The sequence below is a fragment of the Balaenoptera ricei genome, chromosome 12 (assembly GCF_028023285.1).
Source record: "Balaenoptera ricei isolate mBalRic1 chromosome 12, mBalRic1.hap2, whole genome shotgun sequence".
NCBI classification, from domain to species: domain Eukaryota; kingdom Metazoa; phylum Chordata; class Mammalia; order Artiodactyla; family Balaenopteridae; genus Balaenoptera; species Balaenoptera ricei.
Genome location: NC_082650.1, coordinates 28,413,611 through 28,687,311, shown reverse-complemented (window position 1 = coordinate 28,687,311; position 273,701 = coordinate 28,413,611). Strand labels below are relative to the sequence as shown.

General features: G+C 37.1%; 1 protein-coding gene and 1 pseudogene across 12 annotated transcripts; both read right to left on the bottom strand.

Annotated features, from left to right (window-relative positions):
- Positions 1–44,698: 44,698 nt before the first annotated feature.
- On the bottom strand, positions 44,699–260,364 carry AHI1 (Abelson helper integration site 1). 12 transcript variants are annotated; one of them, XM_059941146.1, is made up of 33 exons: positions 260,174–260,364; positions 259,731–259,793; positions 255,011–255,078; positions 253,244–253,368; positions 240,331–240,902; positions 237,341–237,519; positions 230,062–230,281; positions 228,898–229,090; positions 225,768–225,863; positions 221,423–221,608; positions 220,104–220,256; positions 216,454–216,586; positions 213,361–213,484; positions 208,594–208,823; positions 206,896–207,002; positions 204,200–204,318; positions 201,723–201,853; positions 200,286–200,426; positions 188,289–188,485; positions 184,512–184,538; positions 170,781–170,898; positions 157,332–157,388; positions 141,008–141,063; positions 108,988–109,150; positions 105,495–105,595; positions 77,084–77,133; positions 68,255–68,357; positions 56,274–56,446; positions 53,170–53,434; positions 51,045–51,197; positions 46,600–46,771; positions 45,880–45,959; positions 44,699–44,980 (listed from the first exon to the last, which is right to left on the bottom strand). In XM_059941146.1, exons 3-28 carry the CDS (start codon positions 255,018–255,020, stop codon positions 56,444–56,446), a joined length of 3,594 nt encoding a protein of 1,197 aa, XP_059797129.1. In that variant the 5' UTR covers positions 255,021–255,078; positions 259,731–259,793; positions 260,174–260,364; the 3' UTR covers positions 44,699–44,980; positions 45,880–45,959; positions 46,600–46,771; positions 51,045–51,197; positions 53,170–53,434; positions 56,274–56,443. The 12 variants fall into 12 exon arrangements, with proteins under 12 accessions (XP_059797129.1, XP_059797120.1, XP_059797122.1 ...); XM_059941137.1 differs by having other exon boundaries at positions 56,274–56,441; XM_059941139.1 differs by having other exon boundaries at positions 53,178–53,434; positions 56,274–56,441.
- Positions 114,354–115,341, bottom strand: LOC132376262 (rho-related GTP-binding protein RhoQ-like; annotated as a pseudogene).
- Positions 260,365–273,701: the final 13,337 nt, after the last annotated feature.

Here is a 273,701-nt window from a genome sequence, read left to right as displayed (position 1 = left end):
CCTAAACTTCACTTTACTTATATTGGAGATAAAAATACATCTCAAGGTTGTGGGGTATTGTGAAGATTATATGAGATAGTAAATGCATTCTTGTGTCTTTGTAAAATGTTGTCGGGCTTATTGATGACATAAGTCACTATAATGACTATCGTCAAAGAAAAAGCAGGTCTGTAACCTAGCAACGGAGAAGTGAGTACCACTGAGGCCCACATCCTTGATTGTGTGTTAAATCTACTCTTTGTATTAAAATTAACTTTAGATCTAAATTATATCTTTTCAAAATACTCCTAATCATTCAAAATATTCCTAAACATATTTAAATATATGTTTCTCTTTCTTGTACAACTGTATGTGGGAAATATGGGGTATATTTTCCTTAAATGCATGGGTTTCTAATTCGAAAAAGAAAACTATCTAGTAGATAAACTGTGACGGGCAGATCTGTTACACTGTACTTAAAATACTTACAAATTTGGTGCTTATTTTTCTCCTTTAATCTTGCTATTATGAAATAAGGTCTTCCTTATTCATCATTTTTAGAGGGTAAAGGAAAGAAATCAGCTAAAAGGCAAAACCTCTTTTGAGAAATGAAGTGAAATTGTATACAATTATATGTAGTAACTTTGGGAATTACAGTAAGAGGAAGCTGAACTATAAATCTTAGGGAACTTAGCGTTTGGGCAATAAATAGGTTAGAATTCTTTTTAATTAACATTTGACACAAATGTTCTTGATGCTAATGTGGAAACCGGAGAGGCTGATATCTGCCTTATGGACCATGTTTCTCTTATTCAACTAGTATATGTTCACCTACTGTGTGCTAAGTGCTGTGTTTGAAGTTGGGGTTAGAACTCAGAACAACATAGATTAAAAAATCCCAGGACTTTCCTGGTGGTCCAATGGTAAAGAATCTGCCTTACAACGCAGGGGACGTAGGTTCGATCCCTGGTCCGGGAACTGAGATCCCACATGCCCACGGCAACTAAGCTCTGGAACCCGTGCACCACAACTAGAGAGAAGACCGCGCGCCTCAACAAAGATTCCGCGAGCTGCAACTAAAACACAACCCAGCCAAAAATAAATTTAAAAATAAAATAAATAAAAATAAATAATAAATAAATCTAAAAAAAAAAATTCCCTGCCTTCTGTGAGCTTATGTTCTGATGGGAGAGACAGATGCATAAGTGGACAATTATGGTATGTTCGTATAGGGGTAACAGAAACCACTGGAGAGGACCAGATCTAGACTTGGGGGAGCCACACAAGTTTCCATGGAAGAATCTAGCAGGACTGACAGACAAAGCCAAGCTAAAGAGGGGGGCAGCAGGGTGAGGGTAGCATCTGAAGTTTACTGGAGAAAAACACCCAAATATAATGACTTGTCTGACTTTAAATTCATGATGACAAATTGCAAATGGACACTTAGGCAATGGTACTGCCTGAAGATATTCTCTAGTGTATTTTTCTTCCCTCCCTCTGGGCAACCATTTCACACCACTTTCTCTCAGCCCTCTCCATCCCATCTCCATCCAATTCCCAACTGATAACCTTGACTCATACACATCCATGACAAAATATAAGTATTCACCGTCCCACACCAAAGCCACCCACAGACCAGCCTTCCCTCTTGCTGGCTTGGATGAACACTCCTGGCTGCAAACATGGGCTGGCCCTTCCATTTGGCCTCTGCAATCCTTGTATCCTCCAGGCCTCATCCTGCAGATACTATCTTTCTCCTATATGCTAGTGTCTTCCTCTCTCCCAAATCATTCTTATCACATTAACATGGTCTACATCTCCCAGCAGTAAGAAGTAACACTCTCTTTATCCCATATCACCATCATAAAGCCCCATATATCTGCTCCTCTTCTCAGCAAAACTGCTTAAGGGATCTTCTATGGTTTTGGTCACCACTTCCTCCTGTTGCGTCCTCCCGCAACCCATGCCACATGAACTATCATCGCCCCTACTCCATCATGTTCGCCCTCGTCATTGTCACCAGTGGCCTCCATGTTGCCCAATCCGATGGTTACTTCTTAAGCCTCATTTTACTTCACTCATTGGCAGCCTTCAACAGAATCGACACTCCCACTTTTTTTTTGTTTTTTTTTTTTTTTGGCCGAGAGCCATGGCATGTGGGACCTTAGTTCCCCGACCAGGGATCGAACCTGCGCCCCCTGCATTGGAAGCACGGAGTCTTAAACACTGGACCACCAGGGAAGTCCCACTCCCACTTTCTTGAACCACTTTCCTCTCTTGTCTCCAGGGTACCCTCTTCTGGTTTTTTTCCCTTCCTCACTGGTTTCCTCTGCTTGCTACTCCTTCTCCCTTTGGCCTTGAAGTGGCCCTTTTCCACCTTCTCTCTACATCATTCTTTCCAAGGGATTTCAAGACTGCTGTTGCTTTAAGTACCACCTCTATCTTCAGCTCTAACCCTGTTCTGAAAGTCCAGACTCCTGTATCCTATTCCATGTTAACATCTCTCCCTCACCCATAGGTATCTTAAACTTAGTATGAACAAAACAAAACTTGCAATCACTCAATGCTTCTTTTTTTCTCAACTGCAGTAATTAGGCCTAATTTTTAAATTAATTTCTTCATTTCTCAAGCCAAAAATTTAAGTATCATCCTTGATGTCTCACCCCTCTTACACCCAAGGGCTCAGAAAGACCTGACTACCCTACCTTGAAAATATATCTTAATGTGTCCACTTTTCTCCATTGTCAGTAGTGAAATTGTTAGCAATAATACAATATGTGTTAAGTGCTCACTACATGCTGGAGAAGAAGGGAGAAAGAGGGAAGGTTCCCGGCAGAGAGAAGAAGACTGGTGAGATCTGAGAGGTCAGAATGAGGAGAAACCAAAAGGGAAACCTGGGGGAAAGACATGAGGCTGGAGAAGGAAGTCGTATAAATATTCTGCAAGCGTTTGAACTTAGTCCTTAGAGATATGGGGGGGTCATTGAATGATTTTAGTTCAGGGAAATAAAATGATTAATTTACCCCTGATTTATAGAAATAATTCTGTTCAAATCCCTTTTTTATACATAATATAAACTTAAACCTCATGTTAGCAGGGCCAAATGATTGCAGAGTCTGAATTTTATACCCAGTTAATTGGATTTTACATAGTATATTTCCTACTGCTTCTTAATTTCAAAAGAATATGCTTTAATCCCAGAAAATCTTATTGAAAAATATCCTTTGCACAGGGAGATCAGCTCGGTGCTTTGCGACCACCTAGAGGGGTGGGATGGGGAGGGTGGGAGGGAGGGAGATGCAAGAGGGAAGAGATATGGGAACATATTGTATATGTATAACTGATTAACTTTGTTATAAAGCAGAAGCTAACACACCATTGTAAGGCAATTATACTTCAATAAAGATGTTTAAAAAAAATATCCTTTGATCTGAAGTATATCAAGGCTGTTTTCATATTTTTTCCTATATAAAGTAATTAGTTAAGGAAGAATTGTTTGCATAAAACACTTTTCCCCTTTAAGAGCAGAATATTTTCAACCAATAATTTATCTAAAATCCTCCTTGTTGTTTTCAAACACCACATCTTCAATTGACTTTTTAAAATATGGCATAGTCCTTGATTTGTCTGGTGTTTTGCCCATTAAGGAATCCTGCCAGGATTGCTCTCGAGGGTATCTTCAGCTTACTTTAACATTTCTTTTATTACACTCTTTAATCTAGAACACATTCTTATATTCCAGTGGTTTTCAGACTTTGAGGGCATCAGAAACACACTGAGAACTTACTTAAAATGAAGATTCTTGACCTCACCCACAGGGATCTGATTCATGAGTCAGGTGTAGACCTAGAAATATTTCAACAAGCTTCCAGGTGATTCTAAGGCAGGTGGTCTTTCTTAGGGGATCACACTAAAGCCTTAGGAAAAGCCTTCTAGTCTCCCAACCCTGTGCTTCATTCTAACCCTCCCCATAGCGTTCAATTCCAGTGGAGCCCATAATTCTTCATTAAAATGCCCACTGGTCTATAGAATATTCGAAAAATATTAAGCCCATATCTATAACAAGAGTTTCTTAAATCCAGAGAATTACTATGTAACAGATATTGTTAATTAAGGCTAACCTTGGCCTTCAGATCCACCTTTTGTTTGATTTTTACAAGATGTGGGGAAGCATAATTTTATACACCGTGTATGTGAATCTCCTTAATAGTATGATTCTATTGCACATGATCTATCAAAATGGATGTTATTGCTCAAGAAGTTTAGCATATTAACACAACAAAACAACAACACTATTTTAATCCAGAAGCCCCTGGTTCTAAACCAGTCTCTAATCAACTTACCGAAAATCCTTGTTCAAGTCACTTTACACCTCTGTGCTTCGGGATTTCTATTTAAATGGAGGAAGTATTTAATCCTGTATATAGTTACAAAGCACACAGAGGTCCTCAGATCAAAGACGAATGAAATTCAAAGAAAGCTTTAGTAACCCAAAGACACTGGAGTACCTAGGATTGTTAGGTTTTCCTGCTGGAAAACGTCCTCTGAACTGAATTTGAAAATTAATAAATCACCCTTAGCCTGTATTTGGGAGCAGATGTTAAGGACAGAGCTAAGATTTTCTTTTATTCACCTAAAGAATGTAAATTCATCTACCTATTTTTTAATGGTCCCAATTACCTAACGATGGGAAGACTCTTTCACCTTCCCTTCCTTGGTCAATTTCCGAGTCAGTGCAACCAGTGACCAACGACCAGCCTGAAGCACACTGGAAAGATGCTTATTGTGTAAGGTCATGGCCACTTGGCTTTACTCAGAGCATCCCAAATCCATTTCCCTACCCTATTTCAAATCTTCCAAAATGAAAAGACGTTAGAAACATGTATTCTGGTTGAACATAGTGCATTGAAGACATGAATTAATGACACTCCATCAGGAAACTCCACCAAATGACAATGAGGGGACAAATAAGGGGACTAAATATACAAGTCAAAGGGAATAGAAAACAACAGGTAAGAGATATTTGCCAAGAATCTAAGTCACTTATCCAACAAATGTAATATTTGTTGAATATTTATTGAGTACTTCTCATGCAAGGCAGAGTTCAAACCTATACATAAATTGATATACATAATTTTCAAATAACTGGCAGAGCAATATGGTCTTAGATACCCCCAAAGTACTAAGAAAATGGCCTGTTTCACATTTTTCTCTAAATCTTCATAACCATAACCATATTTCTGTAAACCTAAAATGTCCTTTTTCGTGTTTTAACATTTTACATCAGAATATGTCTTTAACATGGTCTGATTTTTTTCTTTCTTTGAAAATTGCTATTAAATCTGTACAGCCATAAAATTGATGATACCATAAAATAAAGGAAGAGCTTGGGATTCTTGGAAAGCAGGAATTTCAGAAAGAACTCCTCAGCATTTTTCTTTTTTTTTTTTAATTTTATTTTACTTTTTTCTTATACAGCACGTTCTTATTAGTCATCCATTTGATACACATCAGTGTATACATGTCAATCCCAATCTTCCAGTTCATCACACCACCACCCCCACCCCCCGCTGCTTTCCCCTCTTGGTGTTCATACGTTTGTTCTCTACATCTGTGTCTCTATTTCTGCCCTGCAAACCGGTTCATCTGTACCATTTTCCTAGGTTCCACATATATGCATTAGTATACAATATTTCTTTTTCTCTTTCTGACTTACTTCACTCTGTATGACAGTCTCTAGATTCATCCACATCTCTACAAATGACCCAATTTCGTTCCTTTTTATGGCTGAGTAATATTCCATTGCATATATGTACCACATCTTCTTTATCCATTCATCTGTCGATGGGCATTTAGGTTGCTTCCATGACCTGGCTATTGTAAATACCGCAGCAATGAACATTGGAGTGCATGTGTCTTTTTGAATTATGGTTTTCTCTCGGTATATGCCCAATAGCGGGATTGCTGGGTCATATGGTAATTCTATTTTTAGTTTTTTAAGGAACCTCCATACTGTTCTCCATAGTGGCTGTATCAGTTTACATTCCCACCAACAGTGCAAGAGGGTTCCCTTTTCTCCAAACCCTCTCCAGCATTTGCTGTTTGTAGATTTTCTGATGATGCCCATTCTAACTGGTGTGAGGTGATACCTCACTGTAGTTTTGATTTGCATTTCTCTAATAATTAGTGATGTTGAGCAGCTTTTCATGTGCTTATTGGCCATCTGTATGTCCCCATTGGAGAAATGTCTATTTAGGTCTTCTACCCATTTTTGGATTGGGTTGTTTTTTTTAATATTGAGCTGCATGAGCTGTTTATATATTTTGGAGATTAATTCTTTGTCCATTGATTCATTTGCAAATATTTTCTCCCATTCTGAGGGTTGTCTTCTCGTCTTGTTTGTAGTTTCCTTTGCTTTGCAAAAGCTTTTAAGTTTCATTAGGTCCCATTTCTTTATTTTTGTTTTTATTTCCATTACTCTAGGAGGTGGATCAAAAAAGATCTTGCTGTGATTTATGTCAAAGAATATTCTTCCTATGTTTTCCTCTAAGAGTTTTATAGTGTCTGGTCTTACATTTAGGTCTCTAATCCATTTTGGGTTTATTTTTGTGTATGGTGTTAGGGAGTGTTCTAATTTCATTCTTCTACATGTAGCTGTCCAGTTTTCCCAGCACCACTTATTGAAGAGGCTGTCTTTTGTCCATTGTATATTCTTGCCTCCTTTATCAAAGATAAGGTGACCATATGTGCGTGGCATTATCTCTGGGCTTTCTATCCTGTTCCACTGATCTACATTGCTGTTTTTGTGCCAGTACCATACTGTCTTGATTACTGTAACTTTGCAGTATAGCCTGAAGTCTGGGAGCCTGATTCCTCCAGCTCCATTTTTCTTTCTCAAGATTGCTTTTGCTATTCGGGGTCTTTTGTGTTTCCATACAAATTGTGAAATTTTTTGTACTAGTTCTGTGAAAAATGCCATTGGTAGTTTGATAGAGATTACATGAATCTGTAGATTGCTTTGGGTAGTACAGTCATTTTCACACTGTTGATTCTTCCAATCCAAGAACATGGTATATCTATCTGTTTGTATCATCTTTAATGTCTTTCATCATTGTCTTATAGTTTTCTGCATACAGGTCTTTTGTCTCCCTAGGTAGGTTTATTCCTAGGTATTTTATTCTTTTGGTTGCAATGGTAAATGGGAGTGTTTCCTTAATTTCTCTTTCAGATTTTTCATCATTAATGTATAGGAATGCAAGAGATTTCTGTGCATTAACTTTGTATCCTGCAACTTTACCAAATTCATTGATTAGCTCTAGTAGTTTTCTGGTGGCATCTTTAGGATTCTCTATGTATAGTATCATGTCATCTGCAAACAATGACAGTTTTACTTCTTCTTTTCCATTTTGTATTCCTTTTACTTCTTTTTGTTCTCTGATTGCCATGGCTAGGACTTCCAAAACTATGTTGAATAATAGTGGCGAGAGCGGATATCCTTTTCTTGTTCCTGATCTTAGAGGAAATGCTTTCAGTTTTTCACCATTGAGAATGATGTTTGCTGTGGGTTTGTCGTATATGGTCTTTATTATGTTGAGGTAGGTTCCTTCTATGCCCTCTTTCTGGAGAGTTTTTATCATAAACAGCTGTTGAATTTGTCAAAAGCTTTTTCTGCATCTATTGAGATGATCATATGGTTTTTCTTCTTCAAATTTGCTAATACTGTGTATCACATTGATTGATTTGTGTATATTGAATAATCCTTGCATGCCTGGGATAAATCCCACTTGATCATGGTGTATGATCCTTTTAATGTGTTGTTGGATTCTGTTTGCTTGTATTTTGTTGAGGATTTGTGCATCTATATTCATCAGTGATATTGGCCTGTAATTTTCTTTTTCTGTAGTGTCTTTGCCTGGTTTTGGTATCAGGGTGATGGTGGTCTCATAGAATGAGTTTGGGAGTGTTCCTTCCTCTGCAATTCTTTGGAAGAGTTTGAGAAGGATGGGTGTTAGCTCTTCTCTAAATGTTTGATAGAATTCACCTGTGAAGCCATCTGGTCCTGGACTTCTGTGTGTTAGAAGATTTTTAATCACAGTTTCAATTTCATTACTTGTGATTGGTCTGTTCATATTTTCTATTTCTTCCTGGTTCAGTCTTGGAAGGTTATACCTTTCTAAGAATCTGTCCATTTCTTCCAGGTTGTCCATTTTATTGGCATAGAGTTGCTTGTAGTAGTCTCTTAGGATGTTTTGTATTTCTGCCGTGTCTGTTGTAACTTCTCCTTTTTCATTTCTAATTTTATTGGTTTGAGTCCTCTCCCTTTTTTTCTTGATGAGTCTGGCTAATGGTTTATCAATTTTGTTTATCTTCTCAAAGAAGCAGCTTTTAGTTTTATTGATCTTTGCTATTGTTTTCTTTGTTTCTATTTCATTTATTTCTGCTCTGATCTTTATGATTTCTTTCCTTCTGCTAATTTTGGGTTTTGCTTGTTCTTCTTTCTCTAGTTCCTTTAGGTGTAACGTTAGATTGTTTATTTGAGATTTTTCTTGTTTCTTGAGGTAGGCTGTATAGCTATAAACTTCCCTCTTAGGACTGCTTTTGCTGCATGCCATAGGTTTTGGATCATCGTGTTTTCATTGTCATTTGTCTCTAGGTATTTTTTGATTTCCTCTTTGATTTCTTCAGTGATCTCTTGGTTATTTAGTAACGTACTGTTTAGCCTCCATGTGTTTGTGCTTTTTACATTTTTTTCCCCTGTAATTGATTTCTAATCTCATAGCGTTGTGGTCACAAAAGATGCTTGATATGATTTCAGTTTTCTTAAATTTACTGAGGCTTGATTTGTGACCCAAGATGTCATCTATCCTGGAGAATGTTTCATGTGCACTTGAGAAGAAAATGTAATCTGTGGTTTTTGGATGGAATGTCCTATAAATATCAATTAAATCTATCTAGTCTATTGTGTCATTTAAAGCTTGTGTTTCCTTATTAATTTTCTGTTTGGATGATCTGTCCATTGGTGTAAGTGAGGTGTTAAAGTCCCCTACTATTATTGTGTTACTGTCGATTTCCTCTTTTAAAGCTCTTAGCAGTTGTCTTATGTATTGAGGTGCTCCTATGTTGGGTGCATATATATTTATAATTGTTATATCTTATTCTTGGATTGATCCCTTGATCATTATGTAGTGTCTTTCCTTGTCTCTTGTAACATTCTTTATTTTAAAGTCTATTTTACCTGATATGAGTATTGCTACTCCAGCTTTCTTTTGATTTCCATTTGCATGGAATATCTTTTTCCATCCCCTCACTTTCAGTTTGAATGTGTCCCAAGGTCTGAAGTGGGTCTGTTGTAGACAGCATACATATGGGTCTTGTTTTTGTATCCATTCAGCAAGCCTGTGTCTTATGGTTGGAGCATTTAATCCATTCACGTTTAAGGTAATTATGAATATGTATGTTCCTATTACCATTTCCTTAATTGTTTTGGGTTTGTTTTTGTAGGTCCTTTTCTTCTCTTGTGTTTCCCACTTAGAGAATTTCCTTTAGCATTTGTTGTAGGGCTGGTTTGGTGGTGCTGAATTCTCTTAGCTTTTGCTTGTCTGTAAAGCTTTTGATTTCTCCATCAGATCTGAATGAGATCCTTGCCGGGTAGTAATCTTGGTTGTAGGTTCTTCCCTTTCATCACTTTAAATATATCATGCCACTCCCTTCTGGCTTGTAGAGTTTCTGCTGAGAAATAAGCTGTTAACCTTATGGGAGTTCCCTTGTATGTTATTTGTCATTTTTCCCTTGCTGCTTTCAATAACTTTTCTTTGTCTTTAATTTTTGCCAATTTGATTACTATGTGTCTCGGTGTGTTTCTCCTTGGGTTTTTCCTGTATGGGACTCTCTGCACTTCCTGGACTTGGGTGGCTATTTCCTTTCCCATGTTAGGGAAGTTTTCGACTATAGTCTCTTCAAATATTTTCTCGGGTCCTTTCTCTCTCTCCTCCTTCTGGGACCCCTATAATGCGAATGTTGTTGCGTTTAATGTTGTCCCAGAGGTCTCTTAGGCTGTCTTCATTTCTTTTCATTCTTTTTTCTTTATCCTGTTCTGTGGCAGTGAATTCCACCATTCTGTCTTCCAGGTCACTTATCCGTTCTTCTGCCTCAGTTATTCTGCTATTGATTCCTTCTAGTGTAGTTTTCATTTCTGTTATTGTGTTTTTCATCTCTGTTTGTTTGTTCTTTAATTCTTCTAGGTCTTTGTTAAACATTTCTTGCATCTGCTCGATCTTTGCCTCCATTCTTTTTCTGAGGTCCTGGATCATCTTCACTATCATTATTCTGAATTCTTTTTCTGGAAGGTTGCCTATCTCCACTTCATTTAGTTGTTTTTCTGGGGTTTTATCTTGTTCCGTCATCTGGTACATAGCCCTCTGTCTTTTCATCTTGTCTATCTTTCTGTGAATGTGGTTTTTGTTCCACAGGCTGCAGGATTGTAGTTCTTCTTGCTTCTGCTGTCTGCCCTCTGGTAGATGAGGCTATCTAAGAGGCTTGTGCAAGTTTCCTGATGGGAGGGACTGGTGGTGGGTAGAGCTGGCTGTTGCTTTGGTGGGCAGAGCTCAGTAAGACTTTAATCCACTTGTCTGCTGATGGGTGGGGCTGGGTTCCCTCCCTGTTGGTTGTTTGTCCTGAGGCAACCCAACACTGGAGCCTACCCGGGCTCTTTGGTGGGGCTAATGGCAGACTCTGGGAGGGCTCACACCAAGGAGTGCTTCCCAGAACTTCTGCTGCCAGTGTCCTTGTCCTCATGGTGACACACAGCCACCCCCCGCCTCTGCAGGAGACCCTCCAACACTAACAGGTAGGTCTGGTTCAGTCTCCTATGGGGTCACTGTTCCTTTCCCTGGGTCCCGATGAGTGCACTACTTTGTGTGTGCCCTCCAAGAGTGGAGTCTCTGTTTCTCCCAGTCCTGTCGAAGCCCTGCAATCAAATCCCACTAGCCTTCAAAGTCTGATTCTCTAGGAATTCCTCCTCCCGTTGCCGGACCTCCAGATTGGGAAGTGTGACATGAGGCTCAGAATCTTCACTCCAGTGGGTGGACTTCTGTGGTATAAGTGTTCTCCAGTTTTGTCACCCACCCAGCAGGTATGGGATTTGATTTTACTGTGATTGCACCCCTCCTACCATCTCATTGTGGCTTCTCCTTTGTCTTTGGATGTGGGGTATCTTTTTTGGTGAGTTCCAGTGTCTTCCTGTCAACGATTGTTCAGCAGTTAGTTGTGATTCTGGTGTTCTTGTAAGAGGGAGTGAGAGCACATCCTTCTACTCCACTATCTTGAACCAATCTCCTCCTCAGCTTTTTAATAGTGATGAAACAACAGGTGTTCAGCATCCCTACAAACTTTTCCCACTTTTCCCATGCACATCAACACCACATGCTTAACTATGGCTCATGGGTTGGTACATGTCCAAATCACTCCAGGGCAGGAACCCCCTTTTATCTCTAGCATCTAACCCAATTCCCAACATGTGGTAGGTGCTCAATAAATACTTGGAAACTCATGAAAGAATATGAATATCCCTGCAACATCTTACCCCTGCCCTATCAGTATGACTGTGGTCAACCACTTCATCTCCCTGGGTCTGTTTGCTCAGCTACAAAATGAGCAAAATGAGCTTTGGATGAGCTCAGCTGTAGACTCCTTCCAGCTCTAACCATCTCTGAGTAGGAGAGGTCATTCATTAAGATGTTGCAAATGGGAAACTACAGTGATTTTAGAGGACTTATTTGACATGTGTATTGCTTATGAAGGTAATGCATTTAATAACTGTTATGGGCTGAATTTATACTCCCACCCACATGCACGTGTTGAAGTCTTAACTCCCAGTACCTCAGAATGTGTCTGTATTTGGAAATAACACCTTTAAAGGGGTAATTAATGTTAAATGAGGTCATACCTGTTGATCCTAATCCAATATGACAGGTGTCCGTACAAGAAGAAGAGATTAGGACACAGACACACACACACACAGAGATCATGTGAAGACACAGGCAGAAGATAGCCATCTACAAGTCAAGGTCTTAGAAGGAACCAACCCTGCCAACACCTGGATCTCAGACTTCCAGCCTCCAGAATTGTGAGAAAATAAATTTCTGTTGTTTAATACAGTCAGTCTGTGGTACTTTATTATGGTAGCCCTAGCAGCCTAATACAATAACATTTGCTCAACATTAATTGTGTAAGAAGGGAAAAGGAGTTTCCACACTTTGGGACTCCTCCCATCTCTGTCCCCAAGCCTCACAATTGCTGCTTAAATGGGAGTCCTTCTATTCCAAGGAACTCAGCAATACTACATCATATCACTTGAAAGCTACTTGACATATGGAAGCTCTCTTTGTGTCTTATGGCTGATTTGTATAACTTTACAAGTCAACTGGCAGCTGTTTCATCATGCAAAAGTCTTAGACAACTCATATATAGCACTCTTATGGAAAATTCATAACGTTGAACAGGGGTTAGCAAATTATGGTCCCTGGTCAAATCTGCCTGTTTTAGTAAATACAGTTTTATTGGAATACAGCCATGCCCTTTCATTTGCATATTGTTTCTGGCCGGTTTCCTACTACAATGGCAGAGTTTAGTAGTGGCAAGAGACACCATGTGGCCTGCATATCCTAAAATATTTATTATCAGGCCCTTTGCAGAAAAGTTTGTGACCCCAGCCCTTGAGGAAAAGTAATCAAAAATCACAATAGCAGTTCTTTTTTTTGGCCGTGCCACACAGCTTACGGAATTTTAATTCCCCAGACCAGGGATCGAACCAGGACCCTGGCAGTGAAAGCACCCAGCCCTAACCACTGGACCGCCAGGGAATTCCCAGAAGTTTCATTATTAGTGGTGAAGGTAATGGATTTTGCTTCAGTTAAACAGATTGAGTTTATTATAATTTCTTCATTTCTGGGCCCCTTTGTTGGCTATATGCCATGACCGTTTTTGTTTGGGAGTTGAGAGCATCTGATATGTTAAACCATATATAATTGCCGAAATTCGACAGAGTTTGACCTATAACTATGGTAACTTCATGTGACTCAATCTAATACTTCGGCCTCCTTCAGTGTGCTCAGTTTCAATTCCCCTTTCCCTTTGTAGCCTTCCAACTATCTCAGTGGTTCTCAGTCTTGGCTACATATTAGAATCACCTGGAGAGCATTTACAACATTAATGCTCAGGCCACAGCCAGAACTGATTGAAGCAGAACTTCCAGGAAAGGGGCCCCCGCATCTGGTATTTTTAGAAAACACCCCAGGTGATTCCAATGTGCAATCAGGCTTGAGCAGTTCTGAGCTGAGCTTTTGGCAATACCCAGGTGATGCGTGTTAAGGACTCCTTCCACCGAGATAGAAGAATGGGGGCAATTGTAATGAACGACTGAGGTCATCATTACTGCAAACCTAAACCTGAGTCAATCACCTGGAGGGCTTGTGAAAACACAGATGCTGGGCCCTATCCTCAGAGTTCCGGATTCTGTAGGTCTGGGGCCAAGCCCAAGAATTTGTATTTCTAACAAGGTCCCAGGTGATGTTGATGCTTTTGGTTCAGGATCCACACTTTGAGAACCACTATACCATTACTATCTTCCATGGGCACAGTGCCTAGCTCAAAGTAGGTCTTTCATGAATGCTGTTAAACCAGATAAATGGGAGAATTGTGACAGAAGGTACAGCTGGTGATTTTCTCTGTGCTAGGTGCTAGAGATATAGCCATGAACAAGACAAAAAGCCCCTGTCCGCATGGAGCTTATGCTCTAGGGAAAAATACAAAACTTTAAGGGTGAATATGAACACTACAAAAGGGAAACATGGAATACTGTAGCAGCACATAGAAATCCCCTGCCTAATGGTTCCTAGACCTCTGAAAAGCCCCTTTTAAATTCCATGTTGCCAAGTTCTGTCATCACTAGGTCAGCTAGAATCCAAGAACACAACACTTACTTGGGAAAATGGATGGAGAGGGAGAGAGAGAAAGTCAGAGAAAGAGAGAAAAGAGAAAGCGAGAACAAGAATGAATGAGAGCTGCTTGATATATTTAAAAAAGAGCAAAAAATGTATTTGACCAGAAGTCAGATCTAGGTTCCTATTTTGGTCTTGTTACCACTGTATTAGTCAGCTCAAGCTGCCATAACAAAATACCATAGACTGTGTGGCTTAAAAGAAATGTATTTTGTCACAGTCTGGAGGCTGAAGATCTGAGATCAGGGTGCCAGCATGGTCAGGTTCTGGTGAAGGTTCTCTTCCCAGCTTGTAGATGGCCACCTTCTCACTGGATCCTTCTATGGTCTTTCCTCAGTGTGTACATGTGTAGAAAGCAAGAGATTTCTCTTTCTCTTCCTCTTCTTAAAAGGCCACCAATCCCATCAGATTAGGACCCCACTGTATGACCCCATTTAACCTTAATTACCTCCTAAAAACCCTACCTTCAAATACAGTCACATCGGGGCTTAGGGCTTCAACATATGAATTTTATATAAATTTTGAGTGGACACTCAATATTTTGTAGTCAGTGGTTGAGTCCATAGCAACCACTGACTACAAACATAGGTTTATTTAATCAACTATAAAATTATATTGTTTCTAATATAGCTGAGATCCTAATACTTCCTAGGAGGAAAAACATGGAGGTGTGAGTAAAGATGAGATGGCTCATTTCTCTGATCCTCTCATACGCATAGAGCTTCTGGAATGCTGGCACACCTTAGAATAAGAGAAAGTCATCATTTTCAGTTATTTGAGCTGCTTAAGGCTATAAAGACCAAAGACATACTCAGACTCAGGAATGCAGAGAGCTAGATGGTTGTCTGGGATATCAAGGCAGTTGTGATGGCCCAGTTGCCCCAACTAATCTTCCATTCCCATGGGTCAGTTGCTGTTCTCTCCCAGCCACTCTGGTTCTATAGCCCTTCCCACCATGAGTGCTCTCTCCAAGTCCTGGTCCATTTCTCTCACAACAGATATAGCCTCATATTATCTCCATAACCATAAAATGACATGACTGGTTTTGTCCTGGGTTTAATTTTTAAATTCTTTTTTGCAAACTGTTATTGGAAACCCTCATTTTTCAAGCAAAGTTCCAAGTAATCTTGTGCATAGGGAAATCCATAAGTAATGTACTACATCAATAATAGACTTAGGTCAAGTAGATTTTTTCCTTACCCTTCATACTGCAAGATAGATGTCTAAGTTCCTCCAGAATTCCCTCTTCCTATTCCTCTAAATGCTCCCCTCTGAGTGCTCTCCTGGTAAGCAGTGACGTTTTGTTTAACTGCGTATCCCTGAACAGGATGGTTGTAGTTTTAGTAGTGGGAGGACTCAATGGGCTTCACTTACTGGAGAAATTCCCAGCAGCCAGGGTCACGCAGCCACAGAGCTTCCCACATGATTTACAAAAACTCTCAGCATACACTGGAATATCTGGGTCTCCCAAAGCCATAAATTTCAAATCCATTTGTAAGACTGGTTCCCTTTTGTTCAATACTTGTGTTTAGTGAATGGAATAAAGCATGAAGTAGCATGTTCCAGGGACAAAAAAAATCAGTTATCAGGCTATGTGGGCATTATGGTTTTAAAACAGTAGTGGATGGAATATTTCCAGGGCCCTTCCTCCAGACCCCTGGTAGCACATATTGACCAATTTTCCTTAACATCTAGCTGTGTCACTCTTCTGGATTTGCCTTGCCTCTTCTCTCCATCACTGTACATGTTTTTTAGCTTTTTGTGTTCAGTGAACTTTACCCTTAATCTCAGGCACCTGGCCCCTTTGGCAGAGTCTTAGGGTGTTCTTCTGTCCTTCTAGATCCCGTGATTCCATGATTCCCTTCCCTGTCTCTTATTTTTGTTTATATCACTATTGAGAAGAAAGTCCCAAGGATAAGAAGAAAGAAAGACAGAAAAGAAGGACAAAAGGAAATAAAGGAAGAGAAAAGGGCCAACATATGACTCAGAATTAGAGCTGCAGTAAAGGAACAACCTCTGGGCCAGTGGGCAGGAGTTGCATTCTTGCCGACCCTTCCCATTAGCAGGCAGGCAATGCCTCCATTCAGACCATGTAAATCATTTTGAAACTGATTGCAGCTGGAGCTTTTATTGGCATCCTTCTTTTGAAGTTGACTTTCAGATCATCAGTGGTTTTGTCTGCAGACGTTGGTGCCAAGGTGAGGTGACAACCCTTTGTTCACAAAGCAATATTCTTAACAGTGTTTTGTCCTGGGCTAGGGAGGGAGCTGTCCGATTAAAGGTGAATATAAAAAGACTGGTTGGTGGATGGATAGGAAAGGATAAATGAGTAGGTGATATGATACAGCAAGTATTATAAAATGTTAATTATAGAATCAAGGCAGTGAGTGGATGCGTGATTGCTTTAAAATTGTTTCAACTTTTCTGGACGTTTAAAATATTCACATATCAAATATTGCCGGGGAGGCAGGGAGATGAACACAACACTAGCAGTGAGGTTAGTAGTAGACTATAAATACTTGAAAGCTGAGCCTGCAAGTAGGATTGTAGAGGTGTTTTTTTTTTTAATTAAATAATATATTGTTATAATTAATTATTTCCCTACTCAGTATTTTCCAAATTAAAGACATGGATGTTATGCAAGAAGAAAAGTTATTACCACTTTAAAGAACTTAAATGAAACATACTATCAAATTTCAAACAACTGATCATTTATTAACACATAGAAAAAGCATGGGTTTTGGTGTCAGCTGGTAATGGGAAAATGCCATGACTCTACCATTAAGTCAAGTGACAATCTCTCTGAGCCTTGGTATTCTTGCGTATAAAATGGGCTGGGAGGGCAGGAGTGAGGGATGACGCCCACGTCTTACAGTTAAAGAGTTATAAATGTTACTTAGAAAAAGAAATCAACTATTAGAATTACAAAGACCAAAAAGACTTTTATGTTATTCAGATGTTTCAGACCGTCCCACCCCAAGCTGCACCCACCAATTTGGCCAATGCTATCTAATAGCATTGCTGGAGCATTTTGAAACCTTAAAAGTTCAGGAGACTCTCAATTAAACTTAACCTTTTTTCTTCTGAAGCACCTGGAACTCATAACACATTTAATGGGTTTTTTTCACTCAGAGAGAAAAAAAATAGATGGAAATAAAATATTGTGACTTTTAACTGTAGTTCTTAAGTAATTACACAAAATCTATGTGTACCTATCACAGAAAGAAAATTTGCCCATTATTGAAACAAATGAAATACACTTGCAAAGTTCCTGTGAGAAATCTTTGTCCCAGGTCCCTATTTAATGTTGCTACTAAAGAATAGGGTGGGACTTGCCCTTTTAACCTCCCTCAGAAGAGAAATGGAACTATGATAGTATAACAAAGCAACCCCAAGCTTACTGTCTTTAAATAACAGCCATTAACTTTTTCTTGGGAACCTGCACTTCTGCTTATCTCAGCTGTGTTTCCTCAAGCACCTGAAATCCAGCTCTGCTTCTGGATTTGGCTGCGTGGGGTGCTGGGCTTGTTTACCTGGTCTCTCCAGAGAGTTCCAAAAGAGCAGGCCGGCAGGCACAGTCTCTGCAGACCAGGCATGATGTCACCTCTTTTGCATTCTATTGGTCAAAGCAAGTCACAAGGTCAGCTGAGAGTCAAGGAGAGCAGAAATAGGCTCCCCCCACCTCTTGATGAGAAGAGCTATGAAGTCACATTGCAAAAGGAGCCAAATAATTGTAGCCATGTTTGCAGTTTATCAAAGCAATCACCACATTCATCACTTTTACCTGGAAAGATGCTGCTGAAAGTGTCAGCACATCCTCTTTAAAGCAATTGTGCAGTCGTGGACCAAATCCTCTGTTTCAGGACTGACCATCAAAAGGTGAGAGTCCTGAGCTATGAAAAACCAATGTGCTTACACCTGCCAGAATGGCTATTGTCAAAAAGACAAGAAATAACAAGTGTTGGCAAGAATGTGGAGAAAAGAGAACCCTCATGCACTATTAGTGGGAATGTAAATTGGTGAGATCACTATAAAAAACAGTATGGAAGTTCCTCAAAAAATTAAAAATAGAACTACCATATGATCCAACAATTCCACTCTTGGGTATAAATCCCAAGAAAATGAAAACACTGATTTGAAGATACATGAACCCCAATATTCGCAGCAACATTACTTGCAACAGCCAAGATATGGAAGCAACCAAACTGTCCATGAACAGATGAATGGATAGAGAAGATGTGGTGTACATATACAATGGCATTTTACTCAGCCATAAGAAAAAATGAAATTTTGCCATTTGCGACAACGTGGATGGACCTGGAGGGTATTACGTTTAGTAAAATAAGTCAGACAGAGAGAGACAAATACTGAATCTTTCTCACTTCTATGTAGAATCTAAAAAAATGAAACAAATGAACAAATATAACAAAACAGAAACAGACACACAAATACAGAGAATAAACTAGCAGTTACCAGGGGGAAGAGGACTAGGGGGAGGGGCAGGATAGGTGAAGGGGATTAAGAGATACAAACTACTATGTATAAAATAAGTAAGATACAAGGATGTAATGTATACCACAGGGAATATAGCCACTATTTTATCAAAACATTATATGGAGTATAATCTGTAAAAATATCAAATTACTATGTTGTACACCTAAAACTAAGATAATATTGTAAGTCAACTATACTTCAATTTAAAGAACCAAGGCGAGGGCTTCCCTGGTGGCGCAGTGGTTGAGAATCTGCCTGCCAATGCAGGGCACATGGGTTCGAGCCCTGGTCTGGGAAGATCCCACATGCCGCGGAGCAACTAGGCCCGTGAGCCACAATTACTGAGCCTGTGCGTCTGGAGCCTGTGCTCCGCAACAAGAGAGGCCGCGATAGTGAGAGGCCCACGCACCGCGATGAAGAGTGGTCCCCACTTGCCGCAACTAGAGAAAGCCCTTGCACAGAAACGAAGACTCAACACAGCCATAAATAAATAAATAAATAAATAATTCCCATTTAAAAAAAAAAAAAAACCAAGGCGATAATATCTGAATATTTTATGATATTACTTTGGACAGAGAATAAAAAGCAGTTGATAACCTGATGGCTAGTCTCTGAGTCTCTTGATGTCAAGAAATTGATGTCTTGGAGGCTTCCCTGGTGGTGCAGTGGTTGAGAGTCCGCCTGCCAATGCAGGAGACACGGGTTCAAGCCCTGGTCTGGGAAGATCCCACATGCCGCGGAGCAACTAGGCCCGTGCACCACAACCACTGAGCCTGCGCTCTAGAGCCTGTGAGCCACAACTACTGAGCCCACGTGCCACAACTACTGAAGCCCGCAGGCCTAGAGCCCGTGCTCTGCCACAATAGAAGCCACCGCAATGAGAGGCCCGCGCACCACAGTGAAGAGTGGCTCCCGCTCGCCGCAACTAGAGGAAGCCCGCGCGCAGCAGCGAAGACCCAATGCAGCCAAAAATAAATAAATAAATAAAAAATAAAAAGAATTTCAAACTTAAAAAAAAAAACAGAAATTGATGTCTCGATGTCATGGTTTATCTTTAAATAATCAAAATTAGACCTAACGCAGAAAACAGTTATACCTGCATTAGACACAAAAGTATCTTTAGTAGTTTACCACCACATTAACATGCATGGTACAGAGGGCACTCCAGCAGGATCTTGAAAAATGGTTTTTCTCTAGGTGAGATTGTGAAAGGCCTGGGATGCCTGTTTTCCACAGGCCTCACCTCAGGGGCTGTATTCCCATAGAATATTCTGGATTTCTTAGATGGAAATAATCTTTCTCCTCTCTTACACAAAACGTTTTATTTTTATCTCTCTTTTAACACTTACAACTTTCTCCATTATCTTTTATACACATAGCTCTTCTTCCTCCCAAGATTTGTTTGTAATATCTTCCTTTTTGTGTTCATCTTTGTGTCTCTCATAGCACTTTATAAAGTGCCTCTTTGATATTGGAGCTAGCAGGGCTGCTCTTTAGTTGTACTGGGCATTCATGGCTGGTGTCCATTCTGATTGCTCAGTAGCCATGCTGTATCATTCGTAAGTACACACGCACACACACACACACACTCATTTAATTAATCTGTGGGCATTGAATGCATCATTATAGGGGATTATGTACTCCAAAATGCCTTCCTATTACAACATAACGAGATCCTATACAAATTTCCACAAACATACTTTCTAAAGAATTTTTTTTAGCCTCACAAGAAAGTAAAAGGAATCTCTAAACCCTCCACCCAACTCAACGAAGACAAAAATAAGATGATGAAGAAGCATAGCAGACAAAATCCAAACAGTGAGCAGCAAATAATTCCAAAAGCTGAAGTTACCCTAGGAGAAAATACTCACCCCAGCTATGGAATGGGGAGGCTTCCACATTAATCCAAGACCCTCAAGGGGTACTAAAATGCTTCTAAGTTGGTAGCCATGGTAGACAAAATTCTAAACATGACTCCTCCCCCAAGATTCCTGTGCCCTAGTTATTCAATCAAACGCTCATCTAGGTGCTGCTCTGAAAGGATTTTGCAGATGTAATTATAGCCCCAAGTCAGAGATTCCATTGGTGGGCTTGACCCAGACAGGTAAGCCCTTTAAAAGCAGATAATTTTCTCCAGAAAGTAGAAAAAGAGGAAGTCAGAAAGCATCACGGGGATTCACACCCATTGTTGGCTTTGAAGATAGAGGGGGCCTTGGCCCAGGACCAGAGAGAAGTCTCTAGAAGCTGAGAGTTGCCTCCACCTGACAGCCAGCAAGGAAATGAGGACCACAGGGAAGAGAATTCTGCCAACAGCCTGGACGTGCTTGGAAGCAGGATCTTCCCCAGAACCTCCAGATAAGAGCTGAGTTCGGCCAGCACCTTGACTTCAGCCTGTGAGGCCCTAAGCAGAGAACCCAGCCAGACCTTCCAAAATTGCTCACCACATAACTGTGAGCTAATAATTAGGTGTTGCTTGAAGTTGCTAAGCCTGTGGTAATTTGTTATGCGGCAACATATGACTCTGCAGTTTAAAGGTGTGAAGTTTTAAGAGGAGCGGGAATATGAGTAGTTTATTCTTGAGAACTGGTCATAAGGAAAACTGTCGTTACGCAAAACCAAGTTTCAGTTAAGGCACAGAAGTGAGGGCAGCGTTAACGTTTGCCATGCGCTTGTCAAAATGAGAAGATGAAGCGTTCAACAGAAAGATGCTGACAGATACCATTATCAAGTGTAGGGTCTGGCTTACTTTCTTTTCTTTTTCTTTCTTTTTTTTTCCTTTTGTCTTTCTTTCTTTTGTAAAATCAAGGGATAGCTAAATATAAAGTCACATTTTATAGGGCTTCCCTGGTGGCGCAGCAGTTGAGAATCTGCCTGCCAATGCAGGGGACATGGGTTCGAGCCCTGGTCTGGGAAGATCCCACATGCCACGGAGCAACTAGGCCCATGAGCCACAACTACTGAGGCTGCGCGTCTGGAGCCTGTGCTCCACAAAAAGAGAGGCCGCGATAGTGAGAGGCCCGCGCACCACGATGAGGAGTGGCCCCCGCTTGCCGCAACTAGAGAAAGCCCTCGCACAGAAACGAACACCCAACACAGCCAAAAATAAATATAAATAAATAAAAATTTTAAAAAAATTATATAAAAAAGTTACATTTTATAAAGATAGCTTTTCTTTTGTACCCTTTCAGTTTTATTGAGATATAATTGAAATACAGCACTAAGTTTAAGGTGTACAGTATAGTGATTTGAATTCCATACATCATGAAATGGTGACCACGATAAGTTTAGTGAACATCCATTGTCTCAAATAGATAGAAAAGAAAAGAAAAAGAAAAAAATATTTTTCCTTATGATAAGAACTCTTAGGATTTACTCTCTTAATAATTTTCAACTATAACATATGGCATGTTATATTTAGCATGTTGTATATTACATCCCTAGTACTTATTTATCTTATAACTGGAAGTTTGTACCTTTTGGCTGCCTTCATCCCATTCACCCTCCCCCCACTCCCAAGATGGCTTTTCATAAAGCAGAAGATAACACAGTCAGAGGGAAATAAAGTTTCTCAGGTCTCAAGAAGTTCCCCAACATCTGTTGACAGGGATGGAATTAACTACCTGAACCACAGCTTCTATCTCAACCACACCTTGGGGGGGTCCTGAGATGCCTCAAGGACAGCTGGAGGTGGGGACTGTAGCATTTCAGGGTTGTCTCCCCAGCTTTCTGTGGGTCAGCTTCAGACTCATCCTGACAAGCTTTCTACCTCCCAACTCCAGGTGTGAAAATCTCAGGGAGAGAAACTCATGGACCCTGCAGGAGTCAATGCTGGCTTGGGTCAGGTTTGCTAGGAGCAGAGCCTGTGAAGGGGCTATGTGTTCAAGTCATTTACAATGAAAGTGCTCTCAGGAGAAAAGGAACGAGGGAACAGGGACAGGCAAGGGGAAAGAAACCAAACAAGGATGTGATTTCAAGCAAAATTCCAGCTTCAGCCTGATCCTGCGGGGAGCTCTGGAATGCAAATGGTGCTCAAAGTTTGTCCAGATACAGGGCAAGTTTGTGGCACTTTTATACTGACCAGCTGGTCACTGGCTAAAGGTCACCCCATTCCATATGCTTCTGACTCTCTGCACTTGCTTGCAAATGTGTGAAAGCGAAGCATCTCCAGTAGCCCAAGACAGGCCTCAGAAGAGAGTCACAGATGCAAGCCCTTAGATACAAAGTACATCAAAGCCAGGACACAGGTACATAAAAATAGGTACCAGAGGGGATCGGTGCAAAACACCAAGAGTGTCTGTTACATGTGGCTTTCTCAGGATCAAGTGCTACGGTCAGTGCCTTGGGATTTGATGTATCTTCATTTGATTCAGGAACTTCCCTCTTGCACAGTCACCGTGGCCAAGTATATGAAGTTACATAAATGATGGCTGCTGCTATATAGATCTCATGATTAGAGATGGGGAAAGGAGAAGTTCCCCCAAAAGGAATATGATAGATAAAATGTAATCTTTTGCCATAGCTACTCCCCAAAGATTAAGAAGAGTGAAGCACTTTCCACCAGAATTCTGCAGATAACTTTGAAGCTTCGAAGAGTTTTGGTGTTGAGGTCTAACACAAGGATACAGAATTATAAAGGATGCAACATTCTGTTCTTTATAATACTTGTTCCTTTAAATAATATTTACTTATGGAGATGTCATTTAAAATGAAGAGTTTCTAATGGAAAGAAAAAGCTCTGGAAAAGGTCAAAAAGCATTCATAAATAAAATGTATTTGAACTCATAACAATGTTTGAGTAAAGATAGATTTCTGGAGAACTGATCTGGCATATTATTTTCGTTATCTTGATCTACATTTCAGGAAATAGAACATACGTGAAATTTGTTGCTGAAAGTATTTTATTTCCTAGAAAACAATGTTTATGGCTAAGAGGGTATCACATGTCTTTCTGATTTTAAAAAAGGCAATTTTGAAGTTGGAAAATAAAGACAAATATTATGACTTACAGTTGATTTCAAAAGAGTACACATTTCAAAACAAAATATTGCAGAACATCACAAAGTAAATGTTCCCTCGGCTTACTCAAAATCTGTAATAAGGCAACTGCAGTGAAAGATTCATTGAGAATTTGTGTAAGATTCCTGCAGAACACATCAAACAGTATGGAAATCTGACAGATGCTTGGATTTTATTGAGACAGTTCTCACAAGATTATAAGAGCTTCTTTGTAGTTTATAAAATGCATGGCCAGGCTCAGGATGACACTGCTAACACAAAGGGAAATTCAATGGAATTGCAGAAAAGTACCAAGAAAAAACCAAGAGTTTGGTTAGGTTCCCATGGTTATGTTAAGTCCTTTTTCTGATTTATTCTTGCTCTCCTGAGTTCTAGATTTCCCAGTGCCCTTTCTACTTTTCAAGGCTAACTCACTCCCCGTGGCCCTGATTCTTTACATTTCCCTCAACTATGGACCTGGAATCCTCTCCTTAGGTATACTTTATATCGGCCTCTTAGTTCATGTCTTCTTCAGGTTGTTCTGAGAGTAAATATTCACCTAACCCAGTTTGGTTCAGGTCATCTGTTGCTAAAATACCCCAGTCATGACATGCCGCCTTATCTCAAGAATTACAAGAAAGAATTTCTCAGGTGTAAAGAAATCCCAACATGATGTTTTTTAAATCTGATAATAGGATTTTAAATTTTCTTTCAAAGAAGGAATAGGTAAAAATATCAAAGAATATTCTACAAAAGAAAAAGACTAAGAAGGGGAGCCAGTACTGCCTTATATTAGCCACAATAAATACATGTGTAGAGCTGGGCTGGGATAACTTCACAGTGATAAGAATTTAATATATCATAAAGCAAGCCTCATAAAATGACCAGGAAGAAAAGGGATAGTGGTTAGTGATTAGTGACTGGTGCAGAAAATCCATGTATATCTGAATCGCACACTGTGTAACACAGTAAAAACCTAAATATTTTAATTTATAGAAAAAGAGTTTAATATTTATCAAATATCTAAATGCTGGATTGCTTTTGATTACCTTAGAAGTAAAAGACAGAATCTAAACACTAGAAGTCTATAGATTTAGCTAAAGAGACTTTGCACATATTTACATCTCCATAAAAACATCTTCCTCAACCAAAGTAAACAGTCATACAAAAGGCTGTGAAAGGATGGATAGAGCACATATGATAAATACAGCACATTCTTTACGATTGAAAGACTTTATACAAATTGGTAAGAAAACAAAAAATACCAGTAGATGAATGAATGATTTGAACAAGAGGAAGCATAATTAGCAAACAAAAAGACTTAAAATTATGAACCTTGTTAAAAACTTAAAATATACATAAAAATAACAATTAGGATTTTTGAACAATTTAAACATACTGTCAGAGGAGGCTTATGGAATTTGGTACACTCATCTACCACTGCTGGCAGTGGGAATTGCTACAAATATTTTGGAAAACAAGTTAGCACTATATATATAAAGAACCATAAAAATCATCATTTGCCTTGACACAGTAATCGTACTTCCGGAAACTTGGCATAAAAAAGACAAAATAAATAAGAAACAGTGGGACTTGTGACAGGAAGAAAGGAAAGAAGAAAAGAGGGTAGGAAATTAAGAAGTTGGAAGGAAGAAAAGAAGGAAGAAATAAAGGAAGAAAACACTAGGGCATTAATTAAATTGTGGAACAATGCAGTTTATGACGTACTATGGAACCTACAAAAAGCAAGTAAAATGCTTACTATGCAATGTTCAGTAAAAGAAAGCAGGGTATATTCTTTGGCAGATATTAAACTAGCTATCATGCAAAAACTGAGCATGTGTATCATTAGCATTAGAAGGGAATTTTAAAAAGTGATAATAGTTGAGATTTGCTCTATCTTCCAAATTTTCTTTACTGTTACTTTATATTTCCTTAATAAAAGTAATAAAGCATAGGTAATGCTGAAGAGAAAGCTGATGCAATCACCAACTCTTCATTGTTCAAAGAACAGCTTTTAATGGACCCTAGAAATTTCTGGAATAGGGATAACAAAGAAAAAAATAGGAAAAAAAATTTTTTTAAATAGATTGATTTATTTACTTATTTTTTAAGCCAGGAGATGCGTCGACTTTCTATATACACATGAGAAAATTATTCAGGTAAATGATTGTTCTCATTTCCATGCAAGCTTCAAAAACTCTTCCAAATAGGGATTGAGTATTGAGACACTTATTGGCACTTTGTTGTATTAATCATCACCATCAAATAATAAACTATTTATTAGTCATTCCATTGTACATACTGCTTCACTGGCCTCTATCTGATAACCGTGCACTTCACCCTAGTTACAAAGATACTTTTTCTAAGAATATGGGAAAATCTGACCTTTTGGATAGGCTTTGTCCCACCTCTCATCCATTTTACACTTGTCTGATTGCTTTAGTTCCCCAGTTTGGTCAGAAGGGAGGGAGCAAAGGGATTGACTGACCTGCTGTAGGTTTTTCCAACTGGTATCAGGGAACAGGCTTTCCTTTTTAAAGATTAATAATAACATGGTGGAATTTTTCTTTTGTTTAGTTGACATTTCTACACTTTCCATTGCTGTCAACCTGGCAGCCCCAAAAAACCCCTCGAACAACCCCAAAACCACTGCTCTGGCTTGGGATCAATAGGCAGCAGTGTTTCCGAGCTGGCAACTTTAGGTGGAAGAGATGTCAGAGTCACAACCCACCTGCTTTTGCCTTCTCCACTGTGAAAACTACAAGTGCCCATCTCCGTTTAATACCAAAGTCCAAAACTACAACACAAGAAAGAGGTTTCTAGTTCCTGCCTCCTCCCCCTGTAGTGGCAAAACTGTCTTTCTGACGGGTTATTAAAATCTTTGAGGTTGAGATGTGGGTTTTTTTTGAAGTGCTCACATTCTTGGTTTTCGAATATCTTGAAAGACCAGGTACAGCTGAGCTTTCTGAAGACAGCATAGCTCCAGCTCTGGTCTCCCAGAATGCCACTGAGCCCTGAGGTGGTGATTCTAGAAAGGAGCCCTGGAGAAAGCAGTGGTTGTTAGCTAGCAAGGTGTTACTGCAGTAAGAATTTCATAAAAATAACTACCTATGGGCCTCAAAAATACTATCAGTGCAGTTCTTACCCAAGACTGACAGATCATTTGCTCTTTTATATTACAGAGCTGATATGATTTGGCTCTTGGTAATTTACTCCCTTAATGAAACTGATATGGATAATAAACTTAGGGCAAGAATCCCGACTGTCAATACAGTGCTGCGGCCAGGATCGGTTAAAATCCATGTACACAATCAGTCAGAAAGATGAAAAATTTTGTTTCATATATGGAATATTGGATGCAATTCCTTACCTGCCTCACCGAGGCCATCTTTTTTACCCAAGTGCTTTTTTTCCCATTATTTTAGTTTTTTTCCTTATCCCATTTGTAAACATATCACAACATACCAGGTATATCTAGGAAACAAGAAAAATTTCCAAATGGAATTATGACACTAAAGAGAATTAAAAGCAGTTTTAAGAAATCTAAATAAATGTCGTTGCAATTTTAGAAAAAAGAAGTTCAGTTCCCCAGGACTGAACGCAGGATGTCCCTGTGACATCTTGGCAGGTTTTACTGGTGGCCTCTTCAGCAAGGGCTGGCCCGTCTCATCTTCATTCGGGACCCTGACAGTTGACACATGGGCTTTCCTGGCTCCAAACTCCTGTACCCGGAGTCATTTCCACCAAGCTCTCCCTGAGGGAACAGCAGAGAAGAGGCCACAAAAGGCAGGAATCCCCTGGATCTTGAAACGTTAGGGCCTGTTTCATGATGGATTTATTTCCTTTCTTGTTTATGTGTTTTCCTTGATGTAGCTGGGCCTCAGTTTCCTCTTCTGTAAAATGGAGATAATAACTCTTCATGTGATGGCTTTGAGGAATACAGAGGTTCCAATGAATAAAGTACCTGGCACAGTTTATGGCCAATGCAAAGGACTAAACAAATGACAGATAAAAATAATGAAAAATTTAAAATATGATAAGCTGGTTGTGATTAAACAGTTCAGTGAGAAAATTTGCTTATTTCCTACATGTGATAGATACCATTTTAGAAATCTTGACTCTTTTGCAGTAGGTTCCAATACATGAATTTATTTTTACTTCATCTACCTAAACCTAAGAGCCCTTGAATTAATACAAAGATGATGCAAAAATATATTTTATTACCAGAGCCCAGATCTCTTTTTCTTTTTTAAAACTAGAACTGCAGGATCCAGAAAAAGCTTAAAAAAACACAGAAACCTATTCATTTACTCCCACGTATATTCTATTTCTTCCAATTCCATCCCACAATAGTCATACAGCTTTTGTGTGAATAAAGGAATAAGGGAACATCCTCCCTGATAATCTCCCTCATGTCGGGTCTTGGCTCTGAATTATGAGAGTTCTTTGCCAGTAAGTCTGACCTCTTTCCTCCCCTCTCATTTTGCTAACCAAAGCTTAGTCTCATATCCTCACTGATGATTTACAAATTTTACAGAGCCTCTGGCATTTAGAATATCTCATTCTTTGATGATCATCTTGATATCAAAGCTAAGTTAGATTTAACATAAATGAATTTTGTAATTAGCAGTTCTGTGTTTTTAAACCCCTTTGGATATTTTATTTTCTCCAGAAAAGTATTCTTTGGTTCACTGTCATTACATCTGACTTTACATTCAAATCCTCTCAATAGTTAAAACTTAGCAGAGAGTAGGGCGAGGACTTAACAGAATGTTGAGAAGTAAATTATTAAACGAATATTCTTATTTCATTGAGCTAGTTCTAGAGAGTAAAAAGGGGTTAATTTGTGTTCCCTCACATTTATGCAGGACCCACTGTAGGCAGAGTTCTATTTTGGTGACTGTGGGAAATCACCAAAAATGTGGAAAAAATGAGCCTTGCGACTCATGTAAATTTTAAAAGGTGGGGATTTTCAAGAGATCTATTTGTCCAGGTTCCCTATTTCTAGGTATGTTTACGGTGTGTCAATAAATAAGCAAATGTAGCTCAGTTTTCTCCTGTCTGTGGATTGGGGGACACTAATATTCAATCACCACAGAGGGTTGTTCTGGAGTGAATTAAGAAGAGTAGCGCGTGCGCGCGCGTGTGTGTGTGTGTGTGTGTGTGTGTGACACTTAACCATGGGGCTACATAACTTCCAGCATCTTTCTCAAAGGAGCCTCATTCCACCTCTCCGGCCTCTGACCTTAGAATTATCTGTGCGCAGGCCTGCCTTGAATCAGGAGGTAGACACGCTAGGGAGTTAAAGGATATGTTTGCCAATGTCTGACACATTGTGAAGAAATTTATCAGCTGGTGAAAAGGATTTGGTCTTCTAGGAGTTCCTTAGTTGGTCCGGCAGGCCTATGGGGGCAGAGCCTGCATAGCCAGTTCTGGCCATCAGGCCTGAGGATGAGGAGGGGGACACTCCTAGCAAATAAGCGAAGCCTCCCATAATGAAATGTGACAGTGTTCCCACTGGTGGGAGGCCGCGGGGGAGAGGGCCAAGGGAGTGCTGGTAGTTAGGGAGGGATTTGCATAATTACATTCACCTGAGGGACTCCATTTACCCAACAATGGGTCTCATTGTGGTAAAGCCAGCAGCTGGCCACACTGTTAGAACAATGTGAGCTGTGGCCTTGTTCTTCCAAAACTAATGCTTGGACTCTGAAAAGTGACAATTAGCATTTGGAATGATATACAGTTATTAATAGTACAGATCTTAGCATGATGTGTAACACTCCATATTATGAGGCATGTATTTATATGTGATACATGTATTACTCCATCCTATAGCAGGATTACATAGCATTAATAATATCACATTTATGCCTATACTGTCTACAGAGACCTATGTGTTAAAGTACCCATGAACAGAGTGAGATGACTCTTCTAGTAGAAGTTTTCTCCTGATGTTTGGAAAAGAACGATGTATTGAAGGTTTTTCCTGTGTAAGGCAGGTACTGTTTTAAGTTCCGGTACAGCCTCTTTTGTTCTTTGACTCTGAAAGATTGCCATGGATTTGAGAGATGTTAATCAGAACTTACAGGGGAGGTGCCTGACGGTGGGAGGCTGCGGTGCTCACACACGGCTGAGCTCCGTGGCTGGGGGCATGTTTACCCAAGACTCCAAATAGACGAGTGGAGATATGAAGACAGCAAATACTGTGCCCGGCTTGTTTCCTGGTATTGCCCACATTTACATTAAAAAGGGAGGTGCAGGGGGTGGAGGCTGGGTAGGTTTAGACGTAATTCCTTTTATTATGCCCAGTAATTGTTCTGTCCCTCACATTTAGAGCACAGGATGCATTTCTAAGGGGAAAAGGAACCCCACAAGGGTTTGCCTTAAGACTCGGCTTTAATTAAGGACACATTTAAAATATCATTTTGTGAGAACAGCAGCATCCGCGTTTCTTTTCAGCATTTTACTAAAAAGTAGGGAAATACAGAAACCCTTTAATTAAGGAAGGAGCCAGGTTCCTCTTTTGAAACTCAAGCTGCGCCCAGCCTAATGCAAAAAGCAGGTATTTGCTTTAGCCATTTCCTGACTTTCTGATAAGATACAGAAGCTAGAAGCTAGCAGGATCCCAAAGCCAGGAGTAGGTCCGTGTGGCCTTGACTCTGTCCCTGTCTTTCAGAGATGGCGTCCTGATGAAAGACAAACACGCTGCTTTTTATCTTCCTTCTACAACAGACAGTGGGAGTTCAAGTGAAGACACCTCGCTGCCAGGGAGAACGCTCACTCCCAGGGAGACGATGAGAATGCAAACCGGCAGGATGGAGGGTGAGAGCGCATACAGGGAGCCTCAGGAGGGCCATCACCAGGTCTCACGACCCGGCCTTCCACCCGGTCTCTGCCCCATCACTCCACCACCACCCCGCCACCAGACTGAGCTTTCTACAACAAAAAACGCACTTCCTTGAAACGTTCCTGGTCCCCATTAGAGGAATAACAGGATGGTTATCGCTGTCTTTATGCCCTGACCTTATCTGCTCCCTGCCCCAGAGTGCCCTCTTCCCATCTTCTCTCTCCTCCCCTCCCCCAGTATCAGGTTCCTTCCTGCTGTCAAATGAATGCTTGTATTCCCCCCAAATTCACATGTTGAAGCCCTAACCTCCAAATGTGATGAACATCTATTTGGAGGTGGGACCCTTGGGAGGTGATTAGGTTTAGATGAGGTCATGAGGATGGAGCCCCACGATGGGATTAGAGCCCTTATAAAAAGAGGAGAGACCAGAGTTTCTCTCTATCTCTGTCATGTGAGAACATAGCAAGGAGGTGGCTGTCTACAAACCAGGAAGAGGGCCCTCACCAGGCGGATCCACTGGCACCTTCATTTTAGACCTCTCAGATTCCAGAGCTGTGAGAAATAAATGTTTGTTGTTTAAGCCACCCAGTCTACAGTACTCTTTAATAGCAGCCCAAGCTAATAAGTCACTGCCTCTCCTCTCCAACCCTCCAAAATCATCTCCTATTCTGGGTCTTCCTCTGGGAACAATCCAGAAGATGCCTGAATTGGAGGCATCTTCCTCAGCCTCTGAGAGGCCCACCTTTGGTTCACCGAGGAGGTTAGTCCTTTTTGCATCAGTCTCCCCCTCCAGCCAAGTTCCCGGGCCTTGTATTTAAAAAACAATATCAGTGTGTGTCCACCCAAAAAAGAAAGAGCAGTGTTCTCCACAGATAAATTCTGTAATATTCCATACACTGTCAGATTTTTTTCATTGCAAATATCTCCTTTGCTGATACCTTAAAACTCTCTCCAGATGATTCTCCTGACCGTGTCTGGGAACTACGGCCTTCCCCTCTGTGGAAGATCCTTCTGGGAACCCTGTCTGTCTTGGGGATTCCTGCTAACCCCAGAAGACTCTCTCTGCCTTTTGCTCCCTGAAGCTTTCTGTAAGTCTGCCCAATGTAGCTTTTCTTTTTCTCACACTGCTATACTTTGCACCTATCAGTTTGAAATCATTCATCATGTGATAGTGGGGTTTGGGGGTTGTCACTGCAGACTTGCCTACTGATCTGAGAGCAACTTGAGGGCAAGTCTTGCTCATTATGGTGTTCTTGGTGTCACAAAGTGGAGTACTGTGTGTTTACTGAATAAAGTAAGAGGTGGATTGATAAGTATCAGTTGGATTAGGCAATTGAGAGGTCACTGATGACCTCAGAAGACCGTGGGCTTCTGCCTATGGTTGTGCAGACTGGGACCTGCACACAAGTGCTTGACTGGTGCGGGTGGCTCGATGGAATCTTACCCACAGTCCACTCTCTTAGCAACACCCTCTGCCATGTGTGCTTCCGCCCAGTGGAAGGATGTCATTTACTTACTAATCTACACAGAGTTCATGTTTTGGCAAGTTGTCAGCTAGAAGAGGCACTTTGTGAATTTACTCAGGGGCACTGAGCATGCAGTAGAGTCCCTGGGGCTGTGTGGCTCCCACCTCCTGAGATTGGAGTCCATGGTTGCAACCCCATTGAGTCATTTCATTCCTTTTTCTCTGTGAAGGGGGAAAACCTATCACAAAGTTAATGAATACTTTACAATGGCCAACATTGCCACATATTTGGAAAATGTTCAAAGAGCCCAAGATGTTTCCACAGGCACCTCAAACTCAACACGTACAAAACAGAAGTTATCACCTCTCCTGTGTTTCCTTCGATGGGTACATCTGATTGCCCAAGCTAAAAGCTCTCCTGCACCACCACTCTCCAATCTACCCACAAGTCCTACTGGGTCAAACTCAAAAAGTGAATCTGATTCTCTACCCTCCCTTCTTTGGCCACTGCCCTGCCTCGGTCCCTCATCCTCTCTTGACTAGATTATGTCAGTGGCTTCTTGCCATCTCCTGTTATATCTGGTCTTTCCTCCCAAGTTCATCTGCCAGATATCTTTTTAAAACCAGGACCTTGTTCTCTTGCTAAAATCCTTGTAACGTCCTTCTTTTACTCTCAGCCCAGTGGATGTGTTCAGATTCTCTAGCTTCGTATACAAGTCCATTCACTTCTGTGCCAACCTACCATTCTGCCCTTTTCCAGCTGCTCCACGCTATGCATTAGCCAGTTTCCTGAGGGCGTCATGTTCCATCAGACTTCCTTGGCTTTGCACATGCTGTTCTCTAAGCCTGTGCCTTCCCACCTTGTCTGTCAAGTTTCATCCTTAGATGAATCTAAATCTCCCTCTAGTTCTCTGTCTCTTCTCAGTATAACTGTACACCCCTCATTGTAGTACTTTGTGTTCACATGAAATCATTCGTTTAATCTCTTCCACAGGACCTTGACTTCATCAAAGGTGATGCATTATTAATTTTTCTCTCCCCAGCATTTATCAAAGTGTCTAGCATTTATTTTGTGCAAAGTAAATCTTTGTTGAATTGACCATCTATCAACAGAGACATCAAGAGCTCTACCATTAAATAATAAACTACTAAGAAGAATGAGTTATATTTATGCATACTGATTATAATTTCAGAGTGATATGTATGGAACACCCCTATTATTTGTAAAAGGTAGAAAATAACTCTTTGCATTTGTTTCTGTCTATCTGAATGTAGTGAAGTGGATGAAAGAAATCCTAGGTGCAATCCTTGGTTAACCCAGCAAGAGAGGTTGGAGAAAGGAGGGGAAGGGTGATTTTCTTTATAATTCCACTGTTTGACTTGTCACAAAGAACAGATGTTGCTTTTGTAAAAATCAATTAAGAAAAATAAAGCAAATGGTTGATAAATGAGTAAATAGGCTTCAGGAAATATGTTTTCAGAAAAGAAGGGATAAGAAAATCTGAAGAAGAAATCAAAATCTCCAGAACCTACAATTAGGGTATTATTATTCACTCTCTGAAGGATTTTTCTCTCCTCTGAAAAAATCTCCACAGGCTTCTTTTTTAAATGGCAACTGCATTAAAGCTCTTATGCATTTGTTAATAGATCATTAACTGCAGTGGGGGACACAGGGGTGGGGCCTAGAAGGAGAAAGTTTTAGGAGTCGGTGCCAACTGAAGATCAATCAGAAATAAAGATAAGCTCCAGCGATATTATAATGTAATTATCAGGAAAATTATTACTTCGAAAAAATTCAAAGTTCACACAGTTTTTCTAGAGAAAGGGCAACGGGTAGCTCAGGTGGAAGAGGAAGGTGCCTGGTTTCTGGGAATGGGGAATGTGCAAGGTCAAGGCTGTAGTGAAAGCGCTGTACCCATCCAGCAGGTACTGTATCCAAGTTCTACTTCTCACTAAGAAAGAAAATACTTTTCAAGTGTCTGCAATTTGTCAGAGAGGAGTGAGTGGTGGTGCGCAGAGTCTAAGAAAGCTTTTTTTTTTTTTTAATAAAAGCATAAAAATTAGATAAAGTAGACCCAGCAGTCACCATGAAAGTAGAAGAAACACCAAGAATGTTTCATCATGAAAATGGTGTGGCCCTGTCTTATACTTTAGTCATTAACGCAGAGGATGATGAGAGCTACTGACTCATTTTTAGTATTTGATTTAAAAAAAGTCAATCAGCATGCATTATTGATTTATCCCAAACTTGTCATTAAGGAATAATTTTAAAAAGAAATTTTCTATCAAAAGAAAGAAAATCCACAAGTCTCTTGGGCTCCCATCCACAATATTTATATGATAAAATCAAGTTAAAGGTAATAAGCACATACAAATGAATCTATATACAAAACAGAAACAGTCTTGCAGACACAGAAAACAAACTTATAGTTACCAAAGGGGAGACAGGGGAGAGGGAGGAGGGGAAGGATAAATTAGGAGTATGGGATTAACAGATACAAATTACTATACATAAAATAGGTAAGCAACAGGATTTACTGTATAGAACAGGAAACTATATTCAATATCTTATTATAACTTACAATAGAAAATAATCTGAAAAGAACACATATATCTATATATATATAAAACTGAATCACTTTGCTGTACACCTGTAACTAACATAATACTGTAAATCAACTATACTCCAATAAAAAAAAATAAGCACAGCCTTGAGGGTGAGAGGAAGAGAAGACACTTTGTGGCAATACACTGACTCTTCTGGATCAGGTAAAATAGGGGTGTCAGTCTTTTTCTATAAAGGCCAGATAGTAAATATTTTAGACTTTCTGGGCCAAAAGATAAAAACCAGAATTTTTATGACAAGAGTGAAAAATAATTTTCCACAACTTTTTTTGTTGACCAAATTCAAACTATTTATGGACAGTGAAATTTGAATTTCATATCATTTTCATGCTCTATAAAATAGTATTGTTTTTAAACATTTTTTCAACCATTCCAAAATGTAAAAAGCGTTCTTAGCTCATGGGTTATACAACAACTGGTGGTAGGCTGGATTTGGCCTTGGGCTATAGTTTGATGACCCCAGACATAGAACATTTCTGGGTCATGACAGGGGTTCTTAATCGGTCAAGGCCCTACCAGCTCAAGTTGAGCTTGGTCATGACTTCAGAATCCTTCTCAACACAGCAGTGCTGCCAGTGGCAACCACAGAAGTGGGGAAGGGCAGCCTGCCTGCCATGCAATGGCCATCTCCATAGTGAATGCTTGAAGAATAGTTATTCAGATATCAGCTGGGTTCTTCCTGCGCTTTCAAGATGTGGGTACAACTGACTCAGTCCTCTATCCCCAACGTCAGGAAAGTCAAACTCCAAGATTTTGGATATTCCATAAGGAGCTTGCATGCTTGTGTTCCAGAGCAATTGCTTCTGCTACAGTAGGTCAGTTTATGGATTTTCTTGCCCTTGTTTTCATTATTACTTCAACCAGAATGGGAAATTCAGTTATTAATATTTTAAAGATTTTAATATCAAATTCATAGACTTTGAATTGAAGATTTGGGGACGCAATGATGACTTACATGGCAGCAGTAACAGCGTCTGTTCAGCACTGTTGTTAACATCATCATCATAGCAACATTTCCAGACAACTGGCTTGTTTTGTCAGACACTTTTCATATACTATCTTATTTAATCCTTCAGTAGTCATTGGAAATAGGCTTTTTAAAAAACAATTATTATCCTATTTTACACAAAAAGTTGAAGATAAAAGAGGTTAAGGAACTTGCCAGTTGCAGAGCTAGTTAGTGGCAGAGCTGAATTTTGAACACAGTCAGCAACCCGCAGCCAGAGTTCCTGAACACTATGCGTTCTGTCTACAGCGCTTTCATTTAACAGCAGACATTTCTGTTCTTGAATGTCCTTCCCCTACCTCCTTAGGAGTTCTCATTGGCCAGACGACCTCATGGAGTATCCAGGCTTCCAGTCATTTTCCTGGTCCTTCTCCTCACTGGTGCCTTTCTCACCTCTTCTCCCAGATTGCTCCTGTGAACTCCCACAACCTTGATACAATTATTTAGAGTAACTTAGTTTTGCCCACTCATCTACCCAAACTGAGCTGTAGAAGAAGTCCTCTTTGGGAAGTAATGCCATTTCATAGGAAGAAAACCATGATTGGTCAACTGGATGTGGAAACATAAGACAAGGTCTATAACGAGAGGGTGGAAGAAATGAAGTACATTAGAAAATTGAAGAATTTTCTTTCTGAGAGAGAGCAGGGCAGTGAACAGACAAGAAAGGATGAAATCAGGGAGACCTGAGCAGCGTGGCAGAGAAGATACAGGATTTTTTTTTTTTTTTAAGAACTTGCTTACACTCAACTGTTCAGTAAGTTCTTCTATGCATAAAAAGGCCTTGTGAGAATATGCAGAATGTGTGAAATCAAGAAGTGAGGAATTCAGCAGAGATGGAAGGTAGAAAATAAATGTAAACTCCTTGAGAATTTAAAGAAATTTTATAGATTTTCAATGTTGGATTTTTAACATCACACTTCCCAGATGATGTGCTAATGTTACCTAAATCTTTGGGAACAGGGTCAATCTATACAGTAAAGTGTGAGCTCACAGGGAAGAGGATAATTCTATCTGGTTGAAGAATAAAGAATGTATAAAAATAAGTGTACAAGGAGGGTGAGTTGACAGTGATCTGAAAACCATACTAGAGAAGGCAGGGGAGAGATTAAAAAGGGGGCCTGAATTAAGAACAGGATGGTAGGGCTGGAAGGGATAGGATGAATATGTGAAGGATGATGGCACTGGTTGGGGTTCAGGTGCAAGAAGCAGTGACCTCTCTAGGTATTTCAACCAGAAAGGAACATAATATAGGGAATTAATTTTTTTCCAAACTTTTTGGAAGGACAAGAGAAGCAGACTCTAGGTCAATCTCTAGGAATGAACACCATTGCAGAATGACCCATGTGGGAATTGTACCCCTGCCTCAATAAGAGAAGTGGGGAATCAAGAGGCCACCTTCAGATTTCAGGAAGAGTTCCCCCTACCTGTGGCAGGAGCTGCTGTCACTGCAAGTAGTGGCTCTAGAGCTCTGCTGTGCTCGTTCCATCTGCAACAGCAAAATGTACATGCCCCAGCCCATACTTTGTAACCCTCATTACAGCAAGAGATGGCACGCTGGAGCACAATTAGACTTGCCAGCAGAGACTAGCATGGAAAGATAACTTCCACCTCATTTCTGCCTTCCAGGTATCACATGAGTGCATCTCATTGATGAAATCTAATTACATTAAGAACCAAGTACCATGCCAAGCCATACTGGGGACAAAGGCAAAAGAAAACAGTAATATGGCATTATATTTTAATTTTCAAAAATACTTCATTAAGATTATTTATCTTGATTACTAAGTTTTTCAATACCCCCTTAAATATTGTGCCTGAGCTGCCTTACCTAGCTGCAAGGGAGTCTTAGAAATATAATTTTTAGCTTTCCATCCTCTGCTGTCCTGAAAGCACCCTGGAGTAGGTTGGGATGGAGGCGGAGAGTCATCTGTGACCATTCATTTTATGTGTCAACTTGACTAGGCTATGGTGCCCATTTTTTTGGTCAAAAACCAGTCTTGATGTTGCTGTGGAGGTATTTTTTAGATGTGACTAACATTTAAATCTTTGACTAAAGCAGATGACTGTCCTTAATGTAGGCAGCCTCATCCAATCAGCTGAAGGCTTTAAGGGAAAAGACTGGGGTCACCAGAAGAGGAAGGAATTCTGCCTCTACAATTTTGTGAGCCAATTCCTTAAAATAAATCTCTCTCATATATTTATAATATAATATAAAAATATATTTATATACATACACATACACACACACAACAGCAATCTCTCTAGGTATTTCAGCCAGAAAGGGACAGAGTGTAGGGAGGTGGGTTCTTTCAAATGTTTCTGGAATGGCAAGAGAAGCAGACTCTTACACATATGTACAACACATCCTATTGATCCTATTAGTTCTGTTTCTCTGAGAACCTTGGCTAATATACTTGGAGGAGGTGGGGATGGAGGCAGAGAGCAGGTTCACTAGCTCTACCACTATTGAAGTAGAAGAAACAATACTCAGTTGTAGTTTCACTGTAGAGGGAGGGAAAGAGAGAAGGGGGAGACTATGTAGATTCCAGGTTCCCAGTGTGGGTGACCAGCTGGTGGCCCTGACCATGATAAGGAAGATAGATACAGCACCAGATAACCCCATGGGAAAACAGGGCACATGCTCATCAGCCTTAGAAGACACAGTTTAACATCTTCCAAATGTAGCCATGTTTCAGTGCATGAGATCCACCCCATGCATGTCACAGGTGGCCTGGAACAGGTAATTTGGTTGTTTGATCACTTATTCATTGTTTCTTATTCCTTCAATAAATATTTAAGTGTCCACCAGTGTCAGGTACTATTCTAAGCTTTGGAGGTACAATGGTGAATGAGAGATGAGTTTACTTCTTTCATGATGTATTCATTCTAATTTAGGAAGAGGTGATAAACAAATACACAAATGAACAAAGGAAACAATTCCAGATAGTGATATATGCAGTGAGGACCATGAAACAGGGCAATGTGATGGAGAGTGACAGGAAGCGGGGGTTACCCCGGGCGTGGTTATTTAACTTGAATACACCTGGAACCCTTTGAACGTAGGGACCAGACAGCCTTAGGGCGAGGGGAAAGCTGAGCTGCTGTGTTCCTCGCCAGGCCAGAATGAAAGAAAAGAGCTCCAGGCCCACGTGCTGAGTTATTACAGGGACCCCAACCACAATAAAAGTGTCTGTGATGCACTCTTTGGTTCCCCAATGCTGAAGAGGAGTAGATCGTAACTGAATGAGCCTGTGTAATGGAGATGCCAGCTGGATGGCAAGGCCTGGGCCCAGGGCTGAGTCTAAGAAGAGCAGCACGAGGATCTCCCTTGAGACCAGAGGCTCCCTAGGGTGAGGGTGATGCCTGGGGGTAGTTGTATTCCCAGACCTAGCACGGTGCTTGGCACGTGGTCGGTGCTCTATAAATATTGGTTGATGAATCAAGGAATCCCTTGGCTGACGAGGGAGGGAGTGACTACAGCAGAACCAGGGAGCCTTAGCATTCTGCCACATTTCTTCCTTTTTATTTTTTCTAATATTTATTTATTTATTTATTTGGCTGCGTTGGGTCTTAGTTGTGGCACGCGAGATTGCTGTGGCACGCGGGCTTCTCTCTAATTGTGGTGCGTGGGCTCTAGATCTCGTGGGCTTAGTTGCCCAGTGGCATGTGGGATCTTTGTTCCCCGACCAGGGATCGAACCCGCAACCCGTGTCCCCTGCATTGGAAAGCAGATTCTTAACCACTGGACCACCAGGGAAGTCCCTCTGCCAGAGTTCTTCACACTTGGGAGCAGTATTTGCCTCTCTCCATAAAACAAGTCCCAGAGTCTCCCAGGTGGGAAGTTAACTGGCCAATTGACTGCAATTCTGTCCCCTTGATTTCAGCCCTTGCTGTCCCCTGGGGGACTTGCTTTTAACGCTCCTGCCAAAGTATGGTCCCAAATCCTTTCCTTAGGTTTGTCACCTTGGCACAGCTGAGAATTCACAGGCCTGAGAATTCTTGAAGATTCATTAAATGCCCTGGGAGTAATATGACACATAGTTTTCTCATCTTTCTAGACCTGCTGGCTCTGGTGCCACATACTATGCAGAAAGGCTACTCAGTTCCAACCCCGAAAGATGGGCACAGTTTCACAGACGACATAACCCAGCTCTAGGCCCAGCTCCCCAAACAGAGATGACTGAATCTTACTTTCCTTCCACACTGAAGCTAGTATTTGCCATTAAGATAGCATTGCCAGATCTAGCAAGTAAAATACACCCAGTTAAATTTGAATTTCAGAGAAATAACATTTTTTTAGTATGTTTCAAATATTGCATGAAACATACAATGAAAATGATTTTTGTAGTTCATGTGAAATTCAGATTTGACTGGAGGGTCTTATTTTATCTGGCAACCCTACTTAAGACCGAGAAAGAGATTTTTAACTCTGTCACTTGCATAAGTTTTTTCCATTAGATCCTTACTCTGGGTTCCAGCCCGAGGTCTCCACACCACCCTCAGGGGTGTGGTGGTGTTTTTACAACTGTCCCAGTAAGTGAGTTCTCCCTTTATCTGAGACCCTACCTACTTCCAATTCTACACACACAGGGGTCCTTGCCTGTCTGGACAGAATCACAATATCTGAACATACAATGAGTATATCATCCACACAACAGAAAGCACACATCTGTCACAGTTTTGTCTAGTCAGCCTAGGAGAACTTTTTGTACTTTTCATTGCCTTAGTAAACTCAGTCTCCCAATGACCATGTCCCCCAAAATCCCAAGGACAGTAAAGCTTCATGGACAGTTGGCAGATATGCAGACGAGAACGCTTCCATTCCTCGCACATATCAGAGGATTAAATAGTCAGCCAACCATATGACATGCCTAGGAGATATTTTTAGCTCTGTTTTAACCTGTTGAACTCCGGATAGCAGCTTCTGTATTTTTATCTAATGTTATGCTTCCTTTGAGGCAACAAGTATAGGGCAGTGAGGTTTAAAAAAAAAATACAAACTAACAACGTTCAAGAAAACAATCTAAAATAAGCACCTGTGTAGTGATTATAAAAATATACAGATTTCCTTTCCTTCTACTGGTAACGTTGAAGCCCACACATCTGTGATGTGTCTGCATGTGATGCTCATCTAGGCACATGCTTCTTTTCCATTTAACCTTTTAGGTCGTATCTGTTAGATTCCCCCCCTCCCCCCGGCACGTGATCAGTGCAGGATTTGTTGCTTTCTCATGTTGAAGCACAGTGATAATTCTGTTTAACCCTTAATTCAAATATAAAGGGTAATGACCATAGGTGCCATAATGAAGTATGTCCAAAGATTAGCTGGAATTCCTGGTCCTGGTTCTCTTACTAAGTCAGGCTCGCTAGGCAATGTCTAAAAGTGCCCTTAGTCACTTTCTCCTCTGCTAAATGGGCATGACATTGTCGGTTCTTCAACTGATTGTAAGTTCAGTGACGACTTGGACCTGGCTTTATTCACTGCTGTAATCATCTGCTCGGCTGCCATAATGAAACACCACAGACTGGGTGGCTCAAGCAACAGAAATTTGTTTTCCCAGAGTCCTGGGAGGCTGGAAGTCCAAGATCAAGGTGTCGCCAGATTGGGTTTCTTCTGAGGTCTCCCTGCTTTGCAAGCAGATGGCCATCCGCCTTCTCTCTGTCTCCTCACCTGGTCTCTCCTCGGTGTTTCTTTGTGTGTCCAAATTTCTTCTTCTTATGAAGACACCAGTCAGATTGTATTAACGCCCACCCTAATGGCCTCATTTTAATCTAATTACCTCTTTAAAGGCTCTACCTCCAAATACAGTGCTGGGGGGGTTAGGACTTCCACGTATGAATTTTGGGGAGACACAATTCAGGCCATAACAACCACTGTATGTCCAATAACTAATTTAGAACCTGGCACATGGTAGCAACAGGTGTTTGTTGAATTACTACAAGAACCTTGAGAATGTCTTTGGTGAGGCACGTCACTTAAGTTTCCTGTATGGGTTAATCCAGAGCATTCAATTTTTTTTTTTCAGAGCATTCAATTTTTAAGCTTCTTTTCTACCTACACATTTTGCTCGTCATTGATTGTGCAATGGAAAGTAATCCAACCCATATAAGATTTGTGGCATCCCGCTTCCATAGAGATGAAGCTGCACGGAAGCACATCTCTCCCACTGGCAGGTGCAGAGACTGTCACTTCCATGTCGCATTTGCCTGCTCCCTGTCAGGCTCACGATGGTGGCCGACTGTAAACGTAGTGGTGGTAATGAGGCTCCCCCAGCTGTCATTCCCCAGCCCTCCTCCCAGCAGATGCTTAACCTCACCCTGTGGAGGCATGCATCTCTCTCTGTTTCTAATAGTTTCCTCAAATTGGGAAGAAAAAAACTATAACCCACCAAAGATCTCCTGCTACTTCTCTGGGGAGAATGGGCTTCTCAACAACATAGCCATTGTCTGATCTGAGCTTTGCTCTACTAGTCTTTCAGGGAAAGAAAAAAAAAAAGAGCCCCAAAACTTTGATCCCTGGGGAGGTGAAGCGGAAGTTGATCTTCACCATTAAATTTTTTTATAGATAGCAAAGTCCATGCTTCCACCTGCATCCAAAGCAGAGGCAGCTGGCAGAACAAAGCACCAGAGAAAAATAGCTGACCAGAATCTCTTAAATTGCCCATGTACAGGTGCAGCTTGTTTTTCATCTTGGTGGCAGTCACTAGTGATTGACAATGTTTTACCCAGAGGACTTAACCCCTTTTTCTCCTAAATGAACCAGAGTCAAGCCTTATGGCTTAGAAAACAATTCCTACCCCTACCCCTCTCTCTGTTCTAAAGAAGTTCAACGCAAATGAATGGCAATAGTACTTCGAACCAATGTTAACCTTCAGTGAAAGAATGAAACAGTTTCAGACAAAAGTTTTGAAAAATTATCCCTAAGCCTTTCCAGCTTTGATGCCAAGGCCGAGACACTCCTTTTGTATCGACAGACCCTCAGAGACGGCGCTCCACGGACGCTCCTCTAGGATGGGGATAATACTGTGTGTTGGATTCTCTAGGTGTTCAGTAAGTCTTAAAGTACCTGACCTAGAAAACCAATTCCTGTTTGCCCTCAGCTTTTTTCCATCACCATCAAACAAGTTATTTTAGAGACTGTGCAGCAGAGAGAAGAGATACTGAGACGCAGCCCAATTTTAAAATTTCCAAAGATGGTGAATGGGGCAGCCTCGCCTCACCAGTTCTGTGCTGTTGTGTCTGTCTTCCCCAAAATGAATCGCGCTGTACCTCACATGGAGTTACTTTTCATTCTTGTGCACACGGACATTAGCCATCTGGGGAGTCCCCCAAAAGGGGTGAATTTGTGTAGAGTACAGACAGCCGTCTGCATGGTGCTCTCTCTGGCAGTCTTTGGAACTTGCATGGTGGATGGATTGAGGGGTCACATGGGGACAAGGGAGTCTTTAACAAACAAATGAGCAAACATCAGGAGGGCTGCATGAATAGCTCTCAGAACCTCCACAAGAAGTTCTGAACATTTGGAATGAGGCCAAGCGCAAAAGAGAAATTACCTCTTAAACATTGAGCCCTCCTAGTGATAGGGGAAGTTTGTTACTGGTGATTATAAGTTAGCACTTCAGGGGAAGGCTCCAGAGCCCAGGGGTGGACCCCTCTTGGTCCTCAGCAGGGTCCTGAGCCAAGGGAAAGCGATTGTTAATAAAGTGATGGCATGATGGATCACAGAGCTTCATGTTCTGGTAGCTGCATTATGAATCACCTCCTCTTAGCACAAGAAACCTCACAGATGAATATTCTTGATCATTTAAATGCCTGGAACACACGAGAACATGAACACAGAGCATGCCCTCAATAACTCTCACAGCCATGGAGCAATAATTTGACTTCTGAATGGAAAAAATGACATGCAGACAAGTCTGACACTTCCTTTGAGGGTCTTAGTAAATTTCCAGTTATCACACATGCCCAAGAGGCTTCCCACTCTGTGCCGTTCGCCTTTGAAATGAGTGCATGCTAGGTTGAGGGCATCTGTACAGATGTTCAGGTCTCCATACTCAAACCAGTTAATCTGGAAGTAAAATAATCAAAGGAACTCTGGGGCCCGGGAAACCAATCTATCTCATTCATAAATCAAAACTTTTGTATGAGTCTTGATATATCGATGTGGCCAAAAGCTACTGAGTTTAAATTTTTTGAATTTTCATTAATTGTTTTGAACTTCGACATGGATAACAGCTGCTAGCGATTGTGCATGAAATAAAACACCAAGATTATGCAGAAATTATAGCCTCAGCACCATGGAGATAATCTAATGAGGCAAAAGCTTGGATGCATGTCAACTTAATCGGAACAATAGGTGCTGTCAAGCAGACAGAGATACTGTAGGAAGTAATGCCTTGGAAATGGCCCAGTCTAGAATCAGGCGGCCTAACTCCTCTCCTTGTGAGTTGATAGCGGGCACATGGAACACACTTCTGTTTCAATCTAATTCACAGAAACTTCTGCGTCAGTGGTGAGAATAAATGCTAAATTCTACTTCATAATTTACTCCCTTCTTTTGGACTTACGTCACCACTATAATCTGGAAGCAGAGCCCACACAGGCCCAGAGCGATCCACGGGGCAGCTGAGCGCTGGTGACCGTCTTTTCACTTTGGACATTCATTCCACGAGGGAGAAACTCTTTCTCATTGCCATACAGATTCTAACAGATTTACGCACAAGGGGTTATATAGAATGCTCTAGACTTTGGATATTCTTGGCCTTGGGAAAAAAAAATTTTTTTTTTTTAAGTTTGTAAAGGTAATTACCATTATTTACAGTACTGAGGGCAAAGCCCCACCCTGGGCTTGAGGCCAGGGGATCTCAGACTAGAGAGTATTGAGGTGAGCCAACTCCAAGACAAAAGCACAATTATGCTCACATAAAAACCAACACTGGTGGTAGTGGGGTGAAGGAAACACCCACGCAAGGGGGAGGTGTGTGTAGGGAGGGGCTTGTTTTGAAGTTTTGCATAAATCTTATAATTTTTTTCCTTCATAGTCCTGGGAATGAAGATTCTGCAGAGGTTTTCATCCTGGGTCTCTTGTTAAGCTGTGCCACAAGGAAATGGACTTCCTTCTTACTTGATTTGCCAATTTATAAAACTGAACTCTACATAAAAGCATTTTGGTAGAATTAAGAAAACGGGAAATGTTGTGTAAGGTGTTCTGAAGCTTTCTTCATTTCTTGGCAGAAAGGAACTCAAGCAAAAACCGAAAGAAGGTATCTTTATTTTTTAAGCCCACCTCACTTTACCCTCCTTTCTGATTCACATCCATTTGTCCACTTAGGAAAGTGTTAAAGCAGTGGGGTTAGAAACAGTGTTGCCACAGTCTATCTGGTTCTCCAGTCAGAAAATAATTAGCTACTACCTAAATACTCACACACATTACCTTCTTGTTAACCACCCCGTGTATCTTTTTCTTCTTGCCAGGATGAAGGCCAGATGATTATTTGGGCTGATGCTATAAATCAGTGACAAAGAAAGCTTGTGATGGCAGTTCAGACATGCCTTGAGGTCCACTGGCACTGCAAGGAAATGGGAAGCAGTGACAGTGAGAACTGAGACCCACTAGGCACCCACACTTGGCCTGGAATGGCTGAGCACACTGGTCACCAGAAGGCAGGCTCCCTAGCTCGCCTGCTGCACGCGAGTTCAGGAGAAAAACCATAGGAAGTTGGATTTTCCCGTTCAGTCAGGAGGAAAATGCTCTTTGGGAAATGGATGGGGACACGTGAGGTGCTCGGGCTGTGACCTCAGTGAAGCGCAGGCTCAAGACGTTTTGGAGGATCAGCCTGCCTCTTGCCACTGCACGTGCCAGAGGCCGACACCTGATAGAACTCGAGCCACCAGTTCTGCACACCCAGCTTTCACCTGCCTGGCAGCCTTGAGGAAAGGGGAATTACAGTTGGGCTGGGCTTGAAACACTGCTATGGTCCCACCTGAGTTTCAGGTGCCCCAGGGAGTCCTTTCAACCAGCTGGAATTGAGGCTGTTTCAAGGTACAGATGCAGTGTGTGTTTGTCTTGCTTTTGTTTGTGCCTGAATACAAGTACCAGCTGGAAGTCAGGTGTGGGGCATTGCAAACAATTTTGGCTGTAAATAGACAGAAAGTAAGAGTTTAAAAGCCAGGATGGGCGTGGAGGGGAGGGAGTGAGAGGGGAAAGGAAATAGATTTACTAGAGGAAATAGAAAAATACACAGAAATTTGGATTGGTGTGATACCACTGCATAATTTCCATGATCTGTTAATATCCCTACCTACATTTCACCCACAACTTAACGATATACAGAAAATAAGCCTTTGGACCTGTGATCTGCCTTGTTGAGTACTGAATGTGCCTATTATGCACCAGGCACTAAAGGTAACATCGGGAACAAATGATGAAAAGATATTGTCTCTCTGAAAACGGCAAGTTAACACTTACGAGATGGTTGCCATGATGATGTACACGGGCCATGATGACATAAAGGGCCAGCTATGTCTCCTGAGGATGGTGAACGGAGACTAAAGAGGAAACACAAGAAGGAAGACCTTACACAACCCTCTTCTTCACCCCAAACGCAACCCTAATAGACACAATTCTCACAGGGATGTGAAATGCATTGGTGATGGTATTTTATTATTCATTCCTTTTAGACTAGGGTAACGTCTCTGTATCACATAAAAATTGGAAAGAAAACATTTTTCTTAAATGCTAAAGGTTGGTGACTATTTCAATATGAACCTTTGAGATTCATTTTCTTTTTTAATTTTATTAAAAAAAATTTTAGTTTTATATTGGAGTACAGTTGATTTACAATGTTGTTAGTTTCAGGTGGGCAGCAAAGTGAATCAGTTATACATATACATATATCCATTCTTTTTTAGATTCTTTTCCCATATAGGTTATTACAGAATATTGAGTAGAGTTCCCTGTGCTATACAGTAGGTCCTTGTTGATTATCTATTTTATATATAGTAGTGTGTATATGTTAATCCCAAACTCCTAATTTATCCCTCCTCCCACCTTTCCCATTTGGTAACCATAAGTTTGTTTTCTATGTCTGTGAGTCTGTTTCTGTTTTGTAAATAAATTCATTCGTATCATTTTTCAAGATTCTACAAATAAGTGATATCACATGATATTTGTCTTTGTCTGACTTACTTCACTTAGTATGATAATCTCTAGGTCCATTCATGTTGTTGCAAATGGCATTATTTCATTCTTTATTATGGCTGACTAATATTCCATTGTGTATATATACCAAATCTTCTTTATCCACTCATCTGTCGATGGACATTTAGGTTGCTCCATGTCTTGGATATTGTAAATAGTGCTGCAATAAATATTGGGGTGCATGAGATTCATTTTCGATCAAACTATTTTGTTGAAGACTGTTCTGCAAAACACATTAGAAATTTGGAAAATATTAAATGTTTAACTTTCTTATGCGTTTCTAAAATAACAGAAAGTCACTTTTTGTCAACTGTGAGGGGAAGAAGCATTTTAAAAAGAAGCCATTTCATTTTAAAAGAACATACAGTCTGTAGTTTGGCAAACTCAAGGGCAGTAGTTTAGTAATTAAGAGGGGAATTTTGGAGTCAGACAAACCAGAGATATAAATCCTGACATCCCGACTTACAAGCTGTGTGATCTCCGACACACAGCGTTACCTTTCTGAACTTCAGAGTTTTTGTTTTGTTTTTAAACGGGAGTAATGATAATGGTATCTACCTTGTAAGCTTATTTTGAAAATTTAATGAGATAATTATGCATATAAAGCCCCTGACAAGGAGCCTAGTACCTACCCTGTGCTCAGCAAATGGTAGCTATCATTAAAATTAGTCTACAATCATGAATAATTGTAATAATACTTTCCCTTTCCCTGCTAAATTATGACTATGCATAGGACAAAGTGAATTGGACAAAGTGAAACTCATTTTTTGTGAGTGAATTTAATGGCTACAGCCTATGAAAAAGGTTAAATAAGTTTTTGAGTGGAATGATCTGATAGTGCTGAAGAATGATTTATTTAAGAGGATAAATGTCAAAATCACATTTCCCTGGCTGTGTAGATAGCATGAGTGTCACAGCAGGGTTACCCACAGTGCCCTGCATTCTCAAGAAGCTGACCAGATTAATGTTTATATTCAGGAGTAGTTCCACTAACCCTAAGGAGAAATAGAAGATCCAAAGTTGAAAGCACATGAGTAAAAGTTAAGGGTGTTCAATAACATCAGTCACATAGAAATCTGAGTGCAAAGTGTCAGGAGTCTCAGCAGAACCCAAGCCAAGAACTGTCGAGCCTCATCCCTCTACAGCAGGCAGCCAGGTCTATGTGTGATTCATCGTACACCTCTCCCTCGGGGGCTCTGGGGGGCTCCTGAAACTTTTTATGTAAACACTGCTGGGCTAGATATTGGTCTTGCTTAAGACCAAATAAGGTCAAAGAATTGTTTGAAGCTTTTAGATATTCTTTAGGTGATAAAAATATAGGGGATGAAAATGACTAGATTCATTTACTGGCATAAACATATATGGCATGAGGTGGTGAATTCTTAAAATTAGATGCTTACACTCAGGCATTGTGATATCGTGGACTTTGTTTATGAATCTAGGAATCTTTTCTCCAGAAAATTATTGAAATTTTAAGAAAAAAGTGGTAAAGATAACAGATTCACAGGCAATGGGGTTAGATATACAAATTTTAGAAGGCTTTTGGAGGATTTTTACCCTCAGATGAATGGGAATGCAAAATATTATGCAAATCAGACTTACTCTTCCAGATAATTTGCCTCAATAAAACCAGTTAAAGACATGAAAGGAAGACTACATCCACATTTAAAGACTGTGTTTTTATGTAAATAAAGCGTTGCTCAGAGTGCACTGGGGGCTTGGATAGAGGCAGCCAAAGTCACCGTCAGGATGGATCCTCCATCTTGGATTCCCAGTTTCAGGAGGAGACTGAGATGGGTCAGTGAGGGTTTAATGTGGAATTCAGTGAATGCCACTGCTGATGTCAAGCAGGGAAGAAGGAAAAAGGGAGCCAGAAAAAAAGAAGAAAAGGGGAGCGTGTGAGAAAGAGACGAGAGAATGAAAAAAGACAAAAGACAGTTGTGAAGGTGTGGTAGAATGACTAACGACATTTTCTTAGATTCCTTCCTAAATTCCCTAGTCTTACTGGGCATTTAAGATTTTTAAAAAGATTAAATTCCATTTGAGAACATCCTGTGATATTGAGCACAAGCACAGATCTATAAGAATATATATAAAACTATATATATATATAACAACTATACTTCAATTTTAAAAAGCGTTATCTCAGGCACACAAGAAATGTTAAATAATACATTGATCAACAGACTGTCAGTTTCAACGTCATGTGCTAAGTAAGTGTCTTTATAGACATTAGGTATAGGACACTGTGAGACTACAATTACCCATCGTCAGTAATTAGGAAAGGAATCTTAGTGCATGTGTTATTTGAGATGAAACTTGAATGGAAATATATTTGGCAGAGGCTTTGGGAAAAAGGTGTCTTCAAGTCAAGAGAACAAGTCAAGGGCTTGAAGCAGCAATGGTCCCTGGAGGGCAGTAGTATGGTCTCGCTGCAGTGTGAACAGAGGACCTCCACATGCAGTCATGACACGGATGAACAGAGGGGACAGATCAGGGACGTCTTTGCTGTGCTCAGTGGTTTGGACTTTCAGATATCAACCAAGTTTCTTACTTTTGCTGTCACTTCCAAGGTGACTGAATTTCATTTGAGAGTTTCCTGTGATATCAGAGAGCACAGGACTGAATTTATAGGAATAATCGTTAAGCAAATAGGAAAAACTCACTGGATTTAGTAAGAGTGGATGGGAGCGCCAGTGAAGAGTTTTAAACGGGGTGTGACGTGGTCAGGTTTGCATTTAATGAAAGGTTCTGTGGTACCTCCAAGTTAGTTGATATAATGAAGTTTTATGTCAAATGGGAATTTATTGCCCTTTAATAGAAAATGTAATTTATTTGGTAACTTGAATAAGAACTATTTGGCTTCAATATACAATGCACAAAATGATTTTGTTTTACTTGATTTGTGAAAAGGTTTTGAAAAGGGACTCTGGCATTTTCTGCACATCTCCTTCTTCCTCTGTCTACAAAATACAATAAAAAAATTATTTTACATGTTTTTATTTGGCCTCTGTTACAACTTTACATTTTAAGTTCTTGTATTTAAAAATATATTTAAATATAGGATGGCAGCAAAAACACTTTATAGCTGATTACAGGAAGAGATCATAAATTCATACGAAAAGACCCACATCCAAACTAGTGTTATTACATAATGTTGCCTCTTGTACAGGGAACATATATTGGCTTTTCATATAACTTATTGCCACAGTTTTCAGATGTCAGTGATGAGTTTTCCTGGTTGGAAAGAACACAGCACTGGGAGGAGGACAGCTGGACGCTGATCAACAGTTATTGGGCAAGTCACTCAACCTCTTTGCGATTGGTTTGAAAAATGGGGGACTTTTCTGTTTAACAAAGATTGTCATGAGGCTCAAGTTTAGTAATGTATGTGGAAGTCCTCTGAAAACCACTGTGGGGTGATGGTGGCAATAAACATGTGACAATTTCAAGGTGAAACACAGAGTAGAAGAGTTGAGGCTCCTGGTTCAACTGTCCATCCAGCTCCTGCCCACTGCTTGACAAACAGGCTTTCAATAATCAGCTGTTGAATAAATTGAAAGCGATCACACACACTTTGAAAAAACATGAAAAGTGTTAAAACTATTGATGATCTTTAACTATAAGGATATATTTAGGCAAGCAGTCAGTAACTCCAGCTATTGATATGTAAATAGAATCAGTCCTTATCTGTATCCAATTGTCAACATAGTAAAAAAACCAGAAATCAAAGAAAACGACCTCTTGTGCATGCACTGAAATGTCTCTCTCTGGACTCTCTGCTATCACCTTATACTTTTCCTACTTTCAACCCTCACTCATTCAAATTCACCACTTATAACAACCTAGTGTTAAAGGGGAATTTACCTGAATGTAGACCACGCTCTATGCGGGATGTTATTCTTAGTTGTGTAGGAGGTTGAAAAAGTTTAGGAGTTTTCAAGAATTAGGATTTAATAATTCAGCTTTAAGGTAACTGAGAATGTTACCTAGTAAATAGCAGTAGGAGTAGGAGAATCAGGAGTAGGAGGTGGGGTCCTGGCCCTGGATTCTGTGACCCTGGACAAGTATGTAAAAGAAGGGTCTTTCTTTTTATGTTTTGATCTCTCTCTTCCATTTCCAGAGTTTTACATAGATGAGCTCTGAAGGGAGCTTTTCCAGTGGAGAGGAGTGGAAGGATACAAAAGCATTCCTACATGGTCTCTTGCTCACTTTTCCCCTTGGGTTATTCAGTTTGGGGTTCTGTGGTTGCTTTTCTCTAAAACTAAGCCCAAGCAACAAAGTTCTCGGGTCCTCTGAACAGAATACATTTTCAATAGCAAGGATAAAGGGAAAGACAATCACTGGAGAAAATACAAAGAACATCAGGTGTTTACAGTTAGCCTTTGGCAACTGGGCTGAAAGCACTGCCCCTTGCCTGCCTGGCTTCTCACCTCTGTTTCTGCTGAGCAAGACCCATCCTATTCTTTACCACCTGGAACCTTTCCCTTCTTATGAAAACTTCCAGATTCAAGGTTCCCACACTCCCTTGTGTCCTCTTGTTTGTAGTCTGAGGAACTCCAACCTTCCAAAGGAAATGCTCGAGGCTGTGGACATTGATATGTTGATTTCATTTTTAGGGGCAGAATCTCACTCCCCCAGCAAGAAGGAGGCTTGCTTACTAAGGTCCAACCACTTAACACTTGTATCAAATTACACACATCAAGTAAAGAGAGGATCATTCTTTCACATCATATGAACTGACAAAGAACTTACTGTTATACAGGAAAATCTATTTTGGCAAAAAAAAAAAAAAATTTACATTTTTTTTCTTTCTCTGTGTTGCAGCAGGGATCATTTCTGTATTTATCTGTGCTCTAAGTTTGCAAGATGGCAGGATTATGGGTTCCAGAAGAGAATGACACACAGATGCAGAAGGTGGTCTTGTGAGTCTTGTTTACAGGGAGAGGATGTGTTCGAGAGAGAGAACTGACCTCAAATCTCCCAGGAGAGAATCCCATCATAGCTACAACAGGCATACACGCCAACCTAACCATAACATTCCCCCTACCCAGGGCTGTCCCGCTTCAGGGAAAGACTGCGCAACACAGAGAACAGATTAAACACTCAGCTCAGGATCTTTTCTATATTCTAGACCTTCTTTATTCTGGAATTAAAAAGCGACAAGTTTGTCCTTGGCTACGGGACACTCTAAACAGAGCTATATTCATGTTTGAAAGAAAAAAACTACCTTCACTTCATGGGACTGTAGGATTTGCAACAACTCTAGTCTGTCTGTCGCAAGTGTATTGGATGTTTCAGTTTGCCAGACCTGTCATGAGAAATTAATTACAGGATGTTGCAGAAATGGCAAAGCTCCAGCAGCATCTTGCATAGTTTAATATAGCCCCGTTTCCCCATTTCAATGTATTTGTGGTTAGATAAATCCTCAGAAATTTACAGCTGCTATAGACTAGCTTATTATGTACTCTGCCTGCACACATGATAAGTATAATAAGAATTTGATGTTCTTAAAGTGCATGGATTTCACTGACGTTTCTTTACCACGATGGAAATATTTAGTTGCTAAAAGTAGCATGTGCAGATACTTCTGAACATTAACTTCTTCTGTATAACAGGCAGGGATGTTAAAAACATCACCGTGCTTAGCCATCTTCCATTTACTTTAAATCGAAGAACTGTAGCTCCGGAAAAAGTTGTGTGGAGTGTTTATATAAAATGGCCCCATGAACAAATTAAATAGAAAAAAAATTAACTACTGATTCTCAGTTGAAATCACTGAAAAACTGAACCGTAGCGACCACGTTTTTCTCCAGGGAACCTTCTTCCTTTGGTCTAGCGACTGCTTTTTCACAAGCTTCAGTTCATTTTTGCTCCAGCAACAAGCTATTTTCCTCACCTTCCTGCTTTTTCCTCCTTTTGTACTTTTTTTTCTTAACTATAATTGGTCCCTCTCAACAGTAAATCAGCTCATTCCAAGCAACTTTAAAGATTGGCAATATATGTTTACTTATGTAATTGTTGTATAAAAAAAAAAATCCTACATTTTCCTCTACCAAATTCTTTCACAATTCTTCACAAGGATCCAAGTGATGAGTTAAGAAAAAGTGAACTAGAATGAGTAAAAATCAGATTGTTTAGTACTTTTAGAGATGAATGACATTGAAGTATATATAGTTGGACCATTCTGACACAAGTAATAGAACATGCGTTATGCATGGTTATATAGGTACTTACTTATGACACCCTCCCCCTCTTTAGATTGTGAGTAGATAGTAAAATTGTAGATTCTTAGCAGCTTTGTCCTCCCTAACTTTCTGAGACAATCGAAATAACCCATCCATAATCAGAATGAATTTGAGGTGTTAGAAGAGCAACTTTCGAAAACAGGGGGCTCACAACATATGCTTGATGTAGATGTGAAGAGGATCATTAGAAAAAAAGCATTCTTTGTGTTTACAAAACAGATGTTTTTATGTTATCCAGTTCCCGCCTTAACTTAAAGTATTCCCTATTCACTTTAATAATTAGAGCAGAAGGGGATGATGAATGAAGTACCTCATTACCAAGTTTGCTTTCCAGGTCTCTGCAGAGAGTAGCTGTCTGCTTTTGCCTAGCTGGTCCATTGTTAACCCTAAATGATGCTGACATTCAATTCGCCTGCAGATAATTGGGTCCATCCACAGACTGAGTCTGCCACTCAGCAGAGCCTTTTGATTGACGTGACTCTTGATGTTTTTATTTTCTCTTATGTGACTGGGATACTGTTTCTTGAATAAAATGTTACTGTCCATGTATTAGTTTGAATCCACAGAATCGATTCCTTAAAAAAATGTAAGAATTAGAGTATGGAGTAAAGATTTTGCAAAACAAATATGGGGTAAAGACATTATCAGTTTTTTAAAAAAAATTTCACTCAGATATGGTATTTCATTTTATGTAGGTCACGGCTGCATGGAAGACATATGAGATGTTTCTAGTCTCTGAGCGTGGCTGTGTGTGCATCAGGTTGCTTTCTTACTCCTGTGTGGGCTGGAGACCAACTCTAGCTGCTACTGGCTCACTCCACCCAGCACCTGAGGTGGGTGGGGACCTTGGAGATGTCCCAGTGGAGCCTGACAAACCTCCACGGACAGCAAGCAACACACTGACTGACCGTGTGCACTCGGACAAGTTGTTTAACTTTCAAAGCCCCGGTTTCCTTATTTGCAGGGCAGGGAAGATTTTATCTTCCTCCTGGGTTTGAAGTGAGGACTAAACGAGGTCATGTACATAAAGTGAAGATTTGGGGAATCTCTCCTGTAGTCAAGTCCAATGAGGTAGAAATCAACAAATATAGAGCTTCAAAAGTTGGACTGGTGGAAAATGTTCCCATAATCTACTTAACAGATATGGACCTCAGATGGAAATCACTGAAATATGTATAAAAGTATAAGGTCATGAGTTTTTGATATAGTTTCTAGAACTTTCTAACCGTCTGAAAAATATTTGTGAGTTAAATATATGACTAAAATAACATGACATATAAAGTTATAAAATGGTAAGTTATTTCCCAGATAGTCTTGCTGAACTTCCTAAAGAGAAACTATCTTTCTTTAATAAAACTTTTCTGTAACTGAAAAATAAAATTCATGTCAAGTATCCATTTTTTTGGAAAGAAACCTTATGAAAGGTTTCAAAAGTATCAAGTGTTAACCATTTAAAACACTGATTTCATATTTAAAAGGTGCATTTAAAACATGAATTTGCATTCATGGTGTAAAATATTTCAAGTTTTAAATCTTTTTAAAACTTGCTTTTTATTCTAGCTTTGCAAATCCTATTCATTGTATAGCTTTGATACTGAAGAAACTCGAATCTTCAAGACAGAGTAGAATCAATAATTGGGAAATTAATTTGTAAGAATGACATTATTTATTATCTAGAAAAGATAGTGTCAAACTGCTACTTGTTTGGAGAAAAGAGACTATAAAATGGGATAGAATTCAATAATTTTAGAATAAAAATAAAACAAAGTTAATTTATTACTAAGTAAATAGTCTGATTTCTCTGCTTGATTATAATTCGGACTTATTACTTGGAGGGCACTCTTATGATCTCTCCCACCCCATCTCATCTTAGAAGGTGGTGAAGATGTTTTATTAATCTATTCACGAACATAACCCAAGTCTTGCTTTGTCAACAGGACAAAAAAGAAAAGAAATGGGCTTTGAGTAGAAACAACTTTTCCTGGTGTTTGCCTCAATTGTTATTTTTGCCTTCAGTAGTTGCAATATAAAAATAACCCTTTACTTTATTTTTCATATGAACATTGGGATTTCAGCAAATGTTTAGCTCCTCTGACATATTATTTTATGATCATCTTGATTTAAAATCATTTTGCAACTTGCTGAAATTCTTTGTAATTAAAACCAAAATCAGAGAATCTACACACATCTCAAAACTATGAGCTGAAACTGCAGAGAGTCACGTATTTTTATTTTTTTAATTACCAAGTGCATTCACAAGACAGAAAAAACAAGCTTGTACAAGGGTGACTCAAGCTGGCTGGGTCCAGCTGTACCTGAAGCACAGACGTGTGCATCCAGAACAGTGGAGCTTGGTACTATCAGAACACATTTCTGTGCTGATGGCTGAGGGCTTCAGCAGTCATCAATGCCACTCACCACTTTCAAAAATGCCCCCCTCCCCCCAAGTTCTACACAGCAGGGGCATGTTTACCAATTTTCATGCCTCTACAACATGTGCAGGGGTAAGAGTCAAATATATTTCTACTAGAAAATTTTTCACATCGGGTATACATCTGGGCAAAATTTACACCTCAATGCCCAGCACTGTTTTTCTCACTTCTTACTTTAATGGAATCAATTGTCTAATTTGGTAAATAAGTTTTCTAATTTTATATTAGTTTTGACCTTCTTGAAGTTAAATATTTTATTGACAGACTTAAAATCACACAGTTTTAAGAAGAGTCAAGTGAAAAACAAAGAGATAAACTTTCCCATTTTATAATATCTCACTTCAAAATATATAGTCACATAGTAATGACACTGTTACTCTGGAACTAAAGAAATAAATAATGCAATGTAAACATTTAAAAACAAGTATTAAGACTAAAATAAATATTAAACAATGTTAAGCCTACAAATCACTTATATGCTTCAAGATGAAATGCTTTTTTTTAAAGGTAAAAAAATTTGGAACACTGTTGCCAGTCTAGCCAAAAACCACTTTTAGTTTATGTGTACCAATTTACACATATGATTCATTCAAAACAAACACATTTGTTACCTTTTAATGCCTTTCTTAACTTGCACCATTTTGAATACACAAAATCCTGAAGCTGCTTATCTTTATTTTAAATAAAGTTAAGTTTCAATAGCAGATATTTCATATTCTGAGCATATCATCACACATATAACCACATTACAGATATAACAATATTAAATGATTACTTTACGGACATCCTAACAATGCAAACACTTTTTCCTCATATTTGCTGCGTGGCAATTATGGTTTTTCTTTATTGATTTTTCCAAGAATGGTAATGTAATTTTGATGCAGTTACTAATAAATACAAGTACCAATACTTTGATCAACAGCAAACACAATGGTTTATAACAATTAAGCTCAAAAGGCCACATTTATTTTTCCACCCATACCTTGCTTCTGATTTTTCTAGATTCTTTCATAAGGATAAGAAATAGAAGAGCCTTCCTTTCTTCCTGGCCATCTGAAATTTCTGAACTCTGAAGAGAAATTCCATTTGGTTTAATTTGTCATTTCATTTCTGTATATTTGGTTCTTTGCCTCTTCATTCTTCTTCAGCTCTTTACTAGGAGAGAATGACACAAAATGTACTAAATGAACTTAAACAATGTCTTCTAGTTACAACAAATCTTGGCATGCCCAGACAACAGCACAAGTAATAAAACACACTATGCAACACACACACACACACACACACGACCAAAATACTAATTTGTCTTCTTGAACATACTTCTAGTTTAACTTCTAGAATTAACTTCTAGCTTGCCTCTTGAACATACAGTTAAATTAACATATTTTAGCATCACCAGCAGTTGCTTAAGGTCTGATCCAGCACTGACTAGTTAATTTAAGCAAAAAAGAAATACATTTCTCAAATACAGACAATAAGCACTGCAAACCCTCAGTAACTTCCAGAAATTAAGTGCAGGCAATCAGAGTTTATAACATTCTTCATTCACTGGAAAAAAAAAATATCATGGAAGATGCTTCAGGGTTAGTGATTGGAAAGCATATAGGCCATTTTATTAAACAGCACTCTTTCATTTAGTCTATGGCTGTGTCTACTTTTAGAAGTGAGTAAACTATTACAGCTTTTCAAATAAATCCAAAAAATGTTATGTGTCATTTTTGATTGACAAAGATAGTGATGGTTAACTATGTATCTACATGCAGCTTTGAAATAAAACAAATTATACCATCAATAAAAATCAAGAACCAATAGGCAGATGAAACAAGATGTTGCTTCTTTAGAGACCATGTAGTAAAGTACACCAAAACTAGAGGGTGATAAACTAGGGGTTGAGCCTGAAATTTTTTGATGCAATTATTTACATATCAGTGATGAGTATCTGGACTTACACAAAACTGTTGTTGTCTTTCCTCTGAACAGAAAGGGTTTAACATTTGGTTGCTCTTAGAAAACAAACTTCAGCCTAAGGATTATGGCAATCTGATTAGGTGGTGGTCAATTCCATTGATCACTCCCGAGAAAAGTAGAGGCTAGAGCATCATGGCAAAAAAGGATGTGCTAACAACCATTCCCTAACCCTAAACTGGAAGGTTAGGGAACATCTGTGCCTTTAGGGACAGGCCCAATCTTTTACTTTTTAAATTTATTTTATTGAAGTATATTTGATTTACAATGTTGTGTTAATTTCTGCTGTACAGCGAAGTGATTCAGTTATACATATATTGTGTGTGTGTGTATATATATATATATATGGATATATATATATATACATGCACACATTCTTTTTCATATTCTTTTCTGCTATGGTTTATGGCCCAATCTTAAATAAATGGTTGTACTACCTTTCCATATGAGGGAAAAATAATCTTTTGTCAGTCTTTGTTTTCTGATTTTAAATTTGTTAAACCAGTATTATATAATATATAGAAGCCCCGAAATGTTTCAAGTGAACATGCTCACAAATGCAACTAAGGTAGACTATAAAATGGTACAGCTATGGTGAGGCAAGGTACAATCTCACCAGGGGCAAAAAAGGGCATCACACTGTCCTGGTGTGTATACAGGTATAGCATATAAAACTTGCCTCAAATTAGGGTCTGATAAAAGTGGGGAAGAAAAAGCTCCAATGGATGCTGAGCACAAGTCACCCAGAGACCCTATAAACAGGGTCTGTTCCTTGCAGACCCTGTTCTGCAAGGAACAGTGAGGAAGGTAAAGGACCTTAGAGGAGTAACGAGGCAAACAGGGTGAGAGGAGGAGTTTATGATAGTGGTAGGACAAAACCGAGGAAGAAAAACAGAAAAGGGAGGGGGAGGAGGAGGAGAACAGCTGGAAATGAGTGAGATGGATCCTGCACAAGACAGTAGGACAAGTTAAATCAATCAGACTGAGGCTGCATTGTGAGAAGTAAACACGGGAGCCAGGAGGACCCTCAAGAGAGGGAACCTGAAGAGAAACTTAACTGGAAAAAGCTAAAGAAGGCAGTAAAGATAACATATTTAAGGGAAATGACTCAGACTAAGAAGAGGAAGGAACACTGAATACAGAATGACAAAGACTATCTATGAAAGGGAGAAAGGGGACAGAATAAAAGGAAAAGGAGAAGAGACTGCCAAGTGCACACCTTGGACAAGGAAAGCCCCCTTCTGACAACAGGGAACAAGCAAGAGGGACAGAGCAGCACGATGATGGCTGCTGACAGCACAGGGACCGAACACCTAAGAGGCAGCAGAGACTTGTTGACAAGGGAAGAGATGTCATCTAACCAAGACACCAGCATGAAAACAAATCCAAGCTTTCTCTGTGGTATCTCCTCATAAAGTATCCCCGTAACATAACAGAGGGAGAGAGTAACAGAGTGAGGGCCGATAAAGGCAAATCATATGAAAAGAGAAAGGAAAATATCATAGCAGGATTTTGAAAATGAGTATGAAACCAGGTTAGTGTCTGTGGGTATGTTATGTGTGAAAAATAAGATTCCTAAAAATACTGGGCCCTACTCCACAAGAAATTCAATCCAATGAGTACTCCCTGAAGTTTCACTATGTGGCCAGACACCAGGCTAAGTACTGGGGAGAGAAAACGTGAGCATGCTATAGCCCCCGCCTGCAAGTACTTACCATTTAATCAGAGTTAAAAGGCAAAACATGAGGGACCTGCAAGATGGCGGAGGAGTGAGACGTGGAGATCACCTTCCTCCCCACAAATATACCAGAAATACATCTACATGTGGAACAACTCCAACAGAACACCTAGTGAACGCTGGCAGAAGACCTCAGACCTCCCAAAAGGCAAGAAACTCACCATGTACCTGGGTAGGGCAAAAGAAAAAAGAAAAAACAGAGACAAAAGAATAGGGACGGGACCTGCACCAGTGGGAGGGAGCTGTGAAGGAGGAAAGGTTTCCACACACTAGGAAGCCCCTTCGCGGGCGGAGACTGTGGGTGGCAGAGGGGGGAAGCTTCGGAGCCACGGAGGAGAGCACAGCCACAGGGGTGCGGAGGGCAAAGCGGAGAGATTCCCGCACGGAGGATTGGTGCCGACCAGCACTCACCAGCCCAAGAGGCTTGTCTGCTCACCCGCCGGGGCGGGCGGGGCTGGGAGCTGAGGCTCGGGCTTCGGAGGTCGGATCCCAGGGAGAGGACTGGGGTTGGCGGCGTGAACACAGCCTGAAGGGGTTAGCGCACCACAGCTAGCTGGGAGGGAGTCCGGGAAAAAGTCTGGAGCTGCCTAAGGGGCAAGAGACCATTGTTTCAGGGTGCGCAAGGAGAGGGGATTCAGAGAACCACCTAAATGAGTTCCAGAGATGGGAACAAGCCGTGGCTATCAGCGCGGACACCAGAGACAGGCATGAGACGCTAAGGCTGCTGCTGCCATCACCAAGAAGCCTGTGTGCGAGCACAGGTCACTCTCCACACCGCCGCTCCCGGGAGCCTGTGCAGCCCACCACTGCCAGGTCCCGTGATCCAGGGACAACCTCCCCGGGAGAACACACGGCGCGCCTCAGGCTGGCGCAATGTCACGCTGGCCTCTGCTGCCGCAGGCTCGCCCCGCATCCGTGCTCCTCCCTCCCCCTGGCCTGAGGGAGCCAGAACCCCAAATCAGCTGCTCCTTTAACCCCGTCCTGTCTGAGCAAAGAACAGACGCCCTCAGGTGACCTACACGCAGAGGCAGGGCCAAACCCAAAGCTGAACCCCAGGAGCTGTGCGAACAAAGACGAGAAAGGGAAATCTCTCCCAGCAGCCTCAGGAGTAGCAGATTAAATCTCCACAATCAACTTGATGTACCCTGCATCTCTGGAATACCTGAATAGACAATGAATCATCCCAAAATTGAGGCGGTGGACTTTGGAAGCAACTGTAGACTTGGGGTTTGCTTTCTGCATCTAACTTGTTTCTGGTTTCACGTTTATATTTGTTTAGTATTTAGAGCTTATTATCATTGGTAAATATGTTTATTGATTTGGTTGCTATCTTCCTTTTTTTTATATATATAGACATATATATATATTTTCCTTTTTCTCTTTTTGTGAGTGTGTATATGTATGCTTCTTTGTGTGATTTTGTCTGTATAGCTTTGCTTTTACCATTTGTCCTACAGTTCTGTCTCTCCGTTCTTTTTTTCTTTTTTTTTCTATAGTTTTTGGCGCTTGCTATCATTGGTGGATTTGTTTTTAGGTTTGGTGGCTCTCTTCTTTCTTTCATTTTAAAAAATTTTTTTATTTTTTATTTTAGTAAATTTCTTTTCTTCTTTCTTTCTTTCTTCCTTTCATTCTTTCTTCTCCCTTTTCTTCTGAGCCGTGTGGCTGACAGAGTCTTGGTGCTCTGGCTGGGAGTCAGGGCTGAGGCTCTGAGGTGGGAGAGCCGAGTTCAGGACACTGGTCCACAAGAGACCTCCCAGCTCCACGTAATATCAAACGGTGAAAGCTCTCCCAGAGATCTCCATCTCAACACTAAGACCCAGCTCCGCTCAATGACCAGCAAGCTACAGCGCTGGACACCCAATGCCAAACAACTAGCAAGACAGGAACACAACCCCACCCATTAGCAGAGAGGCTGCCTAAAATCATAAGGCAACAGACACCCCAAAACATGCCACCAGATGTGGACCTGCCCGCCAGACAGACAAGATCCAGCCTCATCCACCAGAACACAGGCACCAGTCCCCTCCACCAGGAAGCCTACACAACCCACTGAACCAACCTTAGCCACTGGAGCAGACACCAGAAACAACGGGAACTACGAACCTGCAGCCTGCAGAAAGGAGACCCCAAACACAGTAAGTTAAGAAGAATGAGAAGACAGAGAAATACACAGCAGATGAAGCAGCAAGGTAAAAACCCACCAAACCAAACAAATGAAGAGGAAATAGGCAGTCTACCTGAAAAAGAATTCAGAGTAATGAGAGTAAAGATGATCTAAAATCTTGAAAATAGAATGGAGAAAATACAAGAAACGTTTAACAAGGGCCTAGAAGAACTAAAGAGCAAACAAACAATGATGAACAACATAATAAATGAAATTTAAAATTCTCTAGAAGGAATCAATAGCAGAATAACTGAGGCAGAAGAACGGATAAGTGACCTGGAAGATAAAATAGTGGAAATAACTACTGCAGAGCAGAATAAAGAAAAAAGAATGGAAAGAATTGAGGACAGTCTGAGAGACCTCTGGGACATTAAACGCACCAACATTCAAATTATAGGGGTCCCAGAAGAAGAAGAGAAAAAGAAAGGGACTGAGAAAATATTTGAAGAGATTATAGTTGTAAACTTCCCTAATAAGGGAAAGGAAATAGTCAATCAAGTCCAGGAAGCGTGGAGAGTCCCATAAGGATAAATCCAAGGAGAAACACGCCAAGACACATATTAATCAAACTATCAAAAATTAAATACAAAGAGCAACTACTAAAAGCAGCAAGGGAAAAGCAACAAATAACATACAAGGGAACTCCCATAAGGTTAACAGCTGATCTTTCAGCAGAAACTCTGCAAGCCAGAAGGGAGTGGCAGGACATATTTTAAGTGATGAAAGGCAAAAACCTACAACCAAGATTACTCTACACAGCAAGGATCTCATTCAGATTCGACAGAGGAATTAAAACCTTTACAGACAAGCAAAAGCTAAGAGAATTCAGCACCACCAAACCAGCTTTACAACAAATGCTAAAGGAACTTCTCTAGGCAGGAAACACAACAGAAGGAAAAGACCTACAATAACAAAGCCAAAACAATTAAGAAAATGGTAATAGGAACATACATATCGATAATTATCTTAAATGTAAATGGTTTAAATGTTCCAACCAAAAGACACAGACTGGCTGATTGGATACAAATGCAAGACCCATATATATGCTGTCTACAAGAGACCCACTTCAGACCTAGGGACAAATACAGACTGAAAGTGAGGGGATGGTAAAAGATATTCCATGGAAATGGAAATCAAAAGAAAGCTGGAGTAGCATTCTCATATCAGACAAAACAGACTTTAAAATAAAGACTATTACAAGAGACAAATGACACTACATAATGATCAAGTGTTCAATCCAAGAAGAAGATTGAACAATTCTAAATATTTATGCACCCAACATAGGAGCACTTCAATACTTATGGCAAATGCTAACAGCCATAGAAGGGGAAACCGACAGTAACACAATAATAGCAGGGGACTTTAACACCCCACTTTCACCAATGGACAGATCATCCAAAATGAAAATAAATAAGGAAACACAAGCTTTAAATGATACATTAAACAAGATGGACTTAATTGATATTTATAGGACATCCATCCAAAAACAACAGAATATACTTTCTTCTCAAGTGCTCATGGAACATTCTCCAGGATAGATCATATCTTGGGTCACAAATCAAGCCTTGGTAAACTTAAGAAAACTGAAATCGTACCAAGTATCTTTTCTGACCACAACGCTATGAGACTGGATATCAATTACAGGAAAAATATCTGTAAAAAATACAAACACATGGAGGCTAAACAATACCCTACTAAATAACCAAGAGATCACTGAAGAACTCGAAGAGGAAATAAAAAAATCCCTAGAAACAAATGACAATGAAAACACAACAACCCAAAACCTATGGGATGCAGCAAAAGCAGTTCTAAGAGGGACGTTTACAGCAATGCAATCCTACCTCAAGAAACAAGAAACATCTCAAATAAACAACATAACCTTACACCTAAAGCAATTAGAGAAAGAAGAAGAAAAAAACCCTAAAGTTAGCAGAAGGAAAGAAATGATAAAGATCAGATCAGAAATAAATGAAAAAGAAATGAAAGAAATGATAGCAAAGATCAATAAAACTAAAAGCTGGTTCTTTGAGAAGATAAACAAAACTGATAAACCACTAGCCAGACTCATCAAGAAAAAAAGGGAGAAGATTCAAATCAACAGACTTAGAAATGAAAACAGGGGAAGTAACAACTGACACTGCAGAAATACAAAGGATCATGAAAGATTACTACAATCAACTATATGCCAATAAAATGGACAACCTGGAAGAAATGGACAAATTCTTAGAAAAGCACAACCTCCCGAGACTGCACCAGGAAGAAATAGAAAATATAAACAGACCAATCACAAGCACTGAAATTGAGACTGTGATTAAAAAACTTCTAACAAACAAAAGCCCAGGACCAGATGGCTTCACAGGCAAATTCTATCAAACATTTAGAGAAGACCTAACACCTATCCTTCTCAAACTCGTCCAAAATATAGCAGGGGAGGAACACTCCCAAACTCATTCTATGAAGCCACCATCACCCTGACACAAAAACAGACAAAGATGTCACAAAAAAAGAAAACTACAGGCCAATGTCACTAATGAACATAGATGCAAAAATCCTCCACAAAGTACTAGCACACAGTATCCAACAGCACATAAAAAGGATCATACACCATGCTCAAGTGGGGTTTATCCCAGGAACGCAAGGATTCTTCAACATACGCAAATCAATCAATATGATGCACCATATTAAAATATTGAAGGAGAAAAACTATATGATCACCTCAATAGATGCAGAAAAAGCTTTCGACAAAATTCAACACCCACTTATGATAAAAACCCTCCAGAAAGTAGGCATAGAGGGAACTTACCTCAACATAATAAAGGCCATATAAGACAAACCCACAGCCAACATTGTTCTCAATGGTGAAAAACTGAAACCATTTCCACTAAGATCAGGAACAAGACAAGGTTGCCCACTCTCACCACTATTATTCAACATAGTTTTGGAAGTGTTAGCCACAGCAATCAGAGAAGAAAAAGAAATAACAGGAATCCAAGTCAGAAAAAGACGAAGTAAAACTGTCACTGTTTGCAGATGACATGGTACTATACATAGAGAATCCTAAAGATGCTACCAGAAAACTACTAGAGCTAATCAATGAATTTGGTAAAGTAGCAGTATACAAAATTAATGCACAGAAATCTCTTGCATTCGTATACACTAATAATGAAAAATCTAAAAGAGAAAATAAGGAAACAGTCCCATTAACCACTGCAGCAAAAAGAATAAAATATCTAGGAATAAACCTACCTAAGGAGACAAAAGACCTGTATGCAGAAAACTGTAAGACAATGATGAAAGAAATTAAAGATGATACAAACAGATGGAGAGATATACCATGTTCTTGGATTGGAAGAATCAACACTGTGAAAATGACTATACTATCCAAAGCAATCTACAGATTCATGCAATCTCTATCAAACTACCACTGGCATTTTTCACAAAACTAGTACAAAAAATTTCACAATTTGTATGGAAACACAAAAGACCCCGAATAGCAAAAGCAATCTTGAGAAAGAAAAATGGAGCTGGAGGAATCAGGCTCCCAGACTTCAGGCTATACTGCAAAGCTACAGTAATCAAGACAGTATGGTACTGGCACAAAAACAGAAATATAGATCAGTGGAACAGGATAGAAAGCCCAGAGATAATGCCATGCACATATGGTCACCTTATCTTTGAAAAGGAGGCAAGAATATACAATGGACAAAAGACAGCCTCTTCAATAAGTGGTGCTGGGAAAACTGGACAGCTACATGTAGAAGAATGAAATTAGAACACTCCCTAACACCATACACAAAAATAAACTCAAAATGGATTAAAGGCCTAAATGTAAGGCCAGACACTATAAAATTCTTAGAGGAAAACATAGGCAGAACACTCTATGACATAAATCACAGCAAGATCCTTTTTGAACCACCTCCTAATGAAATGGAAATAAAAACAAAAATAAACAAATGGGAACTAATAAAACTTAAAAGCTTTTGCACAACAAAGGATACTATAAAAAAGATGAAAAGACAACCCTCAGAATAGCTGCAAATGAAGCAACTGACAAAGGATTAATCTCCAAAATATACAAGCATCTCATGCAGCACAATATCAAAAAAACAAACAACCCAATCCAAAAATGGGCAGAAGACCTAAATAGACATTTCTCCAAAGAAGACATACAGATGGCCAAGAGGCACATGAAAAGCTGCTCAACATCACTAATTATTAGAGAAATGCAAATCAAAACTATAATGAAGTATCACCTCACACCAGTTAGCATGGGCATCATCAGAAAATCTACAAACAACAAATGCTGGAGAGGGTGTGGAGAAAAGGGAAGCTTCTTGCACTGTTGGTGAGAATGTAAATTGATACAGCCACTATGGAGAACAGTATGCAGGTTCCTTAAAAAACTAAAAATAGAATTACCATAGGACCCAGCAATCCCACTACAGGGCATATAGCCAGAGAAAACCATAATTCAAAAAGACACATGCACCCCAATGTTCATTGCAGCACTATTTACAATAGCCAGGTCATGGAAGCAACCTAAATGCCAATCGACAGACGAATAGATAAAGAAGATGTGGTACATACATACAAAGGAATATTACTCAGCCATAAAAAGAAACGAAATTGGGTCATTTGTAGAGACGTGGATGGACCTAGAGACTGTCATACAGAGTGAAGTTAGAAAGAGAAAAACAAATATCGTATATTAACACATATATGTGAAATCTAGAAAAATGGTACAATGAACTGGTTTGCAAGGCAGAAACAGAGACACAGATGTAGAGAACAAACGTGTGGACACCAAGAGGGGAACGCGGGGTGCCGGGGTGGGATGAATTGGGAGATTGGGATTGACATATATACACTAATATGTATAAAATAGATAAGTAATAAGAATCTGCTGTATAAAAAATAAATAAAATTCAAAAAACAAAAAGCAAAGAAAAATAAAGAAATGATCAAGTGTGTATATATATCAATATATGCTGAGTAGAAAAATTAGAAAATACACACAGTAAAATGAAGGAAAAAAAATCACTACAATTCCACCACTTAGTGATAACTACTGACATTTATTGATGTATATTGTTCCATATTTTATGCATATGTTATATAAAAACTATTTTATAATCATCCTTTTTTAACTTAAAAATTTTTCATTCCTTCCACATCTATGAACATACTTCTATCTATAATATTTTCACTATTTGAAATTGTCACATGGTGTTCTATTATATAAATGTTTCATAATTTAATCAATCCTGGGCTTCCCTCGTGGCCCAGTGGTTAAGAATCCGCCTGCCAATGCAGGGGACACAGGTTCGAGCCCTGGTCCGGGAAGATCCCACATGCCACGGAGCAACTAAGCCCGTGCACCACAACTACTGAGCCTGCGCTCTAGAGCCCGCGAGCCACAACTACTGAGACCTCGTGCCACAACTAACGAAGCCCGACGCCTAGAGCCCGTGCTCCGCAACAAGAGAAGCCACCGCAATGAGAAGCCCGCGTACCACAACGGAGAGTAGCCCCCGCTCGCCACAACTAGAGAAAGCCTGCACGCAGCAACGAAGACCCAACGCAGCCAAAAAAAATAAATGATAATAAATTAAAATAATAATAATAATTTAATCAATCCTTTATTCATAGAAATTGAATATTTTTCCTTCTATTTTCAAAACACTGCTTGAAGGAGTAGCCTTTTAACTGAATCTCTGCATGTATACTTAAACATTTTCCTACATTAAATTCCTGGAAGTAGAATATTCAGGTCAAAAGACATGAACAATTTGAAAACTTAAAATAAACAAGTATTACCAAGGTATACTCCACAAAGGATTGTTTTAATATATACTATTACCAGCAGCATATGAGGAAACCCACTTCCCCACACTCTCATGAACACAAGGTTGTATCAGTTTGAAGCTTGCTGCCATTTTCTGAGGGAAAAATACCATCTCATTTATTGTTTTAATTTGATCACTGTAATTGGACATTTTTCATATGTTCACTGCTATTTATATATATATATATATATATATATATATCCCTTTAAGAATGTCCTATGCACCCCGTTTGACAGTTCTCCTACTGATATACTTCTTTTCCCTTTTGACTTTTTAGAGCTTTTTATAAGTTAAGGGTATTAACGCTTCGTCTGTCACATATTTTGTGAAATTCTTCCTGATCCCAGCTTACTGGTTGTTTTTAGATTCTGTTTATGGCATTTTTTTCTCTTTGACATAAATGATTTTAAAGTTTCTATTATTTAGAGCTAAAAACCTGTTTCAAAATATGTTCTCTGATTCTGGTATCAATGATAAAAAGTCATTCCTTAACACCATGATTATAAAACTATTGATTTAAAAACTTTCTGTATAATGAGATTTTATTTTTTGCCATCAAAATCTAAAAATACTTATGAAAAATTTGAATCTAATTCTCATTAAGTATCAATTTCATAAAAGTGTACGTGATAGAGCTTAACATTTTCACTTTCAGCAGACAATCTTCACTTCTAGTAACAGAGAAAACAAGGCCGCCTTCTTTAGAGAGTCCTTTCCTGTCCTTCTTATACTTTATCTCTCACCAGAAAACATCATCATTCAAACTCATTTTGTCTCACTTGCCTGTCTCAGTGGAAAAAGTAGCCCCACCTTCTTGTTTCAAATTCTACTCTTTTAATTATTCTCCTTATCCTATACCTTGACTGGCTCTTCTCAAGGGGCTCTTTGCTCTGGGGTTATAAATATTCTTGTCATTCCCTCCTGTATAAAGATCTTCCTTACATCCCGTGTTTTCCACTAGTTTCTGCACAGCTTTTTCTTTCCTTTGAAGTCCAACTTCTGGGAGAAGCAGCCTTTCCTGACGGGCCTTCTCCCTATGGGCTGGAGACAATCTGACTCATGCTTTCAGGACCCTCCATTCAAAACCGTCTTCTCCCAGGTCACAAACAGCCTCTTGGTTGCAAATCCCAAAGGCATTTTTCAGTCCTTATTCTACTTCTGCTGTCTTTGATATTTGTCCTTGTTGACCATGCCTTTCCTAAACCTTCCTGTTGACTCCGTGACATGACTGTCTCCTGGTTTCCTCTTACCTCTATGAGGGTGACTTTCCGGCTGGTTTGTTCGTTCTTCTTCCCCTGCATATCCATGATGTGTCTGCGGTCCTCAAGGCTCTGTTCTCTGCCCACCTCAGAACTGCAGGAGGGGAAGATTGGAGACAAGGAGCCAGTGAGAAAGCTGCTGCAACAGCTCAGATGGGGCTCGGATTTAGGCAAGTGGCAGTGGGAATAAAAAGGGGAGATAAATGGGAGGATCTGAGAGAAAAATATTCGACAGATGATATGAGCAATTATATATGTGGGTGGGCAGCAGGGAGTCACTGAAAATAACGTAGAGATAATAAACCTTAGCTGGTTGGGCTCCTTTTTACTGTATGAAGGGACAAGAATAAAATAAATTTTACTTCTTTCAGAAAAATACTAGCTGCCTGGGAAAAACCAGGAAGTTTTTATCAAATTAAATAGAAGAAAGTGTGTGTGTGTGTGTGTGTGTGTGTGTGTGTGTGTAAAAGAGCAGGAGATTCCTTACTGACAAAGAAGGGGTGAAGGAAGTTTATGCATAAGAAAACAGTGATATCCTGACCTGTGGGATGGGGAATGCAACTTTTCCAATGGTTCAACAGTAACAATAACATAGAAAACAAATATTTTGTGGATGAGTGTTTAGTAATGCAAGTTAGAAAAAAGAAAATACAAAGACAATAAAAAAAAGGGAAATTCAAAGAATGGAAGGCAGTGCCCCCTTTCTAGGATGTCTAGGAATGGTGGGAGACATCACAACAGAGCTTGAAAAAGGTACAAGAATTTCAAAATCAGGCAATAAGGAGGACTGAACAGTGACTGCTGTGGACTGAATTGTATTCTTTCACAGGTTGAAGCCCTAACCCCCAAAGTGAATATATCTGGAGATCGGGCCTTTCAGGAGGTAATTAAAGTTAAAGGAGGTCATAAGGGTGAGACCCTAAGCCACAGGACTGGTGTCCTTATAAGAAGAGGAAGAGACACCAGAGAGCTCTTTCTCTCCAAACATGCACAGGGGAAAGGCCATGTGAGGACACAGCAAGAAGCTGGCCACCTGCAAGGCAGGAAGAGAGGCCTCACCAGAAACCAGCCCTGTTGGAACCTTGATCTTGAATTTCCAGCCTCCGGAACTATGAAAATAATACATTTACATTGTTTAAGCCACCTAGTCGGTGGTACTGTTACAGCAGCCCGAGAAGACTAATATGGAGATGTCTAAGTAAGTAAAATGAAGTCAGATGACTGAGAAGGAAAAGGGTCAGAAGCCACAAAGATGAAAGAACAAATAAAGTACGTCTAGAAAGGAGGAAAATGATGAGAGAGAAAGGAAAAGTTGAGTTCTGAAGCAAAAAGCATCGATAACTTACTGCCTATCTCCAGGGAACCTACACCTTAGCATTAAAGTAAAAATTCAAATGCCTGTGGTTGCCAGGGTGACAAGGAGAGCGAGGAAAGCAAGCCAGGAATAATACGGCAGGACCCTGGTAATCTGGAGAGTGGATGACTCATCTTAGGGAGGCGACCACTAACTCAGCTCCAGTGGATGGAAGCCAGCAAAGAATGTGGAGCTGTGGTCCAGAACTTCAAAAGAAATAAGAAATCTACATTTATGTGAAATCTTTGTATTTGGGCAACTGGTAAGATTACAGACACAGTGGACCTGGACTGTATCTTGCTGGCAGGCCCAATTGTAAAAAAATATATATATTTTTGGTCTGTGCATTCCCCCACCCTGTAGAGTACCCTGCTAGTCTCAGGGTATTCCAGGCACTTCCATGCAATTGCGCCTTAGCTCCTGCCATCCTTCTGACTTCTAGGTCCTTTTCTTTTTGTTCACCCTGTCTCTACATGGTTTTTAGGACTTAAATGCTATCTTACATCTTTGGCTTTCCCTGATCACTGTGGGAAAATCAGACCGTGTGATCCTCTCCACCTTTTCTTTCTCATAATGTACATATGATCTAACAGAAAGCTACCCTGAAAAATACAACATCTGGACTTTTGCTTGCATCCAAGATGAAGTGACAGGGACCAGATTTACTGCTCACCTAAAACAACCAAAAAAATTGGGCAAAACATATGAAATAATTTTCAAGACATTGAATCATAGGCAACAAAGGAAAGTGATACCCAAGAAATGGAAAATAAATGAGATGAGCCCTATGACTGCGCAGCTTACTGCCTTGAGAGCTTCCAGGCCACAGCACAGGGGGATGGAAACTGTGTAGAGCCTGGCGGACTCCCTGAGTGAGTGCTAGGAGTCTGAGGAGACCAGGTAGGCTATAGTTCACAGACTACCAGAGAGGAGACAGCTTCATAGTGAGAGAACTTGGAGACCTGCAAAGGTTCTCCTCAAGTATTCAGCAGAGTACAGGTGAGAATATACAGCTGAGGAAATTTCCCGAGGCCAGGGACAGTACCTATTCCCATCAGCCAGGATGGAAAACCTCACAACTCAGAACGCATTGGGTAGAATACGCAAAAGGGATTTGTATCAGTAGTGAGGAATAATTAGCCCTAGACTAAACACGGTTCGAGTCCCACCTAACAAATCTAGAAAAAGAAGCACAAATTAAACCCCAAAGAAGCAAAAATAAAGATCAGAGTGGAAATCAATGAAACAAAATAAATAAACAATAAAGAGAAATCAACGAAACAAAGCTGTTCTTTTCAATAAAATTGATAAACCATTTGCCAGGCTGACTGAGGAAAACAGAGTAAAGAAATAAATTATCAACACTAGGAATTAAAGAGGCAACATTATTACAGATTCTTTCAATATTAAAAAGATAATGAGGGGATATTATGAACAACTTTATGTCAGTGAATTCAACCACTTGGATGAAATGGACAAGTTCCTTGAAAGATACAAATTATCAATGCCTATATAAGAAGAAATAGATAACCTTAATAGCTCCACTTCTATTAAACAAATTGAACTTGTAGTTAAAAAATCTTCCATAAAAGAATACTCCAGGCCCAGATAGCTTTACTGGTGAGTCTACACAACATCTGAAGAAGAAATAGAGTGACATCAGTAAAAATGGTAGTGTAAGGACTTCTGAAAAATTTCTCCTCCAAATAAGCTATGAGAAAACTGGCAAGCATGGTTAGAATCAACTTTTTTAGATTCTGGAAATTAGCCAATAGCTTGTAGTAACCCAGAGAATGTTTATTCAAGAAGAATGGTTGACACTTGGTAAGAACAGTGAGCTTTGTGGCATTTTAACTTACCTTATCCCATCCCCACTGTCTGGCTCTGTGGGTACCTTGAAAAGAAGAGCCTGTGTTTATGGTGAAAGCCAGCAAACTGGCAGCCACTGGAAGAAGCAGAACAGGGCTGGAGCTCTTTCAAAGCCTCATTCCCAAGGAATTGTCATTATCTGACCTGTTTGGTGGTTTCCTGGAAGACACCACTTGTAAGGCTGTCTGCATTTGACTTATCTTAGAGCTTGCCTTTTCCCTGGGAGGCAATTACAATTAACTTCAGGGCTGCCTGAGTGGTGGATAACAGTAGGCAAACAACAGACTAACTAAAAGCTTTAAAGGAAAAGCTGGGGGAATAAGCTGTCCATGAGGGTTTTGAAAAGCTCAGACTTAGTCCTGGGGGTCTAGAAGGTCTTACACATGTGTAGGGCTGTGTGCATGCACAGGAAAGACCTGAGAAGGCCTTAAGCCCTCACCGCTGGCTGACCTTAACGCTCTATGCCAACAGGAAGTGAAGGCTAAGACAGAGGTGTCAACTGACTGGCTGGGTGTTGAAGGTGTGCACAGCACACACAGAGCCCCTACCTGGCAAGACTGGGGGACCTACTGGTTCCAGGTGTTCAAGGAAATCGGTTTCCAATTATTAGCTGATCACTAATATAACTGAGCAAAGACTCCTGTGGACAAACACATTACAACTAAAGAATTAAAGAATTTGTTCAGAGAAGTTAACAAACAACAAACAACTACAATAAGTAGCAACAACAACAAACCCTGGGGAGGGGGAAGAATCTAATTTCCAAAGCTGTCACATTTTATCATTCAAAATATCCAGTTTTCAATAAAAGGTTACAAGACATGCAAAGAAACAAGAAAGTATGCACCATACAAGGGAAAAAGCAATCAACTGAAACGGTCGCTTAGGAAGCCCAGACATCAGACTTTCTAGACAAAGACTTGAAATCCACTATTATAAATACATTCAAAGAACTCAAGAAAACCATACTTAAAGAACTAACAGAAAGTTTGGGAACAACATCTCATCAAATAGAGAATATCAATAAATAAATAGAAATTACAAAAGGAAAAAGTAATATCATATCCTCACAGACTCTTCCAGAAAACTGAAGAGGAGGGAATTCTTCTTAACGCATTCCATGAAGCCAGCTTACTCTGATAGCAAAACCAGACTAAGACAGTACAAGAAAATAAAACTATAGACCCATATTTCTCTTGAACAAAATACAAACAACTCTAAATAAAATTTTAGCAAATCAAGTCCACCAATTTATAAAAAGGATAACACACCATGACTAAGTGGGGTTTATTCAAAGAATGAAAAGTTGGTTTAACGTTTGAAAACCAATGTAATTTACCATATTAGCACATTTAAAAAGAAAAATCATATGATTATCTTAGTAGGTGCAGAAAAAGCATCTGACAAAAATCCAACATCCATTCCTGATACAAACTCTCAGCAAACTAGGAAATGAAGGAATAAAGTGCATTTATTAAAAAACCTATGATGATATACTTAGTGGTGAAAGACTTAATGCTTTCCCACTCACTTCCCTTCAGGACAAAAGAAGATAAGAATATATACTCTCATCATTTCTATTCAACATTGTACTGGAGGTTCTAGCCAGTGCAATAAGGAGGGAGGGAGGAAAGGCATCCAGATTGGGAAAGAAGAAGCTAAACTGGCTTTTATATGTATGACTATCTATATAGAAAACCTGGTGAAGTCTACCAAAAAGTTATTAAAACTAACAAGATAGTTTAGTAAGGTAGCATGATACAAGATCAACATACAACAATTAGTAGTATTCCCATAAATTAGCAACAAACAATTGCAAATTGAAATTGAAAAATAATACCATTTAACAATGAGATATGCAGGAATCAATCAGCCAAATATGTGCAGGACTTATACGTTGAAAACTAACAATCAGTGTTGAGAGAAATTAAAGAAGGCCTAAATAAATGGAGAAATATTTCATGTTAATGAGTCAGATGACTGAAAGTCGACATGTCAGTTCTCCCCAAACTTATCTTTGGATTCAAGGTAATACAAATTGGGATTCCAGAAGCCTATGTTGTAGAAACTGAAAAACTTATTCTAAATTGATGAGGACATACAAAGGACCCTGAATAGTTAAACCGACTTTAAAAAAGGACAAGACTGGAGGACCAATAATACCTGATTCCAAGACATATTATAAAACTACAGTAATCAAGACCATGTGTTACTGGTGTAAAGACAGAAGTAGATCAATGGATTAGAATATGTCCAGAAACAGACCTACCCTTATAATGACAAATGATTTTCAATGAAGGTGCAAAGACCATTCAGTTGAGGCACGGCTGTTTTATCAACAAATGATGCTAGAACAACTGGATATCCAAATGCAAACAAAACAAAACAGAATCCTCTGATCCAAACCTCACATCATATACAAAAATTAACACAAACAGATCATAGACTTAAATATGAAACCAATTTGAATTATAAAACTTTTACAAGAAAACATAGGAGAAAACCTTTGTAACTTTGGCAAAGGTTTCTTAGATACTATACTAAAGCATGATATATAAAAGAAAAAAATTGACAAATTGGACTTCATCAAAATAAAAAAAAGTTTGCTTTTCAAAAGCTACTGTTAAAAGAATGAAAAGGCATAACAGAGATCGGGAGAAAATATCCGCAAATCATGTATCTGATAAAGAACATATTTAGAATATATAAGGAACTCTGTGATGTCACACACCTGACAATGGATAATTTTGATATCAGAAAGGGCAGGGAATGGGAGGAGGAGAAAAAGGCTGAAAAGTGAATAATCAAAAGAAGAAATAAAAAAAAAAGTTGCAAGTAGTAGGGTATTTTAGGGGAAAAAGGTAAACTAATTTCTTCTCATGAAAAGAAGAAGAAACTGAAGAAGTCTGGAATAGGATTATTATAAAGATGGAAAAATATATAGTGGAGGAGAGATCGGATACTTGGAGTTAACACTTATGGCTGCACTACATTAAGAAGAGATTGCATTCATTCATTCATTCAGTTCACATATGAATGTTCACAAATAAAGGCCTTTAATATTATTGACCATCTGAATTAACTTCTCTCTGACCAAACCTGTTAATGAAATAAAGCATTCTATGTTTAAAAAAAAACCCCAACAAACTCAAGATAAAATATATTAGTAACTAGGGAACACTAATACTAATTATGGATTATAACATATTTGTAGAAGCTTCATTACAAACTCTGACTTGGGCAGCAGATCATAACATCATAGGGGCATGAGATACAAAAGGTAAAAGTTTAAGACTTTCAAGAAAATGCTTTTAAATTAACCTATAAAAGTTTCTTCTTGGTATCTTTTTAAGATAAGAGAGTGTAGCTTTATTAAAATGTGTAAAAATTGTTTGCACAGAAGTGATTGACATTTCTGAAAAAAAATTAAAAAGTATAAATGAGACAAGAAATTCAAGTGGAAAGTGGTGAGAGGCAGTCCTATGCGGCTCATTTACAAAGTTTGGTCAACCAACTAATGAGCAGATGTTAGTAACTGAATGGCAAGGCTGCAAAGAAACAAAAAAATTAGCCTCTATCCATTTACTTGGGTACAATGGACTCATTTCAGTAAATTAGAGAAATAAAGAAATGACATACTGGGCTATAGTATTTCCACCTTCAACTTGCCTACAGTTCTTAAGTCATGAGAAATGTATCTTAATTCATCCTTACTTCTAAGAAATTATGAGTACAGGGAAAGCCCAAAGGCTTTAGATGAACTTGAGCATTTAGACATATCTGAACTTCTCATGAAAATTTATTTTCAGAAGCTTCTTAAGTGCTCTATGTTCAAAAAGAGAAGCCAAGCTACCCTGACAGCCTTAGAAACAAGCTGGGATGGTTTTTGAGGCTTTTTTGAATTTTAATCTGGAGAGCATTGTGTGGATCTCTCTGTCACCTGAAAATACATATCCAAAGTAGTCAGAGTGACTACAGAACCTTTCATTCACATATTAGATAAAAGTTCTAAAAAATTTTATAAAAATGTTCATAGAGAGGACTGTTCCCATAATGTATTAAAATATGGTCATTTTTGGTTGTTGAAACAGAGTTTGTCCTCACTGACCCAGCGTATTTTTTACATGGGTGATCTGTCATTGAATATATTCCTCAGAGTCAGTTATTATATGATCAACTATTACGCAAAATTTCAATTGTTCAGAGATGGGAACTGAAAACATACCTGGCAGATATAACAAAAACACAAAACTGAAAGACCTGGGATGTGTATTTGTGTCGTGTGACAGGCAGAGAGAAAGCATGGAAAGAACAGCAGATTGGGAAACACAGGATCTGTGTTCTGTTACTGGGTCTGCCTCTTACTACCTCCCTCAGATCATGTTTCTCCACATGCAAAAGAGGGGTCAGAGCAATGGTCTGCAGGGAAATGGGGAGACTCAAATGTGATAATGTGAGTGGCTGTGCTCTGATGTAATACAGGGCTATATATAATCATATAATCATCAATATAATTTTATCTCTCAAAAAGAAAGATATTTTAAACTTACAACAAAATGGTATCTTACCAAGGAGCCCAATAACACTGAATATAGTATAAAAAACAAACACACACACACCCCGGTAGTCTGAGAATCAGGAGACTTAGGTCTTGCTTGGTTCAAGCGCTGACATAAATGTGCCTTGTGACATTTGCACAAGGTCTTTCCTCTTAGTTTTCCTGAATGTAAAACAGAGGGAATGTAGAATTTCTAAGGGATCTTCTAGGTCATGATTCTGTGACTCTTAAATACCATTTAAAAATTCTGTTTGTCTTTCATCTGTAGAATGAAATATTATAAAATAATGCACGGTTTGATCTGATAATTCCTGTAAATTAGAGTGTCATTTAAATCAGAATTTCTGAACTGGAAGAGACATATTCTTCAAAATGTCAAAGTGCATAGCAGGGTTAACGAATAAATATTGGTTGGCCCAAAAGTTCATTCGGGTTTTTCTGTAAGATGTTATGGAAACCCCCGAACTTTTTGGCCAACCCAATATTTTCCTGAAGGACATTCAGCAGGGATTCTCTGTGTGCACATGTGTGTAGGCATGCACCCAACGTGGGGAAAGTGGCGGTGGGATGGGAGGGCATAGCAGACACCTGAGCTGTTCAAGGTTGTTACACTCATGTGATAGTTTGCTAGTGACGTGTGAATATGAAGTCAGGGCTTCAAATTACGTACAAAATGATCTGCAATGATAAAAATTGAGAAGTGCTTTGCAAAGGTTTTTGGTATTTTTTTTTTTTTGAGGTAAGAGAGAGATTTTCTATTTATGTTATCAAGTAATATAGCAAGTATCAAAAAAATACAAAAACTTCCTAGAGATCTTTTAAAATAAATACTTCAAAAATTGCTCATTTACATTAGGCATTTCTAAGACATATACAATGATAATGTTCTGGGTATTAGCTTTTTTTCTTTAATGCCTCGAAATAGGCATTTCATAATTTTTTTAGTGTGGTGTTATGAAGAGGGAAATGGAGAAATTGTCCTTAAAAAAAACAACAACTATTTATCACTGCAAATTATTTAGGAGGAAAAGCTGCTTACTGTGTCATAGACTCTGAGCCCGGTCTGAAATCCTGGGACTTGAATGACTGCTGTGAAAGAAGAACAAAGAGTAAATCACAAATCACAGAAGACAACACAGGCAATATTCACATGCTGAAAACCCACCAACTGGATGAATGAGGAGAGAGCATGCCTGTTCTGAACACAAGTGTCTATCAGCATGTCTATCACAAGTGTCTGTCTATTCACTCCCATGGAAAACCAAGGAAACAGCTCTCCAGATTGGTTAAGCGCTCTTCGTAAATAAAGTGAGCTTTCAGGTGTGTGGCAAAAAGAATCAGTTGTGAGTCAGCCTAAATTAATTCAGTAATACTATGTTATATTACTTAAGTTCTGAATTTACCTTTCAACACTGCATCTTTCCTTTGTAATCTTGTCAGTACACTGTATTTTCATGGTGTTACTCACTGAACTATGTGTAAAATTTTGAATCTGCAAGCTCTTTAAATCTTTAAATCTGCAAGCTCTTTAAATCTTAATCTGCAAGCTCTTTTGAATCTACAAAATTTGCTTAGTATATCTGTTTTATTAATGGCACCTCCATGAGAAAATCAAATAAGCACTTTCAGTGGTGCCAGATTATACTCTGAGTGTTAGATAGTTCCTCTAGAGTTTGAACATTAATTCCAAGTGAAAGGATACTGTGGAAAATGGTGGTTGATATAAGACAGTAGTTTAGAAATCAACTTAATCTTGCTATAAGACAGACTTGCAAATTTTTTTTTTTACAGATAATTACATGTTATGGAAAGGATCTACTTAAAATTCACATAGAAAATATAAATCACTACTACGTTAAAGTTTTGAATTACATACAAATGAAAGAGATATACCATATCTACCTAATTAAAGTTTTAAAACCCCAGAAAACAAAAAACCAAAATGAAATGAAAGACAAGGAGTACAACTGTCTCTTTCAGTCTTAACTTCTTTGAGTAACTACTGCTTTCCCAGTCTTATCTCTACTGAAACTTGTTTTGCCTTTCTGGATTTCCTCCTTCACAATCAGATTTCAGCAAGATTTGGCACTGAGTCCCTTTAAACAAGTATTACTTTTCTTATCATAAAGATTTCAAGAGGATTTTGTACTTTTCTGGACCATAATTATGTAATATTATTGCTGGCTATATAGCTTTAAATCAAGCATGTAATGAAAACAAGAGTTAAAGGGCAAGGAGACTTAGTGGCAAAACCTGAACGTTGTAGTAAGTGAGGCTATTTCAAAGAACAACAAAAGAACCAATCTTGGATTTTTCTCGACTATTTGAAGATGATCTGACTCAGTTAAAATGTGTTTGGGGAAAAAAGTACAAACACACAGAAAATTTAAATTCAAGGACTAACGCAGACTGCAGAATAGTCTACCTGCCCTCAAGCCCATAGAGCAGAAGAAAACCGTCAAAACCTCTCAGAAAGCATCAACTGTAACTGAATTTCTTCAGTTTTTTTCCCCAGACTTATGAAATAAATTCCAAACACAGCCATCAGATTAAAGGTCAGATGCTTCTTTTACATGGTCTAAGTATTACTTCTCTCTCTTTGCCCAAGGCAAGAGCAACACCTTACCTTAAATACATGTATTATACAGTCGGCCCTTAGTATCCAAGGGGGATTCGTTCCAGGACACTCCCACCTGCACAGATACCAAAATCTGCAGATGCTAAAGTACCTCATATAATGGTGTAGTATTTGTATATAACCTAACAACCTCCTGTATACTTTAAATCATCTCTAGATTACTTATAATACCTAATATGATGTAAACGCTATGCAAATAGTTGTAAATACAATGTAAATGTTATGCAAATAGTTGCCAGCATGGCAAATTCAAGTTTTGCTTTTTGAAACTTTCTGGAATTTTTTTTCCAAATAATTTCGATCCATGTTTGGTTGACTCTTTAGATGCGTAGCCCGTGGATAAAGAAGGCCAACTGTATATGAAATGTTGTAAAACTACTGGATTAGAAAAACCCAACATAATGGCTCTAATCAGAATATAAGTCTACTCCAGAGGTTTAGGGAAGGGAAGTCAGACTGAATTATACATCACTGTTACGTCAGTGTTACTTTTCCTTGCTTGTTGTGACCCTGACAAATGAGTAACAACATATTACTATGTGCAGGTCTTACCAAACCTGCTTCTAATAGTCTTTTCATATGAAATGGGTGCTGTGATGTCCTCAGAAAGTCTGTCTTAAGCAGGTTAAACATGGTTCCTGCCCTGTTTCCTACTGTATTACTGCATTACTGTAGCGGGCATATCCAAGTCCTTTTTCATGATGCAAAGGTTGGCTTAACCTATGTTCAAATCCTATGAATCACAAATTAGTAGGAGATCCACATTACAAAGTCTTGACACTGATCTGTAAAAGGACACTTATTTCTTTAGGACCAATACTTCACTTCTCAACACCTTTACTCACTCATTCCTTGGTCTCAGCAGCAGCGCGCCATATGGGTATGGAGGCAGAAGGAGGGGGAAGAAGGAAGTGTCTCTGTGAGCTGTTTTGTTTCACTTTATCTTTAAACAAAAAAGCCCAAGGCTATGAGACAATCAGCCCATAAGCACCCTCACCCCCCCATCAAGGCCAAGGAGCATGATTGCCCTTCTTTCCCTCTTGTCCACACACACCTCTCAGCTGTTTTGTGACTTCATTTCCTCTTCATGGATACCCTTGATTTGGAGAGGAGGGGATGAAGAGAGGAAGATGAGCAAAGCAAAGGAGATGAATGAAAGGATCAGAATCTGGAGACTCTTGCTTCCCAAACCCTCACAACTTCGTAGTGATGCTTTTAAGTTTAGATGCAGTGAGACAAACATGAAAGGAATGATTAATGGAATGATTTTCAGTGCCTCCAGTGATTACACGGAGATTTACCAAGAAGAAACAACTCATAAATAACTTTGTAAAAGAGAAATGGGCCATGCAAACAACTCCCCCAAATATTTCTATAAACTTGAAGAATGAATGTAAAATTAAGTAAATGTTCAATCTATGTTTGTTGCAGTAGCACACCAGCTTTAAATAAGGCAAATTTGTGATATAGTAGAGCTCTATTTTTAAAGCTATTTATATACCTCCTGATATCTACCTTTTCCAAAGAATTAATATCTGCAATTTTTTTATACCCACTTTGTAGGAATTTTTATTGAAAAGAAAAAAACCCCAACAACGAGGGCTGTTGGTTAAATTCTAATCTTGGTTCTGTCATTAACTCTCTATGTGGCCTGAGTAAGCCACTTAACTTCTCTTGAGGTCTGTTTTTCTTACTTGAAAATGTACAGGAGGTGCTCAGAATAAAAGCATGAACTATCATAGCACTATTCTTATATTTTACAGATGAGGAAACGGAGGCCCAGAGTCACCAAGATTACAGAAGTAGCCTGAAGGTTACTGTTTTTCAAACTGATTTAAAAGCAAAACTCGTTTTCAATACAATTTTGTTTGAAAGCCTCACATACAAACACTGAAAAGTAGAATTTCTCTAGGTGAAGCTAGGTTTGGTGGTCTGGCAAACCTGACCTCCCCAGACCTACCCTACAGAGCCCTGAGGAACAGGGCTCTACAGAGGAGAGAGTTTACAAACCACTCGACCAGATAAGCTCTTTCAGGTTTTCTCTGTTGCTAAAATTATGTTTCTGGGAGCATAATTTTATGACTTTAAATATTCATACAAGTTTGCTGTTGATTCTTTGATTTTAGAATTTATTGTTGATTATTTGAGTTGTATTTGACGCTAAATCCTCCAATTATGCTTTTCCTTAAGGACAAAATATTCCTCTGCATTAAGATGCAGTTTCTATAAGTATATTAAAACAAAAAGTAAAGGCCTTCATCTTGATTCATGATTTGTAGTTTGGGATACTAATTATGCCAATTAAAAATGACAACAACCATAAATACTTAACGGAAAGCCACTCTAGGGGCAAGGCACCGTGCTACACGCCCTGGAGATACAAAGCTAAGTAGGCTCCAAGAGCTTATACTCTAACAGGGAAAGGCATGGAGACAACCAACAAAGCAGAGGGAGATCCACATTATGATAAAGGAAAAAAAATGTGCAGATATAAAGGAACAGAAGTCTTGAATTGCAACTGGAGGCTTTTGAGAAGGATTCTCAGAAGAGGGAGCATTTAGCTGTCTCCTAAGGGATAAACTGAATTTCTGATAGTTGGCGTAGCACAAAAACTATATAGCTAGAGAAAACGGGGTAAGCAGAGGTTTGAGGTTTTGCCTCTGCAGGGCAGCATACACGGGAGGGTGATTTGGGAGATGAGGAAAAGTAGGTCAGAACTTCTGTTCAATCTCTGAGGGATGAGAGCTAGATTAAAACTTAAGAGATTTGGACTTCAAAGACAAATATAGCATCAGCTAAGATTTCTGAGCTGGTAAATCACGACTTGATTTCTATTTTAGGAAGGTACCTCTGGTAGGCAGGTAAACGGTGCAGTAAAGACTGGAGAATGGGAGCGTGGAGACCTCCACAGGTAGGGGCTGGGGGACTGGTTCCAGCAATATCCTTCCCAGGCTCCTCCCCCTCAGTGCACTCTTTTAAAAAAACTGGTGCTCCTTAAGCCTTCTACCCTTTAGTTCTGTACACTCCTCTGTTCCCATGGATTCGACAGGTATGTTTATGCTAAAGACTTCCAAATCAATACCCAGAACCTGGATCTCCAGTTTTCTTCAAAATGATTTGGCAATCGTTAGTTTTCAGCAAATCTTGTAAATATGGCAGTTTTTCTGAAAATACACTTGGAACCATCCATCTTCATCAGAACTACCTCGCAAGCCTGAGTTCTCAGCAAATCTCTCCCGAGCCCCCTGGCTGCCGCACAGGCACTACACACAGCGCATCTTACGCTGAAGGGCCCTTCTGCTTTTACACACTGATGGTCACATTACAAACCTAGGTTGCTCCTTTTCCTTCACATGGATTTCCTCACCAAACCCTACTTTCTCATTACGGCTGGCTCGGATTGCTGCAACCGCCTCTCCGGGTCTTATTTCACTGCTTTTTTTCTTTTTCCCCCCTTCTCGGAGCTTACAGAATGAGCTTTTGAAACAACTGATTTGATCATGCCATCCATCCTCCATGTTTTAAATCCTCCAATGGCTCCCCAGTGTCTCCAGGATCAAATCCAGCTCCTTCACATGCCATACAAGGATCTTCTTGATCCCGTCTCCTCGTTCAGGTTCAGCTTTCTCTCTTTTTAACTTTGCAGCCTAGGCTCCAGCCATGATGAAATATTTGTGGTGGCCTGTGTGCCATGCCTTCATATTTGTTCAGTCTGCCTGGAAAGCTCTTCCTCCCATAAAACTCAATCTAGAAATCAACCCCTCTGGAAAGCCTTTCCTGACTTCATTAAGCTTGGGTCAGGGGGCCACTTCTATTTGCTCCCTTGCATTTCATATAGAACTCTACCAAAACAGACTTTTATGCTGTAAAACCCCCGATATTTGACTGTTCTTTCAAGAGAGAACTCCTTAAAGGTGAAGGTAGATGATGATTCCATAACACACTGGAGTAGAGAAGAAGAAAATTGGGTTTTTAAAAATGGATTTGGTTTTGGGCACACTGGACCAGAGACTCCAGAATGACACCTTCGTGAATGTGGAAATTTCTAGTAGGCGGTTAGAAATACACTTGGGGAATTCAGAACAGGAGCCGAAGTTACGTATGTAGAATTTGATACATCTGAAATACCAAAGTAATATTTGAAATGATAGGGGTAGAGGATAATCCAGAAAAAAGTGCTAGAGAAAAATAAAAAACATGCAGCATGTATCTTGGAGAAGGCTTGTATTACAGTGGCAGCAAAGCCAGAGAATGAGAGAGAAACAGGAGAGGTAAGCGCACTGTTACAAACATTAAGGAAACAGAAAAAAGCAGAGGTGTTAATGACCCAGAAAGCTGGCATATGGAGGATTTTTTCACATGGTCTGTAAACTGCTGGAAACAGTCCCTCCCTCCATCGTGTGCTTTATCCCTTATCCCTTCCCCTGTGACCAGCTGGTTTTTCAGTTTCTCTGATGAGCACTTCTAGCTACTTGAGGGTTTCTGCACAAGCTGTTTCTAATGCCTCAAACGTATCCTCCTGCCCCCCACCCCCTTACAAAAACTAACCCATCCACTTCTCACCACAAGGCCTCACAGCTACCCTTCACTGTCCTTTCACTGCTTATGTTTTAGTTTTATGACTCATTAATTACAGTTACTTTCTCTCATTAGGCTGTAAGTTCTGTAAGTGGAGGGACTATTTCTGTTTAATTCACCATTACACCGTCCAGACAACATTCTACCACAGTGCCTGGAAAAACAGCAGGCATTCAATATATATGTGTTAAATGAATAAACTACAAAGACACCAAAGGGGTAGAGGAGTGAGGATGCAGGTCATTGGCTGAGTTAGGCTAGAAGAATGTGGGAGGGGAAAATGACCAAAAATACAAGTGGAGAGGTTGGCCATAGAAAGGAGGGCACTTCTTTCTATGATCTGAAAGCAGCTGGAGAAGGAAGGGGAAGTAACAGAAACACAGAGAAAGCAGGGAGACAAAGTCAGCCTGGAGTAAGAGGTTAGGTGGAACTTACTGTGAGCAGGCACTGTAAAGCATGGGGTAGGGAGTCAGTCAGGAAGAACAAAAAGATGATCAAGACCACGGGTCTCACTGAGGCTGGGAACCACAAGTATGACACAGAGACAACCACCACAATTCTGTGCTTTTCTTTAGCAGTGATGAAATTCCAGAGTAGAAGTGAGAGAAATGGACAACTGGTTTACCCCCAGGCCTGGGGACTGGTAAGACCTGTATGCCAAGTCACACCAAGTGCCATATGTATATGACATCAAACTGGTAAATAAGTGCTGCGTCCATGCATTTATTTCCTGGTGATCTAAGTGAGCTGGTTTGGGGAGAGTGAAAACTGATAGCAGATAACCAAGAAGGCAGGAAACATCAGAATGCCACACCTCCCTCTTTTTAAAAAAAATTTCTGCAAACTAAAGAATCATTTGGGTCACCCACTGCCTCTTTTGGGACTGGACTATTCCCTAGTGATGGGCAATAAGGGAAGGAAACTGGAGAGACCGAAGGAGACGTGGCAATTTTACCAAGTCCATTGCAGTCCTCTGTGCACTGTTGACCATCTGCCCGTGAGCAACACCATCCCTGCTCACATTTGACAGGGTCAGGTCTGATTTGGAAGATTAATACATACCTCAGTACAGCTGCTCCTATTTGTTTGCCTGATCCTTCCTTCATTCAATAAACATTTACTGAATACCTGCTTTGTGCCGGATGCTGGGAATTCAATTTTAAACGAGACACAGTCTCTGCCTTAAAGAAGTTATGGCCCTTTTATTCCATCCAAAGACAAAGAAAGGAACAGAAGAAAAAAGTCATATGCATGAGCCATGCTAGGAATAGTAGGTTACACTTTTGATCCAATTTCTTATGCCTGACTTTTTCCTTCTTCATCTTTATTATAAAGACTTACAGGTTTTATAAAACGACTGTGTACTTTCAATACAGTTTCAAAATACAGCTAATCCTCATTATTTGTGGATTCCCTATTTGCAAATTTGCCTACTCACTAAAATTTACTTGTAACCCCCAAATCAACGCGTGTGGTGCTGTCACAGTTGAATACATGCACTGGCGCAGAGTGGTGAAACATTTGAGCTGCCCAATGCACACGTTCCCAGCTGAGGGAGGAACGTTAGCACCTCCTAATGCCTTGCAATGTTTCTCATGCTCCGTCTTACCGTTTCAGCTCTCATACAGTAAACAAGTGTCCTTTTTATGATCTATTTAGTGCCATGTTTTTCACATTTTTGTGCTCTTTGTTGGTGATTTTGCTGTTTAAAATGGTCCCTAAGCATAGTGTTGCAGTGTTGTCTAGTGTGACTAAGTACAAGAGGGCTGAGGTGCCCCACAGATAAAGTATGTGTACTAGTTAAGCTTTGTTTAGGTGCAAGTGACAGTGCATGAGTTCAATTTTAATGACTCAACTATATTAAATTAAGTGTCTTTAGACAGACATACACATAAAACAAGGTTATGTATTGATTGGTTGATGGAAATCTTGTGACCAGAGGCTCTCAAGAACCTAATCCTGCATTTCCTCTAGGAGCACTGGTTTAGAATTCACTAATTCAGTGTTCACGGTGAATTTATAGAACATAATTGCTGTAAATGACTAAAATTGACTGTGTATTTTTAGGCATGGCTTCTGTGCATCCACCAAATTACTATTTTACTGTTCTTAGTTGCTACCTTTCCTAATCTTATTCCTTGACAAATCTATGAAGTTTTGGGGAGCTCTGTCTCAATCAAATTGTAATCATTCATAGAGAATATCCTACACGTCCAGTACTAAGGTGGGAACTTTGGGGGGAATATGACTGTTGGAAAGTTGATTCCTGTTGGTTTCACATGGCTGTGTGTAATGGCTTATAGACTCATATTTAGTCAGGTCAATTGGAAGTTTATAGCCTGAGATCAAAGGGCCTGAAGTAGATATGTTATTCCTTTGATGAGGCTGGAAGAACATTCTCTAGCAAAATTCCATAACTCTGTGTCTACAAAGGAGCTTTCAAAAATATAAAGGAGTATCTCCCAAAGAGTAGCACGTTTAGGGTAGAGTCTAGGCACTGGTATTTTCACACAAGTGCCCAAGGTGATTCTAAGGCCTAGCTGTTTGAGAACTCCTACTCTGGCATATAACAAACCAATAATCTGTGGGGGTTGGAGAGCTCAGGACTGATTCCTGATCTGTTTGTGTGAAGCTGACTTCGCTTAGTAGCCGGTAAGCATGGATTATTGTGATCCCTGTCAACTCCTCCCATTCTTGCCTTCTCCCCTTCCTCTGGTTTGAATCTCAATTCTTACCAGCACTATCCATCAAGGATTTCAAATTCCTTCCCAACAAACAACATTAAACAGACACAGTAACTCTCAGGCTCATAATTTATTGAGGGCAAATATATGTACAGGAGAGGTTCAAGATGGCAGAGGAGTAAGATGTGGAGATCACCTTCCTCCCCAAAAATACATCAAAAATACATCTACATGTGGAAAAGCTCCTACAGAACACCTACTGAACACTGGCAGAAGACCTCAGACTTCCCAAAAGGCAAGAAACTCCCAACGTACCTGGCCATGTGGCTGACAGAGTCTTGGTGCTCCAGCCAGGTGTCAGGCCTGAACCTCTGAGGTGGGAGAGCCGAGCTCAGGACATTGGTCCACCAGAGACCACACGGCCCCACGTAATATCACATGGCGAAAGCTCTCTCACAGATTTCCATCTCAACGCACTAAGACCCAGCTCCACTCAACGACCAGCAAGCTACAGTGCTGGACACCTTATGCCAAACAACTAGCAAGACAGGAACACAATGCCACCCATTAGCAGAGAGGCTGCCTAAAATCATAATAAGGTCACAGCCACCCCAAAACACACCACCGGACGTGGTCCTGCCCACCAGAAAGACAAGATCCAGCCTCATCCACCAGAACACAGGTACCAGTCCCCTCCACCAGGAAGCCTACACAACCCACTGAACCAACCTTAGTCACTGGGGGCAGACACCAAAAACAACGGGAACTACGAACCTGCAGCCTGCAGAAAGGAGACCCTAAACACAGTAAGTTAGGAAAAATGAGAAGACAGAGAAATACACAGCAGGTGAAGGAGCAAGGTAAAAACCCACCAGACCAAACAAATGAAGAGGAAATAGGCAGTCTACCGGAAAAACGATTTCAGAGTAATGATAGTAAAGATGATCTAAAACCTTGCAAATAGAATGGAGAAAATACAAGAAATGTTTAACAGGGACCTAGAAGAACTAAAGAGCAAATAAACAATGATGAACAACACAATAAATGAAATTAAAAATTCTCTAGAAGGAATCCATAGCAGAATAACTGAGGCACAAGAATGGATAAATGACCAGGTAGATAAAACAGTGGAAATAACTACTGCAGAGCAGAATAAAGAAAAAAGAATGAAAAGAACTGAGGACAGTCTCAGAGACCTCTGGGACAACATTAAATGCACCAACATTCGAATTATAGGGGTTCCAGAAGAAGAAGAGATAAAAAAAGGGACTGAGAAAATATTTGAAGAGATTATAGTTGAAAACTTCACCTAATATGGGAAAGGAAATAGTAAATCAAGCCCAGGAAGCACAGAGAGTCCCATACAGGATAAATCCAAGGAAAAACACACCAAGACACATATTAATAAAACTATCAAAAATTAAATACAAAGAAAAAATATTAAAAACAGCAAGGGAAAAGCAACAACTAACATACAAGGGAATCCCCATAAGGTTAACAGCTGATCTTTCAGCAGAAACTCTGCAAGCCAGAAGGGAGTGGCAGGACATATTTTAAGTGATGAAAGGCAAAAACCTACAACCAAGATTACTCTACACAACAAGGATCTTATTCAGATTCAACGGAGAAATTAAAACCTTTACAGACAAGCAAAAGCTAAGAGAATTCAGCACCACCAAACCAGCTTTACAACAAATGCTAAAGGAACTTCTCTAGGCAGGAAACACAAGAGAAGGAAAAGACCTACAATAACAAAGCCAAAACAATTAAGAAAATGGTAATAGGAACATACATATCGATAATTACCTTAAATATAAATGGTGTAAATGCTCCAACCAAAAGACACAGACTGGCTGATTGGATACAAAAACAAGACCCATATATATGCTGTCTACAAGAGACCCACTTCAGAACGAACTAGGGACACATAAAGACAAAGTGAGGGCATGGAAAAAGATATTCCATGCAAATGGAAATCAAAAGAAAGCTGGAGTAGCAATTCTCATAACAGACAAAACAGACTTTAAAATAAAGACTATTACAAGAGACAGAGAAGGACACTACATAATGATCAAGGGATCAATCCAAGAAGAAGGTATAACAATTGTAAACATTTATGCACCCAACACAGGAGCACCTCAATACATAAGGCAAATACTAACAGCCGTAAAAGGGGAAATCGACAGTAACACAATCATAGTAGGGGACTTTAACACCCCACTTTCACCAATGGACAGATCATCCAAAATGAAAATAAATAAGGAAACACAAGCTTTAAATGATACATTAAACAAGATGGACTTAATTGATATTTAAAGGACATTCCATCCAAAAACAACAGAATACACATTCTTCTCAAGTGCTCATGGAACATTCTCCAGGATAGATCATATCTTGGGTCACAAATCAAGCCTTGGTAAATTTAAGAAAACTGAAATTGTATCAAATATCTTTTCTAACCACAACGCTATGAGACTAGATATCAATTACAGGAAAAAATCTGTAAGAAATACAAACACATGGAGGCTAAACAACACACTGCTTAATAACCAAGAGATCACTGAAGAAATCAAAGAGGAAATCAAAACTACTGAGAAACAAATGACAATGAAAACACGAAGACCCAGAACCTATGAGATGCAGCAAAAGCAGTTTTAAGAGGGAAGTTTATAGCAATACAATCCTACCTCAAGAAACAAGAAACATCTCAAATAAACAACCTAACCTTACACCTAAAGCAATTAGAGAAAGAAGAACAAAAAACCCCTAAAATTAGCAGAAGGAAAGAAATCATAAAGATCAGATCAGAAATAAATGAAAAAGAAATGAAAGAAACGATAGCAAAGATCAATACAACTAAAAGCTGATTCTTTGAGAAGATAAACAAAATTGATAAACCATTAGCCAGACTCATCAAGAAAAAGAGGGAGAAGACTCAAATCAATAGAATTAGAAATGAGAAAGGAGAAGTAACAATCGACACTGCAGAAATACAAAGGATCATGAGAGATTACTACAAGCAATTATATGCCAATAAAATGGACAACCTGGAAGAAAAGGACAAACTCTTAGAAATGCACAACCGTCTGAGACTGAACCAGGAAGAACTAGAAAATATGAACAAACCAATCACAAGCACTGAAATTGAAAGTGTGATTAAAAATCTTCCAACAAACAAAAGCCCAGGACCAGATGGCTTCACAGGCGAATTCTATCAAACATTTAGAGAAGAGCTAACACCTATCCTTCTCTAAGTCTTCCAAAATATAGCAGAGAGAGGAACACTCCCAAACTCATTCTACGAGGTCACCATCACTCTGATACCAAAACCAGACAAAGATGTCACAAAGAAAGAAAACTCAGGCCAATATCACTGATGAACATAGAGGCAAAAATCCTCAACAAAATACTAGCAAACACAATCCAACAGCACATTAAAAGGATCATACATTATGATCAAGTGGGGTTTATCCCAGGAATGGAAGGATTCTTCAATATACGCAAATCAATCAACGTGATACACCATATTAACAAACTGAAGGAGAAAAAGCATATGATCATCTCAATAGATGCAGAGAAAGCTTTTGACAAAATTCAACACCCATTTATGATAAAAACCCTCCAGAGAGTAGGCATAGAGGCAACTTTCCTCAACATAATAAAGGCCATGAATGACAAACTCACAGTCAACATCATTCTCAATGGTGAAAAACTGAAACCATTTCCACTAAGATCAGGAACAAGACAAGGTTGCCCACTCTCACCACTGTTATTCAACATAGTTTTGGAAGTTTTAGCCACAGCAATCAGAGAAGAAAAAGAAATAAAAGGAATTCAAATTGGAAAAGAAGAAATAAAGCTGTCACTGTTTGCAGATGACATGATACTATACATAGAGAATCCTAAAGATGCTACCAGAAAACTACTAGAGGTAATCAATGAATTTGGTAAAGTAGCAGTATACAAAATTAATGCACAGAAATCTCTTGCATTCCTATACACTAATGATGAAAAATCTGAAAGTGAAATTAAGAAAACACTCCTATTTACCATTTCAACAAAAGAATAAAATACCTAGGAATAAACCTACCTAAGGAGACAAAAGACCTGTATGCAGAAAATTATAAGACACTGATGAAAGAAATTAAAGATGATATAAATAGATGGAGAGATATACCATGTTCTTAGATTGGAAGAATCAACATTGTGAAAATGACTCTACTACCCAAAGCAATCTACAGATTCAATGCAATCTCTATCAAACTACCACTGGCATTTTTCACAGAACTAGAACAAAAAATTTCACATTTTGTATGGAAACACAAAAGACCCCGAATAGCCAAGGAAATATTGAGAAAGAAAAACAGAGCTGGAGGAATCAGGCTCCCTGACTTCAGACTATACTGCAAAGCTACAGTAATCAAGCAGTATGGTACTGGCACAAAAACAGAAATATAGATCAAAGGAACAGGATAGAAAGCCCAGAGGTACACCCACACACATATGGTCACCTTATCTTTGATAAAGGAAGCAAGAATACACAGTGGAGAAAAGACAGTCTCCTCAATAAGTGGTGCTGGGAAAACTGGACAGCTACATGTAAACGAATGAAATTAGAACACTCCCTAACACCATACACAGAAATAAACTCAAAATGGAATGTAAGGCCAGACACCATCAAACTCTTAGAGGAAAACACAGGCAGAACACTCTATGACATAAATCACAGCAAGATCCTTTTTGACCCACCTCCTAGAGAAATGGAAATAAAAACACAAATAAACAAATGGGACCTAATGAAACTTAAAAGCTTTTGCACAGCAAAGGAAACCATAAACAAGACGAAAATACAACCCTCAGAATGGGACAAAATATTTGCAAATGAAGCAACTGACAAAGGATTAATCTCCAAAACTTACAAGCAGCTCAATATCAAAAAAACAAACAACCCAGTCCAAAAATGGGCAGAAGACCTAAACAGACATTTCTCCAAAAAAGATATACATATTGCCAGCAAACCCATGAAAGAATGCTCAACACCATTAATCATTAGAGAAATGCAAATCAAAACTACAATGAGGTACCATCTCACACCGGTCAGAATGGCCATCATCAAAAAATCTACAAACAATAAATGCTGGAGAGGGTGTGGAGAAAAGGGAACCCTCTTGCACTGTTGGTGGGAATGTAAATTGATACAGCCACTATGGAGAACAGTATGGCGGTTCCTTAAAAAACTAAAAATAGAACTACCATATGACCCCACAATCCCAGTACTGGGCATATACCCTGAGAAAACCATAATTCAAAAAGAGTCATGTACCAAAATGTTCACTGCAGTACTATTTACAATAGCCAGGACATGGAAGCAACCTAAGTGTCCATCGACAGATGAATGGATAAAGAAAATGTGGCATATATATACAATGGAATATTACTCAGCCATAAAAAGGAACGAAACTGAGTTATTTGTAGTGAGGTGGATGGACCTAGAGACTGTCGTTCAGAGTGAAGTCAGAAAGAGAAAAACAAATACCGTATGCTAACACATATATATGGAATCTAAAAAAACAAAAAAAACCCAAATGGTCATGAAGAACCTAGGGGCAAGACGGGAATAAAGATGCAGACCTACTAGAGAATGGACTTGAGGATATGGGGAGGGGGAAGGGTAAGCTGGGAGAAAGTGAGAGAGTGGCATGGACATATATACACTACCAAACGTAAAACAGATAGGTAGTGGGAAGCACCCGCATAGCACCTTGAGATCAGCTCGGTGCTTTGTGACCACCTAGAGGGGTGGGATAGGGAGGGTGGGTGGGACGGAGATGCAAGAGGGAAGAGATATGGGGACATATGTATATGTATAACTGATTCACTTTGTTATAAAGCAGAAACTAACACACCATTGTAAAGCAATTACACTCCAATAAAGATGTTAAAAAAAAAAAAAAAGCAAACAAAATACAGGGCTTCCCTGGTGGCGCAGTGGTTGAGAGTCTGCCTGCCGGTGCAGGGGACACGAGTTCGAGCCCCGGTCTGGGAAGATCCCACGTGCCGCGGAGCAACTGGGCCCGTGAACCACAATTACTGAGCCTGCACGTCTGGAGCCTCTGCTCCGCAACAAGAGTGGCCGTGATAGTGAGAGGCCTGCGCACCGCGATGAAGAGTGGCCCCCGCTCGCTGCAAATGGAAGAAGCCCTCGCACAGAAACGAAGACCCAACACAGCCAAAAATAAATAAATAAATAAATAATTAATTAAAGGTGCTTTTAAAAAAATACAATAAAACATGAAATTTTATTTCATAACTTAGATATTTGGGCATATAATTACTTTCATGATCAGTTTAAGTCATATAGTCTTCCATGTTTTATGTCTCTACAATAAAAAACCAAATCAAACTAAATCAACCAAAAAAAAAAAATGTGACCCATATACTAAGATTGTTCATATGGAAAAATTCAATTTGAAATGTAATTTAGACCTATGCCTGCCAGTGAGTTTAAGGACAGGGCAGTATGCCGCCTTCATGGTCTTGGCCCAGGCATGTTTTCTCCTGTGATCCTGGGAACGATATTGCTTTTCCAGTCAGTGACTCTGCAAGCAGGCAGGCATGGTCAAGACATTTTCTCACAAGGGAGATGCCAACCTTTGGAGGTCGATCAAACATTGTCTCTCCTTCGTGTGAGATACAGCAGTGGGTAAGAGGCTGCTGCTTAAACACACCCACAGAAATAGGGAAGCAGAAATAGGGGTAAAAGAAAGAAAAGACTCATTAAGTACAAAAAAGTTTAGTAAAAGAGTGATAAAAGCAAACCTGTTCCAGTATGTTCAGAGATCTTTCATTGTGCACATGGTTTATGAGGATAAAAGAGACATTCAAATAAAAAAAGATTCTTCCTTTTTTATGTCAACTGAAGGAGGACCATGTTAAAATCAGGGACCATTATGACCACATTATTGGGATTGCTAAGTAATAATAATAATAACATTAGCATACCGTTAATTTTCCATGGTCTATGTGAAGATTAGCATACAGCTAAGTTTCTTAAGCAAAGGAAATAAATGGTCGTCAGGAGATATCTAAATCTGATTAAGAGACATTTTAATCATATTCATCACATTGAGCCTCACATAGCTGGATACATCTTTACGTGAAGCTGTTGTTTTTAAGTAGGGTAGTCTGTAACTCCAACACCACTACTTATATACGTGCACGTAATGGGAAAATGAAAGCAAAGTTTCCTTAACAAGATCTTAAAATAAGAATTGTAATTTAAGGAAAAACACACATATTCATATGGGCATAAAATATTATATATTATATATATTTCTACTAAAATAGAGCAGTAGTTCTCAACTGTGGGGTGTGGGTGGGGTCCTTTTGGCCCCCAGGGGAAATTTGGCAATGTCTGGAAGACATTTTTGATTGTCACAACCGGAGAGGGTTAGTGCTTCTGGCATCTAGTGGGTAGAGGCCTGGGAGGCTGCTAAACATCCAACAATACACAACATATTCCCCCTCAACAAAGAATTATCAAGCCCCAAATGCCAATAGTGCCAAGTCTGAGAAACCCTGGAGTGCCTGACAAAACAAGAGGACAGCAGAGTTAGGGTATCAGAGAACTTATGAAGAAAGGTCATGCTGATTGTCAAGTCAGAAGACAGGGGGACTGATAACAATCAATTCTGCCACTACCTAAAGGGCAATTTATGACTAGGAATGACTGGTGGGAAGCTTTCCCAATAACATGCTTCACATTTTAGGTTTGTAATAGATCATAAGAGGGATGTTACTGATATTTAGGTTAACTTTTGCAAATATCATCATGGAGAGCAAACACTGCATTATTCTATCAAACGGCCCTTGAAGTCACTGTTGGAGAGAGTATGGGCCAAGGGGAACGTTGGTTTGACCCTGTACAGCATCACTTATTTTATACTTTCACGTATCTCATCGTTCAAAGATTAGAATCCAAACTTGCCTTCTCAGAGTCATGAAGGAGTCCTACAAATACTTATCAATGGTTTATTGAAACAGTTATCAAGTCTTTATTGAGAATTTATATTATTCTCTAAACTGAGTTTTCATGGAAGATTTGTGTAAGAAAATGAGACGTGATGGAGGATGGGCTCAGAGACTCAAACCAGCTGAATAATCAGAGGGTTGCTAAACTGGAAAACAACTTTGCCCTTATGTTATTCTGTACAAATCTTAAGTAATGCGAGTTAGGAAGACATCAAGAAAGTGAAACATTCCCCAAACCTAGCTTTGGGGTAGAGACTATGGGGGGATTATCTCACAGTCCCTTTATTTCAGAACCACTGGCAATGATCTAGGTCCTGCTCCCAGGAGAGATAAAGTGAGAAGACAAGCAGTTTGTGGGGTCTCACTCTGTTGAGGGTGAGAGGGTCCTGGAAACATGGAGGGGAATTGCCCAAAGTAGCAAGAAATGTAGCTGCGGGGGAAGAGACAAAGCACAGGCTGAGGTACACTTGGCATGGACAATGGCTGAGGCAACGGTGTAAGAGCAGAATGAGTAGTAAAACTCGTTACCAGACCTTTGATAGAGTCAAAACCTTATGGGTTCCTTGCAGGGCAGGAGAGATTCTGGAGGCTTTTAGAGTTCCTCCGTGTAGAATGTTTAGGGACTTTACTGTTGGGAGTGGAATCTGTGCGTGTGAGGTGACTCACACTGGCTTTGCTGTCATATCATCGGGGTCCCACTCACTCTCTAGACTAAAAGATAGTTTTCAAATGTAAATAACGTTTTTTTTTTTTTGAAATTAACATTTTTCCTCAAAATATTTATAAATTACTGAGCCAAATTATGGAGAAAAAAGAAATATGTATCAGTGTCGTCTGCACTGAGGGACACCAATAAGCACTTTAGCTTTAATTTACTTGTAAGTTAAAATATTGCCTTAGTTCTCTTCAGATAAAGAAAGAAAACTTCACATATGCCTGGAATTTTAAAGTGAATCCAAGCATATATTAATTTTTATCTATTTAACATAACAAATTAGAGATTAAATCAACTGTATTTTCTTTGATAAATGAATTACTAAAGTAAAAAATATATAAATTGATTTTATTCTTTAGCATTAGGAAGAAGGCAATAATAATTATGATTGTATTCAATGATTTAGTGCACATGAACTTTTTAGGTAGTTGGAAAATCTGCTACCACTGTCTATTATAAATTTACTGTTGGACTTAACACAGTAATAAAATCATATAATTCCTATGGTTAGGAATAATTCAGATGCACTCCTGGTACATGGAGAAGTAAATGGGAAAATTTTTTTTCTATATGAAGTGATTTTTGAAAATAGTGATATACAGCACAATTAATCCAGGCTTCAATAAACTGTCTACTTTTGGGATGAAGAGGGATAAATAAAAATTAGATGTTTTTTAGAATAAGGCAGACATATGCACACTGAAGGCAACTTATTCACTGCCTACTGTCTTCCTGATAGGTTGGCAGAATTATCAATGTAAAATTTTGTGTGCATGTGTTTGGCTGGAAGAGGAACTACAATGGAGTTATCTGATGCTTTGGGGTTCTCTGTTCTTGTTTTGGACTAGACAAGAAAACAGCTGTTTCTGAATACAACTGGAGTATGCAGTTTAGTTAGGAAGCCAGCTCTTTTGAATTAACCCAGCCTGCTCTTACTGACTTTATATGCTAAGCAAAATACTGAAAATAACTATAACACTTTTCTCAAATGAAGAGATGAGCTATAATGGATATTTTAATAACTATCTTGGAATAGAAAAACTAATAACTATTATTCATTTAATGAGTTTTTAGAGAAAGACATAAATAAAACATCACAGTTAATTTCTTCACATTCACAGAAATAATCTAACATTCTTGTGCGTAATTATTACTATATACACCTGGCATTTATACAAAAACATAATTGGTTGTGTTAACACTGAAAAATTTACTGAAGGTAGAAAGTACTCTTCTACCATGGGTTTCATTTTTTAGAAATTAAAAAAAGAAGAAAACCAAGCATTTTCAGAAACTTTAAAAAAACCTGGGCATTTTAGGTATTAAGAAAAAGACAATAGGGCATTTCAGTACCTTGAAAGTATGAAAAGAATAGAATTGTCTGTGCTAATAAGAACAGATATCCAACATATACAAAAATAAACTCATAATGAATTAAAGACTTAAAGGTAAGCCTTGAAACCATAAAACGCCTGGAAGAGAACATAGGCAGTAAACACTTTGACATGGGTCTTAGCAATATTTTTTGGATCTGTCTTCTCAGGCAACAAAAACAATAATTAACAAATGGTACTACATCTCACTAAAAAGCTTTTGCACAGTGAAGGAAACCATTAACAAAATGAAAAGGCAACCTACTGAAATGGAGTAGATAATTTGCAAGTGATATATCTGATAGGGGTTAATATTCAAAATAATGTATGCAGCTTAATATCTAACAAACAATCCAACTGAAAAATGGGCAGAGGATCTTCACAGACATATTTTCAAAGAAAACATACAGATGGCCAACAGGTACATGAAAAGATACTCAACATCAGTAATCATCAGGAAAATGCAAATCAAAATCATAATGAGATATCACCTCACACCTGTCAGAATGGCTATCCTCAAAAAGACCAAAAATAACAAGCGTTGGCAAGGATGTGGAGAAAAGGGAACATTTATGCACTGTTGGTGGGAATGTAAATTTGTACAGCCACTGTGGAAAACCAGTATGGAGGTTCCTTAAAAAATTAAAAATAGAACTACCATATAATGCAGCAATTCCACTTTTGGGTATTTACCCGAAGAAAACACAAATTCGAAAGGACGTATGCACCCCTATGTTCACTGCAGCGTTATTTACAATAGCCAAGATACGAATCAAGCTAAGTGTCCATATTGATAGATGAATGGTTAAAGATGATGTGGTATATATACAATGGACTATTACCCAGCCATAAAAAAACAAATGTTGCCATTTGTGAAAACATGGATGGATCTAGAGGGTATTATGCTAAGTGAAATAAGTCAGACAGAGAAAGAGAAATATCCTATGATTTCACTTACATGTGGAATCTAAAAAACAAATGAACAAACAAAACGAACCAAAAACAGACTCATAGATACAGAGAACAAACTGGTGATTGCCAGTGGGGAGGGGAATGAGGGATTAGGCGAAATAGGTGAAGGGGATTAAGAGGTACAAACTTCCAGTTATGAAATAAATAAGTTACAGGGATGTAATATACAGCATAAGAAATACAGTCAACAACACTGTAATAATTTTGTATAGTGACAGATGGTTACTAGATTTACTGTGGTGATCATAATGTATTTAAATGCTGAATCACTATGTTGCACACCTGAAACTAATATTGTATGTCAACTATACTTCAAAAGATTAAAAAAAGATGTCCAAGATATATTGGTGAAATAAAAGTATTAAGTATGATCACAGTTTCATCAAAACAAAGAACAGACATGAATAGACATGTATGTATACATATGCAGACAACATTTTTAACAGGATATGCAAGAAACAGAGTAAACATGAATATTAGCAGGACAGAGGAGTTTTATTTTTCATTTACACAATTCTTTATTGTTTGGATTTTTAAAACTATGAGTTTTAAAATATATAAAAGTAATATAAAAGTATATAAAATATAAAAAAGTATAATATATAAAAGTAATATAAAAGTATATTACTTTTACCTAGAGAAATGGAAATAAAAACAAAAATAAACAAGTGGGACCTAATGAAACTTAAAAGCTTTTGCACAGCAAAGGACACCATAAACACGATGAAAAGACAACCCTCAGAATGGGACAACATATTTGCAAATGAAGCCACTGACAAAGGATTAATCTTCAAAATTTACAAGCAGCTCATGCAGCTCAATATCAAAAAACCAAACAACCCAATCCGAAAATGGGCAGAAGACCTAAACAGACATTTCTCCAAAGAAGATATACAGATTGCCAACAAACACATGAAAGAATGGTCAACATCATTAATCATTAGAGAAATGCAAATCAAAACTACAATGAGGTATCACCTCACACCAGTCAGAATGGCCATCATCAAAAAAATCTACGAACACTAAATGCTGGAGAGGGTGTGGAGAAAAGGGAACCCTCTTGCACTGTTGGTGGGAATGTAAACTGATAACAGCCACTATGGAGAACAGTATGGAGGTTCCTTCAAAAACTAAAAATAGAACTACCATACAACCCAGCAATCCCACTCCTGTGCATATACCCTGAGAAAACCATAATTCAAAAAGAGTCATGCACCACAATGTTCATTGCAGCTCTATTTACAATAGCCAGGACATGGAAGCAACCTAAGTGTCCATCGACAGATGAATGGATAAAGAAGATGTGGCACATATATACAATGGAATATTACTCAGCCATAAAAAGAAACGAAATTGAGTGATTTGTAGTGAGGTGGATGGACCTAGAGACTGTCATACAGAGTGAAGTAAGTCAGAAAGAGAAAAACAAATACCGTATGCTAACCCATATATATGGAATCTAAAAAAAAAAAAAAAAGGTTCTTTAGAACCTAGGGGCAGGACAGGAATAAAGACGCAGATGTAGAGAATGGACTTGAGGACACAGGAGGGGGAAGGGTAAGCTGGGACGAAGTGAGAGAGTGACATGGACATATATACACTACCAAATGTAAAATAGATAGGTAGTGGGAAGCAGCAGCATAGCACAGGGAGATCAGCTTGGTGCTTTGTGACCACCTAGAGGGGTGGGATAGGGAGGGTTGGAGGGAGACGCAAGAGGGAGGAGATATGGGGATATATGTAAATGTATAGCTGATTCACTTTGTTACAAAGCAGAAACTAACACACCATTGTAAACCAATTATACTCCAATGAAGGAAAAAAAAAGTATATTACTTTTATAGTGTAAATCCTCAAATTAATTAAAATTTTTATACAAGGAACTTTAACGACAATTTTCCTCCCCAAATAGATGAATGCTACAGATTAATGCTTAGGCTATCAAAAATAAAGAGCCTAAAAAAGAAATGGTCCACGATACAAACACAAATAAACTAAGACTGTCAGCACTTCTTTTTTCCCAAACCTTCTGAGTTTCTTTCCTCCCTGGTAGCAGCAATATTCTTCCTTTTATGAGATGCAAATTTACAGCACACTGTGATAAAAATGTTCTGGAATGAGCTTGAGGAAAATGTTCTCCTATACCCTTGGGGTACAGGTTAATTTGTCTGGGGATTCTCTAGCCAATTGTGGAGAGTAACGAACAAGGCCCGTCCCCTCCTCTTGCAGTGGAGAAGCCAAATGCTGCCATCACCCGCTAACACTTCAATGACCCAGACGAAATGTTAGAAGGTACCTGGTACATTTAGCAACAGAACAGGTGTGTCCCACTTGGAAGGACTTAGAAGATTCAGCAGCTGCCAAAAGGTATAATTTTACTTCTTATTCTATAGTTTGAATAGAAATAATTTAAAAAAGAAAAAAAAAACTACTGAGGAGGTTTCTTTCCTTTTTTCCTTAAGAAGTATAGACAATACAATTCTAAAGACTTCCACATGAAGAAAGGGTACAATGAAACAAACATAAAACACGGACATAAAAAAGCAAAACGTGGCTGGCTGTGCAGGTAACAGCTGTCTGCCTGTGTCGCTGACTAGGTGGTAGAGGAAAAAGGGCACCAGCCTGAGAGCATGGAGGCCGAGCTCCAACCAGGAGGGTCATTCTGAACAAACCCCTTATAACCTTCCTGGATCTACCTTGATTTCCTCATCTACAAAGTGAAGGAGTTGACTAGAATCACCAGTGTTGATCTCTAAGGTTCCTTCCACGTCATCAGTTCTATAATTCTACGAACTTAGGACCCACCCCTCCCACGCCCGAATTCTAGTCACTTATCACAGATCATTTTTCATGCCCTTCTTTTTTTTACAAAAAAAAAAAAACATATATGATAATAAAAATAAAACTTGTACATGAAATTAAACATCTGATAGAATTTGTGGTAGGCTTATAAGGCAGGATCTTGATAAAAATCAAACCATAACATATTCTGATAAAGAAACTAAACTGAAGAAATACAACTATGCCAGGTGCTAAGGAAGTCCAGTTACACATTTCTCAAGGGCTGGCTGTTTGTGTCATGACTCACAGTGTACCCAAGGCATTTTGGTTACCTGGGATGACATTAACGTTTCCCAGGGACTTCTTACCTACATGTAGGTCATTCTTTACACTTTCTCCCACAGGGAAGTAAAACACTGTCAAACTATACATGTGGTACATTCCACATGTAAAGATAAATACATATATGTAAGATTCTATTTTAACACATGGATTCAGATAAAGCAGATCAAATCATGTTCTTCAACAAAAGAAGTCTTTGCATCTTAAACCTTAAAGCCTTATTTGAGCTCCATCTTCTCCATGAGAACTTTTCTACTTCCTTCCCTAAATGTATTCTTATCCTCTGCAACTTCCTTGCTTTACCTATTTTATGTTTTTAAATGTTTTACTTGCATATCTACAAGTTCTTTGAGATCTATTAGAATTAGGGTTTGGGCAGCAGTGGGATAGCCTGAAGCAGACCTCAAGGGTCAAGTTGGATATCTGAAGAATTGTCTGTTGGGATATGAATATAAAGATCTATTTCAAGCATGGAGATCAGTCTGTGAGAAGAAAAGGCACAGAGAATTAAAAAATCAATTACAGTCTAAACTAAGACTATGATGCAGCGAGTTCTGCTAAGTAGAGCAGTGGCACAGGCAGTGAGAACTGGGGAGTCTTAGAAGCAGGTAAGAGGTTTCCATCCATAGGAACACAGGCATGTCAGGAAGAGGCAGCCAGAAAGACACTGACAGAGTTCCTTATATCTCCTCTGGCTGCGGCAGAATTAGCTCAAGGCTGTTAGACAGGAACATACAAAGTTGGGGGGTAGGTAACCCTAATTTCAAAGGTCAGCATGATGCAGAGTTGGGAATACCAGTAAGCCAGTAAGCCACTACAAGTAAAGGTTGTGTCTTTCATAGCATCTCACACAGTACCTGACATAGACTACAAATCTTGTTAGCTGTCACAATGACTCTATGCCGATGTTATAAATGTTTTCATTGCATTATATGTCTTTAGGTTAAATTTATATTAGCATCTTCCTAAATTCTTAAATCTGGTGAATTCCAAACAATGGATACTATTACACATGTGACATTTGCCCACGGCGAAATTTCATGCCAGTCCTTTCAACTGTATCCCTTGTAGTCCCATACTGTTATAGGCAACCATCACCATAAATCCTTGCTGGATTTGAAACTGGAGTTTACCAAGAATTGTTTTTGTTTCAGTTCTTTGCAGCATAAACTGTTCATTCACACATAACCCAACCGTGAACCACGGGGGCTGGGATTAATACTGGCCTCCTCTTAGCTCTCCGCTGCTGATTTTAGGCTATTATACTTTAACAGTACTCCTCCTTAGGTGCCTTGACGTTGGCTATAACACCCTCTATTTATCTTTGCAGCTGTTACCTTTGGACCTTGTGGTCACTCTAACACAATGGTTCTCAATGCTGGCTGTACATTACAATCACCTGGAAAGCTTTTGCAATCTACCCATGCCAAGGTCCCATTCCAGCCCACTTAAATCAATTTGTGGGTGTGGAGACAGGCATTTATTTATTTATTTGTAAAAATTTCTCATGTGACTTCAATGTGAAGCCAAGGTTGAGACATCTGCTCTAACACAAGAATTAAGAACTTCAGCTCCTGGTTCACCTGTGTCCTCTTCATCCCAACTCTTGCAACCATCCTCGAATTTTAATGTCCAAGAGAACAACCTGCTCGATACTCTGGGTCCTAATTCCTTGACAAGCTCAATTCTAATAACACGTCCTTTGATTTCACTCCAGCTCTTATACACAACTCTGTGGATTTACCATAACTTTGGGCTGCCTGACATCTGATACATAATATTAAATAAGCAAAAGAATTTCTGGTTTTACAGAAAATTTTTTTTTTTTTGGAACCAAGCAAATAAACCACTTTATTTTCAGCTAGTGGGAGAAAAACCTGGAATTACAGGAGAGCTCCCATTGCAGCAGTTCACACCGTCGTGAAAAGTTGGCTTACAAAGTCATTTAATGAGTTCCTGCCTTCTTGATCTGCATAGTACATTGGTATCTTCTCCACAGACGGGAAGGTAATCATGGCTCCTCTTCTCCAAAAAATTAGGTTTAAGTTAATGGTATGACTTAAGGAGCTCAAGCCCGTCTAGCTTTATCTGGCTTTACAGGCCGGAGCTCCAATTTGTTAACTGCTTTCCTGTTTGACACTTTCCTGCTGCCACTGGGGCGTGGGTGGCTTGCTGCAGCCTTGCAGAGAACCCTGCTTTCTAAGTCTGCCGGTCTTCTCCCGATTGCACGTCCTTTCCGGTCCGGGTGACCCTCCATGGTGTGTCACTCCAGTGACTGTCTGACCAGTGCTACTGAGCCTCTCATCCTCTTCTTCCCCATCACCACCCCCCCCCCCCCCCAACAGCTCCAGTTATGCATCCGACTAAATCTGCCTTCTCCACTGCTAGGCCCTAGATGCTAAGCGCTACTGAGGAAAAACCCAACTGCACATTCAATCCAGAATGACGTCACCTGGATTTTTATGGCATCCAAATAGCAGCTCCCAGAACTACTCAGGAATCTCCTTATATGTCCGCCATGAGCCCCTGCTCCTGCTGTCCTTACAGGTATTCTAACAGTCACTACTCTTCTTCCTATCTCACTCCTCTGACCCTCACATCTGAAGTGGACCTTCCTTTCAGTTTTGGAGAACATGAAGATATCCTCAATTTCGAGACTTCCACGCTATCAACTTACCTGCATCCTCTTCCACATTTACCTGTCTCGGCGTGGGGGTGAGGCTCTATGCTCAACACAGCCAGACAATCCAATCCTTCGCTGAGGGGGCTGTCCTGGGCATTCTAGGATGTTTAGCAACATCTGTGACCTCTACCCATTAGATGCCAGTAGTACCCCTCTCCTTGCAGGTATTTGCAAAAATTTCTCCAGGCATTGTCAAATGTCTCCTGCGCGACAAAGTCACCCTCAGTGGAGAACCACTGCTCTAAGCCAAGACTAATCTATCAACCTGTCTTCCCAATAAAAACCTCCTGCTTTCTCTAAGATCCATGTGTGCTTTCTTTATCTACCTTCAACCTGAACCTGTCCTACTGGCTTTGACTCCTTAGGGTATCATTTTATGTCATTCCAATATTTAAAAAGTCATTCCTGGAACCAGGTCTCCCTCCAGCCACTGCTTGACTTTTTTTTTTTTTTTTTCCTTCAAGTGAAGAGGCTCTGGGAATGACTTCCACGAGTTCTCTTGCTGAGGCCCATTCTACTCTTCGATCCTTCTCATACTAGTATGAATCCATGACACTAGTGCAAAGGTGCCAGGATCCTCCTGATGACCACATGCTGAGACCCTAACTAACTGCCTGTTTCTGGCACTCCTGACTGTACCCTCCTTGAACCTCTGTTTTCCCCTGGCTTCCAGGCCACTTCTTTCCTTCCCCTTTGATTACTCTTTCTTAATCTTCTTCCCTTCACCTGACTGTCCCTTAGACATTGAATACCAGTAAGTGTTCAACTGGGATTCTGTCCTTGGCCGCCTCCTCTCAGAACTCTTTCTCCTGTGCTATCTCCTTCATTACAAGCTTCAACTTTCCTGATATAATACAATGGATACATTAGCTCCTCCCATTTTATTCTGAAGCCCTATGTTCTCTCAAATTCCAATCCTGAATTTCTGGCCCCCTAGTGAATATTTCTACCTGGGAGCCCTACAGACACCACTAACAAATCAAGATATCTAAAACAACTTATCACATCCTCCTCCCACCATTCCCTGTCTCTATCTCCCCAAATCTTCCTTGCTCTTTTATTATTTCTGTGGTACCATATCCATGCAGTTGTATAATAAAGTCAGGGCCCTTAGCACAAGCCTAGATTCCAACTTCACTAATTGCATACAATCAATCACAAAATCCTGTCAATTTTACCTTATGACCCCTATCCTCTACATCTGCACTAGTTCAGGCTTTTGTATTTTATTTCAATGGATTCCTAACCAATTTCCCTGCCCCAGGTCTCAGCTACCTCTAACTCAACCACTGTGCTACCACTAGAATGGTATTTTCATCCTCTAAATCTGTACATGTCACTCCCCAGGTTACCATCTCCGTGGATCCCTTCTCTCTGAAGGCTACAGTCTAAGCATCTGAGCAGAGCACACTAGGCCTGGGTCCTGTATTTCTCTTATCCTTCTTTCCATCAGACCCCATGCTCCCCAAACACAACCATCCTATACCACACCTTACTCAAGTTATTCCCTTTGCTAGAATGTTTTTTCCTATGATCATTTACCTAACACATACTTTTTCATCCTATAAGCCTCAGCTCAAGCCTGACCTCCTCTGGGAACTCTTCCTGGACTCCCCAGGGAAGATTTAGAGTGTTTCTTCCTGTGTGTGTCCAAAGCATCATGCACAGATCTTCATGACAGTTCCTACCATAGTCTGCTGGAATCACCTGCTTGTAGGAGTCTCACCTACCAGCCTGTAGGCTCCTCAAGGGCAGGTGCATTGACTATTCAGTCTTGTTTCAGTGAGGACTAATAGTGTGCTTAGCATGGAAGTAAGAACTCAACAAATACAGAATGAATGGCAGGATGATACATGACAGGTTCAACTGTCAAAAAACTCTATCACGACATGGTATTTGTTAAAATATATATATATACATGCCTGCTAGTTCATGGAGTCAAAAAGAACTGAAGTTATTCAGTCTAAGGCAAGAGCTAATGTCACATAATAAAATAAGTTAAATAAGGTAATATATATGGTGGTACAGTGCTTATAAACTTTTCTACCAAAGCACTACCAACATCAGAATTCTGCCTGATATCCTTGAGGGAACTGATGGCACAGGGTGAAAAAACATGACATTTCTCTGGCTAATAATAGATCCGTATTTATTTTAACCTGAAAGCATTTAAAATTACTAGCAAGTAAGAGGAATGATCCAGGAAGACAGGACATCTTTATTAAAATTACTAGCAAGTAAGAGGAATGATCCAGGAAGACAGGACATCTTTAGTCTATGAGCCCCAGTCATTCTTAGCATAAATGTGGACCCCTCAGGTGGGGCTGAGGACAGTGTCAGTATCACAGTTATAGAAACGTGGAGAGTGGAAATAGCATCACACTTAAAGTCACAAGTTCTACTTTGGGTTCTCGTCCCATCACTTGGGCTGTGACTTGGGGTCTATTTTAATCTCTCTGAGTCTCCTCAGTTTCCTTATCTGGAAAATGGCTATAATAATATTTGCCTTATATATTTCAAAATGTTGGTGCCAATATTAGAAGAAATAATAATGTAAACAATGAAGGATATAAACATGAAAAATAAAGTAATATTTCATCCAGAGAGAGTGAAAATCAAAGTACATGGAATACATAGTCTTGCAAACATTTACCTTTTGTGGAGCTGAAAAAGCTTTTTCCATTTTGGCTTTTTCCTTAGGGGTTAAAGGAGGGGATCGCTCCTTTACCTCTGGAGGCTGTTCTCGATAGAGTGCTGGAATTGAACAAAGAATTCACGCAATCAAATCGAGGAGCACCGTTCCACGGGGCAAAACAGCAATGGGGGTCAGACAGGAAACTAAACACACTGATATTCACACTGCCTTGGTGTAACAATAAGCTACCCAGAACTTAATGTTAAGGTGATCTGTAGTCTTACACATTCCTTATCCAAAGAACACAACTTATGATTGGCAAGTTTTGATCAGCAGGATTTCAGAAATGCAGAAAGTGTCATTTTCACTTACTATGTATGTGGTCATGCAGATGCTTATTTTATCTTAATAATACACATTTACCAAGAACCTGCTATATTCAAGGTCATCAGCTAGCTACCGCTGGAGGAGATACGAAGATGACCAAAGACAGTCTTTGCTCTCAAGGAGCTTACAATCTGGTCAGAGACAGATATGTTCACAATTAACTGTAATATAAAACAGACTGTGATATTATTCTGAAGAGAGATAATAACAAAGACAAGTTCTGATGTGGGGATAGCAAATGCTTAACGGAAAAAGTGGTAGGTGTGTCAGACTGAAAAATAGGGAAGATTTTGCCAGGCGGAGGTGTGGATAAAGGATAATTTGTGAAGATGGTACGAAACAAGTAAGCACAGGGCTGGGACTATACATGACACAGGATCCACTCAGTGTTGGATCTAAGACGCTTATAAGATTATAATCTATATAATCTCAATCTACTTAATCTACATGTGGTGTTGAATCTAAAAAGTTATGTGGGAATTTTAAAGGGCTAAAAAGGAAATCTGTTTTGGTTAAATGACTTGGGCAACTCTGAATTGAGAGAAAGTGATAAAATACACCTGATCAAAATTCTAAAATTATGAGCTACATTAATGGGCTTTGTGTGTGGGTGCATTTTATCATTGGGTTTCTTTATCTCCTACTGGAAATGTTAGATGTGATTAAGGAAATTGATCAAGTTTTCCTTTCCAGTGGCTTAAGATACAAAGGGAATGTCCTTTGTGATAACAGGGTACCAATGTCTTCTATTGTGTCAATCTCTTGAAGGACATGGCTTTCAATTGAACAGTTGATAGAGATTATGTATGTATGTATAGTATGTACACACACACACACACACACACACACACACACACACAGTCCCTTAGATCGTTTGCTTTGCATATCTGGCTTCAGATAAAGATAAAGGACAATTTCTCCTACTATTTTCCGAGCGGAATATGCTGCTGACAGTCATTTTTTTCTCTAATGTTAAAACTGGGAAGGTGAGTTTTTGTTAAATTCAGGTAAAAAGTAGGATAAAAGGAGAGGAAAAGAACCCCTGATAAACTGAGAATTCGATCGTATTCTCAGGTTTTCTGAAAAATTTTTGTTTGTTCTGGCTTTTGCAAAAGCTTCTTCAACAAGCAGTGACTGATGCCAAAAGAAACCATCAATTACTCTGGGGTACAACAAGGAGTTATGGCAACTGAAGGATGGCCACCGCCTGAGACACGGAGTTGATTTCTGTACTCGGCCACCAACCATGGTCACTACAGTATGCTTCAGAAGTCCCACTTTGGTTCTTATGGAAGAAAACCAAATTTTATTGAATCTTTAATCCCCTGTGGAACAAACATCTATAGTCTCTCAATATTTGCAAGCCTAAGAGGTAATTTCTGCAAACTAACTAGATTCTAAAGTTAGCACATAACACCATTTTGCCTGGAAATACACAATCTTTTTATACTGTCAAGTTTCCACTTGTATCTGAAAGAAACAACAGATTGTAACATCTAGTTAAAATGACAGATATACTCCAGAGTGACTAAGACTGTGCAGGCAGCTCTTGATTTAAAAACAGAAGCTACCGCTGCAGAACTCCAGCTGCTGGTCCTGAGAGAAGCCGTCACTGGGAGGGGAGGGAAGCAGCCTGGATATCTGAGATGACCTGGATGTGAGAAGTGCTGAGTTTACGGGAGATGACTGGGAATTAACTTGTCCCCAAATTTCTTCCTTCCACACTGCCTTAACTTCTCTCCAGTCTGCATCCTCCTTTAAACATAAAACTATACCTCAGATAGAGTTTAAGAGCTATTAGTCATTTACCGCTCAGAGAATAAAACCATGGCACAGAGGAAATTAAGAATTTTGTTATGAGAGAGAAAGAAGTGGGTAATTTTCGAGACACTTAGCGCTTCGGAGGGGAGTCTGCTGAAAGCGGCAGATAAGCTGGGGAAGGAACTGCAGTGAGATCTAGAGCTCTTGGGGAGGGAGCCCTGGGAAGGGCCGGGTGCAGACCTGGAAGGTGGCCCAAGAGAAATAATTTTATCTGGGCCTGGCCCAGCATCCAGGATTCATGGAAGAAATTCTTTCTCCTTTTCTTCATCTCTTTTCCCTTCAAAGTTCAGAACTTAGGTTAGAAATCAATCGTATTTTTGTTCAACCATAGTTTGGGTTGAATGGGGTTTCAGAGACTAGCCTGAAAACCAGCTACTACTTATAATAATTACTTTGCAGAAACGAAAGACTTAACAATAAACATTCAAAACGTAGCGTGTTCTCAAGGCTGCCTCTACTATATTTTTAAATCGGAACTATACGCTTTTAGTGTTTCTGGAAGAAAGCTTAGAGATGATGGAGCTCAGCTCCCTCGTTCCATGGGAGGAAACGGAGGCATATCAGTATTAGTTGTCAAGTTAGGATTAGCAGTCAGTTCTCCTGGCCGCTGGGCATCATGCTTTTCCTACCACACACCAAGTTAACGGCTGATGGGAAGCGTTCTTCTGAAGAAGCACTACTATACTCCTCTCTTTTCTTCAGTCTTTGAACTCTTTTATTTTCAAACTCTCTGTGTTAGTTCTATTTTCTCCTCTCAAGGCCTGGAAGCAAATCTACAGCTTTCAGAAACTCAGATTTAGAATTTCTTCTCACGCTCCTTTCTTTTTCCTTTCACAAATGAGGGCTTAATTTACTTGAGAATGGAACAATCTATTGCAGTTTTCTTTGAGCAGGTACCAGCTAGGCCTGGGGAAACAAGGTAAAAAGAATGGGAGTTGGGAGCTAGAGGTTCTTAGGTGCCTGTCAACTGAGGAGTCTCTGTGGCAAGAGGAGAGGTGACGTCAGTGTGTGAGCATCAGGTGGCGGGGAAAAGGGGCTGAAGAAGGGTGGTAGCTAGACGGGCAGGTCCCCTGGGATGGGAAGCCCATGAAGCAGATATTCCAGTCTCAGAATGTAATAGCTTTTGAGTGTACTAATGCCCCCCTCCCCTTTTATTTTTTTGCAGCATGAGAATGAAGAGCAATACCCATCGGTAAATGTATGCAAAAGTAACAAGACAGCAAGTTAAAGCGTAGAAAATGATAAAATCTTGGACTATCAGTTATACCATATTAGTAAACCAGGAAGGGAGCATAAAACTTACTTTCACTAGCCACATGATTAGCTGGAAAATAACCTTCCTGCCCCTTTCCTCTGCTGCCATACCACCAGTCTTCATTATCTTTGAAAAACACTCGGATAATGTCTCCGCGATGGATGGTTAGTTCATCTGATCGATTCGCTGTGTAGTCATAAAGGGCCACTACCTAAGAGAGAGATAAGACCACCACAGCTTTATCACAACTGTACCACAGAGAAAACCCCCAACATTCACTTCCTCTTGCAGAAGAGCAGCTGAAACCAAAGCAGTACTTTGGTGAGTCTGAGGCTGTCTCAAGGTTTGCTAATGGGATCAGGGGCGGTGGGAACACAGCAGGAGAAGCAAGATAAAAGACTGTGGGATTGAGAAATGGTTAAGATCATTCAATACACTAAGATTAGCTTCAAAATAGCAGATGTTAATTTTTTTTAAAGTAAATTACTTGTGAGGCAAATAAAAAAAAGCTCACACATCATTCACTTTCTTAGAATTGTTTCATTCTACCTTTGGTCCCATTCCCTGTGCTAAGCAGACGCATCTGAAAAAAAAAAAAAATTCTCCAGAACGTCGACACTTTTACAAAAAGGAAAAATTCAATGGAACAACCAGTTTACATAATTTCATTGTGATCACTTGGGTTTATTGTTAATGTCTCTTTTTGAGATGTATTTCTATACAAATACCATTTTTGGGGTGTTTTATATGAATAATCTAAATCTTCCCCTACCTTTAAAAATACCTTTATAAGCTTATACAAATTTAAGAGGAAAAACCCTTCTATGAGAATCCTCTTTCTCTGTTTTGTTACAGTAGTGACTATATATATTTTTTCTTTTGAAAAACCAAATTCAAAATGAATGGCTGCACAGGAATCTACAAATCCCTTACAGCAGTTACAAGAAGGAAGCAGACCTCAACCCATTTTAGACGTGATGCAGCGTATAAAGTAGGACATAATACATACAGTAAAGAATAAACTACTTCTACTTTTTTTCCTATGTAAGTGGAATTTGAAAATTTACAGGTTATACAACGACATACGTAATGGAAAATTATCATTGCAGTCCTCTGCATTTAGGCTGAGTACTGAGTTATTCACTTAACAAGTATTTACTGAAATCCTAATGTACCTGGTACTGTTAGGGACTGAACGTACAGTGATAAACAGGATAATTTCTAGAAGGGGTACCTTGCTTAGGCTTTGCAGGAGAACGAAGGATAATCAGGAAATAGCCAGCTGAAGAGATGGAAAGTGTGTCTCAGGCAGACTGCACCCCATGTGTGAGAGTCCAGGGAAGAGAAACCCCAAATAGCTCAATATGGTGGGAGCCTGGCATTAGAGGTAAGAATCTAGATAGAAGGTGGGAGAAGCTGAGGCTTCAAGAGTCAGTAGGCGCCAGATCATACACGCTGAAAGGTTCAGACTCAGAATATGGGCAACAGGAAGCAAGGAATTCCATAACAGTTCTCAAAACTCTTTGTGGTGCCTTGAAATTAATTAAAAATCTTTATTAACACATTAACCAGAAGACTTTAATGGATAAATCTGGAATTAACTGCTGCCACTATACAATATAAGGGCAGTAATGATAATTTAATTTAAGTGGTAAAAATACAACTCTTATTGCTCTGCTTAGCACAGCCCCTAGTCTACAACATGCTATGCAGGACGTTGTTTAAAATTTACAAATCTTTTATAACTCTCAGCATATTGATGCCAACTCACTTATGTAAAAGTGGAACTTTTAACTTTTCCCCTGCATTCTTCCTTCTCCAAACCTCTTCTCCTGTATTCTCCTGCATGGCACTATCACAGAACAGGAAAGCCAATAAAAATGTTCTGAGCGCCTGCCATGTTCTGGGTCCCTTGCTAGTTGCTTATGTGAGTTATCTTACTCAACCTTTGTGACAATCCTGTGAGGGCAGAAATTGTTATTTCAATTTTACAAATGAGAAATTTGATATACAGAGAAATCTAGTAACTTGTCTAAAGTAAACTACTAAGTGGTAGAATCAGGATTTAAACTCGTGTTTATTTTCTTTCTTTCTTTTTTTTTTTTTTTAAATGAAATACATTTACAGGCCATCTTTACCTAGGATCAAACATGGGAAAGAAGCAGCAGAGAGGAAGGGAGGAGGGACAGGAGATCCTAATCACTCATGAAAGATAAGACACATTTTTGGACAGCAGAACTTGGGCAGCTGGCTGTGCTGAGAAGATTAGCTCCCCTGGGTCACCTGCAGGCCCCACTGCGCCCCTTTCCCGACACCTGAAACCCAGTCCGAGAACCTGCGTGGGGATTTGTTCCCACTGTTCTCCATCCTGGTGTTCCTATAAAAAGAGGAAGAGATACCAGGAGCATACGTGCACAGAGAAAAAGGCCGCTTGAGGACAGAGCGAGAAGGTGATTGTCTGCATGGCAAGGAGGCCTCAGAAGGAACCAACCTGGCCGGATACTTGATCTTGGACTTCCAGCCTCTAGAACTGTGGGCAAACAAACTTCTGTTGTTTAAGTCACCCGGTCTATGGTATTTTGTTACAGCAGATCTGTCAGACCAATACATAATACAGCCTCACAACCTGATGGTGTCAGGTGAATCATGTGTTACCAGCCTCTTACGGTATTACAAATGGGCAATGCCTCATTTGCATCCATCTTAGGTCCTTCCCGGCTTACAGTACTGTGTTCTACACTCTCATAATGCTATCTCCTGATGTAGAAATAATGTCCTGTCACCAAACTCCACAACTACCATCCGTAGGAGGGAGACTACACCCCCCAAAGCAGTCTTGCTTTGTCACCATCACACCATTACTGACATTTAGGCGCAAAACAGCTTCACAATGAGGAGTCAGCGTGTTTCACGTGCCAACAGCCCACAGGTTGGCGGCAGTGGAGCTGTGACCATTCTCTCATCATACTGAAGGCACGGGACAAAATCCACACGGCTCATGAGAATCTGCTGGTATTCCAGTGTGTGTTTTTATCAAAATGTTCTCATCATTTGAAGACCATTACTCTCTTCGGAGCATCACAGTACACACAGTAAACTTTGCTTGTTTTATTTTGGTAGTGGATTTTGCGTAAGTCACGTCTTCCCCGCCTCCAATTAGATTTCATTGTCATCTCGCTGTTTTAGGATAAAGTAAAGCTCCATTGGGAGCTTTATTCCCCAAGTGTTGGAAGACACAGTCCCATGCAGAGGTTTGTTTTGAATTAATACCATTTCTATTTTCCCCTTATTTTGGTAGGTTTTGTCAGAGAAAATCTGTTTTGACCATTCTCTTGAGAAGTATCTTCTACAATGTACCATTCTGTGCACACGGTGTCTGGCACGTAGGTATGACGGAATATCCTCAGTACTATGATCCAAATCGTGAGCTGACAGGGTGGTTATGAAATCTTTCAGTAATCTTTCTTTTTAGACGTAAGTTTAAAAATATGTGTTTATGTGCCCATGTGCACATAATGGTAATGATAGGTCTGGGAAATCAAATGTTCCACAAAATCCACTTGGTCACATTTGACCACTATTCACATATTTGAAACAGAGTTCCTTCCTTCTCTCAAAGTTTGCCGAGTTGCTTGGGCACAGTCATTCATGGTGGAAGTGCCATTGGCAAGCTTTTTTTTTTTTTTTGACATAGTTTTCAGTCTTCATAGCAGTGCTTGCCAGATACTATTTCTTGGTTTAAGCAGAGTCTGCCAGGCTGTTATAAGACATTTAGGTGAATTCCTTTTTGCATTATCTTCTGAGAGATTTTTCATTATTACAGTCGTCTCTCTAGAATTCTCAGTGGTTCTTGAAACCATTGTACCGAAGGAACATTAACCACTGTACTGCTCAGCAGTAGATGTTCCTTGCAATGTTATCTGTGATGCAATCCAAAAATCAATATTCATAATGACCCCAAGTCATTCAACAAGCTACGCTGAATAAGTCATACACTTGAGCACTTTCTCCTCCAACACGGCTTCTGCTGGGTCCATAATTGTCGGGGAACTTCTTTGCACCCGCCTGCAGCTAATGAAACATGTGGATCCCACCCCCTTCCCTCTGCTTCCTACTTGCTTAAATGATTTCAGAACTCTGCCCTCCAGAACAGTGAAAGAATACATTTCTGTTGTTTTAAGCCACACCATGTTTGTGGTAATTTGATATGACAGCCCCAGAAAACTAATACATATGAAGTTTACTTTCTTGAGTACTAGATTTTTTGTATTCCTTTAAAGAGTACTGGATGTTTTTCTGGCATGTAGTTACTTGAGATCAGTTTGACCCCTTCCAGGTTTACTTTCAAGTTGTGTTAGAGCAGATTCAGGAAGACTTTAGGACTCAATAAACTCCATTACTAAGATATGATTCTCCTGATAATTTCCCCTGGTGCCCCACATTTTTAGGAGGTTTTTCCATTCTGGCTGGCAGGACTGTGAATTATTTCCATTCTGTTGTGTAGGCTACTAATTTCTGATGGTTCTTTCCTTATGGAGTTTTACCCCATGTAGGTGCAGATCAGTACTCAGCCAAAGAGTTATTAAGGGTACTTCTATGGTTATTGGCAGGATTATTACCAATTAATATAAGGTGAAACAAAAAGAAACGTCTTAGTAATTATTTTATTTTATTTTTTGACAGAACTCTTGTTACAGGTATTTAATGCACATTAACTAAAATGTATACATTTTCAGTTTTCATAATAAATGCAATTATGACTTTATTACACTTCTGGTATTCCTAAAGAAAGCATATCAAGCTTTAATATAGAAATACTTAGGTTACACTTAACTTCTGGCTCAAGTGATAATAAAACTTTTGTTCTTTTTTGATCTTATACATGTTCCCCTCAGGGATGGCCCATCTCTTGTAGGCTTGGAGTGACCTTTGGCTACGTGGTTGGCCTTGTTGTTTCAACACTCTGGATATACTAAAAGAGAAAGCAACTTACATACAAGAACAATTAATTGGAGCAAAGGGAGAAGATGCTTCTTTGTGAAGATTCCATAAGGACTACGCAGAAGTATGGATGGTCTAAGCCAGGCAGTGATATTTATAGCACTGTTTTTCACATAGTTAACAACATGGTGTGATTGTAGCTTTTTAAACTATGAAACCCCAGAGAGATTGTACTTTCTAGTTGAAATAAAGTTATTTAGACTAGATTGTGGCTTCAGACGCATTTGCTGCTTTTTCGACCTTAGGGAAACATCCTTAATGAATTTTATAGAATTCTGATGACAGGGTTTTTAAAAAAATCTCTTTCAAGTTTTAAACTGCTTCATTATTTATAAGAGGTCTGGGTATAGCTGTAGCATTTCATATGCTTTCTGAGAGAAATGGACCGTTTTCTTGGCCACTAGAGATGTTTCTCATGTAATCAAACAACAGTTTATACATCCTGACCCTTTTTTTTTTTTTTAACTGTGTGTTTCTTTGGAGTTAAAATGGCTGTGATAGCCTCACCAAACACTTCAATCCCTGATGGATTAAAGGTGAACATTCCACATAGCAGCATGCTCCCATTTCTTTTTTTTAATTTTTTTTAAAAAAATTATTTATTTATTTATTTATTTTTGGCTGCATTGGGTCTTCGTTGCTGTGTGCACGTTTTCTCTAGTTGCGGTGAGCGGGGGCTACTCTTTGTTGTGGTGTGTGGGCTTCTCATTGCGGTGGCTTCTCTTGCTGGGGAGCATGGGCTCTAGGCGTGCAGATTTCAGTAGTTGTGGCATGTGGCCTCAGTAGTTGTGGTGCGCGGGCTGTAGAGCGCAGGCCCAGTAGTTGTGGTGCTTGGGCTTAGTTGCTCTGAGGCATGTGCGATCTTCCCAGACCAGGGCTTGAACCCGTGTCTCCTGCATTGGCAGGCAGATTCTTAACCACTGCGCCACCAGGGAAGTCCTTGCTCTCATTTCTTTTGCTAGTTTCCACCCTTGTTCCAGACATAGGTTCTTCTTTCATATCTTTCAGTCTTGCTATAGTTTTGGGGTCACCTCAGAGATATGAGTTCCTATTAATACAACAGGTATACTTAGTGTGTATTCCTTAAGTTCTGTTGCCCACTCCTCTTTCACATTTTGAAATGAGGCTACATTTACCACAGAGAAGCATACAGGGAGGTCATCAGTCATCGGATAAGATAAAAGCCTCAGATGATCCCAGTCTTCTTGTCTGCTCTTAGTCTTTCTGTTTGGCCGTGTCATAGAGGACCAGGAGGTACTAGTTGTCCCCTAAGGTGACACTGACTGTGTAGCAGTTGAAGATGGCAGGCATGTAGTCCTCCAGGAAGGCGTCGTTGGCATAATTCATGGGTAGGCACATCTTGCCCGCCGTGCAGTCGCCAACCACCATGTACCTGAGCATCACTGCACTGGCCCACGAGCTATGCTGGGCATGATCCCCCCACCTCCACCGGTCCCTTCCCCGGCTGTGCCTACCTGCTGCTCCCCAGTAATATTTAACAAGTGAAAGAAAATAAGCTTTAGGAAAGTCTCATTTCTCAACTATGTCGAGCAATGTTGGGTCTTTATTATTAAAATAGAAAAAAAGAGCAGATAAAAAAAGTTAGTAGAAAATCAAATTTAACAACAAATCCTGAATTGTACAGAAGTACATTACTAAACATTCAAATGACTCCTTTACTAATAGTGACACTGGGACTATATTTTATTTCATAAGAAGAATGGAAAAACATATAACCCTACTTCTAGCACCATGTGGTAGAAATATATACAGTCTCTTATGATTATTTCCATGAACACTAAGAAAGACAACTCTAAAGATATTCATAAAAAAGAAACTAAGGTCTTGTTATTTTTGACTGATCTTATCTGGATAATAATAGATTAAGAAAACAGAGATAAAGAAAGTAAATAATTGCACAAAGTTTATTGTTTCTGTACCAGACAAACTATCTGTTCTATCCTGCTACATAATGCTAGTATATATGAACCTTAAACACTTCATCAAACAAATATTTGAAAATATTTAATTCCAAATACCTTCTGGTAAAGTAACTACTAAGGGTAATGGAAAAAAATACGAAACTAGGAATCAAGACAGTGAGTTTCCAGTCCTGCCTGGGCCTCCAAGGCTAAAATATATCATAAAACACTCAAGCTGGATGTCTGTAAACTAAGGGGTTTGGACCAGATGCTAGGTGGTATCCCTTCCAGCTTAAAAATTCTATCATATCAGGTATTCAAATAACTATTCCAAAAGAATGGCATTCACAAATTTTAATGTAAATTCAAAATATTAATTTGTTGGATAACAGTGTGCCTGATTATTTGTGATCATACATGAATTAGAAAAGCTTGTTTGCTTGCTGCAGTACTACACAGGAAAAGCCTCTTAGTCATAATTAAAGAAGAATAGTGATAAAGCATTTCTTTGGAATTTACTGGTTGGAAATACTTCTTTCTTCTTTGACGAATAGGAATGATTGAACTTTTGGACTTCACAAATAAAGCTACTCATTTTATATGATGATTGGTATTAATTAAACCTCTTCTTACTGGAAATCACAATTCACATACTTTGTTACAGTGAATCATTAGTGCTTCATTGAAAAAGGCTCTAAAATGTATCTTTGTATTGGTTATTTCCTAAAAAAAAAAAAAAAAAATCAAGAGAATGATGCAGACCTTTATAGACTGGACTACAGATTTTTGTTTTGTTTTTTGTTAGGGAAGAAAGATGACAGTGTACTTTAATTATTTTTCTTGGGAGGGATAGCAAAAGGAGAATTATGAATCATTGGTTTAGACGTGGGTGCTCAAAGTGGGGTCTCCAGATTAGCAGTGGCAACACTACCTGGAAACTGGTTAGAAATGCAAATTCTTGGGCCCCATTCCAGACCAACTGAAACCATATATTCTGGGGATGGACCCAGTAATCTGTTTTAACAAAGTTGCCAGGTGATTCTGATGTACCTTAAGGTTTAATTAACTTTATTTCGATGACCTACTTTATAAAACATGTACATTTATTTTCTGCACGTATCAAGTATGTGACTGAATGGTTAAGAAACATAATTTAAAATATAAAACCAAATCTTATAACAAATTGTCACGGGTAAAACTTAAAAAAGTAAACCTGTTCCTCCTTTCCTATTTTACTTACGTTTCTTAGTTTCCCTCGTAGCACTGAAATGCTGACTAGGTCCAGATTTGAGTAATTTAACATCTACTTCGTCATTTTTTTCAACAAGCTCATGCTCAAACTGCAACTAGGAGTCATAGTAAACATTTCTTAGGTTCCCCTACCATCTCTTAAGGATTAGCAAACTTTTTAAAATAGAAAAACAAGCAAAAATTGAAAGATTAGATCTGTTTATCTAGCAATAATTATTAGATCGATATCATGTCTGAGGTACTCTTATAGGCTGAGGAGACAGAAGTGAACAGTTCCTGTCCTTGGGATATTCCGTTTTATGTTTCATTGTTTTTGGTCTGGTGGCCCTTTTTAAAAACGGGACACCTTTAGTATTTGTACAAGTTACTCTGCTGTTTCTCTACTTTTAAGTTGCCAATAAAGAGTACTAGGGTGCATGCTGATGTTGAATATTAAAATAATAATTTATGAATTACTTCATAAAAGTATAATAAATTTCTTTAAATTCTCTTAACAAACCATGAGCTATGAGTAAATGTAAAATCAGTAGAAAAAGAATCAGCTGAAGATTATATTTTTAAACAAAAATAAATTCAAGTATCTGCAAACAACATATTATTCACTTTATACACAGTTTTAGTCATTATAAATTTTATACTTCACAGTTCAAAGCAGTGGTTTATAGAGATTATATACAGAAATATATCCCTTATGATAAATGGAATATTCTCTTTTTTACCCTGTTGCATTTATAACTTGTTTCTATTTTCCTTAGATGCTACTTTCCTGGCCAGGTCCTTTCTGTTGCCATATTGTTATGAGAGGTAGTACAAATTTTTTAAAAAATACATAAACATACAAATTTATAAATACTAAAATAAAAATTATTGATTCAAGTTTGTTAAGGATATAAACACATGAATATATAAATGATAAAAAACTTAAAAATAAACATATAGGGACTTCCCTGGTGGTGCAGTGGTTAAGAATCCGCCTGCCAGTGCAGGGGACACGGGTTTGATCCCTGGTCCGGGAAGATCCCACAGGCTGCGGAGCAACTAAGCCCGTGAGCCACAACTACTGAGCCCGCGTGCCTAGAGCTATACTCCGCAACAAAAGAAGCCACTGCAATGAGAAGCCCGTGCACTGCAATGAAGAGTAGCCCCCGCTCGCTGCAACTAGAGAAAGCCCGTGCGCAGCAACAAAGACCCAATGCAGCCAAAAATAAATAAATAAATATATTTAAAAAAATAAACATATAGATAGATAAGTAAGTTATACAAGGGTCTTCAAATAGACTTGTATTGTTGCAAAACTAGTTTGGAAAAGCCTATTCTAAAACTGAATATGCACCTACAGGAACTAAAAATTGTTTGTATGAGCTACATTTCCATTTTTCTTTGAGAGTGAGGTATGGGTGCATTTCTCTGTGCTTAAATACACATAATAGAGATAACAGACTTATCACTTAAAAATAACATAAGGTCTGGAGACAAATCTTTTGAGAATGAAATTAAATCTTTTTAATGCTTAATGGCATCTTCAGGATTTCCTGGGCACCAACTATAAGTGCAAAGAGTTACAGTACCTGATATTTTTGAGAACTACTTAAGAGCACCCCTAAGGGCATTTATTAACAGAATTCATTAAATTTATAAATAATTTCTTTTCTTTCTTTTTTTTTTTTTCCTTGATGCACCATGTAGCTTGTGGGATCTTAGTTCCCTGAACAGGGATTGAACACGCGCCCTCGGCAGTGAAAGCGCAGAGTCCTAACCACTGGACCGCCAGGGAATTCCCATAATTTATTAACAATTTCTAAAAAGATGAATTAACTAGTAACTCATTTATATAATAAATATGTTTGGTGTGTGCTATATATATAGCACTGTACATAGTATGGGAAATATAAAGAAATGCAGCATAAAGTTCTTGACTTGAAGCTACTTAAGACATAGTTAAGAAAAACATACTATTTCAAATATTATATACTTAAAAATTCTTATCCTTAAAGTTTAATTCACTCATTCTAAAACAAGTATATAAATCTCAGTTTATTTTTTTCTCAGCAACGTATATCTACTGTTATTATTTAATAATCTGCTATGCTATAGATATGTCTGTTTATCTCTCTAGATGTTATCTAGAAATATATGTATCTACCAATTATTTAATGCTTGTTATGTGTCAGGCATGAGCTAAGCATTTTACACTATATACATATGCATGTGTGTATGTGTACATACACACAAATATACACACACATATATAGCACACATATATATATATTTGTGTACATACACATGTTCACACATAAGTTCATAAACACCCTATTTAGTATTTATCATGCCTTTGTTTCCTTAATTATAAACTAAAAGAATTATTACTTGTCTAAATCACACAGTTTGGCAAATTCTAGATGTTAGAAGGTTTGCTTTTCTCCTAAATCTATGCTCTTAATCACTAAACCTATATATTTAACTTTGAAGTTAGAGGTCTTCGTGGAACCAAGTAAACATAAATCTGCTTGGTTCACTGCTTATGACTTTCGCTAAGATTTATGCCAAAAGAAGGATCTTTAAGACTTGGTATTTCTATTACAGAAGGCACCTGAAGAATATCATCAAAGCACTTTTCTTCATATTATCTTCTCAGTCACAATTTGTTGAGGCCATCAAACTGGGAAGTGTTGTGGTAAACTGAAATAAGGCCAAAGTGATGGCAGACATATGTATACTAACAGGTGTGTCCATCTGATCACTATAGTTTATATTTACACTTATACTGAAATGACTAGGCATTGTTAATTTGGAAAGGCTTTGTGAAGGAATCTTGAGTAATAAATTTAAATGGAAAGAGAAAAGCTTTTTAGGCTGCTGATAGTAAGACATCAATAATTAACTGCTCATCTTATTTAAACACTGAGGCTTGTCTATTTCTAATTCTAATGTCAATCCAAATATTCTGGGAAAAGCTCATGTACACACATGTGAGTATTTGGTTTAGTGAGGAAGAAGACAAGAATATAATAGAAGGATAATGAAGAAGCTTGATGGAAAACGTCTCTATTTTAGCATATAAATATAATTATGATACATACAGAGATGCAGACGGTCAAGTAAGGGGCTCTAAAACCTACCAAACAGTATTTCAAATGGCAAAATAGAAATCAGCAAATAGAATTTTAAAGAAGCAACTAGAAAACACTGAGCTTAAGAACAAATGAGTAGAGGGGAAGCACTTCTGGAATGGGAGATTAATGAAAATTGGCTCTTCCATAAAATCAAGGAAACTGGCAAAACTGTCAAAATCAACTTTTAAGAACTTGAAAAATTAGCCAAAGGACTGCAATAATCCAAAGAGCATGTATTCAAGAAAAACAGTTGGATCTTGGTAAAAACATCAAGTTTTGTGGAATTTTAACCTGCCCTATTCCCATTACTCTCTTGCCAGCCCCATGGTAGCTTTAAAAACAGACTGACAACCACGGTTAACTGTGAAAACTATCAGGTCAGCAGTCACTGGAGAGGGCAGAACAGGTTCAGAGTGCCTATAAATCCCCATCTCCAGAGAAGTGCTACTATATGACCTAGGTGGCAGCCCCTGAAAAGCTCCATTCTCAGGGCTTGTCTTTATTTGATGTGACTCAGAGTCAGCTGTTTGAACAGCCATATTCCTCGAGCATTTGTCAAAAAAAATCAGTGGCAACTTAGGTGGTGATACATGTTATGACAAGTAAGGAACTGACCAAAAAATTAAAAGGAAAAACTGGGAAATAACATGTCTGTCTATAGAGTTTGCTGAAAAGCATCAACAGATTCCTGGAAATCTAGAAGGCCATGGGCATGTGCAAAACTCTGTGTATGCCCAGGAAAGACCAGAGAAGGCTCAAATCTTTCATCTGTGCCGACCTTGACAGTCGATGCAAGCAAAAAGTGAAGTCTAAGTATGGTAGAGTTATGAACTGCATGTTGAAGCACTAAAAACATGTCCTAACACACACATACAGCCCTATGGAAAAGGTCCTAGGCATTTAAGGAAATCTTAATACAATCATTAGCTGACCACTAAGCTAACCAAGCAGACACTTTAGTGGTTGCACAACACAAAAAGTACAGTCTTTAAAGAATTACTCCAGAAAAGTCCCTAATTAAACAAATAGTAACAGTAATAATAACAAAAATGACAAATCATAGGGAAGTGGGGGTAGAAAATCTGATTTTTAAGTTTGCCACATTATATTATCTCAAATGTCCAGTTACAAGACATGTAAAGAACGAGTAAAGTATAACCCTAATAGGAGTCAAAGAAGTCAATAGAAATTGTCCCTGAGAAAGTCCAGATGCTGGAATTACTAGACAAAAACTTTAAATTGGTATATATATGTTCAAAGACCTAAGGGAAACCATGTCTAAAGAATTAAGAGACTGCATATATGTATATGTATAACTGATTCACTTTGCTGTACAGCAGAAACTAACACAACATTGTTTATCAACTATAGTCCAACAAAAATTTTAAAAAAGAATTAAGAGAAAATGAGAATGCTATCTCAGCAAATTGAAAACATCAATAAAAACAAAGAATTAAAAAACAAATAGAAATTCTAGAGTTGAAAAGTACAATATTCACTAGAGGGGCTCAACAGTAGATTTGAACTGGCAGAGGAAAGAATCAGTGAACTTTTTCACTGATTAGTCTGAGGAACAGAAAGAAACAAGAATGAAGAAAAATGACAGAGCCTCAGACACCTATGGGCTGCCATCAAGTGTACCAAAATATGAATAATGGGAGACCCAAAAAGAGAAAAAACAGAAGGGAAGAAAGAATAGTTGAAGAAATAACTGCCCAAACTTCCCAAATTTGATCAAAAATATTAATCAGCACATCCAAGAGCCTAAACAAACACCAAGTAGAATAAACTCAGAAAGATCCACACCTAGACATATCATAGCCAAACTACTGAAGCCCTAGAATCTTGAAAGCAGCAAGAGAAAAACAACTCATCACACAGAAGGATTCTCAATAAGATTAACAATAGATTTCTCATCAGAAACCTTGGAGTTCAGAAGTTAGTAAGATGATGCTTTCAACAATAAGTGTGGAAAGAAGACTCAACCTACTATTCAATATCCAGCAAAACTACCATGTAAAAAAGAAGAAATTAATACATTCCCAGATAAATGATAACAGAGAGTTTGTTGCTAGTAGACCTGCCCTTCAAGAAAAACTAATGGGAGTCCTTCAGGCTGCAACAAAAGGGCACTTAACAGTAACTCAAATCCACATAAAGAAATAAAGAGCACTGATAAAGGTAATTACATAAGTAAATACAAAGGACAGTATAAATGTACTTTTTGGGAAACTCCTCATGTAAATTAAAAGACAACTTTGTAAAGAATTATAAAAATGTGTTGATGGGCTTACAATGTATAAATAAGAGAGTGTCATGGACTTACATATACTACCAAATGTAAAATAGATAGCTAGTGGGAAGCAGCCGCATAGCACAGGGAGATCAGCTTCGTGCTTTGTGACCACCTAGAGGGGTGGGATAGGGAGGGTGCGAGGGAGACGCAAGAGGGAGGAGATATGGGGATATATGTATATGTATATGTATAGCTGATTCACTTTGTTATAAAGCAGAAACTAACACACCATTGTAAAGCAATTATATTCCAATAAAGATGGTAAAAAAAAAAAAAAGATGTAATTTGTACAACCATAATAGCACAAAGGAGGCAGAAGGGAAAATAACTGTATTAAAGTTTTTATATACTATTAAAATTAAGTTGGTATTAATCCAAACTATATTGTTTTAAGTTAAGATGTTAATTGTAATTCTCAGGGTAACTACTAAGAAAACAACTCAAGTAAATACACAAAAAGAAAAAGGGATGTAAATTGGTATATTAAAAATATTACTTTAATCAAAAAAAGTGAGTAATGAAAGAGGAAAGCAGCAAAAAAATACATCAGACATAAAGAAAACAAAACCAAATTGTAGACTTAATTCTATCTTATCAGTAATTAAATTAAATGTAAATGGATTAAGCACTCCAAATGGAAAGCAGAGATTATCAGAATGGAAAAAAGACATGATCAAACCATCTGCTGTCTACAAGAGGAACATTTTAGATTAAAGACACAATAAAGTTGAAAAGGATGAAAAAGATATACCATACAAACAGAAACCAAAAGAGAGCTGGAGAGGCTATTCTGATACCAGGTAAAATATAATCAAAGACAAAAACTGTTAGTAAAGATAAAGAAGGACATTTTAAATGATAAAAGGGTCAATCAATCAGGAAGCCATAAATAAGTATGAATATATATGCACCTAAAAAGCCTCAAGATACATAAGGCAAAATGGACAGAATTGAAAGATGAAATAGATGATTCAACAACAATAGTTGTTGAGACTTCAATACTCCACTTTCTATAATGACTAGAACTAGGCAGATCAACATGGAAACAGAAGACTTGATCAACACTAAAAACCAACTAGATCTAACAGACATCTATCGAACACTCCACCTAATAAAAGCAGAATACATATTCTTCTTAAGTGCATGTAGAACATTCTCTAGTATAGACAATATGCTAGGCTATAAAATAAGCCTTTAAAAAAAACAAATAACCCTGAATGACAGAAAGTATGTTCTCCAACCACAATGAAATGAAAATAGAAATCAGTAACAGAAAGACAATTGGGAAATTGTGTCAAAATTAAACAACACACTCCTAAATACCAATGGGTCAAAGAAGAGAACACCAGGGAAATTTAAAAAAGATAAATGAAAAGGTAAACACAACATACCAAAATGTATGGGAAGCAGCAAAAGCAATGATCTGAGGAAATTTTATAGCTGTAAATGCTTTAATTGAGAAAAAAAAGTCAAATCAATACACTAACCTTATACTTTAAAACTAGAAAAATAAAACTAAACCCAAAGCAAGTAGAAGGAAGGAAATGATAAATATTAGGATGGAAATAAAAGATAACAAATAGAAAAAGAATAGAGAAAATTAACAAAACCAATAATTGGTTCTTTGAAAGACCAAGAAAATTAACAAAACTTTAGCTAGACTGACCAAGGGTGGTGGAGTGGAAGGTAACACCCAAATTAATAAAATCAGGAATGAGACAGAAGATATCACTATTGGCCTTAGAGAAATATAAAGGATTATAATGGAGTGCTATTATCAACTGTATGTTAACAAATTAAATAGCCCAGATGAAAGGGACAAATTCCTAGAAAGAGACAACTTAAATGTGACTGAAGAAGAAGATGAACATCTGAATAGACCTTAAGAGTAAAGAGACTGAATTAACAATTAAAAAAATTTCCACAAAGAAAAGCCCAGGTACAGAATGCAGCATTGGCAAACTGTACCAAATGTTTAAAGAAGAAATAATGTCAATCTTTTACAAAACTCTTCTAAAAAATAAAAGAGAAATGAACACTTTCCAACTCATTCTATGAAGTCAGTGTTATCATAATCCCAAAGCTGGACAAGAAAACTACACACTGCTTATGAATACTGATGTAAAAATATCAACAAAATACTAGTAAACAGAATCTACAACATATAAAAAGGATTATACACCATGACAAGTGGGATTTATCCCAGAAATGATAGTTTGGTTTAACATATGACAATCAGTCTATGTAATAGACCATATTAATAGCATTAAGGACAAACCCCACATAATCATCTCAATAAATACAGAAAAAGCATTTAACAAAATCCAACATCCTTCCCTGATAAAAACACTCAACAAAGTAAGAATATAAGGGAACTGCTTCAACCTGATAAAGGTTATTCACAAAAGCGCACAGCTAACAACATACTTAATGGTCAAAGGCTGATAGCTTTTCCCCTAAGATTAGGAGCAAGAGAAGACACAGACACTCACCCTTGCTGTTTCAACACTGTACTGGAGATTCCAGCCAGTAAATTAGGCAAGAAAAAGAAAGGCATCAAGATGGAAAGAAAGAAGTAGAACTATATTAACAGATGAAATGACCTTGTGTATAGACAATCTCAAGGAATCTACAAAAAAATCCTCCAAAACATCTTATAGAAGTAGTAAACAAATTCAGTAAGGTTGCAGAATACAGGTGAATATAAAAAATCAATTATATTTTTATACCTGAGGAATGAACAATCTGAATATAAAACCAATTCTATTTACAACATCAAAAAGAATAAAATACTTGAAATAAAAGTCTAAGACTTACATACTAAAAACAAAATGTCATTGAAAGAAATTAAAGTAGACCTATATAAATTGAAAGAACCATGTTACTAGATTGGAAGACTTAATATACTGTTAAGATGAAAATCCTCCATTTTGATCTACAGATTCAACACAATCCGTATTAAAAATTTTGCAGAAACTGAGAAGGTGATTTTAAGATTCATATGGAAATGCAAGGGACCTAGAATAGAAAAATAATCTGGAAAGAGAACAAAGCTGGAGGACAAGCTCTGCTTTTAAAACTTACTACAAAGCTACAGCAATTAAAACAGTGGATTACTGACATAAAGATAGGCAAATGAATCAACACAATAGAATTGAGAGTCCAGATATAAGCCCTTACATTCATGGTCAACTGATTTTTGAAAAGGGTGCCGAGACCATTAAATGGGGAAATAATAGTCTTTTCAATAAATGGTGCTGGGAAAACTGGATAGACACATGCAAAAAAATAAAGTTACATCCCTAACTCACACCATATATAAAAATTAAATCTAAATGGATTATAGACCTAGAGGTAAGAGCTAAATGTATAAAACTCTCTGAGAACACATAGAAGTAAATCTTCGTGACCTTAGATCAGACAATGGTTTCTTAGATATGGTAACAAAAGCACAAGTAACAAAAGAAAAGAGTAGAGAAATTGAACTTCATAAAAATTTTTAAAAAATTTTGTGCTTCAAAGGACATGATCAAGAAAGAGAAAAAGACAACCTACAGAACAGGAGAAAATATCTGCAAATCACGTATCTGATAAGAGACTTGTATCCAGAGTATATAAAGAACTCTTACAAGTCAATACTAAGACAAACCCAATTAGATATAAATAATATGAATATATCTATATTATATCTATATTTATGTATGAGTAACATAATTTATACAGTTGATTTTATATAATATATATTTATATGCTATATTCCTGGCACATGGTAGGTATACAATATGTGTCAGGTATAATTATTATTATTCAACTCCTATAGTTCTTTGAGTTATCACAGAGGAATGGTGTTTTAAAATAAAAATATTTCTATAGGACACCCACAACTATAAATGTGATCCTGTTTTCCAAATTAAATGTAGATGTGCTAACTTCAACTCCATTTCTAAAAACAAAACTGTATTGCTACCCTTGGTATAATAACATCTGATTCTCATATATACATACATACATAAATACATAACACAGTCATTAAAATATATCCTATTTATACAATTATATAGTAAAACATAATTTGCCCAACTAGAAAATGGGCAAAGGATTTGAATAAATTATCCAAAGAAGATATACAAATAGCACTGCAAAAGATGTTCACATCATTAATCATTAAGGAAATGTAAATCAAAATCAGGAGATATAACTTTTCACTCAATAAATTGGCTATAATAAAAAAGACAGTAACAAGTGTTGGTGACGATGTGGAGAAATTGAAACTCTCATACTTGGCTGGTGGGATTGTAAAATGGTTCAGGCACTTTAGAGAACATTTTGGCAGTTCCTCAAGATGTTAAATACAGAGTTACCATATGACACAGCAATTTCACTACTAAATATACACCCAAGAGAAGTGAAAACCTAGGTCTACACAAAAACCTGTATGTAAATGTTCACACAGCATTATTCATAATAGCTAAGAATGGAAGCAACCCAAATGCTCATCAATGAATTAAAGGATAAATAAAATGTGGCATATCCATATAATAGACTATTATTCAGCCATAAAAAGGAATGAAATTCTGATGCATGTTATGACATGGATGATCTTTGAAAGCATGCTAAGTGAAAGATGCCAGATACAAAAGGTCATGTATGATATGACTGCATTTATATAAAATGTCCAGAATAGGCAAATCCACAGAGATAGGAAGTAGATTAGTATTTGCCAGGGGCTAGGCAGAGAAGGCAATGGAGCGGGGTGGGTGGCTACTACTGAGTATGGGATTTCTTTTTGGGGTGAGGAATTTGTTTTAAAATTAGACACTGATGATGGGTACCAAACTATGAATATACTAAAACCCAATGAATTGTAGACTTTAAAAGAGCAAACATTTTGCTATGTGAATTATATCCAAGTAAAGCTGTTATAAAAAAAGAACATCATAGAAATTATGGTTATGGAAGGTGAAGTCAGAATAAAGGAACAGATACAAGCAAAAACACAGAGATGGAGACCATAGTGATTCATGTCAGAGAGGGGAGTCTTGATTCTGGCTATGGAAATGGACAAAAGAGGTTAGACTGTGGAAATATAACAGAAGAGGAAAGCAATACATGAGGTACATAAGAGAGAAAGATAAGCTTAATATATTACCAAGGTTTTGTCAGTAAGAACTAAGCAGTTGGTAGTACCAGTGACAGAAGATTAAAGTGGAAAGGCCCAATAGAAGTCCCAGGAAAGACAGGAATTTTATTGAGCTGTACTCATTTTCAGGTTCTTTGGTTCCCAAGTGGTTAACAGCCTAAGTATTTATTATGAAGATTTTTCTAGTAGAATGGAGAAAGAAAAGAATAATTAAGATTAGAAACATCAACTGAGGAGTCATTCATGCTTAGGTACCAGCTGACACTTGGGTGTGTACAATGAGTTTTACAAGTAGGTCTCAAGGAAGAAGGGACAAAGCCCAATCACCTCATTCTTGGGTGAGACAATTACCTTTTCATTCCTGTTCTTTTTAGTCCTGTTCTTCAAACAGCTGTCTGTGGCATGTGGGTAGCATAGTTTGAAGTGTAACAGGTGCTTGTAATTTCCTTTCTCAAGGTCACAGGTGACTCTGCCAGTGCACTAGAAAAACCACAGCTTCTGGGCCCCTTTCTTCCCACCAAACCCCAAGATCCCCTTCTCACATCCAGATTACTCTCTGTTACTTATGTGTCTTTAACCCACCCTGCAGCTTTGAGAATTGAAGTGCCACTATTCTGAGGGAATCTAAGACTCTGTCCACTAACTCCAAACCATATCTGATTAAAACTCCTTGGTGTGTGGATGGGATGTTTTCCAAGAAAAAAATTCTGCAATTGGCTTTCTTAGATAACATCCATGGTAGATGGTGAAGAGGGAGGAATCTGTATTTGGCTCTGTCCTGTCCTCAAGGTCTTCATGACCCATCTTGGCTGTCATTCTGGTCAGCCCTACCAGAATCTCTCAGTTGTCTACTCTCCTCATTACCACCCCTGCCTAATGCCATTAAAAGATACAGTGATGATACAAAGATCAGATGAGATAATACACACTATGAAGCAGGGTTTTTAAAACTAAAAATTGTTTTTATAAGTGTTAATTGCTGTTAATATTATCTGAACTGCTCCCAGTTTCCACAGAATCTGCCTTGTGCCACTGAGTGACATTTGAGTTTAATGGTTTAATCATATCAACTTATTCTGCTCTTAATATTTTTGGCTCATCTACCATAATGCATTAACACATTCAATTTAAATGTTTCTAAAAGACTCTTAAAGACCTTTTATGTTTCAGTTTCCCTACTGGCGAATGATGATGATGATGATACTTTTATCATACAGAATTATGACATTCATGAGATATCCTACATAAAACACTTTGCACAGTGCCTGGTACATAATGAGTGCCCAATAAATGTTAGAGGTATGATTGTTATTACTCAACTCCTAAAGTTCTTTATCAAAGAGGAATGGCGTTCTGTAGTAAAGTATTTCTGTAGTACTATAAACGTAACCATATTTTCCAAACAAAATATAGATCTACTAACTCCAACTCCATTCTGAAAAGAAAATTTATTTCTAGGTTTGGCAAAAAAAAGCTTTGAAACCATAAAGTGCCCTCAGAAAAGTCTGCTCATGTTGCCATAAGATATTACCAGGCAGAGATACCGTGACAAGAAAACTTTATGAAGTTTAATTAAAAACACAGAAGTTTAGTTCCCTTTAGGGATGTATCTTACTTACTCTTTATGCATTAAACTAATCTGTGACCCAATAATGTCGTTATACCAAGAGGTGTCTGCATTACTGGCTGCTGCACTACGATCTCTGCCAAAGACTGATCTCTGGGGACGCTGAGAAGATGGCAGGATAAAGGGCATCACAGGAAGAAGAGATCTGGTAAACTCGTGTATATTTATCAAGGTAAGAAAAGAAACTATGGAACATCTGGAGTGGCAGATGGTAAATGCCCATCTAGGCAGGAAGAACAGAGGACTAGTTTGATAACTTTTGATTAAATTTTCCCAAAATGGAAAATAATATTCCATGAAATGATGAGTCTGAAAAGTTTTTCTAAATAATTGCTTCATTTTATGGCATGATCAACTCAGGTTTTGGTTTTTGTTAGGTACTATATTCAATGCTTCCTTACAGGGATCAAATTTTATATTGATTAAAAGGAAAATTTCAAGTAATCACCAAATCTTATTTTAAAAGACAGGTAAGTAAATGCTTTGCTAAAGGACAATGCAATGTAACATTGAAATTGCTTTTAAACATTAACATCCTCCCCCCAGATGACTTTTATTTATAAGGCATTTTGTTGATAAATAGAAACTTAAACTGACCACATGTAAAGAAATTGTTGCCTTTTTGATTTTGTTCATTGTTCAATATTTTCCTCATGTTGTGAATAAAGACAATAAATAAGGGGCATTATAAAATTTGTTCATGTTACAGAGTTCAGGAGTGAGTGACCATGGCTGAAAAAAATCGGCATTCAAAAGAAAAATGAGTCAAAAATAAACTGATGAAATTCAACAAGGATAAATGGACCACTGCACTTAGGGTTAAACGGTAATAGTGGAAAGCTGAGAGATTACTGTGTGCTAGACACTGTACTCAGTGCTGGAAACAGCACTAATGAGGTGGGTACTATTATTATCTCCATTCTAGAGATGGGGATACTGAGGCACAAGTAGGTAAAGAATGGGAAGACAGGTCTTGACAGTAAATCTTTAAAATATCAAGAAGTTATGGTAGGTCATAATTCAATATCAAACACAGTATGCAGATTATAGAAACCAATAATATCACTATTTTTCATATCACAATTAGAATATTAAATCTAGTTCTGGATGTCACTTTTCCAAAGAATATGAACAAACTGGACCAGTATAATCAGTATAGATTAAGTAGAAGAAAATGGATAGAGTTAGTCTAAAAAAGAGAATGTCAAGATGAAACAGACACTCTCAAGCATCTCAAGAGCTGTGTTTATAGCAGAGGAAGTTGATTTGTTCTATAACGATCTAGAAGCAGAGTAAAACCAAGGTACTAATCATTTGTAGGTAAAGCACAAAACTTGAGTAATTAATGAAAACACAGTGTTTCTAAGGTAGAAGTAGTTTTTTGTTTTCCAGGAAAGAACGTATCCACAAGCAAGGGGACTCTTTTTTGTAACCAGTGACACATCCTTCTCATATGTTGAAGCTAAATGACTAAAAATGCGTAGAGATTAGAAACGTCTCGATACACTTATCAAAATATCCCATTATTAGCAGATAATGTAGTCTTTGTCAAATATCAAGGACTCCAGAGGCTCTTAGGTAACATGTTAATTAAAAAGAAAAGAATTTCCTGGCTCTATATTTACCATCTGTGTGACCCTAGTGAAGACTCTTCACTTTTCAGTGCCTCAGTTTCATAATTTATAAAATGGGGATAATAAAACCTATCTAAGATTATACAGATGAAAAGAAAGTAGATATAAAGATACACTGGCAACATAGTAGGTATTCAATACATGTGTATCATTGATGCTCACAACAAAGTTAAATAATAGTTTGATATAATTAACTTATTCTTAGAGATTCAGGATCATTATGAATATTAGTAATATAATAGCTAGTAATATTATGTGTAAGGCATTGGACAGTTCTCAGACTGTAGTGCTGAACAAGAACATGGAAAACCCCTCTTTTAGTAGTGCTTACATTTTACGAGGGGAGACAAAATTCCATAATTTTTTATAGGCCTTTCTGCTATAAAGCCTTGCATTCTGTAGAATGAGGCTTATGAAAAAAAAAAATGCAGTTGTTGCAGACTACTTAAAATCTATGGAACTTGTAACTAGGGTGCTGAAAGAAACTAACAATCCTAATCAAAGTACTAATGTGGTATTAAATCTTTGCCGGCATCTGTACCCAGCATTATGGTTAAGTCAGGTCCATGAAAGAATTTCCTTTCAATAGAGACCAGTTTATCAAAATTAAAAACCCAGGGCTTCCCTGGCGGCGCAGTGGTTGAGAATCTGCCTGCCAATGCACGGGACATGGGTTCGAGCCCTGGTCTGGGAGGATCCCACATGCCGCGAAGCGACTAGGCCCGTGAGCCACAATTGCTGAGCCTGCACGTCTGGAGCCTGTGCTCCGCAACAAGAGAGGCCGCGATAGTGAGAGGCACGCGCACCACGATGAAGAGTGGCCCCCACTTGCCGCAACCAGAGAAAGCCCTCGCACAGAAACGAAGACCCAACATAGCCATAAATAAATAAATAAATAAATAAATAAATAAATAAATAAATAAAATTAAAAAAAAAATAACGCAAATAATTTTTAAAAACCCAATCAGGTTTTAGATTTCATCAAACAAAACAATTCTTCATTTGTATTAGCAGTTCTTGAAGCTACTAAATTAGACATTAGCAAAAGGCATTTCAGCTTTTTTCTAAAATGACTCAGTCTTTCCATTTGATTATGAGAAAGCCTGCCTCTGATGAGTTTAAACTTGTAACATGCATAAATAAATCTTTTGCAATCTTATTGACATCATTCAACTATTTATTAACTGCACATTGGCTAATTTGCATTACAGAAACACAGACTGTACTTACAATGACAGTAAGTACTACTCCAAAGAAACAGGTTAGGGGGTGAAGTACATGTTTTGGGCGGGGCATATCACCACCTCCCCTTATGGCATTTAACACAGCTCCTGCTTTCTGGCTCCTGTCTTCCCAGTTTAAGTTCCTGAGGAAACAGACTCCCTTCCAGCACTTGCTCTTTTTGCTGCTCTCAGGGGAAAAAAATGACCAAAATAATTCCTCTGGAGTCAGGTCTCATGGGAACCATGTGTTCATACTTCTAGACATCTCACTAGAGCTTGACTAAGGAAGGACTTCAGCTAGAGTCTAAAATGGAATGATTTTAATTTCTTTAGTTTTTTAATGCTTTAGATGTACTGTTTTAGAATATTTATGCACTTTTGAATTGTTCTTGATTCATAGTTTTGATTAGCCGAATCCTCAAGTTCTACCAGTTTGTGTAACTGAACATGACTTTATTTGTGTTGGGAAAGCTATTAGTGAAAGAGATTGAAATGGGCAAAAAAGATTACTGGTTGCTCTTTCAATAGAACCCTAGGCAGCCAGACCAGTGCCCTTCCTTTTCCCCACTGTACTGCACATGCTCTCTAACCCCTGCTGGCTAAATTACACAGTTATCTGAACACCATATCCTACTACTTGGCATCATTTCACCAAGCCCTGGGCTTGTGAAGGTGGAGAGATTTGGTCTGTAGTGAAAGGACTTAGTTTTTGATCTACTGAAGACAACTAACCCACGTCTACTAATTAAGCAGCATGAAATTTCCAATAGCAATGGTGGTGATGGGCATTTGTTAGTCGACCCAGTGGACACGACTGCCATGTGTATAATATATGGGTGAATTCTAACTGAATCCTGAGAATAGGAAGAATGAGAGAAATGATGAGTGAGCATTCAAGCAATGACTATCAGAAATTTGCTTAGTTTTTCTTCTTTAATATGTTGTCCTGGAACAGTAAGAGCAGATGAAAAAGACCCAAAGTAGACCTAAAAGATCAACTTCTTCAACTTTCCTCATTTTACCAACTAGAAAAGTTTTAAGTACTTAGTAAGGAATCTTGCTACAACTGCCTTACTCTACTCCTTTGTCTAATGCTAAAATACAGTGTGCCTCCTTCTCCCCATTTATGTTCCTGAATTTTTCCTTCCATCTGAGAAATTTTTTGAAAGTAATAATGTTGCATAAATACTAAAGCTTAATTTTTCACTTTTGAAGAGCACGGAAAAAGAAACATGTACTTCACATTCTATATAGGTTCCTTTCATGGCAGCCCTTTTGGCAAAACATTACTTTCTTTTGTGAAATGAGTCAGCAATATACACACAAGGCTAAGGTAACTGCTGTTCTATTTTCCATCCTCCTCTCACGACAGGTTTCCTGAATTGCTTCCAGTTCATCATGCCTCCTAATGTTACCAGCTAGCTTCCTTTCTGCTTCCATTCTCCCAAACTTTTCTGACCACCTATGATGGCACAAAACCTCCAGGTAGACTCCCTTGGCCTCCAAGATGCTACACTACTCCTGACTTCCTATGTCTCTCTTTTCTGTCTGTCTTCTGTGAGGGCTCTTTTTCCAACCTTCTGAATATGGACATCCCTGAAGTCCGGTCTAGCTCTTTGTGCTTATTTATTTCTATAGTTTCAGCCTATATTCATTGATTCATTTAAGCTGTATCTACTACAGTCTATAAGCAATGGTGACTAAAGCAGACATGGTCCCTACTTTCATGAAACTTACATCCATTCTATCGAGGAAGACAAGAGATAGACATGAAAATAACTGAACAAAAAAATTACAAATTGGGATAAGTATTAAGAAGGAAAAAAAAAGGTGCAATAAAAAGACTAAGTGGGGAGTATCTACTTCAGATAGAATGGTGAAGGAAGATCCTCTGAAAAGCTGACATTTACTGGGATCTAAAGAAAAAGCCCATTATGCAAAAGGGGTGTATATTCCTGGCAGAGAGACCGAATGTTCAAAGCTGATAGGTGAGTGGGAGAAAGGCTGGCTGTGTTCCAGAAACTCAGAGCAAAGAGTATCATAAGGTGATGCTGAAGAGGTAGGCAGAGACCACATCAGGCAAGGCCTGGTAGGCCCCAGGAAGGGGTTTGGGTTTTATTCTACAAGTAAGGAGAAGTTATTGAAGAGTGTTAATAAGGAGAAGGAAAACCCATTCTGACTTATATTTTAAAAAGATCACTCTGGCTGCCATGACTTACAGAATCGATGAATAAAGGGATCACACATTCAGGATTGCCCAAGACAGTCCCAGTTTATATGCCTGTTGTCTTGGTGTAACTGGATTTCTGCATCGACAGCAGGAGACAGTCACAATATGCAATAAATAAATAAATACATACATACATACATAAACACACTTTAAAAAATGAAAAGAGAAAAAGAAAGAAGGTTGGTCAAGAGGCACGCAGGTCATTGCGGCAACCTTCATCAGATTCCCTTGTTCCCTGTGTCCCTGCCCTAGCTGGGACCCTGGGGTCCTCCCTTTGATTCTTGACCTCAGGCTTGGGATATGTTCTTGTCCATATTATCTGGCCATCTCTTGTGGTGAAATAATATTCAATATCTGGTATACAGAAAAATATTGAGTGGAATGTGTCTCAACTCATTTATCCCTCACAACAATCCCTGAGGTAGGTATTACTCCCACTTGCAGACAAAGAGGTAAAGAATCTTGCCTGAAGTCATATGGAGTAAAAGTGGCCAAAACAGGACTTGAAGCCAGGACATCTGGTCTGGACTCAGTGTTCTTAAGCCCTCTTCTAAAATTACTCCTCAATGCGAGAGACCTAGACATGTTTAGGGAACTACAAGTAGCTCAGAGTGGCCAGCGTTGAGTATTTGGGAAAAGTTGGAAATAAGTCTACAAAGGTAGCAGAAGGCTTCAGACCACATGCTAAATAGCTTAGCTTTCAACTGGTAGGAGATGGGGTGCACCACAAGATCTTTAACATATGATTGTATTTATGCCTTGGATAAATAACTGTGGAGAACGAATTTGGGAGGTGAGGCGGAGGAGACTGGTTCCTGACTGAGCTTTTTCTAAAGACTGGATATCTGCCCCCTTCCTGGACGGGGCCTTTGGACACCTGTTGGGAAGAGTCTGCTTGCTTTCCACCTATGATGATACACAGGACTTCCCACAACCGAGGTCTGAGGCTTCTGACCACTGGATCTCCCTTCTGGACCCCAGAGCTGTTCAGTGTGGCTCTATCAAGCACAACAAATTTAGATCTTCAAACTCATCCTCTTTTCTGAGGTTCAAGCCTATATTCTCAGTTCTCTACTGAACATTTCTACTTGTTCATGGCTTCTGGTTACCTGAAATTTAACATGTCTAAAATTGAATCTATTATTCTCTAAAAATCATCCTTCATCCCTATTTTTAAAAAAATCTGTTAACAGAGTCATCATTCTCTCAGTAACCTATGTCTCCAGCCATCATTTACCTCTTTTTCTTTTGAATTTCTATCATCAGTTCTAATTTCCAAATCTTTCTCATAAGCATACCTCTATTTCCATTTCCATTGCCCCTTCCTTATTCAGACCCTTAGCACCTTGAATGTGGATTATAGTAGCTTCACAGATCATTTACTTCTAATCTCCACCTACCTGCAATTTCATGAGCTGCTTTTATTTTAATTTTTTAAAAACATTACACCTTGATCATCTTATTCTCATGCTCAAATGCCTTACTGTTGCTTATATTGATAAAGTCTTAATTTTTTACCTAACATCCAATGATCTTTATAAATCATGCCCAAATTACCTTTTCTTAATCTGTCTCATGTTCTGAAATGCTCTGCTTCAGGCAAACTGTCTCCATCTATAAACTCTGTGTACTTTCCTTCTACGATCTTCAGTCACACTGTTACTCTGGTCTAGAACATCCTATTCCTTTTAAAATCCCATCTGTCCTTTATGATCCAGTTTAGCACCTTCCTACTCTAAACAGCCTTCCCAAATCACTACAGCCCTGGGAATTCCTAATGCACTCAAGGCCCATCCCATATTCCTATACTTGAGTACAAGCTGCCTTGTTGACATGACATCTGTACTATATTGCTCTGAACTTTTATCCATTTCATGTACTGAGATTTAACTATTTACAGTTCACTTTTCTAATTAGACCAAGAGCTGCTCAAAGACACAAAGCATGTTTTATACTTTTTTGTATTTCTGCTTTCCCCCATACCACTCCCACACCTACCCAGCACTTGATACTGTACTGTCCTATGGGCACCGTACACCTAATGTTTGCTGATAATTTAGAAAATAAATTCCTATTATGCCACTCTTACGTTATAGTCCTCCAGTAATATGACACTTTCAGAATTTTAAAACTTTCTCAGGTAGAGAAATTTAGCAAAGTCAAAAGAGAACTGGGGGAAAAAAGTCTGAGAAAAACAAATGTCAGCAGAGTATACTAATGGGAAAAATCAACATAAGCTTCATAATTTACAATATCTGGAGAAAAATTAATGTGCAAATACTTAAGAAAAATGTTATATTGAGGATAACTCACAAGTGGTCTTAAAAAAGAACCAATTTAGCATTTACATTTGAATTTCAGTAGAATTGCTCTGAATTGCTACTTTATTGATAAGTGAAAACAGATTCTTTTATGACGAGTTATAAAAGCTTATAGTTTATCAGTTCCCTCTCCACCCTGCAATTGCCTTCAGGAAGAGATTGGCCATAGGTTCTATTTTATGAGTTTTATAGGGGCACATTCACCCTAGTTTACATACTATGAATTCCCGGAAAATTCTATAGATTGGCTGTCCCCAACAGTATATTAAAATGTGAAAGACATATTTTATGTAAACATATGTATAAATTTATTAAACTAATGTGCAATAATGCAATATGTAGCAATCTTGTGAACCTAGAGTGGGCTAAACAATGATAATAATCTAACAACAGAAACAACTCAAAATGTTATAGAATGAATATCATATAATCCATAATCATATAATCCAAAAGAGACTCAGAATAAAGTTTAATTTGAATGTACATTTATGAATAAGTTTACTGTTAAGGGCAAGCAATACCACAAACATCTCAGATATATTTTCATAATAATAAAATACTCTAAAACACAGTAAAGTTTACCACTGACGAAAAATCATGTGACAAAAATTTATCAATCAAGCCCTTAGAAAACCTAGAAGGAATGTAACCGCAGAATGAATGAACAGCTTGTTAAACTGGTCTTATAACAATGAAGAATAATGACTACAATAGGCCATGTTGATGTTATTTTGAATTTTATCGTACCAGTTTTCACTGGAAGAGATTCAAAAACAGTTCTCCTCAAATCACTAAAAATACTTTATATATTCAACATGGCTTACCATGTTTTAATTCCACCAGAAAATAGGAAAAGCTATGGGAACTGCTGTGCATATGACTGTACATTAAAAGGCAGGTATGTCTTAACTAAGTCCTTCGTGTAATAACCTAAAGTAAGAAAAGACCAGACATGTGGGTGGAAGACTTCGTTATGCTAGTTGCTATTTCTCTTTGGTTTGCAAATAAGTCCTCCATTTAAAGTAACTATGGGACTCAAGCCTATGCTGATTTAACTATTAACTTACTTTTACACCTGCCTTTCAGGGTTCAGACGATGACCTCTGATTAATCTGAGTCTGATATTATCCTTAACTTGCTGGAGGCTATAAGCAGGTGCAGCAACCAGCTCTTAAAGTGGCATGATCTAATTATCTTCATGTAATCTAATATTATGATTATATGATGTCTTATTTGCTTTTCCTATAATAGTAACACGTCTGAGTGAATACCATTCAGCCCAAAAATCAGTGAAAAGAAAGTCACACATTTATGCATCAAATCTGAGCTAAGACATTAGGTATAAAGAAAATAAAAGAAAATCTGAATACATGAACAGGCAAAACATGCTACCTATACAAAGGAATAACTATCAGACTGATTTGAATGTCTCTCCTGAAATACTCAATGACAGAAGGCAAAAAGATGATCAATTTCCACAACGTTTTGCAGGGAAAAAGGTTATATTCAAATAATTAAAAGCCCTGGCAAGCTGTCTTATGCAAAGACAAATGAGAGATATTTTAAAATATGCAGATTCAGGTAATATAATTCTCAATTTATATTTCTTGAAAACATAACTTGAAAATATACTCTTAGATATGAACAAAATTAAGAGCTCTGAATGCAAAAAAAGTAAGTAGTGATTAAAGCCAGTTAAGAAGGAAGGTTTGATCCTTTTTGGTGGAGGGGGTCATGCCATGTGGGGATATTCTGTTTTGCTTTCTATTGAAGGAACCTCAAACACAGATATGGTATTATTTATGTCAAAAAGAAAAAAGATTCCAAACAAAAAATTAAAATTCATGTAATAAATGAAAAAAAAGGGAAACAAGTAAATTAAAAAGAGAGTGAGAAAGAACATAGAACCAAGGGACAAAAGGGGTTTTGTTCTCAGGCTAACCTATATTCACTTAAAGAACACTACTGCATCCCACTATAATGCTATAGGATCAAACTATCCTCTATAACCATATATTTACAGAAAAGTTCATTCCAACCTGAAACATCAAGAAACACATCTTTCCCTGTCACAGAGGCCTAAGAAAGTCTTGCTTCCCTCCCCTGCTGAATAGTCGTAAGTAGCATCTAGCACTCTCCTAGACCCCAGCCATTCACGGTAGGACTTAGAGCCAAAGGAATTGTAGAGAGGTAGGCTGGAAACTGGTGGCTAGGTATGAGGACAGGAGTCATTCAGAGCCTCAGCCATTCCGAAATCCTGGTCCACTTCCCTTCTATTTTTTTTCTCAGGCCCAAAGAGTCTCCTTTTTAGCCAGTATAGTACAAAGTTTGAACTCACAAAATATCCCACTTTGTAAAACTTTTAGACAGACTTTTTCCTATTTCTTTTATCTCTAAATATTTTCTTCTCTTAAACCCTTTAGGGAAAATAAGGGCACATTGACACAAAGGATGAAAATTAGGTAAAATTATATTTCTGTGAAAATCAGACTTTATCTGTCCTGGGGCCCAGCAGAGATTGGGTAATGAACAGACCTGTGATTCTATTTAGAGGTTATGGAGAAAGGGCCAAGGTTAACTGTCAGCAAGCTGGGGAACTATGGGGGAGAGGCGAAAGGTTGTTGAATATGCTTAAGTTGTAGTAAAGAGACAGAAGGAGAAGAGCTCAGAAAAAGACATCAGAAAGGAAGACTGGCTCAAGTCAAACCTGGGGATCTAATGAGTGTTAGGGGAGTGTCTGTATAAACCAAGTATTTTAAAACTTATCAACTCTACAGAGTAGAAATGTTATTAATATATTAGGAGCCACCATTTAATAATCCAACTGGGAGAACATAACCAAAAACCAACGATACCTAAACTATTATGCATTAGATTTTGTTCCTAATTCACAGGAGTAATTTCGAGATCAGGGCACTACTGTAAATTTTGTTCATGCCATTATTTCTCATGATTTCATGAATATGTGGTTCTATTATTTTATGATTTAATTCACATGGGAATCTGCCATCAGCCTACAGGGTGAAACAAAAAAACCTGGCAGGTTACACTTTCCTGAGTTCCAAAATGTACAAAACACCCAGAATGTAAACAAGGTGCTGCAGGAAACCCTACAGGAATAAAATAAATTTCAAAAGTATATAAAATGGTCAAATGAGTAGATTATTCAAATACCTTAAAATAATTAATTTTCCATAATTGCTAGCCTTCCATTTTTAATATTAATGAATAAAATTTACATAATGTTATGGCTATTCTTTTAGCATACTTACTAAAGGATAACTGGAACACACACACTATATCCACGTACCTTTTTATGACTATGCTAATGATTAATTCCTCAAACACCAGTCGTTTCTGAAGCCCCACGTATTAAGTTACCAAACATGCTGAATCAATTATATGGATTTATAACAAACAGAAAAAATGGAGTCAATTTGTCTGTGAGGAAAATATTAATTATCAATAAAATTCAAATATAGTTTAATACTTTATTATTTTCTTAAAAAAGGTATTACTAAATCTTTCTCACAATAGGAAATGCTGAATTGTACGGAGTACTTGAAAGATTATTATATAAAAGGATAAGAAACAAGAATATGCTTAGTGAAGAGATATACTCCAGTCTACTTCTTGTGAATCTTTCAAGTGGGAACCAGCAACTGAAGTGTATTTCATACATACAAATACTATATACAGAGATTAAAAGGGAAATTTATTTGTCTTCCTTCTATATTATTTTCTATAATTATTTTTAATATGGTAAATAGATACTATAATTATTAAATGCCTTTTGTTGTCTGGTAGTAATAGTAGTGGAGTAAAAGATTAGATTTCACTTCTATAAGGCATAGTAAGGCATTTCACTTCTACAAGGCATAGTAATCTACAAGAGAAATGAAGCATAGTGGCCTACTTTCACTATTACAAAACATTCACTCTAAATAATGATGCTAGTGCACAAAATAACACTCATTTTTTACAAGGGTGTAAATCAATTTGCATAAAGATTTACAGTACTTTATCAAAAGTATAAAGTCTTTTAAAATTAAATACCATTCTATTCATAACATTAATATAAACAAGTACCTGTAAAAATGATACAGCATCTTATTTTCCTGTATCTTAGTAAAAATTGATAGGTTATCTTGATTAATTAGAAAACATAAGGTTAATTTTCTTAAAGGGATATAACTCTTGGCAAAAGGTAGGTTACAAGAGTTTTCTACAATGGCATTTTGTGTCACTATAACCAGTATTATTTTGTGCCTTCTTAACAGTTTTAACAATGTAGAAATAGGTTGCCTTACCGTTGGTGCTGTATCTACATGGTGGTTACAAGGCTTTCTTTCTATACTGATAATCCCTGTGAAATGAAAAGACTGTGAATATTTGCTTATTATACCTATACATTTTATTTTGAAAACATTTATGTCAGCAAGACATGACTCCTACAGCTTACAAGAAAAAAGCCTCACTTGGATGGCAGAATCCTTTAAAGTGGTATCATGAATTCTTTGGTCAGAAACAGTTGGAGAGTTTAGCTAACTAAGAGACCTGACTCGAGGTGAGCTAAGCCAATTTTCTCATTCAAGTGGCATCCAGCAATAGCAGAAGATGTGCTCTTATTCTGTTCTCAGCTCAAAAATTATACCATTATCTCCCTCTGCTACATTTCTTCAATGAAAGTTTTGCTTCTGTCTTGAGGTCATCAAGTTTTCATAAAGAAATATCACAAAGTCTATGAAAAGAATCGCTTCCTTATTTTCTCAAAAACAAAAAATAAAACTATTTGAATTTCTCTTTGATCATCTGATTTCCTACTATGATACAATCGGCTATCTATTCAATCATCACAGAGTACTGGAGAAAAAAAAGTTCCCTTGATTCTCTCCTTTAAAATGACAATATAGACTGCTAACCTTGAGAAAAAATCATTTTATCATGTATAGATTTATCTTTTTGTTCCCCATGTCCTCTACTGCATTTCTTTGTAATAAACAGCTTCTAAGGATGTAACACATTGCATCTCATCTGTAAAGATACTGGTTCAAAATCAAGCTCAAGTTTAAAATGAACACAGGTGTGGCTCTCATTTACTTTTCGATCTCTGTCAATCAGCAGACCAACATGTGAATAGTTAACATGTGAGTAGTTTAACAGTTTGTTAAATAACGCTAAAAGCTAACCACGCAGGGGTGGTTAGAAGTGAGAATTGCAATGCACTGTTAAGAGCAAATAGCACAATTCCTAGTTGAAACAAAACACTAGTTCCTCTCCTTTATAGGCATTTAACTCATTTTTTCTTAAAGTATAATAAATGAGATCAACACAAAACAATCACTTTTTATCACTTTTGTAGAGTATATTCAAAATGAACTAAGTACTGTGAAACAAGATTAAAAAAAATAGTTTTTGTTTCATTTAAAAATGCTCTCAGTATGTATTGTTAGCCAGTGAAGTGTAAAGCACTATACTACCTGTATTCAATCAGCTAATATTTAGTTGTAAGTGGCTATTTGGCACTCAGTGATAAAAGATAAATTATAAAGGATAAATTATGATTTCTGACCTTAAGAGTCTAGTAAAACAGATGTCCTTTTTTGAAGAAATACTATACACCAAATTAACAGTTCTGTCTTAAATGTAATAACAAAGTCTTTAAAGTAATTTTGATGGAAAGACATTTTTTTTCTTAGATAACACTGGCCTTGAAAAGTTTTTTTTAAAACCCAAGTAAAACATATTTGAAAATATTCAAATAATGCTGATTCTTACTGTAAGACTTTACACTGAAGTATACAGAACTAATGGTGAAATCCTCACCTCCTCAGCCCTCATGCTCTCACAACCCTCTCTAGCTGCAACCGCTAAGAATAGTCTGGCACGACACACTGGCTTTAAAATGAGAGTTGGTCATACCACGGGGTTCAGGAATTAGCAACATCTTACATACGTGTTCTCACTACTATAATCTGACTGCCATAAAATAGGCCTAGGCTGACTACTGATTTTAAAATTCTTATCCAATTAGAAAGTAATTTCAAAATGATGAAAATAAAAAAAACTAAAAACCCCCCAAATCTACATCCTTAGCTTATGAAAGTACAAAGAAAAAAATTACATGTTTTACAGTTTCAACTTCAGGATAAGAATGTGTTGAAAACTAGAATTTTAAAATGAATTTTCTAAAGATATTGGGTTGGGCAAAAAAAATTCGTTCGGGTTTTTCCATAACATCTTATGGAAAAACCCGAACGAACTTTTTTTGGCCAACCCAATATAAGCTTAGTTTTAAATTTAGATTGCCTACTGAAATAATATCCTTTGGAAATACAATCATACATGTTTGTTTAAGCTTTCAATAGAGAATATACAGAAAGGAATAAGCTTAAGGAAAAGCATCCCCAAATATTTTGCTATTTTAAGTAAATTTTACCAAAAAAAATCTATATTTTATTTCACTTTTATCTGATCAAACATTCCAGATGTTTCTGTGAAAAGTATTTCTTGGATGGGATTGACATTTAAGTTAGCAGACCTTGAGTAAAGTAGATTGCCTTCCATAATGTGAGTGGGCTTCATCCAACCAGATGAAGGCCTGAAAAAAGACTGACCTCCCCTGAAAGAGGGAATTGTGCCAACAGACTGCTTTCACCAGGGTATGTCCAAGTGTGTCTTTGTTATTATTAATCTTTCTTGGGACTTGACAGCCCTTTAATCTGCAGAATCTTATCATTCTTTCTGCTCAGGGAAGTTTTATTCTGTTATTTGTTTAATTCTGCCCCATTTAATTTTTACCTTCATAATTTTTATCTTTTGATAATTGTGCCACTTAATCTTCTAGGTGAGCATCTTCTTTTTCACTTTGTCTAATGATTTTAAAATCTGAAATCATGTTTAGTTCCTTTCCAGAGGCCTACGAAGACTAAGGCAAGAGGGATGGCAAACGCTGGACAGTATCTCAGAAGATGAAGTTTTTTTTTCCTGGGATCTCAGAGCCAGTGTGTCAGGCAAAGTGTGGGAATGGGAGGGCTGTGTCTTCCTTGGTGCTGAGCAAGGACCTGTGCATGGAAAACAGGCCTCTTCTCAAGGTGTGGGCAGAAAATGGGTTTTCCAGAGTTCACTGAGGGCTCTCAGCCAGCAGAAGCTATAAATCCTCTGGGTAACTGGCTATTATCTGTCAGTTTAATGTTTGTAGTACATCAAGGGCCTGGCAGATCCTATGGACCACAATGGTCTTTAAACAGAGGCCTATACGCCCATCCACCTGGAGGAGTTTGCTTCCAGGACCAGTTACTGGGAGATGGCTGTAACCTGCAACTGATGAGACTTGAGAGGAGAAGCTTAATCCTGTGCCTCAGCACAGGGGTAACAGTTGCACAGGTTTGCTTTCATTTTTCTGCTATAGCTCAGACCTCCAGCAGAATAGTTGGGACCACAACCATGAGCATGCAAAGAAAATAAACTCTGGTAAGGAGTTTCAGTAACTTGAAGATCAGCAAATAACCTTACACGACTGGTAGTGCCACTGATAACAATGGAAAAATTAGAGAATCTCTTAAATTAAAATAAAACAAAAGAAACAAAACTTGACAACTATTAAGAATTTTAAGATAGCTAATTAATAAACAACAAAGATAACACCATTTTAAAGGGAGGAAATAGCAGCTTTCAGAAAGTAAGTCAGAAGATGGGTCACACAACCAAGGAGCAGCAGTACCATTACTGAAACCCATGTATCTAAGTCACAAACCTCCAGGCCCATTTGTGTGTTTGTCTGGCCCCTGTGGCCAGGATCTGATTTAATTCACTTTTGTATCCATAGTGCCTGGTCCAAATGCTCGAAACACAGAAGGTCCTCAAGAGTTAACTCAAATATTAACTGAATGAATTAATCTATGCCATATCCACCCGGTTCATATTCTACAATGCAGTGTTAACTGTGTGTATTAGTCATCAGAATGTTTGAATTAACATTCTAGGACTCTTTTTCAAAACATTAATTAACTACTTCCTTTGGTAATGTTTCTAAACCTACTATAAAACTGAAATGTATTATTTTAAAATTTTCCTAATTTTCCAGACATTAATACACTCTGGAGAAGATAATGAAGAAATTTTATGCTTCTTGGGAGATGCTTTGGGTATTTTACTTTGTGGAAAATCAGAACATGACATTATACCCCACTTGTACCTGACTGATTGGAACAGCAGAATTATATATTTTTTAGTTTCCTTAAACTCTACCAATCTTCAAGTCAGGACCATGATCAAAGGAAAGAAAGAAAAAAGATGATCAGATTTATTGCAAAAACAAAGCAGGCCAAACAAAGTGCCAAATTCTGAAGCCAGAACATATATCCAGCAATCTTATGTATCATCACCAAATGATTATGGGCAACCCACCAAGCACAACACACTGTGCTAAGGACAGGAGAGCCTCTCTCCTCCCTTATATGAAATTTTCTAAAGAGTTATTTGTTTTAGGCAACACTATAACTATGTATCCTAATTGAGTTTTGGAAGTTGCCATTAATCTCTATATGGGGCACAGGGAGAATTATGCTTTGATTATCTACGGCTAGGAGAAATGAAATACAATTTATTATATTCCAGTAAAATACAGAATTTTAGAAGGCAAAGATCTTTCCTGCCAAATTCAATATAAAGATGTCTGTACGAAAACTGCAAGCCCTTCTCAAGAATTGGAAAAGAAGTAAAACTGTTACTCAGATAATATAATTTATACCCAGAAAGTCCAAAAGAATCAATGCTAAAATTAACACAACCAATAAGAGAACTAATAAATCAGAAAGTCAGCATAATATAAAATTTAATATATAAAAATCAATACCCTTTACATACTCAAACAACCAGTTAGAAGATATAATGAAAAAGCATACCTCATTTATAAGATTATCATAAAAGAGAAAATACTTGAATAAATACAAAAATACATAAAACAGTATGAAGAAAATGTAAAAATACTTCTGAAAGACATAAAAGTAGTCTTGAACAAATGAAAAGACATCCCTTGTTCTAAGACAATGTAACATCACATAAAGGCCAATTTTCTCTGAGATAATATATGAATTTAATGTGATTTCAATAAAACAGTTTTTGTCCCAGCACTAGACAAGTTGCTTCTAAAATTCATATAGAAGACTATGCAAGAATAACTAGAAAAATCCTGGGGAAAAAAAGAGTGATGACTGAAAATAAATACTAAGTATCAATATATATTGTAAAAAGTCTCTAATTAAAACAATGTGGGGATGACACATGAGTAGACATGTAGATCAACAGAATGTATTAAAATGCTCAGAAAAAGATCCAGGACTAAATATAGCAACACCAATAGTGGGGCAACCTGACATTATATACCACCTGATGTGATGCAAAAAAGCACACATCACTTACTGTATTCTTGCCAAAAAAGTCTGGCTTGGATCTAATCATGATAAAATAGACAAAATAAAAACAGTGGATATTCTACAGGACAACTGGCTCAGGCAGACTCTATAAAAAAGTTAATGTCATGAAAAACAAACAAAAAAGATTCTAGATTAACTGAGATTAAATGAAATTAAAATGACATAATGACCAATATAAGTGCTAATCTGGACTGGATGCTGTACAAAATAGGTAAGCAAATAAAAAATTACTTAAGACATCTTAGGCACAATTAGGAAAACCTGAATATGAACTGTTTATTAAATGGTATTATAGTATCATTAATTTTCCTAGATGTGATAATGGAACTATGGTTATTTAAGACAATACCCTTCTTGCTGGCAGATATATGAGTGAAATTTTAAAAGCAAAGAAGCAAATGTTGTGAATTTAAAAGTTTCATTTTACCTACTTTTTTCAACTTTTTTGTGGTTTTAAAATATTTCAAAATAAAGTTTGGGAAAGGAGTGTAGGCCCTTAATAGACTTTTAGTGACCGTATAGTAGGCAAACAAATTTTCAATGGTTTTGAAAATTGAAAAATCTTCCATATAAGCAGAGTAAATGGGTTTAAAATTCTCACTGAAAAAACTTCTCAGCATTATTTAAAACAAAGAGCCAACAGAAAATCAAAACACTCACTCTGGATTGATTAGAACACCTTCCTAAAAATGAGAGAAAACTCCACAATTAATGCATGAATGTATTTATATTTGACATGTTGATAGCACCACTCAATAAATCTACTATGTTTATTACAAATAATAAGTTTTAATTATAATAATAATTATATTATATTATTATATTTTATATAATATTTATATTATTATATATAATAATAAAATTACCACCCTGTTCAGAGATATGAGTTGTTTATAATATCTACTATTAGACTTTGTTCCTTTATAATCAGGGAAAAAATACATTCCAAAGAACAATTTATTTGTATAATATATCCTGACTCTGGAGCCACTCTGTAATGTATTCAAAGACTGGCTCTGGCAATTATTAGATATGTGACTTGGGCAAGTTATTTATCCACTCTATGCCTTCATTTCCTTATTCAGTACAGGGGAAGCAATATGTATCTCACTGGCTGACGGGAGGGTAAATTAGTTAATTAATATAAAAAATACTTCAAATTATACCTGGCATACTGAACACTGAACATAATTGATATATATTCAGAATGTTTATTTTGATTTTAATGTTTAAAATATCTGATCCAGAAGGAGATCAAGATGGCAGAGTAGAAGGATGCTGAGCTCACCTCTGCCAACGAACACATAAAAAAAAACACCTACACGTGGAGCAATTCTCACCGAAAACAAACGGGAGACTGGCAGAAAGACTCTCCTACAACCAAGTTTGTAAAGAAAGATCACAGAGTCGAGTAGGAAGGGAGCGGAAGTGATCAGGTTGGGACCTGTGCTCCAAGGAGGGGACACAGAAGAGGAGGGGGATATCAGGGGCTCAAAGATCCTCCCTGAAGAATGAGGGGTTTGAACCACATCTTGGCCACCCCAGCCCTAAGGCTCAAAACCAGGAAGATGAGTACCCTTAGCGGGTTTGAAAACCAGTGGGACCTAAAGGAGGACTGTAAGAAGTCGAGACTTCACTCATGCAGACTGTGCACGTGTTTGCTTACTCCCTGAAAAAGGCAGAGGCAGTAGATTGAAACTGTACGGGGCTCTGGCCAGTTTCCCACAACTGGCTCAGTGCATGACCCAGCCTGCACCAGGTGCCTGCTCCAGCCCCTCTTGCTCTGGTGCAGCTCCCTCTAGGGCAGAGGTGCTGATACTGAGGAGAGTGGACTCTTGTAGGGGATGGAGCCGGCTTGGACCTGGCACTGCATGTGAACAAGGTGAGGGCAGCCATGGCTGACACTCATGGAGGCAGCAGATCAGGAGTAGTCTGCAACTCTGACTGGTGTGCCATGACCATCCCAGCATGTGCCCAAGACTGGGTGTCTGCTCTGGCTCCTCTTGCTCCAGCACTGTTCTCCTCTGGGGAGAAGGTGCCACTGCCAGGAGTGGGGAGAACACATACGTAAAGGGAATGGAATAAGCTCAGATCTGACCCTCAGGGCTTCTGCTCCACCTCCTTGGGACCCACCCCCACCCCTGATATGGTGGTGATGCCTAATGAGCACAGGAAAAGCCCAGGCTCACACCTGGCTCTAGCTCTAGCCCCTCCATCTCTAGCCCCACCTCCCACCAAGGTGATAGCTGCCAGCACACCCTCGGGGAAGGCATGACCCTTGCTCATTTCAGATCCAGCTCTAACATCAAAGCCACTGGGCACATGCAGACTACATAGGATGCTCCCACACAAGAACACCTCTTCAAGACCACAATAGTTAAGTGTTTCACCTAATTTCATAGAGACATAGAAAGTTAAACAAAATAAGAAGACAGAAGTTTTTGTTTCAAATGAAAGAACAAGAAAAAAAAACCTGAAAGAACAACCAATGAAACATAATTTACCAGATAAAGAGTTCAAGGTATTAGTAATAAGAATACTAACTGAACTTGGGAAAAGAATAGATGAACAGGTGAGAATTTTAGCAAAGAACTAGAAATCATAAAAAAGAACCAGTCAGAGCTAAAGACTACAATAATTGAAATGAAAAACATACTAGAAAGAATTAACAGCAGACTATGTAATACAGAAGAATGCATAAATGATCCAAAAGATAGAACAGTGGAAATCATCCAATCAGAACAGCAAAAAGAAAAACAAATTTTAAAAAATGAGGACAGTTAAGGGACCTCCAGGACAATATCAAGCATATTAACATGCACATGGTAGGGGTCCCAGAAGGAGAAAAGAGAAAGGGTTTAAAAATATATCAGATGAAATTATGGCTGAAAACTTCCCAAAGCTGAAGAAACAGATTTCCAGGTACAGGAAGCACAGAGAGTCCCAAACAAGATGAACCCAAAGAGGCCAACACCAAGACATATCATAATTAAAATGGCAAGAGTTAAAGATAAAGAGAGAATTTTAAAGGCAGCAAGAGAAAAACAGTCATATACAAGGTATCAGGCTTTCAGCTGACTTTTCTGCAGAAACTTTGCAGGCTGGAAGGGAGTGGTATGGTATACTTAAAGTGTTGAAAGGGAAAGACCTACAGCCTAGGATACTCTACCCAGTAAGGTTATCACTCAGAATTGAAGGAGAGAGAAATAACTTCTCAGACAAGCAAAAACTAAAAGAGTTCATCAATACTAAACTGACCCTACAAGAAATGTTAAAAGGTCTTCTCTAAGTGGAAAAGAAAAGGCTACAACAAGAAAAGAAGTAAGAATTTATAGGAAAGGAAAAATCCCACTAGTAAAGGCAAATATATAGGAAATGCTATGGATCAACCACTTAAGCTAGTATGAAGATTAAAAGACAAAAATTGTAAAATCAACTATAACTACATTAAACAGTTAAGAGATAGACATGAAAATGTAAAATATGATACCAAAACCACAGAATGTGGGGGAGGGGAGTGAAAAAGGAAGATCTTGTAGAATGTGTTAGAACTTTAAAACAAGTAGATATAGTTATAGGTCAACATATATGAACCCCGTGGTAACCACAAATCAAAAACCTACAACATACACAAAAATCAGAGAGAAAGGAACACAAGAATAACACTAAAGAAAATCATCAAACCACAAGAGAAGAAACTAAAGGAAGAAAAGAAGAGAGAACTACAAAAACAAGCAGGAAACAACAAAAATGCAATAAATACATACTTACCAATAATCACTTTAAATATCAGTGGACTAAATGCTCCAATCAAAAGACATAGGGTGGCTGACTGGATATAAAAAGGTGCATCTATATGTTGCTTATAAGAGACCCACTTCACAGCTAAAGACACACACAGACTGAAAGTGAGAGGATGGGAAAAAATATATATCATGCAAATGAAACAAAAAGAAAGCTGGGGTGGCAATACTCATATCAGGCAAAATAGACATTAAAACAGTGTCTAAAACAAAGACAAAGAAGGGCATTATATAATGATAAAGGGATCAATACAAGAAGAGAATATAACATTTGTTAATATATATGCACCTAATATAGGAGTATCTAAATATATAAAGCAAATACTAACAGACTTAAAGGGAGAAACTGACAATAATACAATAATAGTAGGGGCTTCAACACCCTAATGATATCAATGGACAGGTCATGCACACAGAAAATCAATAAGGGAACAGTGGTCTTAAACTACATTTAGACCAGTTGGACTTAGTAGATATCTGCATGGTGTTCCACCAAAAAAGATGAATACACATTCTGTTCATGTGCACATGGAACATTCTCCAGAACAGATCACATGCTAGACCATAAAACAAGTCTCAATAAATTTAAGAGGATAGAAATTATATCAAGTATTTTTTTCTGACCACAACAGTATGGAACTAGAAATTAGAAAGAAAAACGGAAAAAACATAAAAACATGGAGACTAAACAACTTATTACTAAAAAACCAATGGGTTAACAAAGCAATCAAAGAGGAAATCAGAAAATATTTTGATATAAATGAAAATAAAAACACAACTTTCCAAAATCCATGGGATGCAGCAAAAACAGTTCTGAGAGAGAAGTTTACCATAATACTGGCCTACCTCAAGAACCAAGAAAAATTTCAAATAAACAACAAAACCTACTATCTAAAGGAATTAGGAAAAGAACAAAAGCAAAGTCCGAATTCAGCAGAAGGAAGGAAATAATAAAGATCAGAGAGCAAATAAATGAAATAGAGACCAAAAAACAATGGAAAAGATCAGTGAAAACAAGAGCTGCCTTTTTGAAAAGATAAAATTGGTAAGCCTTTAGCCAGGCCCATCAAGAATAAAAAGAGAGGACCTAAATAAACAAAATAAGAAATGAAAGAGGAGAAATTACAGCCAATATCACAGAGACACAAAAAAATCATAAGCGAATACTACAGACAGCTATATGCCAATAAATTGGACAATCTAGAAGAAATGGATAAATTCCTAGAAACATACAATCTTCCAAAACTGAATCAGGGAGAAAGAGATAATCTAAACAAACTAGTAGTGAAATTGAATCAGTAGTGAATTGAATCAGCAAACAAGTCCAGGACCAGATGACTTCACAGGGGAATTCTACCACACATACAAAGAATATATGTATTATCCTTCTCAAACTATTCCAAAAAACTGAAGAGAGAGGAACACTCTCAAATTAATTCTATAAGGCCATCATTACTCTGATACCAAAATGAGACAAAGATACTAAAAAAGAAAATACAGGGCAATATCTCTGATGAATATAGATGCAAAAATCCTCAACAACATATTATCAAACCAAATTCAACAATAAATAAAAAAGATCATACACCATGATCAAATGGGATTTATTTCAGGCATGCAAGGATGGTTCAATATCCACAAATCAATCAATGCGATATACCACATTAACAAAGGTAAAAATCACATGATCACCTCAATAGATACAGAAAAAGCATTTGACAAAATTCAACAACCATTCATGATAAAAACTCTCATCAAAATTTGTATAGAGGGAACATATTGCAACATAATAAAGGCCATTTATGACAAACCTACAGCTAATATCATACTCAATGGTGAATAGCTAAAAGCTTTCCCTCTAAAATCAGAAACAAGACAAGGATGCCCACTCTCACTACTTCTATTTATCATTGTATTGGAAATCTTACCCACAGCAATCAGACAAAAGAAAAAAAGAAAAAGAAAGAAAAGAAAAGAAATAAAAGGCATCCAAATTGGAAGGGAAGAAGTAAAACTGTCACTATTTGCAGATGACATGATACTACATACAGAAAACCCTAAAGTCTCCACCAAAAACAAAAACTATTAGAAGTAATAAATGAATTCAGCAAAGTTACAGGATACAAGATTAACATACAGAAATCTGTTGATTTTCTATACACTAATAATGAACTATCGGGAAGAGAAAGCAAGAAAATAATCTCATTTAAAATTGCCTTATATAGAATAAAATACCTAGGAATAAACTTAACCAAGGAAGTAAAAGACTCTAAAAACTATAAAACACCGATGAAGGAAACTGAAGATGATACAAAGAAATGGAAAGATACTATGGATGGATTGGAAGAACTAATATTGCTAAAATGTCTATACTACCCAGAGCAATCTACAGATTTAAAGCAATCCCTATCAAAATAGCCATGACATTTTTCACAGAACTAAAACAGATAATCCTAAAATTTATATGGAACCACAAAAGACCCTGAACAGTCAAAGCAAGCTTTACAAAGCTAGAGGTATTGTACTCCCTGACTTCAGATTATACTACAAAGCTACAATAATCAAAACAGTATGGTACTGGCACAAAAACAGACACATAGATCAATGGAATAGAATAGAGAGCCCAGAAAAAACCCCACACACTTATGATCAATTAATCTACAACAAAGGAGGCAAGAATAAACAATGGAGAAAAGAAAGACTCTTCAATAAGTGGTACTGGAGTAACTGGATAGCTACATGTAAAAAAATGAAATTAGAACAATTCTTCACACCATATAGGAAAAAAAGCTCAAAATGGATTAAAAACCTAAATTAAAGAAGGGAAGCCATAAAACTCCTAGAAGAAAACATAGGTAGAACACTCTTTGACATCAATTGAGCAAATTGTTTTTTGGATGTCTCCTAAGGCAAATGAAGCAAAAGCAAAAATAAACAAATGGAACCTAAACTTAAAGGTTTTGCACAGCCAAGGAAACCACTGACAAAATGAGAAGATTACCTACTGAATGGGAGAAAATATTTGCAAATGATATGACCAATAAAAAGTTAATATATCAAATATATTAACAGCTTATATAACTCAATATCAAAAAAACAAATAACCCGATTAAAAAAGTGAGCAGGAAACCTGAATACACATTTTTTCCAAAGGAGACATACAGATGGCCAACAGGCACATGAAAAGATGCTCAATCTCGTTAATCATCAGAGAAATGCAAATCAAAACTGCAATGAGATATCACCTCACACCAGTCAGAATGGCTATCACCAAAAAGACCACAAACAACAAATGTTGGCAAGGATGTGGAAAAAAGGGAAATCTAAGACGTAGTTGGTAGGAATGTAAATTGGTGCAGCCACTATGGAAAACAGTTTGGAGGTTTCTCAGAAAACTAAAATTAGAACTACCATATCATCCAGCAAGTCCACTCCTGGGTATATATCTGAAGAAAACAAAACCAATAATTCAAAAAGATACATGCACCCCCGTGTTCACTGCAATATTATTTACAATAGCTAAGGTATGGGAGCAACCCAAATGTCCATCAACAGATGAATGGATAAAGAAGGTGTAGTGTGTGTGTGTGTGTGTGTGTGTGTGTGTAATGGAATATTACTTAGCCATAAAAAAGAATCAAATTTTGCCATTTGCAACAACATGGATGGACCTGGAGGATATTATGCTTAGTAAATAAGTCAGACAGAGAAAGTCAAATACTGTATGATATCATTTATATGTGGAATCTAAAAAGTAAAACAAACTAGTGAATATAACAAAAAAGAAACAGACTCACAGATATAGAGAACAAACGAGTGGCTACCAGTGGAGAGAGGGAAGAGGGTAGGGGCAAGATACAGGTAGAGGATTAAGAGGTACAAACTATGTGTAAAATAAATAAACTACAAACATATATTGTACAGCACAGGTAATACAGCCAATATTTTATAACTTTAAAAGGAGTATAATCTATAAAAATATTGAATGACTATGTTGTACACCTGAAACACAATACTATAAATCAACTATACTTCAATTTTAAAAAATTCTATATTTGTCATATGCTTTCAACAGCCTTTAAATACATGTAGAACTGAAGTTTAAAGGAAAAAAGAGATAGGAAGCATTATAATTAAATATTTATATGACAAAGGTTAGCTATTCTAACAATGAGTTCTTGTTAGAACTTAAGGGCTTGCCTCATACAACCTGAGGTGAAAAAAATGACTTTATCATATGTTTAATTAAAAAAATTTTTATTGTAAAATATGCACACACATACATATATATGTGTGTATAGATATACGTACACACACATACATATATACATATTTATATAAAACCTGCCCCCTCCTCTCTGTCTCACTACTTAGTTTGGATGCTCTCTCATCATTTGGACTATTGAAATAGCTTCCTAATCCAGGTCTCTGATTTGCTCCATGACTCTTCCAATGACATCCCCACTGCCAGAGAGACTCTTCCAAAGGGAAAATTATTATCTTGTCCTTCTACAGCTTAATCTTCAGGATACACATCACCCTCGTCAAGTATTTAACTCAAACTGCTTAACTCAAAATGGCACGCAAAGCCATTTGGACATCACTTAAAGTTCAAGTCAAACATTCTGTTCTTTAGGAAACACTATGTGATTTTCTTCTCCTCATCCCACTTCTGATTTAGATACCCTTCCCCATCTCTCCTCCCCTTAGTATTCCTGTGCAATCCTCTATCACAGCATTTTCCTCACTATTTAAAACTTTAGTTTCTTGTGTCAAATAGTTCATCTTCAATAAATGCTTGTTGAATGACTGAATACATGAGTAGAGAAAATGAGAATTATAAAAACATCTTGCAGCAGAATAGGCTACAGATTCTCCACAGGTATAGTCATCCCATATTCTACATATTTTTCTAAATATTCATCTAAAAGTGAATTTTTAATAAATGTGAATCTTAAAGTGGTTTATCCTTATTTAACCTGGTAAAATGTTAATATTTATTTCATATTGGATTTTTCTGGATGCTATGGAAAGTCCTCTACATATTTCAAAGATTTCAGAAAGAGAATATTCTTTGAAAACTGTACTTTTCATATATTATATGAAAAAACTTCTCCAAACTCAGAAACATCAATGGCTGAGGGCCTTGAGTCTACAATGTCTGGGTGTCTATACAGACCACAGAGGTATAGCAGTGAATATTCAAACCACAAATTAGTAGGCTTTCCTGTGTTAGTCATGGAATCAGGTAGTGACCGGGAGTATGTAAACATGAATGAGTATGTAAGACACTAGGAAGTGGGGTAAGGGGTCCCTAAATTTTGAGACTAGTAAATTAATGCTTATGAAAAAGTATAAAGCAAGCAGGGAGAAGTGAGTAGCTACATGGTGGACAATACATCACTGAGACAATGTGACTCCTGATTTCAGCCCCACCACCAATAGTGAATACAATTCAGTCTTGCTATGCTTCAGTTACATCTCATACCTTCTGGGAAGATTTCCTGGCTATGCTAATCTCTAATGATCTGTGCTATTTATTTCCAAATATTAGTCAAAAAATTAAATTCACTGATCCAATGAATATATAAAGTTAGCATTTCTTTAACTGACTCATAAACTGATATCCAAATAATTTAATTGGTGCTAATAATTAAATTGATGCTAACCAATAACTGGTCAAAATCTTACAGTACTTATTTCTATTTAAAAACTACCAAGAACTGCATACAATTTTTAGTGTTTGATCAAGTTCCTCTCACTCTAACAAGAGACTGAAGCCTGTTCAAATCACATCTTTTGTGACATGCTCTAGATATTCAATCTGAAGACAGGTATGTTTCTAACAAAATTGTGACACATATTTATTATATAGACAAGGACAAAATTACTTCAATTCTGTGTGTTCAATCCTTAAAATATAATTTAGCCTAAGTCTTTAACACTGATATTAATTATTTGAACAATGTCATAGTACTTTGCAAATCACAAGTACAGCTACAAAAAAGATGAAGGGTATACTCATATAATTCAGGTATTTCTTTTTTATTCAGATTTGTTACTGCAGTGATGAATTAACAAAAAAAAAAATACATTTAGCACCAACAGAAGCTTTCTGTATTTGCCTGTATTTTCAATTGTTTCTTTTACTGTCTTTTTTAGGTAGCAAATATCCAAGATATCAACCTCATAGTCATCCTAATGGTTCTCAGTCTCTTCAATAGCCTCTTCCAGCTTATCTCCCTTACTCCTGTGGATTCAAAGACTACACATATGCCACTGACTCCTTAATCTGTACTTATGCTCCAAGCCTGTATTTCAAAGTATGTAGTCTAGTTCCTAGCACAGGGCTTGACTCATAGTAGGACATTTAATAAATAAGGCTCAAATAGATGTGCAAGTTATTTGATGTCTTGCTCTAGATGTCTGCCAGGCATCTCAAACTCAATATATCCAAAACACTGTATACAATTCATTATGATTTTCCCAATATTCCTATATTCCCCTATTTTTGTTAATGGATTGCCATCCACTCCTTCACCGAAATTAGAATCCTTGGTTATCCTCAAATTCTACTTGTCTATCTCTTAACGTTCACATTCCAAATTTCTAATACCTTAATAACTTAACATCTCTAGTTTCTTACTTCGGTCCTGTTCTCCCACCTCAATTATTAAAATAATATTTTAACTGGCCTTCCTAGCTGGGATGCCTTAATACATTTTATAATTGACAGTCTTCTCATCTTGCAACAATTACTTTAAATATTGCTTTCTCTACAAGGAATTATTCGTCATTACGTCGTATCTGCTCTCTTGTACACTTTGTTCATATTTTTATTTATAGCAAGTATTAAACTGTACAATCCCATCCACCTCCCCCTTTTAAAAATACATCTCTAGTGAATAATGCCAGTGTTGGGGATAGGGCTGTGCTTTGCACTCATTTATATAAGGTTCTGTATGATCTGGCCTCTCGCTACCCCTCTGACTTCTACTCTCCCCCTCATTCCTCCACACCAGACATATTAGCCTTTTCGCTGTGCAAAATGCACACTAAGCAAATTTCTGACTTGGGATCTTGGTTGGGTATGCTATTCTTCCTGACAACATGGCTTTCTTTCTTCTTCAAAATTTTGCTCAAGTGTCACCTTTTTTGTGAAGCTTTCCTTTACCACCCATTAAAAACAGCAACCTAACCCCATTCCCCAGTTTACCCTATCCCCTTTCCTTGTTTTGTTATTTATTCTGTATTTATTTGCTTATTGCCTGTCTCTCTCCACTGGAAGTAAGCTTAAACAAGGACATGGATTATTATCTGTTCTGTTCACTGATACATTCACATAACACTTATAACAGTGCCTGGGACAAAGTAAGTACTCACTGGGTACTTACTGAATGTATGAATGAATCTTGCATTCCCAGAATCTGTATATGCAGGAATTAAACATCCTTTAGAATTAAAAACAAAAAAAGAAGAAAGTTAACATGAGAAAGGATTGAATAAGGGAAAACTATTTTCATCTACTACAGTGGTACAGTATCGAGAATATAAGAAAGTGAGAATTCATTTTCCCGGGTCCATCCATAAAAGATACAATTTAAATTCTAGAGAGAGACAATAAATTTAAATGCTGAACATAAGCATGACCATTTAGAAGACATTACAACTCAAAGCAATGAGAAGTCATTTTAAAAATATGATTATGCTATATCAACTTTTTCCCTGTTAAAGTTCACTGAATATTAAGTACATTAATTTGCCTAACTGCTATACTGTGCATTTACACTGCCTTTAACATTAGTTTTTAAAGTGTTTTGCTTTCAACTGTTTATTAAATCTTTGCTTGAAAATATACAGATTGAAAAGACTGAGGAGACATTAAGTATCAAGCCTCATAATATTACTACAAAAATAAAAGAAAAGGGCTTCCCTGGTGGCGCAGTGGTTGAGAATCTGCCTGCCAATGCAGGGGACACGGGTTCGAGCCCTGGTCTGGGAGGATCCCACATGCCGCGGAGAGGCTGGGCCCGTGAGCCACAATTACTGAGCCTGCGCGTCTGGAGCCTGTGCTCCGCAACAAGAGAGGCCGCGACAGTGAGAGGCCCGCGCACCGCGATGAAGAGTGGCCCCCACTTGCCGCAACTGGAGAAAGACCTCGCACAGAAACGAAGACCCAACACAGCCATAAATAAATAAATAAATAAATAAAATTTAAAAAAAAAATAAAATAAAATAAAAGAAAAAAGAAGAAAGAGAGGAAAATGAGACCACCCTCTCCCCAAAAAACCTCAAACCTTGTTGATTCTGAATTGGCCAAAATAAAAAACCTGCTCACTGCCTACTTTGCTCAGACAAATTTAATAGCTGTGAGATGTGAAAGACTGGATTCCTTTCAAAAGAAGGGAAGGTATACACAACACACAACACACAACACACACACACACACACACAGTGTCACTCACACACATTAATATAAAAGAAACTGGAGTGCTTCTTATGTATTAACTCACTTATTCCCAGAATACCACTGGGAGGCACATCTGAAAGATGTAACATAGTAATTAAGGCTATCACATGACTTGAGACATATTAGTCTCCTAAAGGCCAGCAACAAAATCCAGATTCCTAGTTCTAAACTGCCATTTAGAGGAGTCTTAAATGACAATATTGTTCTATATTGTAAAGACAACACAGAATTAATACATTTAATCGAACTGATTCCTTTCTCTGCGCTCTCTTAGTGTTTTATGCTTATCTCCTGTTGAACTCATCCCCAACATATTATACCTATTTCTTTGCCTGCTGGATTCCCCAACTAGACTGGGAGGACTTTGAGGGCAGTCTTTCAGCTTCCATTTCCCCAGGACTTAGCACAGTCCCTAGTGCATAGTAAGCTCGCCATAAACATTGGTTTATAACCTGTATGAATTAATTTTTGATCAAGTATAAAAAGGTTTTTATTTTTTAAACTAACAGCTTTTTTGTAGGGTGCTTCTACTAAAATACAGTATTTCTGGTTTGATAAAAAAGAAAAAGATGGACACTAGTCAAAAATCATTCTCAATTTTACTCCTTATGAAATTATAGTTGAATGTTTTTTCAGAGGAGAAAGTTGAGAAAAAAAAGTAAACTGACTGAAATTAGAACATTAAAATAATGTTCTACTTTTTACTTATCAAACATTTACACTGCAAAGACCACTTAAATTATTTTTAAAAAAATGACCAGTCATTCCACTTAGTCATCTCTTAGTTTCCATATTTGTCATCAACTTTGCTCTCAAGACTTGCAGAAAAACACGGAGTTATTCTTTACATTTTCATTCACTTTTCACTAAGGAAAAAGTTTCCTGAAAATACATGTTTAAAATTCTGGAAAATACAAATCAGCATTATCTAGACATCTCTATCATTACCAGAAGGTCTGGTTCCTCAACCTAATTTCCACTGTTAGTTGGCTTTTCAATAAGTGATGGATATTCATTTCCAGAAAACATTACCAGTAAATTCTATGATATCATAGTCTCTTCACTATCTAGACCAAACTGACTAAACCACAAAATGCAAAAAGTATGCAGTTAGCTACTCTACAAGAAACCTTAGGGCTATTCTGAGTACAGTCTTAGAAAAGTATAATCTAACTGAGTAAGAGTAAATGAAAACTTAATTTAGATAGTCCTCCTACTCTGAATTTCCAGGGCCTTCAGTAGACACAAACCAAAATGTTTAAAAACTAAAGTATTTCTTATCATAGACTTAATTCACAAAAAAGTTACTTTGGGACATAGAAATTTACAAAGGAAATAAAAATTATTTTTATGATATAAATAGTATTTCATTTTTTTCCCCATGACCAGGCGAGGGGAAACATAAGGAGCTGCTTCTTTGATTCTAAGCAGTGCTTACCCTAAGCAAGATTAGCAAATAAAAAATAATTACTGATTTTTTAAACTCATAACTTTTCAAAGAATAATAGAACATAAAGACTGAAATGGATTGTGATGTGAAATCTGTGAAAATGCTAATGTGTAGATATACAAAGGGAAGGAACGAGTATATGTGATTAATATGGAATAAAATTTATTCTACTTTAAACATGAATTAAAATATTTTTCATTATCATAGATATGGTCAACATTTTGATATACAACATATTCACTATAATACTGAAAAACTAAAAATATTCATAAGCTCTAGCACTTGAAGAAAGGCTTCAAAATTATGGAATACTCATTTTCTTTAAGACCAGGCATTAAGTTTATTATCAGAAAAAGTTACAGAAAACCATAGAAGTACATATTTGGGAATACATTCCACAACATCTTTTTGTATGCCTAACTGCCTTAAAAATGGAAAAACTGTCATTTCAGTTTGAAATTATAAAGTAGTAAAATGTGTCTTACGGTTGATATTAAACAATGTTAAACATAGTCTTTCTCAAACTATAAAAAACAAACAATAAAGTTATGCCTGGTCAAAAATAATTTTGCCATTTTATAACCTGCCCTCTCACCTTGCCTGTTGCAGTCAATATAAAGTTGTTGTAATTCTTCCTCTAATCCTCACTTTGAGTGGATTGGTTACTGATACTACCAATTTTCCCTGGAGGCACAGCAGTAAATTATAAAACATTCACTATTTTCACCATGATATAAATTATGTTCTGATAAGGAGGCTGAAACCTTCAAAGTCTCCTACTTCAGGATTATATAATGAAAACTACTTTTGTCTTGGAAGTGTTTTAATCAGTATGCCCAGAAGTTGTATTTTGAAAAAATATGTACTAAAAGAATATGGATTTTAATGTAAGACATACACTAAATTTAATTCTAAGAGCATAGTGATTTCTCTTTCTAAAATTTAGTGGGAAGTTAAGTAAATTTAAAATCAAAAGGTTCAATGATTAAAATAGTTCTGAATATAGTCATAAAGATACTATCTATAACTCTTACTGCATTGTAAGTCAAACATAGGTTGGTATTTAAAAACTTTCACTTGCAGTAAACACTTTCCTATCCTCTATTTTCAAATGACAAGTCACTAAGATGAAATCACTTGCTCCAGGTCACAGCATAAGAAACAGAATCTGAATCTAAATTCAGGTGTCTCTGACCTCTTGGCTACGTGCTACCAGAATATGTGGTACTAATTTAAATAAGAAAAATAAGAAACTTCTGGAGTCTCTATTAAAGTTAATCAATGCACAATCGTGATGATGAAATATCATGAAATCTTCAGGATAATACTTTCAGGAATGTTTCAATATTAAAAGCATTATTTGTATTTAATTTAAAAAATGGGTAATCCATTCTTTATATTGTAACACCTGATTTGTCTGGTGTCAGATAATGAAGATTTACATCGAAGTCGATTTTGTAGATTTGTACTGTCCAATATGATAGCTACTGGCCACATGTGGCTATTTAAATTTAAATTAAAATGAAGTAAAATTAAAAATTTAGTTCCTCAGTCACACAAGACACATTTCAAGTATTCAACTGCCACATGAGGCTGAAGGTTCCCATATTGGACTGTGCTGGTCTAGAATTCAGGAAAGAGGTCTGGGCTGAAGATAGACATTTGAGAATCACTGGTGTGTGGGCTTTACTTAAAGTCATGAGTTCATCAAGGAAGTGAAGTATAGGGAATAAAAGAGGATCAGATTGCAGTGGAACAGTCTAAAAAGACATGGAAGAAAAGAGGAAGAATCAGCAAAGGAGAATGAAGAGCAGTAGCTAATGAGATAAGAGAAAAAACCAAGAATGTGGTGGCCCAGAAACCAATGTATTAAGAAGCCATCGAATGTGTCAAATGCTGCTGATAGATCAAGCAAGATAAGGACAAAGAATTGACCATCGGAATCAGCAAGTGTACAGGTCACTGGTGAGCCTGAAAGAACAGATTAGAAATTTCAACAAATTTACAGAAGATGAAAAGTGATTAGAAACATCTGTCTGAAAACATTATGGTGGGCTGCTGTAGATACAGAATCTGACAATGAAACTCAGAGGAGCTGTGAACACAGGATCAGCATATTTGGTGGGGAGCAAAACAAAACATATTCCAGGAGAAATCATTGAAGGTTCATATGTAAAACACTTGGGCCAAATAGGCTGCAGATCCCACATAAAATGGATGCTGCTGAGCATTAACCTCAAGCAAAAAAACCAAAAAACAAAAAAGTCAGTGGCATTGTCTCTAAAAATAATATTGAACAAACCATCTAGACAGAGTGAAGACTTCTAGAGTGGATACTGCTGTCCTGCTTATTCTCTTTCTGGCAATTAGTCTGACAGCCTGACAGGTGGACTCATTTATCTTACCTGTTTACTACCCTAAATATAAGCCTGCCAGTTAATATGTTTTAGCCATATATACAAAGTTCTCAATAGACTTTCTGCTCAGGTGACAAAATAGTTAGATTATAGAGTTATTTACACAACAGAAGAGGGAGGGACACCATATTTGTATCCAGTCATTCATTTAAAAAAAAACAGATACCAAGGAAATACAAAGGGTATCAGATATAAAAGAAAAATCACTGGCATAAAAGAAAAACACAGGATACATTAACAGATGAAAAAACTGAACATAGAGGAAATATCAATTCAGAGAAGAGAACTTAGAGATCTAGGAAGATATAATGACATCCACAGAACTTTGATACTAGGAAAAAGGAACAAACAGGACAAGAAAGAAACCATAAAGATCAAATGGATGATTGGTGAACTAAGAAAGACTTAGAATAAAGGAATGAGAGGGCTCTGAGACTGACTAGTTAGAAAAAGGAAAGGAGAAGGAGTCCATAGTTTCCACCTGAAAAACAGTAATGCTAACATCAAGAGTAAAATACAGAAACTCCTTTCAGGAAACTCAACCTCACTCATGGCAATGACTACATTTGTCACATACATGACAAAAAGTGGTTAGCTTATATACCTTGCTACACAAGTTTGAGGCTGAAAATCTTTTCTGAGATTAGATTTCATATTTCAGAGCCACATATACTACAATAGCTCTGTTTAACTTTGCCTAAACTCTCAGAAATTTCATATTTGATCTTTTAAAAAAAGATGCCATATGCAAATAACTTCTATAAATCTTTAAAATATAAAAAAGACAAATTAAGAAGTTGTTATTACATCAATTGGAAAGCTTTGGAATAGGTAAACATCAGAATACCTGTAAAATATAAATTCAATGATCTGGCATGTACTCTGGCTATGTTAGAATGAAATTATGTACTTTTCATATTCATTAAATCAGTAAGATCTCATTTTAATTTCTCATAGTTTATGGTTTTCAGTTGCTTTCTTGTTATTTTTCACTGTTAATTATCTTACTTTAAAAATTAATACACTGGGTAAATGTCACAGTATGATTTGACAACTAAATTTACTAGGTTCTTAAACAAAACACACACACACACACACAGAGAAATGTGACTGAAAAAGAAGAAAAACTTAAAGTAAGTTTTCTACTGTTAACAGATAGAGGGAAAAGGTTTAAAATTGTAAGGTTAGAACCATATACACCATATAAATATTCTATAAAATAGCTTCTTACAAAATAAATGGCTAGAAAATAGTGCACAAATTTAAGTTCATTCAAATCAGCAGATTCATATGACGAGAAATGCTTGCATTTATATTCTCCCCTCAGAGGGTGTTAGGAGAAATTTCCTATCTCAGTGGGGACCATGATAAGAAATTTCTTATCTCAGTGGGGACCAAGTGCATACCCTTGTGCATGAAGACCATTCATTAAGTATATTAACATTTACTAGAGTTCATAAAAATGATGTTTAAATTAGGAAACGATAAATATGTAGAATATACTTTAAGTTATCAACATGGTTAGAAACACTTTACTAATTCAAGTGACATTTATTATTCAGGAAATATAGGCACTTTTATTACAAGTAAGGATAAGTTTCAACCTTCAACAAGTAGATTAACTCAGATCACTGGAGAATTACTTAGTAAAATCCTGATATTGGTTACTAAAATAGCACCTTATATCTTTAATGTACCAATCAAACAACTATTTTAGAGACTGATAACAAAAAATATCTAACAAATAAACTCTCTTCTTTGTGGAAGGGAATATAAAATAGTGATGTGTTAAAGAAAAAAATCCATGTGATCAAGGTCTTTTTCTCAGTGTCCAGAAAAATCCAAATATTAAAACATTCCCACCTCCAGGGGTTTTGTGTTGTCTAGTACTTATGTGGAAAGCCAAAGTTTCAAAAGTTAAGTGGCTTCTGGTGGATTATTTATATTTGAGATATTTGTTTGAAAACCTGTCTTCTAATTACTTCATCTTAATGTCTTTTTTGGCATGCTTCTCAAAATTCTCTTTTGAGAATCCATGTTTGCCTCTCTGACATGTTCTTTTTGCTGCCATCATCACTTAACACATTTATTAAATCATGTCTTAAAATAAGATTTCCTCCATTCCTTTGGCCACAATGCAAACTGCATGATTTCAAACTTAAAAAAAATAATACAAAAAGAATCTCCCATAAAATTTCATGTTGTTTATTCTCACAGTATTTATGGATTTCAAAGTATCTCATCATCACAATTCTATGAAGTAGAAAATTCATCTGAAGTAGAAAGTAGAGACACTGTACTGGCAGAGAGAAACTACCCAAGATAACAGCTGGGAAGTGGCAGAATTAGAGCTCAGCCCCAACGCTTCTGGCCTTCTGACCCCAGGTTTAGTGCTTTTTTCACCAAAACACACAAGTGCTGAATTCAGAAGAGTGGTTGGTTAGCATCATTAAGCACATTTAAGGACCTGTGTCTACAGATAATCAGTTAATTCTGTAGATTATGTTTGGTAGTGAATTAATTCCTTTCATCCCACACCTGAACTGAAGTCTCGGAATTCTGGAGGTTTGAAATCAGAATTCAATGAAACATTCTTTTTCAATTAATAGTTTAAAGTTCATTAAGTAATACTAACAGAAAACTCTGCCAATTCTGATAGTATGAGAAAGTCTTTGAACTCATTTTGCCTTCCTTAAAACGGAAACCCCCTTTTACCATCACCTGTGTTTGAGTTATTCTAACCTAATTTTTGCCTAAATGTTTTCTTTTTCTCCCTTTGAAATATAAGAACCATCATATTTCCAGCTTACATGTAATCTACCTTCTACAATGGGTTTATATAAGGATATCACAGAATCTCTGGTGAAATTTTGACACATAAATAATAGATTTCAGTTACATTATTTAAAAAGTTTTGCACTTCTCCAAAAAAGCTGAAACCTTAAGAAATACTGACATTGTGAAAACAATAAAACTAAAATTTGACTGGAAAAATAGCTCCTAATTTTAAGAACTGGTCAAAGGAATAAGTGTATACTTGGCAAAGACATGCAAAAGAAACGGAAAGATACAGTTTTTCAAATATCCAACATGTAGAAGCACAAAAGTTAACTTGACAGACCTCTCAACCAATACTGAAGTCATCTGAATTATTTTATGATTTTGTTTAAGTCAAATATCTTGACAGTTTAGGATATGGTAAAAACATTAATATATGTTTACATGATCTAATGGAGAGTGCAAACAAAATATGGAGAAGACGGAAGCTATTGATCGCTTTTAAAAACCAAGTCACACTCTGCCACCCCGTCAAACTCCAAGACTACAATTTAAAAAGAGGATATAGGACTTCCCTGGTGGCGCAGTGGTTAAGAATCCGCCTGCCAGTGCAGGGGACACAGTTTTGTCCAGGAAGATCCCACATGCCGCGGAGCAACTAAGTCTGTGCGCCACAACTACTGAGCCTGCACTCTAGAGCCCGCGAGCCACAACTACTGATCCCACGTGCCACAACTACTGAAGCCCGCGTGCCTAGAGCCCGAGCTCTGCCACAACAGAAGCCACCTCAAAGAGAAGCCTGCAAACCGCAACGAAGAGTAGCCCCTGCTCGCCGTAACTAGAGAAAGCCTGTGCACAGCAACAAAGACCCAACGCAGCCAAAAATAAATAAATAAAAAAATTTAAAAAGAGGATATAAAGATTACATTAATAGTCATATTAATAAAAGTGAATCATTTTATTTTGCACGCCTCTACTTACCTATTAATATGAATTAAATTTAGTGCAATGCTGTGAAAAGATATACTAAGTACACAAAAATGAACGATGCTGTCCTTCAAATATAGTCATGCAAAGATGATAAGCACTTCCTCTAACTTCCACCCTCATAACTGTGATTGTTTTTATTTATTACTGAATAATCCACATGTTAAAATTTACTACTATTGATCTAATAAGGACTCTCAAGATGGTTGAATGGGATCTGGGATTCAGACCAACTATCTCAGAACAAAATTACTCTGCAGAGAATCTCTTGATTTGACTGGCGACTAAATACCACAATTTCACTGGAACTAGGCTTTAAGAAATCTAATAACTGGTGAACACAGAATTATATTTAAAGGTCAGATAAAATGATAACTTAATTAATTCTTAGAAAATACCTTCGTGACACCTCAGTTTTAACAACTACATCTATTCCAAATAGTACTGTCCAAGTTATTACTTTGCAATGTATCACACACCTCCAATGCTAGTAAGAAAAGTACATGCCCGTGGCCAGAGGGACCTCTGGGCAGAGTGGGAGGACAACGGGCCAGGAATGAAGGAGTGGCTCTAGGCATAGCCTCACTGAGGTTCCACTTCACTTCTGAACTAGTGTCCCCCTCCAGCCAAAGGCAGAGGCAGCGTGGGATGGTGAGGGTGAGAAGTACTGAGCTAGGACCGAGGAGATCTTGCTCTAGATACAAATGCCACTAGCTATGTGAACTCTGACACATCAGCCCTTCTGCTTCTCAGTTTCACAGTAAAGAGACTGACAGTCAAAGATATAAGGTCCTAGCAGCTCTCAAAAGAGTTTACACTCTACGATTTTAATGTTTACCCTACTTCTCAGAGGGTTTTGTTGAGGATCAAATGAAGATGTATATAAATAAACTTTGATACAAACAGAAGTTACTGTTGTTGTTTTATAGATTTTCTTCATTATACTAAGGAAGTTTGGAAACAGTTTTGAGATGCAGTACAACATGTTCACCATATGGTGAGACATTTATGAACTGTAACCTACAATTTAACCTAAAATGTTAAAATTAAAATGTCCTTTTTTCCCAGCTTTATAAAGGTATAACTGACAAATATAATTTTATAACTTTCTTTCTTATACAACTTACTCAGAAAAGGTTTATGGTTTTAATTTTAATAAAATTAGCTGATTTATTATTTTGTTCATTAAGAACCTAGAGCAAAAGCCTAATGAACAGTTCCTAAAATAAGTATCTCATAAGAGTTGTATCCAGCTCTTTTCCTCTCTAACCCATCCCTCACTAAGACACAAGCTGTATTTTTTAGAAACATATTTTATCATTTCTCTTTCATCCTCATACCTTTGGATAGCTCTATTTTATCTAGAGAATAAAATGTGAATTCCACAGTAGGGCACAGTTTGACCCCAATCTACTTTGCAACTCAGTTCTTCCTAAACACATCCATCTCACCATTTCCTCCAGCTAACCTAAGATTCAAACCACTGCCTATCCAAGTCAAGCTCGCTTCCAGTTGTTTGTTTAGTTGCCTGCCTCTCGGCTCAGCATGCCCTCCTGCAGCCCTATCTGCTGATGAGGCCGATGATAAAGACAGAGGCGAGACCTTGGAAGGTATTATAAGGACTCTGGAACTCATTCTGACCGCCACAGAAACCCATTTAAGAGTTTTAAGCAGGGAAGTAACAGGATCTAATTTATTTTTCAGAGAACCATGTTGTCTGCTGTGGGGAGAATAAGCTAAGGGACAGGAGTAAAAGCAGAGAAATGGAGGGAGAAGAGGGATCCCGAATGGCTTCTGGTTCAACCTAAATGACTGGGTACATATGCCGGAGCGCTGGGTGGGAAGACCTGGTATGGGGCAGAAGTGGAAGTGGAGGAACGGTTTGGGGGCAAGAGTTCTGTGTGGACATGTAAAGTATGAGAAGTCGCTCAGCTGCTTTATCCCTCTATATTTCAGTGACACTTTGTTTATGCTGTGATTTTAGAATTTATCACACTCTGACAAAATTTGTTGCGTGCTCATTTGTCTTCCCAACCAGACTAAGTTCCTTGAGAGCAGAGACTGCCATATTTAGTCCATATCCTTAAGAAAGGGACTTAAACAAAGTCCACTTAAAAGCCACTTAAAATGATTTTAGAATGAATGAAGATAGTATTCTAGAAACTCTGAAGAATACAAACCAAGGAAGAAAGAAAGTCTTACTTTTCTAGCAGTCTCCATTACCCAGAACTCACCTTGAATAGGGTCAATAGGGTCAATAGAAGTCACAGCAGACCGTAAACGCACTTCTGGGTCTTGTCTTCCAGCATATAAACTCACTTACGTATAATATATATCAAATCAACTCCTCCTCTTAAGCCTCTTGCATGAAAGCCAGTGGGCCCATATTGACTAGTTCTGTGTAAATAGTCTTTCATTATACTGTACAAAGCCAAAAGCTGATAGCTTTTCAGTAAGATTTTTATTTTTAAACATCCTATCTACATTGTTTCCATAGTCCTTCATTTCAGATTCTAATAGATTATTTGTACAGTCAAGAACACTTAACTATTTATCCCCTTTTAAAACTGGTTTGAATATTGAATAGACTCACAGAATTTTTAAGACAGAAACTCACCAAATCCAGAGCCCTCATTTACCTGCAGGGATGAGAAAACTGAGGCCTGAAGAAATTACTAAAGATTCTATAGTCATTCAGAAGTGAAGTAAGGTGTAAAAACTAGTTCACCTGTTTCCTAGTGCAGGATTTTTTTCCACAAAGATTGGCTTCTTAATGAATAAGATGGATTTGGCCATTTTGCAAAGGACTACATAGTCTGCTTTTATAACTTTTCTATACAGCAATATCTCAATAAATTTTATAGGAAGGATATGCCTTAAAATGACGTCAGGCATATTAATAACTAAAAATCAAGCAAAGCATTCTTACCACGTATTACATGGCTTAATGGTAATGCTCCTGGGACAGTGCACACACCAAGGGACATGCATGATTTAAAAGGCCCACTCAAGGCCTATATGGCCACGGAAAGCTGAAGGTAAATGGAGCCAATCCTACGTATAATTGTGAAGTTTGCAAGGCTTGCCTTTATCATATTGGGCTTTCCTTTTATTCTTTATCTTTAGTCTTTATCTGTCACAGTGGTAATCGCTCTTCTATTTCAAAGGCCTTCCTATCTATCCTCTCTGCTCTTTCCGTTTACAGAAAAAGAATTTTATATCTATTATCTACACCTTGTTGGTTGATAAACTTAAGACACTACTTGAATGAACTTTAATCAATCTGCTAACTCAATCAGACATTTATGTTCTATCCCCTTAATCCTGAAATGTGGAAGGAAAGATTTGTTCCTGGAAGAATTTTAGACCTCAGCAGAAAGATAGGGATCAAGTGGTGGAGACAGGTTCCCTCCCTCCTAGTCATTAAAATGATGTGGTCTGAAGGCAAACCACGTTATCGAGTTAGGGTGCAGAGAATGTGTCTACAGGAGCAGCCACGGTGTGCCCCCCACTGTACACAAGAACAAACAAAGCTATTGCTCTAACTTCTAGCGGTATCTGAAACACTAGAAATTTAAAATTTCTAAGGTTTGGGATAATTGTTAATTATTATAGTGATTTAAAATTAGAACTCAAAGTATTTTCAAAGCTAATGTACACACTCATCCTGTTTACAATATGTTACACTCATATAGTATCTTATGCTTATAGAGTGCTTTCATATGTGCTTCGTGATTTGAACTTCAACAATATATAATGCAAACATCATTTCTAGTTTTAAAATGAAGATTCTAACATTTGCAGGTAATAAGGATAATAAAAGGCACAGCCAGACTGAACATAAGAGTTCCTGAACCAAGTATTTTCCCACTGTAATACGTAACTCAGCGATATTAAAATGTAGCAATATTAAAATAACTTGCATATATAAACTCCAAATACCTTCAAAGTAGAAAAGTAATATTGTTCCTAAATTTCTAAATAAAGTATGTTGATCTTTTCAAGCTCAAGTTTCTTCTCCTTTTTATAACTCTCTGTCAAAGACAACTGTTTTGTTATTCTCAGCTGTCTCATCTTTCTAAAAGACTTCAATAGCAGAAAAAATACCATAAAAAACCTAAAGCTAATGAATAGAAATAGTCATCTTTCAATACCAAAAATACACATTTCTCACTTAGATGCTTTTTCTTCGATATCCTCTGAAAACCTTATTCAAATTAATTTAAAACATTAGCCTAAAAATTTGCAATTGTATAGTTCATTTCAACTCTGTGATTGATATACATTTTAATAACTAGCTTCTTTGCATATTTTCTTAATTTTCTAATTTTGAAGAAACACGATAGTACTGGCAGGATGTATTCTGTTTCTGCCAAAATGCATTTTATCTGGGCTTTCCTTGAAATGAATTACAAAATGTGATTATCCATAAACTATGGTTCCTTTACCCAAGAGACTCAGATTTCATATCATACATGTTTAAAACTCACACATTTTGCTACCTTTAAATTATTATCTGCTCAATAGAATAGAGGTTGGGAGTGTCTACTGTTAAAGTTACCAAATTCAAATTTGCTTTTGAAATAATTTAGAAAGAAAAAATGCTGGAATGTAATTCATCAGGTGTGAAAACTGACCATTACAATGCTATGAGCCATATTTCTGAAGTGAAATAAATGATATCCATTAAAAAATAGAACCTGAACATTTAAAGAACAGTCAGAGTAAGAAAGGGGCTCACCAGTTTGAGAGAAACCAAACTGACGCAGAATCTGATGAGCGTCCAGCATGTTGGACTGTTTTGACTTCGATTGTTGTGCAGAGGCTGATGTTGAAGTAAATGAGAGATTTTTGTTAACCTGTAATAGGAAAGGCAAATCAGAAACGAAAGCGTAATTTCCTGGGTTACTGATGCAAAAACGGGATGAGAAATAGTTGCTTACGATGCAAACCAGGACACGTGTCAAAAGGAGTGGTAATGATTTATATGCTTAGTTTTTAAGAGTTTACAAAACTTTAAAGTTTTTACAGAATAGTTTTTATCAAAGAAGGAATACAGTGGTAGTGAAAGCGTAACTATATGAAAGTCAATCTGCCTTACTTTGAAAACAAGTTTGCTTATCATGGAATTGACTTTATTAGTAACTCAGAGTGGTCTTAAAAGTTATGCCAAAAAAAATGTGAAAAATAAAAGTGACTCCTTGACTGCTTTCAATTAAGAAAGGGTTAAAATGTTTCACACCCACATTTCTTTAGCATTTTTGAAATAGCAGGTACTTCCTTTTCAGAGACTGCACAGAAAACACCTGTAATATTCATGTTTATATACATCATGGTGACATAGATAACACAGCTGCAACCTAACTTGCCAAGTGAAATAGTTTCCACTGCATCAAAAAATCTCATTCTTAAGACAATGTCAAAGAACAACTAAAATAATGAACAAGCAAAATTTCTGTAAGTAAATACAATGTTCTACAACACAAAAATCCTATTATAGTTGTCTGAGTACAATGGTTTCACAGAAATGAAATGCATAACAAGTGCAACATTATAACTACAGCTACTGTAGAAAAATACATGTCACAAAAAAAGTTTTAAATGTTTAGTAAATTAGTAAATTCATTTTGTAACTCAACCAATTTCAGCAGTGATCTAGCCACTCATTATTAATAAATCATTCATTTATCTTATTATTTTTATCACTTTCAAAAAGCACGATAAAATGTGATCTAATTTTGAAAAAATTTGAAAGTTTCAAAAGTAATCTGTGAATTAACAAACTGTTAAATGATAGTTTATGGTATGTAAATATTAGTAGATGAAAATAGCTCCTTTCTCTCTCTTTTTTTGAAATAATCAAAACTACACGGAGGACTTCTACTGTATTACTATTTAAAAATTCCCTTTTGATGTTCTGTATACAATAGTACTGGGTTGTGGTTACATGCCCTTTATCTGACTCATTATTTACATAATGTTTGTAAATGCTTCCCTTCTTTCAAACAGTGATAGTAAATGGTATATCTTAGATTAAGTTTTTCTCTTGAAGGAAAGATAATTTGGTGAAAAAGTCAATTAAGACCAGATGATAATATAGTTCTAAGGTTCCTAAACTGTTGTGGTATCATCTTATAAAAAATAAAAATATTTTTCAAAGTAGTTAGATGGGGTCAAATACTACATCAATGCTAAGAAAAATTATCCAGCTAGAAAAATTCTGTAAGGAGCCATTATTAAACACTGACCAAAATTAAAGTTGACTATATTGATACAACAGCTAAAGTAACAATGCAATCACCTAACATCATTGAACTTCATTTTCCATCTTTAAATGGAAATAATAAAAATAGTACGTATGCTTCAAAGGAAATGTGCCTGAAGAGCAGTAACAATGAACTGGTATTATAAAGTGCTATTCACACAGGTTAACCATAAAGCACTAAATAACATATTAAATATGATATAGATTAAACAAAGTACGTTGGTAAAGGGAACCTAAAGTGTTATACAAATCAAGTGTTATATAAATATTAGTTATCATTAACAGCACTACAAGTAAGGGTAATTAAAAATATGTAATACAGTAAGAAGATGCAGTAAATTTTTCAGAATGCTATGCTTTTAAATGGAAGTACTATATACAAAATGACATATTTATCACTTAACTATTTAATCCACTTCTCTTTTTAGAATCATTTTTCAGTTTTACTTCTGTGTTCTTAAAATTTTTTATCCTACGTGTCAAACAAAGCATTTTGAAATCTGGTGCAAAAGAACAGGTGTATGCTAGACACCACATACACACACACACACACACACACACACACACACAATCTGCCTTAATTTACTTGTGTTAAAACAAAAATGGATACCAAGAAAGCTAGAAGAGGATACTTAAATGCCTCCACTCAAACAGAAAGACTTGTCACTCTTTTTAAGTAAAATGCTGTTAAAAAACCCCAACTATAATCTACGATTAACATGTTTTTCTGAAGCATTTTTATAATTTGCTCTTTCTTGACACATTTCTTAGAGACTATTCGAATGTCCATGAAGTGATGAGTGGTAACCTAACAGAGCAGATAAGTCAGTTTCTAAGGCTGGGATAATTGTTAATTATTATAGTGATTTGAAATTAGAACTCCAAGTATTTTCAAAGCTAGCTTACACATATTCACTACTTCATTTAAAGGAAGAAAAATAATAACAACCATTAAATACAGTGAAGCAATATCTATTTTTGAAATATATGCTGTGGAAAAGAATTGCTTAATAATTTTACAACAACAGAAAGGTTGGCTAAGATAGTCTACCCTACAACAATCTATCCTCTTTTTACAACACACTTTTCTGCTTGCTTCATGCAAAAACCACAGTCTGCCAAAGTCAGTTTAATACCTCCATACTGTGTAAAAAGAAAAGCATAAAAATTTAATGAAATTCATAATAGAGAAAAAGAAAAAAAACACCTAGAACTGCCAAGTTAATCACAAAACTGTTTTGCCTACTCTTTCTGGGTATAAACAGTTTTGTGTAAAATATGCAAATACTAATTCTCTAGGAGGGGGTTAATTTTCATGTTAAAAAAGTCATTGCTCTAACCTAAAATTGAATGCACAAAACTAAACAGGCCAGCAATAGTTTACCTTTTAGTGACTAAATTGTAAAACCACTGAGAGATATATAACACTGATTTCCATATACACTTACAAGTCTAATCATTTCAGCTGACTTTATATGCTATATTCACCTGAAGAATTGTTTTTAAAGTTTCAACTTGTCAAGACACTTCAAATGGTTTTAAATGATAACGGAAAAGATATTAATACTGTCTATATGCTTATGTTAACAAATTTGTCCCACATCCTCCAGACAACTGTCTATTTTTTGAACTAAATTTGAACAACAATGCAGATAATACTTTAATTTGAAGACAGTTTAAAAACCTAGACAGTACGTAGGAAATGTTTTGCTGCAAGTTATATGTGTGTTGTAAAAATTAAAATCCCAATATTACAAAACAAGTTAAACAGAAAACTTGAGCCAAAGTGAGATTCAAGTTATCTGAAGTAGGTCTCTTAACATCTCATAATATAAGTTCTAAAAGCAGCTTACATTTCTGTGATATCTTGGTTAGTAAAACCTAAGAAATGAGTTGGCTATGGTGTCATAAAGAGAAATACAACATGATCTCTAGGCCCCAGATATTTTCCTTGCAAGGTGGGACAGTGAAGTGAGGGATTAGAAAGAAACACTGTTACTATTAAAGAGAAATTTTTACAGTGAGGTAATGTGCTAGAAAATCTCCCCCCAAATCAGTTCACCAATACTGTATTAACTAAACTAGAATTCTAATTGGGATCAGTCATAACAAAGTTTTATTTTGTAATATTTAATCAAGATTTTTTGAGCCCTTCATACATACAGCAAGGACTGGTGGTTCAAAGATTACTCATATATTCCTCTGTGAGAAGCTCAAAATTAAGATCTAGTCCTGGTTCAAACCACTTATCCAGCAGTAATATGCCTTAGGGAAAGCCAATCTACCTCGATGCATCTTGCAATGACAAACCTTTACCTCCTTTCTCTCTTAGTGTATTTCCTTACTCCAGAGAGAAAATTTGGTGCTGGACCCCCTGAAATCCTCACTTCTAAGAACATACCTCTTGCACCTACCTTTCTGTTTCTCCTAGTATCAGAGAAAGAGGTACCCTTCCATTCAAGATTAATCCCTCCAGCTGTCCCCTTGGGGATATCCTTAAAACTCTTGCAAATTCTACTTCCAAATTCTCTACTGGCTGTTTGTCTAAAGGCTATAAGCATAAATCTTTCTACTTTAGTACAAAAATAGAAAACAAATTCTCACTGTGATTCCATAATTTCCTTATGCTTCACTGAAAGTTAAATTTCTTGAAAAATAGCACATAACTGCTATCCATATACCTCAACCATTCACTTTCAAGCAGCTACAACAAAGCTTTTATCCAGCAGAACACTAAAACTGAAGTTAAAGTCATCGTGGACTTCAAATGATCAAATTTGGCGGATTCATTTAGGCCTCTGAGATACCTGACATTGTCAATAACTCTCCTGTTTCTGGGAAACCATTTTTCTGTTGGCGATCCTGCCACTGCCTATCAGTGTTGTTTGCTAGACCCACTGGGCCCTCTTCTTCCCTCACAACACATGGTTATCCCGGGCAGTGATGTTTGTTTTCATTGCTTCATCTGCCTTTTATGCTGATGGTTCTTCAATATATTGGGTTGGCCAAAAAGTTCGTTCGGGTTTTTCCGCACAATCTAATGGAAAAACGCGAACTTTTGGCCAACCCAATAAAACTATTCTGATCGGTAAGTTCAAAACCAAACTAAACTTTCCCCTGCTGTTCACTTCCTCAGGGAAAGTTATCACCATCCCCCCAGCTGCCCCAGCCAGACAGATGGGCATCACCTTGGACTGCTTCCTCACGCTTCACACAGAGTCACTCATTAAGTCAATCAGGTGCTCTGGCATCTGATCCCACTCCTTCTCCACAGTTAGTGTTACTGTTGCAATAGTCTCCTGATTTGTTTTCCTATCTCTTGTCTCTTCTCTAATTCTTCTTCTATACTGCTACCAGGATGATTTTTCTAAAATGCTAATTTTATTGAGCAACACTTCTGTTTAAAACCCATCATCAACTGTTCCACTGGATAAAATCCATACTTTTTAGTATGGCATACAAAGCTTTCTATATTATAACAACTACCTAGCTTTCCCACCTTACTGCTCCATCTCCTATGTTCCAGCTACAACAAATTGCATACAGCTCCCCAGACATGCCAGGTTGTTGCATGTCTCTTGTGACTTAGTTCATGCTGTTCCTGTTTCCTGGAATGGGCTTCCTTCCTGGCTCCATCTTCCTTGTGGATACCAACTCCATCTCCAAGCTTTCGCTCAAGTATTATATCATGTACGAAAAGCCTTTCAGACTCCCCCAGTAGAACTTACCTCCCCCTTCTTTGTCTCTCCACTATCCCCACATCTTCTAGTACTATGGCACTGGTAACACTTTAGTACGATTACTTATATTGTTAGTTAGCCATCAGACTGTAGTCTTCTTGAGGGTAAGGAACAGGTTTCGTCTACCTTTCTTTAGTAAGTGGCTGGTATAGCACTAATAAGAACTACACAGAAGTCAAATGCGTTAATACATATGAAAACAGTGCATGTTTTAAAACCTTACCCAAATTTAAGGTGGTATTTGTATTCAAGACTTCTCAAATGTAAGTAACTTTCTGATGATAAGAATTACAGAATAATGGGCTTAAAAGTAAGAAACTCATTAATTTACATGGTTTAATACTCATATTTTTTTTTCTTTTTTTTTTTTTTTTTTCTTCTTATTTTTTTACAAACCCTTGTGTCGAGGGCTGACTTTCAATAGATCTCAGCAAGGGAGCTGCTCTGCTACGTACGAAACCCCGATAATACTCATATTTAAATCTAGAAACAGGAGTGTGAAATAATAGAAAAGAATATACACATATAGGTCTCTGCCCCCAGTTCCTGGCACAGAACTCCTAAAACCCTTGTAATTTTCTAAGTGATAAGAGCACTAGGAGCATCTTTTGTTCTTATATTTTATCTTTGACTCTGGTTCCTGAAGCTAAGCTCCAAAATCTCTTGGAATTTCCTAGGTGATAGGAATGTCTTTTGTTCTAGGGAAGTGGCTCTTGGTGGGCTTCTAGATGGGACTGATCACCAGAAAGATCAAGAAATGATTAGAAGCTTAGAATTTTCAGGCCCACTCTCCATTTTCCAGGGAGGAGAGAGGGGCTGGAAATGGAGTTAATAACTGACCATGCCTACCTGAAGTCACCATAAAAATCCCGACAATATGGGGTTCGAAGAGCTTCCAGGATGGGGCGCACAGGGAGGTGCTGGGAGAATGTCACACCCAGAGAGAGGGTAAGGAAGGTCCACGCCCCTTCCCACATGTCTTGCTCTATGCATTTCTTCCACCTGGATGTTCATCCTTTATCATATCATTTTATAATAACCTGATAGATAGCAAGTAAACTGTTTTCTTGAGTCCTGTGAGCTGCTTCAGCAAATCAATCAAACCCAAGGAGGGGGTGGGTGGAATCTCGATTTACAGCTGATTGGTCAGAAGCACAAGTAACCTGGACTCACAACTGGCGCCTGAAGCGGGGTGAGGGGGGCAGGCTTGTGTGACTGAGCCTTTAATTTGTAGGATTTGATGCTATCTTCAGGTAGACAGTGTCAGAATTAAGTTGCAGTTCACCCAGCTGGTGTCTCAGAACTGCCTGACGAGGGAAACCCCGCCACCTCTGGTGTCAGAAATGTCGGAGTGCGGTAGGAGTGTGAGAGTGAGGGAGACAGGAGGAAAACTGGTTTTTCCTAAAACAAGGGTTCTTCCTGTTTTCTAAGATATCCAGTAACAAAAGTCCATAATTTCTTCCCGTGGCCTATTGTAGCTTGTACTACTCCTACAGCCAAGCCAGTCTTCCAAATACTGTCAAAATACTTTTTTTTTAAGGAGTTTTAAAAACTTATTTTCTTTGGAGTCTCTATTTTTTTAAACCTTTTTATTTTTCAGTGAATAATATGTTCCAAGATAGTTTAAACTATAATACAGATCATTACTTCACCTTTACAGCATTCTTCAATAAACTTTAGCTTGGTTACATTTATATTCATTTAGGGTAGATGATATAAATAATTGGAAAAAAAAAGATAAAGTCCCCTGGCTTCCAGAAGCTTACAGAGGCATGTGGAAATTCAGACGTGTAAAGATTAGAGGTGGAAGCAATACCATGTAAAATTTAAAAAGAAGGAAAAATGGAAGGGAGAGAGGGGAGGAAGGGGAGGGAGAGGGAAAAAATAAAAGTGTTGTTCCTCCCTGAGGGAATTCATAATTTAATTCTGGAAAAGACAGGCAAAATTAATTACAACTTAAGGCAGAATAAGCCCAATTATATAACATGCCAGGTGTGAATAAATATGTCTGAGAACATGAGAAAAACAGACTAATTCCATTTGTGAGGAATCATACAAAGCTTAATGGAAATAGACTCATACCATTTCTGGTATGCTTCAGTCCACTCCTAAACAAAGGAAAGTGCAAGGAAGTTTGTAAATTATATATTTATGTGTAAGTAGTCCAGGGCTACTGCAATTCAGAGCAATGTAACAGACTTCTAATACCAATTACTATCTCAGAAGTAATCAGATGAGAACTCTTTCATCTTCCCATCATCAAATCTGTATCTGAGCATCTACCCATACTTTCTACCTATTTGCCTATCAGAAAGGATGAAAACGCCCTTCTCTTAAGGCTAGTTTCTCCATTGGTATTCAGGATTACATCCCCTTTCACATTTTCTAGGACTTGAGTCCAGCAATTACCACCTCCATGGGACATTATCAACTTCTCCATCACCATTGAATTATTCCCATCAGCAAATAAATATGCTTTAATACTGTCCATCTAATGTTCCCCTCCAGTTGCTGTTTCTCTGCTCCCCAGTTAAAATGTTAAAAGAATGGCCTACACAGTCTCTGCTTTATATTCTCCCATTCTGTCTTCAACTCACTTCAACCGTGCTTTTGTCTCAGCCACTTACTGAAACAGCACTCATCTAGGTAACCAAAGGACACCACCACGCCAACTTTCTGTCCTCATTTTACTCTTTCTCTCAGTAGCATGTGACTGTTTATCACTCCTCTTTCTTAAAATACTTCCTCTGGGATTTTCTGACATACCCCCTCCTGGACCAGGGCCTCAGGTATTTAGCTATAATCTCTCCCCACGTGATCTTACCAAATCTGACAGTTTAGAACAAAAAGGACATTAGCACTGACTTCTCCCCTGGGCTTAAGACTCATATATCCAATTGCCTACTTCTCAGCTATAGTCATATTGAAAACTCCACTCCAGTATTCCTCACCTCATTAAAAAGCACTGCTACCATCTACACAGCTGCTGAAAGCAGCAACATAGAAGTTATTTCTAATTTCTTTCTCTTATACCACATCTAATCCATCACCAAGTTTTGTTGAATCTACTTCCAAAATATATCCCAAATCTGTCCACTGCTTCCATTTCCATTATTACCAATGTTAAGCTAATTAATCAAGGGGACCATTAGACTGAGGTGGCTCTAATGCCAGGGTAGCCTATGACCACAAAATCTAAGCCTGTAAATACTTCAAGGTTGCAAAATTGAAACCTAAGGACAACTAATCACAACAGCCAACTAGGCTTTAAACTATAGCCAATCAATAATTTCATTGTTTTGCTTCTGCCTTTTCTCTATAGAAGTCTTTCCCCAGCTCCTGTTGGTGAAATGCTTCTAATGATTTCTGGCTTGGCCCTGCCCAATTCGAATCATTTTTTGCTCCAAAAGACCCTCTTAAAATGTTTAATATGCCTCAGTTTATCTTTTAATACCATCCTAGTCCAGGCCACAATCTCCTCTTTCTTGAACTGAGACCCTTACTCTCCTTTTAAAATCTATTCTCACATTCTCTCTAGCTTAACATCTTAATCACTTGTTTCTCTAATTAAATCAACACCCTAAACTCCTTAGAGAAGGATAGCAGAATATGCCACCCCAAAATATGCCTCTTTGGCATAAGGATTACTTTGAGAAACTTCAGACACAGGAGTTCTGAAAACAGAGTGGAAGTTACCCTTTTGTAAGGGAAATATACTGGGTTGGCCAAAAAGTTCGTTCGGGGGACTTCCCTGGTGGTGCAGTGGTTAAGAATCCGCCTGCCAATGCAGGGGACACGGGTTCAATCCCTGGTCTGGGAAGATCCCACATGCCACGGAGCAACTAAGCCCGTGTGCCACAACTACTGAGGCTGTGCTCTAGAGCCCGTGAGCCACAACTACTGAGCCCGAATGCCACAACTACTGAAGCCCGCACACCTAGAGCCCGTGCTCCGCAGCAAGAGAAGCCACTGCAATGTGAAGTCCGCGTACCGCAACGAAGAGTAGCCCCCACTCGACACAACTAGAGAAAGCCTGCGCACAGCAACAAAGACCCAACGCAGCCAAAAATAAATAAATAAATTTTTAAAAGTTAGTTGTGTTTAAAAAAAAAAAAAAAGGTTCACTGACCTTTCTCAAAAAAAAAGAAAAGTTTGTTCGGGTTTTTCCTAAGATGTTACGGAAAAAATCCGAACGAACTTTTTGACCAACCCAATACATTAGAAAGGGGATCTATTATACCAGGAAAAGAGCTATCATCAGGGACAACTTTTTCACCTGAGAGACTTATCTGCATGGCAGGGTAACCTTGTCTACTAACCAGTTCCTCTTCTCACCTTCCCTTGAATTGCCTTCTGCCTCTGAAGCCCCAGATCTCTCTATCCCTTTTCTAGGCTCAGGATGGTATATAAGCCTCAGTTACCTGGCAGCCTTTGGAATATCATAACTTTGGGGAGTTCATGTATGTATGTAATTAAAATTGTATTTTTTCTCCTGGTAATCTGTCTATGCCAATTTAACCCTTAGACCAGCCACAGAAACTAGAAGGGTGGAAGGTAAAATTTTTCCTCCCCTACATTACCATGCTTACAAGGCCCTTTAAAAGGCATGCCTGATCTCCTGATTTTCTCTCCAACTTGTCAGGAAACATTGTTCCTCTTTGCTTGCTCACTATCCCGCTTAAGCTTAGTGGTGTTCTTTCTGCTCCTCCAGCATGCCAGTTTTATTCCTGGATGAGGACTTTTGCAGGACAGGACTAGCTCCTTGTCAAGTATTTCTCTCAGAGAGGCCTTCCATGATCATCCTTTAGAGTATAACTTCCCCCAGTCATTCTTTGTCCCATGGGCCTATTTTATTTTCTTCACATCACTTCTTACTGAAATCATCTTATTTCCTTTTTTGTTATTTGTCTCCCTACAATAGAATGTTCTTATTCACTGTTGTATTCTCCATGTGCGCACATGGTCTCCCTCTCTCTCTCACACACACGCACACACACACACACGCACACACACTTGGCATGCATTCAATAAATATTTGTTTAAAGACTTAATGGAAAAAAAAGGAATAAATCTTCAACAATATAAAAATCTAGATGGGATTTAGGGAAGAAAGAACTTAGGTACCTGGTAAAAATTTATTATCCTGGATGTAATAGATGAGAAATGACATAAATATATTCTGCTTTTAAGAGTAAAGTCTTTTGACAACAGTGTAAAGACCATTCAATGGGGAAAGAATACTCTTTTCAATAAATGGTGCTGGGACAACTAGACAGCCATATGCAAATGGAATAAAATTAGACCTCTACATCACATCATATTAAAAAAAATTAACTCAAAATAATCACAGACCTAAATATGAGTTAAAAATATAAAGATCCTAGAAAACAGAGAAGTAAATCTCTGGAACACTGGGTTAGGCAATGGTTTCTTATATATGACATCAAAAGCACAAGTGACAAAAGAAAAAAATAGATTAACTTAATTTCATAAAAATTAAAGCCTTTTTGTTTTAAAGAATACCGTCAAGAAATTAAAAGGACAACCCACAAAATGGGATAAAACATTTGCAGATCATCTATCTGACAAGGGACTTGTATCCAGAATATATAAAGAACTCTTAAAGTGAACAATAAAAAGAAATAATTATTTTTTTAAAGAACAGGTAAAGGAGTTGAATAGACACTTCTCCAAGGAAGATATAAAAACGGCACAACAAAAATACTCAACACCTTTAGTCATTAAGAAAATACAAGTCAAAATCACAATGAGATGCCACTTCATACCCACTAGGATGGCTATAAAAAAAAGACAGAAAATAGCAAGTATTGACAAGGATGAGGAGGAACTGGAACCACTGCTAGTGGGATTCTAAAATGGTGCAGCCACTTTGGAAAACAGTTTGGTAGTTTCCCAAAATGTTAAACATAGAGTTACCATATGACCCAACAATTCCACTCTCAGATATATACCCCAGAGAAATAAAAACATATGCCCACACAAAAACTTGTACACACATGTTCATAGTAGCATTCTTCTTAATTGCTAAAAAGTATAAACAACACAAATGTCTGTAAACTGATGAATGGATAAACAAAATGCAATATATTTATACAATGGAATCTTATTTGACAATAAAAAGTAGTACTCATACATGCTACAAATGGAGGACCCATGAAAACATTATTCTAATCTATAGAAGCCAGTAACAAACGATCACATATTCTATGATTCCATTTATATAAAATGTCCAGAATAGGCAAATCTATAGAGACAGAGAGTATATTAGTGGTTAGCAGGAGTTTGAGTGTTTTGTGTGTGTGTGTGTGTGTGTGTGTGTGTGTGTGTGTATGCGTGTCCCTACCCAGAAATGGAGAATGATTGCTAAGAGATACGGGGTTTCTTTTTGGAGGGAATGAGAGAGCTCCAGATAGTAGTGATGGTTGCACAACTCTGTGTATATAATAAAAACCAATAAACTGTACACTTTAAAAGGGTGAATATTATGGTATGTGTATTATATCTCAATAAAACTGTCATAAAAAAATAACTAAAGGCACTAGTAGGTTAATCTTTATAGACCTTGATTAATTTCCAAAAATGTCATATTTTCAATGACTATTCTACTTTTGTTAAGTACTAGGAATACAAAGATGAATGACATGAACCTCCACCCTCAGGAAGTTTCCAGAATAGCAGAGGACGTTCTCCATAAAGCCTTTTGCCAAATATGTGCAGAACACTTTACTCTTTGGACATTCAGACAGCATTACAAAAGAGGGGTACATAATACATGTGTTAAAATAAAGAGAAATAGCTCTGAACTGCTAATCAAGAGGATAAACTACTTTTTTGACTCCAGTTTTATATTCTATACATACTTAAGAAGATTTAGTAATCTTAGAGCTACAATCATTACACCAATCATTGCTATCAGGAACAAGTTTCCTGAACATCTGCAGCCTAAGTCAGAATATAGCTTGTTCTCCTTTTTCCCCATCTTCCTTCCCCTTGTCTATATTCTATTTCCTGTTGACTTGTGATAATTAGGTTAAAATGTGATGGGTCCTGACTGATATCGGACAGCTCAGTGATGGGATAAGCCCAGTGTTTTCTGACACATTTCCTCCATAAGATGCCCCATGTGGAACGAGACAATAGCCTACTTACTTCTGTATTCCAAGCACCTGCCACATGGTAGGAGGTGTCTACTGAGTAAAAACAGTATTTCCACTGCAATGACATTATATAAAGCAGTCTTTGAATATACTAATACCACTTTAATTCTTTCCCTTCTGGAGGTCTCACCTTTCACTTTGTGACATATATAATCATATTTGATAAATAAACGGATGTCTAATTATTCAACTGAATTTTGGGAACAGACAGAAGAAAATAAGAGGGAAGGACAAACATGTGAAGTTATTCCAACTCTTTTAAATAAAACTTATTTTCTTGACACTTAAGTTAAAGGTTGTATATAAAATAACCTTGCTTGTAGAAGGAAGAAAGCCGCTGTGTTGATAGCATCCCAGATACAATTTAGTTGAAAGTGATTAATAATCAAGGGCCTTTTTGCATACCTCCATTTTCAGACCAACTTTGGGGTCTTGGGCAAATCACTTAACCTCTCTCAGCCTCAGTTTCCTCTCTTCTAAAATTGGAATAACAATAATATCTAATCTGTCTCTCAGGATTGTTATACAGTTAAATGGGAAAGGAAGTATGAAACATGGTATAAATGATCCAGAGCATTATCAGCACAATATATCGCTGCCGTTTATGTGAGGCTTACATTCGTTTCAAGGCTTATACACTTTACTCAGCATTCACCCATTGGAACTGTATTGCTGTCTCTTACCTATAAAGTATCATATAATATTTTTCTCAGAGAAGGAAATGATCTTGCTGGCCCTTTACTGAAAGTATATCCCAATCACTTAACATTTTTAAATCTTCAAAAATATGAAGCTACTTGCTGAATTCTCAGGTGCCAGTATTACGATTCCTTGGTAAATCCGAGCTCAAATGCAGAAGATATGTATCAGATGAACTTTGTAAAAGTTCTATTACAACTATGAACGGTACATTTCAATTCTTTGGTGCATCACAATGAAAACTAAAGTAACCTTCCTGGTAATAAAAACCACTCACTCTAGAGACTGTCATACACAGTGAAGTAAGTCAGAAAGAGAAAAACAAATATCGTATTATTAACGCATATATGTGGAACCTAGAAAAATGGTACAGATGAACCGGTTTGCAGGGCAGAAATAGAGACACAGATGTAGAGAACAAACGCATGGACACCAAGGGGGGAAATTGGGCGAGGGGTGTGGGATGAATTGGGAGATTGGGATTGACATGTATACACTAATATGAATAAAATGGATGACTAATAAGAACTTGCTGTATAAAAAAATAAATAAAATAAAATTCAAAAACAACAACAACAAAAACCACTCACTTTTGCAGCACAGGCTCGTATCACCTCCTAAAAGAAATAGGATAAAATAAGTAAAGAAATACTCATAATTTCATTTAATATAATATCAACTCTTTCTAACACATTCAGATATTAATCTCTTAATAACCAAAAATCAACATTTGGGAGAGTGTTTTTTAATCTATCACCTGCAGGTGTCACTCTGCACTGTTCCAATGAGCTGGAAAGAGTATAAATTAAAGAGACTCAATGACATGATTTTGGTTTGCCAAAGCAAAACACACCGACAAACAAGACTCTGGAGGGCCCACATGTAACTGCCTCAAGAAAAATTTGTCTCCTCAGTAAACTTAGCATAAACACTAAAATTCTGTACTGGGACACTAACATATCTAAAAGACACACTCTGAACTGCAGTATATAATTATCTCTATAAATAAGAATACCCATACATATAATTCTCAAATTAATAATTTACTTCAGAGGAAATCTAATAGTAAACACTTCTGAGGAGTAAAGGATATGACTGGAGGAGCTACAGAAAGGGACTGCCTACAACTCATGGGATAAGGCCAAGAAAAAGTCACTTCTGAAGAAGAAATTAGTCAAAGGCAACACAAAATAGATGACTTGTAAATTTGCTGCTAGGGAGACACAAATAATATTCTAGTCCAATTAAGGTTAACCAGCATATATCATCAGCCTAGTACAGCACTAGGGAAAAATGGTAACAATCAATGTGGAGTTTAGAAAAAAAGAACTAAAAAAGAAGAGTGTCCTTTTTTTTTTAATCCAGAAATTTCTAAGGGACATAGACTACATCTAAAGGATACTAGTAATTTCAATCACTAAAAGGAGACAGTAAAACTGACTGTGGGCATGAGATTCTGATTGCCTGGACTGAATCTCAGCTCCAATGTTTCCATCTGTGTGACCTTGGCAATACTGCTTGATCTCTGTAAGCCTCAACTTCATCTTCTGTAAAATGGGGATAATACTAGCATCCACATTATAGGATGGTTTTGAGGATTAAATACAGTGAACACGTAAAACACTTACCACAGTACCAGGAATTCATTATGTCAGTTTCTACTCATAATTAAACAGATGTTAATTATCACCAATTATTATAAAGTGAAATCTCCTGTGAGGTAGAGAAAATTAATCTTTTTTTTTCAAAATTGGCATAAAACATTTTAAAACCCATTCAATCCCTATTCCTATGACTCTGCTTAACAATCAGCTCTGTGATCACTGACCCAGATATCGGGTTAATTTTTAAAAGCGCGAGTGGTCTTGAGTGCTCAAGCAGCTGGAGAGGTATACCTTTCATTATAAGATGTTTCAGTTTATAAACCAACTTTCTGTGGAACTGTTTACTACTACCAGGTACCCCAGATTCTGAGCAGCTCCGTATACACTAATAAGACCAAATTTCTGGGTTTGAAACCTTAGAAAGAGTTGTGTCACTGCTCTCAAGATACTGTCTACCCGTGAGGTCTTATCTGGATTGCAGAGCCTTTTAGGTATTGCTGCAGCAGTAGCACAAAGTCGGCTCTTTAAATACGAAACAGTTAAATGAGTTTTATTATGAGTAAATGATAAAGCTACCAAGAACAGAAAATTATCTATTTTTGGCATCCTTTTCTCATTCATGAGTAAACACCTGTGAAATACCTGAGGAACTGAATTTATTATGCAATTCACACACACACAAATCATACCCTAAACTTGAACTGTGTTTTATCAGAAAAACATTCCTTTTGTGGTTACAAAGAAAGGAGTATCTCCAGGGATACAGTCTTCTACAATATAGAAGTAATATAGTCTTCTCTATTAGACTTCTACATAGAAGACCAGTGACAGAGCCTTTTAGACTAAGTAACAAACCTAATAGGAAAAGGAATTTAGGGTCTACCAAAACACAGCTTAGGAAACAAGAGAAAAGGCATTGTGACAAAAGGTGAGAATCCAGTCAACCTAAATGCTTGCAGAACATAAAAAGAATGGAGCTTCCGTGGGAACAAAGATGACATTTTGTTTTGATTCCCATATATACTACATACATTCTCAGAGAAAATACACTGCAGATAGCATTTGAAAAAAAAGTTCAGAGAATTCTCTTAACACAGGAAATATATGGTTTTTCAAAAACCACAGCAAACAGACAAAGCTTTCATTTCCAAAGGCAGCCTCAATCTACCTCAATCCCAAAGCATAATTTTTAAAAGGAAAAGTTTAGTAAAAGCTAAATAAATCAATGATTCTATGAGAAACAAGTTTTTCTCTTATAATAAATTATCAATTTACTTTCCCCTTGCCGTTGATTTCATATCTTAAAAAATATTTTTCTGATTTTATTTTTCTTTTACATCTACTTTCCTTTCATTTATCTGAGGATGACAGCTATAAAAGATGATGCAGGAGAAAAGCTACAAGCCCAAGGTGATTCCAGGATGTTAAGTTTTACAGTGTAAAGATTGACAGATTGTAGGAAACTTGTTTTTATATATCTATCTGTGAGTTGCTCTTAAGTCTGTAGATGAAATCATTTTGCCATGCAAGATTTTAGACAAGGGCCATTTTTTTTCCTAGTGAATAAATATTTTTCTCTAATTTTTAGAACTCTATTTATCTATTCATACCTCCTTTTAAAATCTGGAACACATTCATTATTCAATTATTTTAAAATGTTAAAATATAAAGTCTTACAACACTGAAATATTAATTTATAGTCGTATTATTCTAAAATTTAGACTGAGAAATATAAAAAAATTTCCCCCATATTCCAACTAAAGCTGAACCCGTTGTCTGAGTGATCTGCACTCTGGTATACTCCACACTCTCTAACTTTCTAAAGAAAGGAAAGGAGAGAGGAAGAAAGTACAGTCAGAACTAAAAGATGTCTCAATGTAGTTCCTCCTACGTTGGGTTTAAAACTGGTCAATATCCCTATCAAAGGAGGAGGGGAAAGGATGATATTTATTAAGTGCCAGGCACTGTGCCACAAGGGGGAACGCAACAAGCCTGCAAAGTCCCTGTCTTCAAGGAGCTCAGGCTAATTCTCACTAAAAGAACTATTAGGGTCAAAGAGCCTAAGTATTTTTAAGGATGTTCAAGCTTCTCAATACATTTTACCACTTATCTTTGAGAAACACTGCATAGTAATTTATCACCAACAGAATACCACACGACTTTTAACCAAGCATCTTCCTCCTGATTTTCATCATCTATTTTCCAGTTTTACAGGCAATATCTGGTTTCTGTGGCACTACTTTTCTCTGAAGTGAGATAGAACTTTAAAATATGCTTATGAGACATTTGTACCTACTCTTTTTGAAAGTACATGTTTATTTCTTTTATCCATTTCTTTGTTGAAGTCTCACTTTATTTTCTTTATTATTTAGTTCTTGCATATTAAGAAGGTTGTTCCATTTATACATTTTACGTAGACATTTTCCCGGGTTGGTATTTGCTGTGTGTGCGTGTCTGCATGTTGTATATATGCGTATACACACATATACACACATATACTTTAAAGTAGAGAAACAAGTCCTGGGCTGATCTTTACAGAGATATCAAGTCAGGAAAGCCTAATAGATTATCCTAAGTTCAGTTTGTTTACTGCAGTTAGTGATTTTAGAACAAGTACCAGAAAGGAACTATAAAAGTATAAGAAAGCCTAGTTTTAAATAACTACTTCGTTCAGTTAATATTTATTGGCATGGCAATGTAAAACAGAATTGAAATGGTTTTAAAGTTTCCAACTTCTCAACTGCATAAAATAAGTAAACATACTGTGACAGAATCAATCCTCTGTTTCACTTGCTGCATCTTCATTGAAGAATTTTCAGTGCGGACATAGTCATCAATCTGAAAAGAGCCCTGATGAGGCAGTCTAGGGCAGGTGCATAAAGCATCTTGACTTTGGTGTATTCCAGGTAATGGAAATGTTCCATTGTAGCGTTTGAACATTTCAGCCTCCTGCTGGGCAACTGGAAAAATTAGTCCATAATTAGTTCAAATCATCACGGCAAAAGCATAATGAAATAATTAAGCCATGAAACTGTAGCATTAAAGGAATGATCAGAAAGTACATAATACATTTTAGATACTGGGTAATAATAATACAACATGATGAAAAAAATGTGAAATTATTAAATACTGTAAACCATAAGGAAGGAAATATAATAATTTCATAGATAACTTCATGTCAGGTAGTATAATTGAGCCTTGAAGGCCATGCAGTATCTTGGTCTGGTAAACATAACACATTGGAAGGGGACTCTAACTTTGAAGAGATGCATACAGAAAACACAATATAAAACATCAAAGGCATAGTATAACAGAATTAAAGAAAACACAAAAACAATAAAAATAATTAGTCACAAACCCATTTCCTTAAAACAACTGTTTTCATATCTTCATACCCCTATCTTTATTCATATGTACAGTTTATTTAAGATATCATAGTGTAAACACAATTGAACAGTTTTTCAATTTAAATGTAAGTTTTTGCATATTTCTACAACTATGTAATTACCATTTATAAATGCTTTACAATGTCTCATCTAAGAAAGCGCCATAGTTTATTTATGTATTCTCCTATTGCTAAATATTTACAATGTTTTCTGTTCTCCCTCATTATAGGCTATGCGTAAGTACTTTCATAATTTAGTTTTTAAAAGAATCCTTTCTTTGGATTTAATACCCCAGAGTGGAACAGATGGCTCAAAGGGTGAATGTTTTTGATGATGATGATGATGATGACGACGACGACGACGGTATTAGCACCTGTATTGTACTTTATGATTTTTAGGATGCTTTCACATACATTATCTCATTTGATCATTTAAATAAATGAATTTGAAAAATTTTAAATGCCTGTAAGTACAAAGGAGAAAAAATAAAAAGTAATCACTTAAAAGTATTTTCTTGATTATACAATTATATAATTTAAAAATCCATAAAAGAAAAAATTGACAACTTTGGACTTCATAAAAATTTCAAACGTCTGTTCTTTCAAACTCATAAGACAATTAGAAGAAAAGCCAAAGGCTGGGAGAAATATTTGCAAATCATATATCTGATAGAGCATCACTTGTATATAAGAAACCTAACTCTCAAAATTCAATAATCAGAAAGCAAACAAGCCAGTTTTACAAATGGGCAAAAGATCTGAACAGATGATTCAGTGAAGAAGATACATGGATGGTAAATAAGCACATGAAAAGGTGCTTAACATCATTAGTCATTAAGGATAAGCAAATTAAAACCACAATGAAATAGCACAGCATACCTATTACAAGGGCTAAAATTTAAAAGACTGGCCATTTCAAATTTAGCAAGGATACGGAGATACTGAAATACAGACTAGTGGTGGCAAGGTTAAGCAGCACAACCACTTTACAGAACAGTCTGGCAGCTTCTTAAAACATATATCCGCGCTGGGATCCAGCTCTTCTATTTTTAGGTATTTATTCAAGAGAAATAAAAGCATATGTTTATACAAACACTTGTAAATGAATATTCACAGCACCTTTATTTGTAATAGCTAAAAACTGGATAAAACCCAAATGCCCATCAACAGGTGAATGGAAAAACAAACTGTGATATATCAATACAATAAAGTAATACTCAGAAATAAAAAGGAACTATTGATAAACTCTAAAACACAAATTAACTTCAAAGTAATTATGAGTGAAAGAAGACAGACCAAAAAAAGTACGTGGTATATACTGTTGCACTCATATACAGTTCTAGAAAATGCAAATTAATTCATAGTGTTTGTCTGGCAGTAGGGGGAGGTAGGGAGAGATGACCAAGGAGCACAAGTTAACTCTGGGGGATGATGGATGTGTTCATTATCTTGGTTGAGGTGATAGTCTCACAAGTATATAAATATGTGTTGACTTATCAGGGTGTACATTTAAAATATATGCAGTTTCTTGTATGTCAATTACACCTCAATAAAATTGCTCACAAAAAAGTGATAGGAGTTAATATTCAAAGAGTCCCCATAAAATCAATTAAAAATGAATAATCCAACAGAAAAATGGGCAAATGACCATTACAGAAAATTCACAAAAAGGAGAACTATATATCCAACTTCACTACTAATTAAGGAAGAAATAAGAGGAAGAAGGCAAATTAGAAAGTGATGCTTCTTTTATTGCTTGTTCAACTATCCCACTGTACCTCAAGATATTTGTTCCCATGGAACAAACTGAGTAAGGGTAGCCAGATGTGTACTGAAGTGTTCTTTAAAATACTGAAAAACATATAATAGTGGAATTATGCAACAATAGTTGTTTAAATTATGGTGTATTCATTTAAAGAAAGGGAATTCAGCCACTAAAATTATGTACAGATGTATAATTATCATGATAGAAAATTGTTCATAATATATTATTAATTGGAAGAAAAAAGTTTATAAAGCAATAAAATGAATATACAAAAGGATGATCACTTTTCTTTTTAGCTATCAACCTTGGTTTCACGAAGCATGAATTTGAAATAGCACCTACAAAAAAATTTAGGTCTCTGATCTTTATATTCATGTACTACTTCATTCACATGTTCTAAGTGAAGAACAGCTCAATGATAACTGGGGCTCTCTCCCTGCAGACCTTGATGGTGGTTAAGAACCAGGGGACGTAATTGAGGGAGAAGACCTGCTTACAGCCCACCCTTGCAGTGATGCACGTTCCTCAGTACCAATTACTGTTTTCAGATGGAAGTGTAGCTGTGCCTACACTTAGATTTTTGTGGGTTTGACTACTATTTTTCAGTATATAGTTTGGACTTCTTTTCATAGCACTCAGAACATTTACTTACCTCAAATAAAAGATTGTTTAAAGAACAAAGAGAAACTTTGAAGCTGTAAAAGAAGAGTGCTCAATGGACTGGAGGTTTGACTTTAGTAGATGGGTCAGGGATGAATGAATCAACGCGTAAAAATCACGTTCCATGATCTTTGCCTGATTTGCTTTTCAAAATTGTCCTCTTAACATTTCATTGGTTTTTGCTACTAGAATGGAAAGTAAAACTGGGTTTAACTATTTAATGGCATTTTCTGACTCCCTATGTTTTTGTACTTGCCAGATACACAACTACAATTTCACCTCAAGCCCTGAGTGGGTGAGTACACGTTAGAAGCACAGAGGCTGATATAAGCAACAGTTATACGGGACAGTAGGATTTGGGTATTTACCTTACTCTTTTTGCCAAACTGTATTTTCTAAGTATTATGCTATGCTAAACATGTATTATTTTAATTTTTTAAAAAAGGAATTTATTTAACTAGTAAAAAATAACAAAAGGCAACTGCCTGAGTATTTATCTATTTTTCCAGGCATTAAGGATACCTTTCAGAAAAGATTAAAATGGCCTAAACGGATACAGATGACAAAAATAAACCCCAAACAATTATGAATACTTGTTTATGTTGTCTAAAGGGAATTTTCTATACAAAAGCCATCTGACTGGATTTCAAGGAGGCAAATTAACACCCTACCTTATCTTTAGCACCTCTAGTTCTGCGAAGACAGCCATAAAAAAAATCTGAAGAAATATTCGTAAAGACCTAGTTTCTCAGATACTACAAACTACAAACAAGCTGCTGTCAAGTTCTTGCATTCTTTCCCCTCCCCAGCCCTCCACAAATACCTATTTGTGTAAGACTATACAGATTATTTCCCTGTAAAATAGGTTATAATAGATGATTTCTGAAATTCCTTCAAGCTCTACGCTTCTAACAGTTCAAAGGTTTCTAAATCATTTTCATAGAGGCCATGGTTAGAGAATGATGGTGCAATTAGGTAACTGTATTTCTTCACTTAGTCATTTTCTCTTCCTTGTACTAATTTAACTTTGTATGTTTAAAACTTAGCTCTAACCTAACTAATATGTTTAAAACTCACAATTTTAAGTCTCATCCCTATCCTTTCATGACTCTTAGAGGAGTGCACTAGAGCAGGCTCTGGGCATACAAAAGCACTGCCCCGCTCTTGGGGGTCTGAATTTTTGGAGGTCAACAAGAAATTACTGCTATGTGCTAAGTGGTACAGCAGAGCAATGGACATGGTGCTGAGAACACAGAGGTGGCAACTACATTTGCTTAAAGGAAATGCAATTTCCTTTCCTTCCTATATCCACCAAAATACTTCTAAATTTACCTACTATCACCTGTAATTTGGGATTCTAGACTTTACACGATTAAAAAAATTCTTAAAATGTTTTCATAACTGACACTCTTTCCTGATTTATATAGTAAGTTCAGTGCTTCTGTGTATGTTCTGGCCTTAAACAATTATAAAAAAATAATGTGGTTTTCCTCAGGAGATCTTTATCTTTATAGGAGGAAGAATGGAGGAAATAAGATATTTCAATTCTGTGCCCTTTACATTTGAAAATAATACAAGGTTTGTTATTATTAAAACCTATGTGTACTTATGTTATTGACTTTATAATAAAGCACAATGAAAAAATAGCATGGTCTTTTTCTTACACTATATCAACAGTAATATTTCTTTGTGGTTCAACATTTAATACCTTTGGTCAAGATCTGCTATTACACATACCCCTGTTACTGTGTATAGTCATCTTACTGGATACCTAATTTACTTATCAATATTTCTACTTCTAATTATAATATGATTACTGTAAGCTGGTAGGTCTACGGCTCTAGATTCCTAGCATTCAGCAGTTATGCAGCACCCTCCTTCTCTTCCTCTCACACTTGCGGTGTGAAGAGAATCTCTGTCGTCTGAATGTTGTGTTCCCCTAAAATCCCTATGTTGGAATCCTAACCCCCAAGGTGATGGTATTAGGAGATGATGGGGCCTTTGGGAGGTGATTAGGTCATGAGAGCACAGCCCTCATGAAAGGGATTAGTGCTCTTATAAAAAAGACCCCAATGAGGTCTTTAGCTGTACCATGTGAGGGTACAGCTAAAGGCGCTCTTTATGAACCAGAAAGTGAGCTTTCATTGGACAAAGAGTGAGGGCTTTGATTTTGGACTTCCCAGACCTCAAAACTGTGAGAAAGAAATGTCTGTTGTTTATGAGCCATCTAGTCTCTGGTATTCTGTTATAGCAGTCCAAATTGACTAAGACAAGGATGTTCAAGGGCTTACGATTTTTTGTTGTATTTCACTGGGCCTGACTTGTTCCTGCTTCAGCGAATCTTAAGAAACTGCGTCAATGGATCAAAGAAGTTCTACTGAGTAATACTTCAATTCTAGTAGCCTGAGTGTATTTCAGGGCCTGTTCATAATCTTGTATTTCTTGAAATATTTTATATGTCATGTAGAACTTATAAAGTGTCACTAATAAAACTTCAAAAAGCTATACAAGAAAGTGTAAAAGACTCATGTCTCATAGCCAACCAAATGGGAGAGGGTCTACCATCATTCAGCAAATCTATTAGTTGAACATCGAAAATATAATAAACTATCTCCAAATCCCCTGAAGTACATGCATTGTAGTTTTGTTGATTTCCTATTCCATTATCAATCATCACACATCATGCTATTCAACTGAAAGTGCGGGACACGTATACTGCTACAGAAAATAGCTAGGATTTCCCTACTGCAGCCTGCTTCACATATCCATGCTCCATGCCTTGCTTTCTAGTTTCATTTTATCCTTTGATAAGACACTGAGATAAAATAGAACAGGTATTATTTTAAATTTTCAGGTGAAAAAACAGATATAGAAATGATAAATTTTTTGACCAGGGTCAAATAGAAGGTGATGGCATTTTGTCTAGGACCAAAATGCTCTAATTCCTACTTCAGTCTTTCCCTCCACACTGTTGTGTATTTTGAACTGTACCACTTTTTCTTTTTGGGGGCACTTTATTTATTTTTTTTTTAATTAATTAACTAATTAATTAATTTTTGGCTGTGTTGGGTCTTTGTTGCTGCGCGCGGCTTTCCCCAGTGCACACCACTCTTCGTTGCAGTGCACGGGCTCCAGGTGTGTGGGCTTCAGGAGCTGTGGCACATAGGCTCAGCAGTTGTGGCTCACGGGCTTCAGAGAGCAGCCTCAGTAGTTGTGGCGCACGGGCTTAGTTGCTCCACTGCCATGTGGGATCCTCCCGGACCAGGGCTCGAACCGTGTCCCCTGCATTGGCAGGCGGATTCCCAACCACTGCGCCACCAGGTAAGTTCCCTAGGGGTACTTTAAAAAGCACCAATGTAAGCAAAAGAAAATGCCTGGATGAGGAATTCAGGGCTCTGGTTTGTGCTCAAAGTCATTAAGTTGACTACGTTTTCTATACATCCTGAATCCTTGAATGACATAAGCTTTCAATCAGAGTATCCCTCATGTGTGGAATATTAAAACAGATGCTTCAGGATATGACCAAGAAATAGGTAGCTTCAGTATGTCTTAAAATTTGGCATTTCTATCTCAATTTCTCCTACTAAACTAATAATAGATATCTAAAACTCTAACCTACAATCAGTTATATATGTTACTGCCTAGTCTTATCCAAGTATGAGGATTACAACATCTGAGTTTGCTTTTGAATCATTCATAATTAGTACTTCAAGAACACCATTAAATTATACGTTCAACTACAGATGTTAAATTTATTTCAACTAGGGCTTCCCTGGTGGCGTAGTGGTTGCAAATCTGCCTGCTAATGCAGGGGACACGGGTTCGAGCCCTGGTCTGGGAAGATCCCACATGCCGCGGAGCAGCTGGGCCCGTGAGCCACAGCTGCTGAGCCTGCGCGTCTGGAGCCTGTGCTCCGCAACGGGAGAGGCCACGATAGTGAGAGGCCCGTGCACCGCGATGAAGAGTGGCCCCCACTTGCCACAACTGGAGAAGGCCCTTGCACAGAAACGAAGACCCAACATAGCCAAAAATAAATTTAAAAAAAAAAAAATAAAAAATACAGAACCTATTTAAAAAAAAAAATTTATTTCAACTAGACATTAACTAATTGCAAAAATATTATAAAAGTAGTTACATTAAAATTTAATATTACATAATAAAGAAAAATCATATTTTGGACTATATTGAGAATATAATGGCTTAATGCATTATAATTACCACCAACATTTGTAAAGGAGTGAACAATTAATAATGATACTAGACAACCAAAGCTCCTTTTACTCTTAAGGGGTCTTCCTATATATTAAATTGAAAACAAACACTACATTTCACCACAGGTATATTCGGCTACCTTCTTAAGTTACTTCATGAAATAGGAAATGCAAAGACTAAATAAGTAGCTGTGGCAGACAGCTTAATGTTTTAAGAGTATGGGCTCTGGAGTCAGACAGCCTGGCAAGCGTTGTCATTTTACCAATTGTGTGGCCTCAGGCAAATTACTTCATGCTCCTCATGTGCCTCAGTTTCATCTGCAAAATGGGGATAATAATGGCAACTATCTTGTGGGGATTTGGGAGAACTGTATGAGATAATGCATGTAAAATGCTCATGAGAGTAGGGGATACTTACTAAATAAATAAATAAATGCTTGACAGCATAAGTACTTGATAAATATTAGCTACTACTACTACCACTATCATTATTAGCCCCAAATGTACTAACTGATCATGCCTTTCATTCTATATTTTTATAAAATATAAGGGGAAAATGCTATTCTATGGGATTTTAAATTCTTATTTCAAGTATTTATTGCACATCAGTAATATAGCAGGTAGGATGTTAGACATAGGGCCTTGTAAACACCATGGGCTTTTTGTTACTGAGCAAGTTACATAGGAATGTAAAGGTATATATTGCCCTGAATTCTGGTAAAACATGTCACAATGTGAAAAATAAACCTATCAACAATGACGATGCAGGTGATCATTAATAAATCTACGCTCTATAAATAAAATCATGTTTAGTGTCAATGGTAGACTGCCTTTCAGTTTAACTAAAATTCTCCCAGAGGTTTAATTAACTACTTAGGAAGCACAAAAGATTGGAAAAGAGCATGGTTCTGATTCCTGGGTTTCACAGCGCTGTTCAACTTGGCACACAATAAATGCTCAATGAAGATTTGTTTTGCCTAAAACACTATGACTGAAAAGCATTCCAGAGTTAATACTGAGTCACAGGAGATACTGCCACCTAGTGAAAAATTAGGCTCATTACCTGGGATTACCGTATAATGCTGAGAACTTCCCAAATTAAGACTTGATTCTGCTTAAAATACTACATGTATATTCAATATGTGTCAGTATTCAGACTAGGTACCAGTAATAAAAAGACAAATAAGCCTCCAACTCTGCTTCCCACAAAGTATAGATAATATAAAGAAATCACATACTCCACGGAGAGGCATAGAATAAATGGTTTTGTAGAAAAAAAAAAAGTTTGCATATTAGACAATCAAAAGCTAATATTTCAGGAAATCTGCTAAAAAGGCAGTTTAGTATAGCAAATGAGAGTATGGACTCCAAGTCCAGACTGTATGGATCCAAGTCCTGGCTCCCATAATGGGGATAATTATAATACCTACCTCATAAGATTATTGTGAAAACTTTAAAAAATATGGGTAAAGTGCTTAAAATAGTACCAGGAACATGGAAGATGCTCTATAAGTATTAGACAAAATTATCATTAAATGTAGAACAGGATCCTAGAGATTGAGGTAGACAAGTATTGATTAATAACAGAACATTAATTGCTGAAGTCTAGCTTCATAAATTTAATTCAGTAGAAGCCGTTTCTCTGACTAGTACTCTGTTATTATGGGAATCCTAAAAGTACATTATTTGTGGTACACTGTGACTAAATTTTGTATTACTAGATGATTAACCCTTTCAAAATCAGGCAAATAAAACTGCCTTCTGAAAGTAAAAATCATATTTCTTACCAAAAAAAGCAAAAAGTCAGTAGAATGAAAGACCCAAAAGACCACAACCTGAACACATGCTTAACAGGGAAAGATGCCTGCTGACTCTTCACAGATTTTGCTAGAACTGAAAGATGGATGATACATTTAGCTACCACTGTGGTCTCATTCACAGCTTATTTAACTGATAAAAAAAATGAGCTTACTCCATTTTCCTTAAAAATTGCTTAAATGTATCAGCTGCTCTGATAAATACTACCTAAAAAATCATGTAACTGTTTTGTATCTTTCAAATTTTTTACCATTAAAACATTTATGTAAAACTACTTGTAAACTTTATTTTCAGACAACAAAGTGTGAGCAAAATAGTCCTGTGTTAAAAGATAAATAAAATATAAGGCAAAGGTATAATAGGTCAGTAATAAATGTTATAATTTTCATTGAAAAAATTTAAAGACTTCACGATTCTGGCCTGTATTTAATGAGCAAAATATTTTAGAGTCTGAAACAACTTTTCATTTTTTCATGGTTATACACCATTCACAAGAACTGTGCTAAATCTTGGATTGCTTGAGATCACATAACTTTTTCCTAAACTGCTTCTTTTTAAAAATAGGCAGCAAAGAGTTGGGAAAATGTGTTGAAACATTTTGAGTTTTGTTTGTAAAGGTGTGTTAGCATATCAAAAATTGTGTTCTAAATACACTGCACAAAATATTTTAATTTAATATGTGTATTAACTGAACATTTAAATTTCTAAAACACTCATGGAAATCCCTCATTTACATCAAGATACTGTGGACATAACATAATGTTCTTAACTTTATGCATTTATTTTCTAATACAACTGACCTAGAAAGGTACACACTCTAATAAATAAAAGGAAAAGGCTGACCAACAGAAAGAGTGAAAGAAAGGGAAAAAAACCTTTTTTTCCATTTCATTCCACACAGAGAGGCTTATCAGCATGTTAAAACATAAGTTCCCATAGAGTCAAGTGTATACAGGTTGGATGAGCATGGTAACAACCCACTTTATCTTTTTTGTCTGTTTTAGTATAGTGCTTATCAGCTTACAAAGTACTTTCACAGTCCCTGTCTCATAGCACCCTCGCAAAAAAATCTCTTAGGTAGGACAGAAATTAGTTGTAGGACCATTTACTAGATAGGGAAATGGAGCTTCAGGAAGGCAAGAGGCTTGTGCAAGCCCACTAAAGAAACCGAACTGAGCCTAAAACTAATGTTTTTGAACTCCTAAACACTTGGCTCTTTCTACTTATGCTTCTAGAGTGGACTTCTTAGTCTAAATGTCTATTGTCACAAAACCAAATGGACAAACCTAACTGCGCTAATCTACTGATGAACTTCTATCAAAGACAAAAAATAAACTAAAGAAAAAAGATGAGACTGGAGCTTTAAATTGCATTTTGTAGTGAAAATTTCAAAAGCCTAAAAAGCAAAATAGAAATTCAATGAAAACTGTGGTGAAACTTCTGAAGAGTTTGAGGAAATAACTGAGTGCCTATTTCCTATATAACAGTTCCCATTACAAAGTAATTAGGTATAACTCTTCTCCTTTCTGTGAAGATTTAAAGTGTATGAAAGAAAGACCTGTTTCAGGACATATGTTTGAACTAGACAACAAACTTGGACACTAGATGATTTGAGAAATCCACTTGTCTTTTCCCATAGTCAGGCAGTGTTTACTTTTGCTAAATTTGTTTGTAATAGTAAGTGGTATTGTGTTGTTTAACAATTCCACCATCAGTAATACTGTTCTGTAAATCTGAATATGTGTCAGAGAAATTTATTATTTCTTCTTTGTAAAATTCTTTAAAACAGGATAAATCTCAATTTTACACATTATTTTCTAATATAATTCACCTGTAAAGGCATAAAAAAATCCATACTATGATCAAGAACTTCAGGTTTAGAGCTTAATAACTCAATTGTCTAACACTTAGCACTTATCACAAACATTAACCAGTTCATACTGTATTAATGCAGTAAGCTTAACCACCTGCATTTCATTAACTTAAACACTCTGTCTAGATAGTTCCACAGCAATGTTACCTGTATACATATTTGCATATTTATGCATTTATGACATTGTGTGGAAGCCATCTTAGCTTAGCAAAAACAGTGAATGATATCCTAAACAAAGCAAAGAGAGTAATAAAAACCATTTATTTTTGTACAATAATTAATATATGAAGAAAATGGAACTGCAATTTTGAGAGTGTCAGCACTATCAATACCATGCAGAACAATGAAATCCTAATTTCAGGACAAAAATTAAAGAAATATATGAAAAATAGCATAAATCCAGATAATTCTAATAATGCCATACTATTTCTGAAAAATGTGTCCAAAGTCTTTATTTCCTTATTATTTTCCAAAATTATAGAATAGTGTAATTTTAGAGTAGAAAAAGGCGTTAGATTTCTAATTCCAGATCTCATTTTCATTGACGCTTGATTTTTTTGCCTTCTTTTTATGTTAAGAAACTCTCAAGATTACAACTTATTTAAACTATGCGCTTTAGTAAAAAAGAAAAACAAAGAATAGGAAAATTAACTCAATATTCAAGTAAAAACATTACAGATCCATATTTCCTAAATGTTATTTAATCTTTTAAATTTAGACATATTCCCAAATAATTTTTAGGTGAATTTTATTTATTTAAATTGATTTACAAAGGAAGTGATGACTACCTTTCTGTGATTACAACGTAAGAGCACAACCGTTATGTGTACTTTTGATGATATTTAAACTCCATAATAATAGTGCTCATGGAAAAATAAAATGTTATAATAATAATATGATCTTTTTAAGTTGCTTGGCTTTCATAGTATATTCAAGAGAGCTTTGTTAATACAAAGGATGACAGTTTTCACAGAGCTCATAATTTCCGGTTCAGTCTAAATGTAAAGGTTACTCTAAATATTCTCCTCTTATCAAGTGGTGGACTTACCATGGAAATCATAAATATATAGAAGAATTGGCTCATTCTGCCCAAACGCACAAAATGCAACCATATTTTCAAGTGGATGATAAGCAATATCTCGAATGGGTGACTTGAATGGCAGGTCAGAATACATTGCTACTTGTTCTCCTAAATAAGAAAAGACATTCAATAATTTGTACCATCTCAGATACTTCTCATTAGAAGATTATTCTGTAGCTTATTAAAAAAGATTTATAGTAAGTAATGATAAAGCTCACGTTATTTACATGAACACCTTAAAAACTTATAAATATTTGAGTACCACTATATTAAATAATTATCTTTATTTTTCATTCTGTTGGCCCTCCTTTTTCTACTTTTCAGTCCAACCTCTTCACGGAGGTATTCAAGGCACAAAATAAAGACAAAGAGCTTGGAAGTAGAGAGACCTGACTCTGAGATCTGACAGAGCTGAGCAAATGCTAGCTAACAAAGAACTCCAGGGAGAACTAGGGGAGGAATGTCAGGATTAAAACTAAAGAAACTCTGGTTGGGAGAGGTTTAGTGAGGAATTAATTTTTTCTATTTTTCTTCCAGAGGCTGTTTGACGTACCATCTGCTTTAAAGATGCATATGATTATTAATGACTAAAAGAGGTCTACAGCAGAAGTTTAAGTTTGAAAATCAGAACTCAAAAAGCAAAGTATCCAGTTCCACTGATTGCCGGGGAAAAGAGATTTATGAACACTTATGAACTGATGCTGAAGTATCAAAATACAGTAAGAAAAAAAAAAACAAAACTGTAAGTGAACTGACTAGTCAAAAATGCCTAAAGGGAAAGATGAAGAAAATAAAAAGCTGAAGTCAAATACTGCTCATTAAATAAACTTTAAAGTAACTTTTATAAAATTCTTTCTACTGCTAAAAAAAAATGTTTATGTAGTTTTGGCTTTTCTTTTGAAAAGCAAGGTGAAGCACAAATGAACTGCCCAATAACATAGTTTATGTTATTGAAAAAAAACTGAATTACAGCAAAATTGCTATTAAGTTTCAGACATCCAAAACTGACAGGAGTATGTTTGTTTCTAATAAAAATGTAGATGGTTAACCATTTGTATACCTAGTTGTACTTTAAATTCAGTTTATAACACTGTGTTTTGTATTACAGTCCTCATTAAACACTTCTCTAAGATCAACAATATCTCATTACCAACAAGGAAAGAATAAACCTTGAATTACAATGTGAAATTCTAAATCCATGAAGATATCAAAACCATAAAGAACAGAATTTAATATAAATTTAGACTGCAGCTGAATTCCATTATCAGCTTTCCAATTTTGAAAAACATAGCTGAGAACCTGAAATCAGAATTTCCTTGAAAATTATTCCATAAAATGGTAGTTTTTATACTTCATCAAAAACAAAACAAAAAAAATTTTTAAGTTCAATGAAATATTATTTACCTGTTTCTGGGTTCCAAACATATACTATACCATCCTCACTTCCAGCAAAGAGAAAAGTCCCACATGGTGTCAAAGTACTGTGAATCTTCTCTCGATAATTTGCTGCACCTACAAATTTCCTTGCTGCTAATCTAGAAACCAAAAAGATTTTACAAATGCAACCTGTCTTACCCATTTAAAAGACTGGTGGTAGGAAGACTTTTAAATACTTCATTTGCATTTAACAAACAACTTGTGAGAATCTGTTATGCAGGATACTCTATGATGGATGCAGAATAAAGAAGAGATAGTCCCAGAGCTCAGGGAGCTTATCATTTAGCAGGAGAGAGAAGAAATGCATTAAAGTAAAATAGAAAGTGGATGTAGAAAGTGCCACAAAAGAAGAACAGAAAGAGTACTTTTCAGATTTGGATAAGAGAGATGATTTCTAGCTATGGAGCAAAAGACTACTTTGGAAGTAGCATTTGAATTGTTTACTAAAAACTGAACAGAATTTTTATATTCTTATATTTTCTCCATGTGATAAATGTTTAAAATCAAACAATGAATACTTGATTGTTGCAGAAGTATTAGACAAAACATTATTGAATCATCTATTAAATATGGTATATAACCTTCCAGGCTTTTTAACTTATGAATAATAATAGCTAACACTGTTTTAGTGCTTATTATGCGCCAGGTAGGTACTAGTATCGTCCCTGGTTTACAGAGAAGATATTACATATACTGCTCTGTTATCTGCTTTTTTCAGTCAACAATGAATCATGAATAATGGCCATCATGTCAGAAAATAAAGATTATGCATTATCATTTTAATAGGCATATATTATATCATTGTCTAAATGTATCTAAGAGATTTTCTATTGTTGGATAACACTTAGGATGTTTCCAGCTTTCCCCTACCATGAATATGATTTCTGTGAACAACCCTGTGTATATATATATTTTTTGCACTGCCTCATTATTTTCTTAACATAAATAACTAAACCTAAGGTTACTGGGTCAAACACTTCTGCTATGTCTGTTAATGTTTTAAGTACTTTACATGTATAAACTAGTTTATTCCTCACAAAACACTTATGAGGATGGTGTATTATTTCTTCCATTTGAGTGATGAGGAAAGAGAGACACAGGGAGATTAATCAGCTAGTAAGGGGTGGAACAGGCAGTATTTGACTGCAAGCAGTTTTCCTCTAGAGCCCAAGCATGGTCATAGGCTGAATACTATACTGCTTAAAAAGAGAACAACCAAATTCTGCAGGCCTGGTCTTCTAAAGTCTGGCTCTAATTTCTATTGGATTCTCTCTCAGCATTCCTTAGCAAGAAACCCATGCTCATACAGACTAACTCACTCTGCCCTGAATACAGCTTCTATTATTCTACCTCCAAACTTTATTCCAGGCTTTTCATGTTTTCCACCCTAGTGAGGACACTGCCATCTTGTCTAAATTCTACCCATCCTTCAAGATTGAGCTCAAAGACCAGTCTTGCCACAGAGACTTTAACAGAAGACTATATTATAGCTATCAGCTTTACCGTTGCCATGAAAAATACAATCCTTTTATTATGTATTTATATTCATTAAAAATACTTATTGAGTACTTGCTATCTGTTAGGTATGACGTGGGTACGATGTATAGAAAAAAAGAATAAGCAGATTACAGTCCTTGAAGATCTCACAATGTAGCCTAAGTGTTTCATATGTTATTTTGGAGGTAGTACAACTAGATTATAAATTCCTGATGAACAAATTCTGCTTATCATTCTCCTACAGCACCCATGCCAGTGTCTCAAACAGTTCTACATAAATACTGAAGGGCTTAATGGTTAGCCCTAAAGTGATAATTGCAGAATAAACTAATCTAGATTACCACATTTGCCTTTCTAAATACAATAATGATATTTAATAAAATAGCTTTCTCTCATTTGTTTTACAGGAACTTCTAACGTCAAAACCAAAGCACACCAGAAGTCCATGCTGGTTTTCCTAGAACTCTGCTTCTGCCTTTTACATTAAGAGTATCTCTTTTCATTTGCCTCTTTTAGAAATAAAACAAAAAAGAAAAACAAGGATGTATGAATCAAAAGCCCTCTCATTCAGGCATGATAGTAGATCATAATACTATGTTAAACCAATATCACAGAGATAAAAGATATTTGATGGCAGAAGTTTCTTTTTTTTTTTATTGTGAAAATAAAAAACAATAGACTACATCTCAGCCTAAGAACTATTCATATTTTGGGTCAGATAATTGTTGCAGAGGCCTGTCTCATGCACTGCAGGATGCTTAGTGATATCTCTGGTCTCTATCCACCAGATACTGGAATAAACATTCAAAAGTGTTTCTAGACACTGCCAGAGGTCCCCTGAGGGACAAAATTCTCTAGTTGAGAACCACAGCTGCACTTTATAAATATGAATTAAATCATTACTTATTCTATAAGCACTTAACCTGCAAATACTGAAATATACTTACATTCGAAGATCCATAATTCTCAAAGTACTGTCTTTGGTATGAATTAACAAACGTTTTCCATTGGGATGAACCTCCAAGTAACTTATTGGAATCCCCTTAAACTCACTCTCTTTAATTTCCTAAAATGATTTTAAAAAAGATAATAAAATATTACCACTGTAAAATTTGTCTAAAGTTAAGCCCTTTTAAGTGTACAAATTTAATTTTAAGATGTCATTTTCAATTGCACAATACAGGATGTTTTAAAATTGTTAGCAAAATTATTCCAAGTAACTTCAGGTTAAGGATGAAAATAAAGCTGCTAAAATGTATTTTTTGGTTGTTATGTAACACCATATTTAATTAGTGTTTTTGTAGTATATTCCCAAACAAGAAGCACTTTCTACAAACACATCTTCTAACACTACACTGTCTGTTTATCATCAGATAAGAAACTTTCCAATTTTTATAAATTCAAAATTAAGTATAGAATTAGCTCTCAAGTTCTATTTCAGTCTCAGATTATTTCTTCATACATCTACTTCCACTTGTCCTGAAAAAGGTAAATTATCAGCATCTTATTCTGAAATAATTTAGTTTAGCTTGTAATTTTTTTTTTTTTGGATACTTAAGGCAGCTAAATCTTCTACTTATAGAAGAAGACTATAAGTAGACCTGATTAATGATGTCAAGAAAGACACAAACACTGAAAGAGAATCTGCCTGAACAAGCCGTGTATAAGGACAATTTCCAAAGGTTCTTGTTTCGATTACCAGGAGAAAGACAAAAATTGCAAATGCAAAACTGCTTAAACTAAAGTCTAAAGAGTCAAGAGAGGGTCTGCTTTAACCTGTAGGCAGAATTCTGAATTAGCCTTCTTCTCCCTCGAGGACCCCTTATTCTTGCTCGCTTCTCTTAGAGGGTCTCCTCTTCAGAGGCGGGTTGGCACCAGCTGAGGTGGGGTACAAACTGCTACAATCCTAGTATCAGCAGCTGAGCCCCTCCTACTGCTATTTGGTGCTAAAACCTGCTGTCAGCTTTTTACAAGTTACAGAATAAAGTCAAATACTGATACCACAGATGGGGATTTTACTGAGCCCAACTACAACGATTTGGAGGTGGAGATGCATTGCTGAAGGTGTGAGCAATTGGAGCAACACTTACACAGATGCAAAGGTGCAAAATCAAAACCAGGGCTGCATAACAAGTTAAGTGTTAGGTACAGGTTTGAGAAAGCTGCTGGTAGATTCAGTGTTTGTAGTATCTGTTAACGAGTTCCTTCATATTTTTATCATATTCATGCTCAAGCCCTAGTTCTAAAGACCATGCCCTATACCAAGGACTGTGTGCAATAGCACATGGGCACCTCATCTTCAGGGACAGATGTGTATAACCCAGCACCCCTCCCCCCACTGCTGGTTGAAGAGAACCAAGTAAGAAATCGCAGTCTCCCATCTGTCCTAGGACATAAGCTACTAAAAAGACATCCCAGCTCATTTCCTAACTTTCTATTTTCGACTGTCTCAAGTAACAACCAGGAGGCAGATTTCCAAGGTATATTTGCCTTTTGGTTACTATATTGAGGTAAAGAAATACATGATTTTTAATACAAATAATACGCTCTGCATTGTAGACTCAAATGATTAGAAATGGTGCCTTTGGAGCCTTGCCAATCCTCTAGGTATCAATATGTAAGTAATTAGAAAGTTCTTTTCAAAGTGTGTGAAATTAGGCTACAACATGAATCCCAAGCCATCATTCATTAATCTGACAGACTAGATGAGAATGACTAAAAATAGAATAGACTGGTTTTTAAACAGGTCTGACAGCCTCAACAGATTTAACTAAAGTTCCTGGAAATTCTTTTTCATGTAGAATGTCTTTTTTTCAAACAGGGACAATTATAATCTATTATGAAGAAGAACAAAACTGAAGAACACAGGTATAGCATGTAAGACAAAAACTATATCAATATTTATAAAAACAACTCAGGTTGAATGATTCATTTTGTATTTTTAACTTAAACATACTAAATATGCACCAACAAAGTTGCTTGGTATACAAGCCATCTTTAAAACACTCTGCTTCAAAAATGAGATCATTCATTTGTTTCTGTCAATTTAGTATATTTCAAATGAAACAATTACTGTGATTAAATGATAAGCCCTCTCATATTTATATAATCTTGATCACATAATTTTGAGGGATAGCACTGTTAACAAAACCTTGAACACAGTGTTTTTAGTGATGTTATGAGACCAAGAAAAAAAGAATCTGAATAGCAGAAAATGTAAGTTATTATGTATAGATGGTGATATAACATATACCTCATTTTGCATAAACTTCAGTAATGGATCCCTGAATACCATAGGGCAAATTAGGGCTCAAAAAAAAAGAAACAAAAGCCTGGCCAAAATGAAGAAAATTTCACTACGTCACTATATTATCAATTAGCCATCAGAAAGACATGATAATTGACTTCTCAGGGACTGAGAAAACCTTAATTTCTTTGAAAAGAACGAACGGAATGTCCTCACATCTTTTTTTTTCTTTTTTTTTTTTTTTAACATCTTTATTGGAGTATAATTGCTTTACAATGGTGTGTTAGTTTCTGCTTTATAACAAAGTGAATCTGTCCTGACATCTTCAAGTCATGTGGTTCAATTTTTTTTTCCCATTTCTTTAATTAAATCCCCAAATATGAAATGGCTCTATACCTTATTTACACTCCAGTGACGCACTGAGTGTTGCACATCATTAGCTTTGACATACGTATTCCAAACAACAATCACCCCTGTGCAGTCTCCTGAATACATGTGATTACCTATTTAAAAAAATAAAATTACTTACATATAAATGTCACACAGAGTTTGAAACAAACATTATGAAATTGGGAAAACACATCCCAATAAAACAAAGAATTGAAGGGCTATTAAAAGGCATTACAGTTTTAAAAAAGTCCAAACAGCAAACAATCAGATCCCAATTATCTTTAAATGAATTCTTCACCCTTTTGAATTATTTTTGATGATTTATTTCCCTTTGTCACCTACCTGAATTTGAATACAAAAAGAAATGAGCACCTCAGTTTATGTGCACGTGGCTCAAATTCCAAAGCTAAACAAATTATTTGAAATATCCAATATGATCTGTATTGCTCACCTTTATTAACCTATATAATCTATTTTACATTCCTGGAAAAACACCTATACTCTAATATATACTGTTAGCATAATGCCTGAGACCTGGTAGGAACTCAATAAATGACCAGGGAATGAATAAAATAATAAATAACAGGTGCTTCAGTTCAGTATCATTTCTTAGAGTCAAACCATCTTACAGTTGAATTGGACCTCAGAGATCATCTTCAACTTCATAACCCGTCAGGAATATCTTACAAACCATTATGAACAGATGGTTGTTCAGCAACTGTGAATGTAATATTTTACACAAAAGTAGCTTATTCAACTGATGAAATGCTCTATATATTAGAATGTTCTTTCTAATTCTGAGCAAAGAAAATCTATTTCCTGCAGCTTTGGCCCTACTTCTACCTACAGAGCAACGTAGAAGGACTTCTCTTTTCTTCACATCTTAACCAAATATTTGAAGAAATTCTTCATCTCTCTTTTATAATCTGAGCTACTTCTATTATGACAGAATTTTCAGACGCCTTCCTATCCTTGGTTGACCTTTCCTGAATGGGTTCCTACTTATAAACATCCTTATGGTTGAACTGAGTACATTAGCAGTATTATCATTTTGATCTGGATCCCATACTAATTAATTATAGCTATACACAACTAGTGTCTGAAATAATAGAAAAGGTGACTATTTAATAATGAATTTCTTTATTCTTTCAGCTGACAAAATAATCTATATTTTATGTCCTTAAAACACTATCCATAATACTCATATTCTAAGATTAAACCTTTAAATAATTGCAAATCTCCCTTCTATATGTTTCTGTACTTAAAAAAAAAATCCTGTTGCTACATTTAAAATATATATTTTCAATATTCCTCTGGGATTTCCCCCCCATCTTCCTCATTTTTACCCTTTACATAAAACGGCCCTTTAAAAAACCTACTAGGGAATAATCATCAATCCAATGAAATATATTTTGCAATTTGGAACAGGACTGGTTGTTACAGCAAAGATTAGTTGAATCAAAATGTTTAGAAATTTATTGACTTCAAAATTAACTAACAGTTCCCTCAGTGCCAAATTTATGCCAAGTTCTATCATATGATCTGCAAAATATGCATAAATCTAAATATGCACAAACATATTTAATTTTATCTGATACATAAAGTCACTCTCAAGCTTAAATAATTATTATCCTAGTGAAACAGAAAATTTTTTAAAATTCTTCATGTAACTAGCCTTCAACTGGAATATATTCTTGGACATACCTTCAATATCAAAACAGAGAGAGTTGACGAAACTTTTGTGAGTGTCAAATTGTCGGATTAATATGGCAGGATCCTCTCTCATATCAACTTTCCATATACGTATCACAGAATCATAGCATCCTGTAACCACCAGCTCTTTTACAGCTGGGTGGAATTTAGCCGTGTAAACAAAAGAAGGATGAGGTAAAACTCTGAAAGTATTTGTATTGTTTATTTCATTTTTCCATATCCTGGAAAAGGATAAAAAAGTTACATATTGCTTCTGAAAGGCAGACATTTCTCTAAGAACCAATATAGGCAATGGACTTTATAAAAGTAAGCAAGTGACAACAACCAATGGTAAATTTTATAACAATAAAAATAATGTGATGACATTATTTGATAGCCAGAGTTCTTTCAGTTTGACAAAGCTATTTCTTATAGTTATTTTCAAGCATAATGGTTAATTCCTCTACTAATTGTAATCTATACTGTAAAATGAAAAACTGTACTTGTATATATCTGTACTTTTTAAACCTACGTATTTTTGGCATTGAGTAAACACATTGAATAGTTGGTAAAATACTGCATTTAATACAATATAAGTGAAAAATAAAATAGAGGGAGAAATTTCAATGATTTCCCATTTCGGCTGTGTATATCATTTTTCCAAAGTGCTTACAGTTGAGGGTTTAGAGAATAGGGTACTCTATTAACTTTATATTTGTAATTTCAAAGCATAGATAATGAACATAAAGATCTCAAAGACTGGGCTTCCCTGGTGGCACAGTGGTTAAGAATCCACCTGCCAGTGCAGGGGAAACAGGTTCGAGCCCTGGTCCGGGAAGATCCCACATGCCATGGAGCAACTAAGCCCGTGCGCCACAACTACTGAAGCCCATGTGCCTAGAGCCCATGCTCCTCAGCAAGAGAAGCCACTGCAATGAGAAGCCCGAGCACCGCAACGAAGAGTAGCCCCTGCTCGCCGCAACTACAGAAAGCCCGTGCACAGCAACGAAGACCCAACGCAGCCATAAATAAATAAATAATAATTAAAAAAAAAAAAAAAAGATCTCAAAGACTTAGAAGGCACGTTGAAATTACTATATACTTAAAATAACATTAAAATCATTACAATATTTTATAGAAAACAGGCTAACATTGAGCACTCACTTTATGTTTAATACTCTTGTTATCTCTTCCTTTATATAATAGGTGATTTAAAAGAAATTAATATTGTTATTGCTACAGTCTTTTTTTTTTTTTTTTTTTAATTTATTTATGGCTGTGTTGGGTCTTCGTTTCTGTGCGAGGGCTTTCTCCAGTTGCGGCAAGCGGGGGCCACTCTTCATCGTGGTGCGTGGGCCTCTCACTGTCGTGGCCTCTCTTGTTGCGGAGCACAGGCTCCAGACACGCAGGCTCAGTAATTGTGGCTCACGGGCTTAGTTGCTCCGCGGCATATGGGATCTTCCCAGACCAGGGCTCAAACCCGTGTCCCCTGCATTGGCAGGCAGATTCTCAACCACTGCGCCACCAAGGAAGCCCTTGCTACAGTCTTGACAAGAGTAAACTCTAAGAGTTAAACTATCATGTTAGATACTCTGCAAGTCAATATGCAAAAATAGGCAAAATCTAGGAACAAACAGGTGCTTTATGAGTGTGAAGCACTCGATTTTTAAAAATTTAAGTTATCAGAATTAGAAGAATTTATTAATTTTTTAATATGGGGATTTATAGTTCACCCTTTTAATTACTGTCTAAGACCTGAAGCAAATTAAGTCCTTTTCAAAATTATCTATAAAAAAAATACAGTTGCTATTCAAGAATAACATTCTATAAGTTTTCTCAGCAGCTGCTTAAAATACAGGATATGATCTTTAATTACTAAGAATCCAAACTAATAAATGAAGGAAGTGAAAGAACATGTTTTCAAGTAAAAGTAAAGCATGTGTGTCACTGCATAAACATTTTTACCACAGTATTACTTTCAATGAACATATGTAACATGAAATACAGTACTTATAGAAAGAACAAAATCACTAATTTGGAGGAAATATTAAGGAGAATGCTAAAAGATAAAAACTTCAGTGGCCTGCTAATAAATCTTAGCAGCATTATCTGAAATACTATATAACAAGAAGAAATGAAGCAACTGTACCTTAAAAACAGCTCAATATAATTAGAACAGACACAGTATTTTAAAATAAAAAACTTTTTACATAAAAGCGGAATTGGTATCAATGATGGCTTTCATCACCCAAGCAATGGTAGAATCCAAGATCAAAAGAAATGTATTAATGGGTTTGTGAAAAAAAATCAGATTGACCGTAGACAGAGAAGAACAGTGATACACAAATCTGTAAAGACCAGATGAACACACACACAAATTATCAGAATTAGGAAAGAAAAAAAACATTCCGAAGTTAACACAGTATGTGTGAAGAGAGGGCAGAGTGGGGCCTTATGGGTCTATTTGGGAGCCATTACACATGGACAAGTCTTTCTGATTATATTAGGAGCTGCTGATCTGTAGTGTTCTCAGGTTATACTGAAGATAACTAAAGACGGAGATTTAGATTAAGCCCATCTAGCAGAGAGCTAACCAATGGAAAACAGTTACTCAGGAGACACTAACAGTAACAGGTGACGGTGACCCCAGGGGATAACAGAAGACCTGGGCAGAGACCCGACCTCCTGCCACTTCTGAGCATTAGCAACTCTGGTTCTCTTCCTTTTGACTTTAGCTCATTCAGTGTAAGTATTCTTCAGCTATTTCAAAAACCCCACTGTCTTTTTCGTTCTAGCCACAATGTTTCTCTCTTCACTCAGTTAATCCTTCACAACAATATTTTTAGGATGTAAAGAGTCCTAAATTAGTATCAACTTCCAAGCTACATAAAGAAAAAAAGATCCTTTACTACAATATATGCTGTGCGAGGAAACCCAAGTTGACTTCAAGAAATGGTAAAATCTGAGCTGGGTTTTAAATGATGACTATGAGCCCACCCTGGCTTACAAAAGGCATTTAGATGTGTGTTGAGTGAATGAGTTGGGCAGGAAGGGGAGAAGGGCATGTCAGCATAGGAAGAGTCGACAGGTAACATGGAGATGCCAAAGAAGATAAGATGCTAAAGGTATTTGAAAAGATTGTGTGGGTGAGGCGGAGGGTACATGGGATGTGCACAAGGGACTATAGAAGGTCAATGAGGGTCATGCCTGTCATGCCATGCTAAGGATCTGGAATATTTTCCAAAGCGCAAAGATTTTTAAAGTCAAGACATTATGAAAGATGGTTTTGGAAAGAATTTTAGCATAGCAGGGATGGAGGAGCTAGAGGGTGAACACTGGGAAAGCTTAGCAGCAACAGTTTAAGCAAAAGATGACAAGGACTTGAATTAAGGCAACAGCAGTGAGGATAGAAAGAATGTGACAGAATGTGAGACTTTTAGGAGGCAGAATTAATATACTTTAGAACTACCTGTATGTAGAAAAGAAACACGAGTACTACTCTGAGTTCCCAGCTTGGGAGACAGGGTGGATAAGGATGCCATTAAAAACTATATGAGGGCTAAAAAAGGAAAACAAAATTTGGTGATTTCCGTTATGGACTTGAGGTGCCATTGGGCAATCCAGACAGAAGTGTGTAATACAAAGATGAATTCGGAAGAAGAAAAGGAGCTCGAAGTCATTAGCATATGAGTGAGAGTCAAAGCCAAGGAGATGAGAGAGACCAGGATAAGCACACCAAACCACAGAAGACATCGAATAAAGGATCTTGGGGATAAGCATTTACAGAGAACAGGCAGAAGAAAAGGAACAGGAGAATGAGAATTGGTCAGAGTGATAAAAAGAAAACAGAAGAGGTTGTCAATGAAAACCATGACTTGTAAATATTTCAAGACTGCTCAATAATGAACTATTGCAGTGAAGGCAAACAGCGTAAGGACAAAAGCTAGCCAGTGGATCCGAAAATTAGTAAGAAACTGCAGATCTCTCAAAGAAAGTTTATACAGCATGGTGGAAGTGAAAGCCAGACTAACTGGGGGAAAGTAAAGACAGTGTGTGTAGAATGCTTCTTGATGGGGTAGAAAGAAAAATAATGTGGTAGCCTGAAAGGCAGGAGGAGTTTAGAAAAAGATTTCCTTAAGATAAGGAGATTTGAACATACTTCTAAGATGAGAGGAAAAAATAAATAGAGAAAGATACTGAAGAGACAACAGAGGTAGGAAATAGATGTAATAGATTAAAAAAGTAACTTTTAAAATATTTTATTGTGATGCTTATTAAATTGGAAGGGGCTAAATTATTTTCAAACTGACATTTTGAAAAATGCAAATAGTTGACAATCTATTAAGCTCTTAAAACATAAGGTGCGTATTCATTTACTGACCCTACACTGTGCATTGAGCCGCACCATGTCCTGGCCTCTGCATCCAGCTAACAGTGGAGACAGAATCCCTGCCATCAAGAGTTTATATTCCAGGAAAAATCTCAGTTGTTTAAGAACTTCATCTCAAAATATTAATCAAAGAGTGTACAAAATGATCATTTAAAGACAGTGAAACATTATATATTACATAAACGAAATATATTTAACAGAATGTCTTTAGGAAAAATGTTTTCATTACTTCTTATTTAATCAGTGAGTCTGTATGATGCATGTTTGTGACGGTTCCTTGATAAGCAAAACATAACTGAAGCATAAGAGTAGTTCTATCACTTTATAGTCTCTCTGCTGTCTTTGAGGGCAAGCAGCAAACACAGCAAGTACTTCTCAAGTATACTAACCTGGCAGTGCCATCAGATGATGCAGTAAGGATATAGCGATCATCTTCTGACCAGCAAAGATCATAAATGATATTGAGGTGGCCACACAATTCTCTCATGAAACGTCCAGAAGGAATTTCATATACTAATGAAAATATTCAAAAATTAGTACGCTTCCAGACAGAGGATTCTTAACCGAATAACTTAAAAATTCATAATTTATAATAATTTGTATATCAGGTAAGCACTGTCTATAAGAATATTATCACCAAAGACATTTTCAGTATTAAAAAATGTCAAAATCTACTTAAAAGTAAGTTTTCACTTGCTTTAGACACAAGAATTTAAATACCTAAAATTTTATAATGGGCTACAATTAACAATTATTCTTATCTCTTCAAAGCAATCGTAATAATCTTTGATAATCAATTTATTAATAACTTTAAAAAACTATTTATTTATTTAGGCTGTGCCGGGTCTTAGCTGCGGCATGCGAACTCTTAGTTGTAGCATGCATGTGGGATCTAGTTCCCCCACCAGGGATCGAGCCCAGGCCCCCTGCATTCGGAGTGTGGAGTCTTACCCACTGGACCACCAGGGAAGTCCCTCAAATAACTTTTAAATTGCAATTCACTTCAAAGATTCTGTAATTTGGTCTTTCATGAATAAGGTATTATTTTATCTGAAAATCAATCAAATTCCAACCAAAATTTAACTATTTGAAGCAATGAGAAATTTAAACTGTGCTATTGTGAGAAAAAAATTCTAATACTAAAAATGATAGACACTACTGTGAGAGAATGAACAGAGATTTAATCTGATAAACGAGGCATTGTGTTATGGCTATGTTACGTACATATACAGTGAAATCTAAGATAACAACTTAACACAGAAAATACTTTCCAAGCCTCTACTTCCACCTAGTGGTAAAACCAACTGCTCTTTAAACTATCAAGCAGTACACAAGAACTTCTGTAATAGCAAAATAAGGACCTCGGAAAATCTGCTTCCCCATAAAAATGAGAACACTGGCAAAAATTGTCAAAATTAACTTTTTCAGAACTCTGGAAATGAAAGGCTTGCAAAAATCTGAGGAGCATTTATTAAAGAAAACAGCTGAATCTTGGTAAGAACACTGAGCTCTGTAGTGTTTTAACTTGTCCTGTTCCCATTCCCCTCTCCTAAGCTCCAAAGTAGACTTAAAAACCAACAGCCTTGAAACTACGAAGAAAACCAGCAGCCTAGCAGCTATGGGATGGGGCAGAAGAGGCCTGAAGATCTCCAAAGCCCCATCTCCAAGATTTATCACTGCTGGACAGCTTGGCAGCTCCCGGAAAGGCTCCATTCTCAGGGCTTGGCTTTATCTGAGCTGGCTCTGAGCATGATCTGTGTGAAGAGCCATAACTCTAGGGTGCATGAAATAATCAGTGGTGTGGCTATCTGACACAGTGATACCAGGTGCACCTAAGAAGAGGCTGACCAAGAAATTCAAAAGGAAAAACTAGGAATGAGATGTCCATAGGGGACTTTGAAAAGCTCCAATATATTCTGGGGAATCTAGAAGGACACATACACATGAAAGGCTGTGTACATACTTGTGCAAGAAAGACCTGAAAGGCCTTGTCTCTTACTGTGACGGCCCTGAGGACTGTGCAAACAGTAAGTAAAGGCTAAGGCAAAGTTGTAAACTCCCTATTTTAGAATTGAAAACATATCCCAACACACACACACACACACACACACACACACACACGGCACTTTGGCACAGGCTGGGAGACCCGTTCACTCAGGCATTTAAAAATCCCTCTCTAACCATTAGTGGACCACTAAGCTAACCAAGCAATGACTCCAGGGGTAAAACCTGACAAAGGATAAAGACCACAGAATTAGTCCAGGAACATTACTAAACAAACAGCAACAACAACAAATCCCAGGTGGACAGATGGAGGGGGGGGTAAAGAGGGGAATCTGATTTCCAGAGTTGCCACATTGTAATATTTAAAATATGCAATTTTCTAGGGAGACACACCCCTAAAAAAAACCCAAAATAGTAAAGTATGGCCACACATAGGAATAAAAGCAGTCAACAGAAACTGTCTATGACACTGGTTTCCTAGATAAAGACTTTAAATTCACTTGTATAAATATGTTCAAAGATATAAAGAAAACCACATCTAAAGAATGAAGGTGTGAGAATTATTTCTTACCAATTAATAGAGAATATAAAAAAAGACCAAGCAGAAATTCTAGAGTTGAAAAGTACAATAACTGAAATAAACAATTCACTAGAGGGGCTCAACAGCAGATATGAACTGCCAGAATAATCAGTAAACTTGAAGACAGGTCAACTGAGATTATGCAGTCAGAGGGGCAGAAAGAAAAACAAACGAAGGAAAATGAATAAAGGTGCAAGAGACCTGTAGGACGCCATCAAGTGTACCAATATAGAAATGATGGGAGTTCCAGAAGAAGAGAAGAAATAGAAAGGGGTAGAAAGAACATTCAAAGAAATAAAGATGAAAAACTTCCCAAACTTGTGAAAAACATCAATCTGCACATCCTATAAGCTAAATGAATTCCTAGTAGACACACCATAATCAAAAAACAACGACAAAGATTCTTCTTTTGTTTTTTGAGATTTAAGCAGTAAGTATATCTAAATTCAAGTTTTTCTTTCTTTCTTCTTAAAAAATACTTATTTATTTGGCTGTGCCAGGTCTTAGTTGCACATAACAAATTTCAGGGCTTTCATAATCAAATTATCACTACTATCAACTGACTAAAATTGGATCAAAATTCGTCAAGAGATTTATTAATCCTTCATGTCGCAAAATTTCTATATTTAAAGTAGAAAATGCTTAAAAAATACCTCCTGAATGTTTTAAAAATAAATTTATCATCCTTCATTTGATCCTTGTCATTCTATTTCTGGACCTACACTGTATAGCAAAGTGCAAAATTATTATAAAAGAATTGTTACTTTACTTGAGGAAATCTATTTTAATTTAGTCGTACTGGTGGATGACTCAAATTAAGATTTCAATGAATTTTAAAACCCAAAAAACATCCTCCGTATAGACTACAATCCGCTTAAACAGAAGGATTATTACTCACAAATAACTGGATACCCATCGCGGCTGGCACAGGCTGCTGCTAGTATTCTTCCATTGTGGGAGAAAGCAAGACCCAGACATCCTCGCTCGCCTGCATTTAGTGAGAAGAGGTGCTTGTTTGGGATACGGCAAGCCTGAAAAACACACATTTTACCAATATGGATGAAGAAACATTAAAATATGAAAGCTAGCTGCTAACTTCCATTATTGTAGCCGTTGCAGTTTCTGGTTTTTTAAGAAGTCCCTTTACTGTGATGCAGAGGAAGAAGAAAGCAAGTAAGCGGAATGATGGAAAACCATAGTAAATTACTTTCAAAGCAGAGAATCAGTTTCAATTCTCCAGAAAATTAAGTGAATTTATACTCCATGCCTAACTAGCACTATTCACCCAAAATATGAATAGAAAATTTCAATATCTGATACTCTAAAGCTGTCACTACCACATTATTTTTATACAGCCACAAAAATGAATGTATGTCACACCCTTATTTCATGACAGCAACTAATAAGTGATTTTTGCTGAACCATAAACTTGTTCTGAGTCTATAAATGCCATATAGGCCTAGCTGAAGTCCATGATGTATGAATATTCATTCTCTTTCTTTTTTTCTCTCTTAAAATAACCATTATTTGTACTGCCTTCCAAAATGTATTTTCAAAGTAAATCAATCACCTCCTATTGATTTCTCATTCACTAATTTTATTAAAATTCCTTCATAATTTTTATGTTTCATTCCTTATTACCAGATGAAACCAAAACTTTCTGTGCATTATTATCTGCTGTAGAAAATACTACTTACTTTTATTTGTCCTAATTCTCTCTTTCAAACTTTTGTGAGCCTTAGTTCCTGTGTTTCTTTCTTACTATTCAAAAAGTTCAACTGAACATATATTGGGCCCTTACTATATGCCATGAATGTAGTACTTTATTACAAATGTCTTTTTATATATTCATCACAGTAAACCTGTAATTATTATTACTATATATAGCTAATAAGGATTATTCAGAGGGTTAAGCCCAGCTTAACGGGCCTAGTCAAAGACTATTGGTTCAAGGGCCGGCTTTCTAGATTGGTACCAGGTTTTTCACAAGTAGCATCAAGATTTAGCAGCATTATGAAGAGGCAGCATTATGAGCAGCTACTAGAAGGCGAAAAATTCAACAGACATTTATTAGGTGCCAATAATGTATCAGACACCATTTTCCCTCCATTCTCTATTGGGATGATATAGAAAAGGGAAAGGGGGATAAAAAGAGGACAAAAATTGAAGGAAAAGTTAGGAAGTTTCATAACCACTTGCTGCTGCTCTTAGAGGAGGAGATGTAGTTAAGGAAAACTCTGTGCCTCATCACTTAAGCCAAAATACTAACGGCACCATCATTTTCTTTGTATTCCCAGAGTCTGACACTGTACTCAGAAGAGGCACTTGATGAACGTTTAATAACAGCAATAAAGATCCTCAACATTTTCAACTCTTTCCCCTTCTTTACTACCTTGTCAGTCACTAACTCACACTAGGTCTTTCCTTTTGTATTTACCTCTTACTTCTCACTTTTGCCACCAATACCCCAAGGTTGGACCCTTCTCACCTCACACACCAATGACTGCAACGGCTACCTTTCTCTCATTCTGATGTATCCTACCTCAAGATCTACCTGCCATCGCCAGCGTTAATCTGTCCTAAAATACAATTGTTATCATGCTTCCTCCCTACCTGAAACCTCCCATTATTTCTCAATCCCACACAATCAAATATTAGGCTACCTACCATTTGAGCCACTCCACAATGCGGGCCTAATCTATCACACCACTTTACCTCTTATACAAACTTGGGTTTCCAGCCAGCCAAGTTTTGAGTGCCTGAGGAATACAACAGGTGCTTTCCCATTTATTTACAACATTGCCACAATAGGAAATATTTCTCCCTGTCCTCTTCACCCACTCCTAACTTGGCCATGCTTTAAAGTCCATCTCAAGCTCCACCAACCTGTTGAATGAACCCTTCTTCCACCACTCCAGATCACCTTCTACATATCTGCAATTCTCAAACTGTTTTAGTTTCAGGGTGCTTTACAGTCTTCAAAAATTTTGAGGACTCCAAAAAGCTTTTGTTTATGTGGCTATATAAACAGATATTTATATTAGAAATTAAAATGGAGAAATTTTAAAAATATTTGTTAATCATTTAATAAACAACAGAGCAAACCCATTAAATGTTAACATAAATAATTTCTTTTTATGAAAAATAACTACATAAAATGGAATTGTTCTATATTTTTGAAAATCTTTTTAACATCTGGCTTAATAAAAGACAGCTGGAATTTCATAACTGCTTCTGCATTCACTCTCTTGTGATATCATGTATCATTCAGTCTCTGGAAAACTCCAGTGTATACTTGTGAGAGAATGAAAGTCAAAAAGAAAAACTAAATCATTATGGAATCATTAGAATCATTATGATCTTACTATGAAAATAGACTGACTTCAACAGACCCCTTGAAAGTATCTCAGGACTCCCAACAGTCCCCAAATCACACTTTGAGAACTGCTGATCTAAACAACTATTTTTATAGCTATATTTCCTCAAGACTTCTCTGCAGCATACCTGACAGTGAACGACACTGTAACCGCTTCCCATGTCCCCAACTGACGTGAAAGGTCCCCAAGGTCACAGTCTAAGTATTATTCTCTCCATATTATTATGTTTGAAGTATTTAAAATTGATTTTAAGATGTATCTGTAAAACTAGCCTCAAAAAGGAAGTCAGATATGATGCAAAACAGAATGTGAAAAGGTCTAGGAAAATAGTCATTCTTTGTATATACTGAGTATATAAAATGAACCACTCCACTCTTTACGGAAACAAGAGATTTGCAAAACTTTATCAGTAATGCTTCTTGCCACTACAGAATATGCTAACCAAGTAAGAGAACTTTAGAAAAAGCTTAAATACAGCTCAACTTGTGGTAAAGGTATATACATATACCTATCTCTATCAAAATGTGACTCAGGAAGAAGCCAGGAGCTGTAAAAAAGTTCACAAATCCATAAATTGTGGATTTACAGGCTGAATTGTGTCCCTCCAAATTCATATGTTGAAACCCTAACCCCAGTACCTCAGAATGTAACAGTATTTGGATATAAGGTCTTTAAAGAGCTGATTAAGTTAAAATGAGGTTGCTAGGGTACAGCCCTAATCTGATAATAAGAAGAGACACCAGTGATGCACACACGCAGAGAAAAGACCATGAAGAAGCAGCAAGATGACAGCTATCTGCCAGCCAATGAGAAAGGCCTCAGAGTAAATCAACGCTGCCAACCCTTAATCTTGGGACTTCCAGCCTCCAGAATTATGAGAAAGTAAATTTCTGTTGTTTAAGAGGCCCAGTCTGTGATATATTTTTATGGCAGCTCTGACAAACTAATAAAACTCCCCAGGTCACTAAAGAACTTAAGATAGGGCCTTTATGCACATGATAGGCACTCTATTATTATTTACCAAATGAATTAATAGAAAGACAAGATCATGGGTAAAAACAAGGATGATCTGAGAGTTTTAAGTAGGAAGCCAGTTACCCTAGGAGGTGTTGGCGTTTTTAAGGTAAATGAGTAAATATCTAAATGAATCCAGTGTCAGACACCACTTCACCTGCCCAGGCAGTCGTTTCCACTTCACCACTTCCTTTGAATCTTCTAATCCAGGTTCTGTGTCTACTGAACGTGCCTCATGGTGTTGTTCACAATACAATGGTTTACCCTTTTCTTCCTGAAGAGCCATCATAGAACGGTAAGATGGCTTTATCTAAATATATATAAAAAATGAGAAAATGTATATATCATGTTAATCTTTTTCTCTTTTCTAGCATATATGGTTTTTAAAATATTGAAACAAACATTATAATATGGAAATGTTTTCAAAATGTAATCCAGAAAAAAATTCTACTTTTATTTGTACACTATTCTAAATAAAATAAAGGTTGCTTGAAATTACAGTCCTAAACCCAAAAGCCTTAAAAGTGGGAAGGAATAAAACAGAACTCCAATAGTTACATAAAATAGTTTTAGTAACTCTGTCCCTTTGTTTCCGCCTCTTCACCAATACCTACCAGATGTTATATTATGGCTCTGACATTGTACTACGGTGTCTCTGGCTTGAAGATCACGAAACTGATAACATAAAGATCTAAAGTTTTTTAAATCCTCCATTTCTTAAAATAGGTTTAACTACACTCAAACCAGTGAAACCAACCCTATGGTCACTTTTTATAATTTCAACTACAGAATATGCAACTGGCCTGAAATGTCTTATAGCAATGAGACAAAAGCAAAAGTTTCACCTCATTTTAGGACAAATGCTTTGCTAAGATATTCATAATTTTAATCTATGTAAAACAGAAGTAGAAATATTACTTATTGATTATTTGAATAATATTGTAAAAAAATGTGCCTGTAATTTATGGGTCTGCAAGCTATGGTCTGGGCCAAATGTAGCCTGATGATGTTTTTGTAAATAAAGTTTTATTTGAACACATCCAAACCCATTTGTTTAGTTATCACCTACATATGTCTATGTAGCTACTTTCACGTTACAAAGGCAAGGTCAAGTGGCTGCAACAGAGACTGTATAGCCTGCAAATCCTAAACTATTCACTGTCTGGTCCTTTATGGAAAATATTTGCCAGCTCCCACTTTAAATCATTCTTTTATCTTTAATTTTTAAAGATCAGTATTATTTTAAAAAAATATTTTTTTCCTAAAACTGAAATCTATACTTAGTACTTAAAATTCATTTAAGTATCTTTTAAGTATCAGCTATTACAGGCTTAATATATAATCTCTGAAGGTCCCTTTCTATTTCAGAAGTCTATTAAAATAATTCTAAAGACTTTATCTTTTTAGAAATAGAAACATGTCACCATTTAATCTCAACAATGGAAGATATATTTTTTGCATGTGCTATTAACTTACACATTCTGGAACTTTTAATCCTCTTACAGTTACATACAACGTTGATGGATAACGATTTCTTGGACATTTTGACCACCACTCAAAAACCTCAATGACATTTGATTGGGATCGAGGCTTTGTGGGTGGGTAATACAGCTGCAAGCGAAGTTTCGAATTGATGTTTACATTTCCATTGGCTCCTAGAAGCTTAAAATAAGAATTCAAATAAAATGTTACCTTCATTGAAAATACATCCAATAAAGCAATAGTATATAGTCAAAAACTCATTTTAAAAAGATTAACATGGCATGCTGAAATTCTTTAGATTTGTAAAGCAGAGGAAAGAACACTGACACAGTTGGTCAAGCACAGTTCCAGGTCATTTTGACATGATAGCCCAAATGACTTAAAATATCTTCCTAATGGCTGTCTTTTCCCCTATACAACTTCAGACTGTTGGTAAAGCATTTACATTACTGTGGCGGGTGTTACTTTGTTCAAAGGAGGTGATCAATACACATTTGTTTGTAATAATACTGTCTGTAATAAAGATTAAAATGCATATTATTTAAACACAGAAACAAATTTCCCATTTGTTCAGCATCAGGATTTTCAGTGGTAAAATTTCATGATGTTTAAATTTTTAAAAAGTCAAAATTATTTTTAAAAAGTAATTAAGATACTTAAACTTGTTTGAGCCCCCTATTACATTTTTAAAATATTTTAGTCTACCTTCTTAAAAAGGTCTATTCAATTAAGAAAAACTATTAAATAAGACAACGTATGTTTCAGCTACATAAATGGAGATTCTTATGAGAAAAATAATCTCACCAACTCAAAATAGGCCCTCTTTCACTAGACTATGACTCAAGTAGAAAATACCTTTGCTAACTTTTGTGTCCTTTACAAATTAGTAGAGACAGTTGGGAGCTTTTGCAGCAGTTTAGGCAGGTGGAGCTGACAAACTCCAAGAGTAGGAAGGGACCGAGTACAGGGAATATTTAATAACTGTTACTGACTCATGCAACTTGGAAAGTAAAAAAGAGAAGAATCAAGAAAGACTCTAAGGTAGCGCTGTCCAACAGAACTTTCTGTGATGATGGGCATGCTCTCTATTTGTGCCATGCAAAACAGTATCCATTAGTCACACATGACTATTGAGCACTTGAAGTGTGGCTAGTGCAACTGTGGAAATTAATTTTTAATTATATTTAATTTTAGCTAATTAATTTGAATTCAAATGGCCACATATGACCTGTGGCTACCAAAATAGATAGGGCAGCTCTAAGGTTGTAAACTTGGGAGACTGGACAGATGGTGGTGCTACCAACTGAAGCAGCAGATGGGGAAAAGGTAAGAGATCTAGGGAAGATGTTCAGTTTGGGGGAGTCAGATATCTAAGGGTCACCCAAGTTGAAATGTCTGAATTCTGAGGCACACACAAGAAAAGTGGGTCTAAGAAAAGTGGATTAAAGATGGAATCATGAGTAGGATTGATATTAAAGAGATAGGTGGTAGACCAGGAAGGAAACTGAAGGAACTGAAGGAATGGGATAAGGAAAATCAGGAAAGGATGGTGACAAGAAAACCAAGGTAACAAGAGTTTCAAGAGAGTGATATCATGCACATAGGTGCGATAAAAGAAGAACTAGAAAATGTTCAATAATTTGGTAAATAGAAGTCATAGTGATATGTTTGGAGAAGCTTTAGTAGCTGAGGCAAAATCCAGATTGCAGTGCGTTCAGGAATGAGGCATCAATAAAGAAACAGAGTTGGCAAAAAACATAGCTCATCTTTTCCTTACCCCTCTTAGGGGAAGATGTAAAGTCAATGGAGGTCGTAAGCTGAGAGGTGATGTTATGATATAGAGGGGTAAAAAAACAGTTTCAAATTGAGCAATTGAGATGTTCAGTCATTAAATATTAAGCAGTTGAGATTCCCTTCATAAACTGTACTACTATCTGCCTGAAGCTTATCATAAGGGAATAATATCATTTTTAAAAGATATTTTTTGCCCAGATTCTAAATCATACTTTCCATAAGTTGTATTAATATTCACCAGGCAATTTAGTTTATACTAGTATGCTGCTTAGCATGAGTAAACAACTAAGATTCAGCCAAGATCCTGCCATTATGATTACAAAACATACAAAGTGGAACTTGAATAAATAAGGCTTTATTATTTTTCAGTTTAAAAGATTAGTCATATACATGTGCTAAAAGAATCAAAAGTGCCTCTACCTGAGAATTAGGATAAAGTCTCATTTAAATCTGGACAAAGGTCCTTTGGGGTTCATTTGGACCACTATGATAACTTTACAGTTATCTAGGACAGTCCTGGAACCAATGGTACAGGTTTTAAAACATTCGCATTTTAATTTGATTCATGTCACTTTCTCAATAGACATGCACGGAGCACTTTCTATGTGCCATTAATATGCGGAGAGTGATGATATTATAAAATAGAGTTTGAAGAGTGATATATTAAATGCAAAGAGATCTGGTAAAATAAGGACTAAAATATGTTCAACAAATTGGCCAAAAAGAATCACCAATGACTTGAAAAGCTTACAGTCTAATGAAAGAGATATGTGTTCTAATAGAGGATGCACATAGAATAATGTGCACTTTATTCCTGACTGCCATTTATATCAATGGCATAAAGTGGATAAATAAATAAAAATTAATATGACACAAAGGTAAAAATGCTGTGAAATACATTGTTTCCCAAGTGCAGTTTACAGTAAATACTGCAGTTCTGCACAAACCATAGCATAAAACGAATGAAAAGTTTCTAATAAGACCACAAGATGGCAATGTTTACTATGTGAAAGTGACCTTTTTTGCGGTTTTTTTGTTTTTATTTTTGCCTTTTTCTTTTTCATTTAGTATAAGAGGGGGTCTAGAAAAAGGTATAACAGAAGAAGGGAGAAATCTCCCCTCTATAGAAGGGAGATTTTAGAAGGTACAATGGACTAAGTGATTCTTAAGCCTATCAGACTGCCATTCAGCAAGCAGACTGCACCTCTCCTAAAGCCTCTAACCCCCAACATGGATTAAGTGCCCCATCTGGGTTTTCACAGCATCTACTCCATAGCACATAATCATATAGGTAATACGTTTACACAGAAACTGAACTGGAGGGCAAGAACAATGTCTAATTTACCTACGAATGCCCTATATTTAGCAGAGTGCCTGGCACTTCATAGACTACTTTCATAGACTATTTACCATTTACATTTCAAACAGTAAATATTTGTTGAATGGATGGATGCACAAATGGAAAAGTTTTATAAGATAATACAAAACAGGTTAATTACTCAAGACTTTTTAAAACTCAAATTTATGTTTAAAGTCAGAAATAAAAGAATTATGAAAGTAAAATGTCCCCCTTTTTAAACATTAATCTATCCACGTCTTTCTTCTCTGCTGAAACATCCTAGTCAAGACACCATCATTTTATACCTAGACTACAGCAAGAATTTTCTACCTTGATTTCCAGTACATACATTTGTACCCTCTCTAATCCATTCTCCACTCAGCAAAGTAATCTTTCTAACAAATAAATCAGATTATTTCATCCTTTTGTTTAAAATCCTTAAATGGCTTCCCATTACTCTTTAAAGTCTATAATGGTGCCCTGTTGCTATAATGGCTCAAAGACCTTGTATTATCAAGGCCCTTTCTACCTCAGCAAGCTCTTCAGGCACCATTTCCCCTTCAGTCTCTGTCCTCCAATCTTAGTGGCCTTCTTTTGGTTATCCAGGTATTCCTTGCTCCTTCCAACATCAGGGTCTTTGCATAGCCTGTAGCCTCTACCTAGAACCCTCTCTTCCCCACTACTGCCATCCAGCTCATGCTCAGGTTCAATGTCTCTTCTGTAGGAGACCTTTTCCTGACCCCGCAGGATGTTTGCATCATCTACCCCATCCAACTTGAGAGTATTTATAAAAATTGTAATAAATGCTAAGTTGTATGATCAATTGTTTTATGTCTGTTTTTCTTGCTAGAATATGAAGGCCATGAGGTCAAAGAGTTTATCTTCTTTGTTCACTGACTAGAACAGTGGCTGGCACATAAATAATAAATAATTTGTTGAGTTGAATAAATGAGGTCAGGGCTGTGTGTGTCTTTCTCTGTGCTGGATCCTTAGAGCCAAATAGTGTACCTGGCACACACTAAGCACTCAATAAATAGTTAAGAATCTGAATGAGCATCACCTGAGCTTGAATTAATAACTCTTTACCATGGCAATCTTACCTCCTTATCATAACTCCTTATATGAAACCAAACTGACCTGGAAAAAAGTAGCCCATCAGATTTGAAGATTATTTTAAACATTGTTTAAAATGGATGAAAAACATACCTTGAGAAATGCCCAGGCGATTTTCCGGAAGCCACATTCTTGGTTTCGAATTTCAGAGTTGTTCTTAATTTCTTCCATGCTTAAGAAATCAAGAATCTGTAAATAAGCATAAAAAATTACTTCACAGTATACTAGGTTACCTAAAATTTAATATTTCCTAATAATATATTATTAAAATTTAAAAAATCTTCCCTTAGAGAGAAGAAAAACATTTTTATCTCATCTCACTCACTCTTGAGTTAACTCATCCAGTTAGTAAGGTCCATTTTTTGACCACTTTATCTTTTATCAATAAATCTTTAAGATTTATTTAAAATTCAAGACAAAGCATTAATTACCTCAAATATAGTCCTGGCAAAAATACACCAGGCACAAAATTCTTAAGCTTTGCTCTTTTTTTAATGTATGAGCGCAGACTTCAAAGAATTGTTTGTTTAAAAAACTCATGGCCTTAATCTGTGGGTTCTTCCTTGGATCAGCTTCCTGAAATTGGGTATTTTCTCTTTGGATATATGTTGTCATTAGGCTTCTCAAGAGAACTCCTTTCATATCTCTATCCTGACTGGATATTAAAGCTCATGGATTTGCAACCAACCTGCCACAGAGACTACATGTATTCTAGGTACATGTCAGAGACTACCACTTACTGGTGCTTAACAAATCTTTGTAGAGGACTGCTTAAAAAATAATATGCACTCCATTTATTCCTCTTCTTTGTATACTTCAACTTGTCTTCAATGTAATACATTCTCAGTGAAAAAAATGATGACAGTATAAGAAAAATATATAACAAAGTAAAAACGTATAATCCAGACCCATAGCTGATCAACATTAACATCTAGTTTATAGGTATCCAAACCTTTTTGTGTGTTCCAACGCTATTTGCAAACTATTTTCATGTAATATGTAGTGGACAGCTCGAGTCAATACATACATATGTATACCATCATGTTAATGGTTACCTAGTATTCTTCTGTATTAGAAGTATCATAAATTTAATAAAAACCATAATTTATTTAACCAAAGCTCTTGCTAACTGAAGAGATCTGTTTCCTTAAAATTTCTGCTATTATAAACAGTGCTTAAATAAATATCCTTATACACACATCTTTGTGCATTTGTCATTTTTCCCTTAGGTGAAATACCTGAAAATGGAATAATAGCTTTAAGAACTTCTGATAGATATTATCAAGTTGTCCTCAATACACCGTTAAAAAGTTGAAATCAAAACTTAGTTTTGTAGAGAATAACATTTTATGTCAAACCTTAACAATCAACCAAAAGTGTTTATAATCCAACAACCTATCTTTCTTAAATCTCATAATATTATTAAAATGAGTATAAAAGAATATTATGATAACAGAGGACAAATTTCTATGACAAAGAAACAGTACCTTTATATACAAATTATATCATTTTTTTTAAAAGCATGGCTTTGTACAAATCATACAACATAATCACAATTGTAAATGGTGGAGTATTCATACCATAAACACACTAGATCATCTGAAAGTTAAGGATCATAAAAACAAGTGACTCTACAAAATCAGTTATTGGCTCTGGTCATGCCTTGCTTTTCCCATGCTAAAATTCCCCATCTTGCTTAAACTGGAGGAGAGGCTTTCTCTCCTTTCCTTTGCTTATGGAGAGATAACATGAAGTAGGGAAAAGAAATGTGGTATTTTAGGTTCAAATTATCTTTAAATACTAATTACCTGCACCTAAGACTGGAGTAACTCTGGGATAATCACTTCATACTTTGAGCCTTCATTTCATTTGCAGTAAAAAATTAGAAATAATAAGTCAGCTAATATCCAAACTATGTAAAAAACTCTTACAACTCAATAGTAAAAAAAATAATCGGATTAAAAAGTGGGCAGAAGATATGAAGAGACATTTTTCTGAAGAAGACATCTGGCCAACAGGTATGTGAAAAGATGCTCTACATCAAACATCATCAGAAAGATGCACGTCAAAACCACAATGGGATGTCACCTCACTCCTGCTAGAATGGCTATCATCAAAAAGATTAGAACAAGTGTTGGCAAGGATGTGGAGAAAAGAGAACCCTCGTGCACTGCTGGTAGGAATGAAAACTGGTGAGGCCACTGTGGTAAACAATACGGAGGTTCCTCAAAAAATCAAAAATAGAACTACCATATGATCCAGCAATTTCACTTCTAGGCATTTATCCAAAAAACCCACAAAAACCCTAATGCAAAATTGTTCACTGCAGCATTATTTACAATACAGATGTGGAAACAACTTACGTGTCCACTGATGAATGAATGCATAAAGAAATTGTGGTATACACACACACACACACACATATACACAAAATGGAATATTATTAAGCCATAAAAAAGAATGAAATTTTGCCATTTGTGACAACATGGATGGATCCCAAGGGCATTATGCTAAGTAAAATACGTCAGAGAAAGACAAATACTGTATGATCTCTCTAATATGTGGAATCTAGACAAACAAATAAACTAACCAAGATCATAGATACAAGAACAGATTGATGGTTGCTAGGGGCGGGGGATGGGGATTAAGAGAAATAGGTGAACTGGTTTTGGGTTTTTTTAGTTTAAATAAATTTAATTCTTTAAAAAAAGTCAGCTCACAGGCGCTCTACTCCATAAAGCTTTACCTGACTGCTATGACCCTCCACTAACCCTTGACATCTAAGAAGTTCTACTTCATTTTGGTTATATAATACATTGTATTAGTCAAGTGATCTGTGTATTTTCTTCTTTATTTCTCCTAGTAGTATACAAAATCTTAGGAAGTCTGATACAGCTAAATGAGTTTACTCTTTGTGAAAAGTGTTAAAAATGGAAGACTGCTTAGACATAGATTAGATTCATCACTTCAGTGAATAGTCATGGCATTGTTGTAAGGATTAAATAATACAGAGTGAATCAAATGGCTAACTACTTGTACTAGTAAAGGCTCAGCAAAGACACGATTACTTGTATCTCCATAGCATATTACAAATACATTATTCCTAGAGGTCAAATTCTCACAAATTCTTGTTGTATTATTGATCTACTAAAATAATAGCTTATATTTGTGCTATTAAAATATTAACTAAAATTTAGTTTAAATTGCTCTATTCAATTCATACCTCAAAGAACAGGATGACTTTAGGACTCTCATCAAAATCTCGAAGCAAATAGGGAAAGTTTTCATTAAATATAATTTGTTCTTCCCACTCCGGAAGTCTTGATTTTAATTGTTTAAAGTCATATGGTTGTGTCATAATAGGAAGAATATAATCCACATTCTCTTTTTCATAGTAAGATGAAACAGGCCGTTCACTGTTCAAAAAAGATACTTCCATTAACACAGTTCTTTACAATTTTAAGGCAAGAAAAAAATAAAAATAGAGTGTTCAAGGTGAGGTGACCAAAAATAATAAATAGCCATGATACATAAGGAAAAAAATTTTATCTATCTAGAAAACTACAAATTTTATGCGACGTAAAAGTAGTAGTATCTTAGTTTCATCTTGTATTTACATACCATCAGTCAGTTTCATAGAATTATTTTATTATTTACACATAAAGTGAGAGGTGTGATTACATCTTTGGCATACAAAGCTGGAATTAAGTAACACCTTCAGAATCTTAAATGAGTTTGTGATAAATTAGTACATTAGATTTAAATAACAAAATGATCACAACAGGACTGTAAGTACTTTGAGGTGTGTCATATTTTCTTTGTGTGCTCCAAGACAAATGAATAAGTGAATAACCTTTCTGACAATTTTCAAGTTTCCCAGGCCTGTCATTTTTCCAAGCAAATAATTTTTTTGAATTCTAGTACTGTCATTTATTTTATCAATATTATATTTTCTATTTGAGCCTTCAAATACGTATTAGCTATAGAATTAATATTAGGAAAAATTAAATTCAAGACATTTGTCTCATCTGCGGCACAGATAACATATTGACTTCAAAAGAAAAAAATGAGGTTAGAGACAATTAAAGCAGTGCCACATAAGATGATTTACAATGCAAGTTAAATGCCATACAATGAAAGTTAAGCTTGGGAGAAACTCTCTCAACTCCCCTTCACTTAAAATGAATTACTCAATTAACACATGTTCTCCATTTCATCTATAAAACATACTCATCAATATCAATGGTTGATGAACACCTACAATTAGTATACCATTCTCTAATACAAATCTATAGCTCTATTCCCATTGACTGTCAATGGCAGACAAGAGACTTCTACGGCAGACAGTTTCAATTCCAAGGGTTGGCTGCGCAATTAAAAAAATTACCTATCATCTTTCTTGACATATTGACCAGTATTCTCATCAACCACATGAATTTTTACCATCGGGTGAGAAATCATAAAATCTGACTTAAGTCGATCAGTTCGGTGAATGTAAACTCCCAGGACAAGGTCATCATCAAGCAAACATTTGGGATAAACTGGACTATCTCGGCTTGTTATTTCATGAACACCGTCACCATCAGTGTCTTCATTATCATCTGAAACTACATGCATGGAAGAAAATCAATGTTATAATTAATTGTTCCCATAACAATATACTCAACAATAAACATTGAATTTACAGATTATCTAATCCTAGTAATCCATGATTATTTGTCTTTGTTAACAAAGGCACTTCAAGGAAAAAGAAAGAAAAAGCCAGATAATAGCAGACTACACTCTGAGAGTAAATACTGCATTTACTAATGCACTAAAATAGGGTGAGGTATCTTTCTCTTTTTCCCTAACAAGGACTAAACAACACAGAAAGAAAAAAATGAGAGCCAAAGACAAAAAAGTAATTTCATTTAGAAATTGTCTAAGTGGAATATGTATCACTCAAATTTCTGCTTCTGGGTAGGATGCAGGTCAATGTTTCTGGTAACAACAACTTGAAAAAGCCAAATAAATTATGAAAACCTTATTTTTAAAGGCATCAGAAAAGTACAGAAACAATGTAGAGTAGATGGACTAAAATTCCAGAGATGGAGAATCAATCAGGGGTAAGCTGATGGACTGGCAACTGTTTCAGTGTCTGGGGACATTTGCTGATTAGCATATGAGCAGAGGACCCAAGCAGAAGGTCACTACGGGGAGAAAGAGTAACCAGCAAAATTTTTAGTGGTTGCATGGGGTTAAGTGATAAAATCAGCCTCAAACACAAGGCCAATGTGAGAGGCTAAAGAGATAGTAAAATCTCCCAGTCTTGTGGTACTAGGAAACAATGACCCACCAGAGGGAGGGGCCTGAAACAAAACAGGCAAGGAGGAAGCCCTGGAGGGCATGGTCATTTTATGCCTACAGCCACTTTTCACCTGGGGTCACTTACCAATTCTGGGCGCATCTAGAGGTTGAGAATCCAGGCGTGCCCCCTGGCAGAAGGCCCCTACTGGGGGACAGAGAAACCAGCAGAGATTTTGGCATTCACGCGGGGCTGGAGTGACAAAATTGGAGACTTGAGGGGCCTCAAACACACGGCCAGTCTCTCCCTCAAGACATTTGCCAAAATTTGAAGTTGCATGGGGCAGAAGGCTAAAGGACTAAGCTGAAACCTCTGAAGGGCAAAACTGAATCTCCCAAAGTCTTTTAGGGTAGACAAGACAAATACCTGCCAGGCTCTCAATTTGAAACACCTGGAAGGGCACATCCTAGGAACGGGGCAAATCAGAGATAGAGTCTTACCAAAACTGCGACCCAGATCTGACTTAGCTCAGATTAGTTGAAATCAGTTGCCCACCCTGTCTGCCTAAAAGTGGAAAGAGGAAACCCTCTCTAGTGGAAGATAAAATCATCTGGAGCCTCTGGGATTCTATACACCATGTCCAGCATATAATAAAAAAGTTACTAGACATAAAAGAGGCAAGACTGTATGACCAATAACCAAGAGAAAACACAGAAAACAGAAGCAGACCCACAGATGATTCAGCCTGGAGTTAGCACAGGAAAGACGGACAAAATTATTTTTAAAAATAGAGACTATCTACAGAGAATTGAAACTCATAAAAATAACAGGCATTACGGAACTGAAAAATATAATGTCTGAAATTAAGAATTCAATGGATGTGTCTAAAAGCATACTGGACACAAAGGAAGACATTATTAGTGAACTAGAAGAAAAATCAATATAAATATCCAAACCAAAGCATAATGGAAAAAAACAAAAGAATATGGGGGAAAAAAACATAAGAAACATGTGGACAAACTCAAAAGAGTTTGTGAAATTATAATGATGATGAAGAAGCCATATTTAAAGAAATAATGACTAAAAATTTTCCACAACTGATAAATGATATCAATCAGTAAACTCTAAGCAGGGTGAATTCCAACAAAGCTATATTTAGGCATAGCATGATAAAATGTTCAAACCAAAGACAAAATCTAAAGAGCAGCCAGAGGGAAAAAAAAGACAACAGTCCCCTCAAAGGGACAGAAATAAGACTGCAGTTGGGAACAAAAATGATGGGAGCCAGAAGACAACTGTACGATTTCCTGTAACCTAAAATTATATATTAGTAAATATGCTTCAAAAATGAAGGTAAAGTAAAGGCATTTTAACACAACAAAATCTGAGTGAATTAGCAGGCCTGCACTAAGAGAGAGAATAAACTGAATTCTTCAAGCAGATGAAAAATGGAAATAAAGGAAAAAGTAAATTTTGGGGTGAATATAAATTAATATCAACTGTGCAAAATGGTAACTGTAACATCTGTGAAGTTTAAAATATATGTAGGCCTAATATACAGGATAAGAACCTAGAAGGCAGGAGGGGGGATAGATGCAGAGAAAGAAAGCACCTGACAAAATCCAAATGGAGTCAAACTATTCTTATGTTTCAGCAGTGTTGGGGAAGTGTATTTTGTTAGGGAGTTAGTTTGTATTAGACTATAATAAGTCAAGAATAAACTTAATGTTCTTCAGGGTATCAGCTAAAAGATAGTAGAAAAATGTGTAATTAATAAGTTAATAAGTTAATAGAGGCAACAAAATTTTTAAAGTAACCTGAATAATTCAAAAGAAGGCAAGGAGAATAAGGAACATAAAACACTTAGGTAATATGGAAAAACTAACAGTGAGGTGATAAATATAAGGACACAGAAAGGTCGCAAACAAGAGGATATTGGGGGAGGCACAAGAGCACGTCACATTTATTGGACACCTGTCCCCAAGAAGTTCACAGCCTGGGGGCTGAGACCCCACATGTGCTGGAGTAGGAGAGGAAAAGAGGTGAAGGCAAAAAGGAAAGGAATACAGACATACTGTGGCCCAAACAAAGGAGGTGCAAAGCAGGCACACACAGGGAGCCTAGGGGCTAGTAGAGGAATGAAGTACTGGCAAGCCCTGCCTAGACCTGGAGACCATGAACCAAGCACAGGTTTGAAGGCTGTCCTTTCTCAACCAGGTTGGCACCACCTAGGGGTACACTGTGGATGATGCTGGAGAAATGAGGAAGGGGAAAAATGTACTATGCAAACTCAAACCATAAGTAGACTTTAAGGGAGAATGGTTACCAGAGATAAAGAAGGACACCGCATAATGATTGCTATAGACTGAATGCCTGTGACTCCCCAAAATTCATATGTTGAAATCCTAACCTTCAATGCAATAGTATTAAGAGGTTGGGCCTTCAGAAGGTGATTAGGTCATGAGAGTAGAGCCTTCATGAATGGGATTAGTGCCCTTAAAAAAAAGAAGCCAGAGAGCTCTCTTGCCCCTTCCACATTGAATCTGCAGGCACCTTGATCTTGGATTTCACAGCCTCCAGAACCATGAATAATAAATGTTTATAGTTTAAGCCATTCAGTCATGGTATTTTGTTATAGCAGCCTGAATGAACTAAGACAATAATAAAAGTGTCAATTTGACAGTAAGATATAACAATCCTAAGCATGTATATATATTCAATAACATAGCTCCAAAATATATAAAGAAAACAATGACAGAAATAAAAACAGAAATGCAAAGTAATAGTGGGAATTTTAATACTCATCTCAATAGCTAATACAATAAGCAGACAAAAAAAAATCAGTAAGATGAGAACACACTAAACTTGATCTGATATACATAGGACACCACCGCACCCAATGACATCAGAATTCATGTTCTTTTCAAGTGCACATGGCATATTTACCAAATCGATCATAAGGTGGTCATAAAGAAAGCCGTGATAAATTCAAAAGATTGAAATCATTCACAATATGTTCTTTGACAACAATGGAAGATAAAAACCAAAAAAAAAAAAAAAAAAGATAACTAGAAAATCACCTGCTGCCTGAAACTAAACAATATGCTTCTAAATAATGAATGATCAAAGGAGAAATTTAAATGGAAATTAGGAAATACTTTTATGGAATGATAATGAATATAGAACATATCAAAAATTTGTGGGATGCAGATAAAGTAGTGCTTAGATGGTAACTTAATGTGTTAGATGCATATAAAGGAAGACTGAAATCTTAAAAAATTCACCTGTAAAGCTAGAAATCAACAGCAACTCAAACCCAAAGAAAGTAGAAAAAAGGAAATAATATAGATAGAAGAAATCACCAAAATCATACACAAATGTATAATAGATAGAAATAAAAGCTAGAGGTTGGTCCTTTAAAAATATTTATAAATTGAAAATCCTGAGACTAATGAAGAAATAGAGGGAATCTAATTACCAATATCAAGGGGTACCCTTTCAGATACTATAGACATACAAAATTTGAAAATCCATATTAAATGGAAAAATTCCTCAAAAAATACAGTCTATCAAAGCTGATAGAAGAAATGGAAAATATGAAGAGTTTGATATTTATGAAAGAAACTAAATCTGATTTAAAATTCTTTCCACAAAGAAAACCTTGGCCTAAGAGGCTTTATTAGTAAATTCTTCAAACATTTAAGGAAGACGTTAACACCAATTTATAAAAATACTTACAGAGAATTAAAAAGGGAAGTATTTCCCAATTCTTTTTGAGACCACCAAAACCTTGATATTAAAAACTCAGTGTATTTTAAGACAGAGTAGTACAAACCAATCTCTCTCATGACTACAGTTACAAAAATCCTTAACAAAGTATCAGCAAATCAAATCCAGTAATAGATTTTTAAAAAGAGAGCTAATACATCACAACAAAGTGGGTGCCCCCCACCTCTGCCAGAAACATAAAGATGGCTTAATAATCAAATAATGATTAACCACATTAATAGAAAAAAGGGTGAAAATTAATATGATTATGTTGATAGATGCAGAAAAAGCACCTGATAAAATTCAGTATCTAGTTATAATAATAAAAAAACTATTAGCCAATTAGGAATAGCCGGTAATTAATCCAATAAGAGGTATTTACAAAAAAACCTATAGCAAACATCACAGTCAATGGTGAAATAATGGAAGCTTTCCCCAAGGCTGAGAGCTAGAGAAGGATACTTGTTATTGCCACTTGTATTTAACACGGTAATCAAATACCTAGCCAGTGTATCAAGGTAAGAATAAGGAGTAAGACATAAGAACTAAAAAAGAAGCAATAAAACTATCATTATTAACAGAAAGACCTATTATAAAGCTATAGAACTAAGACATGGTGGTGGTGTTGGTGCAAACCATCTAAGGATAGAGACTAGTGAAACTGACCCACTTACACAGTCATGTTATTTATGATAAAAGTGACACTGAAATGCAGAGGAAAAGCTCTCTTCAGTAAATGGTACTAGGTCAATTATATATTCATACGAGAAAAAAATGGGTCTGGATCACTACCACTATTAAAAATCAATACCAGAGAAACTGGAAATCTAAATGTGAAAAGTGAAACAAAAAAACTTTTAGAAAATAATATACAGAGAAACATCTTCAGGACTTGGGAAAGATCTCTTAAATCACAGAAAGCACTTAACATCGAAGGGAAAAACGGATACGTTGGGCTATATAAAATTTTTAAATTCTGTTTTTCAAAAGATACCAGTAGGAGAAAAATTATAAAACCCAGAGTGAGAAGATATTTGCAATATATATATGTATTTATAACTGAGAAAAGACTGCTACCTAGTTATATAAAATATTCTTACAAATTAATTAGAAAAAGGCAGACAATTCCATTTCTTAAAAAAATACACAGAAGATGTGAACAAATTTACAATGAAGGAATCCAAGTAGTCAATTAACATGAATAAGATGCTCAACTTCACTAGTTACCATGGAAATCAAATCAAAGTCAAAAGGGAATAATCACTAAACACTCCTAAGAATGACTAAAATTTTAAAACACTGACAATATAAATATTGGTGAAGACGTAGAGTAATGGAAGCTCTCAAATACTGCTAGTATCAATTGGTAACCCAAGTTTGGAAAGGGAGAAGTACCTGTTAAAGTGAAAAATATACATACTCTATGGCATAGCAAGAATGCCAAGAATGTGCCCAAGAAAAATGTATACACATGCTCACCAAAAGATGTGACCAGAATGTTCATTATAGCTTTATTTATAATCGCTTAATACTAGAAACACCTCAAACGTCCATCAACAGAATAGGTAATTAATTGTGGTATATTCACACAACGGCTGTCTATACAGTACAAAAACAGGACTGATGATGCATAAGCTCAAGTGCATGCAACAACAGTATAAATCTCACAAAAATAATTTTGAGCAAAAAAAGCCAGATACAAAGAGCATAGTATTTATTATTCTATTTATATTAAAGCAGAAAACAGGAAAAATTGACTATGTGTTCGATGAAAAGACTCCTGTAGGATAATGAACAGGAAGGGAACTTGTGGGGGCTTCTGGGTGCTCATGATGCTCTGGCTCTTGATTTGAATGATGACTTTACAGACACGTTCAGTTTGTGAAAATTCACTAAGTAGTATACTTGTAACATGTACATTTTACTTTTTAAAAAATTAATTATGGAACTGCAAAACACCATAAATTGCATCATCCAATGAATAAGTACCATAAAGTCTAAAATTGCCTATTTTAGTCCCAATTTTTGGCCAGTTAAATGGGAATTGAAAAGAAAAAAAAAAGAAATGTAACAAGCAGAAAAAAGGCAAGAATAAGTAAAGAAAAATAAGACAAATGAAATGAGTAAAGAGGAAGGTAGAAAGCAAGAGGTAAAATGAAAAGTGGGCAGGAAGGAGAGAAGCTGAATTAGGAGAAATTGTGAAGATACCATGTTTGACAGAGGGATGCAGCTTTAACATATGAAATGTTTATTGGCTGTTGACCATTTATAGCTTTCAGTGCTATGAGTCTTAATTATTTAGGGGCAATAACATAAAGAAGAAATCTTCTATGCCACAATAGCAACGACAAAGTTAATGTCATTCTAGAGGTGAATCAAGTCATTAATTAGAGACGACTCAAGTAAGACTAACTCATCACAGAGGTCCACAGTTATAAATAAATGAATGTTATAATCTGGATGAATCCAGGAATAAGTACCAAATATTCTATATTGGATTTTTTTCAATTATATCCTTTGGAACTAGATTTTCTTTAGTTTTAAGGACTAACAGTCCTAGAATCAAGTTATTCCTACCAAGGCACACATTTTTCATTTAATTTGGATAACAAACCTGTTTTAGCCTTCTTCTTTTTTTTCGGTTTGGATTTTGCATCATCTTGCACATTGTCTTCTACATTTTGTTCCTTTGAGCTTATTTCATCATCTTGATGAGAATCTGAAGTAACTGCTCTAACTGGAGATTCCTTCTTTTGTTCACCTTCAGCTGGGTCATCAGAGATGATCAATGTACTGCAAATATAATCCAAGTTCAAGCCATTGGAAATGTACCATTATTATTATTACTGTGCAGCAAAGTAAACGGTGAATAGAGGCAAAGATAATCCTAAAATCAATATTATTTCCTGCTGGGAGATACATATATTTTCTTACACACTAAAATGGTTGGCTGCCAAACTAGGCATTATGTGTACTAAGTTACGCTTGGTGATACATTATATGCCCCATGAGCCACATTAAACTCATCTCTAAACTCCAGGGAAAAGTGAAATTGTATTTTATGACCGATGGATCTGTTTTTACATAGGATTGTCAAATCATCCCCACTCTACTGCCAAGTAAATAAATAATGAACAAATTTCTAAATTACTTTATTTAAAAGCAAAAACGTGTTCTAATTTTGTTTGTTCTGTTTTCAAGAGGCTTCAGATAGTCAACTTTTGATTTCTATGTAAAAATTAATTTCTTGTATTTCCAATGTCTGGTGTGTCACTACATTTTCAGAAGGCTATTATTAAAATTAAAATATGCATCACATGAACTACTAAATGGCAAGGGGTGGCAGCCTAGAAGCATACTGAGTTGTAAAGAGAAACCAGCCTATTAAAGTTTGTGATTTATCAAGTAAAAAAGAAATCTGCATATAATAATCAAAAATTGACTTCCAATATATTTAGTCACATTTCAACAAAAGAGGTTGAGAAATAAAAAGAGTAAAGAAATGTTTCAAACTAGTCATTCCAGAAAGTCATGTTATTTTATCACATCACCAAATACTATTAAAGAGAACAATTACCCTTTGTATGCTGTTGTCATGTAAAGCATGGTTTTATTTAAAACTCATGAACTGATCTTACTGAGTATGACTTACACTTCATAACAGATATGGTAGTTATGAGAAGAAACAGGATTTATGGTATACTGTAGTAAGCAGCCTTTAAGATGGTCCCCAATGATCCCTGCCTCTTGATATACATATCTTTGTGTAATCCCCTTCCTTGATTGTGGGCTGGACCTAGCGACTTACTTCTAATAGACAGAATATAGGAAAAGTAATTGGTGCTACTTCTAAGATTAGGTTCCGAAAAGACTGTGACTTTGGTCTTGCTTTTTCCCTCTCAGAGCCCTTGCTTGGGGGAAGCAAGAGGCCCTGTTGTGAGTAGCCCACATGAAAAGGTCCATGTGGCAAGGACCTGATGTCTCTGGTCAAAAGCCAGTCAGGACCTGAGACCTGCTAATGGCCATATGAGTGAGGTTAGCAGTGGATCATCCAAGTCTTCCAATAGCTGCATCATTTGGCAGGTCTTCCCCCAGCCAAGCCTTAAGATGACTGCAGCCCCAGCTGACATCCTGACTGCCGCCTGTGAGAGAACCTGAGTCAGAGGCACCCAGCTAAGCCATGCGCAGATTCCTGAGCCACAGAAACCGTGAGACAATATATGTTTGTTGTTTTGAGCTGTTAAATTCTGGGGTAACTTTTTAATGCAGCAACCGATAGCTAATTCATATACTAACGTGTCCGTGTTAGCAACTCTATTTGCCCTCTCTTTGCTACAACTAGTTGTCTAGCTTTTGATAAGAGGGGAACTATTTTTAGATGAGGACATTAAGGGAAACTGACCCTGAATGCCAGAGAATAGTCAAATACAGACTGTTCCCACCTCAAGTTGTTTATCCAGATGTAGATTATAAAAAACAAATGTAATCACAGTAGTTAAAAGATTTTTTTTGTCTTGTTTTCCCCAAGGAGAGACATATAAATATGAATATACTCACAGATGCTCACATTGTATATGTAAGCATGTATGTATAAGCATTGTATATAAAAAAAGACTAAAGGAATACAAAATTGCTAATAGTGATTATCTTTGTATGGTTGCATTACTTTTGTTTTCCTCTCTGTGTCTGTGTGTTCTACAATGAGTAAATGTTATTTGTAAAATAAGGGGAAAATGTTATTTTCATATATTCAAACAGGTATTTGTAGCTCAATAAAGGGGCTACTTAGGTTTCAATTATTTAATAAGCAGATGTGAACAGTTAGGGTAAAGTCTCTTAAGGCAAAACTGCCAAGGTTCTGGCTCAGCTTCTTACTGGCTCTGTGACTTAAACCCTTCAGTTTACTCACCTGCAAAACAGGATGATGATATTACTATTCCTTATAAGGTTGTTATAAGGGAAAAAGCATGTATTCCTTGTAAAGCATTAAGCACACAGGAAGGGGCCACATAAAGTTTAGCTGTTGGTATTGTACTGGCTATGTGTCCAAAAGGAGGACTAACCATTTTCTTTGTGAAAATGTAATAGGGAAGAACCTTTTGTATTCTATTACAAGTTAATCACTAAAGGGATGTTGCCTATAAGCTTAAATTATACATAATGGCCCATCTCTGGGAGCCCTGCTTCCCAGGTAATGAGCATTAAGCTAAAATACCTTTGTTTAGCTCACAGGAAACATCCTGACCAGGCCCACCTGTGAATGACTGCAGGGAGGATGAAATTAACACATCCCCTCTGGAGGCTGATGGGAATCAGGAAGTGTTTGACTTTACGCCCTCCCTTTTTAGTATAAAAGGAGCCTGAATTCTCATTCAGGCAAGATGGTTCTTTGGGGGGGGGCATGAGCCCACCATCTTCATCTTTGCCAGCTTTCCAAATAAAGCCGTCATTCCTTGCCCCAGCAACTCATCTCTCGATTATTGGCCTGTCGTGCGGCGAGCAGTATGATCTTAGACTCAGTAACAAAACTACAGGTATCACTCAAAAGCTGAAAATAATAGTGTGTCTTTAAGAGGACATTTTATATTTATCAATGTAACATACCTTGTTTCAGATTTAGACAGGATTGGGACTTTCTTTTTTTTCTTTTTTCTTTTTTCACCGTTCAGTTTGTCATCATACAATGAAGTATCTGAAGGAAAGGAAGTCTCTGAGGGAAAGTAAGCCAACTGCTCCTTGAGTTTCTTTCGGATCTTCTTCTTAATCTCCTTTGCCATTTCTTCAGCTACTTGGAGCTGGTATACTTTCATCAGTTCTTCCTCATCTAAGCTATTTTCTCCTTCCTTGGCCTTCTCACTTTTCTCACGAGTGACACCTGGCAGTGGCTTGGTCCGCGCTTTCTGGGGTGTTGCATCCGCCTTCTTCTCAGGAGTTTCCGGCTCCACTTCTTGTGCTGTCACCTGGAGTGCTGTTTTTATAACCTTTTTATTTGCCTTTTCTTGCTTGTCGTCCTCCACATTAACATCATTATCTGGATCTTCAGTTGCTGGCTGCGAATCTCTTGGTTTGTTTTTAGTGACTCGCATGTTCTTCCCTGGGTTCTTAGTGTTAGCAGCACTTATATCGTCACTTTTAGTTTCCCTGATTTTCTGAAGATTGCTTCTAACAGCATCAAGCTAGGAGAAGACGACACAATAACAAAGTTTCAGCTAAGCACAGTTTAGTTATGTGAAGATAAAATAATGACAAGTGTTCCACAATGTGTAATACTGGGAGGACTATTTCACTTTTTACTTGAGCACTGTGACATGACACCATTCTACGGCATCTGATGAGCGTTTTCTTATTCTCCCAGCGTTAGATTAGCAATCTTGAGAGTAACTTCAGATCAAATGAATTAACTAGTTAACAAAGGAAAAAGTTCTTAATGACTTTTCAGAAGTGAATTAACTGCTCAAATCTCAAATGCTAGTTTCCTCTTTGGCAGAATGATCCATACTCTAATCTAATAGATACTTGTGAAAATGCTGAAAGAGCCATGGTTAAACCATTTCATGTTTCCCAACAGAAAACACACACGGGTCATTTATCTTGCTTCATAATTACATTCAAAAACCAAAGGTTTATAGCTCTAGGATTACTCTGCAATTAGTCCAAATGTATCACTGAAAATGCTGCTAAGTATTAAATATTATCAAGTTAGATCAAATGACAGACTAAGCACACACTTGTACCTCTTTCTCCAAACAAAATTATTTAAAATGAGAGACATTTTTAATAGAAAATCAGGCTAGAAATAAAAACCAAATGTTACTAGTAATGAAATAAACATTTTGAGAAATTCCCCAAGGATTTAAAAAACAGGCAGGATTAGATCTAGTAAACTACCAGAGAAAACCACAGCACATAGGAAAAGACTTCTCCAGGGAAAAGGCTGGTTCTGAATCAAGTAATACAAGAAGGAGGGACAAGCCTGAGGATGACCAATTGAGGAGTTGGGAGGGACAGCTCTGTCTCCCTTCTCCATTCGTGTTACATGGTGACTTTAAGCCAGAGACCAAAGCAGCTGAATACAGAGATATGGCTTCATGTTTTAGGCAGGTACAACCCTCACCAACAGCAGAAGCAGACTATGTTGAAAACAACCAACAAGGCAGGAGAAAAATTCTCAAATACAAAGATGACTAACAACTAAAAACTAACAAACACTGAAGGAAAGCAGCACAATGAAGGAAAAGCCACCAAATCCAATAAAGCAGAAAAATTAACAAGGAAGAAAAATAAATAGCATAAATAAAATAATTTAAAAGAAGTGGAATTAATATAATGAAGAAATTCAAAAGCATGAGATTAAAAAAAAAAACCCATAGATGTTAGAATTAAAATTTTGAACGACAGAAATAAAAGCTTAAGAGATGTGTTCAAAAACAGAAAGGGCAAAACCCAAGTGCCCTTGGGTTGGAAGATGGAAGCCAATACCAAAATGAAGAATTCTCCCAGGAATGGATGAGCTTACCAGTGAAGACTGAAGTTCAATTTTCGAAAATCCTCATGTTTAAAAGTGGTTAGAAAATATCTAATATACATGAAAAGATGGGAAAATTCTAGAAGAACTAGTAACCCATTATATATCCAATATTTTACCATCTCCAAGACTCTTCTGCTTACCTAAAAGATATTTCCAAATTCTATCTATTCTTCAAGGATAAATTCTGAATCCATAGCCTCAAAAAAATCTTTCCTAATCAAATCTAATAAAAATATTTTCTCGGGACTTCCCTGGTGACTCAGTGGTTAAGAATCTGCCTGCCAATGCAGGGGACACGGGTTCGAGCCCTGGTCCGGGAAGATCCCACATGCCGCGGAGCAGCTGAGCCCGTGCGCCGCAGCTACTGAGCCTGCGCTCTAGAGCCCGTGAGCCACAACTACTGAGCCCACGTGCCACGGCTGCTGAGGCCCGTGCGCCTAGAACCCGTGCTCCATAGCGGGAGAGGCCACCGCAATGAGAAGCCCGCGCACTGCAACGAAGAGTAGCCCCGCTCGCCGCAACTAGAGAAAGCCCACATGCAGCAATGAAGACCCAACACAGTCAAAAATAAATAAATAAATAAATAAATAAAATAAGAAACTCAAAAACAAAAAACCCCACATTGTTGTGCAACCATCCCCATCATCCATCTATAGAACTTAAAAAAAAATTTTCTCTCTTAAAAATAGTTTATTTTCACATGTTCTGTTTCTAGAAGCAATATATGCTTAACTTAAAACAGTAAGAAAACAAAAAACTAAAAATAGTAAAAAAAATTCAGAAATTACTTAGAAAAAGAAGACCCAAAGTTCAGTCCTGGGTTGTCTCACACAAGGAAAGTCATTACTAATCTCTTCAGAAACTTATTTTTGTTGTTTTTCTATGAACACAGTCATACCTAATAACCTTGAATTTCCATTATGTCAAAATGGGGCAAATGCAAATTTTTCTATTTTCTCGGTACCAGAAACGTAGTGGCAATCGATACAAATTGTGAGGACACTCCAATAACTGGAAAAAGATAACCAAGAATTAGAAATAGAAAAAAGAATTATGGTCTAGAAGAAAGGATTCTGAAAACAAAACCCTGGGGAAGCTAATCAGATGAGTTTCTGTTTATTTATTTACTCTCTTCCACTGATCTGTCAACCTTTGTACTAATAACATCATTTTAAATACAGTTCCCAGAGCATCTGTGGTAGCATCCCATAATTCCATTGCACTGAATTGATAGTTTCATTACTTTTTAAATTCCTGTTTTTGTGGTTTGGATTTCCTTTGTCTTGCTAACAACTTCATGAGATAGTGTTTACATTTTCGAGTAGTTTATAAATTTTAAACTTTTGTTACTGATTTCTAGTTTTGTCATACTATAATTTAAAAAGGTCTACTTCATGGTATTTCATAGTTCATGGATTATCACTGAATTCTGAAGTGTCTGAAATATGTTTGTTCATGTTCTATTATATCTTTGCCCATCCTTTTATCTTTACCGTCCGTGCCTCATTTAGGTTTTTTGCTTTAGTTTGTTTTTTAAATCAGCTTTATTGAGACATAACAATAAATTATGTGAAGTACAGTAATATTCACCAGTTTTATGTGTATACTTAAATGAATTTTGGTAATGTATACAGCTGTGACACCACCACAATCATGATGTTAAACATTCATCACCCCACATGTTCTTTTACAAAGTCAACTCCTATCCCTCCATGTCCTGGCCCCGCTCAACCATTGATCTGTTTTCTATCACTGTAATTTTGTCTTGCCTGGAATTTCATATAAATGGAATCATATAGTATATAGCTTTTTGTGTCTGGTTTCCTTCACTCAGCCTAAAGCTTTGGGATTTATACATGTTGTTGCGATTACAGTAATTTATTCCCTTTCATTGCTGAGCGGTATTCCATTGTGTGGAGAGATACTACATTTTATTTCTCCATATACCAATTAATGGACATTTGAGTTATTTCCAGTTTTGCACATCATATGTCTTCCTTTCTCTTGAGGGAATACCCACTAGTGGAACTGATATACTATATGGTCAGTACACATTTAAGTTCTTAAACAACTGCCAAACTGTTTCCTGAAGTGGCTGTACCAGTTCACACTCCCAAATGTATGAGTTCTAGTTACTTAACACCCTTGTCAGCACTCCACATTGTTAATTTTCATCTTTTTGTGTTGTAACAGGTGTATAATGGTATCTCATTATTTTTTTAAATTGCATTTTCCTAAATACTAATGACACTGAGAATCTTTACACGTGCTTATTTGCTATCTGTATCTCTTCTTTGGTTAAATGTTCAAATCTTTTGCCCATTTTTGTAAGGTTGTTTCACATCACTGAGCTCTGACAGTTCTTAAAATGTCCTAAATACACTTTATCAGACAGTGTGTTGCAAATATTTTCTCTCAATTTATAATTTACCTTTTCATTTTCTTGGCAATGTTTTGAATTTTCGCAAAGCCCAGTTTATCCCTTTTTTCTTTTATGGTTCATGCTTTTGTATCCTGAGAAATCTATTTATAACTCAAGGTTACTAAGGTTTTATCCTGTTTCTTCTATAAGTTATATAGTTTTAGCTCTTATGTTTTTTAGGTCGTTGATCCATTTCTATTTAATTTCTGAACATGATATGGTCAGTTTGTAATACTGTATATGTATATCTGACTGTCCCAGCACCATTTGTTGAAAAGATTGTCCTCTTCCTCATTGAGGTACCTTGGCAATTCTGTCAACAATCAATTGACCATACACATTTGGATCGATTTCTAGAGTCTCTTCTGATCTATGACTTACATATCCACCTTTATGACAATACCAGGTTGTCTTGGTTACTAAAGCTTTACAATGAGTTTTGAATCAGATGACAAAATTCCTTTGACTTTGTTCTTCCTTTGCAAAATTGTTTTGGCTATTCTAGGTCTGTTGTTTAAATTTTCAAATAAATTTTATAAATATATTTTCAATTCTTAAAAGTCTGCTGGCATTTTGAATTGAATCAATAGATCAACTTTCAGAGAATGGATAATAATAATCTGTCAATAATTATTTGACAATAATGATTCTTCCAATCCATGAATATGGATATCTCTTTATTTATTTGGTTTTTACTTTCAGCAGTTTGGGGATTTTCAGTATACAGGTCTCACATATTTTCTGATAAATTCTTCCTTGATTGCTACATATTTTTGTTACTACTATAAATGATATTTTAAATTTTAATTAAGTTATTCATTACTGGTATAGAAATACAATTGGTTTATACTTGGACCTTATATTCTGCTAAACTCATTTAATAGTTCTAACAGCACTTTTTAGAGAGTTTGTCAACTGCAAATGAGATTCTTTTACTTCTTCACTTATGATCTTTATGCTCTTTTTAAAAAATTGCATTATTGCATTAGTCAGGGTCACCTGCACAATTATGAATATGCATGGTGATATGCTCAAGCTTAAGGTAAAAGCTTTCAGTTTCTTACTTTTAAGTACAATCTTACCTGTAGGTTTTTGTTTTTTTTGTTTTTTTAAAATTTTTTATTTATTTATTTATTTTTATTTTTATTTTTATTTATGGCTGCGTTGGGTCTTCGTTCCTTGTGCGAGGGCTTTCTCTAGTTGTGGCAAGCGGGGGCCACTCTTCATCGCGGTGCGCGGGCCTCTCACTGTTGCAGCCTCTCTTGTTGCGGAGCACAGGCTCCAGACGCGCAGGCTCAGTAATTGTGGCACATGGGCTTAGCTGCTCCGCGGCATGTGGGATCTTCCCAGACCAGGGCTCGAACCCGTGTCCCCTGCACTGGCAGGCAGATTGTCAACCACTGCGCCACCAGGGAAGCCCATTATCTGTAGGTTTTTGTAGATGCCCTTTATCAAGTTGAGGAAGTTTCCTTCTATTTTTGTTTAAGAGTTATCAGAATGGGTGACGAATTTTGTCATTTTTCTATTGCATTTGTTGAGATGATCATATGGTTTTATTTAATCTTATGATATGGCAAATTACACTGACTACTTTTTTCAAATGTTGTGATATATTCCTGAGATAAACCCCACTGGTCATGGCGTATTATCCTTTTTATATAATGTAAGACTGATTTCCTAACATTTTGTGGAAGATATCTGCTCTAGATTCAAAAGGGATACTGGTGTAGGTTTCCTGTAGTGTCTTCATCTGGTTTTTGTTTTAGGGTACTTAATAATTGTCCCCAAAAAGAGTGGAGAAGTAGTCACTCTTTTTGCATAGTCTGAAAGAGTTTATATAGAATTAATATAATTTCTTAAATAATTTGGTAAAATTTATCAGTGAAGCCAGCTGAGAAAACTAGCCACCTGGTTTTCTTTGTGGGCAGGTTTTTAACCACAGACACATTTTTTTAAAAGATATACAATATTCAAGTTATCTGTCTCTTTTTGAGTGAGCTTTGGTAGTTTGTGTCCTTCAAGTAATTTATGCATTTCATCTAAGCTGCTAAATTTATTGCCATGAAGTTATTTCATACTGCTCCCTTATTATCCTTTTAAGGTCTTTAACACATCTGCAGTGAACCCCTCTTATATTCCTAATATTGGTAATTTGTGCTCATTTCCTTTTTGTTCTAATCAGTCTGGTTAAAGGTTGTGCAGAAAAGGGTTAACTCAGCAGCCCTGGTTGCTCAAATCATTCAGATCCCAAAACAGGCCTGTTTTCAGGACCAGCCCGTGGCCGGCTCCTGGGAACTGAGCTCTGAGCCCTTGGAATGTTGTGCTTAATAAAGGTGAATGAATACATAAATCATCTAAAGGATATTATTAATAGCTAGAGAATCTAGAATATTTTCCACCCTTTAAAATTAATTTAACACAAACATTTTCACAAGCTGTCATTCATAAAAGAAGTTATCACCTCTATGAAATACCAGTTATTAGGATAAAATGAGATAGGAGAAAATAAAGGAATGAAATCAAGGTGATATAAAACTGACAATGATAATAAACAGAACATGATTTAAATTTCCCCCTTTAAAAGGCAAAAATTCAGATGCATCTTCAAAATTAATAATAGCTACAGTTTGAGTGTTTATTCTCTACTTAGCAATTTATATTTACAGTAAGTCCCCTACATAAGAACGAGTTCCATTCTGAGAGCATGTTCATAAGTCCAATTTGTCTGTAAGTCCAACAAAGTTAGCCTAGGTACCCAACTAACACAATCGGCTATATACCGCTGCTTTTACGCTTACTTCTAGACATCCTGGGCTTGAAATAAAGATACTGTACTACTGTACCCTATACAGTACTGTAAAGTACACAAAAGCACAACCACTTGTAGAGGATGCATACATGTGACAATGAATGCCAGACACGTGAATTAACTAACGTGACTGGACATGAACGCACGTTCGCATCTTTGAAAGTTTGCCACTTGAAGGTTCGTATGCCGGGGACTTACTATATTTGTTCTACCTATTACTGCTGAGTATCAAACCACTCCAGACTTAGTGGTATAAAATAATAAATCATTCATTATGCTCTGAACCCAATATATTCTCCTTATTCATCATGCCTCTCATCTTTAGTTCCTGATGCTTTGATTCCATAATCCATCACTTCATTCATCACTCACCATTATCATGTAATTTCCATCCATCACACCTGTCTGGAAAAACTCCAGGTACTGTTCAAATTAAGTGACTTTCATCTCTATAACTATAACCAGGCTGTTGAATACTGCTGGAAGAACCACTTCAAAACTTGGCACTATTATAAACATTTAGTCTACAAATTCAACTGAGACCTCAAAGCTATGGATAATTCTTCTATGCTGCATAATCTGTTCATATGCACTCTTCTGTCGCTATTTCAAACTTTCTTCACTCACCTCTGATGTCCAGTGCTGTCACTTCTTGACTCACTTTCACAGATAAAAGCTATTAAAAGGGAAGCTGCTTGGTAGCAACTTTCTGCTACCAAGTCTACAAGTTTTCATGCACCCCAAATGACCTTTTTCTTTTCCTTCTCATTATAAAGAGGTGGGTTGAATTATGGTTTTCTCCAGATATATAAACCATAATTTGAAAAGATAAATGCACCCCAATGTTCATTGCAGCACTATTTACAATAGCCAGGACATGGAAGCAACCTAAATGTCCATCAACAGAGGAATGGATAAAGATGTGATGCATATATACAATGGAATATTACTCAGCCATAAAAACGAATGAAGTAATGCCATTTGCAGCAACATGGATAGACCTAGAGATTGTCACAGTGAGTGAAGTAAGTCAGACAGAGAAAGACAAATATCATGATATTGCTTATATGTGGAATGTAAAAAAAGGCTACAAATGAACGTATCTACAAAACAGAAATAGAATTACAGATGTAGAAAATAAACTTATGGTTACCAGAGGGTAAGGGGAAGGGGGAAGGATAAATTGGAAGATTGGGACTGACATATACACACTACTATATATAAAACAGATAACTAATAAGGACCAACTGTATAGCACAGGGAACTATAATGGCCTATAGTAATGGCCTATATGGGAAAAGAATCTAAAAACGAGTGGATATATGTATATGTATAACAGATTCACTTTGCTGTACACCTGAAACTAACACAACATTGTAAATCAACTATACCCTAATAAAAAATAAAAATAAAAATAAAGAGGTGGGTCTTCTTGTGTTCTGGAAAACTTTCCTCTCCCGTATCATCAATTTCTCCATTATCTTCCCGCTATCAGCGTTTAAATACCTGAATGTAATCAATATCATCTTCACAATATCCCTTTTTACAGTCAAACTTCCTGAAAAGGTTGTCTATACTTGTTGTACTGCTTCACCTTTCTATGAACCTTATATTAAAAAGCTTTGCTCTCTACCCTGCTAAAAAACTTTCGAATACTTATTTGGTAAGCAAAAATACCATCTCTGGTTTCCAATCTGAATAGCTTTTAAAATGTTTCTATATTTTATTAGTCAATGTTATTTTCTCTTGTAATTAGTTTTATTTTTCATGCCTTTTGCTCACTTAGAGATTTAGTATCTTACTATTTATGGCATTTATTTGTGGCATTTCTTTACATGTTAACAATAGGAATGGAACTTACTCATAAGGTTGCTCTCAAGATTGACAGGGTAATAACTATAAAACACTGAAAAGGTTCTTCTAATACTAGAATATAGGTGTTCAATAAATGTTAACAATTATTATATATTATTGGCTATATAAAAGAGTATTAGATCTGTGGCTATTAAAAAAAAATCACGTATTTTCATCAGCGAATTGGCTTTTAGGTGCATTTGTTTCTGACTCAAAAAAGTATCTTCTACATCAGATTTATTCATTCAACAAATATTTAGTGAGTCTTCTGTGTGCAGACAGAGAATATTCTCATTACTTGGGATGTCTCTCATTCCTTTTAAGATCAGAGTATCTTTCTACAGTGGAAAACTGAACCAGCTCATTTCTATTTTCTTATTTAAGTATTTGTCTATTAATTTAGCTTTTTACATTTACCTTTTTAAGATGTCTGAAGTGTAGTGTAATGTTAGATAAAATGAGACTGTAATTGACCTTTTCCCCCAGAAGCTAAAGCAACTCTATCAATACTAGTTCTTGTGTCATAGCTTCTTGAAACACCTGGCATAAGAAACTTCTACATATTTAACTGGTTTCAAGGCTCAACCAGATATATATATTTTCAGATTATAAATTCTCTATTCTTAAATCCTTCATTTTGATTCATGTCTCTGGAAATGGTACTACACATTCAACTAATCCAACTTCAATAGTTTTCTTGTGTTTTTCAGGGAGGGAACACTAGCAGCAATTCTTTGCTAATTCACACGCTCACTGTTGCCCTCACAAATGACTGACAATTTAGGCAAGTAGATTCCCTGGAACACAATTTTCCCCTAAATATTGTAGAGATATTGCTCCATTGTCTTTGGCCTTAGTGTTTTTTGAGAGAAGCCTGAAATGCACTAGATGTTTCTTCTTCTGTTTAGATGTTCGCAAAATTTATCTTTTTCTTGATTAAAGTTTTCAGATATAGTTCTCATCTCATAAAATTTACCTGAAATGCAAGATGGATTCATCTCTTCCTAGATGTTTTTTAACCTCAGGAAGGCTTCCTCCTCGTGCTCTTTTTACTGTTTCTGCTCCACTAGTGCTGTCTGGGAACACTTACTTGTAGGTCACGTATTTCTATACGTCCTTGTTATTTCTTATAGCTTTCATTTTAGTTTCAGCCATTTCTTCTCATGAACAATGCTTCATATTTGTCTGCCACATTACTAATTAAATTTTTCCATGGTGTCAATTCTATTACTTAGGGCTGAGATATAGTTTTAAGGAAGCAATGAAGAGAGAACGTGGAGACCGTGGTTTTAAATCCTTATTCTACAATTCTTACATGATATTAAAAAATATGGCACAAAATTCATATATGTAGGTTATCCCTGAACAGAAGGACTGCAGGTTGTTTTGATTTTACTCCAGTGTGAGAAAGTCTTTGAAATCTAATGGGTGAAAATTAGCTCATCCATTCTGGTTATTGCTGCTTCACTGTCTTTGACTATTTTACAACTCAGTAGAGAAAAAGGGTTAACATGTAGAAAACTGATAGTAATACAAATGTTTCCTGTCCATAGCTATGTAAATGATTTCTATTAATACAATGCAACTGAATTTTGTCTGGTAGATAAATCTCTGTAAATTAAATCCATCTGGACTGGTTATAACATCTTACTGATTCCCTTATTAATTAATGATTTAAATAAAATCTTTGTTATGTGTTAAAATATATATATATATATATATATATATATATATAAAATAACTCCTACTTATTCTATTTCTGGCTATACAGCCCTGGCAAAGATGGTAAGTCATTTTCTGTTCAGATGTTCATAGAATTTCTCATATGCAAAATAAGAGCTCCAGTATCTATTTTCATGATTAACATAAAAATCAGAAATAATATTTGTAAAACTCTTATCAGAGTGCCTGATAGTTGAAAAACAGTAACATGAACCTGCCATTATTACAAATTTTATTATGGCTTTCTCTTTGCCTAATTTTCTTATTTCAGCCTGCTTCCTTTTCAGTGTCAGCCTGTTCTGCACATGGGAGTCCTTGTTCTTGTTCTGAAGAGATCCCATCACTTCATGCCTTATTAAAAGGGGTCCTATTGGGTTGTGGTTAAGACAGTGGATTCTGCAGTTAGACTGTCAGAGTTTGAATCCTGGTTCTACCACTAACTATGCCACTAACTTTGGGTAAGTTATTCAACCTCTCTGTGATCTAGTTTCCCCATCTATAAATGGAAATAAAACTTCATAATTTTATTGTTTGTATTAAAAATGAGTGAATATACATAAAATGTTTAGAAGAGTGCTTGAAAGATAGAGAGCACTGTTATCTAGTAAATAAAAGCAGGTATTCCTCCTCTGTTTGCTAAAGTAAATCATTTCAAAAATAGTTTGTTTTCCAGGAATAATCCTCTTCCATTGAGCTGAAAAATCTCTTCCTAAATTTTTTTTTTAAGAATACTTATCTCTGAATTAAGAGAGACCTTGAATGGCCTGGTGTGTGCCAAAAGAGGCTGAGTAGATTACATTTAATCACCTCCCACTTGTGTGTCCCCAACATCTAAACTGGACCTTGGATAAATGGACATATCTTCTGCCCATTTTCTAGTTATCCATTTAATTTAGCATTCCTGGCCTAAACTGCACCTTGTTCATGCACACAAAGCCCAGTTCTGACAGTGACAGAAAGTATGAGTTTCTACTTAGACTGAGTCTATAAAAATATTCTGCAGACAGTTGTGTGCAGGGTTCTTTCTGCTTTTGCCAAATGTACACCACCTTACTCAAGGGGAAGGCATATCCCAGTAAGCAATGCTCCATCGTCCATATGCCACTCTTCCCTACCATGCTGCACACTGGTACACCAGAAGTGGCATATTCTATATTAGAGCAGCATCCACTATGGGGGACCTAATCTGATCCATTCTGTCAGCAGTTCTTAATTAGTATGCAGTAGTACACTGGTATATTATGAACCCCTCACATGTGTGCAGCTTCATTCTAGCCAATGCTATAACTTTTTTTTTTTTTGCCTCACTTGAGAATATAACTATTACACTGATGGCTGCCAGACAATATTAAAATGAACAGGTCTCATGACAAAATACAGACTAGGGTAAAATATGCTACAAGTAAAATGAAGGATGCATATAACTCATAAAACTCCTGCCAAAGAAATGTATGTATTCTTTGTATCAATTACCAGGACATGCATGTACCAATTACCAGAACGTGCATGAAGTTATTTATTTGTGTGGAGATTATGGTCAAAGAGGTAAAAGGTGCAATGGAAATAGCGAGATAGGTTTGAAGAGTGAATAGTGCATTAACTGGGATACCATTACAGACTCTATAATACCTTGGGAATCAGGTTGTAGTTAATTGCTGATTTGTTTAGTATTGCTTTGAGTTCTGTATTTTCAATCCCTTCAAGGGTGCTACCAAAAATTCTATCATTTGAAAGTATACCTCAAGTACAAAAGGATAATTATTTCTTTAAGGTTCCACTGATTTCTCCTGGCTCTGCTGGGTAGAATCAGATGAAGAAGTCTAAATAAAGATAAGCCATTAAATATCCGAAGTAAAATATTATTTCCTAAGTTCTTCACAATTCTGGGTTAAAAATCTTGGTTTTCTTCAAGAACGTGTAATATGGCTAGTTTTGCATTTCCCTGTTATCCCTAATCACTTTAACCAGTTGGTCTGTTGTTCTTGTAGGACAGCACTCAAGAACTCGATACTCAAAGAGTGAACAGTGAGGCTGATTCTAATGCAAGCTTTATTTTACCACGTTATTGACCACAACACAGATTTACTGTTTTTAATCTCCAAAGTTTCTTGGAGTTTTCATATGAAAGTCATAATTTTATGCAGATATACAAGTCACCATTACCAAATGATCAGTTACTCACTGAGATTTTTTCTCCAGATTTGCCAATTTTTTTCTTCGGTTTTTTTCTTTCACGTATTAGATCATTGTGGGCCTTAAGCAATTCCTCAAAGCGAACTTTGGTCTTCACCTTTGCTTCACTCTCAACTACAAATGATAATGATTCATGTCATTTTCTATGCAATTCTACTATCATATGTATCATGTTAAAAAATAAAAAACCCACAGCCTTGTAAATACCTGCATGAGTTAAAAGGATTAGTCCTTCTTTCTTAAAAACTTTTCTTTTGGCTTTGGTGATAACACACTCACCTATATCCGTCTTACCTTTTGGGCTACTCCCTCTAAAAGTTTCCTTTGCTAAGTTAACTCTTTACTTATGATGCACAGTAGCACCTACGACTATTACGTGGCCTTAAACAAGTCACTTGACATCTCTAAACTTCATTTTCCTTATGTGTAAAATCAGAATAATCCTATGTCAAAGATCATTTTTTTCATGAAAAATGACTAACGCTTGCCTGGCCAACAATCAGCCTTCAACAAATATTAAAAGCTGAAAGTTGTTTTCCCCTTTAAAACATAAATCAGGTCATGCTAGTACCTTGCTTAAGACCCTGTAAGTTTCCCAGTTCACTTAGGACAAAATAAAGCAAGTCCTTCACATGCCCTACATGGTTCTTACTTCCTGGTCTGTCTACATCTACAGCTTCAATTAAAACAAATATCCCTATAGGGAGGATGGGAGGGAGGCTCAAGAGGGAGGGGATATGGGGACATATGTATGCATATGGCTGATTCACTTTGGTGTACAACAGAAACTAACACAGTATTATGAAGCAATTATACTACAATAAAGATCTATTTTTAAAAACCCAAAAAACAAATATCCCCTTAGATCCCTACATTCTAGCCAGACATCCTTGTTTTTCGCTCTTCTGCCAGAACAAGCAATTTCCCATGTGAAGCTGCTTCCACCTGGTGCAAACTGCCTCTAACTCCTCACAGCTGGCTGGTGTTAAGATATCTGTTTAAATGTTGCCTCTAAAGCGGAAGATCTCCTGACAACCTCATCTAAATTTCTGTTTCTCACAAGACAGACTGTTCTTTTCCTTCACAGCACTTAACCCAACTTGAATTTGTGTAATTATTTGTATATCTATATACATAAATATACTGTGTCTCTCCCACTATATGAGGTAGTTCATAACTACATCCCTAGCTACTATCATGGGGTCTAGCACAGAGTAAGTACTCAATAAACATGTTTCAAATAAATAAATGCTGAATGAATGAATGCCCAAGAGCAGGTATTGGCAAACTACTACCTGCAGGCCAGTCACCTGTTTTAATAAATAAAGTTTTATTGAAACACAGCCATGCCCATTCTGTTAAGAACTGTTATGGCTGCTTTTGTGCCTCAATGGAAAAGCTGAGGAGTTGTAGCAGAGACCAAACCTAAAATATTTACTAGCTTGCCTTTTAGGAAGAAGTCTGCCAAAGTCTACTCTAAAGTGAAAAACCCATTTTGACAATAAAAAATAAAAACTAACCATATGTTATCATTTACCTTGCCCAGCTGAGTCCCAAATTGCCAGCCAATGAATACATATTAACCTTAATCACCAACATTACATAGATAGCTAAATATCAAACTATGAAATATCTCTAAATGTAATTTTTGGTTGATGACACCTACTTCATTCCTTAATTGAAGAATCCCTTAAAATAATCCAAACTTTAAAATAAATAATCTGTACTGCATATATAAATTTCATAGAAACCTTACCAGTGGGCATATCTCAGCTTCATGGAGAGCATTGAGTTATAGCGTAAAGCACTGATTCAATCAGGATCCTATTAAAACAAAGAGGATTTATTTGTAATATGGAATTTCCAAATAAAAATTATAAAATACTCTTCACGCAAGATTATGTGATTGTCTACTACCTCATCAGGTTTATACCAATAAAACTAAGTTCTCTTATTCCAACCTTATGTAAATGACTTAAATACATTTGAATCAGTTTAGAGTCTTAAAGTAAAGCAAACTGGATCATAATTGAGTAAAATATTTATATATTTGAAACAAAAAATGTTTGAAAGGCAAGAAACATCTAACAGTATATTAACACACCTTTTAAAGTATTTTAAGTAAAAAAAATGAACACTTCTATGTACTTTTGAGAAACCAAACTCCCTATCAGGATTGACTTTCCCAAGCACATACACTATTCCACTAGTAAAGTATGCTTCTGGGTAGCACATTCACAGATAATGAATTTAAATATTTCTGTACCTGCCACTGAAAATGCTACAACAGAGAAGGTTAAGCACAAGCATTCATTCCATCTTCTCAAATAAATACCTGGGTGTGTATCATTGTGTATCAAAACCATGGATAAACTCAGTATATGTATTCCTAAATTTCCAGTTTTTGTAAAAGATGAGGGTGTGTGTCCAAAACAGACATTAATTCTCACATTAGAACACAATATGCATACATTTTTAAGAATAAAAATGAAGACTGTTAAAAAAAAAAAATTGATTTGACTCAACAATTATCAGTTAAGGTTCCAGATCCCTAGGGATCCACATTCGTGTTCCTTTAGTATTAGGGGTACTTTGGACAGAAAAGTCTGATAAGAACTGCTAAAAAGAAAATAATTATACAAATACACTAATTATGTGAGTTAACTTCTGTAACAACTATCCGGTATACAGACAAAACAGACATCATTAAATACACAGAGTAAAACCTCCTATTCTTTATTGATAGGAAACAGCATTAACTCTTTCTAGAAGATAAAAGATCTAATAAGCCTGATCATCTTTCCAATCTACCCCAAATTAGAAAAGAGAGGCTGCAAAGCCAACTGCATCAGTAACTGAAACCTGACAGCACATAAGTAGAAAAAAAAAATAAAGCAAATAAGGATTTAATATTTATAGTATTCCATGGTGATGCAATATATAGGAAAATAGCTGAACTATATTATGACTGAGTCATCAAGAAAAGGTTTACTTATATTCTTTTGTTTTATCTTGAGCAGAAAATGTATGACATTTTAGACAGATTAAATAAAAACTACTGAAGAGATAGAACAAAGAGTCAAGGATGATTCTCATGTTTTTCAAAAGGAAATAATTAGACCAGTAGTATCATTAATTGGAATATAGTGCAGTATAGCACAAGTGTAGTGAAGTAGTTTAAAACACAAGTCCTGGAATTACTGTAATCTCCCACGGTTACTCGTATGGGCTGGGCAATGTTTCCTCATCCGTAAAATCAGTCTAACAGTGACTATTCAAAGGGTTGTTGTAAGAGTTAAATGATTAAAAGGTTAAAACAGTGCCTTAGAACAAGCATCAATAACATTAGCTACAATTATAATAGATACTTCTTATGGGGACGCTCAGTGAGCTTTAGCGGGGCATGTTGAGCTGGATATTGGACGGGTATTAAGCAGCTATAAGCATTGGCTCTATTGTCAGATTCCTAGATTCAAATCTCAGTTCTACCTGTCAGTAGATCAATCTCAATTTCCTACTCTTTCAAAAGAGAATGATAATAGTAAATCACTTACAGGGTTTTTGTAAAGATGAAATAAGAATATGCAGGTAAAACACTAGGCACAATGCCTAGAGCATGGCAAGCTCTTCAAAAATGATAGCTATTATTACTGTATACACATATACAGTGTGTGTGTTTGTGTGTGTGTGTCTGTGTATGGAGATTCATATAAATATATATATATATATAAAATCAGTTTATGTTTGGTAGGTGATAGAATATAGTAATCCAGCAAGGAGATAAGAGTCTGAAGATTTGGGCATCACTTATTTATATTTGTGATGGTTGCAGGAAAAAAAAGGGCCAAACACAGAATTCTGGGAGCCCACAAAATAAACGAAAAAGACATCAGGGAGATAGATGAAAAACCGGGAGAAGTAACCACAGGAAAAAGAGTTTCAAGAAAGAAGTGGTCTACACTGTGTGGTACCAAGAGTTCTTGCAAGATTTGAAGAGTGTCCACTGGATCTGCAGTCAGGAAGTCATGTGTGCAAAGCTTTTTGTGGAGGGACAGAAACCTGGCAGCCACAGGTGGAGGAATGAATGGAAGGTAAGACCTGTAGAAGAAACATGTAGATAATTCTTTCTACAATTCTGCTTCCAACTGTCTCCCTCCACCCTGCACAGGCAGTGACATGAGGCAGTAGCTTTGAGGTACAAAAAGACTATGGAAGGATTTTGCTGTTTGTTTTAAGACTGTTTCCATGTCCCCATCACACTACCCTTAAAAAATAAACCACCAGAGGAATTTTCCAAAATACAAATGTGATGGAATCATTTCTTTGTTTAGAACTCTTCAGTAGCTCCCAATACTGGAAAACATGAGGTCCCATTGGGGTCCAAAGCTACTAGTGAAATGATCCCTTGCCTTTCTCCACCTCCCCTTCTCTAGCCACACTTCCACACTGTGGGCTCCAGCCCTGTGAAACCACTTGCAGGCCCTCAAATGTGCCAAACTCTTTCTTGCCTTTGTACCATTACACATACACCCTTCTCTCCTGAAAAATGCCCTTCCTCTCTGGTCTCTCTAACTCCTAACTATCCTTTGACACTAAATGCAAATAGTATTGAGACAGGCTAAGACCTGGGACCTGGGTCCCTTTACTGGAGTGTCTGCACCTGGACAAACAAACTATAAGGGACTAAAAACAACTGCATGCATGCACAGTTGGGGCAAAATCATGAACAGTAAGATACAAAAGGGCCAAAACCCAACTTCTGAGGTGCTGGGAACAAAAGCCGCAGCATACTGTGCAGGATCCTTGCACACAGCACCACCAAGGGGGTGGGCAGGACACCTAAGCCACCCCTCGGCCCAGCCCACAAATCTGGCCCCAACCTCTCCCCATTTAAGGAACCAGCTCTGCCCCACACCCCGACCCACCACCCCGTTTCCCGTTCTCACTCCCTCATGAAACAACAGAAGTCCCAATAAAGCCTCGCCTAAACTTCTTGTCTGGCCTCGTATCAATTTCTATTGATTAAAGAGTCCAAGGACCCAGGTCAGTATCAGTATCTTCTCTAGGGAGCTTGCTAACTTTGAGGGGTTAGAGACAGTCTCCATAAATAAACAAGATTCTGAAGATGGTTTTAAAAACTTTTGGTATTTGAATTTCTTTCTAATGTATATTTTTAAAATTTCCCAGAGTCCTCATAACAAGCAATCTTCTTCCTGAAAGCCCAAGTAGTAACAGCAATCGTTAAATATGTCTCCTCTGTGCTCCCACAGTGCCTTGATCTTCATACCTCCTACCTAGGCCCTGAATTTTCACTCTGGTAAAATCTTCTGTGACCGCCCCCCACCAAACTGCTAGCTTGTGGAGGGCTAGGCCTGTGCTCTCTTCATCTATGTATCCCATTTTAAAAGGGGGGGGGGCAGTAATAATGGTTCTAGGGTCAAAATGAGTCAGGCTTAAGCTTTCTTTTTCTTTTTTTTTTGGCCTGGGAAATTAAAATGGCACCTACTTTATTGTAAGGAGAAAAGGAAATACTGAAAAGCAAAGTTATCAGCACAGTGGCTGGCCCATTACTTTATGTCCATTATTATAGTATTAAAAATAAACAATTATGCAATAGACAAAACATATTAAATTATGTATTTACATTATTTACTACTATTTAGTAGTCTAATGTACAATCCAATTAGTAAACAATAATATTAATTTAATGATAAACATAGCAAATACATTACAGGAATAATCATCTCTAAATGGTAATGTGTACTATAGCAAATACCTTATAGAATGACTAATATTTGATAAGTAAGATCATCAGCAAAAATTAAGGTCAAACTTAAAATGACATCTGTGAATCTCGTATATATCATTACATTTAAAAGCTTCTCCCTCACAAACCCTTTTACAGGACCTGCTAAGAGATACAAAATAGGGAAATTAACTGCATTACATTTCATCTCATTTTGTTTTCTCTAAACGCCTGATTATCAGCCAATAAATGACTAAAGATCAAGGGAGGAAAAAGCAGAGGCTTGGATGATTCGCTCCTTAACCGAATTTTACAGCACGGGATAAAAGGAAACAAAACCCGTATATATAATTCAACTAATAAATCAGAATAGTCTCCATAAATATATAAGATTCTAAATACGATTTAAAAAACTTTTGGTATTTGAACTTCTTTCAAATATATATATTTTTAATTTCTCAGAGTGCTCATAATAAGCAATCTTCTTCCGGAACGCCCAAGAAGTAACAGCAATCGTAAACGCAACAGGTGGAAAAACTGTTAGCATCCTTTTCTCAAAAGAAGGAGAAGCCATATGTTCAGTCAGTAGATGTTCTCACAGTAATGCGAAAATGTAGCACAGCCATTTGGCAGGGATACCTAAATAGTAAACGCTTTCTTCTATTTGTATACATATCGAAACGACCCTGTTAATGTAACTATACTCTTAGAAACGTAACACATCGATCACCTTTTCTCAGATGTAATTAAGAAGGTATTTCACGGGTTCAAGATTCAGCACCAGGTTGACACCCTAAAAGGAAATAAACGTATGTACTTAGTGCGCATCCGATTTAAACGCTGTTAAACCAGAATCGGGAATAGGAAAGGCAAAGATTGCATTCACTCTTTCACGACACCACGCTCAGAGTTCCGGAAAAAAGGAGCCCAGGAAAGGGAGATGAAAAGTAAGTACGAAGAGGTAACTCTCAGAAACCCCATCCCTCCACTCTGCCGCTCTGGGCGGGTCAGACTGCAGTGGTGCAGGGCAGCCCCCGCCTGGCCTCCCCGGCCCGCCGCCCCCGCGCCTTAGGACCCGACCAGCCCTCCACGCCACTGTCCCCGGAGAGGGCCAGGGCAGGCCGAGCGCCCGAGCCCGGGCTCCCGCCACCAGCAGGCCTGCAGGGTACTCACGGAGAAGAGGGCGCAGACCTGCCCACAGAGGGTCCCGCCGGAGCTGACGCCGGGACCGTGCGGGGTGGGGCTGAGAGCTAGGCGACCGCGCTACCACCCCTGCCGCCGGCCACCCGGGCTCTGAGCACCCTCTGGGTGCCGCAGTGCGGGCAGCGCGCCGCCAGCTGACGTCAGCGCCTGCCTACGCCGCCGTCCCCATGACAACCGATGCGGCGCCGACTCACCACCTGGACCTAGGCCGGGCCTCGGCGCCCCTCCGCGGCCCCGCCCCCCTCCGCAGCCCCGCCCCCTCCACGGCCCCGCCCCCGCGCCGCCTAAGCCTGGGCCCCGAGGCGCTGCAGTGCGGCGTCTGCGGAGCGGAGGGCGCGCGCGCTCGCGCACGCACGCCCGCGGGCCCTCAGGCTGCGGCCGGGCACGCGCTCAGGGGCCGAGCGCCGGACTCCTCGCGCTCGCGCGGGAAGCTCCAGGCCGCCGCCCTCCAAGGAGAAAGAATACGCTCCCTCTTGAGCGGGAAGGGACCATGGAAATGCTCAGGTGCTTCTCGGAGCCTGCTCATGTCCCCGCTGTCGCCCCGAAGAAGCGCTCTGCTCCTCAGAACTATAGCCAGCGCTGGGAAAAACGGGAGGTGGCAAAGCGAGATGGAGGCTGTGATGGAACCCGCCAAGGCTAGGAACTATGAATGAGGCAAAGAAACACTCTCGTCACACCCCAGGCGATCGCGCCCACGAAGTGAAACCTCCTTTTAAGCGTGGAGAATGCAGAGTTGTGCTACAGACCAAATCTTAAGGAAAAAATTATCCACGATTCATGTGGTGCTGAGTTATCTCACTATGTGTTTAAAGCAGAACAGCAACCCCCCAAAAGTCATCTTTTGCTACACCCAGTGACCCCTCCCACGTTCTGATTTTTGCCACAGCGCCATCTTTAGCTTTGAGTCACCAGGGATGGAAAAATACTAGTCAAGTCACTCCTGGACTCTTGAATTTTCTGCAGTTGTAGTCACACACTAAAACCTGTTGCTTCGTTTGTACGGTAAGAGCATTATGCATATTTCTTTGGAGGCCTGCTTTTCCATTCCTATTAGCATCACCACACCCTACAAAGCATATCTCATTTGTTTCTCCAAATCCTGTGAGAAATTTCTCAAGTCAGTGAGAAATACTACCAATCCAATGGATGTTCATCTTTCCACTTAAAATCTAATTCTCTTTCTGGATCTCTGTCTTGGTTTTATCCTCCCAGTGTTCTAGTTAAATGCCTGTAGACCAACCTAAATGCCTCTTAACATCAAATTAGGTCCATTCTACCTTTTTAACACCCCCCAGGGTATAGTCTGTCCATCTTAACTCTACTGCCTCCTGCCAAGTTTCATCACTTCTCACAGGGATTATTGTGAGATGGCCTCTTTACCAGTCTCTTGACTCCAGTTTTGATCACTGAATTCCATTCTGCACAATGCTACCAGAATGACCTCACTAAAAATGTAAATCTGATAATACCACTCTCCTGAAAATTATTCAAAGATGATCTGTAGGAGAAAGTCGAATTACTTTGCCTAGGATACAAGACACTCCATCTCCCTGGCTAGTTTCATCTCTCATTGCATTGTTTCAATTTTATGCTTTAGCAATACTGAATTACGTTTACCATGCAAAACAATCCATACCCTTTCATGCCCCAGTTCTTGCATATTGTCCCCTCTCCCTGAAGAATCCTTCCTTGTAAACTCCTACTTCTCCATGTCTCAGCCCAAATGTTGTCCATCCTTTGAATCTTAACCAGGTTGACTGATTTCACCAGACATTCCTGCTATATATCTTGTTATACTTTGGATACTGATTCTGTAAGTTATATTTTAATTGTTTGCATTATACCTTAACTTTCCAAGCCCCAGTATCTACCACAGTACATATCAAGTAGTTGGTACTTCATAAACATTTGTTGAATGGATAATAGATGACATATATTGGCTTTGCATTGTAGGTGTTTTATGTACTTTTCATCTGTCCTCACAACTGTGACGTAAGGACCCACTTTACAAAGAGAGGTTATAACTCTAGCTGCTCGTTATTAGGCATTTTAATAACACATTCCCCAGTCTATCAGACTGGCTGAGGTGTACACCTGCTATCATCTCTTGCCTGGACCTTACAACAGCTTACAGAGGTATGCGTGTATATGTGTGTGTGTGTGGGGGGGGTGTGGTCAGGGAATGTTTCATAGCAGAAGTGACATTTAAGTAAAGACCTAAACAATGTGTAGAGTTGTCCAGGTTGGGAAGGGTTTCTGGGTAGAAAAAAATGGAGTATAATCCTCACTAAAAGTAAGCTTGGCATAATCCAAGAACCAGCATGGCTTACTGAAATGTTGAGAATGAGACTGGGGGCTTTTGGAGGAAGTAAGACAAGAGAGATAAGCAAGTTATGAAGAGACCCAGACAATATATTGTGAGGTCAATGGGGTACCATTGAAGGGTTTTAACCATGGAGTAAATGGTCAACTTTTCATTTCAGAAAGATAACTCTGACTGTAGTGTAGAAACATGGATGGGAAGAAAGCAAATATAGATCCAGGAATATCAGTTAGGATGCTGTTGTTTTAGACCAGACCATGTAAGAGATGATGGTGGTATGGGCAAGGCTAGGAGTGGTCAGAACGGACGGAAGTGTATCAGTTCAAGAGATTTGGGGAGGTAGAAAATGTTAGGACTTGGTGATTGATTGGTTGGAGGAATGAGTGATAGGAAAGAATAGAAAATGATAAACAGCTTCTTCCCTTGCCAGGTGAAGAGGTGGCAAGCATGTCAGGGCCACAATGGTTACATGAAATGGGAGTGAGGAAATAAGTATATATATTGAGGCTAATGGGAGCCAAGTGTCTCTGACAGAGAAGGGAGTTACAAATAGGAAAAAAAGGAATTCCAGAATGACTTCTGTGGTAGTATTGGATTGGAATTGGTTAAGTCAGTGTGAACTCACAGTTTTCAATATATATATAAACACATACAGAAATAAGTATAGATAAAAGTATTTGCATACTTGTGTGTATGTGTGTCTCCTGTCTATCTATCTATCTATCTATCTATCTATCTCTCTATCTATTTATCTATCTCTCCCCTCGCTCTCTGCTCAAAAGGTCTAGGAGCATGATATCCTAGAAGCAGTGAGCACATAGAACCTAGATCTTGGTTTCTAAACACCATTCTCCACTAAAAGGGACTAGAGATGCTGGAGAAATGGCTGATTCAGAGCAGGAGTATGGCAAGTATAACATGACCCTGGAAAACCTTTTGGCACCAGAAATTAAAGAAGCTCTCACAGAATGATGGAACATATCAAGGGGACAAAGAAGTCAGCTTGAAGGGGCCCCCATTAGCCACATCTGGGTCAATCTGAGCATCACTATAATAATGTTAATAAATTATGATCCGCGGAATAAAATAAGAATACTTGAGTCCATGCTGACATAAATACATGAATTTTTTAAAATGGGGATAAAGAAAAGCTCTTCCTTACATTAGACTGCCAACTAATAAATGTAGAGAGAATGATATAGGTAGAAACATCACCATTTGGCAACCATTATAGTAAAAACTGATTCAGGCAAGAATCATCAACGTATGCTAAAACTAGAGGGTGAGAGTTTTAAGAGATTATACACAAACATATATATGTATATGTATATGGTAAGAAACCTTAGAACACACTTTTTTGATATTCCTGCCAAAAAATGCATAGCCTGAATCTAATCATGAAGAAAGATAAGACAACCCCGAACTGAGGGACATTCTACAAAATCATAGACCTGTACTCTTCAAAAGTGTCAAGGTCATGAAAGACAAAGGAACGTCTAAAGAACATTTTCGGTTTGTAACAGACTAAAGAGACATGACAATTAAATGGACCATATGATTCTGAACTGGATCTTTTTGCTATAAAGGATATTACTGGGACAGTTGACAAAGTGTGTATGGGGGTCTGTGGACTAGATGGTAGTATTTTAACAATATCAATTTCCTGATTTTGATGACTATATTCTGGTAATGTAAGAGATACCTTCATTTCTAGAAAATACACACTGAAGAGTTTAAAGGTCATGAAGCTTCATGTTTACAATTTACTTAAATGGTTCAGAAAAAAGCATATATAAAAATATAAGTAAATAAAAATACAAATAATATACATACAAAGAGAGAACAATGAAGCAAATGTAATATATCAACAATCGGAGAATTTGGGCAAAGGTGTTCTTTATACTATTCTTGCAATTTTTTTTTCTGCAAGTTTAACAGTATTTTAAAATTATAGAAAACGGTTTTAATGTACTGAGGTTTCTGGCTTAGGTACCTAGATGGAGAATGGCTAATTAATTAACAATGAAAGGCAGGAAGAGCAGGTATGGAGGAAAAGATGTTTGTTTTCAGTAGGATATATCCAGTAGGCATTTGACTATGTAATTAACATATTCATGAGCCCCGTTCACACTGGAGAAAGCTAATATGCTGCTTTCACTTCCATTAACCAAGAGTGCAAGACTGAGGACACTCTACTAGTACCAGGAGAGGCGAACAATTGAGTAGTAGTGGTGGTAATTCTCATAAAATTGGCTAATCATTCATGAAAATAGATTTAGGGTATTCAAAACAGTAAGTAAATATAAATAGTGAATTTATTGAATAAAACAAAAATATGGTTGGTATACAAAATAGTTATCCCCAGGACAGGATTGCATTAACCCAGTCAGAACAGGTGTTGGCCTTACTGCTTGTATTAGTTTGCTAGGGCTGCCATGCAAAGTGCCACAGACGGGGTGGCTTAAACAACAGGACTTTATTTTCTCACAGTTCTGGAGGTTAGAAGTCCAAGATTAAGGTGTTAGCAAGGTGTTGGTTTCTTCTGAGGCCTCTCTCCTTGGCGTATGGATGGCTGCCTTCTCCCTGAGGCTTCACATAGTCTTCCCTCTGTACCTGTGTGTGTCCTAATCTCCTCTTCTTAGGACGTCAGTCATACTGGATTAGGGCCCACCCTAATGACCTAATTTTAACTTACTTATTTCTTTAAAGACTTTATCTCCCAAAATAGTCACATTCTGAGGTTCTAGGGGTTGGGATTTTAACATATGAATTTTGGAGGGTTAACTTGGCCCATAACACTGCTGGAGAAGGATTCTGGAAGCTTAACAGAATGCAGTGATGGGACCTTGTTTGGATTCTCATTCAAAACTAACTTTATAAAGACATGTCTTAGGCAATCCCAGATTTTTCAGTATGGGCTAAGTATTATACAATATTAAGGAATTTTTGTTTTAGATGAAAAAATGGCATTGTGATAATATAAGAATGTGATCATTTTAAGTCTATACAGTAAAATGACAAGATGTTTGAGATTTGCTTTAAAATATTCCAGAAAAAAAAATAAAACAGGTGGGGGAAAGATGACACATATATACCTAAATTTTAATGGCTGTTGAAGCTGGCTGATAAGTACCTGGTATTTTATTATACTTTTTCTTTGTGTGTTTGGAAATTTTCATAGTAAACAGGAAAAACAAAAGTAAGAAAACTCACGTTACAGGAGTTTAAAAGACATAGAATCAAGGAAAAAGGAAAAAATAAGCAGTACCATTCCCAAAGAGACTCTCAGTTAACTTTTTTGGATTTTTTTTTTCAGTCTGTTTTCCATGCATATTCTAATTTTGGTCATATCATATGTAAGCTGTTTGTTTCTGCTTTCTTGAATTAACATTATGTTATACCTTTCCATGCAATTATACATGCCATATAAACATTATTAAAATTCTAACTTTGTTAATAATGTTCATATGTGCTTACAGTAAAAATTCAAACAATCATCCAGATGTTTATAATGTGGAAACTGAAAGTCTGCCATATGTAAATCACTGGCAGTAGTCTTTTATACATTCTTCCATTCTTTCTTTCACATATATACTAAATATACTAAACTATAAAGACAACTTCATACTATCGATTTTGTCCTGCCACATCGTTTTTGTGTTTATCATGTATTATTATTCCAGAGCGCTTTTTATGTCAGTAATATACATCTATTTCATTCATTTTAATGATTCATACTATGTTATTTTGACTCCAAAGTTTCTTTATCAATTATAATAAAAGTGCCAAATATGGTGGGGTTTTAAAATTAAGAGAATTTTCATTTAAGTCTTTCACATTATTATTAGGTTTATTCCTCAGGATTTTATATAATTTTAGTGCTATTTTTTTTTAATTTATTTATTTTTTATTTTATTTATTTTTTTGGCTGCATTGGGTCTTCGTTGCTGTGCGTGGGCTTCTCATTGCAGTGGCTTCTCTTGTTGCGGAGTGCGGGCTCTAGGCGTGCGGGCTTCAGTAGCTGTGGTACATGGGCTCACTAGTTGCAGCGTGCAGGCTCAGTAGCTGTGGCACACGGGCTTAGTTTATCCGCGGCATGTGGGATCTTTCTGGACCAGAGCTCGAACCCGTGTCCCCTGCATCAGCAGGCGGATTCTTAACCACTGTGCCACCAGGGAAGTCCTTAGTGCTATTTTTAATGCAGTAAATTCTCTTAGTATATTTTCTGACTGGTGATTGCACATTTTTCTGCTTTTCCTCCTCCTAAGTTACCTTTGCTAGGTTTTGCTTATCTTCTTTACCTCTTGATATTGGAACATCCCAGAGCTAACCTCTTGGACCTCCGCTCTATACTTACTCCTTTGGTGATTTCTTCTAGTTTGTAAAACCCCGTGGTCAGACAGACTACTCCGAAAGATATCTCCCCAGCCCATGCTTCTCTCCTGAACTTCAGACTCATGTATCCAAATTCATGCTAGATATCGCTATTTAGATGTCTAATAGTATCTGAAACTTATCTTTTCTGACACTGAACTCCTAATCTTCCGCCTCCTCAGACAAACCCCACTTGAAGCTTTCTCCATCTCACATAATGGCAACTCCATTTTTTTCCAGTTACTCAAGCCAAACACCAAACACCTTGGAGTAATCTTTGACCTTTTTCCTTTTCTTATAACCCGTATGCAACCTATCAGGTTAGTATAGATTTAAATCCAAATCCCATGTAAGAAAGGCCACATTTATAATTCAAAGGGGAGATTTTTTTTTTCCTCTACCCAAATTTTAGCCTAGACATTCAAGCCTCCTTGTCTCCCTTTGCTAGTGTAGTCTTTTGAGGATTCCAGTTTTATGCAAAGATCTTAGTTCCTATGCTGAACAAGGCCTCATCTCCTGTGTCTTGGGAGGCCATTACATTCTCGGACTACATTCAGGGTATCAGCAAATGCCTCGAGGTTAGACACATCTTCAGTGCCTGCTTACCACACTTGTTTCAGTTCTCTCTTCTCTTTGGGCCCTTGAGAATTTCATTTGCTTTTCAATGAGTTCAATGATGCAATTTAGTCAGCATTTCTAGCTGATTTTCAGAAGTTTCTTTTTTTTTTTTTTTTTCACAGAATATCTCTTTGACATATTGGGTAAAAAGGAATTCCCTCTCTCAACTCTTAATACATGTTGCAGGGAATTTTATGAGCTAATAGTAATTACCTTGTAATAGTGATTGTCATTCAAGCTTAGCAGATGACTTGCTGAAGGAATTGAGCCTTCTTTATAAACTTTCTGTAGGGTGGCATGCTAAGAAAACTTGATGAACCTGTAGATATGGGTTAGGTCAGAATTCACTGAGCTTCCCACACTGTATAAAGCTATTTATAGATTTGTTGTCTACATATGAATACCATTTTATTAGGAGAATGTTTTGATTTGGGTCTCAGAGGGCCCCATGAAAAACAAACTGCTGCAGAGACTAAGGAAAGAAAAAGAAAAAAAAAAAAATTCAGCATGCACTGAATCCAGGTCTCTACAGCGGTGAGCACTAGATGGCAACAAATCGATATGTATCATTACTTGTGCCTAAAAGATCCCAGTTTAAAGATATGTAAGGCCTTAGGCACCCACTTCTTATCCAAACCACTTAATTTACTAATGTTTAATCTACTACTAGTTTGAATTTGTAAGAGTTGATGAGATGCATTTAACACTAGGGCTGAAAATATAGTCTCTAGATTAATAAATACAGTAGAGAATGGTGCTTATACTACCAGAGTCTTTTTATCAACACTTACGAGTCCAGAGCCCTTTCCTGTCATTAAAGATCACTCTCTAAGCTTATCTTTCATCTATGACCAGAGACCCTCTGGTTGGACAAAAGGCACCTTTTGGACACTCATTCCTCTTCCTGAGTTGTAAGACCTCTTGTGATTGCTAATGCTTAAAATTTCATCTTATTGTTCAAATGGTATCTATTTAGTAGATTGAAAACTAGCTTCATTTCTCTTATGAAGTGTGAAAAGAGGGGCTTCCCAAGCCCTGCTATGACTAATTACGAGGCCTCCTCTGAGGGACTCAGGTCAGATATCTCTACCGCAAGTGAGAAGGGACTTTCCTTGTTTTCAGATGTAAGATTATCTTGGTATACTTAGTGTGTAAAATTTTTAAATACATAATTTAGCTTCATGATCCTATTCTTCTCTCTTTATCTAAGATAATTTATAATTTTATGTGTAGGGGAGCAAAATTTGCCATCCCAAAATGTCTTTTTGGCTTGGGGATTATTTCAAGCTGAAAATAATCAAGGCCCTAAAGACTCAGGAAGAACCCTTAACTTTCCCCCAACAGCCTAAAAAAATTTAGATGGGGGGCCTGTCCCAGCGTTCACCAGACACATCCGCCAAGAGTGTGGACTAGGCGTGGTGAGGGAGACTCAGGCTGGGCTTAGAGATCAGAGTTCACTCTGGGTCCCATGTTTGCCAAACATTTGCTTTTCCATCTCCATGTCAATTGCCTTCCTCCCCTCTGAAGTCCCAAGACACTATCCCCAACATCCTGTTTTGTCTTAAGCGGAAGATGGTATTTAAAGTGAGGGCTTTTGGCCATTTTGGTAAGTTACTCAGTTCTCCTGGGTCTCTCCCCTGTATACATGTTATTAAACTTTTGTTTGATTTCATCCTGGCAATCTGTCTATGTGAATTTAGTTCTTGGACCAGCCAGCAGAACCTAGAAGGGTAGAGGAAAATTTCTTCCTCCCCAACATATGTCTTTTAAAATGCTTAGAACAAATTATTATTAATGTGTTAATAGAACAGAAAGACTTGTAAGGGAAAATGACAAATCCCTGGTTCACCACTTCCTTCCCAAAGTGCTGCCCTTGAGAGTAAACTGCTTTAAACATTTTCTGTATTTTTTTTTCTTCCAGTGATTACCTCTCTATCTGTTGTCACCATTTCTTAATTTGTGAGTTTTAAATATTACCTTAATCTACTGCTAAGAGACAATTTAACTCGTTTGCCTCACCTTCTACCTTCCTTAACCATCTTTTCCCAATAAGTCATATAAGGAGACAGTAGAGTATAATAGATAAGAGCACACACTCTGGAATCCCACTTCTGCCATTTCCAGCTGTGTGACCTTAGGCAAGTTACTCAATCTCTCTGCACCTTTTTCCTCATCTGTAAAATGGGGAAAATAATAGTCCATTCCTCAGAATAACTATTTATTATGAGAATAAATGGATCAATACATCTAAAGCAGTAAGCAAGTGTTACTGTTATTATATTTAAGTCCTTTTTTGGTTATCTTTGTAAGTTTAAATAATATACATATTCCTTTTTGGTCACGCCGCAGCTTGTGGGATCTTAGTTCCGTGACCAGGGATTGAATCCGGGTGAAAGCACAGAGTCCTAACCACTGGACCGCCAGGGAATTCCCCATATCCCTTTATTTTTGATCAACTATGTATTGTATCTCGTTACCACATCTTTTAAGATGAAGATACTGGCACCCTTACACTTCCCTTTCACCGCCTCCCCCCTTCCACACCTCAATCTCACCTCCCATATTTTCCATCTTTTAACTGGATGTTCTGTTTTCTGGGACATTTACTCAGTTTTATTTTCTAACCATCTATTGAAAATTTTACTTTACTCTAATTTTACTCTAAAATCTGAGAGTTTTACCTGATCTCTAGTGTTTATTTTTATTTGATTTTAAATATTAAAAACCTTACTGACTATTGTGTTAGTTAGGGTCTGGTCAGGGGACAAAAATTACCACACCAGTAATTTGAATTGAGAAAATAATTGTGAACTAAGTAAATTGTGAACTAAGTAAAAGATGTATTCACCACTAAAATGGGTAAAAGAGAACTCTAAGGTATACAGAGGTAGTACCTGCAGAGAGCTACTACTACTCTCAAAGTTGAGGGAATAGTGAATTAGGAAGGAACTTGGAACCTCCAGAGGAGGAGGTCCAGAGGCGGAGATTCAACTTCTGAGGACGGGGCGTGGTTGCCACGGGGGGCACACAGCAGGACCTCTGCAGGACCGTAAGAGAAAAGGAACATCAGCACAGAAAGCACCTTCCCTTCCGTCCCTACAGTGCCCTCACAGAGCTCTCTATCGGCAGAGCCTACATCTAGCAGCGAGCCAAGCCCAAACGTTGACAGCAGAGTCCACTTTGAGTATCACAAGCAGGGAAAAGAAGGATGAGTTTGGAGTGAGAGGCAATAAATTAGTAACTGGCATAATTATCTCTGAATATATTCGATAAACAGACTGCCTTCCGTTTTTTCGTTCTCTCCTGTTCCTTGAATTATTTCAGCTTTCTCTGTGGACTTTTTCCCCCTGTTTATTTCTGGCCTCTCTTTAATTCCAGAACCTTTAAAAACGGCTACGGTATGTTCATTCTTTGTTATCTGTTAAAACAAGGCAATGAGTGCTCTATGGTTGTGGGCTGGGCTTACCAACTGATCAGCCTTGCTTTAGGGTGTTTGGCTGGGGAATGGCCACATCAGCTGCCCTGCTTCTCTCGACAGGGCAATTTCTATAGAGAAGAGTGCCTGGCTGCTGGGCATTCCCCCTGATGGAATGAAGGAGTGGTGGGAGGGACAATTATAATTTACACCCACTTTATATTAATTCCCCCGTTTTACCTCCACATTCCACTCCTTGCTTCCAATTGCTGTTTTCTAAGCTTCTCTGTATTTCTGCAAGGCCAATTTTCTCAGCTTCCTTAGAAACCACTTGCACTGATTTCTTGTGGCTGCCATGATAAATTAACACCAACTTGGTAGTTTTAAACAACAGACCTTTATTTACTTCTGGAGGCCAGAAGTCCAAAATCAAGGTGTCAGCAGGGCCCCACTCCCTCAGAGACTCTGAGGAGAATCTGTTCCTGGCCTTATGCTGTTTCTGGTGGCTGTTGGCATTCCTTCGCTTGTAGCCACGTCACTGCAGTCTCTGCTCCTGCCTTCACATGGCCTTCTTCTCTCTGTTTGTGTAATCTCCCTTGGCTGCATGCTTATAAGGATGCTTGTCCTTGGATTTAGGGCCCACCAAGAAAATCCAGGACGATCTCCTCATCACAAGATCATTAACTTAATTACATCTCAAAGACCCCTTTTCCAAATAAGGTAACATTCACAAGTTCTGGAGATTAGGACATGGACATATCTTTTGAGGGACCACCATTCAACTCACTATACCACTCTTCTACCTGGTACTCTCTTTAAGAAATTTGATGACATTTCTTGTCTGCTGATGACCTACTTTCTGTCTTCTTTATTGATTTTGTGTACATATTCATATATAGTATATATCGATATACATGTTTGTGTGGTATGGGTGTTTTCTTTGTTACCATGTCCTGGATTATTAGGAAGAAGAGGTGATAAATGTGTGTGGTCAGTTCATAATGTTGACTTTGGCATATATAATTTATTTCAGAAAAATTTTTATTAGGTAGTCTCTGTATAAAATCAAATTAAGCTAAAGTCTGGGACATACTGAACAAATAAGCCTGTTCATGTAAAAAAGTTCAATCAATTGTTTGTTTCTCTCTCTCTCTGTCTGTCTCAATCTTTTTCAGCCTCTTCCATCATGACTCCCCAAATATTCAAATCCTTCATGTTTCCAATAAGCATTCAGCAGTTTATCTAACACCTCCCATTTAAGATAGGAACCAAATAATAAAAAGGAAATGTTATTACCTTATGCAAAGCTAATCGTTATTAGCTAGATATTTTTCTAGCTGTTTTTTTTTTGGCGGGGGCACACTGTGCGGCATATGGGATCCTAATTCCCCGACCAGGGATCAAACCCATGGCCGCCTGCAGTGCAAGCACAGAGTCTTAACCACTGGACCACCAGGGAAGTCCTTAGCTGTTATTTTTAAAAAATATTTTCAGTTCTTTCTCATGATTATGACTGCAGTTTTCTTTCTGACTACTGATAGCAATAGGTGGCACATATGCTGCCCACATCAACTTTGCTGTTGGCCGGGATCACTAATAGTCATATCATTTGTTCTCAATAAGCCTGGACACAGTTTCAGAATTGTTTTCAATGCAGTATTCCTGCAGTCATTACTTATTTATTGGAGCTGGCATGTAAGTTGAAAATTGTTTGCCATCTCTGCTCTAAACTCTCTACAGATCTCACGACTTTTATAATTTATCACTGTAGATCACTCCCAGTGTTATAATTTTGATATATCTTCCGCTCTCACCAATCAGCTAGAGAAGGCAGTGCAATGTAGTCAGAGGAGCACTGGATTGGGAGTCAGAAGGCTTGGGTTCTAGTTCTGCTTCTATATTAATTACTTGTGTTGTATCAGATAAATTATCCTTCTAGATCTCAGTTTTCTCACTTGAGCGATAAAGCAATTGGACTATGATAATTTCTAAGATACTTTCCAGCCCTGAAATCTTTTAATGTCAAGCACCCCATTAGATATTTGCACTTAAATGTTCTATCATTACTGGAAACTCAACCTGTCAAAAAACCCAATGCCCTAAAAGCATGTTTGCTTCTTAGATTCTGTATTTCTGTAATTTGCATTCTAAACTTAAATCTTTTAGTTACTCTTTGTTCCTTTTTAAAATTATCTTTAATATTTTATCTATCACCAAGTCCTGTAAATTCTCCCTTGGAAAGGCTTTTGCAGCTATCTGTCTTATTTTGCATATCAGATCACTGTTTTGAGCCAAGAATTTATGTTCCCAATAAACTTGACCTCTCTGGCCTTCAATTCACCTTACGACCTCATAAATTCAATATCCTTATTTATGTTCACAGTGTGACTTTCCTACTCAGAATCTTTGGTGACTTTTCCCTTGCTAATATAAAATCAGAGCTTTTAGTCTACAATTCAGAGCCTTCCATAGTCTGCCTATGATTTAATCTTGTTAACCTCAAACAGAATATTGCTTCCCTTGAATGGTCTGTTCTATCCACTGTCAATCTCGTCATCTACTAACTTTCTCAGTGCAAATATTCAAATAAGAGGATTTGACTGGTCCAGCCCAGCCTCTAGGTCTGTTGTCCACCCCCGGTTTAATTAGTGGTAACTGAGGACAGCAAACACTATTAGAGAAGCGGGACCTTTCTCTTGGAAGAGAGTATGGTAGGAGGGTAAAATCAGTATCTTAACAAATTCTTACAATTAAAGATTATGTAAGGC

Excerpts from the sequence above, each read along its gene's own strand:
- AHI1 (XM_059941137.1), bottom strand. Across the intron at positions 240,903-253,243 it reads AATCTGGAGAAAAAATCTCA|CTTGATGCTGTTAGAAGCAA; the intron begins GTGAGTAACTGA and ends GTCTTCTCCTAG. Across the intron at positions 225,864-228,897 it reads AAGTCATCCTGTTCTTTGAG|ATTCTTGATTTCTTAAGCAT; the intron begins GTATGAATTGAA and ends GCTTATTTACAG.